The sequence below is a fragment of the Carcharodon carcharias genome, chromosome 22 (genome assembly GCF_017639515.1).
Source record: "Carcharodon carcharias isolate sCarCar2 chromosome 22, sCarCar2.pri, whole genome shotgun sequence".
Lineage (NCBI taxonomy): Eukaryota > Metazoa > Chordata > Chondrichthyes > Lamniformes > Lamnidae > Carcharodon > Carcharodon carcharias.
The window spans coordinates 7,200,158-7,488,515 of NC_054488.1; the positions used below are offsets into that span (position 1 = coordinate 7,200,158).

Here is a 288,358-nt window from a genome sequence, read left to right on the forward strand (position 1 = left end):
TGATATTAACATTAGTCAAGGCAATAAGTTTCCCTACATGTGCACAATTTTATGTAAATTACAGAATTATTTGTAATTATTGTATTTTCCCACATGCTTCCTTTCATATTTTTCCACTGCTTCTACATAAAGAGTCCAAATGACTTGATCAGCGTATCCAACCAGGGACAGATATATCACCATCCGCAACATTTAATTCAGAAGAGGTGCTGCCATACAACCTAATGTCAAACTTCTATCAATGGTTCTCCTCTTTGGTCGTTTCTTCACTTTCCTTCAAGTTTCTGGGTCAGTTTGGTGAAATTAACCTGTATGTATATAAATACACGTTAACCTTCCATCTCTTCGCCGCCACCACCACCCCCCCCCCCCCCCCCCCCCCCCGCACCACCCCGACCCCCTACCACCCCCCTTCTCTTACACAGACACACACGCACACAATTTGCACCAAATCATTTCTCCACTCCATACTGTGCACTGGGATATAGCACCTTGGCCTCTTTCCAGATCTGTACCAACTCTGCAATCAATAGAAGTGAGCAGGAGGAATGTATGCCAACGCATTCTCAAATTTCCAAATCCTTCCAGTGAAGAAGCACATTGGATCCAATTTTCCACTTGCTTTAGAGATTCCCGTTGAGATGGCCTTTATTACTTTTTAAAAGAAAACTTAATTTTTTTGTTTTTCTTCCCCAAAGAAAAACACCTTACCTTCTTTCTTTACTGGAAAACCAACTCATCAAATCACAGAACCCTCCGGAGATTCCTGTGGCAACAGGAATTTATGTTGAGCCAAAACATGCACTTGCTCTGAGGCAAGTCAGACAAAGTATCCGCTTTCATCCCCAGATGTGAGAACTTCCATTTGTGTAAGGCCTGCATCCTACCGTTTGACCCAGGTAAGAAATGACAGCATCACACAAATGACTAAAAGGGGTTACATGTCAGCCATCCTTGGACAGGAGTTCATAATCAGAACAGTGTGAAGTGCGCATTTTAATAACTACACATCTGAGAAATGGAATATTAAGATTGATATGGGCCCCATGTGCCTCTTAAAAATAGCACGGTTCAAAATCGGATATGGTCACATTATTCTGGAGCACACATTATGGAAGCTTCCCCTTTGAAGAGGTCCATTCACACAGCCTGTAGAAAGTCACGGTCAAATCTCAATGGTATTTTATGCAAAGCAGGGGCACAGCCATGTTTTTTCAATATCCTAGAAAGGAGAAACATCAAAATTATCAACTAAGCGTTAAAACTAACCCAGACATAATCTACAGAATCAGCCTTAATGGGGAAAAGGGGAAAATAAAAAAAAGGAGTCAAGCAAGTAAAATATTAAGTTAAAGTCCCCAGTATTTATTAATGAAAGCAGGTTTGACTTTTGAGCCTTTGTTGAGTACAATTGAGACTTTGCAGTTAGTGTCTGTTACATGAAGAAAATGCTTTTCTATTTAACCCACCACCCCCCAACCCCCCACCCGCCCCCCCCCCCACACCCTCCTTCCTCCTCCCCTCCATGGCTCTTGAATATCTGCTGACGGAACTGTATCTTGATAATGTTCTGAATCCTGATTTAGCATCAAGCCTGCCACACAGCTGTAATCTTAAAAGAAACCATACTCTTCAAATTTACCACCTGGTAACTAATTTGTCATGGCATGATAACCAAAGGAAGAATACTCATTGCTGAATGGTATCTCCGGGGCTTTTTGCCATAACATTATTGACCAAAGGCAACTTAAGAAGAAATACTTCATCTGGAATTTGTTCCCCAGTGACATGATAAAGCTGGGATCCAACAAAATCATGATGGAAGTTGCATATTGTAACAAGTAGTCCTCCGCATTTTATAACACTGCAACGAGTTGGAGTAACAACACATGGAAACCAAGGACAATCTAGAGCTACTAATAGGTGCTTAGGAACATAGCAATTCAATTCCAGAAATTTTCTCCACTATTTAAATGGGTTTAGGTTTACACTAGTGCCCACCACTCACATGTACTGGGCACATATGTGCAGTCTCATCAGTTGTGGCTACAAGGCATATTACCTCAGGGAGTTAAAACACTCTACAAGCTGTGCAAATGCATCCATATGGATCTGCACGTGATCTATTCACTGCACATTCCATCACTGGCCGCCTCACTCAGTCAGCCAGCCGGGCTTCAGGGATGAATGGTACCTGAATTATTGATGCATGTTCACATTCTGGGTTAATGTTGTCTGACACTAAAAGACTGCTTAGATTTAGTGCATCATAAACATTTCATCACTGTTCGAAACCACAGGAACTGATGAAGCATCATTTTTACCAACATACTGTCTGGAGATGCAAAATTGTGTTTCCTTGCTCTGTTAAACCAGATTACAAAAGAATGAAGCTGTTTGTGGCATAGTTAAGGTAAAATTGTAATGTCGATTGTTGACCTTTGTGAAGATTTATCTTCAAATGAAGACTATGTTGAACGTCAAGTGCAAGTAAGATACTCATGGTCACCATAGTCTGGAATCTTGGAACTCCCTTCCTAACATTGCGGGTGTACCTACACCAAATGGACAGCAGCAGTTCAAGAAGTTGTCACACCACCACCTGTTCTCAAGGGCAATTAGGGATGGACAGTAAACTTGCATTTCCCCCAACTTAGTCTACTGTATTCGTTGCTCCAGTGTGGTCTCCGCTACATTGGAGAGACCAAATGTAAACTGGGCGACCGCTTTGCAGAACACCTGCGGTCTGTCTGCAAGAATAACCCAAACCTCCCTGTCGCTTGCCATTTTAACACTCCACCCTGCTCTCTTGCCCACATGTCTGTCCTTGGCTTGCTGCATTGTTCCAGTGAAGCCCAACGCAAACTGGAGGAACAACACCTCATCTTCCGACAGGGCACTTTACAGCCTTCCGGACTGAATATTGAATTCAACAACTTTAGGTCCTGAACTCCCTCCTCCATCCCCACTCCCTTTCTGTTTCTTCCCCCTTCCTTTTGTTTTTTCCAATAAATTATATGGATGTTTCTTTTCCCACCTATTTCCATTATTTTTAAATATTTTTAAATCTTTTATGCTCCCCCCACCCCCACTACCTTAATTCCTTAATTCCCCAACCATCCATTCTTAATTAGCACATTTGTTTAGATATATATCACCAACTTCAACACCTCTGTGTTCTTTTGTTCTGTTGTCTGTGACATCTTTAGATGATCTGCTTCTATTACTGCTTGCTTGTCCATACAACCACACCCCCCCTCCACTTCTCTTCCCTCCCACACACACACACACACACACACACACACACACACCTTAAACCAGCTTATAATTCACCCCTTCCTTGGATTCACCTAGTTCTGTTGAAGGGTCATAAGGACTCGAAATGTCAACTCTTATCTTCTCCGCTGATGCTGCCAGACCTGCTGAGCTTTTCCAGGTAATTCTGTTTTAGTTATGGACAGTAAATGCTGGCCTAGCCAGCGGCATCCACATCCCGTGAAAGAATATTTTTTTTTTTTAAAGGCCCCTTTCACAGCCCATAACGTATACCTGTTGTTTTGGTATTCATTGAGATAAGGCACAGTGATTTCAGACAGCCATAGTGTTTTTCTTTGCCTTAGTAAATGTCCCAAATGCTGAAGTGAATTTCAAACTCCAAATCTTTCAATCTACTGAAAAATCTAATTGAACCTACTTGAGGTTGAAGTTCAAGTCCACTGTACGAAGAAACAAAAGTTACTGCACATTTACAAAGGAAATTAAATGCTCCTTTGCAGCTCAACTTAGACATTGCACTTAAAAATAGCAGCTACTTAACATTTTCCGGAGGGCATTTTTGTTCTCTTGCACAGCTGCATAACCATTGTGTATTCCACCATAATTTTCTCACTGTAATGACAGGTGTTAGGTGAACAGGCAATGTCTGAGGCTCCGTCACAACATGCCTTATTTTATTTTATATAATTTATTCTCAGGATGTGGGCATAGCTGGAAAGGCTGGAACTGAATTGACATTCCTTGCGTTAATCCAGACCACTTGATTACTACAGCAGAAGCAACATACTGAAAATCTGAATTAGAAATAGAGAGTGCTGGAAATACTCAGCAGATCTGGCAGCATCTGTGAAGAGCGAAACAGAGTTGGCATTTCAGACCAATGACCTTTCATCAGAACTGGGAAAAGTTAGAGATGTAATAGGTCTTAAGCAACTGAAAGGGAGAAGGTGGGAAAAAGAACAAAAAATAAGGTTTGTGATTGGGTGGAAGGAAGGAGAGATTAAATAGCGAAAGGATTCGTTGTCCAAGGCTGAAGCGAGTGATAATGGGACAAGTAAAGAAACAGAAGACCTGTCTAGAAGAAGTGTGAATGGCAGATTCATGAAAATCTGCCTTTCAAGAGCAACAAGAAGAGAGAAGAACCAAAGCCAACAAAGAAAAAGGGAAACAAAATGGAGGTAGAGTTTACAATCTAAAATTCAATATTGAGTCCGGAAGGCTGTAAGGTGCCTAATTGGCATACCTTGTCCATACATCAAGCTTCATTGAAACACTACAGAAGGCCAAGGATACAAAGGTCAGAATGGGAGACAGATGAAGAGTTAAAGTGACAGGCTCGGAGTCATGCTTGCGAACTGAACAGAGGTGTGCCAGCCTCCTACTCCTTTGGTTGGATGGAACAAAAAGAATCGAGTCCACAAGTGAAGAATAAGCCAATCTTTATCTCAGTTAAATAGCAAATCATTGTTGGCCTCTCTTGCAGGAATATTACACCATTCATCAACCATATAAGCTCACTCTGCAGCCAGAAAAAACATCATCAATATAATCAGATACTTAATTTTTTCAACAGAAGAACTGATCTCTGTTGACAGCTTTAGAACACTGATTGCATGTATTTGTCATAATCTACATTACTGGGGTGAGCAGCACAAACTCACACCCTTTGTGCTCATTCCAGAGATCTAAATGTGAACAGCACAAGATGAAAGGGATACGATTTGATTTTATGATGTGGAAGTAATATATTTTATTCACTAGGCTGGAACCGTACACTCGTAGTACGCATTTAAAATTATAAGCATTGTAAAGCACTTGGTATGTCCAGCCCCTAATGAATGCAGAAATGTAACTTACTATAAACTAGCTTTATACCTGCTATAATTCCTCTATGGCATTGATTTTCATGGGGATTTTACTTTACAAGAAAATAGATCCATTAAAATCAAAACTTCCATTAATTTGTTCCAGTTAATTCATGCTATTTGCTCACAAGTGAATTCAAAACAACTAAAAAAGGTTCCAATCCACCTAATACAATGCTCCAAGCAGCAATAAAAATAAGAAATGTGCAGCAGGTAGTGCGGAATGTGAAAGGGAAAGATAGTTAATGTTTCTGTTGTAATCCTTCATTGAAACTGACCCTGATGGAGTACCCTATTGTTCTTTTTTCTGATGATGATCAATGTGCTGCACGTTTCTTGTTTCTACTTCAAAATTCCCAATGCTTGCAGTTTTGCTTTCGACAGTAGCGTCCATCACTCTGTCACAGTGAAGCGACAATATTGTAATGTTGAGGCCTGCAGTTTTTTTCCACTTAAAGCAGTTGTGCAGCTAAGAGAGTTCCCTTGAAATAAAAATGATCCTGTCTCCCTTTTTTTTTAAAATGAATCGCTGTAATTTCCCATTTGGGCTGTAACTATGAATGAAATTTTAACATTATAAATTAGGGGGAGAATGGCCTTTTATTTTTAAATTCAAATGGTGTAACTGTATTTCTTGAAATGTCACAGGATAAGATCGAGTTGAGCCATGTGGTGCACAGTGTGCCACTGCAAAAGATTTGGGAAGTTATATTTGGAAAACATGCAGCATTGATTAATAATTGGTAAGGGAGTGCATGTTTGTGGCACCACATCCACAAACATTCACTCCCTCCACCACCGACACACAGTGGCAGCAGTGTGTACCATCCATAAGATGCAATGCAGGAATTCACCAAGGTTCCTTCAACAGTACCTTCCAAACCCACAACCACTACCATCTAGAAGGACAAGCTGAACAGGTCAACACATTAATTTACTCCATAGGAACGGTAGCAGATAATGTTATTGCAAGACAGGGCATCAGCGAGATCTCTGATAAATTTGAAAATGCCTTCGGTAACTATTTTAACCTGAGGAACAATAAGATTCTGGAAAGGGCCAAAATCAACAAAAGGGTCCAGAGACCAGGTGAACCAGTAGATGCTTTTATTAATAATATTGGTTGAAGGATGCGAGTAAGGCAATCTAAAAACAGAATTCATTTGTGTCTGCATTGTAGTGGAGGGAAAATACAAGATGTCATCAAACCTTACCAGTGCTGTGACATCAAAAAGACCCATAGGTGCAAACAATGTCCTGCAAACACTGCAGAATGCATTTTCTCCAGAAGAATTGGCCATTTCAGGAAGGTGTGCAGAAGCAAAACCTCTAACTTCGTGGGCGTTAAGGAGAAAGTCTTTGTACATAAGGCTCTCAATGCAGTTGAAGAATTTCTGCCAGAAGAGGATCAACAATGTTTCCTGAGTGAGATCAATGACCCCAATCATGCATTCTGGAATGCTAACATATAGGTCAACGGACATATCGCCAACTTTAAACTAGACACTGGAGTAGATGTCACTATTTTATCAGATAACAGACCATGGTTACCAATGCATTGCCTGCAGCCAATGGAAGCCTAGCAATGTGGTCCAGGAGGGTTCCAAATAAAAGTCAAGGGTTAGTTACAGTCAAGACTGCGGTACAAGGGAAAGCAGATTTTGGAAACATTGTGGGCTGTAACTTCCAACTAGCATCAGAAACTGCTGGCCCACAGGAATTAGAAGAAATAAATACCTACTTAACTGATGTTGAAAATTACATTGACGGTCCCATTCGCTGGAGCTGCTTGAGGCCTACATCAACAGGCTCTTTGCAAGCCCCAGTGAAGTGCAGCTCCAGTGGATTCAAGAAGGCCACATCCTCATTTTTACAGCACTGGTTGCCATTAAGTGGGTAAGTTTAAAGGGCCAGGGAAATTGACAGGTGAGGGGGAAGGTAAGTGTCTATGGAAAGTGGAAAGGATTTGGGCAGTGTGGGTATGCAGGGGGTGGGTATCTGGCGGGTGGGTCGGAGGGTTGGTCAGAGGTCTGATCCGAGGTAAAGGTTGGTGGGGGGAGGGTCTGAGTTCGAGGGTAGTCAGAGGTCTCAGGGGGCTCATGAGGGAGGGCGTGGGGTGGAGGTCTGAGTGGGGTATGGGGGTGTCTGAGGTCCGGGCCGGTTGTGGGGGTCAGAGGTCCGTTGGGGATGGATGGGAATGGGTGATCCAGGGTGGTCCAAAGTCTGGGGGTTTTTTGGAGTGAGGTCTGAGGTCACTGGGGCAGGGGGAGGTCAAAATCCATGGAGGTGGTGTCAGATGTCAGGGCGGAGGTCAGTCAAAATTCCGGAAGGGTGGGGGTGACAGGGGATCGGAAGTCCATGAGGTGGGGGCAGTCTGAGGTTGGGGGTGGGGTGTGGCACGCCGGAGGTTGGAGTGTTGGGGGGGCATCAGAGGGGTGGGGGTCGGAAGGGTGGAGGGTGTCAGAGGTCATGGTTGGGCTGGGGGTGTTGGAAGTCCACTCCACCCAGAATGAATGCATAGTGAAAAAAATTAGACCAGAAAAAACACAAGAATGAGTGTGACCATTCATCACTCTGAGGAATTACTTTGAAAGTGGAAGATGAAAATCAGGTGATGGAATGCTCTGTTCAAGTACCACACATCCAACAGTGGTGAACTTCTAAAAAGTTCATCTGCACCTATCCATCCACCAAAAGTGGTCATCAAGGATTCTGGCAATCAAAGCAGTCACAGACTAGACATGGAACCAAGCCACGCAATGTCCACCCTTTCTATGTGGGAAGAAAGTGAACTTATTGAGAAACCAGGTCTGCTGGATTTTGAGGGAAACCACAACATCGATCAAATAGATTCCTCAAAGTTTCCCATCCTACTTAAAAAATTACCTCCAGGGCTAGAAGCCCAAGGTAATCTGGGTGTTCAAGAATAAGAGACTGCAAGGAGTCATCAGTCCAGAAGCAAGGATAGGGAGCATGCGAAATGCTAAGAGAGGGATAAACTGGGGAAAAAAAGAGAGAAGGAAATGTGATTGAGAAAAGTATAACAGTAAAAAGAGGAAAAAATGGATCATGTCCAGATCCAGAAGTCAGACCAAGGAAAAGAAGGAGTAATAACCCAAAGAGACAAGCAACAGGGATCTTATTTAGTACGCACTTCAGAAGGTACAATACATAAAAACCAGAGGAATCTTATCTCTACTCATCAAAGATGACAATCAGTTATACATTTTGAAGAACCAGTTGTTGAGCCAGAAATTAATGAAGATCCAGTCATGACAACTCACAATGAGGACTATCCAGGTCAAAAAAAAAGGAGTCCAGAGACAGACTACTGATCATCCATGTCAGACGAGTACACAATTAGGGAGAATTTTTTCTTATGGTATTTAATAGTTTTGTTTACTCACTCAGTTGTTTAACCTGTCAATCACAGTGGCAGCAGATTGACTGCAGTCTGGGAGAATAATTACTTTAAAATGGTAGAATAACCAATAAGTGACAAATGAAAAACTTCCATTATTATCACTCACATCCTTGGAATATCAAGAAGTGATTGTTACTTTGTAAGTAAACACAGAAGCCAATTTGCGCACATGAAGGTCCCACAAAAAGCAGAGAAGATGAGTGGCAAGATAATCTTATGGGATCAATACTTATGGTATTGGGTAAGAGGAGAATTTTGGCCATAGTATCATGGGCTCTTTTATACCTACCCAAACTTGGTGGGACCAAGTTTAACATTACATTTGAAAAATAGCATCTCTGGCATGCAGCATGCTCTCAGAATTGCATTAAAATGTAGATTCAGTATTCATGTTCTGGAATGGGACAGGAACCTATAACCTTCTGGCTCCCAGGTGAACAGTCACTGAGTCAAGTTGGCAATATAATGCCCCCTCTTTGCAACATGGGTGTCAAAAAAGTACATTTTGGAATATGTTACCATTTTATTAACTTCACAGAATACTTTTACAGTCCGCAGAAACTCTCTGCTATGGGTCAATAATGTGATCTATTTAGCAGCAGTCACTGCCAGCTTTCTTCATATCTTTATATTATCAAATACTCAGAACTGTCGTCTACAGTTCCTCAGTTTGTCAGTTTGCATTATTTGCCTCCACATTTTACCTATACTATGTTGGAATCAATATTGCACAGTTTCCTAGGCTAATGCTGTCATTCCTAAACTTTCCTTACCTAATTTCCCATCCTTCTGTAGTCGAGAAGCTTTTAAACACCAAGCCTAACATCACCTTATCATTACTTATTAATTTACTTCATCTTTCCTCCTCTTTTCAGCTTTGACTGTATTTTACACTATGGGCTTTGCCCTTCAACCAGCTTTCTCAAATTAAAAATATAATAATCTCAAACAGCTACCAGTGAGTTCCAAGATGCAAATTAACCTCCTGCTCCAGTTGCCCTTCAGAATGAAGCCAGGGTAAGCAAAGACAAATGACAGAAAAGGAAGAAACCGGAAATAAAACCACAAAGTGCAGAAATGAAAGCGGCAGGAAGGAAGGAGCTTGAATTTATGTAATCCCTTTCACATCCTCAGGACATTCCAATGCACTTTACAGCCAATGAACTAATTCAGAAGTGTAATTACTGTTGTTAAGCTAAAAAAAAAACAGCGGCTAATTTGAATATAGTAAGATCCCATAGTCAGCAGCGAGACAAGGGATCAGATAACCTGCTTCAATGATCTTAGCTGCAGGATAATTTGTTTCCAGGAGAACTTCCCTGCTCTTCTTTGAAATAGGGATGTGGGATTTTTTAAGTCCACTTAAGAGAGCAGGCCATTTTACATCACATCCAAAAGATGACATTTCCAACCCTGCAGCTCTCCCTCGCTAATGCACTGGAATGTCTGACTAGACAGTGTTGTGAAGGATGGGTCTGGCCACACTGCCGCAGAAGGCTCCAAGTAGTTGGACCACCTATCCCTCATGGAAAAATTTCTGCAGAGGAACACCTTTGACCACAAGTCCATCAGGAGGTGGTTGGCACATAATGTCTTAGAGGCCCTGTGGGGAAAGGAGAGGGTGGATCCTGTGGGATGGTTCCCTGAGCAGACTGTCAAAGTCATTTGGCAGAATGCCTCATCGCCAGAATTTTCCAACGAGCACCAAGACGTAGCTTGGCTGGTGGTGAGAAAGGCCCTCCCCATCAGATCCTTCCTACACACCAGGAGTCTCACCCCCTCTGCTCGCTGACCTCAAGGTGGCTGTGGTGGGGACGAGACTGTTGTTCACCTCCTTGTGGATTGTGCCTTTGCAAAGAAGGTCTGGAGAGAGATGCAGTGGTTTCTGTCGAGGTTCATCCCGAGCAGTTCTGTGACACAGGACTCTGTGCTCTCCGGGCTGTCCCCAGGGACACACACCGAGACAAACATCAACTGCAGCTGGAGGGTCATCAACTCGGTGAAAGACGCTCTTTGGTCTGCCCGAAACTTGTTGGTCTTCCATAGCAAAGAGTTGTCCCAGACCGAGTTTTGCAGATTGGCACATTCCAAGGTCCAGGACTACGTGCTGAGGGACGCACTAAAGCTTGGGGCAGCCGCTGCAAAGGTGCAATGGGGAAAGGTCGCTGTCTAAGACCTTTCTGCCATAGTGCACCGAGGGGCTGGGAATTGTATAGACCTCTTGGGCTGTACAGCTCACAAATGAAAGTATGCATTGAATACTAATTGTATTATAATTGTATTGAAGCACCTCAGAGTGCAATATACTGTATGTTGATAACTCCAATACCATTGTCTGACTGTTTGCAATGACCATATTGAAATGATTGTAATATTCATTGATTGTATTGAAGCACCTCATGATCCATGTGTAAAAGTTAAATCTGATTGCACTTTTTATGATGGCGATTTAGAAATGTTTGTTCAGATATTTTATAAATAAAGTATATTTTTCGAAAAGAAAAAGTGGTATCCCTGAGTCAGAGAAGGTAAAAGATAAAACACTGATATAGGATCCAACCAAAACATTGAGCTATCTTTCCCTCACAGATGCTCATTGATTTACTGTGCACAGCCTGAAGGGCACAACCTCACGTGACATGCAAAGGTATTATTATCAAAGATTGGCGCCAGTTCAATGAACACGTATTGTGTGTATTTAGTACATTAGGAGAAACGACACAACCTGAATTACAGCTTTGCAGCTCACAACTGGCCATCTATTATCCTAGATTTACAGCATTTTCAGCTATTGCATAGATGCATGTTTCTGACCAAAGAGCACTGTGTTACACCCTTAGTCCTCAAGCTTCTTAAAAAAATAAGCTGTTATTGTTGAGCAGGATCATGTATTGTGCACATGCCCAATATCAGGCCTGGAAAGCAATTTCAGATTTCCAATTCTGTGTGGAAAAATGATTTGTAAAGCCAGCAACTTGGGTTTCAAAAAAGCCATGCATTATTTGCATTTTGCATTTTTCCAGACACGATTTTGGGGAAGACCCTGTTACACGTACAGTGTGTTTAAGTCTACAGCTGCGCATTTTAAAGTTGCCAAATTCTGGATTGAATAAAGAGTGCACGAACATATAATCATGACAGTAATAATTTTTGTGTGGGGTGAAGTTGATTTTCTGAAACCCTGGTTGTCCTCTACTCTTGGACCAAGAACACTTCCATGTTCAAGGAACTTCTCGGTCCAAATGTGCAGTGTAATTATTCAGGATTGCTCACAAAACAGCCAAGCCTGGGAACAAAGACCAAACACAAAGGGAATCAGGGGAATCCATGAAGAGTGAAATTTCAAAGATTAAAGCAAAATAAAATCTCACCTCCAGGTTTCCATTTTGTTAATAACTCCGTGCCCAACTCTAACAAAGCTGAATTTTAAATAATTAAATTTAGTTACAATGAACTACCCAACTCTGGATGAACTCAGAATTCAGACCCAGTTTCTCAATCGTTCTTTCTGACTACACAGAACAAAAATGTGGTACATTATAATCTTACTGTGTAACTTTGCCTTAAGCTAAAATACAAGAGAGCAACTTATACCCAATTCCTATGAAAGGGATTTACAGAAGCTGTAAGAGGGCGTGGCAAGATATTTTTTAAACAATGTACTTCTGTCAGTTTGAAAATCACATTTGCAAGAATACAACTGCTTAGAAATCTAATGATGATTTGTAACTCTCTATACTGAATAACTACTGGACTCATATCTGCTGGTCAGAGAAGATATTCTGATCAAAATGGCTGTATGGAACATCATAGAATCAATACACTGTGACTCAAGACAAAAACAGAATTACATGGTAAAAATCAGCAGGTCTGGCAGCATCGGCGGAGAAGAAAAGAGTTGACGTTCTGAGTCCTCATGACCCTTCAACAGAACTGGAGTTCTGTTGAAGGGTCATGAGGACTTGAAACATCAACTCTTTTCTTCTCTGCCGATGCTGCCAGACCTGCTGAGTTTTTCCAGGTAATTCTGTTTTTGTTTTGGATTTCCAGCATCCGCAGTTTTTTTGTTTTTAACACTGTGACTCATCATGTTTTGATTCTGGAAATGGTAATTTCTCAATCTTGGCTAGGCTATTAAAAATAAATACCACTCTGAAACTAGGCAATTCCACACAGAAAGTAGGAAAACCAAAGTAATGACAGACAAGTAACCAGAACCATCATCATAGATCGACTGCCATCAGCACCTCCTCCTTACGTGAGTTATAACTTGTTCATGTCAATACCAGTTAAATTGTGCAATATCTCACTGAATATTTTCTCATGCATTTGAGGACATAAGCTATGTGTCTAATTTCTGTCTATTCCATATGTTAATGGCCAATGGGCAAATATTGTTTGGCATGAGAAAGTTGGCAAAGTGAAAAGGGTAGCAATCAACTGACCAAAGCAGGATAGCAGGACCTGCTCCTGGTGTTGAAGTATAAGGAAGAGAGTCTGGAAAAGACAAGAGAGGAGGGGAGAGGAGACAGACAGACAGAGGAGGGAGACAGACAGAGGAGAGATCAAGGAATCTTGGGCAAAGTTACCGTAATCAGAAAAGGATCACAAGAGATGGAGAAATGGGTTGATAATCATGAGACAGATCACAGAGTGAAACTTAGGAAAGGTTCCAGCTCCTCCTGGCCCAACAGGTGTGCTATAAAATATCATTTACCCTCTGGAGCTGGCAGCTTACACCTCCATTTTGCTAAAAGCTCTGAAGAGTCACAAAGACTCAAAACATTAACTCTGTCTTTCTCTCCACAGATGCTGTTAGACCTGCTGAGTTTTTCCAGCATTTTCTGTTTTACCTCCATTTTGCTGCTGGGTTTCCAGCAATTTGGGAAACCCAATTGCATGAGTTAATCAGGTTCCTAATCGCACAATGGAAGCCTGATTTAAATATATTAATAATGTGCAACATGTCTCCAGGCCGGGGAGTGACACAGCACATGCTATCCACCATGGTAATGGTACCAGGCATGTAGATGTTGGTCAGGGTCATTTCTTTTTGCATTTTTAACATTTAAACTCCTTCCCAGACCTCCTCTGCTCAGTTGTGTTGGGTTAATTTCAAAGCCCAATTATGAGGAAAATGATAACAGCAAATGGAACAAAGGGAAAACAGGATGCATGGGAAAAAAAAGAGAACAAATAAAAGGCTGAATATTCAAGGAGAGGTAAGCAAGGCAGTTCAGGATGGACTGAAGAACCCAAGGAAATCACCCTGAATAACCTACCAATTCTTCTCTACAATAGTTTGCATTTATATAGCACTTTTAAAGTAGTAAAATGTGTCCCAGAACATTCACAGCCATGTTATCATACAATATTTCATGCTCAGCCACAAAGAGTTGCTGAACAGGTGACGAAAGGCTTGGTGAGAAAGGTAAGTTTTAAGGAGCAACTTAAAGAGAGACAGAGAGAGAGAGAGAAAAAGAGCCAGACAGACAGAGAGTTTGGAAGGAACTCCAGAGCTTAGGGCCCAATCAGCTGAAGGCACAGACCCAAAGTTGGAACAAAGGAAATCAAGATTATACCCGAGGACAGAATTGTAAGCCTAGGGTTGAGAAGTACACCAACAACCCGATCCATTCACTACTTCATCAGACAATGGGGAATTGATTATTTGAAACATTTGGGCACCATATTGCTCTTAGTACATGTCAGGAATGAGGATGCTGAACTACGTGTAAATTGTAGAAACACATGATAATCTGTAAAATAATTTATATTATCCTATGCTGAAAGCTCAGCTTTGGAATATGGGGTAAAGCAGTTCAGACTTGTAATGAAGTCTTGTTCTTGGACATCACCATATGATTTTTCACCGGAAGATATTTAGCAATTTCAATATTCACGGAGCAGGTAAGTGAGCCCCGAGAAAGTTAAGCATGTATAAAGTTATATAATCCCCCACTGAATGGCAGTTCATTGTAGTGCAATTATATATGCTAGCTCATTGTAATAAACAAACACCTAATGATCTGATCTGACAGATGTAAGTTAAGCAGTACTTTAAATTGAAACAAATGCTGCATTCTAAGATTATTAATGGTATGTCACTCACCTTGAATTATTTATACAAAAGAATGTAATAACACCTAGAATCATGGACAGATATAGTACTAAGTATCGCCCATTAATAAACATCCTCCAATGACAACTATGAACTCCTGATAGTTAAGTCAATAGTTTTATTTTTAGAAAATAACTATTAATGCTCTCTAGTCATCAACTGTAATGTAATCTTAGTCACATGACCTCTTAAAGTGTTGGGTTGTTCCTTCATTCTCCCTTGGAGAATCTCGCTGATTTCCAGCAAATGCAGGGAAGGTTCCTGGTGCAAGACCAAAGCCTCATCCCATACCCTACTACCCTGAGATATGATGCATTGTATAACATTCTGCAACACTATCATGGCCAGCAGAATACACTTTTATAACAAATATTTTATTCTCTCAGTAGTTACTCAGTGCGCAAATCACAAAATAACTTCCAGAGTTGCTTTTGAAAATTACTTTCCTACAAGAAAAAAAGTTTACACAAGGCAAGCATAACTTTAAAAAGTCCTGCACACTGTCCTAATGCCTGGTAAAATTACATGTTACGCCTCAGCCCTGGGTTGCAATTTCCATTTTGTTTAGTTGCACTTAGTGGAACTTTCAAAAAACGAAGTGATTTGTGAGAAAGAATAATTTGATAAACCACATAAAGCTTATACACAAGACTGTCAGTAATTTGTAATTTAAGACAGTTAGCGTTATTCCATGATCTTTTTAAAGAGTCATTAAAAAGCATTTCACTCAATTAAGAGTTTATTTTCCTCCTTCACATGAATGCATAGTCAATATCAATGAAAAATGGCACAATTACCAAATAAGATAACTGTACTGACTATAAAATTATAAATAATGAACTAAGCATATAAGGAAAGCTCTGCAACTTGATGTCCCCCAGAGCTTAAAGAAACATTTTATCATGTAACAATATTCTTTGGTACATTAGTCATTTATAGATTCAAGGAAGATGTTACTTTCTGAGAAATTTAAAAATGCTGTAAATAATGCAGATCAATTAAGGAGGCAGTAACTATAACTGGATACACAGTGGCTGCATGCCATAAATAAATCAGAGATAAAAGTATGATGAACAGAATTCCAGACCTTTTTGGAATATAGTTTCAACTCTTTGGTATATCGGAGGTTAACATGGCTCTCCCTATACTCCCATTTCAAATTGAAAACACCTGCTTTTGAGATTGATGGCTTATTAGGGAATTTCCAGGGCTTTGTAGGTTTCTATATCAAGTAATGTTTGCATTCCACCATAGGACAGAGAGTTCACCTGATTGTTATTGGATAACTTGCAGTTTAATTGGTATTTAATATGATTTATTGATGCATGCAAAGAATACATGAAAGAGATACACGGGCAGGAAATGACAAGGCATGTTTCCTTTCAACCTTCCAGTACAATTTTAAATAAAATTGACTGTGCCAAATGCTATTTAGGCCATTTCACATGTTTTTTTTCCAGATATGATAGATAAAACTACATAGAACAAACACAGAAAGTTGTATTAAACAAGCTACTGATGTTGCCAGTTTTTTTTTCAATTATATTTTTGTTTATTTTTCTGCCTATTATTTTCTAACCTACCCTCCCCCAAACCAGATGCACAGCTTTCATCAGGCAATGGTGCAGTTATTAATGCTGTTCCATGGTCATATCAGTCTTGAGTGACATTTTATTCTCTCAATTTGGAAGGAGGTTGAAATCTATTCCTCACCCCAACCCACGCACCCCCCCCCCTCCCCCAACCATCTTACTGCATCATCTTCCATCTTCAAAAGTTTCCTCAAAAGATACCTGTTGAACATACCTCCAGTAACCTACCCCTCAAGCATATCATTCCTACGGTTCTCCAGCGCTCTGCAAATGTCTTGGGAAGTTCTCTACATTAAAGATGTTATGTAAGTGCAAGCTATCATTTCTCTTGACTAAAACGTCTATATCATCGTGAATTGCTATTGAGTCCACCATCATATGTCCTGAGCAACTTCCTGGCAAACTCTACGGAGAGTGCCCATATTTCACATATTTTCTGAAATAAAAACCATATCTTTTATTAAATTGGAGTTAAGTACACTTTCATATCTCTTTTTAATGATTCCATTATTTATGCTTCAGTTTAGCTCAGCACAGATCTAAACCACATGATCGCACTCCCTTTCAAATCAACTGCAGCAGTAAACTATCCATTGCTTTGCTTTGGTAATGGGGTTCAGGTCAGAAATGGCAGGAAAGTACAATTGTCTTTTCTTAAGCAGACACTGGGATGCCCCAGCATCATCAAATAATAATAATAAAGGTGCCTCCTTGTAAATGTGCATGTGTAATAAATCATGAAACAAAGGACACTTAGAAAATTAAATATAAGTTGGAGAGAGAGGCAGCCAAAGGGACCATCCCCATGGGCATCACCCAACTACTTGGCCAGGCCCACGAGGAAGTGTCCAACTTGTCCACCTGCACCAACTCCCCACCCAACCCCCCTGCCTTCTCCCCTTCCTCCACCACCATCACCACCCCTCTCCAACCCTGCAATGTGCCACCAAAGACCAAGAGCATGGGACTGAAATGGAAACAGAATTTGAGAAATAACTCCTTCAAATAATGGAATGGAAGCTGCAACCTCTCACAGTTGGTGTAGATGTGAAACAAGGACACAGCCAGGCCACAGTATTCGTTGCAGTATGTTCCACTCAGTCATATTCTCCAAGTGCTAATGCCAATTGTGAGAGAACTGCTGCTGTGGTGATAAATAATTCTTTTTCCTTGGGTATACACAGTCCATTCACTTTATTCACGAAGATGAAATGTGTATTTAGTGCAATAAAAACACAAGTCCCTACTTAACTAGCTCAAACCAGCTTTCATAAAGCTCCCTCTTTCTGGAATGGGATAAGTATGCTGTGGAACAGAGTAATTAGAAACCAGCAGGCTGGACAATGCTCTTGTGAGAAATTTGTGGTTTCATACAAGACCAGCATGACTCTAAGAGAAATGCACTTACTTTGCTTTTCATTATTTTCACAAGCTTTCGGCCAAGTGCCTTGTGCAACCCTCCTAAAGGAGCTAGGGGAGTATCTATGCAAATCTGCGATTTGTCTGAACCTCAGCCCCAAGAGCCATGTGATAGCACTTGGGGGACTCACTGTCCCGACCTCTCTTAAAGAGGGGCAGTGAGGCAAGCATATCCTTGGTCTCCCTTCCTATTTAATGTTTTCATGCTGTTGGTTGGCAAAGTAAGTGATTACCTGAGGGTATCCTTTCAAAGCATTTTGATAGGTATAATATTGCTCATTTCACAGGCTGGAGCATTATGACCCTGTCACAGTGGGGACGGGGTCATAAAATGCGATGAACCCTTCAAGAGTCCATTGACTTCGGCAGGACCATAAAATCCCACCGACGTAAAATCCCGCCCACATAGTTAAAAAGTCACAATAAAGAAACAAACATGTCTGTGGAGTAAAGGGTTAACTCTAATGATAACTACTGAGCATGTGCGTAAAGAGCTATGTCACAGTGTTGTCACTCACACAGAAGGCGAGTGTTAAGCATCTCAGAGAGCAGCTCCAGCTATGTCTTGGTCTGATTCAACCTTTGTAAGTAGTTAGCATGCAAATAAATGTTTTTGGAAAAAAGATCTTTGCCTCCAGTAAGATCCTCTTCTAGAAGAAGAAGCCAACAAATCCTGAGATAAACCCACAACAACAGAATGTCAGGCCCAACCAGTCTGTGTCAGCATTGACTTTCTCATAAGCAAATAATTCAAATGTACATGCTCTGCTCCCATAAATCCATGAGCTGCTTTTCCTATGCTATCGAAACTGAATGCTGACATTGGGCTGAATCAGAGCTTCAAAAAAACAGGTGAATTGGGAGTCATGTCAAAAAATCTGAAACAGGAAACCAACCTGCCTGAACACGTCCCAAAGCCCAGCCAAACTTCCATCTTTAACAGAGATGGCAAAGGCGGCAGGAAACTAACTGCTTGTGGCTCAGTTATTTAAATATTACAACGAGTTTGCATGTCTTCATTTCTACAGTCATTCTATTGTCTCATGTCGGTCAGGGTTCCCTGGCCTTGGGAAAGCCCAATAGGTAAAAGAAGGTGAGTAGGGCTGAATTCATGATCTACGTGACTTTATAACTGTTGTAAGGGTGGCTGAATTATACTATTAATGATGGAGTTGATCTGCACACTCTTCTTGGGTGGAAACATTTAGTTTATTTACAATATACTCAGCATCAGTTACACGTGTGCTTTCAACTCCAACTCTATCTCTACACTGCTGAGGTAGCCTGCACTGCTTTCCTATTGGTTACTACAGATCGTGTGATCTTCCCTAACAAGTATTATTCTTAAAGAGACATTACACACCAAATAAAACTATAATTACCACATTCCTCCCCCTTTAACTCGGCTATACATATATTTACAAATACATATTTTTCAAGACAACGTAATATTTACACTGGGTAAGGAATTTACAAATTAAATCTTTCAGGTATTTTCCTGGTATGTGTGGAATGTCTCAGCTCCACAATTTCAGATTCTTTGTCAGGTACCCCCTTTTCCGGAGTTGCCTGAACATCAGGTTCTTCAGTGGGCACCTGCAGTTCTGTATCCTCAACTCTTCCAGGAACATCAGACATGTCAGGCCTGGGTTGAGCATCCTCAACTGAAAACGCAGACCCGGTCATGGTCACTGGTGGAACCAAATCTTGGTGATTTGTCTCTCTCTTCCTTAAATAGTCCACGTGTTTACAGATGATCCAGCCTTCCACCTCCACGTGGTAAGATAGAGGTCCAGTCACCGCACTTATTTCACCTGGTAACCAATTTGGTCCTTCCCCGCAGTTTTTCACGTATACTGGCTCTCCTATGGTAAATTTCCTCTTGTGACTATGTCAGTCATGTCTAGTTTTCTGGCTTCCTTGACTCCTTTCCAACTTCCCTCTAAATTCGGCATTATTAAGCTCAATCTCATCCTAAGACGGAGTTTCAACAATAACTCTGCAGGTGTGACACCTGTTGTTTATTGAGGGGTAGTCCTGTAATGAAAAAGAAAGTGTGCTGGCTTGGTTGCTAAGGAATCACCAGTTAGCTTTAGTATACTTGCCTTGAATGTTTGAACCACCCTTTCGGTCAGTCCACTTGAGGAAGGGTGGTACAGGTTCACATTAGTGATACTGTTGAGGCTGATAAACTGTTGAAACTCAGCACTGGTAAATGCCATGCTGTTATTGGAAACGACTACTTCTGGTAGGCCACAAATGGCAAAACTCTAACGTAGTTTCTCAATTTTAGAGGCTGACATTGGTGACTTCACCTTGTATACATTCAACCGTTTTGAATGGGCATCGGCAATGAACAGAAACATTGTTCCCAGGAAAGGACCAACATAGTCAATGCGTAACCACACCCAGGGTCTACCTGGCCACTCCCATGGGTGTGATGGAGCTGTCACTGATAACTTTTGCAGTTGCTGACATTGTACACAGTGCTTTACTAAACTCTCTATTTCTCCATCCATCCCTGGCCACCATAGATAGCTGCATGCTGTGGTCTTCATTCAGGAAATTCCTGGATGGGCACTGTGTAGTTCAAATAAAAGAGGCTTCCTTCCCATTGGAGGAACTGTCACTTGTGCTTCCCACAATTAGATGCCGTCCTGACTGGTTATTTCATGTCTTCTGTTGAAGTACGGTTTCATTTTATCAGATACAGGCTCCTGAGACCAACCATGTAGCACTTGTTCTCGTACTTGTGGTAGGACTGGTTCCCGACTTGTCCAGTCTCTGATCTGTTGAGCACAGACCAGCGAGGAATCTAAGAAATTTAACATAAAACAAGTTCCTGTGGAGCTGGGACGTGCTCATCATTTTCTTGTAAAGGCAAACGACTAACGGTGTCGGTGTTTGCGATTTGATTGCCAGGCCTATGTACAAAAATGTATTCGTTTGTTGCCAGAATTAAAGCCCTGTTAGTATTTCTGTATCTTCTTTCTATGTTCCTTCTTCTTTCTAGTGCAGACTTTAATCTCTTTCTGACTTCACTGTTGGCCAGACCTCTCTCAGGTGCCAGCTCAACTTGTCTGAGCTCAGTGGCTGGGTCTCCCAAAATTTCATTATCTGTCTGATTCTTCGGAAATTCTGTAATTTTTGTTTCCAAAGCCTCTTTGTCTTCATTTAGCTGATTCTTCAGCTCTTCTGTCTCTTTTTTGTATTTGTTTGCTGCCTCCTGGAAAATTGTTGTGTCTTCTCTGCCAAGTCATTCTTTTGTTTGTTCAGAGAAGTGCTGAATTCTTTCTGTTTCTCTTCATACTTTTCCAGAGGTGCAAACTTTGACCTGAGGGAATCTTGTTGTGTGTGAAGGTCTTTCAACAGGTTTTCTTTTTCCCTGTGGAGGTTGCTCACCTCGTCTCAAACTCTGTCGTCAAGCAGGGTCTCTTCAAGTTTCTTCTGCTGTTCTTCCAGGTCTTGGTTTAAGACAGTCTGCATTTCTTCAGGTTGTTGAGTCCTTACTCCCTTTTCAAAATAGGAATGCTTCCAGCTTCCTTTTGGAATCTCAGTGGCCAATCAAGGTTGATTTCCCTTTGCCAATTTCACCCTAGAAGGCTTGGTCCTCTGCCTCTCAATACCAACACTGGTAACTTTGTCGATTAGCTTCCATAATGAACAATTACTCTGCTTATGCCTTTTACTTGAATGTCTTCACCTGTGTATGTTTTTAACTTGGCCGCTGTTCATTCCAAATTTACTTGATGTTCACCATAATTCAAATATCTGAAGGGATGTTCCCCAATTAATGTCGTGGAAGCTCCCATGTCCACTTCCATTTTAACAGGTTTGCTATTTATTTTCACTGTGACAAATATTGGCTCTGTCTTTCCAACTTTCAGAGTAAATGAGTAACTGTCAGAATTTGTTATTTCAGGCTCTTCTACATTGTAGATTTCATTGGGCTTCTTCTGTTTACAAGCCTGCTTGAGTCTTTCCTTATATTGCCTCATCATATGTCCATTTCTGTGACAATAGTGACATTCATTTTTTTAAACTGCCAATCTCTAAAGGACTGATTATTTCCACCTCTATTAAAATTATTCTTCGATTTCGCTGCTAAGTTATTTTTCTTTATTCTTGGGCTAGCGGGGGCTGTTTCCCGCTTCTCGGTAGAGTCTTGTTTTTCGCACCCCTTTCGGCTGGGGTTTCCCGCCCGATGCGGGGTTGGTGCCATTTTGCGTACCCTATATTGCTTGTGAATCTCTTCCGGTGCTTTCCATGGCCAGCGCTATCTCTAGCGCCTTCTTGAAATCCAGATTCATTTTGGACAATAATCTTTTCTGAATAGTGTCCTCTTTCACTCCACACACTAAACAACCTCTGAGCCTGTCGTTCAGATTTGTACCGAACTCATACTGTTCCGTTAACTGCTTCACATCTGCCATGTAGCATGCAGTTGTCTCACCTGAGGCTCTATTTCGCAAATTAAACCTAAACCTTTGCTTTGTGACTGAGGGCTTAGGTTGAAAGTGACCCTTCACAAGATTCACCAATTCATCAACATTTTTTGAATCTGGGACATTGGGTGCAGTCAACTTCAAATCAAATCATAGGTTTTGCCCCCACAAGTACTCAAGAGGATCGTTTGCCCCTTCTCTCCCCCTGTAACCTCATTCGTTTGAAAAAAGCACCTTCTATGTATTGAGACCAATCATCTGTGGCTGGTTCAAAAGGATCAGTTCTCCCTAACTGTGGCATTTTGAGAGAGGATAACTTCTTCAACTCTAACGGAGCTTGCTACTTACAATCACTGGGCGAGGTACCGTGCCAGTTTCTTTTCAACTTGATTTCTTCTGTTCAATCCTGTTTTATCCTCGTTGCCAGTTTGTTGTAGGGTGGCTGAGTTGTACTATTAATGTTAGAGTTGATCTGCAGACACTTCTTGGGTGGAAGCATTAAACTTATTTACAATATACTCAGCAGCAACTACACATGTGCTTTCAACTCCAACTTTATCTCTACACTGACTGCTGAGGCAGCCCACGCTACTCTCCTATTGGTTAATACAGATCACATGATCTGTCCTAGCAAGTATTATTCTCAAAGGCACATTGCACATTAGATAAGACTACAGGAAGAACAGAATTGTTTCCTACATGGCCAACAAGTTATCTGATAAACTGCATTCACCACCCCATGCTATGAATGCTGTGCACCCCCACCATAAAGATCATTCCAAGCACCATCTCTTCCTGACAAGCAACAATAAACCCCACCCTACCTGCAACCACACCCCTCCCTCCCAAACTGCTATCACTCAACCAAAATAAGGACCACCCTGCATAATAGGACACCGCTCAGTGGGATCTGAATCCCGCCCCACCATGAACAGGACCCCCAAGAACTGTGACACACTTCCACTAGACCTACCTGCTGTCCTGAAGCTGTGGCCTACTTCTGTAGTCTTCCCTGTCAGACAGGCCTCAAGCCTATTAATTAGGTTGCCTGTAGGTGGGAAATAGATGGGAGAATTTTACAGGAGAGTTGAAGTTCCAACCACAGGACCATCTGGAACTTTGGGAAACTGTTTCTTCTGGGCTTGAACAACCCCCAGCACAGAACGCCTCCAGGCCCGAAACCCTAGCCACAGTTCCTGCTTCAACTATTAATCCTGGAAGTGAATTCCACTGCCTCACAGCTCTGTGGGTAAAGATGTTTTACTTGCTCTATCTACATCTCTTACATGTAGCCTTTAATCTAGCCCCTAATTCTAGACCCGCAACTGACACCAGAAAGCCTGTTTCTGTCTGCCCCGCCCTGTTTCTGTCTGCCCCGCCCTGTTTCTGTCTGCCCAGCCCTGTTTCTGTCTGCTCTTTCATAATTTTAAATTCTTTACTCTTGTAATTTATGTTGTTCTTGTTCTTTTTTTAGTTTTGTATCTGCAATTCCTCGTACCATGCAACATTCTCGAAAATCTGCATTGTACCTTCTCTAAAGCCTCAATGTCCTTGTCATTACAGCACCAAGTATTCTAATTGAGTTCTTATTAAGGTTTTAAATAGACTTGTACTTACTTCTTGGCACAACGAGTGAATCAACCCAAAGGTGGACATGTCTGCAGCCTGAATGGACAGCAGAAAAAAAGGCAAGATACAAAACCTAAGCATTAAAACTACTGGAAACAGAAGGTGCAAACTTATACCTCAGAAAGAAGTGTAAGTGACGAGTAGATGAACAACTTTACGCAAAAATGTGAAAGCCCTTGTGACAAGTATGGATTGAGGTCATGGTGAATGTTGTGGTAAGGTAGAAGCATAGATAGACCCTGCTGGAAAGGTAGAAGATAGCAGCCTGAGGATGGTTAGAGTATGGGAGAAATGCAGCTCTGGGTGAAAGGGGGCATTAAGATTGTGCAAGTCTGCTTCATCTAAGTCAGCAGGCAATGAGAGAGATGGGCCCGGATTTTCATCCCCCAGGTGAGGTGGGCAAAGTCGGGAGATTTCCCGACACAGCGAACCCAATCTTTAAAATTGTCCACCCACAGCCTGGATTTTTCGTTGAGGGGTTGGGCTGAAATAGGCATCAGGGCAGGCGACCCTGGAATGAATACAGAGGCTGCCGGGTGTGGAAGTGGGCTGTGCTCCAACACTTTGTTTAAATAAATAAAAATAATAATAAAACAAAAAAAAACCCTCCAGCCCTCACCCCCTACACACTCCCTATGCTCTACGCATGCCAACCTATGCCCCTCTACCAAACTCCCATGGCCCCTCATGCCCCCTACATTAGTGCAAACTCATGCCAACCCATTTCCTCACACACCACCCAATGCCTTTATCTCCATAAGGCCAACTCACTTGGTACCCTTGGACACTTCCTGTACAGCTTCGACACTTCCCGGACAGCCCCTTGGCTGTTCCTTGATAGCTGGGTAGTTCTGATGAGTTTGTGCATAAAAAATGAATAATCATATTTAATTCTAACAATCCCAAAGGGTGCTTTACTACTCCCAAATGTGCCCTGGGGCCCTATCCAAATGGGTACCTTACCTCTCCAAAGGGTACCGTGGCTATCCAAAGAATCCATTAAGTTCAGACCTCCTTTTACCTGGTCTGCTCTGCCCACTCCAAGATTCACACAGTTAGGATACAAAAATTGGAAGTCAATGGAGGTGGCTGGTGATTGAAATGGCCAGCTGACTCTGTGAGTTATACATGTGTGAACCCCAGCCTGACCCCAGGCCTGTCCATGTGAAGATGGGGAATGCCAGGTTTGGGGCTGCGACTTAGAAAATTCGGCCATTTCCAGGGTTTTCACCATGACAAAGAGCCTCTCTGTCATGGTGAAAACCTGGACCGTGGATTCAATGGCAGGGGAATGATGTTTTTACTGGAGCTAAAAACAATGGTTTTAACCTTGTTGACAATCAGAGGAAATTCAGTCTCATTTACAATTGAACGTCAGATAACATGAGCAAGCAGCCTGACTGCACAGGGATGGTCATAGGGATGGCAGAAGCAGTTCAGAGGTGGAGCTGACTTTCATTGGCATACATATGGAAGCAGGTTTTGTGTCTGTGGATGAAGTCATCAGAGGAATGTATGTAAATGAAAAAGACAGGAGCCAAAAATAAATCTTTGGGGCTTTGTGGGATAGAAAGTAAAGCCATTGCTGAAAATGAAGTGACTTCACTGAGACAAGTAGGGGAGGATCCATGTGAGGGAAGAACCACAGAATTAGACCACAGAGGAAAGGTGATGGACAAGAATGAAATGGTCAAACATGATGAATAGGTAAGTGCCATGGCTGTATTTCCAGAGGATGTTGTTGATGACAGGAGTTTTGCCTCTGAGCCAGAAGGTTGTGGGTTCAATACTCACTCCAGGGACTTTGAGCACAGAATCTAAGGTAGTGCTTCAGTGCAGTACTGAGGGGTTACTGCACTGTTGGAGGTGCTAGCTTTCAGAGAAGAATTTAAACCAAAGCCTTGTTTGCTGTGGTTGTGAATGATCTCATAGCGCTATTGAAAGAAGAGCAAGGAAGTTCTCCTGGTGTCCTGCTCAATATTTGTCCCTCAACTAACACCTCAAAACAGATGACCTTGTCACTTATTTCACTGTTGTTTGTAAAATGTTATTGCCTGCAAATTAGCTGCTCTGTTTCCTATATTAAAACAGTAGCTGCATTTCAAAAAGTATTTCATTGGCTGTAAAGTGCTTTGGGTTGTCTGGAAGTCATGAAAGATGATATATAAATTCTAATTCTTTCTTTACACAATGTTGAAATTCTCTCCACTGTATAATTTGGTCAAATTTTATATCTTGCAGTTAATGATGGTTATCAAAGCCACCTCATTGTGTTATAGAAAGAACTTTGCATTCTTCATGTAATATAAATGAGGTACAGAAGAATACACAGGAATGTAGAACTGGAAAACGCCTTTCAGCTCAGTTAGCTAAACCATTGTTTAGTTCCATGTTCAGGGCCTGTGCTGCCTATTTCTACCTCTTTGGCACCAAGCCTATGTCCTTCTATTCCCTACTGAATCGGGTACCTGTCTTTTTTTTCAATGCTTCACTTCATGCTGTGCTTTACATTGTGCTCAATGTTGGTGTATTCCATGAGTACTTTATCCCATTGAATTACACCCACGGTTCCTCTTTATTGATTGCTCCCCACCTATGCAGTCACCTTATCCTGACCCACTTGACTTTCTTCATGAACAGAAAAAAGTATGTATCTGGTAAATATTTTATAGAAGAGTGATGGTTTGGGATGAATTACAGATGTGTGTTGTGTGTGCCACAAGCACCAGACTCCTCACCGAATAAGTGTATTCCAACATTCCATTCACAATGGATAAGTACATAAATAAGCTGAATGGAAACTAAGCTCAAAAGACAATCATAAAGTGCTAACATTTTACTATTGATGTTCACGTTGTCTTCTGAATCTGGATTACACTTTTACCAGTCACTTCCAGGCAATCTTTAAGTGTGATTCAGTAGGGGTAATTTTAACATATTCTTCTCACTACACATTGCTTCCAATGATGTTGTTTCTAGGCTGTTTAAGCAACAGGCAGATTGTGTTGACCCAATTTGATTTAATAATCAATCAGATTCTCACCAGTCCCATATTTGTTGTATTTGACCAAATATGGCCTGAAGGCAAGATTTTGGACCCATGTGTCATGAAACCACGAGAATTAGAAATGGTTGTGAACTGCACACTATGATTAATGTCTGGATTTACTGCCTTATTCTCCAGAATCAGAGGCAGTTGCTGATTTTTGTTGTGGTATGTTTCTTTTAAATAATTCTTTAAGTGCTCAGGAAGAACGTTCATACATTTGCATGTTAAAAACATCATGGGATTTGATTTGCTCTGGCAGCACAGTGCTTAACACATTATTATAAATGGGTTAATGACTGTGCCAAAGTGTCAGCTCAACTCTGCTGCTGACATCTTGCCTTTCAGTCAGAAAGGTTCATGGTCCACTATAGACTGACACTCCAATGCAGTGTGGAGGGAGTGCTGCCTTGTTTGAGAACCATTCTTTGGATGAAACATTAAATTGTGATTTTGTTTTAATAGCTAGATGCTAAAGATTCCGAGGTGCAATTTGGAAGAGAGCAGGGAATTCACCTGGTGATGCTGCCAACATTCTTCCCTCAAACAACATCACCATAAATAGATTAACTGGTCTTTCAACTCATTTGCTGTTTGTAGTATCTCATGTTGTGCAGCTAACTACAAAACAAATGTGGCAACACATCAAAGTAATACATTATATCTGATGTATTTTGGGTGAACAGATGTGATTAGGTGCCATAGGGATCTTGAAGAGACTTTCAGGCATTTGGGACCATTGTTTATAGATGCCAAGGCTGGAATTTTATGGCCCTGTCATGGTGGGGATAAGGCTGTAGAATGTGGCAAGCCATTCTAAACTCCATTGACTTCAGAACTGTAAAATCCTGCTGCCCCCAAGTGTCCTGCATTATGGGCCACTGAGGTCTGCTCAGGGCACATGAGCAACTGTCATTCAACACCTGTGTTTCTTTAATTTTTTTAACTGCTGAACTATTAACCTGCTTACCTACTGTCATAATAATCTAGTTTCACGGTTTATATTAATATTTTAGATATAGCTTTTAGGTTCGAGATTAAAGTATTGCATGTAAGATTAATGGAAAAAGCCTTGCTAAGGAACAGAATAATAGCCCTAATATAAAGGCAAATCAAACAAGCCTAGCTTTAATTAACCTGTGTTTATCTTACTATCTGAGAATTTATAGTGAAAAGGAAACTTGAACAATGAATGATACATCTCTGGACCCCTTGCTGAGGTCAGTAAGTCTATTGTTATCTCAATAAAAGAAGCTAAAAGCTATAAATTTGGGGAAAGAAAGTCATAAAACTCCACTAGAGATATAACATATTCCTATTGGTTACAGAATCAAAGAGTTGTGTTAAAGGTAAGGTAGTTAATTTACATTTCTATATGGGACCTCCCAAGCATGCCACATTGCCATGGCAATGAGTGGTGGGTGTTAGAAGGTTCCTTTGTATAATTTAGCTGGGTGTTTATTACAGAAGGCAGTTGCAGTTTGGGTTTGGTATAGACTGTAGTTCACTGAGTTGGGAGAGCCAAAGGAGATGAATGTTAGTCAGGCCCACAGTTAAACAGAGAAAATACTAGGCTTGCATCCACTGGAGTTTAAAAGAGTAAGAGGCGATTTGATTGAAAAATATATGATCCTCAGGGGTCTTGACAGAGTGGATGTGGAGAGGATGGTTCCTCTTACAGGAGAATCTAGAAATATGGGTCACCCTTTAAAAATAAGGGGTCACCATTTAAAATGGAGATGAAGCAAATTTTTTTTCACTCAGAGGGTCATGAGGCTTTGGAGCTCTTTTCCTGAAAAGGCAGTAGAAGCAGAGTCTTTGAATATTTTTACAGCAGAGGTGGATAGATTCTTGGTAAGCGAGGGGGTGATAGATTATCGGAGGTAGGCAGGATGCAGATTTGAGGTTACTATCAGACCTGCCATGATATTATTAAATTGCTGAGCAGACTCAAGGGGCCGAATTTGTGAGGGGAAAGAAGTTGGAAGATTTGCCTAGTTTCACGCTAGACCAAGAAACCTACAGTGGTCCTCACAGAACCTTATGACAGAAAGCAGTCAGCAGAATTAGTTTGGAAGGTTGTGAGAAGGCAGTTGGGTATCTGCCAGCAACCAGAACAAGGAGCCGAGGCATCCACAGTCATACACTCTTAAAGAAAAGTTGGAGCATTGCTTAGCAAAAAGCTAATGGAAGGACTCCCATAAGGAGAATTAAAGTGAATTCTGGAGGGCTGTGGCATACCTTTGGTTGGTCCCCAAAGAAATAAATGAACTTTCAATTTTTTGGAACTTTTCAGGGGGGAAGTAAAAAGTAGAACTGAATACATAATAAAAGTAGTTATAAACTATAGTGCTAATTTAATTGTACTTGCTTTGCTTAATTCTTTTTATATACAATAAAGTTTGATTATGTAGAAAAATGTGAAATCTTCTGGCATAGTTCTGTCAGTTAATCCCGGACTGTGTGGGTTTCTTTTAACCGTCTCTAATAGGTTTGTAACATTGTCAACTAAAGCTGTTTGGTTGCGTGGCTTCTTTTCCAGAAATTAATTTACTATGAGCTTCTTGAAGCTAGACTTTGCCTGTTACTTGAGGAAGCTTTTTTGTACAGTGATTTTCAGTCTTCATCTTGTTATCTGGCTATTCCATTTTTATTCACGTTGTCAAAGAAAAAGATCAGAGACGGCATGTTGGACAGGTGCTTTAACCCCCTCTGGAGATCTTAGGCGGGTATGACGGGTCATTGAACAGGTGAACAGCTGCAGAGGTATTATCGCGAATGGAACACAAAGGACTAAGTAGCTGGAATTTAAAAAGTGTCATTGTAAGTGGCTTAAGGGGAGGGTTTTTCCAGAGACGGACACAGAAGGACGTGAGGTTGTAAATGATTAGGGGATATAGGTGGTGAAGTATACAGGAGAATGCTTGGACGTGCCTTTGACTGTGAGTGACAGCATGGGAGTAGAGAGGTCACAGGAGATAGCGAGACCAAGGGGCTGGCTGCAAATATGGGTAGGAGAGTTAATAATGAAGGAGAGGTGAGGGGAGGACAAGGGACTAGTGAATTCAAAGAAATAAGAGCAAGCTGAACTAAGATAAAACATTGGGATCAGTGTGTTCCTCTGAGATATGTTCACGTCTTCTGACTCCATGAATCCATGTCACTGTCATTTTTATGATGGTGACCTCTTGAAATGTTACCCTTAAGGAGACCAATTTGTTACATGATGAGCAAGTGGAGGTCCCTGAAACTAGAAGTGAGCAGCAACAAATCAGTCTTCACATCAACCAAGAACTGAGGTAGTAGTCCGACCAAGATCTTCTGAAAAGATAAAGAAACATTGGAAGTGTTATTACAACAGTTCCTGCGTATCGGGACAAACGTAATACATCATTAGTTTCCAGTCACTGATTTCAGTGTGATCATTGGTCTGCATCAGAGGTGCTAAACATTTTATCACACTGTCCCATTCAAACATTTGCCCTTTCTGGGGTTTCACCCTTTAAAGGGATTTTAAGCACTTACAGTCCTGATTTGAAGCTGCTTATTCAGGCAACAAGGCCTGACTGTGCCAGCGTACATCATTGCTCTTTTCCAACTTTCCATGATAGCACTTCAGCGTTGGGAATACTAATTTACAAAATGGAAATATTTCAAATCGTAGAATTAATTTCAAAGCCAGTCTCTCTCTTTCCCTCTCTCTCTCTCCTGCTGTCTGACACACAGGCTTCAAAAAGTTCAAAAAGCTGTCTTACTGTACATCAAACTGCAGATTTAAAATGGAAGTGTGATGCAAAGTAATGGGAATGAGCTGGATTTTACAGCTCCCCCCCCCACCCCGACCAGGTGTGTTTTTGGTGAGGTGGGGGCACGCAAAATATGATGGTTGGAATTTTCCCAGGTTTGCACAAAGTGCGGTAGTGGGCGGGTGAAACTATGTTTAATCAGCCGACCGTGATGGCGGGTTTTCACGCCACATTAACCTGCCTCACTATTTATGTACTCTCGGGAAACACGCCGTTTCCATGGTGGGTGGGCTCTCGTTCGCCCGCCCACCATCACCCCACCGCCGCATCAGGCCGGGCACAATGTTTAAAGTCCAGCCACAAGCACAGCGCTCATTGCTTCCATCTCACCGCTGCACGGAAGACATGGCCAGCAAAGGGAAAAGGACGCCAGCTCCCTGCTCCAATGACAGGTCCCTCAAGCGACTGCTGGATGCCGTGAATGCCAGGATGTCCTGTACCCCTCCCCCCCCCCCCACCCCGCTCTGGCCGCAGGATGGGCAGCAACGTGACAAATTCAGCTTGGGAGGCGGTGGCAGTGGTGGTCAGTACCAACACCCTTCAGAAGAGGACAGCCACCCAGTGCAGCAAGAGGATGAATGATCTCTTCCATTCTGCCAGGGTAAGTCACTCTTCTCATCACTCTTAACTCACACACTCACAAACCCATCACACATCCACTGGGTCCTCACTCACTGCCAGCTCAGGGACATCACCATTCACTCTCTCACACTCACCGTCATTGTCCTCATCCTGTCCATGGACCACTCACCACCCACACATGCCAGGCATACTTATCATCTGGCCTGATGGGTGTCTTATTCTTTCTCCATCTCCATCCATGCAGGTCAAGCTGGCACACAACAAGAGGGAGAGGTCACAGACAGTGGGGAAATGCCTGAAATCAAGGTCCTCACCAACCTTTGAAAACAGAGCCATCCAGCCGGCCGGCGAGGATCTGGACCATCCCTGTGCTGACGGTGAGATCGGTGCTGCTCTACCAAGTGAGGGTCCAGCTGTGCAACATCCATCAGATAACCATGCTGTGAGTGATGTGTCCTAATTCACAGACCACTGCCATGCACTAATTATCTCCTCGCTTTCACAGACACATCTGGGAAACAACTGATGGACTCCATGACCCAGGCCCTCCAATCAAGCACCGGAAAAACCTCTGAAGAGGAATCTGGAGGCACCCTCCCTGAAGTCCCATCACAGCGCTCACCCACACCTTCCTCCAGCACAGAGACACACACCTCGGTGGGACTTAGTTTTAGAGTAGCCCCAGGATCACAATCTGGGGAACACATCGTACTGTCTGATCCACAGCAGAGACTTCCCAGGTGTCCAGCACTCGGAGGACTCCTGGAGGCCAAAAGTTTGCTGAGCCCGATTCAGATAACGAGCCTCTGGACTCGGTCATGTCACAGTTGCTGGAGCTGCAAAGGCAAGCTCGGGAGCATCAGGAAGGGATGTCCGCTGCACTCCTCAGATTGCAAGGCACGATGGAGAGGTCAGTCCGCCTTCAGGCTGAGGTGATAGTGCCAGCATGCCAATGCACCAGGGTCAACACTGGTAGGATGGTGGCCGCCATGGAGACCTTGGCCCAGGACGTCGCTCCTGCACTGTTGCATGGACTTAACTCCATCGCTGGCTTCCAACAGTGTGTACACGAGAGGGGTGCCGGACAGCTTGATCTCACTCCAGCTACCCCTGCTCCTTAATGAGTCAGCCGGGGCCCCTAGGCACCCACAGGGAGGAAGAGCAGCAGCTGCACACTCCGGGCCCATCCATCCAGGTGACTCCCAGAGTGTCTGACCAATCAGAATTCCCTCTTCCTGTGACCTCAGCAGCTCCAGCTCCACAGGCCGAAGAGGGTGCCACTGCCACAAAGCAGGACCCTGAAAGCAGGCCGGGGCCCTCCAGGTCTCAACCCTCTAGAGGATGCCCACCAAGGTCATCACAGACAGGGCGTGGCAGTCAGCAGCTGCCTCCACATCTGCTGTGGGTGACCAGGTTCCTAGACATGCACAGTCATCGGCAACACTAGTTCTTGATCACCTGCAGGAATGATAGGCGGTGTCTATAGACTCTGGATGTCGCTAGGCGCTGACCAACCACGGCTCATTGTCACTCCTGGGCAGCATGTGCAGGAGCCCCAGCTGCCCCTTCTTCCTGAGGTTGCCGCTCCTGCCTTTACATGGCCAGGAGCCTCAATCACTCTCTCCTCCATCTCCTCCGCTCTCTGTAGGCCAACAGGCATACAGCTAGGTCACCAGGCTCCACGCTTTTGATGTGGTCATCCTGCAGGATGAATGAGAGAGACACATGGTTATCATGACTGTATTTAGCACCTTTCCTGGCCCTGTGTGACGAGTCCTTAACGCTTCCCGGAGAGAGCTGGCCACCCCTCAGATGGCCAGAGATGAGTGTGCTGCATGGCTGCCCTGTCAGCCTGTGACATGGGGGAGACTGCTCCTAACTGGGATGCTGAGATTGTAAGGGGCTGTGAGCACCTCCAGCAGTGACTGCTACATGGCCAGTGTTGGCGAGGAGATTATACAACGTGTGCAGTCCAACTGCTCCACAGTCCAGTAAAATGTTCGTGGACTCGCAGTCTGTGCCCGGGGTAGGTGGGGGTGGGGGGTAAGGTCTGGAGCGCTTGGTGGGACTTTGATGCCCCCGCGTTGCTTGCATGGGTGGGCAGGCTAGGAGCCCGACCCCAATCACATCACAGTGACTGTGCCTGAACTCCCTCAGCTACAGAGGAACGGTCAGTTTATACAGGTGCCCCTACTGCGTGGCCACTTCCCTCACCTACCCTGCCCCTCCCCCACCTCAATTTCATGAGCGTTGGATCCAACACCAGGGCAGCATTTGCCCCTGTTGTCCCCCCCCCCACCCAGCCACACCGCCACCCCCCCCTCCCCCCCCACCCCGGCCGATAACAGTAGCCTCTGTGGCAGGGCAGCATGTCACCCAGGCCCCCTGGCACCCCTGAAACCTGCAGGGCAACAGGCGACCTTGGCGAGCTTGGCGAGCTGTGGAGAAGCTGCTGCTCACTCACCTCAGTTCCCCCAAAGTGAAGCCGCCAAGCGAACGTCACCTGTCACGCCTGCTGCCAGCGGGCACGGAAAATTCCACCCGAAGGGTGGCTAGCCCACCGCCTACCTGCCCACCTCCGCCCATTCTCCATTTGTTTGCACTTCCAGTCCCACACTCCTGATCTACGGACACCTGGTGCGGAGGGGGGTTGGGGGGGAGGTCGGGAAGGAGGAGGACCTCCTCATGAACCTGCCTCCTGGGCTTGGCCAAGTTGGCCATTAACAGGTCCAGGCAGTGGGCGATCGAGGGGGTCATCCGACCCGACTGTCTGTCCCTCTCTGCGGCTACGTTCGCGGCCGGGTGTCCCTGGAGAGGGAACACGCGGTGTCTGCCGGCACCATCGAGGCCTCCATACCCGGTGGGCACCGTGGGTTCTGGGGTGCTTTATTGACCCTTTTAATCACATTTTGATTTGATGTTTGTAAGTTTCCATTAAACCTTGACTTTGATTTTTTTACAGCTGACCTAACTTAGGGGCTGTGTTTATTTTACCCTGATTTTGTTGCTTTCGTTTATTTGGTTGATTCAAAAAGAGTATAAAAACAGCAAGCAGGAGGGCTGCCAATTCCCACCATTTTTAAAAAGGTAACTAACGGGCAATTGAACTTGTTAACAAACCAACTGACCCGCATATTACACTCCCCATGCCATAAAATTATTGGCGTGGGCAGGAGTGGATAGGCCATCTTTTCGAGGCCTGTCCAACCTCACGGTTGGTGAACGGGCAAATCGGCCAGGCGGCCTTTGCATTTTTCATCAAACCTCATCCAAGGGCGGGATGAAAATTCCGTTATGAAATAAAATAAAAATAAATATCTGTGGACAGCATTTTTATCAGCTATATTTTCAGGTGATTGATTGCGATGCATGGGCATTTTCTTGCAGCTTTTTAAAACTTCATTTTAGCATTAACAGGTCTGCCTCCAGGGAGCTTTCTCACTGCGCCCACCCACACCCGCGGAAACATCATCGCCCGCCCTCTTCCCTCCCCCACCCCGGCAGCGCTGAACCTTCCAGCGCGCGTTTGACGCTGGCTACCTGTTAATTGGCCAGCTAGCGTGAAATCGCGGTTGGGGGCTGGTTTCCCGACCACTGCCCGGGTCTGCCGATCGCCTGTGCCCACCAAAGGTAAAATTCAGGCCCATGAGTTCTGGTGCTTCTTAGGCTGCTAGCGCTGCCAGCCAATCAGATTGGCCAGCAGCTCTCGAAGGTGGGACTTCATCCCATGAAGGGGTGGATGTCCCACTCTCACTTACTTATCTCTGTGGGGCGGCCTTGTCTAATGTGGGTTGGCTGGCATCCAAAATTTCTTCTGGGGTGCTGAGTAAGCAGTATGCCCTCCCATAAAATTCAGCCCAATATGATTGTATTTCTCCGTCTCATCAATAGGAATGTAAAAGGTGGCAGGTGGAGAAACAACCTTTGTGCATTGACTGCATCACTTCAGATTCGGTGGTCTGCAAATTGCTGCGTATCCTAATCAAGGCCCCATCAGATTAGAAAAATGGTGAATGTAACTCCTCTATCCAAGAAAGGAGGGAGACAGAAAATAGGAAACTACAGGCTAATTAGCCCATCATCTGCCGTAGGGAAGATGCTAGAATCTATCATTAAGGAGGTTATAGCAGGACACTTAGAAAATCTTAATGCAATCAGGCAGAGTCAACATGGTTTTGGGAAAGGGAAATCATGTTTGATGAATATATTAGAGATCTGTGATGAAGTAACAAGCAATATGGATAAAGGGAAACCTGTAGATGTGACTTACTTAGGTTTCCAAAAGGCATTTCATAAGATGCCACATCAAAAGTTATGCAAAATAAGAGCTCATGGTATAGGTGATAACATGTTAGCATGGATAGAGGATTGGTTAGCTGAAAGGAAGGAGGCGCAAATGGGTTATTTTCAGGTTAGTAAGATGCGATGAGGGGAGTGCCTGAGGGATCAGTGCTGGGGCAGCAACTATTTACAATTTATTTCAATTACTTGGACAAGGGACTGAAAGTATGTTTGCTAAATTCACTGATGACACAAAGATAGGTAGGAGAGTAAGTTGTGAAGAGGACATAAGAAGTCTGCAAAGGGATATAAAAAGGTTAAATGATTGGGCAAAAAAACTTGGCAAATGGAGTATAATGTGACAAAATGTGAACATGCCCACTTTGACAGGAAGAACAGAAAAGCAGAGTATTACTTAAATGGAGAGAAACTGCAGAACTTGATGATACGGAGGAATCTGGGTGTCCTAGTACATGAATCACAAAAAGTTAGTACACAGGGACAACAAGTGATTAGGGAAGCAAATGGAATGTTATTTCTTGCAAGGGAAATGGGTATAATAGTTGGGAAGATTTGCTCCAGCTGTACAGGGCTTTGGTGAGGTCACAACTAGAGGACTATGTACAGTTTTGGTCTCCTTACTTAAGAAAAGATATAATTGTTTTGGAAGCAGTTTAGAGAAGGTTCACTTGGCTGATACTGGGGATGAAGGAGTTATCCTTATGAGGAAAGGTTGGACAATTTGAGCCTGTATCTATTGGAGTTTAGAAGATTGAGAGGTGATCTTATTGAAACATATAAGATCCTGAGGGGACTTGACAGGGTGGATGCTGAAAGGATGTTTTCCCCTTGTGGGAGAGACTAGAACTAGGGAATTTTCAGCTTCAGAATGAGGGGGATCTCCCATTTATGACAGAGATGAAGAGATTTTTTTTTTCTCTGAGGGTCTTTAGTCTGTGGAATTTTCTTTCCCACAGATAAGTGGAGACAGGGTTATTGAATATTTTTAAGGCTGAGTTAGATAGATTTTTGATTGACAAGGGAGTCAAAGGGAATAGGGACTAGACAGGAAAGCAGAGATGAAAGTAGAGGCCACAATCAGATCAGCCATGATCTTATCAAATGGCAGAGCAGGCTCGAGGGACCAAATAGCCTATTGCTGCTTCTAGTTTGTATGATTGTTATGTTGTTCCTCAGCAAACCGTGAAACACAAAACAAAAACAGAATTACCTGGAAAAACTCAACAGGTCTGGCAGCATTGGCAGAGAAGAGTTGACTTTTCGAGTCCTCATGACCCTTCAACAGAACTCATGACCTCGAAACGTCAACTCTTTTCTTCTCCGCCGATGCTGCCAGACCTGCTGAGTTTTTCCAGGTAATTCTGTTTTTGTTTTGAATTTCCAGCATCCACAGTTTTTTTGTTTTTATCTCTGTGAAACACAATAGTCTACCTTATGGCATTAGTTGCCGGTATTGCCAACTGGCTAGAGTTTGGAATATGAATAACAGTGATGCTAACAGCGGTCACCATTATAACGAGGTAAATTAAACTGCAACCTCTGAGTCCTTGCATGTGCAGTTAAATCAGGAAGTTGCTGTCTGAGGTACCCCACTCTTCCACAGGATGCATTGGTACAGTCCTTGCCAATAGACTCAGCACTGAAAAGGCATAAACTTCTATCTGATTGGTTGAAGAGCCTTGCTGTTACTGCTTACAGATACCCTGCAGAATGCACTGTGTTGGATCAGTTGCCAAATTAGATGAAGTCTCCGCTCTAAAGCCTGCAAAATCTTTGGAGCCAGTACTCAGTGAGGTGAACTTTGAGGAACATCCCTTCACCATTGACCACAAAGTCCAGGCCAGTATATTCAGTTGAGGTTGCAGTGTTATTCAGCAGTGAGTTCTTCAAACCTACCCCATGACTGTGAGAAACACTGTATTAAACCCTGTTCTTATTAAAGGGAAAGGAAAGTCTGAGAGGGAATATTTTCTATTCAAACTTTTCACTCAGAACAGATCTGGGGCAAAAAATAGAATGCCAGGGCAGTAAGAAGCTGGTAATGTTTGCCCCAGACTGTGGCAACTCCACAGACCAGGAGCACATGGAAACGAATAAGACTCAACCAAGGCACTAGTAATCCTGCAACTGTTCTGATAAGAGGAGGATGGGAGACCCATTGGTGGCTGTTTGGGGCAGCACAATATCGATGGTAATATAATGATTTAAGGTGTATTCTGAAACTAATTAGAAATTAATTGCTGCAGAAAGTTTTTTGTAGATTGCTTATAAATCCTGGGCTTCAGCCAAGAGTGAATTTATTATAATCAGAAGCAGCTTCAGGTATTGCCTAGAGCTCTTTGTGTTTTTGAAATAATTTTGACACTTTGATATGCACCAGACAGATTGATATCTCTGTCTTGTGAGTGAGACAGACATACACGAAGGAGGAGAAAGTACTTTGTGCCCAAATGTAGTTGCCTGCTTTTTCATGCTCTATGCCTTCTGTGTCTGTGATTATTCTAAATTCTAAACCTACATGTGTTTTTGGTGATAAAAACAAAAAAACTGCGGATGCTGGAAATCCAAAACAAAAACAGAATTACCTGGAAAAACTCAGCAGGTCTGGCAGCATCGGCGGAGAAGAAAAGAGTTGACGTTTCGAGTCCTCATGACCCTTCGACAGATCTTGAGTTCGAGTCCAAGAAAGAGTTGAAATATAAGCTGGTTTAAGGTGTGTGTGTGGGGGGCGGAGAGAGAGAGAGAGAGAGAGAGAGAGAGAGAGGTTGGGGGGGGGCGTGGATGTGGTTGTAGGGACAAACAAGCAGTGATAGAAGCAGGTCATCAAAAGATGTCAACAACAATAGTACAAAAGAACACATAGGTGTTAAAGTTAAAGTTGGTGATATTATCTAAACGAATGTGCTAATTAAGAATGGATGGTAGGGCACTCAAGGTATAGCTCTAGTGGGGGTGTTTTTTTTTAAATAATGGAAATAGGTGGGAAAAGGAAAATCTTTATAATTTATTGGAGAAAAAAGGAAGGGGGAAACAGAAAGGGGGTGGGGATGGGGGAGGGAGGTCATGATCTAAAGTTGTTGAATTCAATATTCAGTCCATTGTCCTCATTTATCACCCACCAGCTTCCGCATTCAAAGGATCATCCTCCGCCATTTCCGCCAACTCCAGCATGATGCCACCACCAAACACATCTTCCCTTCACCCCCCTTATCGGCATTCCGTAGGGATCGCTCCCTCCGGGACACCCTGGTCCACTCCTCCATCACCCCCTACTCCTCAACCCCCCTCCTATGGCACCACCCCATGCCCACGCAAAAGATGCAACACCTGCCCCTTCACTTCCTCTCTCCTCACTGTCCAAGGACCCAAAAACTCCTTTCAAGTGAAGCAACATTTCACTTGCATTTCCCCCAACTTAGTCTACCGCATTCGTTGCTCCCAATGTGGTCTCCTCTACATTGGAGAGACCAAACGTAAACTGGGCAACCGCTTTGCAGAACACCTGCGGTCTGTCCGCAAGAATGAGCCAAACCTCCCTGTCGCTTGCCATTTTAACACTCCACCCTGCTCTCTTGCCCACATGTCTGTCCTTGGCTTGCTGCATTGTTCCAGTGAAGCCCAACGCAAACTGGAGGAACAACACCTCATCTTCCGACTAGGCACTTTACAGCCTTCCGGACTGAATATTGAATTCAACAACTTTAGGTCGTGATCTCCCTCCCCCATCCCCACCCCCTTTCTGTTTCCCCCTTCCTTTTTTTTCCAATAAATTATAAAGATTTTCCTTTTCCCACCTATTTCCATTATTTAAAAAAAAAAACACCCCCACTAGAGCTATACCTTGAGTGCCCTACCATCCATTCTTAATTAGCACATTCGTTTAGATAATATCACCAACTTTAACTTTAACACCTATGTGTTCTTTTGTACTATTGTTGTTGACATCTTTTGATCTTCTATCACTGCTTGTTTGTCCCTACAACCACACCCCCCCTCCACCTCTCTCTCTCTGTCTCTCTCCGCCCCCCACACACACACCTTAAACCAGCTTATATTTCAACTCTTTCTTGGACTCGAACTCAAATTCTGTCGAAGGGTCATGAGGACTCTTTTCTTCTCCGCCGATGCTGCCAGACCTGCTGAGTTTTTCCAGGTAATTCTGTTTTTGTTTTTGTTTTGACCATTCAGACAGGGATGGACAGACTGGGTGCAGGGATGATGTTTCCTCTGGCTGGGGGGTCTGGAACAAGGGGTCACAGTCTCAGGATACGGGGTAGACCATTTAGGACTGAGATGAGAAGAAACCTCTTCACTCAGAGGGTGGTGGACCTGTGGAATTCTCTACCACAGAAGGCTGTGGAGGCCAAGTCACTGAATACATTTAAGAAGGAAGTAGATAGATTTCTGGACTCTAAAGGCATCAAGGGGTATGAAAATGAAATGAAATGAAAGTTGCTGTAGTCCCAGAGGACTATGGGCTGCTCTCTCTCATTACAGAGAGATGACTGGTGGTGAGTTTAACCTGAGGGTCACCACACCCCAGATGAGGGGTGAGGCTTTCATGGATGATCTCAGCTGGTACAGGAATTGAACCTGTGCTGTAGGTGTCACTCTGAATCAGAAACCAACTGAGCTAACTGAGCCCCCACAAAGGGTAAGGGGAGAGGGCATGAGTGTGGCGTTGAGTTAGAGGAATCAGCCATGATCATATTGAATGGCGCAGCAGGCTTGAAGGGCCAAATGTCCTAATCCTACTCCTATCTTCTATGTAAGACGTTCACCAAAAACACATAACACAAAACTAGTTCTGTCGAAGGGTCATGAGGACTCGAAACGTCAAATCTTTTCTTCTCCGCCGATGCTGCCAGACCTGCTGAGTTTTTCCAGGTAATTCTGTTCTTGTTTTTGTTTTGGATTTCCAGCATCCGCAGTTTTTTTGTTTTTATCTCTGTCTGAAAGTTGTACGTTTCAGTGAGATCCCGTCTCATTCTTCTAAACTCCAGTGAATACAGATTTAGTCAGCCCAATATCTCCTCATATGACAATCCTGCCATCCCAGGAATCTTCACTGCACTCCCTCTATGGCAAGTATGTCCTTTCATAGGTAAGGAGATCAAAAATGTACACAGTACTCTGGGTGTGGTCTCACCAAGGCTCTGTACAGCTGTAGTAAGATATCCTTGCTCCTGTACTCAAGTCCTCTTGCAATGAAAGCCAACATACCATTTACCTTCTTAACTGTTTGCTGTAACTACATGCTTGCTTTCAGTGATTTGTGTACAAGGACACCCAGGTTCTTTTGTTCATCAACATTTCTCAATCTATTGCCATTCATATAATACTCAACCATTCTGTTTTTCCTACCAAAGTGGATAATTTCACACATCCACATTATACTGCATTTGCCACGTATTTGCCCACTCATTCAACCTGCCTATATTGCCTTGAAGCCTCTTGACAACATTCCCATTAACTTTTGTGTCATCAGCAAACTTGGAAATATAATTTTTGGTTCCCTCATCCAAATCATTGATATATATTGTGAATAGTTGGGGCCCAAGCTCTGACCACGGCGGTACCCCACTAGTCACTGCCTGCCACTCTGAAAAAGGCCTGTTTATTCCTGTTTCCTGTCTGCTAATCAAATCTCAATCTATGCCAATATATTATCCCCAATCCCATGTGCATTAATTTTACACACTAACCTCTTCTGTGAGACTTTATCAAAAGCTTTCTCAAAATCCAAATACAACATATCTACTGGTTCTCCCTTATCTATTCTGCTAGTTGCATCCTCAAAAAACTCCAGTAGGTTTGTCAAACATAAGTTCCCTTTCATAAACCCATGTTGATTTTGTCTAATTCTGTTGTTATTTTCTAAGTGTCCTGATATCACATCCTTTATAATAAACTCTAGCATTTGTCCTATTACTGATGTTAAGCTAACCAGTCTGTAATTTGTTCTTTATTCCCTCCCTCCTTTTTTAAATAATGAGGTTACATTTGCCACCCTCCAATCTGCCAAACTGTTCCAGAATCTACAGAAATTTGGGAGATGACAACCAGTGCATCCACTATTTCCATGGCCACCTCCTTTAGTATCCTGGGATGTAGATAATTAGGCCCTAGGGATTTATCAGCTGTAAGTCCCATTATTTTCTACAGCACTATTGTTTTAGTAATACTAATTTCTTTCAAATCCTCCTTCTCACTAGACCCTTAGTTCCCTAGTATTTCTGGGATATTATTTGTGTCTTTCTCTGTGAAGACAGAACTAAAGTAGTTGTTTAATTGCTCTGCCATTTCCTTGTTCCGTATTATAAATTATCCTGTTTCAGACTGGAAGGGACCTACGTTTGTCTTCACTAATCTTTTTCTTTTTACATATTTATAGAAGCTTTTACAATCCGCTTTCAAGTTTACTCTCATACTCCATTTTTCCCGTCTTAATCAATCTCTTGGTCTTCCTTTGCTGAATTCTAAACTGCTCTCAATCCTCAGGAATGCTGCTTTTTCTAGCAACTTTATATGATTCCTCTTTGGGTCTAATACTATCCTTAATTTCTTCTCTGAGCCATGATTGGACCATGTTGTGTTTCTGCACCTGAAAGGAATGTATAACTGTTGCAATGCACACATTCATTCTTTAAATATTAGCCATTGTCTATCCACTGTGATGCCTTTTAATGCAGTTCCCCAATCTACCTTAGCCAAATCACAGTTCATACCTTCGTAGTTTCCTTTGTTTAGATTTAGGTCCCTAGATTCAGATTGGACTACTCCATTTTCCATCCTAATGAAGGACTCTATCATGTTCCGGTCACTGTTCCCTAAAGGACCCCGCACAACTAGGTTATTAATTAACCACTTCACATTGCATAATACCAAATCTAGGATAGCCTGTTCCCTAGTTGATTCCTCAACATCCTGGTCTAAAAAGCCATCTTGTGCACACTCCAGGAATTCATCCACCACAGTATTATTGCTAGTTTGACTTGCCCAGTCTATATGTAGACTAAAGTCACCCATGATTACTGTAGTACCGTTGTTACGTGCATCATTCTTATTTCATTCTTCTTAGAATTATTCTGCACAGTGCAGTGTGAATGGTGAGCATCCCTTCCTGTGGGTAGTATCTGAATTAACAGGCATCAGGTTGAGTATGTGAGTGCAGGTCGCTTTCCAGCCTGGTGTGTTTTATTCCTTTCAGACACCCAGTTCACAGTGCACAATGTCTTTGGGTTGCTTTTTAAAAGAGTTGATGTTTAGCTCAGGATTAATTTGAAGTCTTAGGGCGGAATTGTCCCAGATTTGCACTAAGTGAGGTAACGGGTGGGAAAAAGGACGTTTTACCCGTTGGCCGCAATAGTGGGTTTTTGTGCCATATCATCCCAACCACCTACCCCAATCAATTACGCATTCCCGGGTAACAGGCTGCTTTGTTGGCAGGTGGCCTCTGATTCGCCCACCACGCTGTCACCTCGCTGCTTCCTCATTCTGGGCGCCATATTTAAAGTGCAATCGCGTGCACACCTCTCAGTGCACACCTCCCAGGAGGGCACCGATGAAGACAAGGGCCCAAAAGCCAAGATTCAGTGACTCATCCCTGGGACGCCGTCTGGACATTGTTGAAGCCCGCCGCGATGTCCTCTACCCCGGCTCTGGCCACAGGAGATGAAGTTCCCGACGCGCGGTGGTGGAAAACGCAGCCCACCATTGACGGGCAGAATGGACGATTGCAAACTGGTTTCACAACATCATGAAACCTATTTTTGGCCTTCCTGCTATATTGTCTGCTCACGACGCCAAGCATACCCGATCTGCACTATTTTAGATTAACTCAGCCAGAGCAGCAGCATGGACACAACTATTAATACGAGCATACAAAATAGAAGCAGAAGTAGGCCATTCGGCCCCTCGAGCCTGCGCTGCCATTCAATAAGATTTTGGCAGAACTGTTTGTATTTTGAATTCCACATTCCCATCTACCCCCGACAGCCTTTGATTCCCTCGCCTAACAAGAATCTATCTACCTCCACCTTAAAAATATTCAACGACCCCACCTCCGCCGCCTTCTGAGGCAGAGAGTTCCAAGGTCGCACAACCCTCAGAGATAAAAAAAAATTCTCCTCATCTCTGTCCTAAAAGGGCACCCCAAATTTTAAAACAGTGCCCCCTAATTCTGGACTCACCCACAGGAGGAAACATCCTTTCCACATCCACCTTGTCAATACTGTTCAGGATCTTACATACTTCAATCAAATCACCCCTCACCCTTCTAAATCCCAAAGGAAACAAGCCCAGCCTGTCTAATTTTTCCTCATAAGACAACCCACTCATTCCTGGTATCAATCTAGTAAACCTCCTCTGAACCACCTCTAATCCATTTACATCCTTCCTTAAATAAGGAGACTGAAACTGCACACAATATTCAAGATATGGTCACACCAATGCCCTGTAAAACTGAAGCATAACATCCTTACTTTTATGTTCAATTTTTCTCGTAATGAAGGATAACATTCTATGAGCCTTCTTAATTGCTTCCTGTACCTGCACACTAACATTTTGTGACTCATGCACTATAACACCTAGACCCCTCTGCACTTCAGAATTCTGCAGCCGTTCTCCATTTAAGTGATACTCTGCTTTTTTATTCTTCCTGCCAAAGCGAACAACTCCAATTTTCCTACATTATACTCCATCTGCTATTTTTTGCCCACACACTCAACCTATCCATATCCATCTGCCACCTCATGTCCTCTTCACAATATACTTTCCTAGCTACCTTTATGTCACCTGCAAATTTAGCTACCATGCCTTCACTCCCCTCATCTAAGTCATTGATATAAATTGTAAAAGATTGAGGCCCCAGCACAGACCCTTGCGGGACTCCACTCTTCACATCCTGCCAATCAGAAAAAGACCCGTTTATACATACTCTCTGTTTTCTGCCAGCCAGCCAATCCTCTATCAATGCTAATTTGTTACCCCTATACCATGAGCTTTTATTTTCTGCAATAACCTTTGATGTGGCACCTTATCAAATGCTTTCTGGAAATCCAAGTACAGCACATTTACAGGCTCCCCTTTATCCACAGCGCATGGAACTCCTTCAAAGGACTCTAATAAATTGGTTAAACATGATTTTCCTTTCACAAAACCATGGGCAGAATTTTCCCGTCTGCGATTTGGGGGTGGGGCCCGCTCGCCGATGGGAAAATGACGCAGGATGACATCAGGAGGAACCCCCGACATCATCCCGATCCATTTAAATATTGAGGAAGGCGGGTGGACAGCGAAATCAGCTGTCCGCCCGCCGACCTGTCAAAGACCAATTGAGGCCGTTGACAGGATAATTAAGCCAATTAAAGGCCCTGCCCGTCCAACCTTAAGGCTGGCTGACAGACGAGGAGACCCGGCGGGCTTCTGAAAAAACATGAAACCTCATCCACTAGAGGGATGAGGTTTCATGTCTGTTTTTAAAAACTTCAATAAAGTTTATGTGCTTCTTATTGACATGTCCCATCTCATGTGACATTGTCACATGAGGGGGACATGTTAATAATTTTAATATTTTTCTATTTTTAAAGATTTTTATACTGTCAGTAATCTCCCTGAGACAGCATTTAGTCTCAGGGAGATGTGCGCTCTTTCCCGCGCATGTGCGAAAGAGCGCATTTTGACAGATGGGGAATCCCCCCCAATCCCCCCAACCACCCCCCCCACCTCACACAGGAAGCACATAGCGCATAGCACTTCCCATCAGGCCTTAATTGGCCCGCCCACTCAAAATGGCGACAGGCCCCGTTTCAGCGGTGGATTTCGGCTGCCCGCCCACCCATCAAGGTAAAAATTCTGGCCCATGTTGACTCTTCCTGATTACCTTGAGTTTCTCTAAGTGTCCTCCTTAATGATCAATTCTAGCACCCTCCCCATTACAGACGTTAGGCTAACTGGCACACTTTTCCAGAATCTAGAGAATTTTGCAAAATTATCAAAGCATCTACTACCTCATTAGCCACCTCTCTTTAGACCCTAGGATGAAGTCCATCAAGACCCAAAAACTTATTAGCCTGCAGCTCCATCCATTAGCTCAGTAGTGATTGTAATTTCACCAGGTTGCTCTCTGCCCTCCATCTCCTGAATTACAGCTATTACTGCAATGTTTTTATATCCTCTATAGTGAAGATAGAAGCAAAATATTTGTTCATTTCATCTGCCATTTCCTTATTATCGACTATGAACTCGTTTTCTCACTCTCTAGGGGACCAACACTCACTTTACCTACTCTTTTCCTGTTTAAATACCTGTAGAAACTCTTGCTATCTGTTTCCACATTTCTAGCTAGCTTCCTCTCATACCCCAATTTCTTTCTCCTGATTAGCCTTTTAGTCATTCTCTACCGTTCCTTATATTCTGACCAATCATCCGAATTGCCACTCATCTTTGCGCAGTTATATACTTTTTCCTCAAGTTTGATGCTTTCCTTTCTTCAAAATGAATAATTAAAACTTCCAAATCCTGATTATTATTGTGTGACACCACAAAGAAAAGTGGATGAGAATGAGGATCAGCTTTTGTGTTTTCTACATGCAAAAAGACTCCTTACATATACTCTCAAGGCAAGCACATGGAGAATGTTCACTAGGGGGACTATTTAAGTACCATTGGCATCCAGAGAACATGAACACGGCACCAGCAGGTCACTTCAGGGAACATCAAGGAAAAGAAAAAATGCCACATCAGTTGCATATGTGTGAGTGACTGTTACATTTTTGCATCTCCTTTAAACCTCCTTCCACTAGATTAGTTCAATTTTCATATCACTTTAAGTCCAAACTCCCCAACTCTTCTTGCCTTGATATCTAGCTAACATTTTCAGTACATGCTTGCGTAAACAGAAAGCTCTCTTTGGTAATTAATTTTAGGTACTGACTATGTGATGCCTTCATTCAATTTCACTTCAATCTTCAAAGCAAGAGAACATCACCTTAGCTTTTTTTAAGAATGAAATTAAATGAACAGTATACAAAAAGAACCTAATAAAATAGTTTATATATTTACAATAGAATGCCAGGATAAAAGAATATCTGACCTCAAGTTCTAAACTGAACCATTAGTGAATTAGAAACTGAAATAATGAGCTAGTCTGTGTGTATTTGAAAAATGCATGTTAGACTCTGTTTCAAGCTTTATCCAGAGATGACAATACATCATAATAACACATATGACAATACACCATCATAACAAGACATACCTCATGTAAACTCCCAGCTCCAGCCAGCTGTCAAAGTCCATGCACAGTAACTGAGTTTTAGCTATTGAATCAAAATCTAGAAGAAAACACCTCACTTTTCTCACTATGCTATCACAGAATCTTTATAGTGAAGGAGGAGGCCATTCAGCCCATTGACTCTACACTGGCTCTCTGAAAGAGCATTCCACCTAGTCCCATTCCCCTGCCTTATCCCCGTAACCTTGCACATTCCCTCTTTTCAGGTAGCAATCCAATTCCTTTGTGAATACTTCAATTCAACCTGCCTCCACCACCCTTTCAGGAAGTTTGTTTCAGACTCCAACCACCCTCTGGTTGAAAAAAAATTTTCCTCACATCACAGATATTATCTATAGTGCTATCTGTAATGTTATTTTATTTCATTCTCTCAATATATTAATCAAGTTCTTGAGCAAGATATAGCCGTATACTGGTCAGATAGTTGATCATATTATCTATATTTGATTGTAATAATGTAATTGGAATCATATACAGATAATATTTTAATATATTTGCCTTGGCTCTGCTAAGGAGATCAGTTCTGAGACTGAAACATTTTCCTGCTTTGAACAGTCTTTTACAGCAAGCACTGCCAGATCAGGTAAATAAAGCACTGGTTCTCAAACCTCTTTGGTTGACAGACCCTTTTTCAGGTTGATGAGTAATCAAGACACCAATCTAAATCATAATACTCACTCAGAGTTCTACATTTAAGGTGTGTTTTCACAATGCTGCTAAGAAAACAGGTAGGTACTTAGTGAGTGAGATCAGTGGGATGAGTGCTTGCTTTTTACTGCAGAGTCTGTCTATCCTTGCATGTTGCTTTCTAGGTGAGACAACCAGCCCACTCTGTGCTACACATCTGGCAGCTGTACTCTGCTCCCACCTCATATTTCACTTTATTTTGTGGACCTCCTGGAAAGTATCTGGGCCTAGAGACCCCAGTTTGAAAACCATTGGGTTAAAGTACCCCAATCTGCCCCAACCCACAGAAATGTACTTCATTTATCACCTATTTAATTGCTGTGAATATATGGCAACTAGGAATTAAATTCATGCTACGCTGCTTAAATAGACCTAGGGAGACAAATTAATCCCAAAATTTGAGACTGAAATCAGACTCAAAATCTCAGAAACCACAAAATATCTCAGCCAACTGAACCACCCAATGTTCCCCTCACCCTCAAAAATGTTGAAATCTGAAGAAATGTCAATGTACAAACAACAGTTAGGAAATTCCATCAAATGAATAGTTGCAGTCACACCCTTACAGTAAATACTAATCTGTTAATTATTTATCTAGTTTCCAGACTCTTGCCAGTGTAAACATGCTTACCTCCAAAACCACTCCTAAATTGTCCTTTGGCTGTAAGTCAGCAGGTTTTGATGTAATGTTGATTTCCTTTCCCTAATCTTAACCCTTCAAGATAATAATAGAATAAAGCTGAATTTTAATGACTTTTTATTTTATTAAAAAATACCATGAATTAAGAAAAATTCTTTGGTTCAGTACAGTTCTCCAATTTTACTTCAATAACATTTCAACATTAGGATTTAACATTGTTTTTAAAATACACAACAGACTTTACACTTTGACAACTGAAAAGTTCTTTTAATAGTTAAAGGGCTGAGTGTTTATTCTTAATCTGCAATTTTCCACATGACGAGACGCATAGCAAATATAAATATGTAGATGTCCATACAATTGACAGTGAACAACCCCTGATTACCTTGAACAGGAGAGCTTTGCAATATTTATTCAATTCATAGCGTGTGTCAAAGAACATAGTGTTAGAAAAAGGACATATTTGTCTGTGTGCGCTATAATAAACACTCAACATTTACGAAATAAACTCATAAAGCAATACATCTTTAGAGGGAGTCTCACTATCTCAAACACATAAAAATATAATTCGAGCTAACTTTACATATTATCCTGTTTCAATCAACCTCATGTATAGATGAGATCATTAGGCTTGGAGGGGGGCTCACTGATCCTGGCAATGCAATAGATCTGAGCTAATACTTGCACAAGCATTCATAGAGGTGCAAACCATTCATCTCGATAATTTCTCAAAGTTACAAACATGTAGCAGAAAGAGGAATAAAGCATGAAATGCTGTTAGGCCTAATCCTTCACAATTAATTACCTTTTAAAGCTCATATAGTGAGACTTTCCATTTTTCAAATAAAAGTTTGTTATTGTACAAAAATAAACAGCTATCAGTTTGTTCCATCACGCTCAAAAACCATCCATTTTGTAGGTTAGACATTTCTCAACTCTGAATAAACAATAACTCGACCTTTAGGTGAGCAGAAGCATTTCACATTATTAAAACTGGCTTTTATTCAGGTGAATGCAGTGTTAAAACCTTAACCTCCTTGTAATCTACCAGGTACTCAGTGAATGACAGCATAATATTTAGCAACAGCTAAAAAGCCTATTCCTTTTTCAGTAGGCCAACTCTATCATCTCCCTTATCATCATATCCTTTATCCCGTTCTCTCTCTAGGAATCAGTTCAATTATGTCCTGAACCTATTGGATCAGATATGCTGCCTGTTTTATATCTGCCTGATTTTACTTTCAGTTCATTGCAGATAGGGGTGTAAAATGGGGAACAGATCCAATCCTGTCCATTTCCCACAGGGTTAAGATTACACCCCAAAAGAGCAGCATTCATGGTTCGGTTCATATAACTTCCCTTTCCCACACTACTAAACAGTAATATTATAAGAACTGTGTATGGTATTATGGCTGGTTGTTTTTTGAACAGATAATCTCATTTCATCATAAACTAGGCCAACATTTCTATTCGTAATCTTCATTAAGTAATACTGCCACATTGAGAAAGAAAAAGAGTACTTTTAATGAGCTTTATTCACAAAGTGTCTATTTAAAAACTTTTGCATTTCTTCAGTAGGGAGACTGCTGGTGCTAGATAAAGGTACAGATCAATTCAGTTCCAGTTGAGTTGGCTTTGAAGTTATGACATTGGATTTGGAATATTGTTCATATTATCAGTGTAATTGTGAATAAATTGCATGTCTTTCTAGCTAGATTTATTCAAGTTTTTCTTCTTTAAAAGGGAGGGAGCATACATCAAAATATCAGAGCAATAAAACTAATTGTTAAATAATTCTACATCCTCCCTTTTATCTGAAGGGTAAAGAGCCACTCAATTGTTAAAGCTATGAACAAACTTTTCATATTCAGAACAAAGAAAGACCATCAGTTTGGTAAAATATATTTTATTTGTTTCTTCATAATAAGAAACAGTATGCTTTTATTCAATATCCTAGAAAGAAACATTTTTATCTGTGTAAAATTAATTTTCTGTTGTACATACCACAAAATACTTGATTTACTTTTTTTTACACATTAACTAATCTAAAGTACAATATTATCAGAAGAAATTTGCTAATATCTGTACTTCTGAATGCAGGCTGAATAAAACTCAACCACATATTTATTATTACAAACTGATAGCTAACCACCATTTCAAGGTATAAATTTACCCTTCGGAAGACAATGGATTGGATATGCTGCGATATTACGCATAGGGCAGAACTGAACAGATGTGTAATTCATTTCAATGGCATAAGTGCTATAGAGCACTTTGCTGCTGCCTCAGTGCATTTGACATCATAGCACGTTACAGATAGCTTCCATTTTGTACAGGAACAATCGTTGTCACTGAAAGGTGGCATTTTGGACAAGATTTTCTGCTCTTAAAAGCAAGAACGATTTTACTTTCAAAAGACAAAACCTGAATCTATGGGTTAAAACAGGATAGCATGCAAAGTGAGAATCTTAACAAAAATCAAAATAAAAAAAATGTGAAAAATTGTGCTTTGTTCATTAACAAAAATTCTAATTAATCTTAATAGGTCAGTGTGTTTGTAGGCTAAATAACAGACAAATGGATTGAAATGCCCCTTTCTTAAATAAAAAAGGCAGCATATTATTTGTAGCACAACATAGAAATGGGTTTGAATAACATTGTTGGAGATTTCATCACTGTGGTCCTTTTGGTTTCAATTTCTTGCCCAGGGCTCAAACAAGACGCTAGGATCCAATAAAGGTTTGAACATAGCCAAGACCCACCAGGAATACACAATAAGTCACGTTTTTGCACAGGTTGTCCTCCTGGTTTAAATTTTCCTACTTATGAAATGTGTGGACACAATTTGAGCTAAAGTTCATGCCTGAAAATAACTTCTCTATTACCAGTTGCCAAAGTGTTTTGTGTTGTTTTGTAATCACTTTCAGGAGATTTCCAACTCTTTCACTGGTGCAAATCAATATTCAGATTCCAGCAAACCGTTTCAGGCAGCACTGGTTCATGTTTCATTTTGAACTGACAGCATCACTTCTTCCTCTTATTTCACAACCATGTTACATTTTAGAATTCAACCAACATTTTCACAAAATATCGAAACATCGAGTTAACTACATAACCATTACACCCTGGAGATGATGGTGCCTGCAGGACCATAGCTGACCAGTGAAAGAGCTGGACAACTCCATTTTCACAATAACCTTACAGGCATTTATGGCAGCCTCCGAGCTGGCCATAATCAAATGATTATAACTATCTTCCTGCCACATGGGTCATGGGTATTAAATGAAGAGAATTTTCAGTCTATAGGTCACAACCCAACTGATCAAAATTAATCATATGGCTGTCTAAATACAAGAGGGAGAATAAATGGATGTCTTTCCAAATTTGGCTCCAAGTTGATGGGAGAGGGAGTTTGGAATCAATATTGGGATCTCCATTTACACAAACTTCACAGAATGATAGACTAATTCATGCTTTGAAATGAATAGACAATGGTCTTGATGACCTTAAAGAGAGAAGACAAAACAAAGGACCCAAGCAGCAAGATGCAGCAAGATACTGGTAATTATCTGGTCATTAGAGGCCTTGGATACAGTTGCTACAACTAGTGATTTAAGCAAGGTATGGAAATAGGTTGATTATTTTTCCCTTTTTGTTGTCAATAGGCAAACAAGATTTTCTTATGCTCAACAGTTATGTGCAGTTTCTGCACTGACTCGTACCATTGGACCACATTTTGCTTTCTTGATGGACTTTTACAACCAGAACTTTCTGCATGAAGCCAATATAGACCGGCAAGGAGTCAAATGCCCAATTATTAGACCATATGAACACTGAATACCCGTAACAAAAAGTTGTGCTTTTGGATATTAAATCTTAATCAATGAATGACAGCACCATCAATGAGCAATGCAATTAAAAACGGTGGAATGTTAGAAGATATGGGCTGATCTATATACAGTGTGGTTAGGCAGCTTAGTGAATTAATTGCTTAAGAATTAAAAATAAATTATTATAAAATAGATTTCTGTACAAGTTACATATATATATAGAGCAATAAATTCACATGTCTTTATCGTAATTACATGAGGTTAAATTGACCTTAGTCCCAGCCAAAGTTCTGTCCCGTCATTTGGTAAAATTTCATATTGAAAGGCCGGTAGAAGTCTCTCAGCCTCTGAATCACCTCTGGCTCAATGTTGGGATGGGTTCTGCCTTTTGTTTTGCCCAGGCAATGAGGCTTGCTGCTGCCCTCTGGCTTCTTCAAGCAAGGGAAGCCCTTGGTCTTGTTGAAATAGAAATGTTTGTCTGTGATGATCCTCTTCAGACCCAGAAAGTCTTGGACTTTGCCTAGTTCTCCCGCTGGGTCACTGATCAGCCTCTCTCCACTCACAAACAGAATCTGGTGCATTGGGAAGTACTGTAGCCAATTCTCCAAGTGCTTGGCATAGATGCCAATCTGAATAGCACTCCATGAGGTGTCAATCAGGCCTGTAGTCCTGTTTTTGAAGGTCAAGCTCTCAAAACTGGGGATATCGGGTTTTTTGGAGAGAGTTTGCGTGTAGTCAGAAATAGCCCGAGTGACAGGGTCCCGAACCACCACTATTAGCTTGGCATCCTTGGACATTGCATAGATTCGGGCAGCTACCTCCTTGGTAACAAAATAACTGGGAGTTTTCTCCATGGTGATTTGTCCATCCAGTGTTTTAGGCATCAAATCCCTGAGTAAAAAGAAAGATACTTTGATGAAGAAAATCCTCTGAGGAATAAGACCAGAAGCAAAGAAGATAGTCAAAGCTATCTGAAAAGCTGCAACAAATGTAACTATGTGGAATATATGTAGCCTCTAACAGCCTGGGACTTGGCAATTGATATATTATTGGCCTCAAAAATTTCATTCATTGGTGTCTCAATGGAAACAAAACAGCTTTAGGAGAATTGCTAAAGATTAAGCACTAGTAAAAATGATTCTTGCCTAAATTGCCTGGAAGGGGGTAAGTAGGAATAGGTGGGACATACATAACTTCAACAACTTGCTGTAGACTTATATAGACTATTAAACCAGCAACACATCCCAAGGTGCCCTATCCAAAATTTTGGTAATGGTATTTGCTTAATATGATAAAAAGGTAACTACTTAAGACTCTCCCGGAGTTTACTGAATTGTCAGAATGCCCTTGATTCTGAAACTGCCTCATGTTATTGAAAGATACAAGCACTTATTAAAACCAGAACATTGTGAATATCATAGGCCAGGATTTTCTGGTCGGCGAGCGGGGAGGCGGGGCCTGCTCGCCGACGCGTAAAATGACACGGGATACGTTGGGCGGAACTCCCGACATCACCACGTCCCATTTAAGTTTTCAGGTAGGTGGGGGCTCAGCAGAATCAGCTATGTGCCCGCCGACCTGTCAATGGCCAACTGAGGCCATTGTCAGAGTCATTAAACTAATTCGTGGACCTGCCCGTCCAACCTTATGGTTGGTGGGCAGGCCAGGAGCCCTGGCGGGCATTAGAAAAAGCATCAAACCTCATCCATGGGTGGGATGAGGTTTCATGTAGGTTTTTAAAAATGTAATTAAAGTGTATGTAAAAGTTATGGACATGTCCCAACTCATGTGACAGTGTCACTTGAGGGGACATGTCAGGGAATTTTTTTTTTCTATTTTTCAGATTTTTTATTGTAAAGCTTCACTAAGTGACGCTCTTAGCCTCAGGAGATGAGTGCCCTCTTTCATGCACATGTGCGAAAGAGCGCACTCTTGGCTCAGGGAATCCCCCCCCAACCGCCGGCACAGGGAGCGCAGAGTGCTTTCTGGCGGACGTCACGCTGGGTGGGCCTTAACTGGCCCACCCACATAAAATGGCGGTGGCCCCCCCCCCCCCGATCGAGGGCGCCGATCGGAGGTGTGCCTCTGCGCGCCTACTCTTAAACTTCCCCCCTGACGGGGGAAAATTCTGCCCATAGTTATTTAAAATCAATAGCCATTACAGCAGTTCAACAAAAAAAAGCTAAAGGGATTTAAATAATTAGGGTCCCTGTTTTCAATGTTCAGATTGCTGTAGAATTCTTTCCTGCCCAAAAATGAAACTTGAATGTTCTGACAATGAATCCTATGTCACTGTGAATTTTTAAATATGTTCCTGGAATATACCAGCTATGACAGTGACAATATATTCTCTGAATATGTTCTCTATTGGGATTTCACAATATTGCCCAACCATTGAGGCTGTTTGATTCTCATGCAAGAACCATTAATAATTCTTTCCTTGGACAATTGTAAAATAAACAAACCATTTTTGTTAAATTAAATAATGTTCAGCATATGGAAATATGCTGAAAACAGCAATAGAACATGTTTATTCATGTTAGATGTATCAGTGCTGAAAGTTGCAGACTTAACTATAAGCATGTTGTGAAGATGAGTCACAGATTGTCCTACAAGGGTAAGGCTCATGAGCACCAGTCTTAGTTAGAGCAATTACCTACATGGTCACCTCAGTTGCAACACCAACTCGCACAGTCAACATGATTGGTGCGTTGGTCAACTGAACTATGGACAATAAATCAAGCCAGATAAATCCTAAGGCATGGAAACATTTAAGTCAACAGACCCATGACCACTGAGGGGGACAATGTTGTCAACTCCAAGTTCCCTCCGAGTCACACTTGTCTTAGACAAATATGCCTGGATTTTCTGGTGGCAAATCATTGGAACCTCCTGAGGAATGGTACAAGCAGCATTTTTCACTAGGATTTCCTCCAATGTTCCACTAAAATTGCAGCAGGAGAACTGTATGGAAATTCAAGGCCATAGTGCCTTTTATTCATTACTTCTGAGCCAACACCCTAGAACTCTCTGCCTAAAACCTTCAAGGGAGCACCATCAGTACAAGGACTGCAGCAGCTCAAGGAGAAGGTCCACCACAACCCTCTCAGGACAACTAGTGATAGGCAATAATTGCAGCACACACCCTAATACAGTAAAGTCCTGTTGCTGTTAAGTGCATTTGGATCAGAATATCTATTAATTGGAAAGGCAATTGGGGTCATGTTTTGGTGAATATACAAAAATCTAGCAACTGGACTTCAACAAATTTTCAAGTGCCCATGATTCAGGTACTTAATCTAATGCAATGCAGAGTCAGTACACACCATTCCAGTTAAATCAAGAAACAATTTGTATCAAAACCTAATCATTTGAAGTAAGCAATGTTAAAACAGCAAAATGGGAATATAGCACCCGATAATATGTAATCATCAAGGTTTAAATTAAGCAACCTTGAATTAAGAGGAGTAGGTTGCACTTCTTTCTTCCCAAAATGTATAAATCTATTTCAAGGTAATTCATACTATTAAGTACACGGAGTGCAACCAATGGAACGAGTTCCATTTCAGTAAGTATGATTATTCTGCTGAATAATTCGTATTACCTTTGTCGGTCTCCTAAGAGTTATATTAAGGGATCACACGTATATTACTAGCTTTCAAGAACAGTCTTATATAATGAAGATTTCTGTAAAAAAAAACGCAGCTCTTCTGCTAATACCTGTAGAGACCTGATTTAGTCTAAGAACAGGTTGGTCTATTTTGCGTATTAAGTACAGTACTTGGACTCATTCCACATAAAGCCACAAAGTTCAGAATAAATAAAATGCAAAGTTCTGGACACAATATGAAACAAGCAATGAAGTCTTGGATCTTTAATTATTAGAGAAAGGGAACAAGGATAGACAAAAGGTTTCAATAGCAGGTGGTCATTTTATAATCTAATCCCTGCTCTTTACTGGAAGTTTTGTCTACACAGAGGGGCACTGTGCTCATCTGCTCACATTCCTCAGCAGAATATTCACTGACTATTGTCAACAGGCAAGTTGGGCATTTGTAAATGATTCTTTTATTTAACTGTAACAAGTCCTCCCATATGACAGGAATAGACACCTTCTGCATGCGTATAATGGACAGATACTCATTGGCTCCCTCACATTAAAGAAAAAACTAACAAGTGAGTTAATGTAGAAAAACTGTTTAGCTTGACAGATTGTAGTACTCCCAGGGACAAAGTTATAAAGGAGCAGTTGGAGTTCAGTGAGCTTATTTTCATCAGCTATATTTTAGGTTCTTGGAACATTTAATTCATAGTAAATATCATACTTATAGAAGCATAATTCTTTAATACTGTACTAATTAAATTAGCTGAACTTTAGCAAAGAGCAGATCATTAAGAAATATTCTACCTGGATAATACTTTAATGAACTGCTGATAAAAATTGTCAGAGCTTTGTATCATGGTCCACTTAGTTCAGTGATTCAATCTGAACTATATCAGATAGTGTGTACAAAAATAAATTTGCTGTGAGATATAAATGTAATGTTCTGAGCATTGTTTTTTTTTAAAAACTGCAATATTTCATGCAAACAGGAATAAAAGGGAGGTCTTTGGTAAATTATTGCCTAGGAACAGGAGACATTAAATATTTTCCCCATCGGCATTAATAAATATCTAAAAATCATCTCATTCTATTTATTTACTGATATTTTGGGTCATAGCATTACTCTATATAAGAATATTCATTAGCTTTCTCAAAATCTGTGACATGCTATCTGAAACATTGGAATTTAGATTCAGAGTTCTGTATTAAAGCAGATTTACTAATCTCTTTTAATGCTTCATCTCCACCCTACAAATTTACTATGCTTATATTCCATGTAAGATGCCTTGAGTCATCGAAGGGAGTGTTCTAATGCTGAAGACTTGCTTGAACAGGGAGGGTTTTCTCAAAACATACAGCTTAATTCACAGCCCTCTTATACAATCGTAGTAATAGCATTAGCCCTTAGCACAAGTCACTTGCCTTGACATCTAGCTGGTACCCAATCACATTGTTGTGAAAGGGTTTTAGCTTTGCAACAAATGTGTTATTCAATTCATGTATGAAATCATCCAAATCAAATGTAAGCAGGCAATGCAAGACCACCTGGACATTGTAGCAAGTGCAATATTATTCCAAGCACTGTTTCTACAGTGTTTTCATTGGCTCTTTTGTGACATTGAAATTGAACTGGCCTTTTAATACTTTATAAGACATGGAATTGGCAGCATAACTTGAGCTTTCTAGATCATTATGGCAACAAGCAGCTAACATAACTTAAGAAGTTATATTATAACCTGTGTTATTTTCATGAGGTTTTACAATCTGACCAAGATTGAATTCTGAAAAGCAGCAGAACACAGCAGTGATCAAACATTGACAAAATACAGGAATACTCACACACCTTCTGCAGCTAAAATCAAATATATTCACTGTTTCAGAATAATATTCCTAAACAACCAGAGAATGTACATTGTTTACAGTTGACACAGCAATAAGCTATAAAGCAATTTTCTACAGCTTTCAGTACAACATTACAAAATAGGTTCTCTATGTACTGTGCACAGACTAGGACATCATCTCATATTACCCTGTTATTGAGAAGCAAGTGATCAAATACACCACTGGAAGCAGGAGTTCTAGCGATAGCTTGAATGTTAAAAAAACATCCCCTATAACGTTGGATATCTGTAACTTTGGATAGGATTCTTTTTAAGCACAATGCCATTTGGATTTAAAATTCTGAAAGGAATAAAGTGAACATCTGGATCAACATAAAGTAAATGATTGCGTAAAATGTGTGTAGTCATTAATATGCTTGATTGTGATTTCAATGGTTTGAAAGCAACAAAAGATTATGAAGCTTGATTCACCATTAGATGAAAAGGGAGACTGCATCGATATGATTTATAAGGTATAGGTATTTCGAGATTTCATCAGCAAACAGATGTTCTTTCACATTACTTTAGTCGTACTTTCAAGTCTTTTGTTTGTTTCATTTACTTTTCAACTTCAGCACACAAAGCTGGAAGGCCTACTACAGGAAGCAAGCAACAGACCGCACTATCCTCTTTTATTCTGAAGCAGTATACCTGGTTCCATCAACAATTGTTAGGCAGGGGAGCCTCATCCTATGCCTTATAAATGTCATGCACCATTCAGAATTTTTAAAAGATTCACTAATGCTTTGAAGGTGGGCCTAAATGAACGAAACATCAAAAGACAATCTTCATGGTCCACATCAAACAAAGGTTCATTTAACCAAGTGGTTGACTAAAGCAAAACATGGTTCTGTAAACAAAGACTCCCAATTACAGCTTTAATCAGCTGAACAGAAAGATTTGATCTACAGTTTTGCAACCAAACCATCTTGTTGGCCGTTTAAACATCAAAATATTAAAAAGGAAAAAATTAGGATTCTTAACTCACCAACTAATTTTGAGTTTGATTAAAGTCAGTGCTCAGCCATTTTAATTTTCTGTAAACTGTTAAAATTAAACCAGGTATGATATTCAATAAATCAAAGAGCCTAATGTAATCAGGATCTAGCTTTTAAAAGAGGAAAGGACCCACTGCACAAAAATTCAGAGGCATATACAATACTTGTGATGCAAATTTTGATAACATAGTTATGACCTAAATTTTAAATGTGTCAAATATTGGCAAAACAATTAAGTTGTTGCATCATTGATTGTGTTTTATAGCTAGCCGGGAATAAAAAACTCAAGTCTCCTGAAAGACAATTTACCATGACAACCTTTCCCTAAAAAATCCTCCATATTATCTCAGATCTTGGTGATTCAACCAGTACCCAAAAAAAAACCTAGCTCCCACATTAACACATTAAAGTCAGCTTCATCTGGACTTTTGTTTTTACCCAAATCCTTGAAATCATTTAAAAAAATCACACCAATGTACAAGAATATTACTGACCTGCCTAAACCAATAAAACAGGACCACAGGCATGTTTTTTCCAAATACATTTATCATTTCTCACAAGGTGCGCCACTGAATGAATTTACAACAGCATTTTGCTTTATGGCAAATCAGTCAAAAAGATGGCCTGTTCTGCTCTTCCACTGCCTTAGAACATAGCTGCCCTGGCCAATGAGTTAGAAAAATTGAACTTTGAATTAAATGAAGTTCTTGTTAACAGTAAACTTGCTTCAATAATCTATGCTCCAAATACATGACATCAAATGGAGCATTTAAAAGTTCTCTTTCTTACATATGGTTTGTACTGAAAGGTGGTGATGTACACGTGAACAATCAAGATAGCCAAATGAGAACCTCTCCAATCATAAGGCATGGGTTATATAAAAATAGAGCATGCCATAGCTTGTTTTGGAAAGAATCTGCAATAGATGAACTACTGTATTAACTTAATTAAGGCAGATTAGCCTTTCTAGATCCTGATGTACTCAACTTGTACAGTCCTGTCAAACCTATGAACAGCTGTTCCTTTAATTTATGTACATTGATATTGGGTTAAGTGCATTAAGTACACATGCACATTACCTCTCCAGCTGATGGCAAAGCAGAGAAATTCTAGAGAGGCAATAGCATTAGGAATCCCCATATTCATGGTCCACAAGTTCTACACTTAAAATGTTAAAGCACAGAAGCACATTCCCTCTCTTTTAATAATGGGCACCAATAAATTAGCTCTAGCTTCCAGCGGGGCTTGATTGGCATAGTAACACTCTGTCGAGTAAACAGAAGAGGACTATATTGCAAGAACTTCATATGGTGACAATCTTTTACCTCCCTCCCTATCGGAGAAATTTGTGGTCTCCAGTGTGAGAGAACTGATTTTGAAGTCAAGCAAGTTGGGGAAACACCTGACCCACAAGTGTGCCCCACCACTCTAACTCCGCATACATGGTGCCAGGCACAGATTGATTAGTGCTTTAATTTACTACACATTTCTTGGAAAGGTGGTCGGTTGCTAGATTCCAATTGATAAACAAGAGTGTAAGTACAATGACCTTGGATTTCTACATTGCTATTTCAAGGTGAAGTAAACTGTAGTTCCTCAAAATTTCAACAGGGTCCAATAAGAATTACTATCTGCTAGGTTGGTGACTTACTGACATTTTTGCAAAGCTTCTGAGGGATTTTAGAAACTAAGCAGTATTTATTGAGGTCTAAAAATGTTAAAAGCAGTCAGCTGAACCATTATCTGCCTGTTGACGTAAACAGCTGTATTTTAAACATTGACAGGCCATTTTCTCAAGTCAACGTGCTTAATTGAAAGTTTCAAGGGGTTTTTAAGTCAATGCATTGAGGGAGGCCTCTGTCACAATCTACAATTGATGACTTGTAATAGAGTTCAAAAATCCATATTCTATTCACTGCTGGAAAGGACATTTTACTTTCCCCACAGTGATGATCCACGCAGTATTTCATAGCATGACTTGAACTCACTGAAGCATTTGTGAGGGGAATATCACGGCAGTATTGTCCATTCTTGCCCAGGCTGCTAGATGGAGTACCATATGGCAGTTATGCAACCCTCCTAAGGGAAAGGAGGAGGAAATAACTGCTCTGGGTGTCTCATGTACTAGAAAATTACACTATGTGCTGTGGAAGGGTGCTGACAGAGACGTCTATTGTACAAACAAGTCTCTCTCCTCACCATCCCCCAACTAAAGAATACAATGTGGCAAGGATTTTCACATCAAGTAAAAATGGGCTAAAATAAAAGCTATAAAGGGTATTCCTTTGTTGAGGAATCTTAAGGAAAATGTAATATAAGCGTAAAACAGTGTGCACTGGTTAATGCTCTGTCTACTTTTAAAATGAAATGAGTAAATGGAGTGAAATTGTAGGGCAGGCCTTTACAGACCCAAAAGGCTGTGTTTGTGTGGTAAATCAGCAATGCCCACTTAGCACTGACTTTTAAAGGCGAGGTGATTAATCTATTTATCTTGGTTGTTTGCCAGAGGTGTTGGTAACCTGTTACTGACCCATCTTATCGCTGAAGAAAAAAAGGAGCATATCAAAGTGACAGTAGTTTGGGGCCTCAATCAGAACAAAGCTCTTAACGCTCTTCAAAAAAAGGTTACATTTATAGTACCTGATAAGTCTTTCAACAGGTGTGCACTACCCACCTCAGGAGGCCGTGATGTGCTGGTCATGAGAACGTTTGATTGACATTTGCTGAAATTCAATCTGCTAAAGCGCAATCTAGCTGCTCCAAACTGTCTGGCAAACAGTCCATTGTGGCACCTTCTTGCCTCTGCCACATGGAGGGCTGACTGCAATTGCCTCTGCTTTTTAAAATGTATACCTTATCACGCTGTGCAATGAGTGAGCTTATCATGTTACTCTATATAAGTGTGAGTTATTCCATAATGGACTTCAACAAAAACACACTATCCCTTTGTCAATTTCAATGAATCCACTACTTTTGCTTTGACCTACAGTTAACTCAGAATGTCAAGCATATTCCACTTCACCAATTTCCTCCTGTTTCCCATATGGCTTCATTTGATATATTTTCTGAAAATGAATTTCAAAAGTAATGGATTGACGCCCACCACAACCCCTGCACTCCATAATTTTACAGTTATGACCGCCATCTTCTCTCCAAAGAATGTTATATAGTAAATATCAAGTAATCAATTGAAGTGAAAAACTCACAATATAGGATAATTTCTACTGTTTAGCAACTTTCAACAGTATCCTGTTCAAATGAATAGTTCAGTTGCCACCTGGTTCCAACAGACAGTAGGATGACATTAACTCAATCCAGGCTTGGCAAAAAGGAACAAAAAGCTGGCTTAAAAACAAAAAACTGCGGATGCTGGAAATCCAAAACAAAAACAGAATTACCTGGAAAAACTCAGCAGGTCTGGCAGCATTGGCAGTTCTGTGGAAGGGTCATGAGGACTCGAAATGTCAACTCTTTTCTTCTCTGCCGATGCTGCCAAAAAGCTGGCTTGTTGACTTGCAACTAACTCACTTACATGATGGACTTCACACCCCATAATTTATCACACAAGTGCCATGTTTGGCATAACCTCATTTGTTGCCTGATGCATTATCTTTTAGCACGTTAAATTGCTGTGCATCAGTACAATAAGCTCAAAATAGGAATTTCAATTCAAGTGCATCCAGAACAGAACCTGGCACCATTCTGGAGCTTGGGCACCAGATGCTAGTATTGCATTACAAGGTTTAACAGAATCATTTGCGGCTATTCTCACAGGTAGCTTCTGCACAATCTTCTGACATTTACTGATTTTGTTATTAGTCAAAAGCTACTGATTGGATCAAAATTCTTCTCATGTCAATAATTGGTCAGAATTTTGGAGCCCAAGGCACGGACCATTTCGTGTCTTGAAAGCCTCCTTAATATTGTAGCTGTTCTTACATTTCATGATATCTACTAGCTGTAGTTAATTGTTGGGAGGGGGAATCTCAGGATATTTATGACCCATTGACACTTCGGGTGCCATGAGTTGGAATTGCAACCATATGCACCCATAATGTATTCCGAACAGTCACATTCAAACTTCCTCCTGCTGTATTATATGAGCATAAAAATAGTCAAAGTATTTTTTATCATCCAAGATCAGAGAGTTAATTACCTCCTTTCAGACTTTACAGATGCTGTGCCCTGGATGGTTTCAGCTTTCTTGAGCCCAGCCGGGATTATTTTGGGAATGGGTAGGAGGAGTAAGGATTGGAGAATTCACTCCAAAAGATGGAAATAAACCATGTTAGCCAGTGTGTACACACAATGAGAGAGCATTGTCCTCTTATTCGTTATTTGGTGGACCACTTGTGTCCAGGGTGGGCCCCCTGAAACAAGTATTAGGCACCTTGAATATATAAAACAGTGGGTCAAATGTCCATTTAAGACCCCATTCCAAATTCGTCATTAACCTAGCAGAGCATGCACCAGCTTTAGAGGATTAGCCAGCCTTCTTTAAAGGGGCCACTGGAGGCTGCCCTCAAAGATATTTAAAAATGTTATCCTTTGGTCTGTGACGCTAGGGTGTACAGGAGTGCTGCTCCTGACTCCAAACAAAAAAACTGCAGGCCGCTGCCAACCCAGTTCGCCCTCTGCCGTATACTCCCACTGTACCAACTCAGACATTACCTGTGTGCCAACTCAACTACCCAAAGCCCTAATCAAATGAGCTGCACTGCACCCTGGATTTGTGTCCATAGGACATCAGGATTATAGAGGTGAGGCTCAAGGTCCAATTCCTAGTGAATCTAGAATCACATTCTGGCTGTGACATCTATTTTGTGCCAGTTTCCAACGCTGCGCAACATTTCTCAGGCATCGTATTTTAGACAGGAATTCCCATGCACTAAGGTGACAATCAAAAATGGTTATTTTGCTTTTGAATTTCCCATGTTTCACGCATGCCAACACATTCAGCTTTTCAATTGGGAGGTGCTTAAGGCATTACACCATGGTTCAGTAACTTGCATTTACCTTCATTACCAGGAAGGAAAAATATGATTGCATGATTTTAAAGATGGCAGCAGATAAAACAATTTATGCAGCAGCCGTGATCATTTTTGGTAAGAATGTCACAGCTGTTGTCAGGAGTTATTTTTTCCCTTCTCTTCCCGTAGATTTCTTACCCTAGGGTGTTGCAATTTCCACATCAAGCTGGAGTTTTGAAAATCCCTAGGTCCATGCAAAATCTTCCACATGTGTAGACTGATTCAGTTACGTCCTGGACCGTCTTAGCCATTGTATCTCATGCTTGGAAAGTGGGAGAATTATTACAAGAATGGGATGCTTTAACTGTGGTCAAACCGTGCGATTATCATAGTCAGAGGGAGTATTGACATTCAGGTTCTGCTGTTTTAACAATAATAGCTAAGATTATTCTCTGCTACTGATCCTTTGCTTGGCTGGCATTGCTGTGGAGAAGCAACCAACTAAAGCCAAATGTTTCCAGTTACATAATTGCACAACTGTCTGCCGCTTGTTAGAAGGCATTTCACACTCTATATGAGATATACTGAAATGAGCTAAGGAAGGCATTAATAGCCTACCATACCTGCAACGCCAAATAGTTTGTAGTCAATGATGAGTATCATAAACCAAATAACTCATTAGACTACCAACATATATTAGTACAACCGCACAATAAAAACCTTCTCATCTGCAGCTGTTTAAAATGGAGAGCACAGTATTTCACGGAAAAAACATTGAACTGTTCACTGATGTATCTCAGATATTTGAGAACTATTGCTGCTGCAAAATTAGCGGGAACTAATTATCCACATGGTTTAAGCCTCAGTAGCAATATTTTACTTGAGAAACATCAATCTGCACACAAATTACTTTATCAAGTAAGGATCTTCATGGGAAGAAGCCCTCAAGGTGTCAGATACTATTATAACTTTATAGTCAAAATTAGCATGCATCAATTTCCTGGTAAAATAAAATGAGCTGTTTATGCCAAGTCTGTGCCTCTTGATGAATCGATGGGTCACTGGAGCATTAAGAGTTAATAATTGATGTAAGTGTAATGGAAGTGGTTTAGCCCTAGCTGTATTCTTTGCTCTTGGTGTTTCTTTTCTCCCTCCTTAATTTTGCTAATAAACATCCTTGCAGACCAGCATTTTGTTAAATAAATGTTCAACATATAACTTTAGAAACCCATAACATAAACCTTTCATTTTGGTTCAAAACAAAAAGAATCTATTGCTGAGCATCAGGCCTACAGATCAACTGGCTTCTTTTGATACAGCTGACTTCAGCTACAGGGGAAAGCAAACCTTAACAAGGAAGAAGGAATATGTGTAAAAAGAAGTTTGATGAGGGGGCTATTTGAATGGTCCTGAACAATAATTGGCAGTACACCATGTGTGGAAAGCATGGGTGTTTGACATGAAGTTCCTGTTGGACTGAATCGCTTTTGTTTCCACCTTCAGCAGGAGATTCCTATCTCGCTCAGCCATGTTTTCCCAACTGCTGTGGCCACATTCAGTGGTAGCTGGCAGGGGCCAGGCCACCCCAGTAGCCTCACTCCTCCCCTCTCCCCATGTCCCCCTTACAATTAGTCTCTGTAATTCAGAGTGAAAACAATCCACTGTTTCCCAGTGCGAGATGAAAGGAGCTTGTGCAGCAGAAGTAATTTGACTGCTGTGAAGAGGCCACTCTAGGCATTGTGTCCAGTTAAGGAGTTGGAACGGGATTGGCTGGCAGGGGTTTCCATGTGATTCTGCTGCTACCTACTGTTTTTATGGTGCTTAGGTAGAGCTTGTTGGGATAATGGTCACAATAGAATACAGGGGAGAAAGTAATCTTTTAATGCACAGAGGAAAGTGTTTTATTTATACAACACAAGTTCCTCCATCGTCTGCGAGCCTAATTGCACTCAGTGAAAAAAATGTTCTTCATGCTGAACATTTTCTAAAGAAATCCATTGTCCTTTGCCTCACAGTGGCCTAATTACCTAAAACTTTAAACAAGCACATTTTATGGTTTGAGATCACAGCTTTTATGAACTATATTAACTTGATATGCTGAGCAAACCACTTAAGTTTGCAAATAGTACACAAAGGTAGTCATGTTGGACAGCTGTTCTGAGATCAAGCAAAAAAAAAGGGAGAAAAGTAAATTACATTAATAATTATTTGGATTTTTACAACCTTATATTTGTGATTTTGCAAAAATAAAAGTTAATCTATGAATAAAGGTGAAAGATATGAAATAGAAGTCCGATTGTACATAAATATCAGCCAGTTCTGTACTTCAGCACCTCTGCACATCCATTACATCAACTTACAAAAAAACCGGTCGAAACTCAAAACGATTTCCAAATTCATGCTCTACAAATGAACTTAAACTTAGGTTTTGTTGATCTCAGTGTGGCAGGTTTCAAATGATTCTGTTCTGCTAGAATCCTTCTACAATTTACATTGTTTAAAAAAATAACTAAGTTTACTCTGCCAACAAAAGTTCCAAAGCAAGAGAATAATTGTTTTGTAAACCAGATGCACTCAATGTGCTTCCAACAACCTATCAGAACGGCTTTGGCATGCTGCAACCCCTCAATGCTTTTTAATGCTAAGTTATTTCCAAAGGCAGAGAAGTGATGTGTAACCTAACATTAAACCTGGCTAGCCTTAAAGTCTGTTCAGAGCAGAGGAGGTGGCAGTCAAGCAACTAAAGAGAAAACTAGGGTTAGTTACTTTGTTCTTTAAACTGCAGGATATTAGCCTGACCTTTCCCAGAGTGCTGCTGGTCCAGTTGTCCATTAAAAAATCCAGAATGTAAGGCTAATGAGGCATTTGGGTCAAGAGCCTGCAAACTAGGGAAACAATCAGGGTCAAAAACTCCAGTAACATTTAAAAAAAGTCTTCAGTGGGTGTGCAACAAAGACAGATATGCAGAACAAGATAAACAAAAAAATGGGCAGCTACAATCATGTCTTTAATCCAAAAAGGTCTTTTGTCTTATGGATTGACTGAATGACACAAAGCTTGCACATCAATAGAAAATGAAAGATAATGCATTATTTGTATTATTGCTTTGCAGTTCCAAATTCAGAGCTGTGTAGGTACCAACATCTGTGAAGCCATTTCTTCAATGTTCTTGCTAATTTTAAGAGGCAACATTCTTTGTTCATATCTCCAGACTGAAATCTTGCATCAGTTTTCAAAAATGCATGCTAATGCTAACTATAGTAATGTTGCAAACTTACAAGGAAGCAGCAGGTTATCCTGATGATAAAAATAATGCTTGAAAGGTGAAATAATTGGAGAAAAATTAAAGTTTATAACTAAAACAGTTAGCCAAAGTAAGATTTAAGATTGCATTTATCTCATCCTATGATGGTCCTTGCCAAGTAAAGCATTAAACAAAACGAATTCATTCAGCAAAACCCACTGGAAGATGATGGCTACACTTTTGCAGTTTTTGATGTAATTCAATTTGATTAAGTATAATTGACATTCCATTAATCTGGCTGAAGCCTAGGACAGTTTAACTGAAGGACTAAGGGTACCATGTCTTTAAATTGTTCCAAAATCTTTCCTAAGGTCAATTTGCATTTTTATTTTAAACAAATTTACCTACAACCAACTACTCGCCTTGGTGTGTTTAAGCAACTTTAGCATCAGGACCAAAGAAATAATTTACAATAAAATTTCACAAATTGGGTGAGTCCAATAATTTAAAAAATACTTTCATTCTGGCTTACTAGAGGGGAAAATGCCATGTTTATAGCTTTGCATCATGGATGACTTTGATTATGAGGGTTTTTTAAACAATATAATTTGAAACCACAACAACCACTGTAAGCTAAGAAACTGCAACACACACAGCAACTAAATCCAGTGGAAGCCTACAAGCCAAACAACATGTTAGAATTGTAGTGTCCATTTCAGGACACCTATGCTAATTATAAAGTGAACTTGAAAACAAATGTATTATTGTGGAAACCTGTGAGCCTGCATTAGTGCAGGTTTGAATAATAGATTTACTGGTACTGTACAAACTTCCAAGGTTTGTTCAGTTTCAGGATGAATGCCTCAGGGGATATTCAGGACAGTTGTATCAAACAAATTAAAAATAACATTTCTAAACACCCAGTAAGTTACTGAAACAAAAACAAAAATAGCTGGAAAAACTCAGCAGGTCTGACAGCATCTGCGGAGAGGAATACAGTTAACGTTTCAAGTCCGTGTGACTCTTCATCAGAACTCAATGAATTTGAGTAAGTTACTGATGTGCAGTTAGTGTAATGACTCACACCTTTGGTTATGCAAATATTTTTCTGGTACTTACATAAACTTGCAGATCCTCAGTTGGTCTCTTTCCAGTTGATAAAGTGGTTGTCAATGGCAAGGCAGTTGACTGACAGTCACTTTATCATCTGCTGAAGAAATCCTGAAGGTTTTGAAAGTTTCTTTGCTAATCGTTACCTCAATTGCTACATTGTTTTGCCTTTACAATATCATCAATATGTTGTTCCGTAGGTTATTAATTAGATACAAGAAATTTATTAAATGAGATGTTGATCACAATTGGTGTACTTGACTGACTTGTTAAGTTTTGACATCTTAACCTTATCTGTAAGACACACATCAGAAAAATTGTGATAAAAGAAATTTTGCAATAGGGCTGTTTCAGTCATCAATGGTTCATATAAGGTATATGACAATTTAAGCAATGGTTGTGGGAAACATTTGTTCAACTAACACCTATAGTTAGAAAAAAAACCTTACAAGTTTTTAAATGAATTATGAATTCTGCATTAAAAACAAATTAGCAAGAGAAATTGTTAAGTCCAGTCACTATCTGTGTGCTTACTTAATGACTATCAGGGGAATTTAGAGATTCTGCACCATCCTGCTTGAAATGCTGCAGCTGTCCGAAACAAATTCCCCCTGATTTTCGGAAATGTACAACTTTCACATGTTTTATGAAAGGCCATTGAAAGTGTAGCAATTGAGCATTTTGTTGCAATGTCCTTCGGTCTCTAATTGCAATACAGTTGAAAAACATTTGTATTCTGGAGTAAAAAGAATAATTTTGCTAATGATGTTCCCCCAACAAATCAACCACAATTAATGATTCTGTCTCATTAAGCATTTTTTACATTCTTCAACTGGTTGTTCTCATCTTATCTATAACTTTGAAACCAGTTCATGTCCTGTATTTTACTTTCCTTGTCACTAGTTCAGGCAGGCTAATTAATGATAACTGCAAATATAAAAGCCTCAATTCCTGTGAAACAAACACCAGGCTCACCCTGGTACAGATATTTTATATACAACTAATTAAACTGACAATATCTGAGCTTTTTGCTATAACCTGCAGATAATCTGAGACAGGCTCATTACTCTGAAATATGATAATCTAAATTGAAAAATACATTTCAACTGTATTAGAATCGCTGTATCTCTCTTAATGAACCTCATCAGATTCTTGGTCACTCAATAGCACACAACCACTCACAGTGGAAACATTCCCACATCTGACATAGTCCAATGGTAATTATTGGGTTTAATTAAGAAAATAATGGACATCATGAAATTCAAGTCAATAGAAAACTGTGATGGTGAAATGTTGTAGAACATTCAATGCACAAAATTATATTTTGTTGCCCCTTCTTTTGTGAACAAACATAAAGGGGTCTCTAGCTATTCAATATAGGAAAGCTGTCCAACGGCCTATCTTGGTCTGTATTTACAGAACACTTATGTAAATGTGCCTTCTGTAACTCCCTTGACAATGGCAGGTACAGATCTAGTTTACTGCAAGGGAGTGATTGTCTCTAAATACAAACAATATACTGAGTGCACTTGGCTGTTAACCTATATACTGGCAACATACTGTGTACACAGAAATGAGAGTACTTGGAGAACAAGAGATTGGACCGTTTTACTGTTTTCTAGTGGGCACTCCCCTCTGATGCTTTTATAAAAATAGAATGTTAGCTGTATAAATTGGGAAATGCTTGACTTGTTGACAAAATCTTAACTGGTTATTGTCAAACTTAAGTACAACCTCAAATCTTCTCTCTATTGAATCTATGTCGTACAAGGAAACAAATTTCAATAAAATCACCCTCCGTAACCAGAAATTGCTACAGCAATCAGTTTTCTGACAATAAGCACCCCTCAGCACAAAACAGAAAACAAAATTAAGCTTAGACTCAAAAACACATTGATTCTGTGATTTTATACTGATGTCAGACTGCACACACCAGAAACCTTGCTGACTCACTAAACTCAGACAGAGTGGGGGGTGGGGGGGGTGTTGTCTGAGGTGGGGTGGTCATTTTTGTTTTCCGCCAAGCTGGTCATTCTAGGTAACTCAGGAGCGAAACTGATGTCATGTCCTTGGTCTGGATTACAGTGTGAATCCTATCATAACTCAGTACAGAGAGACTCTGTTTATAAACATACATCTATTATTTTCAGACTGCAAATGCCTCGGGGTAGACTCGTGGTTCACCGGCAATGAGAATGGCATCATTTGTACAGCCTGATTTGAAGGTTTATTTACCGACAGGGTTCCAATCGGGTGATAGCAGCTGATCTTACCAATTAAACAAGGAAGCCTCCTCTCTCCTTTCCTGTTTCCTTTGCTCCATATGTTAAGTGACAACCACAGCCATGTCTTATCAATGACACCCCCACCCATACACTGGGCACAGATCCTGGTTTAGAATCTATTGGAGTAAGTGGGTGTGACTTTGTGAAAGATGGCTTCCTCCCTAAAGAGAACTTCTAAAATATATTTTAAAAGCGATTCTTTTAATGTCTTCTCCCTTCGCTGCCATAAAGAGAAAATGATTAGACAAAAAAAAATACCCTTCTCCCAAAACAAAAAAAATCAACATTTGGCAGTTGTTTAGGAAGCCTACGCATGTTTGAGGGGACATTAAACAGCAAAACATTTTCCTTCCAAAGGTGACAGTGCAGATAGGTTAAATTAGATATCGCTGACTGCGATGGGTCTTGTTTTAAAATCAGGCGAAGTTTTCGGTTACTAACTCCTGGTGTTTCAACTTTAACGAAAGGTCTTCGATTTAAACTTTTGTAACACTCAATTGTTTGTGTTTGGCCCAGCCTGGGTGAGGCGTGGGGGGTGGGTGGTTACTTTCGCAATGGGCACGATATTTGCTGAATGCTTTTACGAATGGTACATTACGGGTTGGTCCAAACCAATTACACAACGGCAGGTCGGAAGGTGGGAACCTGAAAGAGGGTTCCACCGACACTGGCTGGCGTGCAACAGAAATATACCAATGATATAGTAACCCCCTCGAGAAAATGAATAAACAGGTAGCTGCAAATTCAGTGAGTTGTTGGGTTTTTTTTTTACAGCGACGATTAACTGTTTAGAAACCAGCACTAGACAGAAGAGTAGTTTTGATCTGCAGATTTCATTGGAATATTGTCATCATATGTTTTAACTGATGTAACAGGACAAAGATGAGGATCCCCAGCACTTCAAGATGGCCAGACAGATTTGGGCAGCAAGAGTTTCGAGAGCCCAATAAGGCGAGGCAGCAAAACACGATCCTTTGAGATGCGGGTTGACTGTATTGCGAGTCCCTTCTCGCTGAGATCGGTCACCGCTTGTGGACTGTGAAATGCAGAAGCCGCCGCGGAGCAGGCGGATCTAGCGAGCCCCTGCTGGTGGCAGCACTAACTCGGAATGAAGCAGCATCTGTCTGGGCAACTCACAGGACATAACCAAAGATCTGCCTCGCCTCCCACCGTCTGACCGCCGACTATTTTTAATATTGGAAAAGGATTTGAACCGCCCCTCACCCAACCCTCAAAAAGTATAATGAACAGTTTCCCCCCCCCCCCAAAAAAAATAATAAACTGTTTACATAGAATGTCAGTTTGAATGGGTCAAACTTCCAGTCAGTGACGAATTTTGACAGCTATGAAACAGTTCTGATTTTTAGAAATGTGTTCAGTCCCTATCCAATTATTTTCTGGAGTAAAACGCCAGCGCTCTCCCCCTGAGTGGCGACTGAACCCGGATACAGCAAAGAGAGGGGTTGGAAATGGACAACGTGTTTAAAACATCCTAATAATCCCATTCCCTCCTGAGTGTTGGTTTACTAAACTATCAATAATTACTGTTCAGGTCGGAGCACCCCGGGTTTTCGGGGTCAGGATTTAAACTAGATTAAAAGCCAGCAATCTTCATCGACACTTAGGTAACTTTTCCCTTGCTAATCGCCGTTGAAGATAAATTACGTCAGGGCTAAACCATCACTTTGGCCACAGCTCACTCCCCGACATTATTAGCCGGCGTTTCATGTTGAGCCCGAGTCTGACCTGGGTTACAATTATAATTCAGCTAAACAATCAAACCAGCCGGCCTAGCCGGCAGATGAACTTCTGTTTGTTTCTTTTGCCACTTCTGTCCAAAATCTCGGGATTAAAAAAAAACAACCGCTCCGTGTTGTGACAATAAACGGAAACAAGTATAAACTGTGCCCCAAGTCCCAGAGCACCCGTCATCTCCAAATGGCGAATGCTCAGGGGCCTGTTTTTTTCAGGACTGATGCACCATCCTGTGCAGACATTCGACCACGAACGGCGGAATGGGACAGGAGAACAGAGGTGGGGGGGGGGGGGGGGGGGGGGGGGGGGGGGGGGTGGGGGGGAATCAGAACTGATATACACCAGTTCTTTAAGTTATGTTTAATTGCATTAAAAACCAAATACGAAAGTGACCTGGATATCAATGTGTAAATCTGACCAGATTATATATTTTCTCTCGATTGAATAATGAGAATTAATTAAAATCTGAACTAAAAACAAAATCCATACAATTCTGAACGCTACCCAAGATTTGTATCAGATATTTTTGTGCGGCCTGATTGAATATTAGGACAAAGTACTTTTTCCCCCTTCATAGAACAAGGCCTCCTTGGAATGAGAGGGACATTTCGGAAGCCTGTAAACTTTTTTTTCCCCCTTATTAAAATTCCCTAGGAAAGGGACATCCAGGTTTCCTCAGTGTAAAACTGTGAGTTTTTCATCCAGCGACAGGACTGATAATGAGAGGCTGCCTTCAGGAGGATCTGAACTTGTCAAGCACTCCCCCAGGACTCTCTGACTGCAGATTGGTTTAAGACAAGAGTAGTGATAACACCGGGAAAGGATGCACACATTTGCGGGTTTATTTTCTTTTCCTCTTGGTGTTGTTGGTTAATGTTGATTTACCTGCCACTCAGTCCAAGGAGCAACAAATGAGCTGCAAATGGCGCAGTTTGAGACGAGAGCTAAAATCAACCGAATTGGCTAGAATACAAGGTTTTCAACGCTTCAAAAATTCGGTGGGAGAAATTCTGGACACTTGGTTGGGCTTCAATCGTTCACTATTGTACCCAAAGAAAACACACTCCATTCTATTCCCGCTTAATATGCTCCAGTTTACCATGTACTCAATAATCCAAAGTCTTGTTCTAATAGAAATGTAGAAAATGTAGAGATCTACCCAAAAAAAAGTGATTGGTGACCAGCAGTGAAATCTACTGGAACCCCAGCAAGATCATACACAAGTCACTGTTTCGCGGTTGTAATGGAACTAAAATCTCCCCAAGTCCCTGAACCAGTCCTTCGCTGATCTGCTCCAAACGCTGCTTGTTGTGAGTGACGTGGTGGGATTTTATGAACTCATTATTTGCCCATTTTAAAGGTTAAAATCGTTGGAACGGCAGCATCAGGTCCCTGGTTATATTTTCTCTGAAAAATTTTTTTTTAAAAATTCTTCCCTTCGGGTCAATTAAGTAAATAATCCATACATGTTTGGAAGAACAAATCGGATTCTAACGACTTTTAAATTGTACAATTCATCACGACGTTTTAGAAGGTTCCTCTTCGCGTCAGTGTAATGATTATAGGGGAGGGGGTAGAAGGGTTGTAAAAGCCCTGACATTTTTATTGCACGAAAAGTCGAAAGCGGGGATAATTAAAACATGAAAACTTTCTTAAACTCCCCCATATCGTTCAGGCAGACAAGTATTTTATCTCCAATGAAAAAAAATACTCCACATCAAAGTCTTTCCCTCGAGGCGAGACAAGTATTTGTGTGTGAGAGAGATCAGAATAAACCCCCATCAGATCCGGCAGATCTCGCCACCTCTGATCTGACACCTCACTTTCTTATCTTAACTGAAACAAATCTTCCAGAAAGAATGAATAAAAGGAACGGGACCTTTCATTATCAGGTGAAATTAAATCAGCTCTCCCTTGTGTTTTGAAAACGAGCAGGAGGCCGAGACTGTGATTTTATTTACATATTCTACCCAGTTACTGAAAGGACGCCTCCCTCTCTCCCTCTCTGTGCTGATCTCAGGAGACGACCCACGATGGGAGAAAGGAGTGCAACAGTCTGTACAATCAATTCCCTTCTCATCCACTACACACCACCCCACCCCACCCCCGAACATGTTTTTAAAAATCCACAAAACACAAATTTTAAAAAAGGAAAAGACACGTTAATGATACTTTCGATTTAATTTGTAACTCCCGTCCACCCGACACAAATATCGGGCCGAAGGAAGGAAAGCTTTAATAGACATTGTAAAGGGGGATTAGTCTTCAGTGAATACAGCTGAATTTTCAATAATTATTGTCAATCATCTCATCAGAACATACTGAGAATCATTGGCTGGGCCAATTCTAAAGTTTAGTGTTTAATCCGGACAAGTGACTAGAAACTCGTTCCATCGGTTAGACCTGAACTCCTGTGTTCTTCTGAAATTGGGGTCCGAAAAAAAATCGAAGACAGTGACAAGGATGTTTTAAAAAAAAAATCGGCAGATTAGACGGTAGGTGAGGCGTCAGGTTGTCTTGATGCGTTCGAGCGTATGTTTAAAGTCAGAAGCGAGCATCCACAAGTTACACACACACACACACATACACTCTTTCTGACATCCCAACAACTGCCGCGGGACGGAACATCTAGAACTGATTACTGGGAAGACTTTTAGTTTTGGAAAGGTGGAAACCTGAATTCTCTGGTCAGGCTGCACTGGGAGAAAGCTGGGGTAGAAAGAGCAGCAGGTTTCACGAGAAAGGAATACCTCGTGTTTCTCTGCATCCCGATTTATTCCCGGGGCTTGAATTACTGAGCCGTTTCCTGGCTTGATGGATGTAAATTAAAACACTGCTAGCTTCACCTTTCACAATATCCCTTTTTCCTGGCCCACTATAGAGATCTATAAAAATAAAAGCACACTGCCCTCGGCTCCCTACAGTTTGAACCTCACGAGTTTTGTACCATAATTTATTTTAAAGACCTTTCTTGCACCCACCCCCATACAGGCTGAAGTCACTCTCCGTGCACACAGTTCACTAAAAGGGTGACCATTGCAAAACAGCTCAACTTGGGCTAAAACCTCCGACTGAAGAAAGCTCAAAATTAAGCAGTTAATTACCAAATTCTCGACCCTGTACAGTAAGCAGTGTGAGTGTTCATTTAGTACACACGATGACAAGATTGCAAGTCAAATTCGAATTTCAGATCAGCGTTTGCCCAAACGCACCTTTCGTTAGGGTATAAAATCGCCTAAAGGCGCATTGTGGAGTTCGTGAAAGCTCCCTCTTTGCATATGACAAGGAGCATGATATCTACAATAACCTTATAATTTCGCACTTTGTGTTTTTTCTGTAATAACTGGCGCCATTTGCTTGTCAGTTTAAGGTGTATAACTCCGCTTGCCGGGCTGTGTAAGTCAATTGAGATCATGTTAAAAAGTGTACACCCATGTAAACCTTGTGAAACAGTGAAAATAATACACACACGTGCTAGATTTTACACAGACAATATTATATATTCCACTGAGGTGAACCTGCCGCTCCCCAATGATTAAAACACATTCCCCTCTTCTGATTCTATAAAAATGCCATGCATCGTAAACCGGGTGTGAAAGAGTGAGGATGGAAGCAGAGGTTTATGACATCGAGAGGAAAAGAACAATCTGTTTAACTATGCTTTTAAAAAAAATATCACGCCTATGCTTGCTGCTCAACGTGAAGTGTTAAAACAGGTCGGGCTGAAATCTTTTCCGATGTTTTATTCTGGGGCTGGGGGGGTGGGTGTTGTACAGTCTCGGGCGGGCCTGGGGTGTTCCCAAAGATCTGGGAGGTTTGGGAGGGAGCGGACTTTCCAGAGGAGGTGGAGCTGGGTGGGGAGGTGCCCCCAAACGCCTTGGCATTCGGTGCTCGATTCCACAGAGCAGCGTGAACAGCCGAGCTGCCTAACAAGGTTCTAGCGACTAATGAGAAAGATTCAAACCAATTCCCTTGGTTTACCACCCACCCACCCACCCCCGTCCGTCCGTCCAGCTCCCCGCGGGAATCACTCGTTCCCTCGCCACAGGGACTGAGAGGGGTGTCCCCACCCCTTGGCCAGGCTTTTGGCTGGGATCGGCCCGTGCTTTTAGCATCATCCTACCCTCCTCCTGCCCCCAAAGAGGCAGCGAACCCCATCGCCGACACTTACTTATACCACTCCATGCCCTTATCGTAGTGTCTGTCGAAGAAATGCGGCTCTGCGCCCACGGCCCGGACGTCGGGATGGACCCGGAGGAATTCGAGTAGGGCCCGGGTGCCCCCCTTCTTCACCCCGATGATGATGGCTTGCGGGAGCTTCTTGGCTCCGTAGCCGCCCAGGCTGAGATCAAAGGGCTTGAGCGAGTGCCCGCTGACGGCTGTGGGACTCTCCTCGGTGGCTTCGCCGTTGTCCTCCTGCAGCAAGTCTCTGGAAGCCGACCTGGAGGCGAGCGGCTGGTCCCGGGCCAGCCGCCCCTCACCTCCCTCCTGCTGGGCTCGGAGCCGCAGTTTGGGTGGGAGCTCGGGGTCGCCCGGCCTCTGACGGCCCGAGTCGTGTCCGTAGCCCAGACTGGGCACCGAGAGGCAGAGGGCGGTGCACGAGTAGAAGATGTAGACCCACAGGAGCAACATGGTGAAGAGCAGCAAAAGTTTCTTTCGGAAGGCGGCCGGGGAAGTGAAATCTGAATGATACCAGCTCAGGCTACATTCCATGCCGTGTGTGAGCGATTCATTGTGAACCAGCCACAACTCCTACAGAAAGTGCAAGAGGAAGACCAAATCCGTCCCCATCATCTAGAAACACAGCTTGTGGCTTCTGCTGACAGTCGGTGCCATCAGACTGTTAATTGTGGCCACATATTGATTCAGTAGAGCTCTCTCTCTCTCTCTCTCTCTGATGGGCTGCCCGCCTTTTCCCCCTTGTATCCACCGCTTGATTCTGCTGCTAATTCCCAAAACTCAATCTCAGGCGCAGCCTCCTTGATATAAAAGGTGGGGGGGGGGGTGCCAGGGTTGCTGGCGGGCTGACTGACAGCTCCAGCCGCCACTCAGCGGCCTCATACATATTCATAGAGCGCGTGCCGCGTCCAATCGGAGGAGGCCGAGGGCGGGACCCCCCACCACCCCCCCCCACCCCTCCCTCCCCTGGCGGCCGCTCCGCTTCCCTATTGGTTCCCAGTCCATGAGTCAGAATTATCAAAGGCGACAAAATTTTGAAGCGTGAGCGCTCCATCCACCTGGAGCTGAATTCCTTGCCACCCTTTCGGCGGCCGTTTTCCCTGCATCTCCTCCCCCCTCCCTTCCCCGTCTCACAACCCACCTGTCACTCGGTAAGTTACAGGAGGGCTATCTATCAATTTGCTGGCCCTCTTTGGCCACATGCCTTACCCCCCAAAACAGCAGTTATTACAGAGTGAAACACTCCCCACCCCCCCCCCCCCCACCACCCACCACCACCAGTCTCAGCACACTCCAGCACTGGTGTCAGGAACGATGCGCAGAGTTTGAAAGCTGCGCTCCTTAATTAACCCATAAAAGCCGGACTTCCGCACCCACTGTTGGGAATGATGGATTCGCTTCGGAAAGGTCACTTCAGCCGGAGATGGGCCCTTAATCTCGTGGAGTTCGACCGTAAAATTCCCCGGGGTGGTTTCTCAAAGTGCAGACGCACCTCGGGAATGGATACGGCCAGTGAAAAGGAAAGATTGGGATATTATAAATAGACTGGGTAATCGGGATGCTTCAGATAAACAAAACGGGCTGTAAAATTATTTCTGGTGGGCCCCATTAGAAGGACCTCTGACACCGCCATCTAGTGTATCCAGTGATGGTGAAAGGGGGAAAAAAATCTGCCTCAATCTTAAAAGTTGTTAAAACGGACCAATGGGAACAGTAATTGAAAAATTCAAGTGAAAGTAACATTGATGCCCATTATAGTAGAGCGGGAGTCTCTCGTCATCAGTGACGCTTTTATCCAAATGTCTCTAACAATGAAGGATAACATGCACTGTGTGTATAATGTTAAATGCATTATTTTATGCAATGTTTGATATCCGTATCTTTCTAGGCCCGTGAAAGCTGGGGTTAGCCCCAGTGTCTGTGGTATAGGGGACAACAGTTCCCCGCCAAACATGAACAGGTTTCTAAGTGAATTACACATATGGAGAGTTACAGCAATAAACTAAACTATACGTTGTTTGAAGTAAACTCTTGCAATCGTTAACCTGTCAGATTAATATAGATTTACCAAGCTTCATAAAACGTCCTGTAATTTATTTACAAGTATTTAGGTTGGACAGTTATGAGAGAGATAAACGCTTTTCATATTGTTATTAACATCTGGATTGATTCATTCTTCCTACGTAGTTGATGGGTTAAAAACCAGCGCCCTTTGAAATTGCAATCGTTAAATAGCTTTCAACTTTTTCAAAAATGCATTAACTTTAATAATTTCCTCCATTCACGGAGGCCTGATAGGTTCGCATTTTAAAACATACTGTAATTTTTCGGAGACCCTCCCATTTTACGGATGGGATGGGATGGGGTGAATTAAATCACAAATGGTTTTGCAGAGCTGAGCCTTTGAAATTTTGATTTTATTAAAAGTGGCGCTAAGTGCCACCACCCCCCCCCCCCCCCCCCCCCAAAAGCCCAGTGTGTGTTCCGTTAATTTTTCCCCCTAATTTCTGAGCTGCTTCGCTGCGGCAGCGCGACTCACTCTTTTCACAACTTTTCAAAACTTGTAGCACCAGAACCATTATCAGCACTCAACCTGCAAAGCGCCTTTTGGGGACGGTGGGGGTGGGGAGAGGGGGTGCCCGGTTCATACTGACTTTGTAAAGTCGCAGTTGTAACTTTCCATCCCTTTTTTAGTATTGTCCAGCGGCTGAAAAAAAAAGAATTTAGCAGCTTCGAAATTGCGTAAAAAAATAAAATTGGTGTTAAATTAGATAAAGTTAATGCTTTCTTCAAAGTGTCAATTTAAAAATAATCGGAAAGTGATCACTCGAATTAGCTTGAAGTGACCGACTCTAAACAGCAGTGATTGAAGTTATTCTGATTTTCTGTTAGAGAGCAGTTTTTAACATGCAACAATAGCCACTTTGTGGAAGGGAATATTTCGGGTAAAAGAATCATCAGAAACACGTTGTTTGCTTGTTTAATAGCGATGCCAGGAAGATGGTTTCTGTGAGGTTTTATTTATACTAAACTTGTAGGGGATATCATATCCATTCTTCTGCATCACAATAGGAAAGTAAGTCACATCAGGAGGCGATTGATGATAGATGAGTCCGGTTCTCGTGCCGCTCTGGATGCCTGCTTGTGAGGTCAAATATTCATCTGACTTATAATGTTTTGTATCTCTGTCCCGTTCCCCCACCCGGTAATAAGCGTGCAATGAAATCTGCATGGAAATGGAAGTAGACATTCTCCGTTTTGTCTTCCCTCAATATCTCATTTCCTTTCCTAATGAATTTAATTCATCAGTTTGCGGATGCCCTCTTGCTGTGTAAATCAGCCGCAGTTGCGCGGAAATCGCCGGTCAGTTCATTCTTAATTCATGAAACTGACATAAAATTGACGCGTGGACACGAGAGCGATCCTGACGCTTTAACACGCGTGACTAATACAGGTCCGGGAAGATTGGAGACCCAATTCTGGGCAAAGTATAAACCCGGCGAGGAAATATGCTCGCGGCGTGTGGCCGCAGTGATCTCGGCAAGCAACCGAGCCGCAACCTTCTGCTCCGCAATCTTTCTGCGGTTCTTCATTCACCCAGTGCCGCAAGTGTCAGGAAAACTCACCGCACGGCGGAGAACCAGGCTCGACCTAGTTTTTTGGTCGAAAGTTTGAAGCTTCTCAATAACTGCAGCACAGGGAAAGTTTGTCAAGTGGACACAGGAATGACTGGTAGATAAATTGATGAGCTTACAGGACAAATTGCATCTTCCCTTCATAATAATCAACGATTAAATTAAGCCGGCATTTCTGTAATTGATGCTTGCGGTGGTAACAATAGAGGAAGTGCACCAATGTCGTTACACTGCTCCTCTGGGGCGAGAGCTTTGTCATCCTTGATGTTGATTTTGACTTTTTTAATATAAAATCTCACCGGGCCCCCTCGCTCAGGCGATAAGGGTGCTTGAGGATTGCCGTTTTAACCCAGACATTGTTCAAATTTCAGGCCACAGATCGTTCCCCGAAAAGCCTTGAACTTCTGTCAGTTTACAGCCAGGGTGCAACTTTTTATCCTTCGTTACAATTTCCTGCCAACCTCCGTTCTTACCTGGTTTGGGATTAAAAAAAAGTTAACGGAATACCAAATGTTGTGGACGTTAATCATTGAAAGCCTCGACGCAGAGCGACTGAAAGTGTTGCTGCAGTTCTCTGTGTGTGTGTGTGTGTGTGAGGGTGAGGGTGGGGTGTTTGTGTTTCTCTGTGTGTTGTCTCTCCCCGAGTCTGTGCGTGGGTCTGTCTTTTCTTGTGTGTGTGGCTGTGTATTTGGGACGGGAAAACGGGTTCAATTTACTCTCTCCCTGGCAGCCAAAGAATTGTTATGTCGAATCATTTTGCCCCTGCACATTACGTTTGGAAGTCTCAGAAACTTTTATCAACTCCATGCGCATTCTTCCCCCCCCCCCCCCCCCACTCCTCCACCCAGTTAAATGAGGATCGGACGAGCGAAACCATTAAATTACAGCCAAGGCTGAGGTAAAGCCAATTGAAATTCTACCTTTATCTGGAGTTGCAAACCAGACGGACCAAATATGATGCAATGCTGACAATTCCAGAGCGAGCCGAAATTCGGAAACTAGAAGGCTCTTCGTGTCGTATTTAATATTTTGAACTGGTTTTTGAGGAGATTGAGAGCGAGCGCATAATAGCCTGAAAATAAGGTCTACACACGCTGCCTGGTGTACATAGCGGCGCGTCCAGTGTCATATTTACAGTGTCATTACAGAAAGCAGGAAGGCATTGTAACCCCGGTGTGGCTTATGAGGTGGAATGAAATGTGAACTGTTTCACTCTTTAAACATGGGCGGTCATTTGTTTTAAATGGTAGAAGCTATTGAGATAAATAAAAGAGCAAATGTTTCCCTACAGATGAGCAATGAGGCATTCAGAGATCGGTTAATTGCCCTCAGTTTGGAAATAGTTTTACATCTCAGAGCTAACAGCGACAAGTACAAATAACTGCATCATATGCGCCGAGGTCGTGCGCGTGTGTTTCACGTTGGAGGTGGACGGAGCGAGTTTATTGTGAAACCTTTCATTCCAAAACCACACGTGGCGAAACCGGTCACGTTAACATCAAAATGAGACTAAGTTCTTTTGTTTTCTTCGGTTGATATGATCAACTACCTGTTTTTTTTTGAGGGGAGGGAAGAGAAAATTTACAAGGAGTTAAAAAGGTTTTAAGCTGATCAGAAAAGGAAATATCACTTCAGCAGAACTTATACCACATATATTTCACTTCTTTTTCGGAAATATTGACATTCAAATAGTTGTTTAGAAGGACAGAGCTTGAGTATTGCTGAAAAAAAAGACTTTTTGTCGAACCTTTTCGACTTGCACTCATCAGGACAATTGGCAAGAATTGCCTGCGAATTTCTTGCGAATCGTCCTGATGAGTGCAGATCGAAAAGGTTCGACAAAAAATATCTTTTTTTCCAGCAACATTAACATTCAAGAAGAAAGAGGGTTTCCGCTGTTTTCTGTCAGATTATAGGCGATTGTTTCTCTTTTTTTTGAAGTAAAGTCAAGAAATTGTCAGCAGCCAGAGGGTTAAACGCAATGCCTGAAACTGGCGTGAAGGGTGTTTGTAATCTACCCGGGATGTGGACAGGAACCATTACAAAAATCTACTCCATTTTCAAAATTCCCCAAACACTCGTCTGTCTTTCTGTGCTACTTCGGACAGATTCATTATTCCTTACAAACTCGACATCTATTCTAACCCTGAAATATGAAGTGCCGGTGAATGGTCGAGGTAATATTTAACATCCTGCGAAGCAGACCTTCCCTTTTTCCTTGACAAATGAACTACAACCCAACCAAATGGTTCACATCTGTTTGGGTGCTTCTTCAGTGTTTGCAAATTAGCATTAAAATATGGGTAAACAATAAGGGAAGCCGTTTCTAGATCACAGGACACAGACAATGATTACTGGACTAAGAACCGTGCCAAAAGCATCTGACATGCTCAGACCAGATGTTTTTACATCTCTTATAGCTTCCTTCCTCTGAAGAAAGAAACATCCACACACATAAGCGTCTGACTTTGGACTTTCTTCGTGAAATGACGAAAAAGCCACCGAAGTCCAGCCTGGCTGTCATCCCTTTTTATCAAGTCATTCTTTTTTCTCAGTCCTTTTCTTTTTTATATATATAAATATATATACACACACACACAAACACACACATAAAAACACATATTTATAAATGGTCTAGTGTTTGCTTTGTGTTTGCATTCTCTATTATGTGGTGGAAGTTTTCCCACAGAGCAGAGTGAATCTAACAACCCGAACACACAATTCACAAGTCAGGTTGGCTACGGTGGATCATATCTTTGCAGGCTGTCTAATAAATGTTTATATTGTCTTCGTGCCAGTGAACTAAATTAGATGGAATTCAGCTGAAAATTGATAAAGTGATAACCCAAGAAATGTTATGCTTGGGCTAGGATTCCTATAAATTGCTGATAAGATCAGCTCATTTTCAAATCTCCGTAGTACCGCTCATTCAGCCCTTCATTCAAGATCCGACGTAAGAATAAAACTTTGAGTAAAATCTTTTCTTTACACCCAAAGAAAGTAATCCATCTCTGAAATGCACTGTCTCTACTCGGGCAGTTGGCATTAGGTTGTGTGCTGACCATTAAAATGGGTGACCTGGGAACATTCCGTATTTGAATCAAGGAGCCCTATTTATTTTGCCTTTCTAATTCTGTTTTTTTTTACCCTGGGTCAACCCGAGGGTCACCATGAGGCTGATAGAGTAGATTCAGTATTTCTCGTGCTGAGATTCTGACAACTGTAATGTGGAGGGTGCGAGACATAAATGTGAGTATAAACAGGTTCGATATGTTGCGATTGGACAGAAAGCTCCGTTTTATAACAGGAGTGCACGGTAGTACAATGCTGATAATCAACTCAACCAAACTTATGACAATCCAAATGACCAGGTTGGCAGTAAGCAATGCCTATTCTTACCCAATTATTTTGCGCTCTTTCTTCAAGTTCACAGAAAATCAACAATACAAAACCAACATTTGTATTTGAGTGATTTTATCGAGCCGCCTCAACTTAACTTTAAAATTTTCTATTGTGCTAAAATAGAAAATACTCGCATTTATATTGTGCTTTGTATGACCCGGCGACGGCTAAAGCTCCCTACAACCAATTTAAATGTTGTAACGTAGGAAACACAGCAGCCAATTTGCGCACAGAAAGATCCCACAAGCTGCTGTGTGACAAGCAGATTATCTGTTTTAATGGTGTTTGTTCGTTATAATTATAATAATTTAATTATAAATTTCCAATCAAATCGACCATTGGTGACGGCCTGTTCAGTTGCCACGCCCCAGGCTCTGGAATTCCGTCTCAAGACCTCTCAACCTCGTTTTCCTCCTTAAAACTTACCTCTTCCACCAAGCTTTTGGTTATCTGACATAAGATCTCATGTTGCTCAGTGTTATACTTTCTTTAATAATGCTCGCCCCCCCCCCCCACCCCTCACCCCATCCGACCCGACCCGACCCCACCCGCACCCGAAGCGCCTTGGGACGTTTCATTGCGTTAAAGGCGCTATATAAATATAAGTTGTTGTTGAAGGAAAAATATTGGTGGTGGTGGTGGTGGGATCTCCCAATTTCTTCTTCGACGGGGTTTGTTTTTACATCCACCTGAGATGACAGGCAGGGCCTCGGTTTAACATTTCATGAGCAAGATCGCACTTCTGACAGTGCAGCACCCCCTCAGTACCCCACTGGAGTGCCAGCCTGAATCATGGGCCCAGTCTCTGGAGTGAGAATTGAACCGCTCAGAGGCGTGAGTGTTGCCACAGAGAGTGAAACCTAAAACGAATGCTCACTCGAACCGTTTCGCAAATTAAACACCAAACGTCAGCTAAATATGATCTAAACATATTCTTAAGAAAACAACCGAGTCTTTACCAAAACTCGGCTTTTTCGCCTGAGCCTCACAATTGCCCGCTTAATGGATTAAATTAATTATTTGAATGCGCAATCAGCAACGATAAAGTCAATTTCCCACAGGCACTCTTGAAGGAAAATCAAATATTAAAGCAGAGCTGACTGATCTGAAAGATGACCAGTCACTATCGTCACCTTTTAATGACCAACTACCACCGGCGGCGGAAAGACTTTATCGGCTTTGAAAACGATATCATCAAGTTTGCTTTTATCCCTCAATATTCTTGTTAACTGAAAAACAGGATAGAGTCCATTTGGGAACATTAACTACAAATACGGAATTGTACCTTGTCAATCGTTTAACTGTTTCGTTTTGTGCGGCCATCTACACATTATTATGAAAATGACGAATCGATGGTGACAAACCTTCTGCCGCCTCAAGTGTTTGGAACAATTACATCATTTCTTCAATGACACAATCCTCGCTCAACAAGGCTCAGAACCGATAACCAAATGAAACAAAACAAAACAGAAAAAATCGATTGGTTGAGTGAAAGGTTATAGAGGGGAGGAGAGTTGTTTAACTGCTACAGCCAATCGGTTGGGTTTCCTTCACTGCCCGCCTTAAGCCAGTGAGACTTGTACAGTTAAAAATAACCTACCTGACCAATTGGCCAATTTCAGGGCGATCCTTTTTACCGTTTCGTTTTTATCTCGTCAGACAACCAACCAGCGGCGACTATGCGAATTCTCCTCATCCCGGTGGCCAGACAATTCCTGGGAAAAGTTAAATGGAAGCGCGTTGGGCAGATTGAGACTCGGTATCACTGCAAGTCCCACCTCATTACTGGAAAACTACTGAATTTGAACCGCGCTTGAACAGTGTGCCTACAGATTAAAATGCTGCATCGCCAATCGTATATCACTGAGATTAGAATGATATCCATCGCTTCCTTTCTGTGTGAATAGGCCAATAAAGGGTTAATGGTGAAATAAAGCAGCGTGCAGTCGCTTGCACCAGTCATCACCCAGCTGTAAAACAAAAACCAAAACGGAATGGACCTTAATTGTTGGTGATCTTCAGCCTGGGGAGAGTTTTAATTTGCCATTAATTACCCTTTAGCAACTCCTCCAAGTATAACCCACAGCGTGTCAGATTAATCAGAGGGCGAAATTCTACCAGCAAAGGGATGGATGTTCGGTTGGTGAGATTTTGACTTTCCAGCAAAAGTCTGGGATGTTAAGAAGGCCGCGTTCATCTAGACTGATCCTTCCAGATTGTGCAGTTCAAAACCTATTGAGTTTAGAATTTGCAGGATATTAATTTAATAAGATTTGTATATACATTCATTTGAGCAATACCTTAACAAATGTAACTGGCAGCAAGAAAATAGATTAAACAGTCATTATTGATGCTTCCAAAATCAGGCTCTCTGAATTTGTAAAAGGGACTGTGCCAGGACAAGTTACATTTATATAGCCGCCACCCCAGCCCTCCCCCCGCCCCCCAAGGCGTTTCCCGGGCAGAAGCAGGCTAAACTTATCCAGGCATTCGATAGGATAAAATCCAAACCAGAGGCCATAAATGCAAGATAGTCACTAATAAATCTAATAATGAATCCAGAAGACACTTCTTTACTCATAGAGTGGTGATGATGGGGAGCTGGTTACCACAGGGAGTGGTTGAAGTCAATGACAGAGATGCATTTAAGGCAAAGCTAGGTAAGTACATGAGGGAGAAAGTAATGGAATGATATATTGATAGGATAAGATGCAATAAGATAGGACGAGGCTTGAGGGGAGCATAATCATTTTAACTGATGTATTGGAGTGAATGACTTGTTCCTGCACTGTCAATTTTATGTCAATGTCATTCTATTTCTTTTTAAATGACAGAGAATGAGATGAGAAATTAGGATGAGTGAATAAATATTTTGATAAAGTAGGTTCTGAGGAGAGAGTGGAAAGGTTTAGACCTGGAATTCCAGAGCTTAGGCCCCAGGCATCTGACAGCACAGCCACCAACAGTGAACAAAGGAAGTCAGTGACACACAAGAGACCAATGCTGAAGGAATGTATAATTCATGGAGAGTTATAGGACTGGGGGAGGGCACAAAGTTAGGGAGGGGTGAGGTCATGGAGGGATCATTTACTGATTTGAACGTGATGATGAGAATTTTAATATCAAGGACTTGGTGGACCAGAAGCCCTTTAGCACTGGGGAATTGCATGGGGACACTTAGGGCATTGGGCAACAGAATTTTGGATCAGCTCATGTTTATGAAGCCAACTAGGCATGGGGGTAACAAATGTTGGTGCACTGATAAGTTGAAAGTGTAGAGTTGTGGGTGAAAACCATTTTTGGTATTTATTTCTGAGAGAGAACCTTTTTCAATGCTTGGATACTCCCACTATTGCCTTTGATATTTTTCTTGCCCCTCTGAGCAAGTGAATACAAATAGGTTCAGAGAAAGCATTAGGACCATTACTTCTGATGGTTGACTAAATCATATTTAGTAACATCACTGTTGACCTGTTATCCCTGTGTTCACCGAACTAGGTTGGCTTCCAGTTGAGAAACATACTCCCTATCAATTTTAAAATTCTCATCTTTGTTTTCAAATCTCTGTCTCTATAACCTTTTCTAGCCCTACAATTCTTTGAGATATCTGTGCTGATCCAATTCTGTCCTTTTGTTCATCCCTGGTTTACATTGCATGGTTTTCAGTGGTGGAGCATTCAGCTGTGGGGGATCTGAGCATTAGAATATACACCCCACCAACACCCCCACACTCCCACGCAACTCTTGGCCTCTCTTTCCTGCTTCAAAACACCCCTTAAAACCCACCTCTATGACCAAGCTTTTGATCATCTGCCCTAAAGGCTCCTTATGTCGCGATGGGTCAAAGTTGGTTTGTTAACAGTCCTGTGAAGCGCCTTGGGATGACTATGTTAAAGACGCTATATAAATACAAGTTGTTAACTAAAACTAGCCACTAGCCCCAAAACAGTAGCAACCATACCTAAAACTTGAAAACTTGAATAACAGGTTTTAAAGCACAATCCTGATTTGTTCTTTTCTAGACACTGAATGCCCTGATGGTTCTAGTTGTTAGAATTCTAGATATAGAAGCTGATCAGTTTTAATACCAATTTCGGTGGTGTCTTTATTGAGCAGTTCTTACTGAAGCCCCTAGGTGGAGCACTACCTGTTCAACCCAGGAGTTCCCAGGCACTGTACACTGCCTAATGATTGACCAGTGTAGCATTAATGCTCACCATCTCATTTCACTCCTTTCAATACTAAACAGGCTTACATATGTATTGAATACAAAATAGTAATGAGAAAAAGAAAGTTTACAAATTTAGTTTGCAACGGAATTTGTTGATGTGTCGAATTAATTGCATTAAAAAAATCAATTGAAAAGAAATAACCGGGAATAATAAAAACAAAAAACTGCGGACGCTGGAAATCCAAAACAAAAACAGAATTACCTGGAAAAACTCAGCAGGTTTGGCAGCATCGGCGGAGAAGAACGAAGTTGACGTTTTGAGTCCTCATGACCTTTCAACAGAACTGAGTAAAAATAGGAGAGGGGTGAAATATAAGCTGTTTTAAGGTGATGGGGGGGGGGGGGGGTGGGGGTGGGGGGCATGGTGTGTGGGCCCTCAACCGTGTCCGGTCCATCTCCCAAGCATCCACTCTCACGCCTTCTCCACCCTCCCAGAAACACGATAGGGTCCCCCTTGTCCTCATTTATCACCCCACCAGCCTCCGCATTCAAAGGATCATCCTCCATCATTTCTGCCAACTCCAGCATGATGCCACCACCAAACACATCTTCCCTTCACCCCCCGTGGCGGCATTCCGTAGGGATCGTTCCGTCCGGGACACCCTGGTCCACTCCTCCATCACCCCCTACTCCTCAACCCCTACTTACAGCACCCTCCCAATGCATACGCAAAAGATGCAACACCTGCCCCTTCACTTCCTCTCTCCTCACCGTCCAAGGGCCCAAACACTCCTTTCAAGTGAAGCAGCATTTCACTTGCATTTCCCCCAACTTAGTCTACTGCATTTGTTGCTCCCAATGCGGTCTCCTCTACACTGGAGTGACCAAACGCAGACTGGGTGATCGCTTTGCAGATCACCTTCGGTCTGTCCGCAAGAATGACCCAGACCTCCCTGTCGCTTGCCATTTTCACACTCCACCCTGCTCTCTTGCCCACATGTCTGTCCTTAACTTGCTGCATTGTTCCAGTGAAGCTCAACGTAAACTGGAGGAACAGCACCTCATCTTCCGACCGTGCACTTTACAGCCTTCCAGACTGAATATTGAATTCAACAACTTTAGATCTTGAACTCCCTCCTCCATCCCCACCCCCTTTCCGTTTCTTCCCCTTTCCTTTTGTTTTTTCCAATAATTTATATAGATTTTTCTTTTCCCACCTATTTCCATTATTTTTAAATCTGTACCTTTTATGCCCTTTTAGTCTTATTTCACCCCACCCCCCACTAGAGCTGTACCTTGCATGTCCTGCCAACCATTTTTAATTAGCACATTCTTTTAGATAATATCACAACCTTCACCACCTCTTTGTTCTTTTGTCTGTGACATCTTTTGATTATCTGCTCCTATCACTGCTTGCTTGTCCCTACAACCCACCGCCCCCCCCCCCCCACCACTTCTCTCCACCCACCCCCACCTTAAACCAGCTTATATTTCACCCCTCTCCTATTTTTACTCAGTTCTGTTGAAGGGTCATGAGGACTCGAAACGTCAACATTGTTCTTCTCCACCGATGCTGCCAGACCTGCTGAGTTTTTCCAGGTAATTCTGTTTTTGTAACCGGGAATAACTGCTTCTTTGGTAGAAATGAAGAGAAAATCAAAGTGGAGTACAACTTAATCAGACCATAAGATTCAGTGCAAGACAAAGCACAGGCAGAAACATAGAATTAGTGACGGATGGTTAGTCACTGGCATGCTGAGTTTCCAAAATTGATAGAAATGCAACCAGCTCTGATAATGCAGGGGCATCTATTATTTTGCTTGATTTTTTCCAACCAAAATAAAAACATTGAGCAGCACAATGTGTATCCAGAGATATCCATTTACAGTAGTGGATGACAGTACTGACGGTGATATGACTGGCACTTAATGGCAGGAGAATCTGTTATGTGCAATAAACTATTCTGCTGCTCAAATGGAACAGTGCATTTTTAAGGTGACAAATACTATTAAGTAAATACAGGGTGAAGATTGAGCTTAATTGCAGATTCAAAGGTTAATTTCAGGTTTTATGTCAATGGGTCGTTAGATTTCTTTTTGAAAGACTCTTGTATGGGAATAGTGATGTTTGGTGAGAGGCATAGGCCTGGTCCATAAAAACATTCTCTACCTTTTATATTTATTACTGTATGATATATATTCTAAAAGCTTGATGTAGTGCATGGGTTGTTGATCCCATTTCAGGCATCTATTTTGTTAATATATTATGACCACTGGATGTTATAATATGGTTATATTGTAAACAGTTTCCTTTAATTCAAGGTTCAGTGGGGCAGTGGAGGGGATCATGTGACTTCATAAGTCTGGCTAGAGACAAGCCCTAGTGACCTAGTTGCTATGGGCACAGGTTGAAACCTGTTGGAATCAAGGTGCAAGTTTCAACACTTGAACACAAAGGAGAAGGAAGTGGTTCTTGCTGCTTGCAGACTCAGACTCCCAGAGACAGTCAGACTGAGTGTTTTGCGGTAGAAGGTCCACAACAGTCCACAACTATGCCAGACAGAAAAGAAAGGAATATTTTTGTATTAACCACCAAGTGGAATGCTGGTGAGGATGGAACTCATGTTCAATTAAAAAAAGGATTCTGAAGAGCTAAATACCACAGGTCACCAAGAGTTTCCTGCAATGAGAATTCCATTCGATTATGCTCAAAGGGTTGAGTGAAATCGACTTTTTTTTAATATAAAAGATGCTGGAAATTTCACCCTGGTAAAGCAAGGACAAGAGCTGGAAGGAGCTTTTGAATTTAATCACAAGACTACAATTCTGCAGAGAATGCAGGATAACATATGAATGTGCCATGGGGTTTTTGATTGTGTTAATAAGTTACTAGGGAGTACCTTTGTGTAGTAGGCAACTAATACAATAAACCAAGAAATGTTTAGTCAGTGTTGATTTTAGTTTGTTACAGTAAAAATTTTAAAACATGAAACCTTGTCATGTGATCTTTGTGTAGATTACTGGGAAATGTATATCTATTTTTTAAAAAAATATTATTCTCTAGTGATTGTAACAATGTTTCATTTGGTACCCACTTGATTAGCTGAAATATTATATTCACAAGTAAATACATTTATATAGGTTTTTGTGTCCTCAGGACATCCCTAAGCACTTTTCAACCAACAAAGTACGTTTGAAGCGCAGTGACTGTTATAATGCAAGAAACGCGGTAGTCAACTTGTGCATAGCAAATTCCCACAAATAGCAATAAGATAATTACCAAATAATCTGTTTTTATTGACATTAATTGAGGGACAAATGATGAGAAGGAAAGTGGGGAGGACTCTGCTGCTCTTCAGTGTCGTAGCATCTCTTACATGCAACTGAGGGGCCAGTCGGGACCTCAGTTTAACATCTCATTGAAGGATGGCACCTCTGACAGTGCAGCACCTCCTCAGCACTGTCAGTCTAGATTGCGTTTTGATTATCTGAAGTGGAATTCGAACCCACAACCTTGTGATTTAGGGGTGAGTGCGCTACCACTAAGCCAAGGCAGTAGCCAATCACAATCAAAGATAAATCATATGCAAATAATAAACCTAGCAGTAAGGAATTACCAAGGAGATACAAGGACAATAAACCATCAGCAAAATCCAACAGGCAAACCAAAACACTCCATATAGTTTTTGAATATATTTTCAGCTGTCATCTTGGTTTTTCCGATATGATGAAGATTTGATAACAAGGTTAACATAAAAAAATGCAGAATTTACAAGAAAATGCTAAAACCAACATGTGTGTTTTCTGTTTTTGAAATGCCTTTAAATACATTTTCTATTGGAGGCTTGTACCGTTCTTGTGAAGGATGAGGCTGGAGTTCATGGCGGTTTCCAGACTTCACAATAGCAACTGAAGAGATTAAGTGGCAATAAACTACAATGCTCAGAGTGTACCAAGTCTTACTGTTTTTAAGATCTGTTTCTACCACTGTTGATTATTGAGGACCGATACTTCAAGAAATCATTGTCAGGCACTAAAATCAGCTCAAACGTTTTATGTGTAAAAACATTGAAAAATGAAGACTTGAATTTTCAACTTTTCCTTGGTTAAACGTAGGCAACAGTTTTCAATGGGATGTTTATTTAACAAATACGGCATGTTACCTGTGTGAGAAATGAAAATTTGACATTTGATTTTTATTCTTTGTAATGTAATAGATACAGCAGTTTCATTTATATATCTCCCTATTAGAACAACTAGCAAAAAAGAAGAGAATTCTGGAAGGACTAGCTTGAAGGGTTTTCCTTTGTGAATAAAAGTCCTGACTTCAAGCATTTTAGTAATGCAAAATACTGCTGAAAAGAGAGTCAGATTGCCAAAGCTTTGCATCTTGCACTAACTAAAACTGAAACGTGACATTCTTGCATTTGTCCTGATGAATGTAAGACAAAAAGTGTTGGCAACATGTTTCATTTTTCAGCAATATTTAAGTTCTGTACTACAAAGAGACTGTTAATGCAACATACCGAGTACTAATAATATGTACTAAGAGAATAAATGGATGTGGAAAGATCCAGAGGTGGGATTACACTAGTCTAGTTTCAGAATGAACATTGGCACTGCTGCAATGGGTAAATGATCTCATTCTATATAATTATTTCTGTGGTCCTTCAATACAGTAGTAAGGATGTTTGCAAAAAGATTCAAATTCATTTATGTTCAGGAGTTGTATGCATGTTGACCTATCTTCTAAAGCCACTTCCTAGGTTGATAGACAATAAGAGTATAGCTTCTTTCTGTAGTACTTTGCGATTTATTTATGGAACTGTGGTATATGAGAGGGGCAAAGGTATTTGTCTCTCTGCAGTGAGTGAAGTAAAGTTATTTATTTTTCTGGAACAAATCTAAAAACACTTACTTTACTGCCACTAAAGAGACCTCTTACAAATTTCTTTCCAGAGAAATTCACCCTGCCTGTGGCAATAGTGCAACCTCTGACTCAATATGAGACCAACTAGTAATTATGCATAAAAAATACATTTAGTTTATTTTTAATCAACATCTTTTGACAAAGATATAACTTCAAATAGTCTAATATCTGACCAGGAGCAATGTGATTTAGGTGACAAATTTTTATACTTCCATTCTAAAAAACACCCCTCCAAATAATGTGCATTGTTCCACCAATGGTTTGGATTACATATTCACATTGAAATTTAAGTACTATAATGAAACTTTTTACACTATAATTCCCCTTGTCCTACTTTGCAAAGATAAGCAGAATGTGACCGTAGACCATCTTACTCTGCTTCTCTCATTTGTTATGGACATTTAAAAAAAAAATGACAATATAAATCAAATATTTAATTTGTTTAATACATTCATGCTCTGATTCCACTCTTTTAATCACATTAATCAATTATTGCAGGTCAAAGTGGCAGTGAATAACAAACAACTGGATGATTACTTTGCATTCTGATCACATTTTTCACTTCAAAATTTTTTTGATGCTTTTACGGGATTGTGGGCCTTGCTGACAAGACCAGCATTTATGGCCCATTTTCTATACAACGCTATGCCCTGCTAGGCCATTTCAGAGGGCAGTTAAGAGTCAAGTACATTGCTGTGGTTCTGGAGCCACATACAGGCCAGACCACGTAAGGACGGCAGGTTTCCTTTCCTAAATAACATTAATGAATCAGGTGGGCTTTAACGGCAATCCAGTAGTTTCATTGTCTCCTTTACAGATACTAGCTTTTTTAAATTCCAGGTTTATTCAATTAGCTTAAGTTAAGTTCCCCAGTTGTCCCGGTGGAAAGTGAACTCATAAAAACCCCAGATCATTTGTCCAGGTCTGTGGACTATGAGTCCAGTTACATAACCACTATGCAATTCACCCTCTAATACAACCACTGGTACACAATTATATATACAAAAAAAACACCTTTAGCATTAGGCTGTATTGTTGACATAAAAAAATATAGTAAAGTATGATGATGTGTACACTTTTGTTGTATATCCACTTGAAATATGAAATTAGACTATTTATATGTTGTGACCTTCCAAACTGTGCAGAACCAATCTTTGAGTTTCACTGAGGCGATGGAGTGGTAATTACTGTTCTGTCCTTTGTGATAGCAACTTGAGATGATGAATTAAGAGTATCGCACATAGTGTACCAATTTAGTTGCAATTATTATATTGGTATAATAAATAAATCTGGTGATAACATGGGTTGTGATTCAGATATTTTTCCTTTTACATAGTTCCATAATGTAACTCTCAAGATGAGAATGGGATGTTTTTGGACTATCAGCTTTCAAAGGTCATGTTCAGCAACATGAATTGCTGACTGACTGTAGTTTAGTCAGACTTAATATGTGGGAAGAATGAAGTTCAGGCACAAGGGCAATAATTCTAAAACAATACTGAAAAATTAACTTTAATGTGCCATATAAAGTGTCACAGCACTCCTGAACAAAGGTGTCATTGTTAACTGCAAACTTTTGATTGGAAGAGAAATGCCTTGAACATGTCCTAGTGTATGGCTGGAAGTCTCAACGGTTCTGCAACAGGTTAATGTTCTGGAGTGCTTTCATAGTAAGTTCAATTCAATGAAGTGCCACAATTCTAGGGGAATTTACTTTATTTTTTTTTCTGAAAGAACACATCTGAATATTTTACATTAGTTTTAAGAACACACAACGTTTGTTGTGCAAATCACAGGCCACAGATTTTTCAAGAAATCCTGGATTTTCAGAATTCTTCTTTTGATGAAAATTGTTTTAATTTGTTATTGGTGTGTTTACATAACGTGACCAAGGGATACCTATAGGATCCGAGGCCATAATATAATGTCAAGGGGCATATTTCAGGGAGATCAGAAGACACATTTATGGACACAATGTGGAAGTTGAAAATATAGGAACTTTTTGAGGATTAAATTATGAGGGCAGACTGCATAAACTTGGCTTGTATTGCCTGGAATTTAGAAGATTGAGGGTTGAGCTGATCAAAGTATTTGAAGTGTCATAAAGATTCCATAGGGTGGACACAGATGAACTATTTCCCTGAATGAGTGAGGAACAAGGGGACGTAAAATCAGAGCTAGAGCAGTTCGGAGAAAGGTCAAGAAACATTTTTTCTACATAAAGGATAGTAGACATCTGGAATTGTCTCCCCTAAAAGGCTGTGGATTCTGAGATAATTGGAGCTTGTAAAACTATTAGATAAGGGAATCAATGCACATGGAGTTGAGGTACCGATCAGCCGTGATGTGTTGAAAGGCTGAGCAGGCTTGAGGGGATGAATGGCCTACTTGTGTTCCTATGAAAATGAAAAGAACAATTTTTATGTAACATTACAAAATCATAAACGGTGGTACAACTACCAGGAACGAATAAGTGCATCCCAATTGACGAGGCCATAGCAACATGATATAGAAATAGTCTTTGCCACCTTTTGAAGACTTCATAATGAATGTTATGCTTGCATTTCTGCTTTAACTTTGTGGTGAGCTATTCCATCATTTCCAAATAGAGATTTCTTGCAGGTCAGCATGAGGAGCAACAACATAGGGAGATGCCAAAGGCTGCAAAAGAAAAGTTTTCGAGCATTGTTGCGATTTGAATCCCTGTAAAATCGAAAGCCGAGGTAGCTGATATACAAGTTGATTGGGAGAGAAATGAGTGGGAAAGTCCATGTTGTTACATCAAAGACAGGACACAGAGTTGACAGTCCAATGAGAGCAATGCAGTGACGGAATGCCACCCGTTTGCACAGCGATGGATGTGTGACCGACATCATGCAGTATCCACCTCGTGAGTAATCTTCTCGAAGGTTCCAGCTTAAAGCATTGAAATGTGGGAACTGCCAGGAATACAGGATACCACCCAATAACAAGGCACCTAAACAGAGGGACAGGGAGGTGAGCATTAGACTTCAAACAATGACAAACTCATGTTACTCTCCTAAAATGATTACATTCTAAGAAGTTTATCTTCTGCATATAAAGCATACAAAAAAATGACATTAAAAAGCTGATATTAAGCTTTTACACTCAATTCCTTGCACAGTAATCCCCTAATCTTATGGCCTGAAGCCTCTTTTAAAGTGACAGGGAAATCAACTTAGGCCTTTCTTTCACACATTCCAGTGCCCAGTTGCACATTGCTTTTGGCACTGACTAATATGGCATACTATCTACATTAAAACCAGAGACAAATGTATTACATTAATTACAGTGCTTAAAAGATGTCAGTAGATCATGAATTGTTAAATCTTTAGATCCAAAATTTCATTTTTGGCTAAATAGCCTAAGGCGTTAGAGAAATCTCAACAGTGCAACATTGTCATTGCTTCCATTTTGACGCTCTCACTGGCACCTGCGAGACAATTAGATAAGATAAACTGATGCTGCTATGTCGAAATTTTCCTAAATAAAAATGCTTCTATGATCACTAAATAAGCATGTCACGTTTTATAACTCTATCATCATTTCTGGTATGGAGGAAAATGTAGGAACAAGTGAAGAAGCTGGTTGTGTCTGCAGGGAATTGTCAGATGACCCTTACTACCCCAGCACCCTTATTGTGTCTTCAAAACATGAGAAAACCTTACCATTCAGTATTACAAGAAAGGACATTGCACTGTTAATACAATAATGAAAATTTGTTTTGTCTGCCTGACTTGAACACATCTCTCAAAGGGTTCAAAATCCATAGTCTCATGTAGTTGGACTAGCTCAGTAATCTATTTATAAAACCCTCAGCAGATAAGAGATCAATTACACATTAGATCCTCACTGCATCAGATTAAACCTTTTTCAAATGTCACAAACATCAAGTAATGACCCAAAACGATGGTAAAATATGGGCTATATCCATTTGTTTTTGAGAAAATAATAAAATGTTATAGATGTAAATGGTCAAAATAAAAAGAGCACCCGGGGCAGTTTTATGGCATGATGTGTATCAATATATCAGTTACATAGAATACTCAATTCCGCACACGGCAAGCTAAAAATCTAATCTGGGCCCTAAGGAGAAAGCACAAAGCTGAGGTGAAGTGTTGCTGCCTAGTGAGGGAGGCAAAACCAAATGCAGATTCAGTCTAGGCTGATCTTTGTGCTATATCTGGGCAGAGATACAACTACCATCTATGGGGGGGATGGGTGTGCAATGCGACAGAGGCACAGGCTACATAAAAAGTAAAACATTTCAATTATCAAGGGTAATAACACAAGCATGAGCTGAAGGTATAATGGCTGGCTTTAGAAAAACATCAACATCCTGTCTAAGCCTGTGTTACTTAAGGTATAACTTCAGCAATATCAAAGTGAGGTCCTTAAGAAGCAGAGCTAATTTTATCCTCCCCATGGACACGAGTATTGAAAATTCCCAAACAGGATTTTGATTTTATGATGACTTACACAATCCCAAATATATTTTTATAGTGTTCACAGACCCAGCATGGGTAGTTTATTCATACTACTATAAAGGTGTTGTAAAGAAACTAATACCATGCATTGGAGAAAAGTACAAACTTGTTTCTAAGATACTGGAACTGTGACAGATCTCTCTGTAGTCAAGGAGTCGAAAGTGTAAACTAGTACCAGTGACCAGTTTTAGAATTCTGTTAAGTCAGTTCAATAACAGCCCAATTTTAATTTTGCCCTGGCATGATTTCCAATTCTAGTAGCCAAATATTTCAGAGTGGGCAGTAATCACCTCATAATTTCATGGAATAATGAAATTCTAGCTAATGCTGTCTTAAGTCACACTTTTTAACATGAAGAAAAATAGCAGAAAAAGAATATTTGATGACCAATTACAGAATACTACATATTGAGGAAGAATTTGATAATTCGGTCATTTCATTATAATTTTCCAAAGGATATTCTGTAAGTGCTCACTGACTATCCTCTTTACAGCTCAGCACAGGAGTGACAGGATACACAAGAGTCATTAGTCCTGTTTACATTAGCAGATGGAACGACTATCTGGTCAGTGGGGTTGACGGAGCCTGGAGCTGCCCTGTTTACATTACAGTTTCAGATCAGGGCAGCTCTGATGACAGATTATGAGTTGCATATGCTAGTTTCACTTGGAAATCTGTCAGATACTTCCAACAGTATTCAGCTGGCTTTGCAGTTGCTAGGTAGCTCAAAGGCCATCACAATGAGGGCACATGAGGTAGCAGTTTATATAACACTTATTCTGATGTCAAACTATTACAAAGCACAAGAAAGGAAAATGCTTGTGGTTCCAGGGTGATTATACCACAAATGGGAACGCTATGCTTAAGGCATCAAAGTGGAATGTCACCAAAAGCAACTGAAATTCAACCTTGATGTTGAACAATTTAAATCTGCTGAGTTAGTAACAGTTTGATATTACTCTATCACATTTATTATATTTTATAACTGGAGGTTAGAATCCATGTCCCTACAACTCCATTTGCTCTGTTGTGGCAGTTTTAGTGGAAACAAAATTTACTGTTAAAAAAACATTTATGCACATTGTTAAGGAAGCTTGTCTTGCTGAGAGCCAGTACAGTAACTGTGACCAGCTCCACTCAAAACTTTACACTCAATTTAAATAGAATTCCTGGGGTCCCAGTATAAGCAAGATATAAATTTTCCCCAAGCTTGAATCCATGTTGTTTTCACTTTGCTTGGATGCGACTATTGACAATTAATGGCATCAATGTACTTCAGGCAAAGCATTGCTTGTTTCCATGATTGAAAACTGTTGCATTAATATCATTAACATCTGCAGTAAAACAGTGCTTACTTGAGTACTGTTGATCTCAGGCCACCAAAGCATCACACTGTCTGGTGCCCTTCTGTTGAGTCACCACCCACTATGAGAAAATCCCTTTATCTGATCAGCAATTAATGATAAGGGCCATCATGTGTCCACTGGGACCACCTTAGATCAATTGCTGGGTGGTTTGTGCCCTTAATTTGTGCCTTGCCCAATTCACTAGATTTGGTCTAGCAATGATGTGGCATTTAATAACAAGTGGGTCAAGTGCAATCTATTATTTGAATTCATGCCAGAAGGACATTCATTCATTCTGAATAGTCACATTGTTCTTTCTAAATCTTGACTCTGGAAATAGGCAGGTTTAGAAACAATTATGGGATGACCATTTACTGAACAATCATGTGGATCTTCACAGGAACAGCAGTCCAATGAGTATGGCACAAATGTCTGAATGCGAACTAATTGATCTAATCATAAAACAGTTGGCTGTTTGATATACAGAAAATAACCAACCTAGAACTCAGAAGCTACAGCCGTGCTGCTAACATATTTAGGGAATGTGATTCCATGCTATGGAGTGCGGGAATGTAAATCTATTCAGTCTTAAAAAATGGCTAAATTAATACAAACTAGATAACCATTTGCTGCTATGCTGCATATTTCACTGAAATAAATGCATGTCTGCATGATCCCCCAACAGATCACAAGATAAATATGGATGAGGAAGGTCATTCAGCTATCCATGGTTAATCCAACCAGAATGACCCCATAAAGTCCCTCCACTGTAGCTTTTACTTGGTTTGTAAATGGTTCTAGGTTCTCCTCTCTATCTGAAGTTCAATCCACATGTTGATCACTCTCTATATGAAGAAAAAGCTTTGATACAAGGTCTAGTTGTGTTCCTAAATTATCCAATACTATAGGGTTAGGCTAGTTCTACCTGCCATGAATTAATTAACATTTGTATCCTGTTATCATAGAAAGAATTCCTCCCTAAACTGCTCTTTCTGTTCATCGTAAAATGATCATCCATATTTATAACTAACAGAAATAAGTTTGTCAGGAATGAAACTCAATATACATTCAGTGCACATCCTTACATTTCTCATGTGTACTTTTTGTAGGACAGACTGACCTGCGCCGATGTTGCCTGTCGCTGCTGTCCAGCCCATAATTGGAGGAATGGCTCCAACCACAGAGCCTACCCAAGTGTTAAGTATACTCAACCGTTTCATTGGGGTGTAGCAGCATGTGTACAGGAAAATGTTAAAGGCTCCTAAAGCTCCAGTCAGTGGGTTAACTCCAAGGGTCAGTAGAGCTATACCAGGCACACTGCAGGCAACAGCGAAAGATACTGCATGGAGAGGGCTGAGGGTTTAAAAAAAAGCATAAATCAGCAAATTGCATAAGTTAAGCTCCTTACAAAATTCCAAAAGATTTCCAGAAAAAAACATATCAGTCAATGCTGTTCTCAGTATCACTGCTGTTCTCAGTATCACTGCTTCAGGTTTCAATGTTACAGTTAAATGTCTACATATCAAATAGAAATGTTGTCTGCTCTTTCTCCAGCACCACCTCCTCTATCCCTCACAATAATGTGGTTATTGTCAAGTGAATGGATCATATTTGTGTCAGGTATTTTTGCCTAGTCTGCAATTATGAATGCCCAAAACTGCCACATTACTTTGAGTTTATGTTGGGGCAAGTGTTGTTTTGTACATTGATAGGTGGATTGGATGAAATCTGACTAATTAATATAACCAGCATTATTCCTTCAAAGTCATTTACGACATTGAACGAGGCCATTCGGCCCATCCAGTCGACACTGGGTCTTCTGCAAATTTCCTACAGTAAAGGCAATTAAAGGTAACCTGCAAGGTTTCTTTTTAAGTTTCTAAAATTAGATACTGAGCTAAGAGCAAATTATTTAAAAAATTATTGGAGGGTGTTACATGCAGGTTATTCATGATTTACTTGACATATTACATTATGTGGATTTTTCATTTGTGGTCCACATCCTATGAAACCCAGAACCCATTCCTAATTGCCCTTGTTCAGAGGGCAGTTTAGAGTCAACCATGTTACTGTGGGTCTGGAGTCATATGTAGACCAGACGAGGTAAGGACAGCAGATTTCCTTCCCTAAAAGGTCATTAGTGAACCTGATAGGTTTTTATAACAATTGTCAATGGTTTCATGGACTGTGAATTCCAGATTTTTATTGAATTCAAATTTCACCATCTGCCATGGTGGGATTTGAACCAGGGTCCCTATTAACCTGGGTCTCTGCAATACCAGTCCAGTGACAATATCACTATGTCACACCCTGACTCAACAGTGATTAAGTGAATTATAGGTATTTCTCATGTATCATGTTTGTCTATGTATACCACTTGTAGGTTTTCAGAATCTAATTAAATTATATTTATAATTCCCAGTTGCACTGATTTGCTGTTTTTCCATTGCAGTGTTACAAGGGTTTGATATGCTCAAAGTGTTTCTCCCAAAGCTTCGTGATTTTACTAAGTGAGTAGCTGAGCCATATGGACAGTCTCAGGATTAATTCCCGTTCTATGTCGCGTTATCTGATTCCAGCTGGCGGGGTTCACGCTTCTCATCATCACCCAGTGACCCCAGGTGAAGGTGGACACATTTGAATGTTGGCAGAGGACAGGATCCACCTCGGAACCCCTGCAGTTGAACCGCTGTTCGCAGTTAACGTTGAGACATGTGTTTGGATGGAGCAAATGTTCATTGAATTGGTACCTGGGACGAGGTTGTCGTATGATGAGAGGTTAAGTAAAATGGGCTTCTATGCTCTGGAGTTAAGAAGAATGAGAGATGATCTCATTGAAACTTACAAAATTCTGAAGGAGTTGGAAAGGGTGGATGCTGAGAGATTGTTTCCATTAGTCGGGGAACTAAAACATGGGGGTGCAGTCTCAGGATAAGGGGCCTATCATTTAGGACTGAGACGAGGAGAAATTACTTCACTCTAAGGGTTCTGAATCTTTGGAATTCTCTACCCCTGTGGGTTGTGGATACTCCACTGTTGAACACATCTAAGGCTGGGATAGACAGATTTTTGGTCTCTCAGGAATTAAGGGATATGGGGAGTGAGTGGGAAAATAAACTTTATGTCCAAGATCAGCCATGATCTTGGCGGAGCAGGCTTGATGGGCCATGCAGTCTACTCCTGTTTCTATTTCTTATCTTATGTTCTTGTGGAGTGCTCAAATGCAACAAGCTTTTAACAGGGGTCAAAAATATTTAACACACAAGGGACATGAAACCACTGATATAGTAAACACTGGGATTTAATAAGAGACAATGTTGATTAGTAACTTTTACATCAGCGTCACTGTAGCAAGGAAATCCGAAGTGAATCGCTCCAAAGCTCACGACAGGTTTGGAAGGCAAATTCATAGAAATGTCCTGAAGCCTGATCCAAGTTCCTTTGGAATCAGTGGCACGTATCCCTGAAGATTTCAATGTCATAATATTTGTGTGGCGATATCATGATATTTGGAGACCCTAACATTAAAAGAAAAAAAAAGATTTGCATTTCTAAAGTGCCTTTCATGACCTCAAGATGTCCCCAAGCGCTTGGCAGCCAATGAAGTACTTTTGAAGTTGTAATGCAGGACATATAGCAGCCAACTTGCACAGAGCTCGGTCCCAAAAACTTCAATGTGAGACTGATGAGATAATGTTTTTTGCATTGAGGATTGAGGGATAAATATTAGTCAGGATACCTTCCCTGTACTACTCCAAAGTTGCACCATGGGGTCTTTACGTCTACCTTAAAAGAGCAGACTGGGCCTTAGTTCAACACTTCATTCGAAAGGCGGCACCTCCAACAGTGTAGCATTCCCTCAGTATTGCACTGCAGTGGGACCGGAAACCTAGAACCTTCTGACTCAGGGGCGAAAGTGTTATCAACTGAGCCATGGCTGACACCATATTCAAAGTTCTGTTGTTAATAATGCAGGTGAGCTGGCTGCAGGTTACTAGAGGCAAAAAAAACATTCATCAAAGTAGGTAGGGAGAGCTGGGCCAAATGTTAATCTCATTAGGCGATGATATCAGCTTATTTTTGTTATTCATTCCTTCTTCTGCTTGTGAACATGAACTAGTCAAGACTATGTTTGCAATGCAGGTCAAATGTGAAACCATTAGATGCCAGGGATTCCACTTGAGTTCGGAACTCAATGTGACCTCAAACTGCTCCACTGCAATGCCAATGTTTGTGTGCTAATGTACTTCTGATGAATACCATATACACATACTTAAAAAGTACAGAATTATATACCTTTATTATATAAGTTAAATGTAGGCCTATTACTCAGTCGTCACATTTTTTTTTATTCGTTCATGGGATGTGGGAGTGTTGCTGGCTGGGCCGGCGTTTATTGTCCATCCTTAACTGCCCTTGTTCAGAGGACATTGCTGTGGGTCTGGAGTCACATGTAGGCCAGACCCAGTAAGGGCAGCAGATCTCCTTCCCTAAAGGACATTAGTGAACCAGATGGGTTTTTACGACAATGATTTCATGCTCATCATTAGACTTTTAATTCCAGATTTTTTATTAAATTCGGATTCCACCATCTGCCATGGGATTCGAACCAGGGTCCCCAAAGCATTACCCTGGGTCTCTGGCTTACAGTCCAGTGACAATACCATTACACCACTTGCATGCATTTTAAACATATTTCCCTACAACAATGTCAAAAAAATTTCAATGGTTGCAAGTATTTTGGGATGTGTTAAGGACAGAAAAGAGGGCGGTGTGCAAATGTGTATTCTATTATTCAGTTTTAGTCTGTCCTTAAGCACAGCAAAATGTACACAGGGGGATTTATGATTTCAACAGTCGTGCAGGTTATGATAAACTATTGTCATTGCCCTATTGTCATTTAAATGTTCCTATTGTAGATGCTGCTACTAAGTAATGAATACTCATGCTATGCATATGACACGGGAAATTCAACATTACACAGAAATATAAAAATTAATGATGATTTTGACATGTATTATCTAACACTGAAGAGATTAACTTGCAACTAAAGAAACTATTTTGAAGGGATTCCAAGCAACACTGTCCAAAGATTGTGGCACAAATCCCAACACTTCTTCTGACAATCTGATTCTTTCATTGTAAAACAAGTAGTTGAACATGAAAAGAAACAGAATGTGGAGTTAATGAAACAAAGAAATTGAGGCGGTAGAGCTCTCTTGTGTGGTAAATGTTGATGACAATATCTTTTACAAAGGTTTTTTGAGGGCAGATGGTGTTGCTTCACAATTGCATAGCGTGAACAGGTTCTGGTGCATGGCCAGGCGTGATTCCCTATCCATCATCCCAGAACGAGCCAGGAACATTGTGGAGTTTCACCAACCTGTCAAGTCAGGATAGTAAGCAACTTTCAGCAAGTGAAGGATGGACACAGAGTGCTGTGATGATAGAGACTCGGTTCATTCAGAGCAGCCACTTATCCTTTATCCTGCAAGATTCTACAAATCACAGCAGGGGGAATGTTAACGTTTAAACTCGTCGACAGTCAAGTAACACTTCAACCCACTTAGTAACAGATTTTTACACCTGTATGCACTTTACACCGGGACCCGTTGTACTGCAGTACTTCTACAGTTTGCCTGTTGAAGATTATTCCCTTAAAACTAGAAGTAAGATTTGGTTTATAGGTTCAAGGATACTAAATCCTGTGTGAAAATCAGTATACATTTTGATAAAACATTAAAATTGAATGTGAAAAGTTTGCAATTTCAGTGGTGCTGTAAGGGAGTGTTACAGGGGTGGGATGGTAAATGGAAAAAAAACATCTTTTGCCAGAAGTGAATCTGAGCCACTGCATCTTGCTGGGGGCTGGCAAGGTCATAGGTTTGGGAGCAGATAGCTTGTTCACTCTTTTGGCTGAGAAATGCTGAGTAGCTCCGAAGAAATCTATGGGGAAGATGGAGGAGGAGGGAAAGTCTACAAGATTCAAATAGCACTTTCCATTTTAAATTAAGCCTTTTGTTTGTTAGATCTGAAGTCATGGGGGATATTTGAATAACTTGCAGCAATTCCAGTTGGCTGACTTGCTCTGCCAAATCACATGTAATACCAAAGGTGGAACAGCACATTTCAGCTGACATACAGAAACTAGCTGGATCTGATTACCTCTTCATAAACATTTACATTAAAAAATGCAAACCCATACAGGATTTTTTTTTTTTACACAGTTTGGCCATCAGACTTTCTACTGTCAGCCACATTTAGGGCTAACATCCAATAGTTTACAATGCAGTTGTAATATCATGGTGATAATTTGGTAAAGGAACACAAATTATAGTTACTGAAATGATTTGCTAACTCCTGCATGCATAGATTAGCACTCAAAGCAGGCCTAATCATTTTGGAATTACAGTTTTTAGTGAAGTCTGCAAATGCTCAATCCTAAATACCTTCCATTCTATCCATCATATATTCATGATGTTTGTAATTGAGATGGATAACTGGTTTAATGCGTGTAGGGGGATAATATTTTCTGCAAATAAGAATGGATGTGGAGTAGAAGTCTTTGATTAAGTAGAAGGCATGGTCTGGCAACAGGCAGATTGCGAAAGATTAAAATGCAAAAATATCAGTGAAGAAGGAAAGATGTTAGGCAGCTAGGGATAAAATGATGAGCTGAATGCATCAACACCAGCGCTTCTCACCATCCCCCCCCCATATACCAAACGAAAGTCTTCAAGACTCAGCATTGCTTACTTCTTAATGGATTGGACTGAACTCTCATCCTCAAAAGAATCTCTAGGATAGCTTCTCCTTAAAGAATTTTTGAAACAGACATGTATGTAATAATAGTTTTCTATTCAATTAAATACTTTATGCAAAGATAATCTGAATGTCTTTAGATCCTCCATGCACTTGACTGACCAGAATAAAAATACAGCACAGGCTTAATGAATAAAGTGTTCATTGAGAAACCTGTCAACTTACTGTATTTAGTGCTTACAGCTGTGAGATGGGATTCAACTTGAAAGTTGTGGAAGTGTTTGCAGCAAACATTAATTTAGCAGTTTTGTTAACAGCTTCATAAATTATTTTTTTCAATAACGTTGATATTTTCTCTTCAATAAATCATTCTCAAGCATCAAAACAATTGGTTATGAAATATGGCCTAATTGGAATCAATAATGAGAAGATTTATCGAAGTTTGTAAAATAATTTCTCACTTATTTTGCTTTAAATGATGACCTTTTTCCAAAGGTGTTTATACAGATGTTTCTGAAGTATGTAACTGAACAATAAGAGTACTTGAGGACAGCATGATGTGCAAGATTGAATGTGGCAAAGAAAAAAAACTTGCATTTATACAAGTTTCTTTCATAACCTCAGAATGTCCCAGTGTGCTTCACAGCCAATGAAGCAATCCCTGAAATGCAGTAACTGATGTAATGAAGGGAGGTGTAGCAGCCAATTTGCGCACAAGAGAGCTCCAAAACAGAAGTAGATAAGTGACCAAATAATTTACTTCTGGAACACTGCTTGAGAGATAAAGAATAACCAAGTGACTGAGAGAACTCTGTTGCTTTTCTTCGAGTAATATCATGGGATCTTTTACACCTGAGAGAGAAGACAGGGCTTCGATTTAATGCAAATGATCAGGCGTGCATTTATATCACATCTTATGATCTTAGGATATCGCAAAGTGCTTCAAAGCCAGTGAAGTATTTTGAAGTGCAGTCACTGTTATGTAAGCAAACATAGTGGTCGTTTACACAGAGGAAGGCTTTACATAGAGTAAAATTACCTGTTAGGTCTTTTTTTGCATGATGGTTAAAGGATAAATATTTGCCAGACATTTGTTTCCTACCTGTACAGGTAGATGGGGCCTCAGTTTAACAGCTGCAAAATTGAATGGAAGTTTCAGTCTAAGTTATAGATTCAAGACATGAGGAAGAGGTGAGAGTGCTATCAAATGAGCCAAGGTGACTCTTATTACAAGGTAAGCCAGAGTGGGAAATTTGTGAATATGGAGTTCTAGACCAAAAGGAAAATAATTGCAATTTGTATGGTAGGGATTACACTCCCATTTAGAGGCAAGTCCAGCCAAATATTCAAATATCTAACGGTGGCAGCAATGAAAATCCCAATGATGTACAGTGGCCACAATGAAACACTGGGGAACTTCCAAAATAATAGCTTACAGCTTTGGTCAACTGCATACAACTATTAGATAGAACACAGAAGAACAAAACAATCTATTAGAAAATTATTTAAATTATGCCGTCATGAACTTTGGTTGCTTATTTAAAATTTCCAGTTAACAATGACTGAAGAAATCAGTATTGCATCTTCATTGCTAATGAGATATATCTAAATTCAGAGTAATGTAAAGAACAAAAGTGCATCACACTGAGGTTCACTACCAATCCCAGTCCAACTTGTTTACTGTGAATTCAGTACAAGTGAGACAAGGGGGCAGCTTAGAGGAATTAGTCACCTTATCCAGTGACACTAAACTCGATAACTAATTAACACTAACAAGGCTTAAGACTGAACTAATTTTAATTAGTATGAGGAGGTATTTTAGTTTGGAAGGCAGTTTTAGTCCCATAGTTTAGTCCCATACTATAAGATTAGGCTACATTCCACGGCTGTCAGTAAAAGAATGTAAAATGTAATTTTATGATTGATATCAATAACTTCTCTACAAGGATAATCAACATGTAGAACGGGCTTCTGGTAGGGCAGTGGAAATAAAAACCCAGCACCATTTACATAACAACTGATTTCCACAATGGGAGAGCATTTTAGGGACTTTCTGAATGGATCAGCCTTCCATATCCATGTTTATCTCGTGAGGCTGGTGCCTTTGAAACATTCATTGTCTTTACTGTGAGGGTGATGTAAACTATTTTACTTTTGAAGGAGTGGGGAATAGAGGTGGAAAAAGGATATTCGACATCCAGGGCACTGAAAATACAAATTTGGAACAAATCTCCCCCTCTTATGGGCAGTGAAAGTGGAGGAACAGGTTACAGCTCGAGGGATCAAACAGACAGTGGTGACATGCTTTCAAAGGAGAAGAATGAGGGCAGTGTAAACGGTAAGATCAATGGAATGTGCCATGGAAAGAATCAAACTGAGCTGTGTAGTCATGGAGAACATAGAAAAGACTCTATGATAACAGCAATAGCTAGGTAGCTGAATTACAATATATTAATGGCATTCCTCCATTTAGATCAAAATCAAAGTCTAATTATGTAAAATCCCATTTTTCTGTTAAGGTTTTACATATTTTGAATGCGTTTACAAGTACGGTATCAGTGCTAAGTAATTTTTGCTCTGGATTTATGCTGAACTAATATGACAATTCCAGAAGTAGGGTCTGACCTGACTCTTGATGATCTCATTCTGGAGTCAGGTCAAGCCCTGACCTTGGATTTAGGCTGCCATTATACACTAATGGTAGAATGGTACGAAGCTAAATCACTGTGAATCGATGTTATAGCAATAGTACAAAGCATTCCTTAAATTGAATCAACTTCAGGATTTAATATTTATCAGCTGATGATGTTTTGAGCTCTACGGGAGAAACCGGTGGATCAGTATTGGGACCTAGCAAATACATTGCAGTACAATGCTGTAGGGTTTAAGTTTGTGATTACCCTTGCTGCAAGGTGTCAATTTGAAGTGTGCTGAAAAGGTGATGTAGGAAACAGAGGCAAAGGAAAAGAGATAAAATTGAGCAGTGAGTCAATCCCGGCTTGCATTTGTGCACTTTGTCTTAACCAGTTCAAAGGCGACATGATAGTGTGTTACAAAAGGTGAACTGAAAAGGGAAAAGAGGCACATTAATAATGCACTGAATTATTCACAGAAATATTTTGAGGATGCACAGCGAATTACACGTATTCTAGTCATCTTAAACTTCAATATAAATGCAAGGTTTCAACGTCTAGGCCGAATTGTGAAAAAATTGAATAAATGGTGCTTGAACCAAAAAGGAAACAGTGTTCACAGCAGAGCAGACAATTTAACATACAGACTACAGTCAATGAAATCAAATGCCATTGTTTTAAATATATTTTAAACAGTTCTGTTCAGTCGTGCTATTGGAATGGCATTGGAATGCTAGTCTGCCATGCATTCATGTTTGATGGGGTATATAATAGAATGAGTGTGGCAAAGGTGCTGATTTGTGACCAATGGAAACTAGAAGGGAGAATAAAGCTGATAGATTCAGTAGCGATGACAACAGTAGTAGGTTTGGGGTATGCAATGGAAGATGATGATGATGAAGGTGGCATGTTTCATTAGTTTTATCAGGGTGGGTTTTGGTAGAAAGGATAATGCTGGCAGTTTTGCAGGTGCATTGAACCAGGTAGGAAGGACAATGCTGATAATGGGTTTAATTTGTGCAGAATGGGAAAGTCATTAATTTTTTCGATCAAGTGTTTGAAACAACGTACTCTTCCTGACAAGCCAGGTTTAAAAATGAGTTTAAAGAGCCTGCTACTTTGGAGAAAGTTCATGCATAATATTTTTGATGTAATGCCACAGAGACCCATCATTTGAAGCCTCATATCTTTGCAGCTAGCTGAAAGCTTTATCAGAATGTGCCTGCAAAGAGTCCAGTTGCCAGTGCCACTTGGGACCTATCTGACCAGCAGTGAAGTTTCCAGACCTAAATACTTAGCAGAAAACAGGATCAATGCCAGCTAAGCATCTCTGGGGGAAGTCAGAGACCTGAAATAGCAGGTGTTTTGGAGCGGTTATAATAACACCGCACATTTAAGTTGGGCTGGGCATTTAAGTTAGAGACTGTTTAAACAATCATTTTAACCTAAACAGTTAGAAAAGGACAATGGTCAGGGACAAGGCAGTGGGCCAGGGGAAGGGGCGGGGTGTGATGTGGTTGCAGTCAGTATGGTTTCCTACACTTACTTTGTTCTTTAGTTACTTTATATTAAACAGAGAGAATGGATCTTCTCAAATAGCTGTATCCTGTGAGAACCTATGTAACCCATCCGTTAACCTGTGACATCAAGATAAGTAGAAAATTTTCTAATTCCAGGTGTTTTATGAACACTACTTTGTAATGCACTCAAAACACTTCTCCCTTTCTGAATAAATGAGCTAAAATATGTTTAAGTATGCAAAAAAAAGCCATGGAAATTGAGTAACAAATGCTGAGTGTTTTACTTTAAATGTCTGCAAGAAAGTCAAGTAACTAATAGAACACTCAAAACTAACCTGAACAGTGTGTGTGCATTCGTCAAGAGGCTGCAGGATTTACAAAAATTGTCATTTCTCAGCCAACAGAATGTGATATTTTGGAAGAAAAATGTGACAGCAAGAAGATAGGCGGCATTTATTTTGCGAGACAGTGTAAAGGTGCAGTACAGGAATCTAAAGAGTACTGAATTTGTTGCTTTATCAGTGCAAGCCCTTAACTGGACATTTTAATGTACTGAAAAAGCGTAAGTCAGAGATAAAGAAGTTCAAGAGCTTTTAAACACTGCATGAGGAAATTAAGATTAAAATAACTGCCATGAATTACAACTGCCTACCTGACTTCAAGTTAAAGCAGAATTGTAAACTGTGGGTTTGTGTTGAATAGGACATTAGTAAGAGAAGTATACAATGGTATAAGTTCCATCAAATTAACTCAGCTTGACCTCTGGAAGAAGATGGCAGCAGCAGTGAAGACAGCTCCATTAGGAGTCCATCTCTCTTCGCAGCTCCTCACCAAAAGCAGATGGATCCTCCTTTGAGCAATTCGCACCGTGACTCCAAGTTTATAGATGAGCATCTGGGATGTTTCCTCACGCAGAGTGTGGTAAAACACAGTCAAATCTATCAAGTGCCCAGGCTTTTAATTAATGAGTTGGAAACCTGCATTGTACACCTCTAGATGCAAGGACCCCCATAGCCTCACAAAGAAAATGAAAGAATGCCTTGAGGTGTGAAGGGTCAACAACATGTGCAAGATTAATGTTTAAGAATCCAAGGTCCTGAAAGCTCTCAAGTTCTGCAGCCTAACGTTAACACTTTTATATCGATGAGACAGAAGCACAATAGAACATTACATAACGCTCTGCTAAGCATTTGGGAAGACATAGATCAAAATAAAAAAAGTACATCTGGCTAATGCACAGCAAGAATTCTGTTATGAATCATTAAACTGTTATGTCTGTTATTTGCTCTTAAGGCACAATGTCTCTTCAGACACTTGGATATTATAGGCCGGCTTACATTTCAACATTACTGGTTGAATTGCACAAACTATTTCAATGATTCTGTTTCCCTGTCATGGGAGACACTCTAACCACTAATTTCATTTTAACCAGAAATCATTCTTACAAAGCAATGCTCAGTAACAAGTTGAAGCAAATGACTAAATTAAAGCAACAGCAGTAAGATTTCATATTGTCTATAATTGTCAAGTCTCTATATGTAGAATTATCCAAAAAAGTGAAGACTATCAATATAAACTTAAAAACATGGAATACAGTGGCTTGCTGGCCTATGTTGCAGGTCTATTTTATTAAAATGCATGTGAAATACACTCTCCCTCATCAGTTCCGATTTTGTAGTTGATCTCAAAGTAAGAATGAGTTCTTGTTATTGAATGGCTTTGGAGTATTACTATTCTGTCAAAGTACAGATTTATTTCTAAATATTGCTAAAATTGTACCAATTCCATCCATGAATTAATTCAATAATAAGGGAATGTTATTACATATTTGGGCAAAAAGTACACTGGAATCAGTGTGGAGAATATTTGCTGGCTAGGCCAGCATTTATTACCTATCCCTAATTGCCCTTGAGAAGGTGGTGGTGAGCTGCCTTTTTGAACCACTGCAGTCCCTGTGGCGTAGGTACACACACAGTGCTGTTAGGGAGGGAGTTCCAGGATTTTGACCCAGTGACAGTGAAGGAACAGCAATATATTTCCAAGTCAAGATGGTGAATGGCTTGGAGGGGAACTTCCAGGTGGTGGTGTTCCCATGTATCTGCTGCCCTTGTCCTTCTAGATGGTAGTGGTCATAGATTTGGAAGACGCTGTCTAAGGAGGCTTGGTGAATTCCTGCAGTGCATCCTGTAGATGGTACACACTGCTGCTGTGTGTGTTGGTGGTGGAGGGAGTGAATGTTTGTGGATGTGGCGCCAATCAAGCGGCTGCTTTGTCCTAAATGGTGTTGAGCTTCTTGAGTGTTGTTGGAGCTGCACCCATCCAGGCAAATGGAGAGTATTCCATCACACCCTGACTTGTGCCTTGTAGATGGTGGACAGGCTTTGGGGAGTCAGGAGGTGTGTTACTCACCATAGAATTCCAGCCTCTGGTAGCCAGTGTTTATATGACTAGTCCAGTTCAGTTTCTAGTCAATGACAACCCCCAGGATGTTGGTGGTGGGGGATTCAGTGATAGTAATGCCATCGAGTGTCAAAGGGAAATGGTTAGATTTTCTCTCGTCGGAGATGGTCATTGCCTGGCAATTGTGTAGTGCAAATGTTATTTGCCACTTGTCAGCCCAAGACTGGATACTGTCCAGATCTTGTTGCATTTGGATGTGGACAGCTTTAGTAATTTGAGGATTCGCGAATTGTGAACATTGTGCAATTATCAGCAAACAACCCCACTTCTGACTTTATGATTAGAACCAAGGTCATTGATGAAGTAGCTTAAGATGTTTGGGCTGAAGGCACTGCTTTGAGGAACTCCTGCATCGATGCCCTGGAACTAAGATGATTGACTTCCAACAACCACAGCTATCTTCCTTTGTGTCAGATATGGCTCCAACCAGCAGAGAGTTTTCCCCAATTCCCATTGTTTCCAGTTTTGCTAGGGCTCCTTGATGCCACACTTGGTCAAATAGTGCTTTGATGTCAAGGGCAGGCACTCTCACCTAACTGATATTTGATCAAATGTTGGACAAGGTTGGAGCTGGTGAAAGGGTTAATGAAAAGAAGATAACATGTGCTTTTGCAGAAATTAGAGGGTCTCTTTAGAAAATAATCCCGAAAGAGAGAGGAACATGCAAAAACTACACTCAAAGTGATGGTGCTGGCAATAACGTAAATATGACAAGTCAAACACAACAAACTGATGAACTACTGAAAACAATTAGTCTACATGTTAGAAGCATTTCAATTTTCCAACATTTTTTGTGGTTATATATAGTCATTGAATCAAAATACAAAACAGCTTATCACATACTACAAAAGGAATACATAAACAATTGCGAAGAGTAGAAATGATCACTAATGGATGCATGATCCCAAAATTGGATGGCATACACAATGCTCTATTTGAATGGAGCCCAGACTCTGAAAAGACCCTTTTGCTTTTTTAATTCAGTGAAAGGTCTGAAGGTGGATAAATCACCTGGGCCAGATGGATTACACCCCAGAGTTCTGAAGGAGATAGCTGAAGAGATAGTGGAGGCGTTAGTGGTGATCTTTCAGGAATCACTGGAGTCAGGGAGGGTCCCAGAGGACTGGAAAATTGCTAATGTAACCCCCCGCAGTCTAAGAAGGGAGTGAGGCAAAAGACGGGAAATTACAGGCCGATTAGCCTGACCTCAGTCGTTGGTAAGATTTTAGAGTCCATTATTAAGGATGAGATTTCAGAATACTTGGAAGTGAATGATAAAATAGGGCAAAGTCAGCATGGTTTCATCAAGGGGAGGTCATGCCTGACAAATTTGTTAGAATTCTTTGAGGAGGTAACGAGTAGGTTAGACAAAGGAGATCCAATGGATGTTATCTACTTGGACTTCCAGAAGGCCTTTGACAAGGTGTCGCACAGGAGGCTGCTCAGTAAGATAAGAGCCCATGGTGTTAGAGGCAAGGTACTAGCATGGATAGAAGATTGGCTGTTTGGCAGAAGGCAGAGAGTGGGGATAAGGGGGTCCTTCTCAGGATGGCAGCCGGTGACTAGTGGAGTTCCGTAGGGGTCAGTGTTGGGACCACAACTTTTCAGTTTATACATTAATGATCTACATGAAGGAACTGAGGGAATCCTGGCTAAGTTTGCAGATGATACAAAAATAGGTGGCGGGACAGGTAGTATTGAGGAGGCGGGGAAGCTGCAGAAGGATTTGGACAGGTTAGAAGAATGGGCAAAGAAGTGGCAGATGGAATACAACGTGGGGAAGTGTGAGGTCATGCACTTTGGTAGGAAGAATAGAGGTATAGACTATTTTCTAAATGGGGAGAGAATTCAGAAATCTGGAGTGCAAAGGGACTTGGGAGTCCTAGTCCAGGATTCTCTTAAGATTAGCTTGCAGGTTGAGTCGGTAGTTAGGAAGGTAAATGCAATGTTGGCATTTATTTTGAGAGGACTAGAATATAAAAGCAGGGATGTGCTGCTGAGGCTTTATAAGGCTCTGGTCAGACCACATTTAGAATATTGTGAGCAATTTTGGGCCCCGTATCTCAGGAAGGATGTGCTGGCCCTGGAGAAGGTCCAGAGGAGGTTCACGAGAACGATCCTGGGAATGAAAGGCTTAACATATGAGGAACGTTTGAGGACTCTGGGTCTATGCTCGATGGAGTTTAGAAGGATGAGGAGGGATCTGATTGAAACTTACAGAATACTGAAAGGCCTGGATAGAGTGGACGTGGGGAAGATGTTTCTATTAGTAGGAGAGACTAGGACCCGAGGGCACAGCCTCAGATTAAAGGGAAGACATTTTGGAACAGAGATGAGGAGAAACTTCTTTAGCCAGAGAGTGGTGAATCTATGGAATTCATTGCCACAGAAGGCTGTGGAGGCCAGGTCATTGAGTGTATTTAAGACCGAGATAGATAGGTTCTTGATTGGTAAGGGGATCAAATGTTACAGGGAGAAGGCGGGAGAATGGGGTTGAAAAACTTATCAGCCACGATTGAATGGTAGAGCAGACTTGATGGGCCGAATGGCCTAATTTCTGCTCCTATGGTCTTATGATGTAATATTTTTTCTAATTACTGAGTTGATAAGTGAGTGTTCAGGGTTGCACAGAATCAATGCTCTAAATAACGCCCAAGAAACCTAATCAGACCATTCATTTATTGCTTCTGCAGTCTCCCTCTCCCCAGCAATATACACTGTTTCCTCATTGGCCTCTTCTGACAGTGCTCTTAACCCACCCATTAAGGAAGAGCAAGTGTGCTAATCAAGGTGATTCGTTCAGTTACTTCCTCCCTCCCTTTTGTTTTAATTTAATACTTCCATTCAATAGTACAACTAAGCTCTTAAAATCACTCTGACAATGGATGATAGGTACCACAGTAGTCTGGGCCACAAACAACATACCATAAACTGTGAGTACATAGAAAATATAAAATTAAAAGAAAAAAAAGCTTTCGTGGTTAAAATTAGTGATCAATTTGAAAACACTGTAATAATTCTTAAAATACATAAATGAAAAAACTTCCATTGTTAGCTATTTTTAAAAAAATACCAATACAGGAACATAGGAACAGCAGTAAGCTCCTCCTTTAGGTCATAGCTGATCTTTACCTGAACTCTATATCCCTTGATACCCTTACTCAACAATGATCTATCAATCTCAGTCTTGAAATTTTCAATTCCCTTGGCGTCTAAAAGCTTTAGCGAAACAGGGATGACAGTGGGGGAGGAAGAGTTTGAGATTTCTATTATCTCGAGTAAAAAATTTCTTTCTGATTTCACTCTTACATGGCCTAGATATAATTTTCAGATTGTATCTTCTTGTTCCGGAATTCCCCCACCAAATCAAATAGTTTCTATATATATATATATATATATATATCTTACTTACTGAATCCCTTCTTCATTTTAAACATCTTGATTAGATCACTCCTCAAACTATTAAACTCAAACTTTTGTTTACCAACCCCTTTAAGATAAAGGCCAACATTCCCATCTGCTTTTCCGGTTACTTTTTGTCCCTGTGCACTAACTTTTAGTGATTTGCATACAAGGACATCTAAATCTCTGTGCTCAACAGCTTCTAATTACTCACCATTAAGTAAATATTCTTAGATTCAGAATAGTTTGAACATCCTTTTATTAGAGCAGCAAGTGCTGACACCATAAGAGGTTTCATTCTGGAGGTTTACAGAGTCTAATGGTGTGAGGTGGTTGACTATACACAGTTAGGGCAACATAGGATTCTTATACTTCCTAGCCTTCCATTAGCCTAAGATTCAGTAATTCACCAAAGCCTGTATTTTTCTAGTTTGTGTTGCTCAGTATCACACTGTGCAGTTAACACGAACCATGCATAAAAAAACATTTCAAAGCTTACAAATTTAAAAAAAACTGTTGAGATCCTAAAAAAGTAACAAGTACAATTCTGAAGAGACCAACCTAATTTGTCCTCTGACCAGGGGCCTGTTCTTCGTCCTGTTCATGTTCGAGTCAAATGGCACCTCAAAGAACTATTAGAAATTAAAATGGAACATGGTATTAGACACAGACAATCTAATGAAGCCAATTTAAGTTTGACGTAATAGAGCAAAATGTCTGGAAAGATCAACCTCCAAACACAGTTAAGAAGTTGAACCTGAGATTATGCAGGATAATAAGTATACAGAGAAGCACCTTAATACTGTAGAGTGCTTTCTCAAATGGTTTAGCTCTGCTTTAAGACAGCAATTTTTCTACTGATTTAACTTGAGGATCACAAGAACTTCGAAATTTTAATTTTATATATTCCAACATTGTAACCTAAATAAAATGGTTTCTGAATCCATTAATTTTTTGTTTTGTAAAATAAAGGTAACTTTTTAAAAAAACAGTAATATACCAAAGTGAATGGGAAAGGAAGAATATCATTCGCTACCCACTCAAAGTTCTCCATTTAAAAGTCACCACTTGGTGGGTGTTCCATAGTAGACCAATAGAGGGCCTTCTGTGGTCAGGTGGGTCTGAATTGGGTTCAGGATGATACAGAGCATTGCCTGCTATTAGTCAATGTAAGTCTATCAGGAAATGCATCAGCCATGATTATCTCAAAGTAGAACTGAAATAGGTGACATGATTCTCCACAGGCAATTATAATGATTTATGATATTTCATCCATGGTGCTACATATAGTTGTTGGAATTCATCCCCAACTATCTACCTATCGCCACCTCCACCCACACTGGCCTTCCCCTTTAAAAATGCTATATTTCCCTAAAGTAGACTATGTTCTTTGGAAACAGGTGGCTTGCATGTAATGAATAATCTCAGCTCAAACCCAGTAAAAGGAGACAAGACCAAATACAAGAACAAGCCATGTTGTGTAAAATATGGAGGTGAAAACTCCATAAATATTGAATTTGAGCCATTGCAAAGTAATGGCGTTGACATAGTGGTTATTTTATTTGGAATTGAAGCTAGAGCAAAAGTCAATCACTGCAACAGGCAATTCTTGTGAAACAGATCGAATAATTCTGTATTAAACATACGACCGATACAAGCCTTGATGTGCACCAGGTTACAGCTGCACCAGTCTACAGCTGCTTTTATACTATGATAAGACCTATGATAGTAGCACCTGCCTCCAGTCTCATCAAGTCAACTATAACCTGAGAGTAAACTTGCTGCAATTTGCTATGATCAGTGACTCATCGGGTACTCAGGCTTGCAGACGGTGCAAAACTTGAGTGGGACATAAGCAAGGGGCTCAGCTCAAATGCAGGCTTTCCCATTATGAATTGTTTCAAAGAGTTTGCACAGGCACAGTGGATCAAATGGTCATCTTTTGTGATGCTACGGTTAACCATTTTAATTTCTTAGCAACACTTACTTTGGAGAGCACAATAAAAAATCCACCAGGTAGTTCTGCAAAAGAGTGCAAACAGTCTAAATTGGAACATTCTGCTGGTAACTAAACTTTTGCATAGTCCTTTCAATTTCTTTGTGGCAGGAAAGGGGTGATTTATATGATGCATTCTACACCTAGTAACACTGTGTATTTTCTTTAAAAGCATCTTGAAGGGCAGGCTGAAGTCAAGTTCCAGGCAAAGCTAATTGGATCATGTGCACTGGATATTCAATAGTTTTAGATTAGTCTATCTCACATTACTCTTAATATGAGTTTTAACTGAAATTAAACATATTGCTTGTTAACCAATGCACTTTTATAATGATCCACTAAGCATATTCATGCTAGTTCTGATCAAAAATTGTTTTCTAAATGCAAGATTTCTTGGATGTATCCAAAACCTACTTTCTAGGAAGAGTGAACATACAGAAGGGTTCTAACTATTCAAAGGACATATATAAATAATGGCTAAAATGTGCTTGAGGCGGCTGGTTTTGTTACTTCAAAGCACAAATGTTAAAGGAAAATCCCCCACAAAAAGGCACTCACTTTGACAGCTGACCTAGTACAAGGCACAAAACTGACTTAAGAGCTGTTGTGCAATGTATTTGGATGTAATTGACCCAGAAAATTGCACAATCGCTGATTGGGTTGCAGCTATACTACTGACACCAGGTGCAAGTCTACAGAGTACTTTGTTTTAGACACTGCTGCAAGCCACACCTCCGAACTGTTCTGTTTATGTCAGACAGCTAATGAATCAAAGTACTTCCAGCGCACATTGTTTTGGGTACAGCTAGAACAGAATTTTGTTTCTTTGAAGCCTCATTCAATGACAAGGACTTTGAAGGTATCTTTGTAAGTCTGTAATGCTTCATGTTGGTGTTACGATAAGTTAATGCATTGTTTCTTTCCCTGAGACCTCAATGTATTTCAGTCTCATTCATCCAAACATCTGAGTGTTCACTTCCACAAATACCCAGATGTTGGTTGAGGGGTGTGGTGAAGAGTTGCCCTTAATACAGAGGGAAATGAGAGTAAAAAATTAACAAGACAACTGAAAACTGATGTTTCTTTTACAGTAAAGGACTAAAAAAGATAAAAGGAATTTTGTCCAAACAAACCAGGCAGGAAGTTCTTTATCATCAGTAATTACATAAGAGTAAAAGTTTTGACAGACAAAGGTCAGTATAATAGTCTTGTACAAAAATATAAATACAATAAAATGCATCATTGACATTCCAAGGAAAGCCACTTAAAAGCAATATACAATGGCGGGGAAAGAGGTGGTCCACTCAGCTAGAACAGTTTTTTCCACCAAGTTTACAGTACTAATAGTAAATGGCCATTAACGTGCAAGTCTTTCATCATTAATATCACATGGATATTTAACACTTTCTCACTCTTTTTCTACCTGTTATACACAAAGATTCTGTTAAATAAAAAAATCCACCATACTTACAGAATCAAAAGTGTATCACAACTGTAACAGCTGTTTTCAAGGTGAGAAAATCTATTTAAGCCAGTTTCACTTCAGCATAAATTGACATAATCAGAGGATCATACTGTAATTATGGAGAATAACATGGTTTAAATGTTAAATTATTTCTGAGATATACTTCTAATTTATTTACACAAATCATTTGAATAATTGGACAGGAAGGTTCTCTTGAAATGACCAAGGTATATTATCAGGAACTATGTGATAATGAAAACGTACAATGGGGTTGTTTGCCATTTATTTATTCAAATAACTTTGCACTTGCCCTAACATGATGCACCACTGCAAGTCAATATGCTTGTGTACTTAATGTTGACAAACTCAATGAACCCTGCTGTAATTATTAACCACTCTTCTCCCTCTCTATTCAAATCAGTTAACAGTGGAACAAGAGGTGTCTTATAGTGGCGAGTCACAACAAAGGCAGCATTTAGACATGAGCTTTAATCAAGAGAACGGGGTTAGAAGATGCTGAATTCAGAGCACTACCTATTTTTCTTAAGAACAACTCTAATTACCTCATGAATGAACCATTTCTTATTTGAATAGTTTTATTTCAATCAAAGTTATCAGAAGCTTAAAACAAAATTGAATTTGATTTGGTCTGCTTCTGAAATTGTTCAGCTGCATTGCATAGCAGAACTTTGTTAATCTAAACTGAGGCTTGGAGGGGCTGGGGGGTGGAGAGCAGGTGCAAAACCAAAAGAAGGATCAAAGGCATAGGCGAGGTGATGGGGAAAATGACAGGTCAACACTTAATGCAATGGAGAACTAACATGTGGTCCCATGAAGTGGGAATGTGCAAGTTTGATTCCCTCTTCCTAGTCTTCTGACTTGTGGAGCTGCCTGTTCTTAATGTTAGACAGCTGAAGAACAATATTAACTGTGGCTTAAGCGCCCTGGTTGCATGTCCTGGTAAAAATTATGAAATAAAGGATTTTGCTCCTTTTGTTGCAGTTCTATAAAGTTTTGAACAAAAATTATGGCAACCACAGAGTTTTGAAAACAGATAAAACAGAGCTCATACAATCTAATAGAAGGAGTCAACTGTCCTTAAAATAAAAGTTATAAACTTCATAAACAGGATTGATCAGGATCCCTGAAGCACCTTGCAAGGTCTACGTTGATAGAGCTATACATATGCAAGTTGTCGTGTGACACAATATCCATTATATTCCCTGCATGTGAAATCAATATAAATTATCCACCAGCTGTTTGGCAAATAAATCACAATTTGGCAGAAGTGTTTCCATCAAAATGATCTTTACTTTCAATTTTCTAAAAACTTTATTTCCACTGAGCTGTGAAAAAATTTCAACATATTTTTGACTTCTTGCACAAGAGCTACAAGCAGTACCTCAATTAAACAGCAAGAAGAAAGAAGGCATTTATTAATCCTTTAACGGGATTTTACAAAACTGCATATCAGAGGCACAGTGAGCGACAAAGACATACTCAGGTGGCATGATGGAAACAAATAGTGACGCAATTTTCTTTAGGTATATTTATCATTAATCTTATTTAAAAATCTATATGCTGTACTTTTATTAGTTCACAAACGTATATTAAGGGCACTGGTGATAATTTTAAGTCTTTACATAAAATTTCTAATGGGTCAGTATTCACTTTTTGTATTCAAATATATTTATCAGCTCCTTTAGCACTCTGTGGAAATTTGACTTGCTCCGTTCGCCTATAATTCCAGCTGCCCTTAAACTGATACACAGTCTGGAGTGTGTATCTATTTCTGGCTTTTGAATCCCTACATTGGTGCCACACATCTAGGTCAGTAGGTCATGGGTTCAGCCCCATGGCAGGTGCACATCTCTAGGCTGATAATGGAGTGCAGTATTGAGGGAGTGCTGTACAGTCAGATGTGTTAACTTAAGGGAGTCTGTCCTCTCAGGTTGATGGAAAAGACCCCATGGCACTTTGAGGAGGAGCATGGAATTCCCCTGGGGTTCGGGCCAACATTCATCCCTCAAGCAACACCACCAAAGGGCCAACATTCATCCCTCAAGCAACACCACCAAAATACAGATTATCTGGTCATTTCCTTCATTGTTGAACTTTGTTATGTGCAAATTGTCTGCTGTGTTTCCTACAGTTCACATATATTTGTACTTCAAAAATACTTCATTGGTGGTGAAACACTGTTGCATGTCCTGAAGTTATGAAAGATGCTATATAATAACGCCACTTACAGGACAAAAGGAGCAGTTTTCCCTCAGAGACAAGGTAAACTTATACTATCGTGATCGTACTAAACTAAACAATTCCCTGCTGAATGAACGGCAAGTTGTAAGGAGTTACACAATGCATAAAATCTAAACAAAAGCACAAATAAACATTCCCCTATAACTGCCCATTGAAATTCCAGATTTAGATCATCAGTTAAACCATAAATTGGCTAAAGCCTGAAGAACATTAAAATCCTTTTGACTTTGTAACTGAGAGGTCTGCTTGTACATATTGAAAATGAGGTTCTGATCGGGCTACGCACTGCAGCACCGCTGAAAACTTTATAACGCATTAGTGGATGCTTAATCAAATCGATGATCTGATTGTCGAGACAGTGGCTATTAATCTGTAGTAAAAGCTGGCTTTTGCTTCAGAAGCCCTTTGTGATGTCATCTATATGAGAGGCAACTTGGTGCCATTAGTGGTAAATGTACAGCACTTAAGACTGCATTGTGTAGGCAATGTAAGAGGAGTAAAGTATTCGTAAGCAATTCCTTTCAATATGCTCCTATCGTTGGATAAACACATCATTACTTTTGCAATCAAATCTAGTGCCTGATCCCTTATTTATATTAACCTTGGTTGACAAATGGTGTTGCTTACACTTTCCACATTATTTTGTTTCACTGCTTCAAGCAATGCAAATGTTTACCAGGAACAACTTCCAAATTAGGCAGGCAAAATCCAAGGAAACTGGATAAAAGCTCATGATGCATCAAATCTCTGTCCTCCATATCAGAGAAACATGCTAGAAAGCTCACAGCTACAGAAGAACATTTTTACGGCCATATTTGACATAATAAATGTGAACTATCATATCTGCTTTGACTGTTGGTTGATCAACTTATCTTTGCCATATTTCCATTAGAAATACTGCCAGTGAAAGCAAAGTGTAGACACATTTCACTCAATCTTAGGATGAAAGGCTTGAATCATGAAGAACAGTTGATCAGGTTGGGCCTATACCCATTGGAGTTTAGAAGAATGAAAGGTGATCTTACTGAAACATATAAGATCCTGAGGGGACTTGATAGAGTGGACACTGGGAGGATGTTTCCTCCTGTGGGCAGAGTAGAACTAGGAGACAGTTTAAGAATAAGAGATCTCCCTTTTAAGATGGAGATGAGAATTTTTTTTCTCAGAGGGTCACTAGTCTGTGGAATGTTCTTCTCCAGAGATCAGTGGAGGCTGGGTAGCTGAATTTATTCAAGGCTGAGTTAGATAGATTTTTGATCGTCAAGGGTTATGAGGGCATACAGGAAAGTGGGGTTGAGACCACAATCTGATCAGCCATGATCTTCCTACTCCTGCTCCTAAGACCTATGTTTCACAGGATGGGAATAGATGATTGCAGTCTATTTGGCCTGTTGTAATTTTTTAAAAAGAAACCATTTTTTTCTTTCACCTATCTAGCTCCACTGTTTTCTTAGATAGTCTATCCTACAAATTGACCATTAACATAGTTTCAGCCAAGTCACCTGTTCACCTCCTTTTCCAAACTTGACTTCATGTCCCCTTGCTTAAAGTTTGTGGTATTTAAGTTTTTTTAAAAGTTTTCCTGACCCCTTAGAGTCTTGAAGACTTTGCTAAAAACCTCTAAAATTTCTCAGTTATTGAGAAAACATTTCCTGCTTCAAATGTCTCCTCAGATTAGATGTCCAATTTTTGGTTTCAGCTGAGTTGTCTAACTCTTAGGGCTCACCAAAACCAGAAAGTCTGCACTGTCGCACGGAAACCAATATAATACACAAAACTCCAGGTTGGATGGAGTCAATCCTCTGGCGTTATTCCAGTTTCTAACTGATCACCAAAAAAAAAACCCACTTGGGTGTAGACAATTCCACTTCCCAATATACAGTTTGGCCCTTGACATTTAAGGGCTCCAATTCTATCCAATAGCTTTTTATTTGTAATTTCCAACATTCTTTATGTTTCCCTTTGGCTTCCTTGGCAATTCCATCTGTTTTGGGAAAGCAGCCTGTGTTCCTCGCTGTGACTTAAAGTCATTTTTAAAGGATATTTGGCATCTTTAAATTGACAACATGTCAATGTTACTAGTTCTCTGACCACCTATTTCTGTTCATCTATGCTTAATATAGGTTTTCATGATTCATAATGCAATTCATGATCGGTACAGCTCAAAATGTTGTGATGTTATCTTCCTACATCTACAACTGGATTCTAAGACATGAACATTAAATGACAAAATAAGTCCATTTTCCCTCCTGCTTTCCAAAGTCTCAAGGTCCACAAATGGAATCCAGTAAGTGTGGATGAACTCTGCTAGAATAAACTAAGACCTAGTGATTAATTTTCTGGGATCATCAGTGTGGAATGAGATATATTCTGCCTGTATGAGTGGACAAGTTATTTGAAGGACAATGACTACAATGCTACGTGACCTCTCTTTAACTGACAGTCACAACTGATGAGAAATGTTACAAAACAATACATTTATATTATGAACAGGTTTTTGTCAGTATGTCTGTAACATTGTATGATTTTAATTAACCTCTAATGTTGCTGATTGGTGTCATATGTTTCACATGATCCAAAGAGCAGTCAGTTCATTAAAAAATAAAACCTTTTCTTTAAATACTTAGGTTCCCAGCCGGTGTTAATCCTTCATCCCATTCAATTTATCCCCTGCACCTGCTCTCTGTTCCCCCTCCACTCCCAATGGATTCTGCAGCTAAGACTACACAAACAACGATGGACAAGCAAGTACCTCCTGGTCCATCCAGCCTATGCCACATAACTGTGGTATCTCGTGCATCACAATATATACACTCCCTATCCCACTCAAAACCCTGTGATAAGAGAGACAAAAAAAGTCAAAAAACACAATTTAGAAGGTAAAAAATTACTGGAAAACTTAACTCTGAACACCTCCACCCCTCTCCTCTGTGATCAAAACTACTTCAGATCATCAGTCTGGCCCTGACAATTCCTTGCAGTACCTACCTTTTTTTGGAGATGATATTTTCCCAGCCAAAAACAAGTCCAATTCTTGCTTGAAGGAACTCAGTGAATTGGTGTCCACTGCACAAACTGGCAGGCTGCTCCAGAGCTCAATTATTCTCCAGGGCAAAAAAACAACCCCTCACATTTTACGTGGATCTGACCGAGGCAACTATTCCATTTTCTTCTTCCATCCCAGGCCTACTGAGTGTGCTCCAGGGCCTGCTCCTTCTGAGCTCGTTGGTGCATTCTTATATGATCAGTGAGTGCTTTAACCCTGCTCCCTCTCTCCCAGGCTGACCTGAAAGTAACACGCCTCAGAATGCTTTGTAAAGTGGATACCTCCCTGGTCAACCCTGGAATCCAACTGCCATCTCCATGTCTGACCCAGCCAGCTCCCCATCCACACGGTCCAACCTCTAGTACTGAAGCCAGTTAGCTACCTGCCCAATTTTCAGTGCAACTCTCTCCAACACCATCTATCTCAAATTAGGCAAGGTAAACATCAGGTAATTAGTTAAGATCATAAGAAATAGGAGAAGTAGGCCATCTGGCCCATCCAGCCTGCTCCACGATTCAATAAGTGCATGGCTGATTGACTTCTCTTGTCAACCAAATATCTGTCTAACTCAGCCTTGAATATATTCAACGACTCCGCCTCCACTGTTCTCTGCATAAGAGAATTCCAAAGATGAATAACCCTCAAAAAAGAAATTCCTCCCCATTCCAGTCTTAAGTAGGTGACTATTATTTTTAATCTGTGCCCCCAGTTCTAAATTCCACCATAAGAAACATTCTCTCAGCATCAACCCTGCCAAGCCCCCTCAGAATCAATGTTTCACTATATGTTTCAATAAGGTCACCTCTCATTTTTCTAAACTCCAATGAGTATAAGGCCCAACCTGCTTAACCCTTTCATTCCAGGAATCAGTCCAGTGAGTCTTTTCTGAACTGCTTCCAATGCAACTGTATCCTTCCTGAACTAAGGAGGCAAAGCCATAAACAGTACTCTAGGTGTGGTCTCACCAGCAGTTGTAGCAGTACGTCCCTACTTTAATGCTCCACCCTCTTTGTAATAAAGGAAAGCATTCCATTTAAATAGCGTGTTTTTAAATTAATGTATTTAACCAAATAACATTTATTTAAATTATTGATCATTTATTTAAACAGCAAATGTTTACATCCTTCTAGGTTAAAATATATTTATGTTCTTGGTTTACGTTTTCTCTCTAATCAGCTTTCCATCACTCCCACAGCATCAAAATGACCCGAGTCAAAGTCACAAATTATAATCTGTGACTTAATTATGATGAATTGTCCCTCCTGAACTTATCTAAAACCTTCAAAATCTAAAATCAATCAAAAGCAACAATCACTTAGACAAGTGCAGGATAATTCAGGTAAGCCAGCATGGATTCATTAAGGAAAAATCATGTTTAACTAACTTGGGAGTTTTTTGAGGAGGTAAGAGAGAAGGTTGATAAGGGCAATGCTGTTGATGTGGTGTATATGGAATTTCAAAAGGCATTTTATACACTGCCACACAACAGGCTTGAGAGCGAAATTCAAGCTCATGGAATAAAAGGGAGAGTAGGCACTTGCATAAGAAATTGGCTGAGTGACAGAAACAGAGTAGTGGTTAGTGAACGTTTTTCGAATTGGAGGAAGGTTTGTAGTGAAGTTCTCAGGGGTCAGTGTTGTGGCCCTTGCTCCTCCTGATACATATTAATGACCTAGACTGTGGAGTTCATGGCATGATTTCAAAATTTGCAGATGATATGAAGATTGGAACGTCATGAACTGTCATGATAGTCTTGAATTTCAAAAGGACACGGATACGTTGGTGGATTGGACAGACAAGTGGCAGATGAAGTTCGATGCAGAGAAGTGTGAGGTGATTCATCTTGGCAGGAAGAATATGGAGGGCCAATATAAAAAAAGGGAGAAATTCTAAAGGAGGTGCAGGAACAGAGGGACCTTGGTGAAAATGCACATAAATCACTGAAGATGGCAGGGCATGTTGAGAGGGCAGTTAATAAAGTGTATAATATCTTAGGCTTTATTAATAGGGACATTGAGTACAAAGTAAGGAAGTCATGTTGAACGTGTATAAGACGCTAGTTAGGCCCCATCTGGAGTGCTGCATCCAGTTCTGGGTGCCATACTTGAAGAAGGATGTGAAGACATTGGAGAGTACAGAGGAGGTTCACAAGAATGATTCCAGGGATGAAGAATTGTAGCTATGAGGATAGATTGGAGAGGTTGAGACTGTTTTGCTTGGAGAAAAGAAGGCTGAGATGAGACTTGATAGCAGTATTCAAGATCCTGAGGGACAGGGTAAATAGTGAGAAACTGTTCCCACTCAAGACAGCATCAAGAACTAGAAGGCATAGATTCAAAATAATTAGTAAAAGGCATAAATGTGATGTGAGACAAACATTTTTCACCCAGAGAATGGTTGGAGTCTGAAATGAACTTCCTGAGTGTGGCAGAGGCAGGTTCAATCAAGGTATTCACAAAGGAATTGGATTGCTATCTGACAAGAGAGAATGTGCAAGGTTACGGGGATAAGGCAGGGGAGTAGGACTAAGTAGAATGTGCTTTCAGATAACCGGTGCAGACTCGATAGGCCAAATGGCCTCCTTCGGCATTGTAAAGATTCTGCTATTGTTTCACATAGTCAGCCTACTCCAATGCCTCTCTTCTGTTGCCCAGCTTGTTGGGACTGCCCCTGCTTGGTTCCACTTTTACCCAACATACAGGCTTTGATGAATCGCAATCTCCTGCAACTAACAACCCCAAACCTTTACCAGCAACTCAACTGCCCTCCCTGGTACTTGTATCAGGCTCAACCAGACCGTTCACAATATCACCATCCCATTCAAATCTGAACTGGGCTTCCGCCCCAAATCCTATCAATCCCCAAAACTGCCTACTTCCACCTTCATAGCATAAACTGCCTCAGCCCATCTGCCACTAAAATCCTGTTCCATGCCTTTGCCACCTCCTGACATGACCAGGCCGATCTTCTAGTACAAATAGAGTTCAGCTCATCCAGTTCTGGATGTCCATCTCCCCATTGCCTTAAATTTAAAATTCTCACCAATGTTTTGAAAACCCTTCATCAATTTGCCACTCCCCAACTCTAACATCTTCCAGACCTACAACTCCTTCTGCTACTCAACTGACCGTTCCTCTGTTTCTAGCTTCCTTGGTCCTACCTTTGTCAGTTGTGCAATCAGCTAACTAGCCTCTACATTCTTCAATTATCTAAATTCCTCTGCCTCTCCACAAATCACTCCCCTTTTAACACCACTGTGAAGCACTTTGGACCATCTTTCTACATTAAGGGCATTATATAAATGCATATTGTTGATGGTGATTCTGCAAGTTTACTTATAGCACCTGCAAAATGACTTGTAAGCTTGTAATGTATATATATTGACCCACTGTGCTTTGATTTCGTATGTAACATAATTCCTAACCAAAAAGATACGTTCTATAACTGTCCATCCAGTCCCAATTGATTATAATAGTGAATTAGATGTGAACCAAAAAGGACCAAAGGCAACACCCTCTATTAGAGAGGGACAATTGGTTTTATAGCTTGAGAAGCACCACTCCACATGCATGGGGCAAGGTGAGGAGGCAGGCCTCCATGAATCACCTCAGCCAGTCAAGGGACTGAACTCACATTGTTGGCGTCATTCTGATCACAGTCTAGCCATCCACCTATAATAATTGAGGTAAATTCTACCCCTTCACTACTGACCTAACTGTTGCCCTGATGGCAACCTCTTCTTCCTGGTCCCTCCTACCAAGATCCATCGAAACCCAAACAATAGCACCCAGCCTCCCTGCTAACTTCAGGCTTAAACCCCACAGCCAGACAACTTACTCCCTCAAAGTCACCGGAACCAAACACCCTACTCACCTGTAGCACCAGACTGCTTTCTAGCTCAGCTCTGGTTTAGCCTCTCAATACCTGTCCTCCTTTAGCTGCTTCTCCAAATTCACCAAGAAAGCACACACCTCAGCCCGCACTTCAAGAGGGACGTCAATCAATTCTGAAGCAAGCAGAAATGAAGGACAAAAGGAAAGAAAAACATGCAGATAAAGTCAGAAAATGTGCGAGTGGCCGACAGAAGAGAGGACACAGAGTAACGGAGGAATTTACATGAAGGGAAAAGTTGAGCAGACATCACAGATAACGATAGGAGAGACTGTCAGAGGGAGGAAGAAAGGAGATAAACAGAAAACAAAGACAGAATTTAACAGAAAAATTGACTGAGAAAGTAAGAGGGGAGGACAAAGAGAGATGTAGTTCCAGGAAAAGTCACATCATTTAAACATTTTGGCCCCTGAGCAATGCCACAGAAGTAGAAGAAAAGCATTCTTGATACTTTTATAATAAGGGGCTAAAGGGTTTCCCAAGCATGGATCTTGCTAAAAATAAGTCTTCCCGACAACAATTTAGTAAGTTGAGGTAACTTTAAATTTGGCTTGTAGCTGACTACACTAGGCTGCAATTGGGGAACAGGCTATGATGGACAACAAGCTAGGTAACATACCTAATGGCTCAGAATTTGCGGTCAATGGTGAATGAACAACGCTCACCATACATTACATTTGCTTATAAACTTTCTGAGGGCTCTTACACCGCAAATTTTCAGTAGCCAGAGAGCGGAAACAATGCAGTTCTGACTACTGGGGATTTGGGATCTGTGAACAGGGCAATCAACTGTGTGTCTCTTCAACCATCAGACTGTGGAATCTTTACTGAGGTGCAGGGCTAAAAATTGGATATAGCTTATTTGCGGGTGTAGGGATCTCAATGCCCCATGCGCAATAGAGGTAATGCAGGCAACATCATGACTGTGTAGCCCAATACTGAAAGCGCAGTTGAGTGTCTGCACACTTGTGTGTGTTTGGGGGGGGGGGAGAGGAGGAGGAGGTTTGAGTGAGGCTAAGACGAGTTAAAGTTAGTCTGAACCCGCCTACACTGCTTAAACAGAAGATGCATTCTAGCTGCAGGTTTTGGAACAGCTCTGAAAGAAAAGGGATGGAGCAGCATGCCAGACAGAGCATTCTTTCGGTTTGCTTTCCGTTTCTTCTCCTTCCTTTCTCCGGCCCCAGCAGTGTCTTGTATCTTTATCTGTGAAGCTGACTCATCTTCTCCCTTTATATAAATCCCCCTGTGACTCCATGAACTCTCTTCTGTTTGTCACTCTCACATTTTCTTACTGGAGTTCTTAGTGCAGGAGGTTGACAGGAGGAGAAACATCATGTTTCTGCAGACAGCCAGGAGGTCCTCAAGGCATACGTTGCAAATGAAATAGGAGCAGATAGCCATGAGGTCAGTGCAAGGAATCTGGCCCCTAGGACACCAAGCTGATGAAAGTTCAATGACCTCATATGAGTGGTCAAGCTCAGTGAACATATCCTCAAACGCCATGCTCTACACACCACACCAGCAAACTCTTACACTGTTCAAAGCACTATCACTCATCTACAACAATTTCGAGCAATCAGCCCTCATGCCTAACATTCACCTGTCTGTTTCTATTCTCCTCACAGTATATGCTTAGAGTGCCCTCTGCAGAAACATGATGCTTCTCCTACTTTCTAACTCCTGCACCAAGGCCTCCAGTGCTACATCGGAGAAGATGGGAACCTTCTCTCTGGCTTGCTGCTCTACCTCATCCTCAGTTACTAATGCTGCAAGCCTCATACACACACCTCGCAGCTTCCACATAGCTGAATAACTGGAACTATGACTCACATCACCCAAACACATTGCAACACATTCTTTCCCATCTCTTGCAGGACAAGCTGTCACGTAACAAGAGGGAGCAGCAGAGAAATTGTAGGGGCAGAAATGGCTGCATCTCCTGAGGCCCTTGGAGGAGATGGTGCTCAGAATTATTGCAGAGGCACATAATAAAACTGTTGCAAACATGCCACTCAGGACATACAGGATGACAATGTTCCTGCCTTATGCACATTTTCAAACACCATTTGACCCTTGTCCCTCAATCTGGCATTAAGTGCAAATTGCAGACAATGTGAGCATGCACCTTTTGCTTTCTGCCCACTGCCACTCCACTTCCCTCAGCCCAATCCTCCTCTTTTGCATTTATGCTTTCAGATATTCAAGAATCTCTGCCCGGCCAGCCAATGCAGCCTGCAGACGAAAGGCGAGAAGCAGACACCTGATGAGTAAGTATCGTCACTTGATCTGACAATCACAGGCAACAGCTTAGATACTGGCAATGTGCATACTTTCGAGGGTAGTGAGAAGGGTGATCTGCACATGGTGAGTCACCGGGCACAAGTGGGCTGCAGGAGGGCCAGGGACAATGGATGTCACACGTAGATAAGGGCTTTGATGAGGTGATGATTGGGAAAAGGTTAATGAACACGTAAACCAAAATGCTTGGTGAATTGGCAGGACTATTACAGAGCCTGCTGTCACTGTCAAGGAACATGGAGGAGACTGCCATCAACTCTGCATAGGGTTTGTGCAGAGTTTGGAGACCATCCCTTCTAGTGTGGAAATGATACACAACTCCATGATAGCACTTGCAGACCCAGTTGTGGTGCAGTGTCTGATGTCTCAGCTTCCACTGCAGCACAGGAAGAAGTCACCTAATGTCTGAATGCTGCTGTGCAAGCTCAGACTAACATCGTGGCATCTATGCTTGTTGGCATGCAAGCCCAGATTGGTGCCACTCAGGCTTTGACTGCTGTCATTATGGCTCTGGATACCTATGCTCAACACAGCAGTCCAATATTTTATGCTCCAGCAGATTACTAGAAACATATGAGACGCAATCCAGGAGGAAGGAAGTGGCTCCCTCATGCATAAACCTGCTGTCCTCTCTCAGGATGCATTCATGCTCTCACTACTGTCACTCCTCCTGTGCCCCTACTATTGGCTGTTAGACAGCCAGCTCAGGCTGTCACCTCCCATGTCGAGGTGGTGCAATCCGAAGCTGAGTGGTCAAGGCCCAGACCTGCAAGGTCGTCTGCAGTTTTCCCAGCTCAAAGGCAACAACCTTCTACTAGCCATGGCCTTCCTATTTTTGAATGTTTAGTCTCTTAATGAAGTACCAGAGTTGCAAAGCTTCTGGAGAAGGAGCGCAACGCAGACAACTTCCATGTTTAACTGAACGTGTGCAGACACAGAAAGTTGCTGCCCCAGCCACCCCATAACAACGATGGTCTCACTGTTATTTCCACTGCAAAATCCAAGCAGGCAGTATGCTTACCCCTTTGAGTCTCAGAAGCCTTTGGTTTGTCACAAACAGCTTGCTTTTTGAAGCAGTAATTAGCATAAAGAGAGCAAAGATGTTGATAATTACACCATGCTCACTGTTTATCCATGTTTTAGAAAAGATGGAGACTTTTTTCTTCAATTTCAACTAATTTCTGGTTTTTTGTCTGAGAGAATATAGAGAATGGTCTGTTAATTGTTGGCTTGCGGTACTCACAAGCCTGTAAAAGTATAGAGGACTCTTTTTTGGGCACCAAAATGGCTAGGAAGCAACTATCTACTTTACATACATTCATAGAACAGTAAGTATTCTTTTTTTTAAAAATTTGAGAAACCTAATTGAAGACTATGGCCCAGAATGCAGATGAAGGTTGAAAGGAGTAAGTCCGAGTACCCTTGTAAATAATAGTGTTTTCCTGTAAACAGACGGCAATCACCCCCTCACCCAGCCAAACAAACGCATTAGTCTAATGATAACTTCTTTGTTGCTCTGATGATGTAACACACCCTCTGCACCAACGGAAAATGAGTTCAAGGCAGAAATTCTACTGTAAGGTTCTGTTGACCTTTGATAAATGAACTTCGCTTTTTCAGCTCATGATGTCATTAAAAATATCCAATTGAAGTAACAGTTTGTAATTCGCAGCAACACACCACACGTACAAGGTCAATTTCATCATGTTTATACTTTAGCCATTAAATGTAAAACCCTGCTTGATCGTACAGGTTCCTTTTAAACCACTAGAGCTCCCTCTCATTGAATTCCATACAATCCACATTTGCAGCACTTAACAGTCTAGCCACGTAATGTGCACTTAAAATACCAGATTAATAGCAGCCCACATGCACATCTTTTCAACCAATACTCTGTTAACTGTTTAATTATCCATGTTGATTCAAACTCTTATTATTTACTGCCTATAGAGTCCAACTGTGTAAATAATATTCAATTAATTTACAGGTAAGTCCTATTGTAAAATAAAAGCGCAAATACATTTTTGTTCCAACTGATGGTATGGGTTCCTCTAATGTATTCCAAATAATCAGTTGCACACAAACAGTGAGGAATACTGTTAAAAGACAATAATCAACATAGGGCATTGTACTTACATTTTCCAATTTTTATAAATGCATTAGCTTCATTTGCAATGCTTTCCTCCAGCACTTCTTTTGAAAGGCACAAATAATACAACAGAACACTAAATGTAATAACACTTTTATTTCTTGCACTAATTTGAAAAAACATCTTTTATTATACTTTAAATAAAAACAGAGAATACCCGGCAGGTCTGGCAGCATCTGTGGAGAGGGAAACAGAGTTAACATTTCAGGCCTGTGACCTTTCATATTTTGCTGGCCAGACCACGTTGGTGGCAATAGGTGAACATTTATTATTGGGGATTCTTTATACATCCAGGTCTGTTACCATATTTTGTAATAAAGGAGGCAAAGGATATGTTTCCTTTAATTTGAAATGATTGCAAGAATGCAAAGATCTGACAAGTCCTATAAATTCTGATTAACTTACTCTAGATGTTCAAACCACAGCAATTTATAAAAATTGAACAACTGGCCTGGTTTTCTTGTTTTTTTCTCAGGGTTCACATCATTTAACCCATTGCGCTCCTATAAGTGTGAATCCAGGAAGCTACAATATACATACTTGCACAAGCACAACCAAAAGGAGCTCAATACAATACATTCACCTTCTGTACCCATGAGCCAACTAGCCTGGTGGCTGCAATGAAGATGGAGTCCTGCCTTAAACAAGCTGTCAAAACAAGCAAAACTGAAGATCCATTAAGGTGCATCAGTCTTTGCTGGTATTTGGAACTGTAATTCCAGTTTAGCATGCAGAATCTTGGAACGTTAAGTGCTTGTACAATGTTCATCTTCAGGCAGTTTAAATTAAATGGAAGTTCAAATAAAAAGTGAATGAAATGATTAAATAGCTATTTATTCTGAATTACAGGGCTGATCATGTTCAGGTCAGCTGCCAGTCTGTGGTGGTCAGTTCAGGTACAGTGTCTTAAAACCATTAACCTCGGGACAGAGTCGGTACCAGATTTTGGATCTTGCTGGTTTTCAGGTGGGGGTGGGGTGGTTTGGGCCAGGTTGGGTCAAGGATTGCTCGGACTACTTGGAGTGCTGGAAAATACAGGTGAGCAAAGCTGATAAATAGTTGGCATACTACCCCGCCAATGCAGAACCTAGTTGAACAAGCCGGTAAGTTAATTTATTCATTTAATAAGAATTATAATTCATGTATGGCAGCTTAAAAAATTGGATATTGGAAGTTTTAGTCAACGCCTGTTTTCAGATAGCCAGATTTGAGTCAGTGTACCTGGACAGACTTTCGGGAAATTAAAGCTAACATGAGTGCCTCAAACTGTCCTAGTGTACTTTATAATAAAAGCTCCTGAAACTTGTACTGTTACAAATATTTCACTGCAAAAATGAAAAACCAAAGGAGATACTGGAAACATTTATGCACTGTATTTCTTTTCCCAAAAGCATGTACAATTACTCACCCATATCAGCAATTACAAATTTAATTTTCATCTATTTAATCAATACACCAAGACCCCAATTTCAAAGCATGTTTCCATTTATATATTCCTCTTACATAGAACTTTGATTTGCCAAGAAAATTCATTTGCAATAAATATCAGGTTCTGTATCGTACGATTGCAGAATTCCAAGAACACTTACAGGAAAATAATGCCTTAATTTAGTGCAATAATTATCTGAATTTGACAGGGCTTTTTGAGAGTTTATGAATTACATTATTTTTCTGCTACAGGCCTCATCAAAAATATTTTGTCTTACAGCTATAATATTTTACAGGTTACTCAACATTATTTGACCCAAAATAACAGACTTTAAACCCTCTCTATGTTATTAACAGTAAAGAAATTGTAGAATTCTCCAAGTAGATCTCAACAAGCCTCTCCATGTGGAATCATTTGAAATGTTAGAGGCTCCAGAGAAAGTCTGCAATTTGTGTTGACCTGTCCCACTTAATTATGTGATAATTGTGTAAGTTAAATAAAAAAAAACGTTTTTGGAGATAGACTCTGCGAAAGCTATGATGTGCCGAGAAGAAATTCTTTCTACCCTAAAAAGCTTAATGAACCATTGCTTTTGTTTCAAAATATTCATTAAAATGTTGATACAGTTAGATGTGAAGAGGGTTGTGTACAGCATGAACACCGGCGGAGACCTGCTGGGTCAAAAGGCCAGTCTGAACTCTAAATGTAAAACATTACATTCTGTGGTACTTTATTTACCTGCCACACTAAAATGTACAAACATCACCTGGGTGAAAACCATGCTCATAATATCACATTGGCATTTATCTGATCAATGAATGCATTCTTGTCATAGTACATCATCAAGCTTACTCATGGTGCTTACTTGCGGTTTAGTGTTAGGAGATGTTACACTCTTCACACCGCCAATATTTCTGAGCAAAATGTTTAACTTGAAGGGTTCAAAAATTCATTTTGAAATTGATACCCCACTTATATTACAGCACTGCTGCAATTTAACTCAGGCAATACACACAACTCCAGAGACACGGAGTGCCTCAAGAGGTGGTCTTGCTTTCAGAGGTAACAATTGAGGTAAATCTTAACACTAGTGGCGGCTGGCACTTGGATCACCATTGTGGCTTTCATATTGTTGGCTCATATACCTGGAAAGTTCTGTAACTAGAAATGCAAGTCAGAAATGCAATGTATGAGCAATTATGCATGTGTCATCACTTCTAGTCTCTGAATACACCCATCAGCACAAACGAGGCAAACTTGGAATACAGGCAGCTGCTGGGAGATCCATTGCAATGGAAGGTGCAGTACAAATGGGCATTAAAGGAACATGCCGTTAACAGTTGACATTTTCCCCTGTGCAATTTAACAGTTCAGTTAATACTTGGCTTTTGTTATTTGCCTCAAGGGCATTTGGCTGCTTTTATATTTGGTTTTCAATTCAGATTTCAGGATGCTGGTGTTGTGAGCCAGCTTCCAGCATTTATGCATTGTTCTTTAGAATAGCAAAAGACCTGTAGATACAGATAAGGTCACCCATCTTTGGAAAACTGATTTAATTGCATAAACACCATGAGCTGGTTCCTGCATTATGGACTTCAGAAACTGACTAAAGTAACCAACTAAAAAAACGGCCCTAAAAGACTATCATTTTAGCTTAAATCATATACTCGCAAATGGTTTGGTTGTAATGAATATCAGGTAAGTTCTGAAAAGCCATTCACCAACTGTTGTGCGAATATAGAGTACTTTTCTTGACACTTCTTTAAAGTTAATAGAACCTACATAATGTACCTGAATTTCCAGGTAATATATTGGAAAGTCATCAGTAAAGATTGGTGGTAGTCCTGGGTCAAATTCCAACGATAGCAAAGTGCTTTTGATATTGCTCAAAGTACAGTATTTACAGAAGAACACAGGACATATATAGTAAACACACAGAATCATTCTTCACATACCACAATCAGCAACCATTTTTAAAGCCTGGTGGCTACTTATCTCAGTCTATTTGTTAATCGCATTATTGTGAAAAGCAAGTACAGAAAAAGCTGATAGGTTTTGCTCATTAAAGGTCTTTGTTGCCTTGCAGCTATGCAGACTGGAGTCTGAATACAGGTAACTATCCATATCAATTTTGTTTTGGTCTAGGACTCAAAAGTATGTGGGTACAGTATGAACCAGGGATAATTATAACTTATATATGGTGCTAACCAAATTTTTCAGTTACTGTAGCTACTGGTATCATTTTAGAAATACTGCACAATGGCATCACTGAGTTATTCTGCCAGCTCAGTGCATGCATCCATAAACACTTGCAGAGTTCTGTTTGCTAGTACTCAAATGCCAGCGGCTTTTTGTAGTGTTAACAGATGGCAAACACCAGCAGTTGATTTATCTATTCGTTCTTTATTACCGTGAAAACTTTTAGTGGATTCCTTGGGTGCTTCTGAATTTTTCAATAAGATATGTTGACTTGATAATGCAATTATATTGTAGGTAGCTGTTCAAAGTGGTTTTATAAGTGGTTGGGCTGCACAAATACTGTACAATTAACAACATTGTTATATACTGAATTGCTGCAAGTAAATATAACTGTGCTGAAAGGATTTGTTACTTCTGCACAAACTTTGGACAACAGAGACATATCTAGTGAGGGACTAAGTTGGTCTTGTAGTAGTATATTAAATTCCCATGCACCAAGGTTCCTTTGAAAGCACCTTCCAAAAAAAACTCGGGTCCCAAGCTTAATGCTTAAGCCTGAACTGTTTTTTTGAACTCCATTCAGAATGCAAATTTTAAAAAATTCACTAAATATAGCTGTGGCCCAGACCAACTTACCTTCTCACGTGAAAAAGCAACAAGTAGAGACGAGAATGTAAATGGCAAGAACATATACACAATATAAAAATATGCTTTTGACACACATTTCATTATTTCAGTTTCTGTTCTGCATGTAGAGGCAGCAGCTGGTTTATTAAATGCAAAACGACTCAAATATGCTAAAAATAGTCAATTTAGTTCAAATGGTTAACATGGTTAGGAGCTAACTGACCAGGTTTTCGTGGTTTTCATAATTCTATAATGGACTTCAACAAATAGATGCAGAAGTAAAGCTCCTATAAATTGCAATATCACATCATAGCACTCACATCAAAAGGCATTGTATCTTTAAAATCCTGGCTACTGTTATTTTGGGTTGTGTAATTTATTTCTGGATTTAACACCAAACACCCCTTTAGTATGAACAGATAGTTTTAATAAAACTTCCATAAAATCTTAAGAGCCCTGATAGACAGCAGTTATTCCATTTTAAAGACAAGTTGTTGACAACTTTGCTCTGATCCAAAAAGTTGGCTACAATCTCATCTGGCAGCAAGATCTGACAAGCAGTGAAGGAAGAGCCATGGTGGGCAGATAGGAATCTATGTATAGTCTACAGCAGACAATATCAGAGTGGCAGATTTAATTTCCGCTGGAATCTTAATTCTGTACAAGTGTTATGCCGTTGTATGCAAAGTTAGTGAAACATGAAAGAAGCTTTATTTTGTAGAAAGAGGCAGGGAGAAATGGCAGTCATATAGATTTATAGTGGTAGAGTTTGGGAAAAAAAAGGTAAGGTGAATGCATTTCACATGTAGCTACAAAATTTTCTCTACCGTCCTCCAAAACTCAGTGTACCACACACGCAGATGCATGGCATATCATTCATTAGTACATCTCTGTGCAAACATGATGGTACACAATAAAGGCGATTTGCTCAATGCAATAGTATAAAGACTTCCACAAAATAATTTTAGGGTACACATTTAATATACAAAAGACATTGTTTCATTTTTATTACAATTATTAATTGTGAGTTTTTAGTCCCACACCAGACAACTGAGCACATAATCCAGGCTGCCCCTCAGTGCAGTACCGTGGGAGTGCTGCACTGTTAGAGGTGCTGTTTTTCAGATGAGATGTTAAACCAAAGCCCATTCCACCCTTTCAGGTGGATATAAAAAAATTCCATGACACTATCCTAGGAATAGCAGGAGAGTTCTCCCTGGTACCCTGGCCACGATTCATCCCCCAACCATTGCGCTATAACAGTTTATATGGTCATTATGATTTTGCTGTTTGTGGGACCTTGCTGTGTGCAAATTGGTGACTTTACCTCAAAAGAACATAACTGGCTGTAAAGTGCTAAGGATAGCCTGAGGTTGTGAAAGGTGCTGTAAAATGCAAATTTTCCTTTTACTTTTTGATTTTGTATTGGCGTTTTTGAAAATTGCTACTTGTTTCTAAATTTCACTCATTGACACCAAATTGAGAAACTATTGTCTGATTACAGTTTAGAGCAATATTCCTTACACTTGCCTACTTTACATGTGTTTATTTTCTTTTTCTCTCTAACAAACTCAGCATTGCCAATCAGCTTTTCTCTTTGAATATTGTTTAATACCCACATGTACTGGAGCACTAAACACATTTGAGGTGGGACACACCAGCTCAAGCATTTAGTTAGGGACTAAGTTTTGACCCATTATCTGCTCCAAAGGAGCATTTGGCATTTTGGGCACTCTGGAGGTTGCTTCTCATTGAGCATGCAAAAATAAATTGATAAACAAGAGCAGTGTTCAAAGACAAATTTATCCACTGACTTTAACCAGCCCATTTGGAATCGTAAGCACAAAGTACAAAAGGGGCGAATGGGCCAAAATACCTGTAGTTACATGAAAGCAGATGATGAAAGGAATGGAGCATCTTAAAACGTCTAACATTATATGCATGGGCAAAACTAACAAAAAGCAATGGCAGTGGTGACACACAATGTATCAGTATACTCACTTACTTAGACTTGGTTCCTCCTTTCCCATGTGGGACAATGGGCAGCAAGACTCCGCCACCAGTCCCAGTTCAGGTGGTGTTCTGCTTTTGAAGCTCCTTCTTAAACGTACTTCACTAGGTCTTCCTTAGCTAACTCTATTTTCTTTTTCCATCTGGTGGTGTCCATTCTACTTCCCTCTGATGGGGCATATATCTGGGAAACGAAATACATGCCCTGCAAGTCTCAGTTGTCTCTCTGTCATGATGTCCCGCAGGCGCTTCTGACCAGTTCTCTGTAGCAAATCTTTGTTGGTGATGTTCTCTCGCCATGTGATGCTCAGGATCTTTCTTAGGCAATGCTGAAGACACACACTAAACTCATGTGCCACTTCTGCTATTCTCTTTCGTGGCTTGCTGGCATAGGTTGCAGCTGGTACTACTATTGACATGTAGAGTTGCAGCTTCATGGTCGTGTTGATGGTGTTGGATGCCCAGAGCATGTTAAGCCTCTGGACAACTGATGCCAGTTTGGGGATTCTTGTGTTGATGTCGATCCCTGCATCATCCTCCCTGGAGATGTTGTTTCCTAGGTAGGGGAAGTGGTCAATGTCCTCGATGCTCTGTTGCCCGATGGTGATACAAGAGCCTTGATGCCATTCAGCCATCATTGTCTTCATCTTCTTTCGGCTGATGTGTAGACCAACCTTGGCACCGCTATTGTCAAGACTTAGAGCACATGCGTGATTCTTCGGCCTGTAAGGCAATGCCATCTATGAAATCCAGGTCCGTCAACCGGTGGTGTGGCCACGGGACTCCAAAGTCTGCACCCACCATCGCCTTCCTCATGATAAAATCAATAAGCAAGAGGAATTAGGATGGTGAAAGTCCTCCTGTGATGATGTTAAAGGAGTCTGCGGTGCCCATGCTGGTCTTGACATAGCGTTGTGGTACAAGGCTTTGAAGGTGTTAACATGCCGCTCTGGGTTGCCGTACTGTCTTACGATGTACCAGAGTAACTGTACATTGCAAGACAGAATGGTATCCGTAGACACTCGGATTAAAACTCTTGTGCTCTTTATGGCTCTTTTTCTGCATTAGGCTCTGCAGGGTCACATTCTGTGGAAATAAAGGATCAAATCTCATGTGAAGGCACCTTGTGCTGAACACAGGAATAAAGTGTGGAGATGCCCAGTGCCATATTCACAAATGGATATTTATAACACAATATGATTCCAAACACTTCAGAGAGTGCTTAGCTCCGGCGTAAAGCAATTCGACCTGCTTTCTTTGTTAAGAGTTTTGAATTTCCTTCCCACCTCTCTGCTATACAACACTCCATGACTTGAAGAGGAAAACAACCCATAACTAGATGCTTGCAAATGCTACTGTGTAACTGGTCCTAGAATGTGGGCAAATTACATTCTGCACAACTTGCCCTCTAACTTTCTCAACCTGTGAGAAGTGCCTTCCCTTCCATTCACATCTTCATTATCTCAGAGGGGAAATCAAGAACCAAGCACAAGTGCAATCGGATGCATGATACGGAGCACATTGCATTGGGGTGTCAACTGCCAGGAGCTTTTCATCTTTATCCAGCTGACATGCAGCAATATCCTTATTAAGAGAAATATTAATATATTTGTGAAGGTTCCCAATGTCGATGATGTAATCCAAGAGAAGGTATTTTGTACAAGCTATGCCTGCACCAAGTTCTGCTCTACCGTCACTCTGGATTGCGGGAATAGGCAAGGTCTGCACTGTTAGCTTATCACTGCTGTAGGTCTATGCACGAGTTACCTCCGGCCAGCATAATAAGCTGTGTCCAGCAGCCTAATGAATAAACTCACCACCCATTAAGTCATATAGGAAAGTCCTTTAGGAAAATCTTAGGTTTGATTCCCAGTCCGCTGATTTATTTGAGACTATTTGTAGTAGCCTTACTACTCGACTAAGAAGAGTGTTCCTGGGTGAATGGATTTCAGGACAGTCAGCTGGAGTTCCAGCTCCTGATTGAGGCTATGGCAGCTTCAGGCAGAAAGCTTGATGGCAGCTCTGGACACGAGACAAGCAGCCAAATGATTCGCAAGGTTTCATGGTTTGTGGGGATCTGGATAGTAGAACTGACTGTGGCGGAAGAAGGTGCAGCTCGAAAATCTTGCCCGAGGGCTCAGGAAAAGGCAGAGAGAAAACTTATGTATCACAAATTAAAGATTGTCCGGGATAAAATGCCTTTTTAACTTAAGTCATATTTGGGAAGCAGGTTTGCACCACAACTCTTGCCAGATTAAGTCAGCTGTGAGTTTTTTGACTGCTCACTTGAGTCCGCCCACAAAACACAGGGTGGCACAGGGAACAACCCCCAGGTCTTAAGGGATAGGTCTGAAGCTTGGACTGCACTATTGCGTTGATGAGCTGTGGGCACCCCAGGCAGCTCACCGGTGAAATGGAATTGAAGACTGGGTTGCTGCGGTGCAGGCAGCAGCACTCAGGTGAATCACTGAAGGGGACAGTGGCAGGGAGCAACCAGGCTGTGAGGGAAGAGGTGGCAAGGAGGAAGTGAACTGTAGCGCTCATCGGAAAGTGTATGTAGCCAAAAGAGGAAATCAAGGTAGAAGTGAGGTTGCAGGGTGAATGGGATAGCTGGTGTCATTTGAATGTGAGGTTGGGAGAAGCACTCCTACTCCTCCTAGTTACACACTCAGATAAGTATATTTTAAATACTTATCTTGTTGTTTGCAACGTGCAATGGTCCCCTGAGTGCAGACAGCAAGGGGCCGGGTGTGTTCCGGGCAATCCAATATGGTGGATGGAACATTTACGACTCCTAATAAGCATACACCTCCTGTCTGCTACATCAGAGAGTTGGGAGATGGTTTAGTGCTGCACAGACAGATCTATTGACCAAACTTTGCATTATCAGATGGAACCCACAATGAAATTTGGCAAAATATGGTCTTTTCCTCATTAAACAGTGATTGCACGTGTAAAACATGGAAGGACATAAAGAAGCTCTGCCCGAACAAAGTTTATTCTCTAGTATAAAGCATCGAGTTGTAGTTTAAATGACCTCAATGTGTTTTGCCTTTTTCTTGGTAAACTGCTCCAAATGTTTAGTATTCCTTCAGTAAAAAGTTTCTTATTCCGATTATGCATTCTAACTTCAATCTTTGCTAGATTCCAATAAATTCCTGTGAACCTCTCAAATCCTTTTTTATAGTCTATCCCTTTAATGCCTTAGATCAACCCTGCTGCTCTTTTTCGGTTACATTCTGACGTGACAGAGGAAACGAAACTGATCTAAGTTAGTACAGGCTCTCTCAAAATCTTGGCTTGATCTCCTAACCCCAGAGGAAACTGTCAAGAACTAATTTTGTGGCAAACTGATGCAGTTATCACAATACGATTCTAATTAAATTCAGAGCCGAAGGGGTTGGTGCCATTGGACGTGACGTACTTTGGAAGCCTTCTGAAAAATCACATAAGAGGTGGTTGGATATCAAATTTTTGTTACCTAATTTTTAATACTGCTAAGAATAAGTCCCATTCATCAACTATTTCTCTAACAAATAAAAACTGATGTTAAGATTCCTGTTTTGCATTAAGTACACTGTACATTCAGTGCAAGGACTTCCCTTCCATGTTTCTGCTATTTTTTATCCAGGCAGAACTGCAAGTCAAAATGTTTTCACTAACAACTTTTTGCTGGAGGTAACAAATGCAGCCAAACCAGGGTTCAACTGCCAAATGCTATTTATCTTTTCTTCCAAAGCAACAATAGTTACATGTCAAGCTCAGCTCACAGTAGCTCATTGGCAGATACAGATGATTTTTAACACAAAGCAAAATGTAACCAGAAAATGTTAAAAGATGGCAGTAAACAATGATGCTGAAAAAATGATTGAAATGATGAGGGTTGACCATATGTAACAAGAATTTATTGAACCAAACACTCATTTGGATTTAGTTCCTTCACATTCCCAGTGGATGCAGAATTATGGTCAGTGGTAGTCAGCAGACAACCACAATTACAGAAATTTGTTTCAACATTACACACTTAATTCCCACACCACATGCACATTTTTGGGAAATGGCAGCCAAGTTAACAGGAAATAATGCTGTTTTGCTGTAAATCACTTTTTAATCGTTAGTCAATGCTGGCAGGAAGGGTGAGCTGAACAGATAATCGCAAATGCTCTTCGTTCATGCAAATGATTCGTGGCTTCTGAAGTAAATACCCAAAGTTGTGTTACCAGCTAAAGTAATTATGAAAATAGGTCACCAAAGCTATAGGTTTCAAAATCATGCTCATCGGGGTGAAGGAAAGCATTTAGCATTTGGGGAACTTCAAAACATCAGTGTGATGAAGTTTTGGCCTGCAGATTCAAGGAAACAGTCTAATCCTTTGGGCTTTCAACTATGTATTTCTTTTTAAACGGATCGGCCCAAACCTTCATATTTTATTAGGGACTTGCTGAACACACACAAACATTTACAGGATCACACAATATACCCTCTGTGTGTCTCCAGGCATACGGCCAATCAGCTCGGGGGTACCCAGCGCTTAAGCACCTGTTGATTTTATTGATAACAGATGCAATTCTGTTTTCCACATCAGATGCTGAGGAAACAATCCCTTCAAAAACCGGAATGCTGAACATACAAGGGACTAAACGTCCGTTGTGTACTCCTATGTTTATCTCCACCCATCAGGAAAATAACTACAATGTGACTGGTTAATGGTATCTTTCCATTGTATAATATGGAAACGTTATTCAAATCGTAACAATGGGTGACATTTTCACAATGCCAGACTTTAATAGTTCAATTTAGCTTTCAGGTGGGAGTCATTAATATAGTTGCACAGTGCAATAAAAAATGCACTTCAGAAAACGCTCAGCCATCACACTGGGGGTAATAGTATCCTGGCTGATTGAAAACTTTACAGAACAATATCACGTCCTCTCACTGTTGGTTGTAAATAATTATCTGCCCTGAAGGCTAAAAAACAAATGACTTGTTTCCAAAGCAAACCTCTGGTTAAATTCTTGTATTCTCATTACATCATTGATACTTAATTTGAACTTTACATTTTTATAAAATAGTAAGTGCTGCCCAGAACACAAGAGTTCTTTTGGGGTGGGACATGGGCCATTAATCACTGGGGTTAGGTTCTCCTTGCCCCCAAATCGGTAAATAAGGGATGGAGAGTGTATATTGATGGCTTATCCAGAGAAAAGAATGTTCACGCACTGATTATGAAGGATGATCTTCCCACTTCACTTCCACAGCTGGAAGCTGGCTGGTCCACGCTGCTGGGGGTCAGGCTACAAGACCTATGCTCTCACCTTCTATGTTGCCACCCCTCTCTCAAACTGGGCTCTCTTTCCCTCTCAACAGACTTGCTGCTTTTCTCCTGTAGAATTGGGAAGTGTAGTAGCAGGATTAGGGGATTGACGCCTGGTTCAGTGCCAGGGTAGGGAGTGATGTAAGCCTGTTTGTTGTATAAGCACTTGAAGTTGGGTGGAGCCATAAAATCTAACGAAATCTGGGAATGTCAATGCCCAAGTCTGGAAGAAAGGTGGCTGAAGCTGCTTCTGGGAGCAGAATTAAGCAATGTGGTTAGGGGGCAACTAACGAGACAGCAGGGTAAGCTGGCAAGCCAATACAGACTGACCTCAGATTTGAAAGCATGACCAGATCTCTGATTTACTGGCCCTGTGGAATCTGCAGGTCAATGTATAATTTACTTAGAATATAGTTTTTTACATTAAACTGTTATCCTCACTCATAAACGTGACAGGATGGCGACTGCATGCTGCCAGCACACTGCAATTGATAAGATATTTAATTTTTATCAGCTTCAAATGTTCAGTCATTCTTTTGCAATTTCTCCATGGGAAAGATAACACTGTGCCTTAATTCAAAAGCAAATTCTCCTAATTTCTTGACTGTGTACTATGCATACGCTGTACTGCCTACAAGAGCAGGCCAGAGGCTGGGAATTCTGTGGAGAGTAACTCACTTCCTGATTCTCCGAGGCCTGTCCGCCATCTACAAGGCACAAGTCAGGAGTGTGATGGGATACTCCTCACTTGTCTGGACGAGTGCAGCTCCAACTCAAGAAGCTCGACACCATTCAGGACAAAAGCAGCCCGCTTGATTGGCACCGCATCCACCACCTTAAACATTTACTCCCGACACCACTGACTCACAGAGGCAGTGTGTACCATCTACAAGATGCACTGTAGCAACTCACCAAGGCTCCTTTAGCAGCATCTTCCAAACCACAACCCCTACCACCTAGAAGGACAAGGGCAGCAGATGCATGGGAACACCACGGGCTGGAGATTCCCCTCCAAGCCACTCACCATCCTGACTTGGAATTATTTCATCATTCCTTCACTGTCTCTGGGTCAAAATCCAAGAACTCCCTTTCTAACTACACTTTGGGTGTTCCTACAACACATGGATTGCAACAGTTCAAGAAGGTGGTTCACCACTACCTTCTCAAAGGCAATTTGGGGTGGGCAATAAATGCTGGCCCAACCAGCGATGCCCGCATCCCATGAACGAATAAATTAAAAATACACAGACAACAGATACATAGTTTTCCCCGAAAAATTATTAAACATTTTGCAGTCCAACTATTCACTAGAGGTAACAATATATTTATTTATATGTACAGGGGTTGTTTGGGGGCAGGGAATGAAAGTGGGTTATTCCTGAAAGGGTTCAAAATGCAATATGGTTCTTAAAGTATGATAGAAGGAAACTCAATAGATTTGCTTTGCCACTATAATGAACAGGTTAATTTAAAGAAAGCATGTATTGGTCTATTAGCTACAAACACGCTATTATTTGTTGACACATGACTCAGTCAAGCAGTAGTATAAATTTACAATACAATGTCTGCATTGGTGCTTGATAACACTGTAATGGACATAAGCTTTAATTACAATAGTAATTAGTCTTATGGCCAGTATTGCCAAGCTTATTTAACAGTGATGACTTCAAAGCTAACAAAGATGAATACATTCCAGCTGGAAAATTATTATAACACTGCAGCTAAAGAATTTAAGAATAGTGTCAATATGCACTACTTCTCCTGGTCCCATTTATAATTAAGACTACTAAATAAATATACTTGTTCCAATCCTCTAAGTAATCCTGATATACACATTTATTACAATTATACTTATCGTCCAAGATGAAAAACATTGCAAATTTTAAAGCTGCAAACATGATGTACTTCAAACATTTATTACATGTTGAAATAAGATGCTTCAAACATCACTTTTCCCTCTTAGCTATTAGAAGGGATTAGGCATATCCTTCCTTTAAATATACTTTACCATTTTGGGCCAGTTCCTTAGTAAGCTAGAAAGGTTGCCCAAAGTTAATACAAAATGGCAGCTACGGACACAAACTGTCAGCACAAAATCCAACATATTTCAAAGGGCACCACTGTTATTACTCAAATACCATACTGAAACTGCAGTAGTCTTACAAGTGCTCTCCAGTGTTCACAAAAGTCAAGATATATTCTTGCTCCAAGTCATTGGGGTAAATCAAACACAAAAAGAAACGGCAGCAGACTTATCCATACACAGAAAGAACAACAGGGGACTTGGAAAGTGGCAACAAGTCTTAACAGCAAAATCCCTGTCAAGACCTTGAATTTTCTGGGCTGTTTTATAAATTGTGTAGATTAACATCTCCAGTCCTTACACTCTTTTATATAACGTTATTTACCATCAAATGTCTTCTTCGTTCTTCAAGGTGAAGGTTACCATGTTCAATATCAGGGGTGTTTGGTAGGGTGCCAGTGGGTATTTAGGTGATTGCTAAGGCCGATTTCCACCCAGATGGTTCTGCTGCAAATCGGACAGGATATCGCAGATGACTGAGTTTTGAGCGAATTACTGGTACAGGATTTTCTCTTTGTTTTCTCTCAGCTTCTGTTATGCATTTACTTTTGAAGGAGGTTGCACTATATTTAATTTGGTTGTGCCAGGTGCAGTGATCCTGGGTGAGCTTCTCCCAGGATGCGAAGTCAATATCAAAACTCCTAAATGAAGCCTACAGCGTGACCTTGTAGCGCTTCCTTTGACTGCCATGACAGCACACCCCAGACTTGAGATCTCCATAGAAGGTTCACTTGGCCATCAGGGTGGACCAGATGTCACTTTTAGACAGTGAGGTTAATACCTACATTCCAGCAGGGAAATTATTATAACACAGCAGCTAAAGAATTTAAGAATGGCGTCAATATGCACTACTTCTTCTGGTCCCATTTATAGTTAAGACTACTAAATAAATACACTTGTTCCCATCCTCTACATAATCTCGATATACACATTTATTACAATTATATTTATCGTCCAAGATGAAAAACAATGCAAATTTTAAAGCTGCAAACATGATGTACTTCAAACATTTATTACATTATTCATTGTACTATATTCTCTAAAAACATCTTAGTGTGGAACAACAGTTAGTTCAGTCTTTAAAACCAATTAATTTGAGCATTTATTGTTGGAAAGTCTGTTGAAATAAAATATTCAAACATCACTTTGCCCCGTCAGCTGGTACACCATGTAAAGATAAAACATGCTTGGGTTTTGAATGTATTTGTCAACGTAAAATGGTGCATATTCTTTACAATAAATTAAACTAAAAATACAGATAGTTATACAGACTACATGCCTGAATGGCTTTTAAAAGCATGATCAGTAATAGAAAAACTATTTTTTAATAAATCCTTTCCTTGTACCTCTTCTCAAACAACATATATGCGTACTCTCAAGTCTATCACGTTCCAGATATTTATGGACATCAGTCACTGAAGAATAGGCCTGTATTAACGTGCATAGCCTTAAAATGGGAGAAATTAACATATTAAATGTATTGTCATCTACATTCAAATTTTAACAAGAAAATAATTGTGCTTTGTCTTTCATGTACCCAAATAATTAGTCTTGGTCAAACTATTGACCAGTTTTGGCCAGCAATGTGGTGCACTGTGAAGATCAGGTTGTCTGCTGTAATAAGGGGAAAAATAAAGATGTGTCAACTACATAAACAATATTTCATCATTTGTGGATAGTCAGAGGTGAGTAAATTGATAGAAGGCTTCACAGTCTAAAACAACCACTGCTTTGCACAATTAGGCCAGACTGTTTTTAACAGTTCAGCTGATGCCTGCACACCAGGACTTTAAAATATTGTCTATTTATTTAAATTTACACTGAACACAGCCACATAATTTAAATTAGCTATCGTGTAAACTTCCATTTTGAAGAAAATATAATGCCACTCAAGGGCTCAGTGATGACTTAATTTTTACATGGCCTGCAGATATGCAAGCTATGGCCGCTGCCTGACAGTTCATGCATAAAATAAAACATTTTATTTTGTTTAAATTGCTGTCTATTGCTGTGAGAAGCAAAGGAATTCACAGCATCAATTCAAGAGTACTGGTGAGATGGAGAGAAGAAGAAAGATAAATGTAAGAAAATGTTCACAGAAATATCCTGGATGGAGCAGAGGGCATTGAGAGCTTCTCAATTACTTCCCCACGCTGTCATCCCTAATTATTATGGGAATAGCACACACCATTCATGCATCCTTCTAATTACAACTCCCTTATGCAAGATACTACAAAATGGGTTCAATTTCTTTTCTGCGTTGTGCTTCAGCAGTGATTAGAAATGTAGCTTTAGCAAATGACAACATCACCTTTCTGCGTATTAATCAGATTTCTCATAAACAGATAAAACACAGCCAGCAAAGTTCAGCAGGCAGCATCTTAAGTTTTTGCTGGTGTCACAGTAGACTGAAGAGCTCAAAGCGACAACTTTGTAGCTTTTTGCACTAAAAAATAACCTGTCTGGAACATTAACAATACATGCCACTGTCAATTGCAGTCAATACACATGCAGATCTTTCAAAGTTGTTTCCTTGAAAGGACCAACTGTGTAAGATACTTGAACTGCAATAGGACTAGACCATACAGTGAACAAGCATTAACAGATATCGAGCTAGCTAAAGCATCCATTTTGACAAGTGACCATTTTCCACTTGAGTTAGTGTTAATTCAACCATACAGCAAAGACACAAATAGAGAATTTATGTGCAATTGGGCACAATAGTAAGATCCAAAGTGTGTGTGCTGCGCAATATAATGAAAATGAAGACATCATAAAAGCATTTACTCAATACTATCTCCTATTATGATTATGAAGTGGAAGAAAGAAATTGAGGGAGAAAATAAAGTGTCACCAGCTTTCTGCTACTCTGACTTTGTGAATCCAATATGGGCTTTTGTTTTTATATAAAATGATTATACACAAGAATTTGAATGATTAATTGAATACAGAATCCTGGATTTAACATAACCTAGGCTGACTTGTCCCTTAATTTTTGATCCAACATTTGTAGTATGACAGAAGGGTTATCCTTTGTTATCGTTTAAACTTCCTCTATAAGCATAATTCTACACAAACAATTTAACTAGCTTCAACCTTTAGAGCTCCCTATTTATGTAAGTGCATAAGTTGCAATTTTCTTTGTAGATTAAAAAATGCACTTTGACTCACTTCAAATACCCTCAATCAGAGGGACAAAAATGTACATATTTGTACAATCATGTTGCTTCACTAAGGCATGAAATCAATCATTTGTCTTTTTAATGGGCAAAATGGCTCAATGGTGTGGATTCCAGCCCTGAAGCAGTAGATGTGTCAATACCACAACCCACAAAGAGTCAATCTCCACAGAGAAACATGTTTCTGTGATTTAAAATGTAATATACTAGCAGCCTATTATTCTGTGTTACTCAAGGTTCACTGTCAGAACAGCAAAAGATCATTATGTGAACCTACTGGACATTGCCCCTGGTTTCAATACATGTTAACAGTAATTGCTGGACAGAATAAAACTCCTCACATTGCACACTTTATAAGAGATTATGCTGCCAAACTTACAGAACTTTTGTTTGAATCAGCTTCAGTTTCAATCACAGATTTGAAAAAAAAACTTCTCAATGGTTCTACCACACTGGTTAATCTTCTATTCTGCAAATTCAGCCAAAACTTAAAAGAACATACTTATAACATCTATATGTAGTTTATTTAAAATGCTGGCAAGTATTACATGAAAATAGTATTACTTGAGAACATTTCATGTGGGTTCAATTTTGAGACAGAGATCACTGTAGCATCTTTAATGTGGAAAGAGGTCCTAATACGCTTTATGGCACATGCTGAAAATATCAAAGATGGAGAGACTGGAAGGGAGGGGCCAATGCTTGGCTGACAAGGCATGTTTGGAGTGTATTAAAGAGAGGCATAAAGGTTTAGGGAGAAAGTTCCAAAAGAATGGCACCTGGGTGAGAAAACATGACCATGAGTGACAGGACAAGAGGAGCACAAGAGGCTAGATGTAGAGGTGTTTTTTGTACTTGTTCATGGGATGTGGGCATCGCTGTTAGGCCAGCATTTATTGCCCATCCCAAATTGCTGTTTAGGTGGTGCGCTGCCTTCCTGCACCGCTGCAGTCCACTTGTTGAAAGTATACCCACGGTACCATTAGGAAGGGAGTTCCAGGATTTTGACCTCATGACAAAGAAAGAACGATGATATATTTCCAATTCAGGATGGTGTGACTTGAAGGGAACTTGAAGGTGGTGGTGTTCCCCTGCATCTGCTGCCCTTGTCGTTCTGGTGATAGAGGTCGCGGGTTTGGAAGGTGCTGTCGAAGGAGCCTTGGTGAGTTGCTGCAGTGCATCTTGTAAAACTGCTGCCACTTTGTGTCGGTGGTGGAGGGAGTGCCAATCAAGTGGGCTGCTTTGTCCTGGATGGTGTCGAGCTTCTCAAGTGTTGTTGGAACTGCACTCATCCAGGCAAGTGGAGAGTATTCCAACACACTTCTGACTTGTGCCTTGTAGATAACGGACAGGCTTTGGGGAGTCAGGGGGTGAGTTTCTCTCTGCAGGACAGGGATGGTGCATTTGTCGTGGTGATGGTGGCGGTGTTAGGGGCTTAGGGCTGCAAAAGGTTAGACAGATTGTGGGGAAGGGCAGGCACAGAAATTTTAAACTTGGCTGAAAGGATTGGAACTAAAATGGTATAGTTTTGGATGAGATTCAATTTATGGAGGGACAAAGATTGGGGACTGGAAAAGTCAGAATTGGAGAAATCAGATCTGGAGGTGAGAAAGACTGAAGCTTTCAGTGTCAGACGAGCTGAGGGAAGAGTTAAGTAGGGCCAGAAGCAGGTGATGTTTCACAGGTAGGAGTGGATGGTGTGGAGGATCAAAGAGGATGCTGAAGCTACAAATATGCTCGTTCAGCTCGAGAGCTTTGGGAAAGGATTAGTGGTGAGAGAACAGAGTTTCTGCTTGGGGTAGTGAGAGGAGAAATGGAGAGGTAGAGCTGGGTGCTACTTTAGACATGGAAGCTGACCTCAATGTAGGTAGACGATGTGGCCAATAGGGTAGATTATAGATAAGAAAGAAATGGTGAATCCTTGGGGAACTCTTTATAGGGGTGGAAAGAAAAGCCATTGCTGAAGATGCTTTTGCCATCTGGATAGTTAAAAGGGAAACTAAGTCTCAATGAACTAGGCAACAAAGTAAGGAGTAGTAGGTGGATGGTTTGGTTGATCATGTTAATAACTGCAGGTCAAGGAGGGTTAATGCACTATAACCACAGTTACAGGTAGTAATTATTGACTTCGACTAGGGCTGTTATAGTAGGGGAGGTGGATGGAGGGAGCTATTTAAACAGGAAGTTGTAGGAGAGATGGACAGAGTTGCAAGGCAACAACAGTTCGAAGGATTTTGGAGAGGAAGTGGATTTTGGAGATAGAGATGTAGTTTGCATGGACAAAGAGCTTGAGGTGGGATCTGGAGAGTGGGTCAATTTTGAGAGGGAAGGGAATAAGACCCCAGGAAAAGTAAATCCAAGAGGAGATCATCCAAATCTACATTAGAACTGTATACCTGAATCAAAGGGATGTTCAATCAAGTTATACTTGTATTTACACTGGACCATTTAAGAGATCTTTTTGGTGCAGAGGGCGGTAGTGAGAAGTGACTGAGAAGCATTCTAGGAGAAGTCAGCGCAGTCACTGCAACTCAGAAGGGGATTGAGGAGGACCCACTGTCAAAGAATGGAATAACCCCAAACATTACATTGCTGTAGTTTCCATCCCTCCCTCCTCTTCAAACCAAAAAAAGAGAGGGAGAGGCAGTACCTTCAGGAGTGCACCAGACCTGCAAGGGACACTTTTCTGAAAGTGGATTTTTAAAAAAGCAGCTGATTGGTGAGTAAATCCTGGTGAACTTTTTTTTCAATCTGTTGGAATCATTGCTTAATATTGAGGTAGGAGCTAAAAAAAAAGTTATAGAGTAGTACTGTACAAGTGTAATTAGTCAAGAAACAAGGTTCCTAGCTAACATAAATAAGGCCCAGAGCTAGCGTATTTTTAAAGGGAGTAACTAGCTTAACCAAGAGGGGCGTCATGGCAGGAGAACTCAGACCTGTGATATGCTCCTCCTGCAGGATGTGGGAAATGAGGGACATTTCAAGCGTCCCTGGTGACCATGTGTGCGGAAGGCGTATCCAAATGCAGCTTCTAGCCAACCGTATTTCGGAGCTGAAGCTGCGGGTGGACTCACTGTGGAGCATCTGCAATGCTGAGCAAGTCGTGGATAGCATGTTTAGCGAGGTGGTCACACCGCAGGTGAAGATTACACAGGCAGAAAGGGAATGGGTGACTATCAGGAACAGTAAAAGACTCAGGAAGAGAGTGCAGGAGTCCCTTGTGGTCATCCCCTCTCTAATAGATGTACCACTTTGGATACTGCTGGAGGGATGGCCTCTCAGGGGAAAGCAGCTACAGCCAAGTTCACAGCACCATGAGTAGCTCTGCTGCTCAGAGGGGGCGGGAGGAAAACAGGTGGCAGGGCTATAGTGATAGAGGATTCAATAGTTAGAGGCACAGGTAGACGCTTCTGTGGCTGCAAACGTGAATCAAGGATGGTATGTTGCCTCCCTGGTGCCAGGGTCCAGATGTCACAGAGCGGCTGCTGGACATTCTGGGGAGGGAAGGTTCACATTGGTACCAACGAAATAGGTAAACTAAGGGATGAGGACCTGCAAGCTCAGTACAGGAAGTTAGGAGATAAATTAAAACGCAGGGCCTCAAATGTAGTAATCTCAAGATTCCTCCCAGTTCCACGTGCTAGCGAGAGCAGGAATAAGAGGATAGACCAAATGAACACGTGGCTGGAGAGATGGTGTAGCCGGGAGGGATTCAGATTCTTGAGGCACTGGAACCGGTTCTGGGGAAGATGGGACCTGTACAAACCGGACGGGCTACACCTAGGCAGAGCCGGGGCTAGTGTCCTTGCGGGGGCTTTTGCTAGTTCTGTTGGGGAGTATTTAAGCCACTGTGGCAGGGGGATGGGATCCCAGGAGTAGGATCAGATAGGTCAGATTCAGATCAGAAAAATGGAGGTAGAACGTTAGCTAGAGCCGTTGTGATAGACATGGAGTTACAGGAGAAGCAAAGTTTAAGAAGTGTCCAGTAAGGGAAATTGATGGGGTTAGACTGTTTATACTTCAATGCAAGGATTATTACAAACAAGGTAGATGAGTTAAGGGCACAGGTAGGCACATGACAGCAGGATGTCATTGCTATAATGGAGACCTGGCTAAAGGAGGGACAAAACTGGCAGCTTAATATCCCTGGTTATAGAGCTTTCAGAAACGATAGAGTAGGAGATAAAAAAGGAGTGGGGTAGCACTAATGATTAAAGAATCAATTCCAGTTGTGAGAAGGGATGATATACTAAGTGGGTCAACAAACGAGGCTTTATGGAATGAGCTTAAAAATAAAAAAGGGGAAGTCACACTACTGGGAATATACTAAAGACCCCCAAATAGTGAAAGGAAGATAGAAGAACAAATATGTAGGCAAATTTCTGCTTGTAAGAACAAGAGGGCAATAATAGTAGGAGACTTCAACTATCCTAATATCAACTGGGATTCAAGCAATATAAGGGGCATTGAGGGAGAAAAATTCATGCAGTGTGTCCAGGAAAACTTTTTCAACGAGAGGAGATGCAATTCTAGACCTAGTCTTGGGGAATGAAGGAGGGCAAGTGGGTGAAGTGACAATTGGCAACCATATCGGGGACAGTGATCACAATTCAGTTAGATTTAGCATTACCATGGAAAATGACAGAGATAAGTCAGGAGTAAAAGTCTTGAACTGGGGGAAGGCAAATTTTGCAGAAATTGAGAAGGGACTTGGCTGAGGTGGACTGGACAGCACTGCTGGAGGATAAAACAGTGGAAAGCCAGTGGGAAGCACTAAAAAGCGAGATCCAAATTGTACAAAGTCCCCTACATGTCCCCTACAAAAATAAGAGTGGGACTGCCAAATCTAGATCTCCCCAGGTTGTCTAGAAGAATACAGGGGAAGATCAAACAGAAAAAGAAAGTGTACTAAAGTCAAAGAACTAAATACTGCAGATAGCCTAGACGAATATAGGAAGTGCAGGGACAAAGTAAAAAAGGAATTAAGGAAATCAAAGAGAGGGCATAAAAAAAGATTAACAAGTAAAGTTAAAGATAACCCAAAGATGTTTTACCAATACATTAATGCTAAAAGGTTAGTTAAGAAAAAAGTGAGACCTATCAGAGACGAAGATGGAAAATTGTGTGCAGATGCAGAGGCTGTGGGAAGGGTTTTGAATTAATATTTTGTCTCCGGGTTTACAAAGAAAAGGGAGGATGTAGATATAGTAGTCCAAGAGGAACACTGTGAGATATTGGATGGGATAGTCATAAAGAGAGGAAGTGCTCAAAGGGTTGAAATCCTTGAAAGTTGATAAGTCACCAGGGCCAGATGGATTGTTTCCGAGGCTACTGAAGGAAGTCAGGGAGGAGATAGCGGATGCTCTGAGGATGATTTTGCAATCTTCACTAGATACAGGGAAGGTACCGGAGGACTGGAGAAATGCAAACATAGTTCCATTGTTTAAAAAGGGATCAAAGGAAATGCCAAACAATTATAGGTCAGTTAGTCTTACATCAGTGGTGAGCAAATTAGTAGAATCAATCCTGAGAGATAGGATTAACTGTCATGTGGAAAGGCATGGACTAGTCAGGGATGGTCAGCATAGATTTGTTAAAGGAAGGTCTTGCCTCACAAATTTGATTGAATTCTTTGAGGAAGTGACAAGAAGGGTTGATGAAGGTAGTGCAGTGGATGTTGTGTACATGGATTTTAGCAAGGCACTTGACAAGGTCCCACATGACAGATTGGCCAGGAAAGTAAAAGCCCATGGGATTCAGGGTAATGTGGCAAACTGGATAAAAGGTTGGTTTTGTAACAGGAAACAAAGGGTAATGGTCGATGGATGTCCTTGCGAATGGAAAGTTGTCTCAAGTGGTGTTCCACAGGGCTCGGCGTTGGGACCTTTGCTGTTTGTGTTATATATTAACGATTTGGACGTGAACGTGGGGGGCACGATTGGGAAATTTGCAGAGGGCACAAAGATTGGCCAAGTAGTGGGTAGTGTAGAGGATAGCCATAATCTCCAAAACAATATACATGGGTTGGTGGAGTGGGCGGTAAAGTGGCAGAAGGATTTTAACATAGAGAAGTGTGAGGTCATACAGTTACAGGGATTACACAATAAATGGCAATATACTAAGAGAGGTAGATGAAGTGAGAGATCTTGGTGTGTACAAGTACACAGGTCCCTGAAGGCAGCAGTTCAAGTAGACAAGGTTGTAAAGAAGGCATATGGAATGCTCTCCTTCATTAGCAGGGGTATAGAATATAAAAGTAAGGATATAATGTAGGAATTGTATAAAACACTGGTGAGGCCACAACTGGAGTGTTGTGTGCAGTTCTGGTCACCATATTACAAGAAGGATGTAATAGCTCTGGAGAGAGTGCAGAGGAGGTTTACCAGAATGTTGCCAGGGTTAGAAAAGTGTAGCTACGGGGACAGATTGGATAGATTGGGGTTATTTTCCTTAGAACAAAGAAGGCTGAGAGGTGACTTGCTTGAGGTGTACAAAATTATATGGGGAATAGATAGAGTGGACAGGATAAAATTGTTTCCCTTGGTGGAGAATTCTAGAACCAGGGGACATAGGTTCAAGATAAGTGGCAGAAGGTGGAGGGGGGGCATGAGGAAAAACTTTTTTACTCAGAGGGTAGTGGGCGTCTGGAATTCGCTGCCCAAGTTGGTGGTAGAGGCAGAAACTCTAAACTCTTTCAAAAAGTACTTGGATCTGCACCTTAAGTGCTGTAAGCTGCAGGGCTATGGGCCGGGTGCAGGAAGGTGGGATTAGAAAGGGCACCTGGGCGTCCTCGAGCTGGCATGGACAAGATGGGCCTCCTTCTGTGCTGTAACTTTTCTATGGTTCTAAGTAAAATAAAGCTTTATTAATACATGTTAACAGCTAATTTCCATTCTGATTTAAACACAAAGTATTTTTGATCAAACTCCATTTCATGAGGCAGTGTCAAAATCTGTTATTAAGTTGTGAATATGTATGATGTTGGACAGCAGTGTTGCTGGGCTGCCTCCAGCAGGAGGTATTGTCCTTTCAGCTAATTGGCTTGATCAAGATATGAGGCCCAACAGTAGATTAACTGTTTCTGTCAGCGTAATTTTCTCACAAGGTGCATCAGATTTCCTTTCTAATCAACTCACCATGAGCAATGCCACAGGTGTTGCTTCTTTAGTTACTTTTTGTTTCCAGATTTGCTCATCCATCTTCCACAATTTCCTGGTAAGGCAATGTCTTGGCTCAACAGTTATAGGTGGTAGGGCTCCTGTGGCTTTGCTCAAGCTTTATCAAAGACTAAGAATGCAGTTCCTGCTACGAAATCCCACTTGGGTGCTACGCTTTCTGATGCAGCCATCCACTGACCATTGCAACTGCTCGAGTCTGGTACAGGCAGTTGTCTATTCCCTACATTAGTTAATTGTTAACTGTTGGCAGATTTTTTTTTTTAAACAATGGAGATAAACAAACCTCTGCCTTCAGCGAAATGAAATAAATGTGTGCTTTGTTTTTCTAATTGATCTTACTGTGTATGTCGTTGTCCCACTCTCTCTTCAAGATCTCACATTTCTGGACCTCCCCCTCTCCTGTTTAAAAGCTTGATGGGATTGGCTACTTTACCGTTATTTCTAGTGGGTTCATCTACAATCCAAACCTATGCTGCCTATTTGATTATACTTCCATTAACTGCAGCACGTACTGCCAGAAAGAAAATTACACACAAAGACTTAAAACAGTGCACACACATTCATCATGCAGTTAATGCAGATTCCTTCAATTAATTCTTTCCCCAGATACTGTACACTTCGATAAGAGTCATGCACACTGATTAAACAGATTCCACAAGTGCAATTTATAACAAACTTTCTCCATACTTCTTCACTGCCTTTGGAAGTAATAGCATTATAATCAAAGCATTTTAAAACACTTATGCCAGAAGGGGAGAGGAAGAAGCCCAAGTAATGGATCTTAACATGGCTCTAAGTGCCCATATACATACATTAAACATCTGATCTAGCAAAGCAAGCATCAATTCTTCTACACAACACTCCCGGTAATAGTTGTGTGAATATTTATTAAAGACAAATATAGTATTCAGGAATTCAAGAATTAGCGATGGCAATTCTTTCAGAAAGTCAAGGCACTAACATTTTAAGAGCGTGTTTAAAAACCTTCTTTGAAAAACAATTGCATTTCAGTGTCACAACATATTTTATTCATGGTAACCTACCACAACATCTCACTGATTAATTTTAAACAGAAGTGAAACCCAATTAGCAATTTGCATGTAATTAGCATATGTTTAACAAAATTATTGAACTTCCCAACAAACACATTTATATTGATTTCTAGATAGGTTTGCAAATATTGGAGGCGTGGCAAATAAGATTTAGTAACTGGTGCATTGAATTGTTATAGCTGGGATAACACACCGGTTGCCACTCTCAAACATATGGCAAATGATGCATGAAGAAATTGCCCTTGACCGATACATTAGCACCACTCATACAATAGATTAATTATGTATTCAAAATGTGTTAGGAGATTGCATTTAATATGATTAGTGAGGCTGTCAGAATTAGTTAAAGTTGACCTGCGCTTTCAAAATTGCTGCAAATTGTCTATGTACAGATTAACTTGATGGTTTGGACTTATGACTTCCTAACACAAAAGTGACACACAAAAATAACCATGGCATGGACAACAAAACCAGCAACATGACATTTCATTTGAGCGCACAAATAGGGAGAAAAGATTTAAAGAGAAAGGTCAGTCATTAATCTGAGAAATAGTCTGACATTTTGTCACTGCCTTTGTCTCTGTGATGGCAAGAGTAGACAACCAGAATATAATCTTTCACATATTCTAATGGCAGTACTGTTTTATGTTTCATTGTCTGGAGGAACTCCCTGAAAGTGGTTGAAACACGTTTATATATGCATATGTTCTTTCTAGGAAAACCAGGTCTAATGTGTCGTTTCCTTGTTGGGGTGGGGAGTGGGGGGAAGAGAAGGCAAATGAGCAAAGTGCTTATTTTCTGCTCCTCATTCTTAAAAAAACTACACAACAGAGAACTTTGAATATAATTGGAACTTGGTACCAAATACCTAATTTATTTGATATGTTATTAAATTTTACCAAAAGAGTTGCATAATTTTATCAAACAACAGTCCTTAGAGGCAAACAATGAATTAACTAATGCTACATAGACTTAAATGTGATTCTGAGATTATATTTCAAACACAGCTTTATTTTTGTGCATTCCAGTTGTTCAAAGTGCAGCCCGAGTTATTGAACAGCTTCAGTCAATGATACTCCGAATCATTCAGTTCTTAACCGTTCAATGAAAAGATTGCACTATTTAATGTATCATAGGAATTGTTTTTTTGTGTTGCTATTCTTTACAATCCTGAGATTACATAGCATTTCTTAGGACTGTAAAGGTCTTGCCAAAACAAGCACCCTAGCAAAATGTTTTGAAGAAATATTTTGATACATTGGGAAGACCTCAATCATCTTTTTTAGCCCCCAGAATAAATATTTTAATCTCGCTACCCACTCCAATCCCCTTCTCGCATATCTCGGGCCGAATCAGACTGCTTGCAACCTCAACATTGTAAATGAGCCTGAATGGAGCTTCATGTATCCCCTCCGTTGCAACAGCTCCCTATTAGCTGGCTCTGTTCCTACTTGAACCTTTCTGCTACTGAAATCTTCATACGTGCCTTTGTCAGACTCAATTTCTCTCATGCTGCCCTGACCAGCTCACCCAAGACTTTGCACTGATGAATCTATCCTGCACCAGGTGCTGCTTGATCATCACTGCCATTCCATGACCTAGTGCCTCAAATGTAAAATTTTTCCACTTGCATTTTAATCCCTTCATAGTCTTCTGCTTTCCTTTCTTTAGCCTCCACCAACCCCACCCGTTTGCTTATTTCACAGAAGTCTGGTCAGACTGATTAATAGGAATGTCAGATCTGTGACTGCACTTCCATGTGACCACTAGTGTTGTCATATGCAATTAATATACTGTGATTATACGTAAATAATCTTCTAAGGTACAAAAGGATAGCTGCAGAGGCTGCATATTCCATCACATTAAAACCCATTGAGTTCTTGGGAAGAAAGGATGCTGAATTTAATAATTACTGTTACTTAAAATTTCAATTTGTTTCTGGAAACAGAAGTAAAACTAAAATTGGAATATTTAAAGCTATGTTACACATGATCATTTGGAACAATGCTCCATTCTCTGCCTATCTAATAGCTGGCCAAGGCATAATAAGCAGGAAGGCAGAATATTAATGATGCTAAAAGCAAAAACTCAGCAGGTCTAACAGCAACTGTGGAGAGAAAAAAATGAGTTAACATTTCGAGTCCTATTAGGAGTTTTTCCAGCATTTTCTGTTTTTGATGTTAATGACGCTGCTAGGTTTATTTTGGTATGTCATGTGATTTTTTTAAAAAAAGCAGGGAAGGTTGACTTCAACCTCAGTAGTTTTTAAAGGATCTCCCTTTACCCCACTATGTCCTAACTACAGTGGCACATGCTGAGGATATTGTTCCACAAGTACCAGCAACCTTCTAAGCCTTGAAGATTGCTTGTCCTTTGTACGTAATCTAGTGACCAGGCTGCCCTCAGGTTGTATTTGCACACAGACACTGTATAAAAATTAAGAATGTTATTTCAGGCTGTTTATTTTGCTCTCCAAAGTTGAGGAAAATTAAGGCCAATTGTGGTGTCATCAATGAAGTACACATTTCAGGAAAAACAACAGTTAAGGAACTATAGCTGATAGGTCCTTTCCTTTATTCTTTCATAGTATTTGGGCATCACTGACAAGGCCAGCATTTGTTGCCCATCTCTAATTGCCCTTGAACTGCATGGCTTGCTAGGCCATTTCAGAGGGCAGTTTAGAGTCAATTACATGTAGGCAAGACTGAGTAACGAAGGATGGCAGATTTCCTTCCCTAAAGGACATTAGTGAACCAGATTGGTTTTTATAACAATCGACGATAGTTTCATGGAGGCAGTTGGAGTGGGAAAGTGGCAGTTGCAGAATGCATGATCTGATGTGTGTACATGCATACACACATTAAATGGTACAATTTTAAAGGAGGTGCAAGAACAGGCAGAACTGGAGGTGTTTAGGCACAAACCTTTGAAGATGGCAGCAAAGTCCACAAAGCAGCTAATAAAGCATTGAGATCCTGGGCTTTATAAATTGAGGCAGTATCAAGTACAAAACCCAGGAAGTAATGCTAAACTTACATAAAACACCAGTTCAATGTCAGCTAAGTATTATGTCCAACCTTGGATCACATTTTAGGAAAGACATAAAGGCAGGGGTGCAGAAAAGATTTACAAGAATGGTCCCGTGGATTAGGGGTGACAGTTAAGAGCAACAGGGCAGGAGGGTCGATATCAAGAGACCATAAATTTAAGGGGATTGGCAAAACAACCAGAGACATGAGGAAAAAAAACTTTTGCACAGCAAGTGGTTAGGATTTAGAAGGCATTGTTTGAGTACATGGTGAATACAAAATGAATAGCAGCTTTTGAAAGGGAATTGGGCAGATATTTGAAAGAAAAAAAAATGCAAAGATATAGGGCAAGAGCAGGGTGAATGGATTGCTCTTTGAAAGAGCTGGCACAAACTTAATGGGCTGAATGTCTTCCTATTTGTTGTATTATTCTAATCAGGAAAGAAGTCTGGTCAATGCAGTTGGCACGAGAATTACAAAGGAAAGGGAACAAAATATTCAAACTGCACATCTAAACTGAGATGCATATCCAGAAAACACAAGGAAAAGAGTTGATAAATGTTTGCTCTGTGTTCTTTTAATATTTTAATTCGCAGCATCTCTATGCAGGCTGAATGTGACAGCATCTGAGATGAATTAGGTAATGCTTGGTTTAATCCATTAAATAAACTGCAGAATCTCCTGCCAACTCTCTTATCTGCCTCTCCCATCTATTCTTTAGGTGCTTCATCATGAGACTTTAACCTGGCTTCTTCATCAAAAAGGTCTGACCTTGAAAGGGACTGCACTCAATTCCAAATGAAACCCTTCAGCATAAATATCGACATTGTTACAGCCTCAACACTAGTTTTAAAAACAGCACCTGATTTCCTTACAATGTACAGTACCACATTAACTGAGGGTTAATGCTGTCTTGAGAGCAGTTGAGATTTAATAAAAAAAGGTCAACTTATTGTTCTTATGAGGAATTCATTGCCACAAGCTTCCAAAATATCTTGCATTTTAAGCTATTGGGACACTTGAATATAAGTGCAACCTGTAAAGTACAATATAATGAATCATTTTTAAACTGTTAAAATAACTCAGTTGGAGAACTGCCTTACATAAAAGGGTTCAAAGGTCACCTTAGATGTTACACAAGAAATAGGAGGAGTAGGCCCCTCAAGCCTGCCCTGCCATCCAATAAGATCATGGCTGATCTGCCCCAGGCCTCAACTCCTCTAGCATGCCAGCTTCTCATTACCCTCAACTCCCCAATATTTCAAAAATCTATCTACCTCCTCTTTAAATACTTTGTGATCTAGCCTCCGCAACTCTCTGGGGGAGAAAATTCTAGACATTCACTACCCTCAGAGAAGAAATTCCTTCACATCTCAGTTTTAAATGAGTGTCCCCTTATTCTGTAACTATGTCCCCTAGTTCGAGATTCCCCCACTAGTGGAAAAGTCTTCTCAACATCTACCCTATCAAGCCCCCTCAGAATCTTGGACGTTTCACTAAGATCACCCCTCATTCTTCTAAACTCTAATGAATAAAGGCTTAACCTGGTTAGCCATTTTTGATAAGTCAACCCCTTCATTCCAGGAATCAGCCTGGTGAATCTCTTTTGAACTGCCTCCAATGCCAGTATACCCTTCCTTAAATACAGGGAGCAAAACTGTACACAGTACTCCAGATGTGGCCTCACCAACTCACCCTGTACTGTTGTAACAAGACTTCCCTATTTTTAAACTCCAACTCCCTGGCAATACAGATCGAAATTCCATTTAATGTTTCGAGTCCGTATGACTCATACGGACTCGAAACGTTAACTGTATTCCTCTCCACAGATGCTGTCAGACCTGAGTTTTTCCAGGTATTTTTGTTTTTGTTTTGGATTTCCAGCATCTGCAGTTTTTTGTTTTTATCAAAATTCCATTTGCCTTAATTACTTGCTGCACTTGCATTTTAACTTTTTGTGTTTTATGCACAAGGACACCCAGATCCCTCTGTGCTGCACTTTTCTGGAGTCTCTCTCCATTTAAGTAACAGTTTGCTTTTTGATTCTTCTTACCAAAGTGCATGATCTCACACTTTCCTACATTAAACTCCATCTGCCAAGTTTTTGTCCACTCACTCAACCTATCTATATCCCCTTGCAGATTCCTTGTGTCCTCATCACAACATGCCCTCCCACCTATTTTTGTATCGTCAGCAAGTTTGGATACATTACACTCTGCCCCTCCTCCAAGTCACTAATATAGATAGTAAATAATTGAGGCCCTAGGACTGATCGTTGTGGCATTCCACTAATTACATCTTTCCAACCTGAAAAAGATCCATTAATCCCAACTCTCTGTCTTCTGTGTGTTAATCAATCCTCAATCCTCCATGCTAATACATTACCCTCAATACCCTGAGCTCCGATCTTGCGCAATAACCTTTTATGAGGCACCTTTCTGAATGCCTTCTGGAAATCCAAATACACTACATCCACCGGTTCCCCTTTATCAACTCTGCTTGTTATGTCCTCAAAGAACTCTAGCAAATTTGTCAAACATGATTTCCCTTTCACAAAACCATGTTGACTCTGATTGTGTTAAGCTTTTCTAAATGTCCTATTTCTTCCTTAATAATGGACTCTAGTATTTTTCCAATGACAGATGGTAGGCTGATTGGCCTATAGTTTCCTTTTTATCTCCCTCCCTTCTTGAATAGGGGCATCACATTAGCAGTTTTCCAATCCGCTGGGAAACTCCTGGAATCCAGGGAGTTCTGGAATATTTCAACCAATGCCACCAATATCTCTGCAGCCACTTTCTTTAAAACCCTTGGACGCAGGCCATCAGGTCCTGGTGACTTGTCTGCTATTAGTTTGTCAAATACTTTGTTCCTTGTGATAAAGACTGTTACAAGATCTTTCCTTCCATTAGCTCCTTGTTTATCTGATATCTTTGGGGTGGTTTATAGTGTCCTTCACCATGAAGATCTATGCCAAATATTGGTTTAAATTATCTGCCATTTCCCTTTATCAATTCTCCAGTCACATCCTCCAAGGGTCCCACACTCACTTAAGCCACTTTCTTTTCATATACCTGTAGAAGCTCTTGCTATTTGTTGTTATATTTCTTGCCAATTAACTTTCATGATCAATTTTCTCCCTCTTTATTAACTTTTTAGTCATCTGCTGCTGATTCCTAAAAAATTCTCAACCCTCTAGCCTACCACTCGTTTTCACCGGTGTGTGTGCCTTAGTTTTTGGTTGGATGCTCTCCTTGACCACCTTTGTTAACCATGGGTGGTTCATCCTTCTCATCGAGTCCTTCTTTTTGACCGGGATAAATTTTGCTGAGTTTTATGAAATATCTGCTTAAACGTCTGTCACTGCTCATCCACTGACCTTCCCCTTAGTCTATTTTCCCAGCCCACTTTCGACAACTCTTTCTTCATACCTCTGAGGACACTGGCCTGAGACCCGAGTTGCTTGCTCTCAAACTGAATTTGAATTGTTGCTGTTGACAACAGCGAAAACAAACCAAACATCTGCTCGAAAGCAGAATTTAATCTGAAAGAAACGAATGTGGAAAAGATGTGATAAATTGTTTCACAATAATATTAAATGACACGGTCATGGAAAATGTCAAGTTTTTTTTAAATGGCAAGAATGGAGCTTGGGAATGCTGTGTTTTAGGACTGCGACGCTCTTGCTAAAGCTGATGAACAGCTTAATTGCAATAATTTGATCTGCTCTACTTCAAAAGTGTTATATATGACACTTCATCTTGAGATGCCTCTCTATGTGGTGAAATTGAGTGAACACAGACAAGACCACAGATCCAGCAGTAATATGTGGAACAAAGTCTATTTTTGTTTATTTGTTGGTGTTCCCAGAAGGTTGACTATAATGGATCTCCACCTGTTTGTCCTGTGCTGTCCTTAAACATTCTGCAAAAGTCAACAACATCCAGTTCGTTATATCCACCATCCATTTTGTCCTCTGCCTCCCTCTGTTTTCTGTTGATCTTCCCTTTCAATATCTGTCTCTGTCTACCTTTTGCTCAATGATGTGACCGATGTATTGTATCTTCCTCTCTTTGATATTATGCACTAAATTCCTCTTTTCTCCAGCCATTTCCAGCACTTCCACATTAGTCTTTGTAGGGTATGCAGAACATTCTCCTAAACGTACCAATCTTGAATGCACTGAGCTTATCAATAGTCTCTATGTTTGTTGTCCTTGTCTCCGAGGCATGTAACATAGATGACAAAATGTATCACCTCAGCATTCTTACCCTAGGATTTAGATTCAGTTTCTTTGATATTAACATGTCCTTTATTCTGACAAAGCTGGTCTTTGGTTATCTCAATTCTCAATTGGATCTCTCAATCACATCTCCCAGCGTCTGTGATAATCTGCCCAAGGGTAAGTGCACCTTTTCACTTGCTCCGGGACTTATCCAATAATTTCAATTTTCACTTCTGGGGTTAGGTCTCTACTTATCACCATTGTCTTGGTCCTCACATTCATTCTTAATCCATGTTGCTCACTCCCTTTCACTTTATTTACAATTCCTTTAGTGCCTCTTCTGACTCTGGAATCAGTACAGTGTCATCCGCATATCTCAAGTTGTTGAAGTTCAACCATCAGTGTTGCAATCTAATAGACCTTCTATGTTTCTGAAGATAGCTTCAGTGTACAGGTTGAACAGTTTTGGGTACACAACATATTCCTGACGCACTCCTCTTTTGACTGGGAAGCTGTCTGACAGGTCGTTACCAAGTCTCACCACTGCACAGTGTATAATAATTGGTGAGTAATCTTAAGCAGGATTAGTTTAGGAATAACGATAATAGAACCAACCATCAGCACATTCCACTTGCCAACATTTCATATCATCCTTAGGGCTGTACATTTTCTGCTTTATTTTTGATCAAATTTCAAAGTTTTTGCACACTCTGAAAAATACATTTTATGGGTTATGTAACTTTTTAAAGAAACAGAACAAAACTTTTCCGATAAAAAAACACTTTCTATTCTTGGCTTCTAGACTGAAGACAGGGCCGAGGCTTGGACTTCAACACCTTTTTCCCCTTTAGCGCCACTAGCAGAAGGCTCTGTGCTTTAATTCAATTCAATTTCACTTTAATGTCCATACAGAAATTAATTTCACATACCTTGCTTGTTTATTAAAAAATACATATAAATGAACAATAACAATAAAAAGAAAGCTACCCTATCACAGAGGTCAAACTTTAATTAAAATGTATTAAAAAGTTGTTACAATGCATTAAAATAATCAGTCGGTGAATCCCATCATGGAAACTTTGTTTTAGTAGCTTGAGAATCTCAAAATCAGGAGTGCACAAGTCAGTCAGAATTACATACTCAATTTGACTACGGGGAAAACTTCATTCTTAACCAAAATCCAAACAGATCCTGGAGGATAATAACCAAGTCCAAAATATCTTGTTCGCGACGCCTGAGAAGAGTTGCAGCGACTCGGTATGAGATTAATCTAGCCAAGACAGGAGAGGAAAACAAATACCATAAGCTCTCAAATAAAAAAGGCTAATACCAAGCTAAATGCCCTGTCTCACTCATTCATTCCCCTGCTCAGATTCTGGCTGAAAAGCACTTTGATTTGGATGTTGATGAATTCTACAAGGTATTTCCTGTTTAAAAGATTCCACATAAAACGTGCAAAAGGGACATTAATCAGCTTCCAGGCAGAATAAAGCTGATATTAGGGCATCAGAATTCATAGTTTCCACAAACATCTCCTGAAGCTTTTGTAAATTAAGTAATAACTTATGTATTCACAAATCTTGTGCCATTCTCCTTTCTCACACTATTAAAAGATAGCAGTTATTATATCTGGAAGAAAGGGACTAGGTTAGAACTAGACATTATAAATGTACTGTCCTCCTCCCTTCCAAAATCTTTTCAACATCATTCCATGATTGGCTGCTGTGTCTTCAGTTGTCTAGGCCCCACACTGCGTAATTCATTCCCTGAACTTCACCACTTTAAAATCCATCCAATTGACCATGTTTTTGGTCACTCTACCAAAAGTCACCCATGGCACAGTTCTTAGATTTCTCTGATTCTGCATTTGTGAAAAACCTTTAGACCTTTTCCTACATCAAATAAATCATAAAGATGAAAGCTGTTGTTGGTGGAAACATGTAATTGCATTTCGCCATGTCAGAGCTTATCAGCACTGACACAATGATTGACGTGGGTGGAGAAGAGAAGATGCCTAGATTATTCCAGTGAACATTAAGGTTGTGATGACCTGAGATCAGTTACCTGTATATTTTAGTGCCTGAATTCTCTAAGTGAGTTCTTTAAAACAGCAGTCACTGCACTTGTTTTGTTGCATGAGTTTGCCAAATGCAAGGGCAAAAATAGTTCACAAAAAATGTTCTTCGCCATAATTTGAAGCAGTTAAAACATAACGATTCACCACAAGCTCAATCTGTATTTTTTTTCCCAAATAGTTGAGTGCTGACATCAAATCGAGAGGAGAGATATGGAACAGCTACTAGAACATGAGAGAGATCGTTGCAACTGCAGAAGTAGAACACGGTTAGTAATCAAAGGTACTTTAATAACCCTCTCCCTGCGATTGTGTGTAATTCCAGCTATTGTCTCAGCCGGCATCGTCGCTAAGGCAGTAATGCCTTATAATCTATTGTTTGCATTATTATTAAAATGGCACTTCTAAAATGGCACAGGGATTAAAATAATGAAGCAATGTTAAAGTGAATCTTAAAAATACATAGATTGCTATCATTGATTTTTGCAGGGTTACTGCAGAAATTTGAGCCAAAAATAAATGTGTATTTAGAGCTCAAGTACTTTAGAAATAAGTGACTTGTAAATCTTGGTTCTGCTTTTATGAGTCCCCCAACTGTAAAAAAGGACACTCAAGAACTTTGATAAAGGCGACAGTTATTTTTTATTGTAAAGTGGGAAACAAACAGTCATCCCTGTTCACAGTAAAGACAGTGGAGCAATCTCAATACTGTTGCACACATATTTAATTGCCTAGAACAGAAAACTCTGGGATTATATAATGCATTCTAATTATGAACATCACAGAGAATTCATAGGTAATGCATGCAGTATGCATGAATCTGGGCAATACACATGTTAGGTATAAGCAGTTTATTTGACTAACAGTACTGTTGCCAGTTTGAGAACTATTTGTTACTATGACCAGCTGCTGGAAAATAATTCTGGAATAAGTTTTTGAGGTGGTGGTTCAGCGCAAGATTCTGTTCTAATACTATAAAAATCATTAGTTGATATGTCTTCTGCTAAGCATGTTATGGGATTGAAATCTATGCCAGGATCTCTTTTACATGAACACAATTTTGTTCAGAAAGCTAAAGTTTCAACTGTTGGGCAGCGACATCATACAAAGTATGTTGATGTAAAATGGTTTTGGCTTTGCATGAATGAAAATTGTTTCATGTAGTTCAGACACCAGTAACCTGAGACACATTTGGTAAGAGGCCACCACAAGAGATTCTCGCACAATTTAAGTATAACTGCATTCCAGTGTGAAGCAAAGCTTAAAGTGACTGCTGGGGAGCTTCTTAAAAGTTCATTTTAATCTTTCTAGTGTTGGTTGAGAGTGGACAGGATAGATTGCCCTTGCTAATATTTAAGTAACGTTTTTGTACCAATAAGTGGAATTCTGCAGAAGCACTCAGATTTTCCTGGACAGAGAATGCTATAGAATCACCAACACAACTTGCGTCTGCTGGGATTACCTCATTTGAGGCAGGTGCTGTTTTTAAACTGGTACCTATAGATAAATCTTGCAGATCTTTCCACCCTCCCGAATACCTTTGTTGTGTCAGCATTGATCAGGAGACTGTATTTCTAGTTAAAAGCAAAATACTGAGGATGCTGGAAATCTGAAATAAAAACAGAAAATGCTGGAAAAACTCAGCAGGTCTGGCAGCATCTGCAGAGGGAGAAACAGAGTTAACGTTTCGAGTCCGTATGACCCCTCTTCAGATCTCTGAAGAAGGGTCATACAGACTCGAAATGTTAACTCTGTTTCTCTCTCCACAGGTGCTGTCAGACCTGCTGAGTTTTTCTGGCATTTTCTGTACTCCTGGTTAACTTCATCAAGATGACCGCCAACTCCTGTAGCTCTAAATAATGTCATCAGCATACTGAAGATTCGAAACTTGTCGCCTGCCAATCAGTATCCCACCTTTGTATCCATCAAGCGCCTCTCTCATAGCCATTTCTGCTAGGATGTTGAATAAATATGGTGAGAGGACATACCCCTGTCTAACATCCTTTCAGGCTCTGAACCATTCTGAGATGGTGCTAGCAACTCTGATCTTAGCTAGCTTGTTGCTTGCAATAAAGCTTGGCTAGCAGGTCGATTAAATACGGTGGATATCCCATGTCTAACATTGTCAACCAGAGTTTCTCGTGTGATACCGAATCGAATGCCATTTCAAAATCAATGATGTATAGTGGATGATGTTCTTGGACTTTGCGCAATATGATTCTAAGATCAGTGACTTGATCTCCAGTTCCTCTTCCATATCAAAATCCAGCTTGCTCATCAGCAATCTCATTGTCTTTTTCCGGATCCATTCTGAGATGATCCGGAGCAAGATTTTTTTTTTTTTAAGTAACTGTTCTATAATTTGTGCATTGTTTCAGGTCACCGTTCTTTAGAAGAGGCATAAAAGTAGAATCAGTCCAATCCTCCAGACAATCACCAGTCTCCCACAGTGCTACCAATATTCTATAGATCCTGTCCACTCCCAATTCTCCTCCTATCTTAAGTAATTCTGCCAGTGCCTGTGGCCTTATTGCTGGCCACCTGATGAATGGCTTGCTGAGCCCCACCTCGAAGTGGAGGAGGCTCATGTTCATCTTGGTCTTTAAATTCTGACTCTCTGCCATCCTTGTAAAGGTACACACACAGCACCTCGATTACAACTGAAATTTGTCCTCTGAAAGCCCTTGTGTGGCTGGTGGCAATGTCCGGCTGTGAAAGCTGGACCATCAAGAAGAGTGACGAGGTTCGAATAAGAACATTTGACATGAAGGGACTCAGACAGATGTCACGTGCTTCATGGCTGGCAAAGCAGGCAAATGAATGGCTGCTTGAGAAAGCCAGTGTTAAGAGGAACTTGTCTGAGGCACTGACCTGAAAGAAGCTCACATATTTTGGACACGTGATTCGAACAGGAGGGGAGTGTTTGGAAAAGAGGTGATGAACCGTAGGCATCTGGAAAACGTGCACAAGGAAGTCCCAAGCTGGCATGGATGGATAATAACAGAACATGGACTGGCCTGTCTATGGGACAGGCAGTGGGGGCAGCGTAGAAATCAGTGGAGCAAGATTGTTCATAGAGCAGCCAACCCTTGGAAAGAGGACGGGTGAAAGACTACAGACAGACCTATAGGTAGCAATGTCATGACGTACTGATTTAGGGAGTTAGTTTAATCTTGAGTGTCTGGGATAAAACTTACCCTCAGCTTATACCATCCAAACAGATAAACCAGTCATTTACATCATTCATGTTTATGAGGCCTTGAAGTGTGCAAATTGGTTGCTGCACTACATCAATGACTACATTTTGAAAGCGCTTCATTGGCTGTATCCTGAGGACGCAACAGGTGCTGTAGAAATGCCTGCACATTATCTGAATCTTGAGATCATTCTGTATCCCTCGATCTGTTAACATTATTTATTTGATATATTTGTTTTCTGTTTGCCGTTTGGGGATGTTTATAGCAGTGACATCAGACCTGAAAATACTTGAATTATATGGCTGGGTTTGTGGATACTTAACCCGGTTGACTGTAAGTGCATACTACAGGAAAGCGCAGCATCTTATAAATATTGTGTTTTATTTTCTTCTTGGGATACAATAAGCAAGGAAAAAAATACAGAAAGATCCACATAACTTCGACTTTAAACATAACAAGTTAAGTAATAAGAGCTGAAAAGAGAATCATTGGTTGAACTGAATAATTTTCTGCTGCCTTTTTATTAGCAAGGGTCACCACAATGAGGCGCAAAACATTTCAGCATGTTCAATTTCTATTTATTTGAAAACATATTAACTGATTAATGATCAAATCATGTTTAAATGTAATTTAACTGAAAAATGCTGAAATTCGTGAACTGATGATGGAATAATGCTAGACTGAATGCTTTTGTGCTCCTCTAAACTGCAGCTTATCCCTTATACAGTGCATTTAACTTATTCATGAAAAACCGCATGTTAAAGGAGAACATGCTAAAAGAGAATCACTTTCCCATAAGAAACCATGTAATAAGGGTGCATTACATTCCAGATCTGTAATTTTTAGATTAAAAACATATTTTATGTATTAATTTAATGTATTTGACTTTTACGTAATAATAATACGCATGATAGTGACTGGGTCAGTCAGCGCATCAACTCCAAAGAGCTCAGGAGAAGCTAAATTACAGAATTTGCATTCTAATGTCAGAATGTATAGCATACACCTACTTGTATTTTGACAAGAATAGTATCATGACAGGGAAAGAGAATCTGCCTTGTTCTAAAGTAGAATTTATTTTCTCATGCAGGCAAGGACAGCGCAGGTTGAACTCAATAAGAGGGAAACTGTGCAATTTCTCATATAATAGTACAGGTTCTTATGCTTAATTTATACAGGGCATTGGTGAGGGCACATCTCAAATACTACCTGCAGTTTTGGTCTCCTTATTTAAGGAAAGATGTAAATGCAGTGGAGGTAGTTCAGAAGAGGTTTACTCGATTGATACCTGGGGTGAATGGGTTGTCCTTTGAGGAAAGGTTGGAGAGACTGGGCTTGTTTCCTCTGGAAGTTGGAAGAATGACGAGTGACTTGATTGAAGTCTATAAGATCCTGAATGGTCCCAACAAGGTGGACTTGGAAAGGATGTTTCCTCTTGCAGGCGAGTTCAGAACTAGGGGGGCAGAAATGAGGAGAATTTTTTTCTCTGAGGGTTGTGCGACTTTGGAACACTGCCTCAGGAGGCAATCGAGGTGGGGTCACTGAATATTTTTAAGGCGAAGGTGGATAGATTCTTGTTAGGCGAGGGGATCAAAGGTTATTGGGGTGAGATAGGGATGTGAAATTTGAAACACAAACAGATCAGCCATGATCTTATTGAAAGAGGGAGCAGGCCTGGGGGAGACAAATGGCCTACTTCTGTTCCTATTTCATATGTTCTGGACCAACACTGTCAGGCTGGTAAATTTATTGGCCAAATTTGTTCATTCAGTTTAATTCATGCACAGCTTGGCTAAACCCTTTTGCATAGCAAAGAATACATGAAGGTTTGGGGGTGTGGGTGGGAAAGGGGGAGTAGACTGCACTGCCTGTGAAATGGAAGTGCACCTCCTTTTATAGCTTGGAATCTACACACCATCAACAATGCTGCACCCAGTTACTGAGTCCTTACTGCCTTCATGGGTCGGGTACCACAAGATAACTAAGAAGCAGTGTGCACACTGAATATTGGCACGGTTTTGAACAGATGCGCAATCATGAGTGACCAAAGTGCTTCTTGATAAATGTGCCATATCTGCACCAAATACAAAATTGAATTTGGGTGGGCATTACTATCTGAGAAAGTTCTTACTTTAAACCCGCTGAGAAACGAAACATGTCATTAGAATGTAAACAGGGAATAGCTATTACAGTAAAATAGGTCCATCAAAGTTTTATAGAGTCCTTACACAAAGGTGGCATGAGACAAAAGCGCAGATGGTTGAACCTCCACTTGGACATAGATTAGCTCATTATGAGTAGGACTGAACAAACAAGAATGTAAACTACACTTTAAAACACTGCAAAACATCAGCCCAAATACAAAACTAGGTAAGCCCACAACTTGAAAGTTCCATGGACTTTAAATCCCAGAGCACTCAAAAATGCCAAGAATACACTTTCTAAATGGTCTTCTTTTAATCAGTACATCCCTTGCTAATGTTTATAGAGTAGGTAAAAGCAATTATTGTGGCATAATCAAAGGCTTCAGATTGTTGCCAACTGTCATTGTCACAAATAAATAACTTTTTTTTTTACCATTTAACTTTTGGCCAAATAAACAAATGACCTCGAACCTGGATCCTTACTGATGTGAAGCCAACAGCTGAAGCCAAGACACTAAACATGGTTAATACTAGAACACAGCTCGTGCCAATCAACACAATAAGTGCTATTTATTCTTTTATAAAAAGTGTACTGTTGCACGACTAACAAGCCAGACTTCCTTTTCTAATATAAAACACATATATCACCTTGTATTACTCTATAACAAACTAGACATCATTTCCACTATAAATATCTGACACCAACACCTGGTGCTTCAGTTTCTGGTACTGGAGTCCATTATCTGACTACATTTAGCTAATAATCCCATATAAATGCAACAATTAAAATACTTAAAATTGTCCTTCCACAATGAGCTCCTGCTAAGCTATGTTGTTCAGCTGAAGTGCTCTTTTAAATTTAATGCCAGCTACTTCTACAAGCCTTGATATTTGACTCAATAGTAAGATTTACTCAAGCACAAAAGGAGGCAAAGGTTTTTCATTAGACCACATCAGCCTAGGACATTCCATATCCTTAAAAAAAAAGAAAGCCTTTTGAAACATACTGCACTTATGTATTGTTGCTAAAATAATTAGTGCTGCTTAGCCTCCACTCTCAAAGATGCCAGTGATATTGGTGGTTAATAAGCACTCTCCGTTCTTGCAGCACAGCATGAACGTAGCCACTAGGTGACCATATTCAACAGTGAAGGATTAAACTACCTGATGGATTTGAACAATGCAATGACCATTTCTGACCTTGATTTTCCATTTTCCAATGCAAACCTTTTGCCTCTGATCATTTTTATGATTTGCTCCCCCTGCCCCCACAGCCCAAAGTCTAGAAGCTTACAATAGCTATCTGCATGAATGGTTTCAAGTCATATTTATTTGTAGAGCAAAACCTAAGAGACAGCACTTCTCACATTGCTATTAAACTAGAGGCAGGATTTGCCCTTTAAAGTTGAGCCCAACATGAGGGTCAAATGGGGGTCAAAACCCACACTGTGGGGGAAACAACCACCTGGTAGCGATATTCCCCGAACTGGCCAATTAGGAAGGCCTAAAAGTCTGTCTGGAGCATTGGCCCACCCAGTGCTCTGCCACCCAGAGGCAGCAATCAGGCAGCTGGTTTAGTCCCCAGTGTCTTAATAGGCCTTAAACTAGTTCAATTGGTTACCTGACAAATGCAGGTGGGTAACCTTGCCAACCCCCATACCATATCCAGGAAAATGACTCGGGGGCGGGGTGGTACTGTCAAACTGGCATGCCGGCCAGCCTCCTTGCAGGCTAAAAATCCTGCCCTGGGTCTTCAGAAATGTACACAGGTACGTTTCACTTAATGTACATTTCCAAAAATACATACCGCATTTTCTGGAGTGGAAGCTCAGAAATAAATCTCTCATGAAAACCTTTTAATATGTATAGGGTTCCCTCTGCTCTATTTCAAGGACACTCCGCGCTAATTGTTATTCAATTGTATTTAATTAGATGTAGGTGATGGGCATTAATTGAGTTTTCACTTGAGCACATGTAAAGGGGTACTTACTGATACTGGCAGGGGGAAGGGTGGTTCAGTTAGGAGTTTCATACTTGTAATGTTTCAATTTGTAAAAAAAGAACTGAAAAAAGATTGGTTCCAGCATTATCCTTCACCAACAGGGTTTCTGGAATAGAACACTCCATAATGTCTGACAACAAGATCCACTGATTACAAATCAATGGCCGGTTACCAGGATTAAACGTTTTATAAATTAAACAAAAAAAACAATGATGCTGTAGTGTATGTCAAAAATGCAAATGAGCAATTTTTCTTTTAAGCCGTTGCTTGAAAATAGTACTAGTACTTGCAAGGTATTCATTTGCTTTTATCTTTTTACAAGCTGCTTTTCAAGTTCAGAATTCAGGAGGTACAGGTCACAAGTTGGCTCCCTTACCCTGACAGCAGACTTGTGGACCTGTCTTTCATCGTTATATGTGTCTGGTGCTGGGATGAGAGGTTAAAATAAATGTTGGGAGCTGGCTTGTTGACACCAGTCTCCTGAAATCCAGATGTTCAAAACCTGTCTGAATCAAAAATATAGCAGCACCAATATAAAAGAGCTTTAAAAAAAACTTCTTTTTATACAGCACCTTAACACATAGAAACATCACAAGGCGCTTCACTGGCATGTGGGAGATAACGATCTAAGTGATGAAAAGTTTCATCAAAAGTTTGGTATTAAGGAGAGTTTTCAAGACAAATTGGAGAAGCAGAGAATTTCAGAGAAGCATTTTCAGATATTAAAACCAAGTAATATTGCTGCCCTGATTATTCAATAAACAACGATCTTTGTTACTCTGCACGGCAATGAGAAAGAACTTGCAATAACGGCTCTCATAACCTCTGGATGTCCCAAAGCACTTTATAGACAATGAAGTTCCTTTTGAAGGATAGTCATTGCGCTGTAAAGTAGTACAACAGTATGATTTTAAAATAGGGTACCGATAGTGATATCAATTTTTCAAAGGTAATTTAAGGGAGCATAAGAAAGAAAGTCAAGAGAAATCAAAACGTAATATTAGCACGTTAAAAATAGTTCTATTTAACAGTAATATTCTACTGAAGGAGATAGTTCATAGCCGTTGAAAGACAGATTTTCCAATACATTGATAGGTCAAAAAGAAAAATCTACAGTTTGCAGTAATAACTTAGAGAGTCCAGGATACACTGTATTAATAGGTAACTGAATGGTTGCATGATGGAATAGCTGATGCAGTGCATAAGTGACCAGAAATGCAAACTTAGAAACACAGGAAACAGGAACATGTCTGTTGTCTCCTCGTTATTTTAAGACCCTCCCATTTTACAAGTTCATATGTAGACATTCCAGAACATGTGGGAAGTTCCTGGTAGATGCCAATAAGATATTAAGTGCAGTGGCTAAAAACTTTTAATCTAAATGTCAGAAACATGTGCAGCAGCAACTTGGGTTAAGAGACAGTTTGTGCTGTATAATTTTTCTTGCTCATTTAGTGCCTCTTACAATCATTGTTCTTCTTTCAACATTGTGGAAAGAGTTGGTTAGAAAATTATCCTTGTTATTATGGGATAGGCAAACAAGTTGTCTGGGACCAGTCATACCAGTCTCCTCCTCCCCCAGTTTTCCCCACCCCAATAAAGGCAACATTAATATATAAAAATAAAAACATAGCAATCAATCTCTCAGCCCTGCCAACTCCAGATAAAATGCAGCATTTTTTTTACTTGCTCTTGATGGTGGGTAGTGACTGAAAGAAAGATATTAACTCCAAAAATGTAGCGCTCCCTCAGTGCTGCACTTATGTCTAAAGACAGGCTTGATCACAGGATTGAATGTGTGGTTCAAAGAATGGTGTGGGAGAAATAGGTTTTGATTCATGGGGCACCTGCACCAGTACTAGGGAAAGAGGGAGCTGTACCACTGAGTCGGCCTTCATGCTGGGACTAGTTACTAGCGAGTCATTTAACTAGGGCTATCGAGTGGGTTTAAACTAAACAGTAAGGGCAAGACTCAGGTGAGGTGAGATTTGGAAAATTAAAGAGGAAAAGCCTAAAATGCAGTGTGGCACTTCAGACAATGATTAAGTTGTGACAGGAAGAGGCAGCATGTACAAACATAAGAGTGCACCAGCAAATTAGGTCAGAGTGGGGAAAATTGATAAAAAGACGGAATTGAAGGCTTTTAAGTTCTGCACTCAGCATTTGCAACAAGATGGATGAATTGATTGCATAAATAGAAATAATTGAGTATGACATGCTAGCCACTACAGAGACCTGATTGTAAAGTGACCACAGTTGGGACCTGAATATTAAAGTGTATTTGACATTTTGGAGTGACAGGAAGAAAAGGAGGTGAGGTAGCTCTGTTAATCAAGGATGAGATCAGTACGGTAGTGAGAAATTATCTTGATTTGGATGATCAAAATAAATCAACAAATGGGGGCTTGTAAGAAAGGTCCTGCAATAATCATAGACATATAAGTTGGGCGAATTGTATTGGCAAAGGTAGCCTGGAGGATGAGATCATAGAATGCATTTGGGAGAGTTTCTGATAACAATTCTTTCTAGAATCAACCAGGGGACAACTATTTTAGACCTGGTAATAAGACAGGATTAATAAATATCCTCATGGTAATATCTTCTAAGGTAAGAGTGATAATAACAATGTAGAGTTGGCCATTCAGTTTGAGTGTGAGAAATTTGGGTCTGACACAAGAGTCTTGAACTTAAATAAGGGCAATTAACAAGGGTATGAAGACCGAGTTGGCTAAAGTAGACTGGGAAAATAGGTTAAAAGATAACAAGATGGAGAAGCAATGGCAGGCATTTAAGGAGATATTTCATAACTCTCAACAAAGATATATTCCACTGAGAGAGAAAAGCTCAACAAGAAGGATGTCCCATCCATGGATAACTAAGGAAGTTAAGGATGGCATGATAATTATAAATTTATTAAACTCACATTCCTGTTGTTAATGAAAACAAAGCCAGCTAAAGTATCTAATGAGCAAGAAAAATAAAAACATACCGTAAAAGCTTCTACAAGCATATAAAAAGGAAAGGGTAGTGAATGTGAACATTGGTCTGTGAGAGAGAACACTGAGGAATTAATAGTGGGACACAGGAAAATGGAAGAGACTTTGAACAAACATTTTATATCTGTCTTCACAGCAGAAGATACAAAAGGCATCCCAAGAATAGTAGGAAGGCAAAAGGAGAAAGGAACCTAAAACTATGATCACTAGGGGAAAAGTACTAGAAAGCTAATGGGGCCAAATCCCCAGAAGCTGATATCCTGCATTGTACTTCTTAAAGAAAGTGACTACAGATATAGCAGATGCATTCGTTGCAATATTCCAAAATTCATTAGTTTCTAGAAAGGTCCCAGCTGATAGGAAAGCTGCAAATGGAACACTTCTGTTCAAGAAAGGATGAGGCAGAAAACAGGAAACTATAGGCCAGTTCATCCAACATCTGTTATTGGAAAAATGCTAGAATCTATTAAGGAGGTAGAAGCAGGACATTTAGAAAATCATAATAAAATCAGGCACAGTCAACAGTTTTGTGAAAGCAAAATCATGTTTGGCAAATTTATTAAGAGTTCAGGATGTAACAAGCAGGATGGATGAAGGGGGCCCAGTAGATAGTTAACATGGATTTCCAAAGGCATTTGATAAAGTGCCACATAAAAGGTTACTGCATAAGTTAACAGCTCTTGGTGTTGGAGGTGATCCAATAGCATAGGTAGAGGAGTAGCTAACAGGAAACAGAATCATTTTTAGGTTGGCAAACCATAACGAGTGGAATGCCACAGGGATCAGTGTTGGGGCTTCAGTTATTGACAATCTACACGAATGACTTGGATGAAGGGACAGACTGTACCATGGTCAGATTTGCTGATGATACAAAGATAGGTAGGAAAACAATTTGTGAGAAGGATACAGATTCTGCAAAGGGATATAGATAGGTTGGGCAAAACTTTGACAGATGGGAGTATAATGTGGGAAAATGTAAGGTCGTCCATTTTGGCATGAAGATTAGAAAGGCAGAATATTATTTAAATGGAGAGACAACGCAGAACGCAGCAGTGCAGAGGGATCTGGATTGTACAGGAGACACAAAATGTTGGCACGCATGTACAACAAGTAATGAGGAGTGCAAATGGAATGTTGGCCTTTACTGCAAAGGGGATTGAGTATAAAAGTAGAGAGGGCTTGCCGCAACTATGCAGGGCACTGGTGAGGCTTCACCTGGAGTAGTGTGCAGAGTTTTGATCACCTTACTTAAGAAGGGATATACTTTCATTGGAAGCAGTTCAGAGAAGGCTCACTGGACTGATTCCTGGGATGAAAGGGTTTGTCTTATGAGGAAAGGTTGAGCCGGGTGGGCCTATACTCATTTGTGTTTAGTAGAATAAGAGATGATCTTTTGAAACATAAGAGATTCTGAGCTGGATTGACAGGGCAAATGCTGAGAGGATGTTTCCTCTTGTGGCAAATCTAGAACTAGGGGGCACAGTTTAAAAAATAAATGGTTTTCTCGTTTAAGATGGAGATGAGGAAGAATTTCTTTTCTCAGAGGGTCACTAGTCTTTGGAATTCTCTCCCAAAGAGAGCAGTGGAGGCTGGGATGTTGAATATATTCAAGGCTGAGTTGAACAGATTTTTGATTGACAAAGGATTCAAGGACTATGGCAGGCTGCCAAGAAAGTGCAGTTAAGACCACAATCAGACCAGCCATACAGAGTGGCAGAGCAGGCTCGACGGGCTGAATGGCCCACTCCTGCTCCTATTTCTTGTGGTCATATTTGACCCCATGATCTTGATTCAGAAATGAGAAGCTGTCATTGAGCCATGGTGGAAATGAAATGGGAAGAATGAATGTTGTGGCACTAACAAGCGACAATACATCCATTTTAAAAGCTAAGAACAATTTAAACAGTATGAGGCTAAATTTAAAGAAAATAACAGGGTTTCAGAGTGCTGCTGGATTAGTCCATGAAAGCTAGCTTGACAAGTCAAAGACAACAATTGTACTTTTAAGTATAACTCACAGACAAACCTGAAAAAGATGGCTTAAATGATAGTCTTTCCTTCGTTCTATTCCTTAACAACTTTTCTCATTTTGATCACTCTGGAATGCTTTTATTCGCAGTGTGATGATTATTCGTGAACCAAGACCTTGGCAAGAGATCCATCACTTTTACATACAGCTGCTCAGATCAATCGCACACGCATCCATGTAATCTTAAAATTATGATTCAGCCAGAGAACCAGTCACTAATGCAAAGTACTTGTATCAATTCAAACTCACCTGTCTTACTTAAAAAAAAATCCATGGCTATATTAAGCAATATTTATTATGAGGCTCAAACTTTGATCTTGTGCTATTCATACACTAATTCCAACTAAGTAAAAATTATAGGTGATGTGCTTGCAGCAATTGTGCTAAATTGGGTCATTGAGGGACTATCTTATTATTTATACATTCAATCTGAAGTAAACTGTCTGCTGTGGCTCTGTCAAATAAACTTAGTGAATTCTTGGAATTTAGCCAATTGAATTGAGAAAAAAATATACACGCTCCCCCGCCATCTTTTTACTCATGACAGTTTTTTCTGTAAAATCAGAGGGGAAAAAAAAATTTGTTTCTACTCATAAAGGTGGCAATTTTACTTATTGCTTTGAGTAACACCAACAGGATAACCAACCCATAAATTTAATCAAATGGATTGACCAGCATTATAGACAAAAAAAATTAAGGAGTTCATGATTGTTAGTTGAGCAGTGGAATTAAACAGTGGTCTAAAATTCTGTGATTTATCATATACTTTTAATCCTTGTTTTACAATAACTTATAGTTCTATACGATAAATCGTCGTGTATAAGATGACCCAATTTTTCTGGCCCCAAGAATCATGTTTTTGCATATACTCGGCATATAAGTCGACTCCCCCTTTTCAGCCACGACATGTTATACTCACATTAGTAGTCAGCCTTGATTTATCACCCCACAAATGCATGTTTTACTTACCTTGTAACTAGGTGAAAGAGATCAAGCAGGCAGTACGAAGAAGCTTGGGAGTTTAAGACATGCCCACTCTTTGCATCAGATACTGATGACATTTCAAAATGGCGACCATCCACAACCATGCCTGCAGTTCACTTTTATACTTACCACATAAGTCATTTTTGGAGGGATTTTGAGGCTTCGCTGGTCAACTTAAATGCTCTAACCCTCATGCCTCTATTGTAGATAAAACGTCTGAAGGTGCTTCACAGAAGCATAATAAAGCAAGATTTGACATTAAGCCACGTAAGGCGACATAAGGGCAGATGGCTAAAGCTTGGTCTAAGAGATAGGTTTTAAGAAGCTTCTTAAAGGAGAGAAGAGGTCGAGAAGCTTATGGAGGGGATTCCAGAGCTTAGGACCTAGGGAGCTGAAGGCATGGCCATCAATGGCAGAGCAATTAAAATCAGGGATGCTCAACAGTCCAGAATTAAATGAGTGGAGATATCTCGGACGGTTGTGAGACTGGCAGAGATTACGGAAATACAGAAGGGCAAAACCATGCAGAGATTTGAAAATAAAGATGAGGGTTTTAAAATTGAGGAATGACTTAACCAGCAGCCAATATAGGTTAGTGAACACAGGGGTGATGGGTGAGCAGAACTTGAATGTGTGTTATGATAGACAGCAAGGCTTTAGATAATGTTAAGATCACGGAGGGTAGATTGTGGAAAGCAAGCCACAAATGCATTGGAATAGTCAAGTCTAGAGGTAACAAAGGCATGGATGAGGCCTTCAGCAACAGATGATCTGAGGCAGGGTAGTCGAGCGGAGGTGGTAATAGACAGTTATAATGATGATACAGATGTGTGGCCAGCATTTCATCTCGGGGTGAAATGTGACTCCAAGGTTGCAAATGGTCTGGTTCAATTACAGATGGTTGCCAGGGACAGGGATGGCGTCAGTAGCAAGGGAACAGTTTCCAGCAGAAACCAAAGACGATAGCTTTGATCTTCCCAATGCTTAATTGGAGAAAGCTTCTGCTTATTCAGTATTGTATGTTGGAGAAGCAGTCTGATAATTTAGCAACAATTGATAGTATTAACTTTTACTAGGTTTGCAATAAAGTTAACTCTGATTTAAGTGGTTTACTGGCCTTCACAAGTTTATTCCCTGGTTTGAAGTGTTCCGTGATTTATCAAAAAGCTTCATCTATTACTAACTAAAGACATGCACTGTACCAACTCAAATTGTAAATGGCAGCAATATCTTCATATGTGGTTCTAAAACAACATCATGAAACCACCAAGGAATATTTTGACATGTTGCTATCACAATTACTTCATCAACCAAGAGATGAAAGGAAACATCACTGCTCAAGGCAACCTGCCTCACTAAAACCAAGCAGACATCACAGAGGCCGATCAGGTATTTATACGCCACTGCTTTGGAATGTTGCTCTCTAAGCACATGTGCAGATTGAGTAAAGTCTGTCAAAACGACTCCTCATGCCTTGAAAAACATAAATCTATATTTGTAGCTTTGCAGTCCTGCTGGTGACCATTGTTTCTCCAACAGCTGAAAAAATAACACTGAACAAGTCAACTGCATATCTGCCAGAGTAGCTCCTACAGCAAGGGAAATAAAGGGATGCTACCATTCATGAAAAAAAACAGTTGTACCTTTCTTCACATGCAACACATTTATGGCAAGAAGGTGTAACACACCCAGTTGCAGGTTTTGACCCAAAGCATAAGTACTAAAATGGAAATGTTTATGAAGCCTACAAAAGTAACCCCCATTTACGCTGCAGAACATTACATTCAGTTAAATGCAGTTCATTCAACTTCTATATTGGTCTAGAACTGGCACACCCATGAAATGTTTTCAGGTTTCAAATAATTTATAGAATTTTAATTCTTACTAAAGCTGTCATATGGTGAATTCTACTGTAAACAGGAAATCTTTAACTTGTCACCTAGCATCTGGGAAAGCAAAAATGCAGACCGCTACACACGGTACTGATGCAAGGTGACTCCCGCAAAACAAATAGTTACATGAGCAAATAAGTGGCAAACTTAATGGTCCCAGATATTTAGCGGGGAGTCTGGCAGACCTTCCCTTCTAGCTGTAAAGAGAGGGAGATAAAAACACAGCGACAGTCTCAGGCGGTCCACCAGGTCCTTTTTAAAAGGAGGAAATTTAATGGCTATTACAAAGACTAAAAAGTTAGAAATGCTGAAGGATAGTTAGAACTCATCTTGTTGAGTCAATTAAATTGACACACTAATGCGCAGAAGTAAGATATTTTTGTATTTTTACATAATAAGTATCAGAGATTGAATTAAGTGTGTTTGATTAGAACTACTGCTCTATGTAATCACCTGTGAAACAAAGCAATTTACTGACTTGTATTAAGCCTGGTGTCACCAAGTTTGCACAGAGAGATTAAAGAAGTGTACAGGCTCAGGGCATGAATATGTTCAGTTCACGTCACAAAGTGGTACAATTGTCACTTCCCAAGTTACTCTTATGCAAGTAAATACAGGACAATGTGAGTCAGCCCTTACTGTAGCCACTGCCACTGAATCCAAGTTATCCATAGCAAATCCAAAACTTGTAACAGAAAGCTGGATTCGGTTAGCATTATTATGCCATCATTCAAGTCCCACTCTAGGACCTGAGCAAAAAATCTAGGTTGGCTTCATTACAATCATGAGGGAGTGCTGCATGTCATCTTTCAAATGAATTGTTTTACAGAGGTCCCATCCAGCCATTTAGTTGGACGCAAAACATTTCATGGTATTATTCAAAGTTGATCAGAGAATTTGATGTTTTCATCTAGATATTTGATCGCTCAAGGAATCAAGGGATATGGGGAGCAGGTGGGAAAGTGGAGTTAAGGCAGAAGGTCAGCCATGGTAGTATAATGGAGCAGGTTCGAGGGGCCATATGATCTACTCCTCATCGTAATTCTTATGTTCTTAGGTATTTGGTACTAAACTAACTAGCTATTTATCTAATAAAAACAAAAAACTGCAGATGCTGGAAATCCAAAACAAAAACAGAATTACCTGGAAAAACTCAGCAGGTCTGGCAGCATCGGCGGAGAAGAAAAGAGTTGACGTTTCGAGTCCTCATGACCCTTCGACTGAACTCAGTTCTGTCGAAGGGTCATGAGGACTCGAAATGTCAACTCTTTTCTTCTCCGCCGATGCTGCCAGACCTGCTGAGTTTTTCCAGGTAATTCTGTTTTTGTTTTAGCTATTTATCTTACTTGCTCTTGGTAGGGCTTTGCAGGGCGTAAACTGTCTCTCGCATAGGGCTATGGAGCAGTGACTGACTTCAAAAGTACCTCATCAGTGCTGAAACATCTTAGAACATAGAAAGAACATAAAAGATGTTATATAAACACAAGTTCTTCTTTCATGCCAATGTTCTTCTTAAACATTGATTATCTGCGAATTGAAAACATATATTACAATATGTATTGATATAATTTGGCCCCATTGCTCAAGGCTACAAGCCTTCAGCAGACAGAAAGGTACCAGTTATGAACAAAGATAAACCACTGCTTCAAAGTGCATGAATTGTTATACTGTGAAATTCATAAACGTGAGCAGATTCCTAATGAGTGAGCAGCATCCCAGGCACAATCTGTTCTCTATTTAAAATGATCTGGTGTATAATGTCTGTTAATCAACTTAAAAATAAAAATTAAACCCTTGTAGTTGATTACACAATTTGATATACGTATACATTTATTTATTTAACTTCTGGCAGAATTTCAAAGCTTTTTATAATTGTTTTCTTTGCTACTTTCATATCAACAGCATGGTTATAAGATTATCTTTATTCCAACTGATGAAGCAATGAAGATTTTACTTTGCTAGTGGAGATTGCCCATTTGCAAGTGTTTTTACCAGGCGCTAGTAAAATGTTTTCTACTCAGGAAAGGTGGTGAAACTCACATCCTGTGCAAATGTGCTCAGCCTTTGGCCTGGTTTGTGTTAAAATGAATAACTCACCTGGTTAATGGAGTTGGCAGCGCAGGAAGCAAGGCCTGTTCCAATAGTGGCAAGGAGGAAACAGCTCAGGTCAAAGGGTACAGGTGCCATTGCAAACCCAGCAGATGCAGTTGTTGCAACTAAAGCTGAAAGAAACAAGAAACAGGAAGAAAGGAAATCATTTATAATTCCAAAAATGCCATTATGGAGAGCTTTTCTGGTCATAATTTAAGAAGTTTCTGCCTTTGAGAATGGTTGGGAAAAACAAATCAAACATCCTTTATGCCACTTTTAGTGGCTATATCACTTTAATGTGACTCATACATCTTGTGCCTTATAGAGGTGCCAAGTGTGAGGAGGATTGGGTTTTCAGTCACTGTACTGAGACTTTCCTTTTAAAAAGATGTCAGGACTAGACAGGCTACGGTCTGGATGATTTAATGCTGATCTATTCTCTTGAAATTTTATGTCAATGTATTCACAAAATCAATAAATTAATAGATCCTCGCTGTACATTAACCTGTACAAAGTCTAAAATGTGTTGTGTAAAAGTTTATTATTGTAATTGTTGATAATTACCACAATACTACCACAGCTCCCTGGCCCCCAGGCCCCCAAAATAAAATTGCAGTAGTGATGACAATAAGGCCAGGAAACAATCCAAGACATCCGTGCCAGACTAAAAAAAATACATTTCAAATATTAAAGCTCATTTGAGGCAGCTAAATAGGCTCCCAAGAGAATGTACCACTTTTATGGAATTCAGAGATGGTTATAAATTCAAAGAGTATTGTCACAAGTAAGATAATTAAAATCAGGCTGAGAGAGATCTGCTTGAATTAAATCCAGTGATTAAGATTGAGGGAGCCTGATTGAATCTTTACTTCTATCTGTATTTGTTTTGTAGTCAGCTATTCAAGGTGCCCTCATACTCAACAATTCAAAGTAATTTCCCTGGTCAATAGGACTGGTGCAAAGGCAATGCCTGGGTGCTAGGTTTCTATCTTCCACGGTACAGCTTACCTCATTTAAATCAAAGCTTCTTCCTTTCAAGCATGAAACAGGTGAAAAATGTTGTAGAACAAAGGATCCGAGTAATTTTAAGGCAAAAGTAGTTCTGGGAAGAGGGGAGGCAGAGAACAGTCAACACTGCAGAAAAACAAAACTAAACACCTCATTGGCCAAATTCATTGATCAAGTTCCCATCAAATTTTCCTTTGCATTGATCAGTCTTTCAGCTTAGTATATCAGGTGAGGGAGTTCGCTATTGAATGATAGCGTGGGCCACTGATCTCGCTGGAGACATCCAATGCTAATTACCTGGCTCAGAAGTGGCATTTATTTAATTTGGTTTGAATGACCTATGCACTGTTTTTTTCATATATTAGGGATTTTCTGTGCCAGATCTCATAAGGCTGGCATTCTGTCTTATATATACAGTTTGTGTTCCGTCAAAGCCACAAAATCTGACTGATGTTAAGTATCCACAGGCTGGGATCAGCCAGATTCTAAGTTCAGATTTAACCAGTTGATCTCTCATGATATTGCTTAGTGGGAGTTAGAAAATGCATAGTTTTACAATATGGATCTGTCAGGTTCCAATAGCAATCAATCCCAGCAAGTAAGAAACCTTCACAACAGTGTCATGCCCCTTCTTTGGAAGACCTCCATCCTTGCACTCAAAATGTTTTCACCTCATTTCAAAAAGAATCTTGTCATACTTTTGTTTTCCATGCCTTCCAAGATGTACCTGCTCATTGTTTGCCTCTTCATTCCAAAAGGTCTCTCTCCCTCTTTGCCCCAAAAAAGGGAAATTCAGTAAGTTTGCAAGACAAAGGCAAAAGAAAACTCTCTGTATTTAAGTTAGGGCCAGCTTGCCAAGAATGACTCTGTTTTAGGTAAACGCTTGTTCCAGCACATTCCCTCATCATTCTTTTTAGCTTATCTGTCAGCTGTCCATTTTGTGCCAGCTGAATCAGCACAAACTGCTCAAGATACAGAATTAGCTCAGTACCTGAAATAACATCTGTGGTTATATTACCTAGGCTGTATCTGTTACATCTGGTTACAAACTGAGATCCATGATGCGTCTTTTATGAATTACTTCCTCTGAATATTATTTTTCATTGATTATACAGTAGCAGCAATGCACAGAATGCTTTGAATAGTTTCTGGTTAGAACATATTTGACCAAAACAACAACCTATGTTGTATCGAGCTGGTACAATGTTCAAATACTTAATCTGTTTTGCCAATAAATGGGGGTACTTGTGTAAACATAAGTCCAAGTCAACTCAGGACTTTCCACTCCTCTGAAATTCATCCCACAGTCATCTCCCACTTTGCAATATACACACAATTTTCTCAACCCTGCTAGTTTCTACAAGTGGTTCATGTAACATCAAAGTGAGTGACTGCATTTATGAATAAACAAAACAATACATCAAAAATGTTGCTGAGACGAAATTATAGATTACAGAAAATGGAAAATCACAGGTTAAATTATTTTCATATTCTGATATACAAGGGTGTAGCTCTGGGAAGCATTTTCAGGCTTTACAAAACTGACATTTATTGCTTCCAGCAATGTTAAACATGTTGGTCTCAATTATATGCAAAGTGAGGCTAACAGCACGTGTGTTAAAACAGGGTAGACCAGGCAGCATGTTCTGGCATCCATACATGTGCAACTACCATGCAAATATCAAAGCTGCCGTTGGAGATACCCTGCTCCTCCAGAAGGTGGGCTGTAGGAGGCCTCACCAGTAGACTTGGCATCGAAATGAATGTAATGGCATGAATTTACTGTGCTTACCCACTAGTAATAGCTGAAAAGGTTAGCGCTGGTGAATTCAGGAGTGAGTGAGTTTTCAACAGCACAAGTAATAATTACTGAACAGCTTCTCTGGCCCTGAAAAATTTATTTTACATATATAGAGTCTCAATCTCCCAGAAGAAAACTTGTATTGGGAGATTTAATTTTTTTTTACTCATTCTGCCTCTCTCCCTAAATCCCATCTGTGTTTCACAGCCTTTATTTTGCTTTCTGTACATCATTCAAACCTAACTTATATTTCCTGCTTTATACTTTCATGGTTCAGACGCTATGAATGTCAGTAAAGATTTTTCAACTTGATTGGTTTAAGAGACATGTTGTTTCATTCTCTGTTCACAGAAGCCCAGTTGAGAGGACTGTGCAGGATCAGATGCCAGATTAGAGTAAATCTCCACTCTGTGGCCCAAGAAAATTTTAGAGGCAGCTGTCAGTGAGGTGAATGGTGAGTGGCGCTACTTCACACAGAACCCAGAACATTAAAGGTTTAGCCTGTTTCATTCATTTTTTCCTGATATCTTTTAGTGTTCCTTCAGACCCCAGTGTTATGCAATACTGTGCATGAGGGCTAAGTCTGCTTCTGCCACCTTACAAACAAGGCAGTAGAAATTGTGGAAGAACTGAGAGCCATTACTTGCCTTGCAAATTATCCCCTCTCAGTCTGACAAAGTACCTTCCCCAAAAGTCCCTTTGTGAAATTACAAGGACTAAACCGAATTTACCATGGTAGCTGGTGGAATTTAAATTCAATTAATAAAATCTGGAATTTAAAGCTAGTATCAGTATTGGTGACCAAGAAACTATCATAAATTGCCGTAAAAACCCATCTGGTTCACTAATGTTCTTTAGGGAAGGAAATCTGCCACCTTTACCTGATCTGGCCTACATGTGACTGCAGGACCACAGCAATGCAGCTGACTCTTAAGTGGCCTCTGAAATGGTTGTGCAAGCCACTCAGTTCAAGGGTCATTAGGAATAGGCAACAAATGCTGGCATTACCAGTGATGCCTACATACGAGCATATGAATTACGAACAGGAATAAGCCACTCGGCCCTTCGAGCCTGCTCTGTTATTCAATAAGATCATGGCTGATCTGAATGGAACCTCAACCCCACATTCCTGCCCACCCCTGATAACCTGTCAGCCCCTTGTTAATCAAGGATCTATTTAGCTCTGCCTTAAAAATATTCAAAGACTCTGCTTCCACCACCTTTTGAGGAAGAGAGTTCCAAAGAATCACTACCCTCTGAGAGAAAAAAATTCTCATCTCTATCTTAAATGAGCAACCCCTTATTTTTAAACAGTGACCCCCTAGTTCTAGATTCTCCCACAGGAGGAAACATCCTCTCCAAATCCACCCTGTCAAGGCCCCTCAGGATCTTAAAGGTTTCAATCAAGTTGCCTCTTACTTTTCTAAATTCCAGTGGATACAAACCTAACCTGTCCAATCTTTCCTAATAAGATAACATGCCCATTCCTGGTACTAGTCTAGTAAACCTTCTCTGAACTGTTTCTAATCTGTTTACATCTTTCCTTAAATAAGGAGACCAGTTCTATACACAATATTCCAGATGTGGTCTCACCAGTGTCCAGTACAACTGAAGCATACATCCCATGAAAGAATGAATAAAAACCCCACAGCATGTTAGTATGCTCATTGTTGTTGAGTGCCAAGCTGCTGAGACAATTTTTTTTCAAATAACTCTCTCATTTGTTCAATTGGACTTTTGCAGATACCAACAAATTTCTGGGCTCCAAATATTTTGTTGCAGTATAGATTAATCATTTGATGAATTACTAAGTTCCCTTCAACAGACGTAATTTACTATTATTTACATGCATAAAATGCAGTTGTTAGCATCTTTTTACTACCAAGCTAATAGAATAGGGTGCAGTTAGTTCATTAAATATCAGATGTCATCTAATACCATAATTTTTAGTAACGGTTGCTCACTAGCTTCCAGGTTCATAATGCATACCCTCATAATGGATTCCTTTATATAGTTTAAATATAGTATTAACATATGGGTCCTGATGTTCTGGCTGCACATAGCATGTAACACCAAAATCCTTTTCTTAAATGCATAATCAGTTTGGAGGCATGGGACAAATAACTAGAAGAGTGAAATGTTTCAAAGATTGTTTAAAATAAAAACCCATTATGTATTTTTTGGTTAGCCACAGTTGATGCCTGCAAAAACCTGTCACTGTGCTAAACAAACAAAATTACTCCTGTAGAAAACAGAAAATGCTGAGAATATTCAGCAGGTCAGGCAGCACCCGTGGAGGGAGACAGAGTTAAAGTTTCAGGTCGATGACCTTTCATTCAAACTGTTCTGATGAAAGGTCATAAACCTGAAATGTTAACTCTATTTTTCTTTCACAGGTGCTGCCTGATCTGCTGAGTATTCCCAGCATTTTCTGTTTTTATTTCAGATTTTGGGCATCTGCAGTATTTTGCTTTTGTACTAATGTAGAATTTCTGTTTGTTCAATATGGAGTGAAAATTGGTAGGTTAGGTGCATCCTCAAACAAGACCAGGATGTTTAGGCAGAGATCTAAGGTTAAACGATGAAGAGGTGGGGGTGGGGAGATGGGGCAGGAAGGCCCTAAGTCTGTATTGTTGGGATTCAACCAGCTAAAATTTCAGAAGTTGATAATACAGAACAATGATAAAATGAAAAAAAAACTTACATTTATATAATGCTTTTCATCACCACTGGACACCTCAAAGCGCTTTACAGTCAATGGGATACTTTTGAAGTGTAGCCACTGTTGTAATGCAAGAAACACAGCCGCCAATCTTTTTGCACAGCAAGCTCCCACAAACAGCATACAATCTATCTTTGTGATGTTGACTTAGGGATAAATATTGACCAGGCACTAGGGACAACTTCCTTACTCTACTTCGAAAAAGTGTCATGGGATCCTTTACGTCCAACAGAACAGGCAGGCTTGCTGTAATATTTCATCCAAAAGATGGCACACTCGACAGTGCAGCATATCCTCAGTACTACACTGCAGCGTCAGCCTTGATTTTTGTGCTCATGTCCTTGAGTGGGACTTGAACCCAGAACTTTGTGCCTCTTGGCCATATGCGACATAACAATAATCTTCCCCTTGTTTGTCCAGCTAGGACAACTAGGTTTGACTCTTCGCTAAATGGGCAGGAAGTAGTAGGGTGTACTTCATGAGCAAAACAATAAGTAGCACATCACACCAGGAAACGTATGGGTGCACTACCACCATCCTCTTGACCACAGCATTGGACATACATCATACCTATTAAATAATAGCTCTACCATAAAAAGAAACATAACTTCAGTGGAAGCTGCTCGCTTTTGTGAAACCTAGTCAAAGGAGGCACCAAATGCTGGACACATGCGCACGTGTTCTCAAATACAGTCTTCAGGTAGCACCTTCGGTAACTGTTATTCCAAGTCTCAGCATTTCCGCATCAACTAAGCTTTCAGTGGATTGTACTGAAAGCACTATAGGAGAGCATGCTGTTCTGTTCCATTGATCCTCTGCTGATCGAATGTAGAGGAAGGGAGCACTGCCTTTCCTCCCAGCTCATTACTTCTAAAATTTCTGGATTTATGATCACTTTCCGTTTCAATTATCCAGCGGTGAATCCCTTCTGTGTGATGGGTATGAGATCACCTCTGATTGTAAACGGCAAGTTAAAAATTAAGGCATTTTCATTTTGTGCCAATTATGGGTTGGGTGCAAAACACCATTAACAAACTGTTAAGTAAACAGCAGAAAATAGACAGGTTAGAGTGCTGGTTTTGAAACAAATGATAAAAATGACTTGAAAAACAAAAAAGTCACATCATGAAACTGGCCTTTTCCATTAATATTCCTTGAACATGGGAAATTAATTGCTGTGCTGTAATTGAAGTGGCCGGTAACAGATGGGTAGTTCATTAAATGTCAAACTTAGAATTGCTTTGCTCATTTGCTACAATAATTTTGCCTACACAACTGATTTGTAGAAAAGGCAATGGAGAACAAGTGAGTTGTTTAGTTACCATCACTGACCTTGAAAAGATGTATTTCATCCCATAAATACAGCCCCAATAGCAATTAAATTGTTTTAATGATCCTTTTAGTTAATTATTATAAATAGTAAAATAACAGAAGCCCTGTATACTTTAGTTAGTGCCATAATGAGTGAAAGTTACAAAACAATCCCTTCCCATGTCACGGAAATGAACTGTATGGCATTCCTTGATTCAAATGATGGCAGTGAATTAAAAACAAATAATAAAAAACGAATTAATCGTACTCAATAGGTATAAAGATCGTAAGTGGAACTCTTTTAAATGGCATCACTGTTACGGAAAACAAATGTTCCTTATATCCAGATGTTGTGTTTAAACAAACACCTTGAAATGCAAGGAAAAAGAATTGGTAAAAGCAAAAAATGAATTGGTGCCTGGACAAATCGCTGTCAAATGAACATTTTCAATCCTAGGGTACTTAAATTGATTCAAGCCAAAGAAATAAAATTCTCCACTGAACAGATCATTTTCCTCACGGTTTATGAGTCCTAATATAGAAATTAATTTGTTTGAAAGGATATTACAATGAAAAATTTAAACAGGCTACAAATTTTCTCCCCAAGATGACAACCTATGCCGGGCTTTTATATGAGACACTAAACCGAGGCTGCAACTGTATTCTCAAGCAGGTGAAAAGAGGATGCCATGGCAGAAAGCAGGAGAGCTCTTCTGCTCTTGCTATTGACATGGGAAGTATTTAACCCTCAACCAACATCAATAAATCAGATTATTTTGTCATGCACCTCATTGTTGTTCTTGGGGCTTTGCTGTGTGTAAATTGGACGCCACATTTCTGTACCTTACAACCGTGACCACATTTCAAAAGAACGCCACTGATTTTAAAACTGTGTTGGGGCATCTGAGGTCACAAATGGAGCTATGTACTGTAAATGCAAGGCCTGTCCTTTTAACATGTTGACAATTTGGTTCCCCCCCTCATCATGCTGGTGTAAACCAGATGATGCCAGAGACTAAAGAGTCTAATTCTTACAGGCACAGTGCATTATGTTGCAAAATTCATATTTAAATCCTAGAGGGGAAAAGTGACAACTTCTCACTAACTACATTCATAAGCAAATCATTGGCTTGAAAAGCTTTGGGGCACTCTGAGGATTAAAAAGGTGCTATGAGTGCAAGTTATTTTGTTTGTTCCTGTTAAGACTCTTTTCTTGTAAGCTGTGCCAGCTATCTCAGTCGGCCATGCTGTAAAACACCCTTGTCTTCCAGCTACATGACTTAGAGCTAGAAAGAAAAATTCAACAGCAACAGCAGGGCACCATCTTCTCTGCAGAAAACTCTGAAAAGACAGTTTGAACAAAGAAGGGATATTGGCAAAGATCTCAAACAGTGGCAAGACTGACAACTTCATCCAAACTCTTTCTTATAGCACATTCCCAAGCATTACATGTGCTATGCACAACAGCAGGGATGGCACAATTTATTTAATGCAGTACCATATTCCTTTTTGTCATCAATGTTTACACAGTTTCAGAATGTGAGTAACAGATGATTTTAGTTTTGCTTCAACAATTGTGTGTTTTAAAATTGTGACATGAGGTAGCACAAGCCTCTGATCTCTACTCTTGTGGTTATGCTGAGGCATCAAAATTCTTAATACAGTGGCAACACCTCATTGTAGCCTAGATTTCTCTGTAATTTGACCCAGCCTTTAATAATATATGCCATATAATGAAAGACTTGTGTAGTCATAAAAGTGTACTCTGCAACAGTTACTAGCCTAACTAGTTCTTGTTGATCCAGAACGTGCTCCAGAAATAAGAATGCAACCAAGGAAAGCTACAAAAACAAACAAATCAAAATAGATAGGAAAACTGTGTTCTCCAAAAACTTTATGGAACAAAAGAGACGGAAGTAGTTAAGGGAAAACCTAATTTTACTTGTTTCAGTAACAGTTTAACCCAAAATACAGTTGGCACCTTTCAAATGAAAAATATTTTAGTTATATTACACTATTTCAGCAAAGATTGAAACATTCAATTAAATCTTCTGAATCACTGCAGGGCCAAACTACATTTGTTATTGAAAATAATAATCATTCTCAGACTTCAACATGAAGTTTGAGACTTTTCTACCCCCATCCACTTTTAAATTTCTCCTGGGGACAGTTTCTGTAATTGCCAGAGGCCTGGAGACAAGGAGCACACTACTTACTCTTTAATGCAGGTTAGTCTTTAAATGTCCTAAAATAAATAGTCTATTTTAATCTCCTAAATCAATGGAAATAAAACCATTAAATGGAGCATTCACATAGCTTCAGCATAATAGGAACTGGTGTAGGAGAGCACAACATTAGTTCAGCCGCTACAGGTTTTTCAAAGAAGTCACAAGGCATTTTGGTGCCCTTGGCAGACAACAAGTGAAAGCAAAGTTTATAACAGGAGCTGGTCTGGATGTACCCAAAACACACCTGCTTTTGGCTGTTGTGGTAACAGGTCTTAGCACATAACATAGGCTGACACCTCAATGCAATACTGAGTGTGCTGCACTGTTGCTGGCGCCATCTTTCAGATGAGGTGTGAAAATAAGACTCTGCCTGGCTGTGAAAGCAGGCAAAGACGGTTCCAAGGCACATGGATCATGGGGAAAACTCGCCATTGGTTGGAGTCATACCAAGCAGAAAGGAAGATGGTTGTGATTGTTGGAGGTCAGTCATCTCAGCTCCAGTACATCACTGCAGGAGTTCCTCAGGATAGTATCCTCGGTCCAACCATCTTCAGCTGCTTCATTAATGACCTTCCTTCCATCATAAAGTCAGAAGTGGGGATATTCACTGATGATTGCACAATGTTCAGCACCGTTCACGACTCCTCAGATATTTAAGTAGCTGATGTCCAAATGCAGCAAAAACTGGACAATATCCATGCCTGGGCTGACAAGTGGTAAATAACATTTGCAGCATACAAGTGCCAGGCAATGACCATCTCCAACAAAAGAGAATCTAACCATTGCCCCGTGACATTCAATGGCATTACCATCACTGAATCCCCCACTATCAACATCCTGGGGGTTACCATTGACCAGAAACTGAACTGGACTAGCCATATAAACACTGTGGCTATAAGAGCAGGTCAGAGGCTAGGAATCCTATGGCGAGTAACTCACCTCCAGACCCCCCAAAGTCTGTCCACCATCTACAAGGCACAAGTCAGGGGTGTGATGGAATACTCCCCACTTGCCTGGATGAGTGCAGCTCCAACAACACTCAAGAAGCTTGACACCATCCAGGACAAAGCAGCCCGCTTGATTGGCACCACATCTACAAACATTCACTCCCTCCACCACCAACGCACAGTGGCAGCAGTGTGTACCATCTGTAAGATGCACTGCAGGAATTCACCAAGGCTCCTTAGACAGCACCTTCCAAACCCACGGCCGCTACCATCTAGAAGGACAAGGGCAGCAGATAGATTGAACACCAACACCTGGAAGTTCCCCTCCAAGTCACTCGCCATCCTGACTTGGAAATATATTGTCGTTTCTTCACTGTCGCTGGGTCAAAGCCCTCGAACTCCCTCCCTACCAGCACTGTGGATGTATCTGCACCACATGAACTGCAGCAGTTCAAGGTGGCAGCTCACCACCACCTTCCTTCTCAAGGGCAACTAGGGAAGGGCAATAAATGCTGACCCAGCCAGCGAAGCCCACATCCCGTGAATGAATTTTTAAAAATCAAAAAAAGAGGTGAGGGTTCTCTTTGTGTGCTGGCCAACATTTCCTCCCTTTAACCAAAAAACACCTAACTGGTCATTTACCATTTGTTTGACCTTACTGTGTGCAAATTGATTGCCAATGTAACACTGACTACATTTCAAAAGTAATTTATTGAATATGAAATGTGTTGGGATGTTCTGAGGATGTAATAAGTATAAAAAGGCATGCTGGGAAGGTCCGCAGTTGACCAAGCCAGATCTATTATTTTGCTATGAGCCACATTTGCAGACCATGACATGTCTACCTGAGAATAGCTTTCTCCTCAAACTCTAGATCATCTGTGAGTCAATTGCAGAGCTTTACCATTTTCTCCACAGATACCTGCAGCTATTATGCAATACCAGACAGCACTGACAATGGTTTTGTAGATCAATTCATGTTGTCTTTCACATCCCAAGTTATTGCAAACATGCTGCATTGCTGCCCTATGGGAAAGATGCTCTGGAATGCCGAAGAGGACAGCTCCTCTAACCTTCACCTCAATCAGGATAATGCTCCCTTCACCAACCATGAAATGGGAAGGGCCGGGGTGGTGGAGTCAGTAGTTCCCCAAGCTCTCTATCATGACATTGGGATTTCTCTCACATTATTTTTACTTAGAATTTCTATCCCCTTCTCTCTTGCAAAAGGCTGGCAATGGCTTCAAATATCTTCTGAATCTTTCCAAAATCTGTAAGAAATATTTTTGCCTATGTAGCCACTTAACTTTAAATTTCACCTACAATTTTCTAAGCACCCCATGAAGCCTGCTTTCTGTACTAAGCTAAAGCTGCACTGAAAACCGTGAACAATTATTTGAATAATCTGACCCAGAAAAAAATGCATATATATATATATATATTTATATATATTTATATATAAATAAAAAAATCCAAAACGGTGTATGTTCAGGAAGGCCTAGAACATTTTTTTTTACTGTTTTTTTAACTGTGTGTTTGCGTCTCCTGGAAGAGATTTCACACCTCAGGGCTTTAATGCACTTGGTAAGTCTACTGCATTATACTGCCACTTTTGTGTTGCCAAGTGCCCAAAATCACATTGCACTGATGAAACAATGGCATTATAAATGTAGTCTCAAGATTGAAATCAGCTTCCTTACAGTGTTCTCCATAGAATCAGGCACAAAAGCAAACATCATACAGTACCTGTGAGTTTTATTTTAGACAGTCTTGCATAGATCCCTGGTAGATCCGACAGTTGCACTTTCGCCTCTTTCCAATGTTTTGCTTCCCTGATGTCTTGGACAGTCATTTTATCCTCAGCTACCTCAGCCATCGCTGTCTTCTCTGTCGTGTTGTCTTCATGCTCTTGAAGACTGGGCGGATGAGGCATAATTGCAGGAATTTGTTGCACTGAACGGAGGACAGTTTCATCATTGATCAGTGGTTGTTTTTCTGGTTCAGCTTTGGGTTTTGCACGTTGGTACAATCCTTTATCAACTTTCGTTACGTACTGCAAGAGAAAGGAATAATAAAGTGAGTCTTAATTTAGACACCTAAACATCTTTTTGTGTTTTATACTTATACATTAGAATAAGGATGAGTAAATTAAATTTATAGTGGATTGCTTTTAAGTGTTGGTTGATATTTCAAATTGAAAAGGTATTCTACTCAATCTAAATTGGTCTGTCTGGTATTCAGCTTTCAATGGTTGCAACTTGATCCTAAATTACACAGAATTTAAGTTACTCTTAGCAATTTACTTTTAAATAAAGCAACATGTAAAATGCTGAGGATACATATTGGAGGTTACATTGAACACTATAATTACACACCCAATGGACCCGTTTTAAGTTACATTTTTGAAACAAAGACTATTATTTTTAACACAACAGTGTCACATCTATTGCATGTCAAGGGCTGCTAGAACCTTCTTAATCTCTCTCGGAAACCAGAACTGAAGAGAATTGCAGAGATTCAAAGTGGCTGCGCACTAACATTGAGGCTATTACAGCAAAGATAGCCTGATGCATCTGATGAAGCAGAAGAGTGAAGGGAGAAAATTATCTGGCTTTTCACATAAAATTTTGACTTAATCTGAGCTTTTTGGGGAAAATAATTTTCCTTTAAAAGAAACATCATCTCAATTAAAATGCATTTTCACCTCTACAGTTCTCTTAAACTAGAATGCAAGTCTCTCCAGCATTTTGCAACTAGTTTCATAAACAAACCTGTATGCTCCAACTAAGGGTCAGGAAGGAACTGAAACCTTTTTACCTTTTCCTTTCTTGTCTGTAATCAGTGTGTCTTTGGAAAGAAAGGTTTGCATATTTCTTAGCCCCACTGACAGTCTGCATCCAATTTAAATAAAAGCAGCAAGTTTCCGTAGGTTCACCCCAAAAGTCTAAACGTTATGTCACTCAGGCAGTCACGCACACAGGAGAAAGATACAGTTCAAGAGAATAGTGCACTTTTACCAATTACAAACAAAGGAACATTTCTTAAGCAGTCTTTGCAGGCCTATTAAAAAATGGCATTTTACTCCTGAAGCATTAGTCCAGGTAAATTCAGATGGCTGGTCGAATATCAGAGTTGCTGCAGGATTCCCTCAAAGAGATGAATGTTCGCAAGTCAAAAGTTAGGCACTTGCAGTTTTCGTACCAGGAGATCAAGTATCTTTATCAGTGGGCTTGGATTAGGAATCAGGCAGGGAGACTTTCTGGGTGTAACAGTCTCCAGGTTTGAAAAGGTGTGGGTCTGCTGCTGATATCTTGTAACTAGTGGTCTGTGTAGACTGACTGACTTCTCTCTGGTTCTTGGAATAATAAAGGACTTGATATCAGAAGCTTGTTTTAGTCACATGATGGAAAGCTTTAATACCTTCCATTGTCTACATGATGGATTGAAGCCAGGGTGATTGATACACAATGGGGGAATAATTGGTAACCCATCAACATATAAGCTACAATTAGCTCACAGGAATACCTTATATGATATTAGATTCTCACAGCTCCAACATGCCTGTCAGTCATTGTTTGTTACATCTCTTCCATTGACCTGTTCAGGATGACCCCTTAGCACCCGAGATACCCATTCGCATTTGAGAACTTTCCGAAGGCATTTTCAAACATGAGTTAATCCTTTGTCTGTACAAAGTTGCAAATCCACTTGACCCATGGCAGCCATCTTAACAGTCTTGTTGCTGTCCATTTTCAAATAAAAGACAGTTCGAGAAAATTATATACTAAGTGCAGTCTAAGTTTAAAGCTATGAATAGGACACGCCTTCACTGGGCATGACATAAGATATAATTTAAAATTAGTTGACTTGGCAAGGTCATCAAGTCACTCCATTAACTGCACATTACAGAGAGACTTTATAAAGAACTGCACACGGAGAAAGCAGACCGTCCTCCTGCAAAATCTAAAACTCCCCGAAACATAATAATTACAACATATAACAACCAAGTCACAAAATGGAAAGAGAATAAAATGCGACAATGCAAAGTGGATAGTCTAAAAAGCAATTATCAAGATCAGTGTGAGATTTTGGAAAGCATCCTTGCAGCAGGTGATTATAACATTGAGGATGCTGCTAAGAAGCTGATGAGTGGAATCATATAATTTAGGCAAGCCAAACAGTATTGAATTTGGTCTATTCACTACAGGTGACTGTCATCAACAAGCTTATATTTTGCACCCAAATCAAATTCAAATGAGATGCTACACTGCAGACAGTGAAGTATACCCCAAAAAGGAAATGTACATATAAACTTGTGTTGTAGGTAACTGGATGTGGTAAACCTAGACTGAGCTTCTTCTTACCAAATTTGTTTTAAAGAGTAGCCTGGATCTACATTTAAGTCTGTTGAAAAAGATTTTCTTTAAACCTTGCGGCCATCAAAGTAAGTGACATCAAAACTAAGTGGCGAAATGCTACTCCATCACTTTCATGAAATCTAAGTCAGGTAATAGCATATGGCAGGTACAGAGTAAAGCTCCCTCTACTGTGCCCCATCGGTTAACTGCAATTCCTTTCCCTAAAGAGTATTCTCTACTGTACCAATGGAATTTTTTTCTTCCACAAAAGTTATTCTTCTCAAACTCTTTCAGCAAGATCGCCAATTTAGTTCTAATCAGTGTTGAATTATAGACAATTTTGTCCACTGTGAACCTGATTACACATATCCATTCATTTCACGTAGAAACTTTACATCTGGCAGGCAGGAAGCTTTTTCCACATCTTTCCACGTTGGATTTAAACCCAGAACTCAGGAATCAAAACTGCCATATGGAAACACCTTTCCCTCAACAAATCTACATTTCAATAACACAATTACTGAAGAAATGGAGCAATAATGGACTGTGGATTAGCACATTTCAGATTGAAGCACAGAATTTGAAAGTTCCAAAAGCAATCATTTACACTCTTAGTCATTCAAGTTTAATATTGCACAATTATTTGTCCATTTAATGCTCACTAAACAGTCAATTCAAATTTCACATGTGGACTGCAGCACACATACAGGTGAAGCCAAATGTATGCAACCTGTACACTTCTGTTAATTGTTATCTATTTTTCTTTGTGCTAACATTGAATTGATTGCTATGTGCAGAAGCAAATTGCATACGGGTTTGCAAATTGCTTATTTTTGTCTGCAGTTATAATAAAAACATGAAACCAAGCATTAACTTTCTTTGCAAACTGGTTATGAGCTTGTTACAATTGGGCTGCACTCACTGGCAAACAAAACCCAAAGTGCGTCAGACTGAAATTATATGATAGAATTATATAGCCACCTGTGTGAACGAGGCACATAAAGTAATACCTAATCATTTAACAAAAAGAAACAGAAAACAATGGGCTATTCAAGCCCTTAGAACTACAGTATTGAAACCAGTAACTTATCTGCAGTGTTAGGTGAGACAAAGATATTGTAAATACAGAAGATTGGTGATTTGCCATTACCAAAGTGAACTTGCACATAAAAGTGAAACTTGTGCAGTCTGCAATAGCATTTCTAGAAGGCCTGTCCCAAATGATTATTCGTATAAAAGATTTACAGTAGGATCTTACACAGAATAATTTACAAGGAACAGAACAAACTTATAAGCTCTGACGAAGGGTCATCGACATGAACTCTACTTCTCTCTCCACATAAGGTTGTCAGACCTGCTGAGTATTTCCTGTTTTTATTCCAGATTTCCAGAATCCACAGTATTTTACTTTTCTAAGCATACATCAAGAACTGCTCCACAAATAACTTACCTTTTCACTATACTCAATAACTCCAAGGAATAAATTGCTTCCCAACGCATGCATTCTTGCAAAGGACCCTATGATGCACAGCACAGTTTTCACAGAAGCTCCTTTCCATCAAGCTTTGGAGTCGATCTGAACTGAAGTTTAAAGCACATTTGGAATTATCTGGAACATAATCCTCTTTAAGGGCTAGATTTCATTGGGCAGTCAAGTCATTGGGTAGAAAATCCAGCCCTTAACAAATTGGGAAAACCATTTGCCTGGAGCAAACTTGTTCTTGGAATGGGATTTACTCAATTTTAATTTGAGAATTCAGACATATTAAACCACCGTGAAAACTGCAGCACTTCTTGCTGAAATTCATAATGAATATCTCGCTGACATGACACTGAATAATCTTCAGTTTATTTGAGTTAGATTTTCCCCTCAATAGTCAATCTCCAGATAATTATAAAGTATGAGTTAAAATATTAGTGCTTTCATCTACAGTAGTAAACCTTATTCAAGAACAAAGAACCAACTAATGTGCCCTTCATTGATAGAACAACCATACAAAATGGCAACTGGATAGCATCAGCAGCCTTGGTAACACCATTTTAATTTGATTTTGTAAGTTTCCTCTAAAGTTTTGATTTTTTTGTTACAGTGCTCCATCAGGGGCTGTCACCCCATGCATTTGTTTATTTTATTGGTCATTTGTTTTATTTTAAAAGAGACTATAAAATGGTCAAAATTCCTTACAAAACAATGACTACATTTCAAAAGTACTTCATATCAGTGAAGCGCTTTGGGGCATCCTCAGGATACGAAAGGTGCTTTGCCCCCGGCACTGGCCAGTTTGCTGGTAAATCTAACCAGCAGGTTTTATTTTCTGCAGAATAAATTCAATCATTTGACCCAAAACTACACTTCTGCAAAAACAGGCTCAAAAAGTGACAGAATTTTTGAAGTAAACACATTTGCAGCCTTTTGAATATACTCATAGCAGATTAGAAAAAATTTTGAATGTAAAAGTGGATGGAGCTGGAGGTGAGGGGATTGGAAGAGGTTCTCAGCTACATGGGCCATATTATCCCTCAGAGTCTGCTCCAAGCAGGTTTTCTTCCTTTGAAATAATTTCACCAAGGATGGTGGGACCAGCAGCGACACCCTGTCAATGCATTCATATTAGCTTGGACATCAACTGGTCCTTCACTTGCTGCCATAGCACTGTCCTTCCTGACTCCCAGCCAACCTCTCATAGCTGATTGAAAATTAGAGACAACCCAGCAGGGAGAAATTACAGGGAGGGATTTAAAAATCTGCGGTGGGAGCCAGCGCAGAAAATGGAGCGAGATCAGTCATTCAAATATCACTGCACTAGAGAATTGGAGCAATAGTAGCTAGGAACTTATTGCTTGCAATGAGAAACAATAAGGAAATGTATTTATGGATGTCCATCAAAATAGAGAGAGAGAGAATTTGGTAGGTAGAGACTCAGGAAGAGTCAGCATGGCTCTATGAAAGGGAAATCATGTTTAACCAAGTTATTAGAGTTCTTTGAAGGAGTAGCACGTGCTGTGGACAAAGGACAGCCTGTAGATGTACTATACTTGGATTTCCAGAAGGCATTCGATAAAGTGCCACATCAAAGGTTATGCAGAAAATAAAAGCTCATGGTGTAGGGAGTAACATGTTAGCCTGGATAGAAGATTAGCTGGCTGGCAAAAAAGAGAGAGTATGCATAAATGGGTCATTGTCTGATGTGACGAGTGGAATCCCACAGTGGTCTGTGCTGGGACGCAACTTTTTACAATTTACATCAATGACTGAGATGAAGTAAGTAAAGGCATGGCAGCTAAATTTGCAGACGACACAAAGATAGGTAGGAAAGCATATTGTGAAGAAGACATAAAGATGTTGCAGATGAATATAGATAGGTTGAATGACTGGGTAAAAATCTGGCAGATGGAATATAATATGGGAAAATGTGAAGTTTTTCACTTTGACAGGAAGAATAAAAAGCAGGGTTTTACTTAAATGGGGAACGACTGTTCTCGTGCATTAGTCACAAGAAGTTAGAATGCAGGTACAGCACATAAACAAGAAAGCTAATGGAACGCTCTCCTTTATTATGAGAGGAATTGGACATTAAAAGTAAGGATGTTATGCTTCAGTTATATAGGGCATTGGTGAGAATGCATCTTGAATACTGTGTGCAGTTTTGGTCTCCTTATTTAAGGAAGGATGTAAATGTGAAGGAGACAGTTCAGAGGAGGTTTACTAGACTGATACATGGGATAAGCAGGCTGTCTTATGAGGTTATGTTGGACAGGCTGGGCTCATTTACACTGGACTTTAGAAGGGAGGGGGATGACTTGATTGAACTATATATGGTCCTGAAACAAAAACAGAAATTGCTGGAAAAATTCAGCAGGTCTAGCAGTATCTGTGCTGTACCACTGGTTTTATTTCAGATTTCCAGCATCTGCAGTATTTTGCTTTTATATAAGACCCTGAATGGTCTTGACAAGTTGGACATTGAAAGGATATTTCCTCTTGTGGCTGAGTCCAGAACTAGGGGGTACTGCTTTAAAATTAGGGACCACCCTTTCATGATGAGCAAAATTTCTTTCTCTCAGATGCTGTGCGACTTTGGAACTCGCTGCCTCAGAAGGTGGTGGAAGCGGAGTCACCGAACATTTTTAAGGTAGTGGTAGATAGATTCTTGTCAGGCAAGGGAATGAAAGGTTATTGGGGTAGATGGGAATGTGGAACTTGAAACACAAACAGATCAGCCATGATCTTATTGAATGGCGGAGCAGGCTTGAAGGGCCAAATGGCCTCCATCCACTCCTATTCTGTACGTTGGTACTTTAAGAGTGATAGACTTGTTTAGAGATTTTTGAGAGGTCATCTTGTATCTGGTCCAATGTACAGCATATTTAATGTACAGCTAAAAGGAAAAATTACATCAATCTGTTGCTAAATTGGTTAATCGTAATCATTACAAAAACCTACTTATATTGATAGTTATGTAAAATTATAATTTCTTTGTCTCTCAGTCTTTCTCCATTTTCCAGCAAAAGCAACACTCAAGATTTTATCCAAATCTCTGGGAGTTTATATGCATTGATTCTGGTTTCTATTATTACAGCGATCATAGAATACATCAATTAAACAGCAGCCCATGCAATTAGCCCACTAAATCGCCAAAGTATTGCTCTTCGTCAAATTTTTCTGAGCACAAATGAAAGCAAAATCTTAAAAGCAACACCAAAGTATGTGTTTTTTTAATAATAAAACTTAGAGATTCCTCAGACATCAAAGAATTTAAGTTATCAAATACGAACATGTCATGAAAGAAAATAATTAAAAATAATTAGTTACATAAAAATAATAGATTACACAATGTAGGTGGGTTTATTTACTTCAAATTTCAAATATAGCCTTGTTGTAGTAAAACATAGGCTTCTTAATAATGCGAAACTCAAAATACTTGCTTAAAGCCACAGGTGAAACAAAGTACTACTATACAACACATTTTCTCACAACATACAAGTCAAAACATGACAGCACCAGTTTCGTGTTTATGTTTTGAATAGAGCTATTGTCACTCAATCCCTTCTCTTATTTATCTCAATCCGGAGAAGGGACAAAATACTATCTCCCACTGATCTGATAATATATGAGAGGCAAAATCTTAACTTATATGTATCTAAAATACTTTTCATATTTGCTCGGAAACCCATTGTGGCATTTTATGACAAACTTCTTAAAATGTGGGCTGAAAGAAGCTTATTTTTAAATAGTTTTCAGAAAGGGTAGACTATCACCCTCCCCTTCCGTACAAGCAAGCTAGTAAGAAACTTGTCTTTTCCCTCTCCAAAGTCCATGAATATTTTGAAAAAGCCAAAATCCCTGCCCCCCTTTGCTATAACTCCTGTTAACAGTCTCCAATTAAGTTTTTGCCATTAACCAAGTCACAAACAACATTCTCTCAGACAATGACCTTGGTGCATTAGTTCTCCTTGAACCGGCTGAAGCCTTTGTCGTAGTCGGCCACATCGTCCTCCTCCATCATTGTCCATCTTGCTGGAACGGTCATCACCTCTTAACTATTCAAATCAGAACCAAGGCATCTCCAGCAATGGTTTCTCTTCCTATCCCAAATCATTGCATCTGAAGCTCCCCAAGAATCATTCTTCACTCCATTCCTCATGCACATCTTCACACCATGGGGTTCAACATATGTGTTACCTAACTCCACTACATCTCTTGACACTTCTACTGCCTCTTTGTTAGACGGCTTGATGAGCCATAATTTCCCCCTGCCAAACACTGGGAAGACAAAAGCCATTTTCTTCAGGCTCTGCCACAATCCTTTACCGACTTCATCCCCTGCCCAGCCATTGTTTCAAACAATTCGATCCCGAGCTTAGCATATGACCCTGCAATCCTCTTCATCACAATGACCATCTATGATGTCAACTTTACCCATCCTAAGTACATCTGTTCCTAATGCTATCATCCAGGCTTGCCTATTGCAGTGTTCCCCCTGGCCAAATTCCCATCCTCCATAAACTTAAATTCATCCAAAATTCTGCTACTGTATGATATCCCACATTGAGTCTTACTTACCCATCACCAATGTTGTTGGTAACCCACCTGGGCTCAAAATTTAAAATTCTCATTGTTGTGTTTAAAATTGCTTTGTGGCTTCACCCCTTCCCATCTCTGTAACCATCTCCGGTACTACAACTATCCACATCCCAACACTCCATATATCTGACTCTAACATCATTGTGCATCATTTCTTCCCTTTGCTTTATCCTTGATAGTTCTGCCTTCAGTCACCTCAGTCCCATGTTCTGGAATCTACTCTCTCATCCAATTTTCCATCCCGCTCCTCTCCCATAAAGAGGCCCCTTAAAAATTTTCTGATCATCCCACTAATATTTCCTTCTTTACTTGTTTCTTTACTTCTTTCCTTTTTTGATTACAATATTGTGAAGTACTTTGGGATGTTTTTCTTTATTTATGGTACTACGTAGGTTTACATTGTTGCTTGAGCAATGAAAGAGTAGAATGATATATTTCCCTTCATCCAATTTCCTCACCACCCTGGGAGCAATCAGGCTGAAATTTGATGAACTCGTTTTCCAGTAACTGGTAAATCCAATGTTTATTTTTCCATAGAAAAGTTCTCATCGTAATCTTGCAGAATATGGGAAAGAATCTTTTCCTAATTATCGAAGTGATAAGATAAACTGTAACTCACATGTCAGAGCGGCTCATATTTCACTTGATTTCTTCCAGAGACCCACAAACCAGGAAATTTACTCACACCTATCACAAGATGAGAAGTGGGGATGTTTGCTGATGACTGCACAATGTTCAACTCAGATACTGAAGCAGCTGTGCAAATATGCAGCAAGACCGGGGCAATATTCAGGCTTGAGCTGATAAGTGGCAAGTAACATCCCCATCACAGAAGTGCCAGGCAATGACCATCTTCAACAAGAGGGAATCTAACCATCACCCCTGACACCACCACCTGCAAATTCCCCTCCAAGTCACACACCATCCTGACTAGGAACTAAATCGCTGTTCCCTCAATGCCACCTGTTCCCTCAAAATCCTGGAACTACCCTCCTAACGGCACTATGAGTGCACCTACACCACATGGACTGCAGCGGTTCAAGTTAGTGGCTCACCACCACCTTCTCAAGGGCAATTAAGAGTGGGCAGCAAATGCTGGCCTAGCCAACAACACCCACATCATGTGAAAGAATGAAGAAAACGAGGGTATGCTATTGACCAAGTGACTCTTCTCATGAGGCATGTTTATTTTGAAAAATTGTTACTATAATAAAAACAATGGACTTGCATTTATTCAATACCTTTCATGTTCCAAAATGCTTCACAATAGTTTGCATTAATATAGCATCTTTAACAAAGTAAAACACCCCAAAGCACTTAAAAAGGAGTGTTATTGAACCAAATTTCACACTGAGCCACATTACATGATATTAGGGCAAATGATCAAAGGCTTAGTCAAAGAATTAAGTTTTAAAGAGTGTCATACAGGAGGAAAGAGGGGTAGAGAGATGGAGAGATTTAGCAAGGGAATTCCATAGGTTAGGCACCAGGCAGCTGATGGCACAGCCACAAATGGTGAAGTAATTAAAATCAAGGTTGCTAAAGCGGCCAGAATTAGATAAGCAGAGATATTTAGATGGGTTCTGGGGCTGGGATAGATCACAGCGTTGGGCTTTGAAAACAAGGGTGAGAATTCTAAAATCAAGACGTTGCATTACCAGGAGCCAATGTAAGGTCAGTGAGTACAGAGGTGATGAACGCATGGGACTTGGTGCAAGTTAGGATATGAGCAGCAGAATTTTGGATGAGCTTTCGTTTATGGGCACTGGAATATGGGAGGCTAGCCAAGGTGTGTTGAACAGCCAAGTATAAAAGTAACAAAGGTATTCACAGACAAATAATTGTTTTTTTACGCATAGTCACACAGTCTAACATGGCAAGCAATTTGCACAAATTCGGTCTCACAAACAGCAAATGATATCAATGACTAATCTTTTTTGCTGATATTGATGGAGAGGGGAATGGTGGCCAGAACACTGGGAGAACTAAAATAAAAACAAAAAAACTGTGGATGCTGGAAATCCAAAAGAAAAACAGAATTACCTGGAAAAACTCAGCAGGTCTGGCAGCATCGGTGGAGAAGAAAAGAGTTGACGTTTCAAGTCCTCATGACCCTTCAACAGAACTCCCTGCTCTTCTTTATTTAGTGTTATGGGATCTTTCCTGTACATTTGAACGAGCAGGTGGGCCCTTGTTTTAATGTCACAGGACCTCCATCAAAGCATCACACCCCCAGTACAGCACTGGAAAGGCATCCTAAAATATATGCTCAAGCCATGGAAGGAATTGAACAAATAATTGTTTGACTTACGGATGGGATAGTTAGTTATATTAGGCTCACACTTGAGAAGTCTAACTGTATATTTAGAGTTACCAAGTTAATTACCTAACAAAGTCTATGGACCTCATAATGACTAACATTTTCATCAAACAGATCTCCCCTTTCATCAAAGGGGAGATCACGTTTGCAAACTGGAGAGCACTGCTGAAATTTATAATCATTATGTTGTTTTCTCTATCTATAAATAGAAAGGGATTAACTTCAGTGCTTCAGGTTGGAATTCTGATCAGGTAACCAAGTTTACTGATTACGTTCAAAACAACTTTAAAAAAAAACTTTCATGGTTTGTTCAATCCCAGTTGTCACATTAGTTATCATTTGTTCACATATAATGGTCAACCAGATAAATTGCAGCACAAAAGCATGAAGTTGATGGATGTAAAAATTATATTATCAGTAATTACCAACTGCCCAGTTGGAATTTAAAGCAAGAGCAGCCCACCAGAGCTACTTATCAACTCTGACTAAAGTACAATTATTTGAATACTGTATACACTGTCTGTTCACGCACTCAATCACGACATGACAGGCTTAGAGCACAAGTAGGCAATACAATAAAAAGCTTTACTTCTCTTCTAACCTAACTAGCTAATATTTTAAATCAATCACAATACAAACTAAATCATTTAAACTCAAAGTGGGAGACCTGGTGTACTGCTCAGCTATTAAACAATAACACCCACTTGATATCTAACACAGCATATAGTTAATCCTCCTGGAATATGACAAAGGAGAAAATAGGAAGCGACACTACTGCTACTGCCACAGGCACAAATGATTAGCTCTGCAGCAGTAAAATGAGCCTGGAATAGAAGCACTGCTTAGATTTGTGAGACAAAGAGATACTGCCAGTAACTGCAAAGCAGAAGGGATAAGAGAGAGGGGAAAGCAAGAGACGATGAGTGTCAGCAAGAAAAATGAGAGAAAGAAGCAAGGAACAAGAAACAAAGGAAGCGGGAAATTCAGAAATAGGGAACAGGTATGAGAACAGTTGGAAACAGTGCACATTAAAGCCCCATTGATGAGGTAGGTTTCAAAAGCTCTTGCCTGGTATACTGTACTCATAGCTACAGTAGGAATTTCAGTAAGCCTACACTATACTTGATTGACAGGTCCCCATTATTCCTTGGTACTGTGCTACAATTACCTGGCCATTTGTTTCTGATCTTCAGTTATGACTAGGCCTTGTGCAGTACAAAATATAAAGACCACTGAAGTTTCACAGCTAGATTAGTGTGGGTAAAGATCACAGCTGTTACTTCAAACTGACCTAAAAGAAATAGTTGTTTCCACCAAGTTTGAATGGAAAAAACTTAAAGTGCAGTAACTTTTGGTGAATGCCCCTTCCCCAATATCAATGCAAGGTTATATAGTTCTTAAAATATATTGTTGCTAAAAATGTACCTGCTCCAAGTCACAGTTTCACATCAAGCTGTAACTTTACACTTAGGGTGCTGTCTTCTAAGTTTGTGCTGCTTTAGATTTCATTTAAAATTTACTTTTAAAGTTTTAAGATACTTATATCCAGACCATTTGGTAACATATAGTAGAATATACATCTGTTGCTGCAGAATTTTAGTGGCTCTGTATGCTGATAAGGTGTGTCACCAAACCATTTCCTTTTCCAGGTCTTCAGCTTTGAAAGGTTGGCTACAACTGACTTACAGAAGAGTTGCATTCATTGCCACAAGTACCACAGCAGTGTCTGTGTTTCAGTTCATGGCCTTTGGAAAAGACTTAGAGGGAAGGGAAGAAAATACAATTTGGAATCAAATTGGCCAGGAATGGGACTGGCAATAAAAACCTTCTGAGAGCTGGCTCAGTGTTGAAAGCAAATGCACATTTTTGTGTTTGTACTAAACTTGTGAACACAACTGTGAGGAACTAATCCAGAGGGGAACAATGACAAGTGTCAAGCACATTGATCACAAATAGTCAAGGTAACAGAGAGCGGATAGGAATTTTTCTGTGCAACCATGCAGTGAAGAACCTTCCGCAGAATGGAAACGCAAAAGGGAAAAGGGAGTTTGTTACAAAGAAAGCACTGTGTTTTTCATTTGCCTACAAAAGTGATGTTAAAATAGCTCAACTTTACAAACCATATGAGGGTCTCTTTGCTTTCTGTACTCTGTAGAGCAACTGTTCAACAAAGGAACCTGAAAAGGAGATACTTTAAAAATAGTTAAGGAGGGAACCAGTCCACTGAAAGCTGCCCTGAATGATTTCCTTTGCATTGTTCAAGAAATGATGATTTTTCTAGGAGACCTGATCAAGGTGAAATTGAAGATAACACTATCTACCCAAGATAAGAGAATAGTCGGTGTGAATTTTTCACACGGGGAATTCAACTTTATCCTGAAAACTGCTTTCTTAAGTCTTCCTTTATCTCTAGATTCAGGATATCTGCCTTTCCTCAACTGACTATTAGGTGCTTGTTTCTTTTCGGTACAGTAAAACCCTTCAGTGATTGGTCAGGCAACATCATTTATACCATTCAGTGCTAAAGGAATCCTACAAAAATCACGATTAAAATTTATGAAGTTTGTGGAAACTGGGTGATAAATTAAACTGTCCTTATTTCCCTCCCACTTGCTTTATACTCAACCTTCTTTCCTACATGGACCAACTGTGCTAAAAAAACATGTATTTGTGTCGCCAAAAATATACGAATCATTAAACGCTCAAGATGCTTTTACTAACCTGGCATTTAGGAAGGGTAAAATGCTGAAATGTGAGCCATTCACGATTGCCTGATCTGTAATGACGGACAATAACCTTTGGAAATTGCTTTATGATTGTAACTTTTTGAAGAGTTTCGAAAACACACACACCCAACCGGCCTAGGGAGATAGGGGAAAGAAAGCAAACCGTTAAAAGCTGCAGGGCATAGAGTTTTAATAAGAGTTAAAATATGCTAGCCTTTTCATCAGAAAAATCGGTACTTGAGAATATGGAGTTAGATATTTATTCCAGTTCAGAAAACACATATTACTTAAATATGCATGGTTTCACCATGTAATATTTCAAACAGCACCACTGTTTCCTTTTGTTAGATACACATTGTTTATGCCGTGAACTGTAGATAGTTGAGAACCAGCTGCTTTCTCATTGGATTAATTGGATTTCTAGTGCGCTGGTTCCCAATGTGTAGAATCCGCACAAGCAGCAGTAATTCCAATGTTAACGTGACAGATTTGCTAATGCTGACAGTCAGAAGGATCCGGTCTTTCCAAGCCGCTGGCACTGCAAATGCGGCAAGTTTACTTTGGGTCAAGAACCAGTTTGAGGAGAATCAAGCATTGGAAGGTAATAGCCGAGTAAAGCCAATATACCAAGCAGAAACATCTCCAATGCCTCTCCATGAGTCTATACCAGTTTGGACCTGCTACCCAATAACTTTTGGGTAGTTCTCAAAGTCAAGAAGCTTTCTATATAATTTAATGTTAGAACTATCATAATTTATAGCTACTTTTAACTTCAGAATACTAGATTAATCTCCTTAATCTATTTTATACACTAAACAGTGATTACCCTTAGGCCAATGTATTTATTGGTGCACAGTAACCATCTAGAGATTTGTATGTTAAACATGCATGAGTTCTCCAGTATAAAGATTTTTTATTTGCAATACAACTTCTGAACTGTGATGTAATGTGATATATGAAAATATATGAAATATGAAACATTACATACTCTTTCTGGGAGAATTTTATCAGCTTAGCATGGATGTTATCATTTGTGTCATTACATGCAGCAAGTCCTGAGTCACTCAAAACTCAATGACTTTGCTGATTGATGTTGTATTGTGTAAAAACTAAAAAATGATTTACACCAACTTTTTACAACAGGCATGATGCTGCATATTCAACTAAAAAGAACCTGAAACTTGTTATTAAATAATCAGACACAGATGTCTGACCTATAAGCATTCCATGAAGATATTACCAGAAAACAGCCAATTAAGCATCCACACAAAATACTTTTCCTCCAACAAAAAAATGGCTCCACGTTCATTTAATTACTTTTTCCAGGATTCCCCATGTCTTCTCAAGCTACAATTCTAGTTACCGTGGTGGCCTTTGACCCGAAGGCAGTACAGTAACAAAAATTTGTAATTTATTTAAAATGACTGTGGAATCTATAATTGTTTTTAAGAATGTTTAAAAAGGACTTTTAAGAGTTTGCATCAATTGTAAAGGGATCATTTGGCATTTTCTTGAATAAAAATAAATACTGGTCCAGGTGACCTGATGAGTCTTGACCTGGAAGAGTACAAGGAAGCAGGCTAAGATATGAAAGCTGTGAAGCTAACAGGCATAAAGGAGAGCTGCAGGCAGAAGATGATCAGCACACAGATGCAAGAGCTCTTAGAGGCACTGCGTGGGCAGACTAAAAAGCTGGGAGCTGTGTGAATAGCTTGGAGACACTAACGAGTTGGGTATTTTACCAGAAGTGGCCAAACCGTGTTCCAGGGTGTTGTTGGTTGGTAGGCTGAAAAGGAATTCTGGAAAACTACACCATCAGGACTGCCATGACCAGAGGGAGAGGGGATTTATAGAAGTGCGCTTTGATGATGATAATCATATCAGTGAAACTTGGAGGTGAAAGGTGTTTTCGGATAGGACTCTTGATCTATCCTACGTCATAAAGAACACCATATTGTGGAACTGTGTAGCTACATACATACGAATTAGGAGGTGGCCATTCGGCCCCTTGGGCCTGCTCCGCCATTCAATAAGATCATGGCTGATCTGATTCTGGCCTCAGCTCCACATTCCTCCTACCCCCCCATAACCTTTGATACGTAGTGCCACAAGTCACATGGGAATGATGAAACTGCTTGTGGAAGATGTCACTTTGTTATATAGACTATTTCAAGTGAATTCACGTTGATTTTGATTTGTGTTAAAGTGGAAGTTACAGAAGTAATCTTGTTGATTATTTCTTACCACTGGGTGTCGTTCTGTAAATTTAGTTATTTTGCTTTACGGTTCCCCCATGGGGATCATACACAACACAATTCCACAGTGAAAACATCAAACGAACACGGTGGCCCTGATTACAGTGAGTTCACATTACAATTATGGAGTAAATGGGAGAGCAGCTTGCAGAGTCTACACATGCACATTTAAACACAGAAATTCAGAGTTGTTGCCGAATTTTCTTTGCTTCTGTGCAATCTTTGCTAAACCAGTACCTCTGAGAAACTTGACATTAAAGCACATGACAGGTGTGAAGTTGTATTTGTCTTCTAATTGTGCACTAAACTCCAGGAAAAGTTAAAAGTTGTTCAAGCATTCAGGTTTAAGTGAGATTTTAATGACATGATACATCTTAATTACTCCCAAGCAACCTCTCTGACCCTGAAAGTTTAATTTTTTAAAGTGTGGAGATTCATTCCTCCACAATTTAATTACCATTGGAGATGTTCTTTTCTACTTTTCCTTTCTGTCTCATCTCATTCTCTCAATCACATCTTACATTCTCAATCTTTATTTCACTTTTTGTACATGACTTTACATTGAATTATTCTAATTTATACTGCATGTTTCAGCATGGTTGCTTCAATCTGATTGGTTAAAGCACACTGTTGCTCTCACTTATACACATGGCTAATCCCCTGTACAGCACACCACACTGAAGAAATTCACTAAAAAGCATAAGTTGCCATTGAAAAGCTCATGAAAAGTATTTGGGAAGCTGTAAAATGTAATGAGTGACAAGTGTCATTCCTTCACCAATGACTGAAAAATCTAGGCTATTATATAAAGCAACGTTAGCATAAATAACTCATCTTGTAGCTTCATCATTTGTTCAATATATGTTGTACAGTCACCATTTCAGACACAAACCATTTAATTCTGACTCCTGTAGTTGACTCAGTTGTATCAGGCAGTAAGATTTGTTGCAATCATTCAAGTAGGCCACTCAATTTAAAGTGAAACATTAAACTCAGAACATTCACTCACTTTTTCTGGTCCATTGGACAAACTAACTATAAACAGGGTTTTTGTTTGCAAAAGGCCCATCAAGCTTGTAAAACTGTTTCACATCCTCAGTGTTAAATCAATGAGCGTGAAGTTAAATGGCACAAAGGAAGAAAGGCATCCTGGAACAATGAAAAAATTCTAGAATATAACAGTAACACTGTTGTAGTTTAAGTTTTGCCTTCAAAATTCCCTTAGGCACAGCATTGCTAGTCACTCCTGAGATAGCCCGAGTGCCTTTTTATATTTGTTCATGGGATATGAACCTCATTGCCAAAGCCAACATATGTTGCTCATCCCTAATTACCCTTGAGAAGATGGTGGTGAGCCGTCTTCTTGAACTGCTGCAGGCCATGTGGTGTAGGTAGACCCACAGTGCTGTTTGGAAGTTCGAGAAATTTGACCCAGCGACAGTGAAGGAACAGCACAAGACAGGATGGTGTGTGACTTGGAGGGGAAGTTGCACATATTGGCATTCCCATGTGCTGTTGCACTTGTTCTTCTAGGTGGTAGAGGTTGCAGGTTTGGAAGGTGCTGTTGATGGAACTTTGTTGAATTGCTGCAGTGGATCTTGTAGATGGTACATACTGCTGCCACTGCGTGCTGGTGGTGGAGGGAGTGAATAAGGTAGCGAATGGGGTGCCAGTCGAGCAGACTGCTTTGTCCTGGATGGTGTCTATCTTCATGAGTGTTGTTGGAGCTGCATTCATCCAGGAAAGTAAAGAGTATTCCATCACACTTCTGATTTATGCCTTTGGGGAGTCAGGAGGTGAGTTACTTGCTACAGAATTCCCAGCCTCTGCCCTGCTCTTATAGCCACAGTATTAATATAGCTGATCCAGTTAAGTTTCCGGCCAATGGTGACCCCAGAATATTGATGGTGGGGGGGTTCAGCAACAGTAATGCCAGTCAAAGCGATGGGGAAAAGGTTAGATTCTCCCTCTGGGAGGTGATCATTGCCTAGCACTTGGGTGGTGCCACAACAGGAAATTGTGACTGAGTGAGATCTACCTACAACTTCACCAGCTAACCAGAGACATATTGAACTGTTTAAAAGCCTGGTTTAAAAAAATACAAGAAAAGACACTGATCAAAAATGGCTGCCACGAGTCACTTGATGTTTGCTATTGTAAAGCTGACCACTTCTCTGGAAACTTTCTATATGAACTGCACTGCAGACCTGTTGCTTGGAATTTCACACCTAGGGTTTGTCAAGGTCCACTCCAAACAGGGGATCTCTTGAAAGAAAGGCATTAAAAATGCAAAGTGCTGGACTTTGTTCAACTGCAGCTCTATCAAGACAATGGGAACTGCTAACCAGTCAGATACTCAGACATTTAAAGCTCCCCATGGAGGATGAAATCACCATCTCCTGTTGATTTCTATCTTGAAATGTGTCAAAAATTTCAGAGATGAAAAGATCAAAAAATGGGATTATTTTGGCCTGCAACAATGACTGCAAAGCATGACCAAATTCCTTTCTAGGAATATACAGACAGGAGGTTTAAAAACTCCTGCTCTGCAAAACAGAATCAGGAAGAGGAGGAGGAGGAGGAGGAGAATCAAACATCACAGTCATCTAAAAACACTGCTGGAGGAGAGCAGAAAAGATCTTTCTCTCTCATGCTAAAAGAGTGTCTTCAACAAAGCACAGACCTGAACCAAGTCAACTCCAGGATTCGACAGGAAACCAACTAACTTCAAATGACTGCAATGTTCAACAATGTATACCTCAAAGACAAGCAAAGGGCTTAATCAAATATTCTTTTAACTACTGTTGGACTCTAACTTTCTTACTCCTGATATCTGTGTATGTGTATCATTGTGTCTTTATTAATAACTTTTCTCAGGTTTAGTAACTAATAAACTTACTCTTTGGCTCAAGAAAACCTGGTTTGATTGACTTGTTAACAAATAAATACATTTGGACTGGAAAAGGCATTTACAGGGAAAAGAAATTTTAAAACCTTTGTTGCGACCAATTGAGGTGGCTGAATAGAAGGGGAGCCAGCTCACTCCTCCTCACCTGGTTGTAACAGTGGCATGAATATTACTTGCTACTTGTGTGCCCCAGCCTGGATGCTATCCAGGTCTTGCTGTATTCAGGCATGGGCTGCTTCATTATCTGAGGAGCTCTGAATGTGCAATCAGCAGCGAACACTCCTACTTCTGGCTTTATGATGGTGGTGGGGTTGTCCTCTATGAAGCAGCTGAAGATAGCTGAACTAGGTCACTGCCCTGAAGAACTCCTGCAGCGATGTTCCAGAGTGGAGATGATTGGCCTCCGACAAGCACAACCACTTTCCTTTGTGCTAAATACGACTCCAACCAGTGGAGACTTTTCTCCCCCGATTCCCATTGACTTTAATTTTGCTCGGGCTCCTTGATACCACACTTGGTCAAATGCTGCAAGTGCAAACACTCTGGTTTCATTTCTTCAGTTCAGCTTTTTCCATATTTGGACCAAGGCTATAATGAGATCTGGAGCCGACTGGTCCTGGCCAAACCCAAACTGAGCACTGATGTGCAAGTTACTGCTATGTAAGTGCAGCTTGATACCACCATTGACCACACCTTTCATTACTCTACTGATGGTGGCATATAGACCGATGGTGGCATATAGACTGCTGGGGAATTAATTGGCTGGGTTGGATTTGTCCTTCATTTGATGACAGAACATGCCTCGGCTATTTTACTCATCATCGGATAGATGCCGGTGTTGTAGCTGCACTGGAACAGCTTGGCAAGGGGTGCAAAAGCTCTGGAGCACAAGACTTCCGTACTACAGCTGGATGTTGCCAGGCCCAGTCTTTGCTGTATCCAGTACTTGCTACCCTCAGTGCTTTTCCAAGTAGTGTTCAACGTGGAGGAGGACTGATTCATCAGCTGAGGCAGGGTGGTAGGGGATAATCAGCAGAAGATTTCATGCCTATGTTTGACCTGAGGCCTTAGGACTTCACGTGGTCCAGAGTCAATGTTGAGAACTTCCAGGGTTAATGTTCAAGCTACATTCTCCTCTCTCCGCTGCCCCCAACTTTGGTATGAGATATTATTGGATCCATGGTAAATGGATTATAGCCTTGCAGATTAGTGCCACCTACTGAATATTCTTTAATATTCAATATGAGTTCAATATGAGTTGCACATATATTCATCTGTGACAACCAATCAAGGATTGAACACTAATTAATAGAATTACTCTTCTACAAATTAAATATGCATGATACCAAGGCAGATGATACGATTTTAAACTGATGTTTTAATAAAACAATAACAAACATGCATTACCTTAGAACTACCTAATACCACTGGGGTTTGCAGGCAAAACATTTTTTGGCTGTTTGCTTACAATATTAATTCAAGGATAGACAAACTCTTTTTCTGCAGCTTGTTACATTCTAAGAAGCATAATTTCAAAAAAAAAATGACCATCCAGTTGTGGCACTCCTATCCATAATAAATATAAAACATTACAATTAATTGCATGGACTAAGAAGTGTCCAAAAAACAGATGGTTACAATTCGCTTTTGCCCTTTGTAAATATAATCTGTAACCAGCACAGAAAATGCTATTTTCATACCAGTGACTTAATTCAATATGTGACAAGATAATCCATCTTCCATCTCAGACATTTCCCTTACCTAAGAAAACATTAATTCAAGTAACCAATTAAGATATTTACACCTAATTTCCTTTAACAGAAAACTCACAAATCATTAGACCATTGATGCATTACTTTAATGTCCTGCACATTTATCACAAAAAAATCACTTAAACAACAATTTACTCAATTTTCCAGAACACTGATGCACTTGTTTTAATGCAAACGCATCAAAAAAAGATTTCAAGGGGGATTTGTTTTGAATCTTACAAATGCAGATCAATTTTTTCATTATTCATGCTCCACACAAATATTTAGCAGAAGCTCACCACAAACACAGTACTTAATTCTGAGTGCCTATGTAGCCTTTTGGCACCAATTACACAGACATGCTAGAAAACTGGACATTCAAAAGTGATGTGGGAAATGAAAGGGCCATCCTGCCATGATTCATTTGTTAACAGTACAATATTTAATCCAGCTATTCTAACTCCAATGCTGCCAAACCAGAAACTCCGGAAAAAATTGGTTTTAGAAAGGAAAATTTAACGTATTGCTACATATCGTTATAATGTCTGGGAGCTGAGCCAGGACAGAAGGCTGCAGTTGAAGTTCCCATTTTGCTGCTGTCTAACCCCATTTCCTTGGCAGCATGTTACACTGGGACAGGAACAATATACTCAGCTATTCCCTCTACTTGACTTCAGAAAAGAGCATGCATGATAAAGCGCTGTTATCACATTCTCAGGATGTTTTAAAGTGCTTCACAGCATTTGAATTTACTTTTGAAGCGTAGTACTGCCTGCATTGTTACCACACAAAATCCACCTGGTCAGGAACCAGTTAAAATGCTGTTATCAGTCTGTTCCCCTTAGTCTAGGGCTTTTTTCCGGCACCTTTCTGTTCTTTTATGGCACACTGTGTTCCAAGATAGCAACATTGTAGATATTCCTCATCCTATTCCAGTGAACATGTTTTTCAACAGCAGCCATGGGAGTTTTTAAAGCCACAGTCTAATTTTAAAGCCATAGTCCAAGAAGAATGAAATAGGCTCTTTACACATACTTATCTGCAAAGAAAATCTTATATAAAATTGATCATTAGGCAACTGGACATCACAGAAGTGAGTAACTAAAATGACAGCCAATTAGAAGCCAAACTATTATATACACAGTGACTCACAAAAGCTATCCTTAACCATTGTCTAGACATCCAGTACCTTACAGGTCATCAGAAGTGCCAAGACAGCTGCATATTCCAGCACATAGAGGAATTAATGAGTTGCATCCAGGCTCTAAACTGAGTATCTTTGCTATTTTCCTCACAAAATTAAAAAAGGATTAAAACACAATCAGATAATACATACATTGTGACATTATATACCAACTGCAACTCACTCACCCTGTTTTCCACAACTTTGTTGCATTCGTTTTTTTGCCCCTGTTCAGGTTTCCTTGAATTACTTCCTGTTGACAAGACCAGGCAGACAGCCAGCAGTTACCACTGCCAAGGAGCTATTTGTTGCATCAGAGAGATGACTCATTCTCCAATTGGTCTCCTTTTCATGGTCTAGTTGCTAACTTCCATGACACAGTACATTCAAAAATTGAAATTTCATCACCAAGATTTACCACATCAATATACCAAGAGGCTATATCCTAGACCTTCACACATTCAATTATTAGACACAAACAACCAAGGTTTAACTACCTATCATATCCAATCACCAAGCACCTCATTTCATCAGAACAACATTTTCATTTCTCAAATTAAGCATTCTCATGGCCTTTTGTGTGAGACTAATTTAGTGCAAATAGTACTAGATGGCCAACCTTATTATAAAACCTATACTATCAGTAACTGGGTTGAAGCAGCCCAAATCTATTTTAAATTGTATTCTCATAACTGTTACAGAAATGAGACATCTAGCCCATCAATTTGGTCTGAATTTAACTTGCTAATCCATAGGTGAAAGGACAGTGTGATAATCACTGTCCTTTACTATCTCTTCTATGTTAGCATCATCATGATTTAATGGCTAGTCTTCGGAGAACACACTGCAATTAAATTTGGCTAAATATTGCTAAATTGGGAAAGTGTTCTGTAAACTAAAACCCAGAAAATGTTTTCTTCACCTTATACCATGTAATTGCTACAAAAATCTTAATAAATGTATGTGGTAAGCATTGGCACCCAGCTGGATACATATCGTAAAATGTTAGGATAAAAGATAAAATCAGAATCAGATTATCCCATTCAAACATAGACACACAAAAGAAAATGAAGAGCTTTCCTATCCATCTTAAACTGCATCATTCTATTTAGTCTCTTTGGATTAAAAGGTTGATGCAGCCTTTTGTGCCATTAAGTGTTTGTATGTGGACTGCCCACATGAAAAAAATCATGATTTTAATTTGGCTGTATCTTTGGAAAGAGTACCTTTAGAGGGGGAGCAACAGGGTACAGAATATGGGCCACAATACAGTATTTCATCACAGATCGTCATATTCATTACTATAATAAATAACACACTGTTCTTAAAATATAAAGATTGAAAATAATATAAAGATTGAAAATAATAATTTAAACTGCTCGGAAAATGAAAATTAGAACAATCAACCTGGACCACACACAGCATTTCTTAGGCAAGATTTGAGAATATCACTGGCACAGACCTAATAGCTGTTTATTGATCCAGTCTGTCAGAAAAAGAGAATGGAATGAACAGCACAAAAGCCTCACTCTTGCCTCTCCAAAAACAAAAAGAATTAAAACTTAACTTCAGGACATTACCAGGGTTATGGTGTACAATGAGATATAGCATCTAGAACAGTATTAATAATGGTCAGTTGCTATCAAATATATTATTATAGAATCAATATTGAAGAATTGAATGCAGGCCTAGCAAATTCCCACGAAAGAAAATTGCCCCCCAAAATTGACTGGAAACAAACCACATATCTAAGCAGGAAGATTAAGAATAGCACTGACAGTTTCCAATCAGCAGGCCACATTCATTGGAAACAGAATTGAAAGAGAATGAGAAAAACCTACTCTAATGCAATTTGAGCTCCTTCAGTTCTGAGATTTTATCGCATTTCCTGAAAATTTTGTTGAGTTCAATTTGACAATACATATAGCAATTCTGATTCAGTGTGTAAGAAGCATGGAAATACCATACGATATTCTTCTCCACTACATTTCACACTTCAGTTAACATTAACTTGCTTTTTGAAATTTTTTCATGGGATGTGGGGATTGTTGGCTCGGTCAGCATTTATTACCCATCCCTAACTGCCCTTGAAAAGGTGGTGGTGAGCTGCCTGCTTGAACTGCTGCAGTCCCTGTGGTGTACGTACACCCACAGTGCTGTTAGGGAAGAAATTCCAGGCTTTTGACCCAGTGACAGTGAAGGTGCGGCAATATATTTTCAAGTCAGGATGATGTGGGGCTTGGAGGGGAACTTGCAGTTGGTGGTGTTCCCATGCATCTGCTGCTCTTGTCCTTACAGGTGGTAGAGTTCAAGGATTTGGAAGGTGCAATCAAAGGAGTTTTGGTGAGTTGCTGCTGCATATCTTGTAAATGGTACACCTTACTGACACCGTATATCGCTGGTGAAAGGAGTGAATGTTTAAGGTGGGGGATGGGGTGCCAGTCAAGTAGGCTGCTTTGTCCTGGATGGTGTCAAGCATCTTGAGCATTGTGGGAGCTGCACTCATCCAGGCACATGGCGAGTATTCCATCACACTCCTGACTTGTGTCCTGAAGCTGATGGACAGGCTTTGGGGATTCAGGAGGTGAGTTACTCTCCACAGAATTCCCAGCCTCTGACCTGCCCTTGTAGCCACAGTATTTACACAGCTAGTCCAGTTCAGTTTCTGGTCAATGGTAACACTCAGGATGTTGATACAGCCCCTTTTATGACCTTGGAACATTTAACACTATGCAGCCAATTATGTACTTTTAAAACGGTAGCAAAATACTGTAGATGCTGGAAATCTGAAATAAAAACAGAAAATGCCAGAAATACACAGCAGGTCTGACAGCATCTGTGGAGAGACAAACAGAGTTAATGCTTCAGGTCTGTGATCTTTCATCAGAACTGGTGGAAGGTCGTCCACCTGAAATGTTAACTTTGTTTCTCTCCGCAAATGCTGCCAAAACTGTTGAATATCCCCAGCATTTCCATTTTTAAGTGCTTTTACAGTACAATTACTGTTGTAAATTAGGCAAGTGCATCAGAAAAGGTGCACACATTAAGGCCTGACAAACAATAAATAACCATCCGTCAGAACTCTGGGAAACACCCCTGCTTTCCGTTGTGTAATATTAAAGGATCATTTACATGCAGGAGACAGTGGACAAGTCCCGTATTTAACATCTCATCCAAAAAAGTCATTTGTCAATGCTTAGAATCATAGAATGGTGACAGGATAGGAGACCATCATTGGGCTTCATGTGTCCCTGTCAGCTCTCCGCAAGGGCAATCAACTAGTCTCACTCTCCTACCGTTTCCCTACAGTCCTGCACTTTTTCCTTTTCAGGTGCTAGTTCAATTCGCTTACAAAAGCCATGATTGAAACTACTGGTAGCTCCAACACAGTCAGAAAGTACATTGCAGAGCCTAAGCACTCATTGTATCAAAAAGGTTCTTCCTTATGCCAACATTGGTTCAGTATCCTCTGGTTCTCAATCCTTCCACTAATAGGAACAGTTTCTCCTCATCTACTCCATTTAGACCTCTCATTATTTCAAACACCCCCATCAAATCTCCTCTCAAACTTTTCTCAGGAGAACAAACCCAGTTTCTCAAATTCAGCCATGTAACTGAAGTCCTTCATCCTTGGAATCATTCTCATAAATCGTTTCTGCACCATCTCTTAAGGCTTTTCATCCTTCTTAAATTGTGGTGCCGAGATAGACACAATACTCCAGTTAAGGCCAAATCAATGTCATCATAACTTCTTTGCTTTTGAACTCTGTGTCCCTATTTATAAAGTATAGGATCCCATATGACTTCAACAGCTTGTGCACATATAGCTCCAGACACCTCTTCTACTCCTTCATCCCACTTTAGAATTGTACCCTTGAGTTTATATTGCCTCCCTTCCCAAAATATATCACTTCATATTTATCTGCATTAAATTTCATCTGCCATGTGTTTCCCCTTTCCGCCATTTCATCAGCCTAAGCACCCTTGAAATCTATCACTATCCCCCTCACAGCTCACAATAGTTCCAAGTTTTGTGTCATCTACAAATTTTAATTACCTTACCCATGCAGAAATTACAGGCTCAAGTCAGTAGTTGTGTTTTCCTGGTTATCACAACTTCGTTAATCACTACATCAGGTGCTCAGTGGAGCAGCAGATAGAGTACTAGATAATAGGGCAAATCAGGAGCCTGAGGCATTAAAAGCACTGTACTGCATGTCAGCCACAATTATATACAAAACTGTATTTAAAATGTACTGTTTGAAAACAAATACTAATTGAAAACACAGTGCTATAATGCATTAAGTTTAAAATGCATTATTCCACTCTGTTAATGGCCCTAAATTAAAACGAGCTCAGTTATACTGGGAAATAGTTTGCATTCCCATGCCAATACATTTGAACTGCTGAGAAAATAGTGCTTTGAGAAATTATAGCACTTTCAATCTTTTTTAAGTTGGATGCTGTTTTTAAAAAAATTACCTTTTCAAGAAACAAATGCTTAATATCGAGTAAAATATTAGATAGGTGCTACAAATTTTAAATGTAAACAAACATCTCGGGTTATAGAAAATGTGGACTTTTGATTTCTTTTGAATCTTAGAACATTATTTAAAAGGGAATTGTATTTTACTAAATGATCATATTCTGCAAATGTTATAGATATATGTACTGTTATCAATATGTCACTCACACTGTTCATGGTTTGAGTAATAGCTTAAAACTGTTGCATGGAAGCAGTGTCCAATAACAGACATTTAATATGGAATGCTCCCCTTTGTGATCCCGTGAAGGTCTGCTCCAATAATTTTATGAATAGGAAGTGAACCAGAGCTGCTTATTGCCATCAGGTTATGAAAAATCTTATCACAAGGTTGTCCAATATACTAATAAATTGACTACATAAATGCAAGTTAATACAGCCCAAGAGGAAACCATTCAATAAAATGGAGTTCATTATGCTACATCAGTCTCTGACAGATTATATACATTATCATTTGCTGAATCATTCCTTGTGGTATTGTGAAAGACTGAAGACAAGATGAAAAGAGAAATGAGACATTCCCCATATAGAATTTTAATAATTGTAAAATTTGATCATTTCCAATACTTCAAAGCCCAATCTTTAAATGCAGTTATCTGCTATTTATTTAGGAATAATGTTTGAACTTATAACCAAAATAGAAATCAGATTTGACTGTCGAGCACTTAAAAAGAAAATATATATCAGTAATCAATATGTATTGTGGTTATTAATTACCAGCGATTGACGGAACAAAAACGAGTCTGTTAATGCTAACCAGAGTTTAATTCCCTTTGAAAAGAAAATGTGCAATGAATACAGAAAGCCCCAATTTTAAAGAAACCTCGGGGGGAAGCGTGGCAATGGGTTGTTCTCAGGAATGATGCATTTAAAGTAATGGGAAATCTAATCATAGAGGTCATTTTCAATCCAATCCACAGGAGACCCTCACTCCGGGGCCTATTTACTTTAACCCTCACATTGTGTGTGGTTTAAGTCGGCCTTTAGGATAAAGTCTCCGCCCAGGGGACTTCACGTTAAACATTATTTAAGGGTGAAAGAACCGAACTTTTCCTGCGGTCGGTCGCAGGGTTTCGTCTTCCTCAATTCAAGGTTAACAGGGTCAACCGGAAAGGGAGCAGGGAATAACACAACAGTTTTATTGTCCTTTGCTTTGCTTTCCGCTCCAGGCAACTTGCAGATCATCCCTCTCGCCCTGCTAACCGGACACGTACCTGGTAAGAGCCGACAAAACACACTGTACATGGTCTCTTTATCGGAGAGAGGCCCGGGTGCCGGCCCCCCTCACACTCACGTACTGCACGCCGCCATCTTGCACCGCTCCCTGACCCCCCCACCCCCCCGCCGGCTCCACGAGCACTTCCGGGTTTCCGTTTCCGGTCGCAGTTGGAGCTGGGGGATTGGCTGGCGCCGCGCTGTTATGGCAACCGGGCCCAGCCCTGCGGAGTCAAGTCCCTGTTCCATCCTCAGAGCTCCATCCAGGTGGGAGGTTTTTGGACCATTCACTGTAATTGGTACCTTATCAATACAATAATATATTACTATAAATATAATAATCTAATAATAATAAATATAAATAATAAATCTAGCTGCTCCTTGTTTAGGTCAATTTGGATGGACCACAAAGTGTCCTTGGATTGCTCCCTAGTCTCAACCAACAAGATCCAGCACCACCAATATTTCATTTAGGGCAGGGTGACCAACTATCTCTTATTTTAAGAGACTGTCCCTTATTTTGACTCTTTGTCCCACCCCCCCCCCCCCCCCTTAAGGGCAGGGTGACCAACTCGCAGTGAAAAATTTAAGGGTGTGGATCTGCAGAGGGGGAGGGGGGAGAGGGTGATGCCAGAGCTGTGAGGTCAGGGGCAAAATTGCAAGATAAACGGTGTTCCAGCCACAAGGAATCTGGACATGGGACAATCAGCCCAGTTACAGGACCATCCTATAAAATCCAGGATGCTTGGTCACCCTGCTGAAGGGACACCTGTTGTCCCGTATTTCTAGAACGTGGGCCGCTGAGCCTGGGAATCTCAGTTCAGTGGTTGAGTGGTTTCAGCAGTGCTGCAAGTCTGTGAGTCACCCAGCAGAGAGATGACAATAAAAGCAAAATGGTGTGGTTGCTGGAAATATGAAATAAAGCAGAAAGTTCTGGACCTCAGCAGGTCTGGTAGCCCTTGTGAAAGAGAAACAGAGTGAATGTTTTAAGTCAACATGGTTCTTCAGAACAGAGGGATGATAATGTTGTGACTCCACAAGATAAGTTGTGAGTTTTGATAGCTTTAAACAACCGCCACTCACCACCCTGCTCAATTGGTCACCAGCAAACCCTGTAGCCTCTCGGTCCCACGATTGAAGTGTCCCTTATTTTCTTTCATAAGATTTGGCAACCCTGCATTTAGGGCATCGCTAATATAGGAAAACAAAACATGTTCAACTAAAAGAAACTCAAAGCAACCAAAGTTCTGACAAAAGCAAAGTGAACATTCCCAATTAAAACAATTTTGTTAACAGCATCTGTAAGACACTCCACCAGTTGAAGGGCCTTCAAATGAACATTTGCCCATGTCCCAAGGTCACCCAGGTAAGTAACTGTTCATACAACATATCCAATAAAAAATACAAAATGCAATCATACAGTAAGCTAGGCTACATCTTTCAAGAGATAAGATGGGTTATAATTGTTCAGCTGTAGGCCCCATCATAAGCATTTGGCATTTTGGGTTCGCACAAAGTTTCTCCTGACATGGAAATATCTCTTGCAGCAAACAGATCTATCACCGATGGAAGAGGAGAGATCTTTCATTTGTGTTGTCTATGAAGAATCTTTTCAAGAACTGAGCTAGTTTAGATATTTATCATTGAGGACACTTAACTAAAATTGCAATTTTTTAAAACATTTTTTAGTAAATAGTACCTTACATATGTTTGAATTTACAACTTTTTGTATGTCATTTAATAAATACAAAAATATATATTTTAAAAATCACTAAATAAAACACACAGAAAGTGTTTTTAAACAATATTGTTGGCTCCCACCAATGCAAAATGTTCACAAATAATACAAGTTACAAGCATATGCTATTTTTAGTGCATTTTTTTACAATTTTCCTTTTTTTCAAAATTTTTTGCTAATGTTCCTTATTTTTTTGGATTTTTGGATAAGTTGGAATCCTCTGGCACTTGAATGCAAATCAATAGTTGGTTACAGCATTTTACTGATGTTCCATCAGACTGGAAAGTAGCAAATATAACCCCTGTATTCAAGAAGGGAGGAAGGCAAAAATCAGGAAACTATAGGCCAGTTAGCCTGACGTTTGTCGTGGGGAAGGTACTAGATTCGATCACTAAGGAGGTTATAGCTGGGCACTTAGAAAAACTCAAGGTAATTGGGAAAAGCCAGCATAGTTTTGTGAAAGGGAAATCATGTTTAACCAATTTATTGCAGTTCTTTGGAGTAACTTGCACCATGGATAAAGGGGAGCCTGTAGATGTACTGTACTTGGATTTTCAGAAAGCATTTGATAAGATACCACATCAAAGGTTATTGCAGAAGATAAAAGCTTATGGTGTTGGGGATAACATATTAGCAATTGGATAGAAGATTGGCTAGTTGGCAAAAAACAGAGAGTATGCATAAATGGGTCGTTTTCTGATTGGCAGGATGTAACGAGTGGAGTCCCGGAGGGGTCTGTGCTGGGGCCTCAATATTTTGCAATTTATATCAATGACTTAGATGAGGGGAGTGATAACTAAATTTGCAGATGACAAAGATAGGTGGGAAAATATGTTGAGAAGAGGACATAAGGAGGTTGCAGCCAGATATAGATAGGCTGAGTGAGTGTGCAAAAATCTGGCAGATGGAGTATAATGTGGGAAAATGTGAAGTTGTCCACTTTGGTGGGAAGAATAAAAAAAGAGTTTTACTTAAATGGAGAATGAATGCAGAATTCTGAGTTGCAGAGGGATCTAGGTGTTCTAGTGCATGAGTCACAAGAAGTTAGTACGCAGGTACAGCAAGTAACTAAGAAGGCTAATGGAATGCTATCCTTTATTATAAGAGGAATTAACCATAAAATTAAAGACGTTATGCTTCAGTTATACAGGGCATTGGCGAGAGCACATCTCGAATAGTGTGTGCAGTTTGGATCTCCTTATTTAATGAGTGATGTAAATGCATTGGAGGTGGTTTAGAGGAGGTTTACTAGATTGATACCTGGAATGAGTGGGTTGTGTTTTGTGGATAGGTTGGACAGGCTGGGCTTGATTCCACTGGAGTTTAGAAGAGTGACAGTGACTTGATTGAAATATATAAGATCCTGAACAGTCTTGACAAGGTGGATGGTGAAATGATGTTTCCTCTTGTGGGTGAATCTAGAACTAGGGGGCACTGTTTTAAAATTTGGGGTGCCCTTTTAGGACAGAGATGAGGAGAATTTTTTAATCTCAGTGCGTTGTGCGACTTTGGAACTCTGCCTCAGAAGGCAGTGGAGGCAGATTCATTGAATATCTTTGAGGCGGAGGTGGATAGATTCTTGTTAGGCAAGGGAATCAAAGGTTATTGGGGGTAGATGGGAATGTGGAATCAGAAATACAAGCAGATCGGCCATGATCTTATTGAATGGCTGAGCAGGCTCAAGGGGCCAAATGACCTACTTCTGTTCCTATTTCATATGTTCCTATGTACCATTACTCATCAAAGATCAAACTTTCTCATTATATAGTGAAACTGATAACGGATAGTGTGTTACAGAGCGGAATTATAACATTCCAAATCAGGAACATGTTACTCTTTGATTTAATGCAGAAATTAAACTATGAACATATAGAATTACAAAAATTTTCTGAAACAGTTCAGCTGCCATCTGTGATGGAATCTACAGTTACCATTAAACACATCCCATTTCAACCTTCACTCTTAATTCCCATGGACACAATCTTCAAGGCGAGGCAAAGAACAAGCCTTAAACCAATATAGGAAAAAATCTCTGGGAATTTTCTTGCCAACCCCTTCTCTCTGGCAATTAAACAAGCTCCAACAGATCACTGTGACTTTTAACTGCCTACCTTTTTAACTCAAGGTGCCTTCCATTCAAAAGATCTCATCAAGTTCTCTTTTGATCACTTACGGCAAATTCACATGTACCGGTAACTAATTCCAGAATTCAATGATTCTCTTTGAAAAAGGGAACTTCCTACTGAGCCTAACGCTATGTGTTTGTAACTTGCACTCATGCTCCCTATACAGTATACACAGTTTCATTTTTTCAGTTTTCCTATTGGAATTTTACAGCCAGCTTTATCACCAGGCGTTACCTAGTATTATCTTAGTGGGAAGCCTTAAGAGCATGTTACAGCAATAAGATTGTTGTGGGTAGGAAATGTGTGCCATTTGGCAAGAATTTGTTGTTGAGAGGATGATGGGAAGGGTTTTGGCTCCAAAAAGCACATCTGGAAGTCCACATTGAGATGTTGAGGTTACGCATGATAAGATATATCATGTGCAACAATAGCTCTTTGCATAGCGGGCATGTCTTTCCGATGTTGGGAATGGAATTTCTCAGGGTGTGTCAATATTTACAGATGGATCAGTCATGAAGAATGGCTGATTTAATACTTGCTATTTATCAGCCCTTTTTCAAAATTCAAACTGAAATGAAAATTAAATGTTGTTTATAGCAATCACATAAACCTAATACACAGTAACCTCTCCAGTCCGGAATGTTTGGGACCAAGTCATTTCCAGATTTCGGAATTTTCTGGATTATGGAATGATATCAAGATGTCTAACTACAAGTGTGTGAATTGGAAAACACCGTGGGTGGAATCATCCCAGATTTGCACTCAGTGCGGTAGTGGGTGGGTAAAACAACTTTTTACCCACAGGCCACAATGGCAGCTTTTCACGCTGTATCTTCCCAAACCTGCTGCATTAATTATGCATTCCCTGGAAACACGCCGTTTCCATGGCAGGCTGACTCTGATTCGCCCACCACGACATCACCTCACAGCTTCATCGTACTGGGCGCCACATTTAAAGTACAGCCGCGTGCACACCAACCCAGGACTGCTGCAAATAAGACATGACCCTGAAAGGCAAGAAGACTGCAGCCCCCTGGTTTAGTGACCCATCCCTCAAGCATCTTTTGAATGCTATGGAGGCCCACCCTGATGTCCTCTACCCCCACTCTGCCCGCAGGTGGGGCAGCAACATTACTATTCCGGCTTGGTAGGCAATGGCAGTGGTGATCAGTGCCAATGCTGCACAGAAGAGGTTGGCATCCAGTGCAGATAGAGGGTGAATGATCTCATCCTTGCCACCAGGGTAAGGCAACTATCTCATCACTCTAAACTCACACATTCAAGCCCATCACACATTCACTGGCATCTCAGTCACTGTCAGCTCAAGGGACATCACTACTCACTCTCTCACACACACCCTCACATCTCCATCTAACCTCAGCTGCTCTGGAGACAGCCTCCTTAGCCCTGACCACCTTGAGGCCACTTATACAAATCAACTTGTGCCTCCATACATCCTCAGTACAGGCCTCATCCTGCAGCCTCTTCCCTTGCCTGAGGCCACTTCTCCCCTGTCCCCAAGTAAGCCCTAGCCCTGCAGCCATACAAAGCCACCCCCATCTTATGGCTGGTCTGGTAGGTAAAGACCTGCCCGTGAACCTCCCTAAAAGTGATGTGGTGGTGCCTGCGAAGCCTGGCACTGATGACTGCAAAGGCTGCCTGAAGCAAGATAGGCAAACAAACCTCAAAGTCACGAATGAAGTGCAGCTCGCCAGGGGCACATCACTTATGTGCAGTTGTGAAACCCACCAATGTGGGCAGACGATCTAGCAGCGGTGGGACAGCGGGGGTGGGGGGAGGGTGCGGGAAAGAGTCCGGAGGGCTAGCCTTATAATGATATGCAGATGTATTACAATGAGATTCCTGATGCCCGATGGCTGGAAATGTGGCCCCCCCGACTGACGGGCTGAGCGGATGATCGCAAACTGGTTTCACGACATTGTGAAACCAATTTTTGGCTTTTTCACCATGTTGTCCACTCACACTCCCGAGTACGCTCGACACCAGCGGGCACGGATAATTCCGCCCCTTAGATATAAATATTTACCTGAAGCATTAAACACTGGTAAAACATTATACAGAAGTAAGAAAAAATGGTTTACTTATCCAAATATAATATCTTCGATGTTTCTGCTACCAAAGTACTGCACTAAAATGGTGCCACAATTTGCTTGGATCAGCTCAAAAAATTTCTGGAAAATTGGTGTTTCCAAACAATAGATTTCTCAACTGCAGACGTTATAGTGCACGGTGAAACCAAATGTAAACATACATTAAAAACATTTCATAATCAGTGTTTATTTCAAATGAATACAATGTTTAATAATATTTAAACAAATAGTGTAATTGACTGTTTGAGACCATCTCAATAAATAATGAGTTAAATTCAAGTGGATTATGATTGCCCTCCAGGTTAGGTTATAATAATGAGATTACAATGCATACTATAATAAAAATTAACACTGATTTTTTTCTATTGTTTTTGAATCTCCTCTAAACAGCGACAATGCAGTTGGACCTGGATTAGAGGAATTACTGAGAATGAACAACAGTTTTGGTCTGCTTTAATTGTGTATACTGCTCTAAGAAATTGCACCAAATGATTTTCTCACATTGTAATCTGTACCCTCTGGATTTTATTGGGTGGGCTTTGTTTTTGCACACAATTTTCTATGTTTCTCTACCCATAGCTCAAAGAATGATTTTTAAAATGTAATATAGTTCCACAGATAGAAGCTGCCCTCCATTGCCATGCCCAGATGACCACCCTTCATACATGAACTTACATAAAAGGCAGCAGGTTGTTTGCTGATGTATATGTGGGAGGTAACCAAAATTAAGTAAGGTTCTCCCTGCTCAATGTCCACATTTTCAAAATAACTAGAAAGTGAACAGGAGCTAACATTTTAAAATTCCTATCCAAAGCCTAGGTGTCTTGAAGCTGAATGCAGGTGCAGTGAACCTTAATGTCATGGCTGAGATTAGCCAAGGACCAGAGATAGAAGTGGAAACTTCCTGGTCTGGACGATTCAGATCAACAGGATGCATTAAATTAACAATGCTATCATGGGAGCACTGCCTATAAAACTCTTTGAGAGTGGCACTCATTTTTCAATAATTGATCTACAGTAGCCAAATACTCCAGTAAGTTATTAGGTTCCTCATTACCAAAACTTATTATATAATAAAGCCCTGGATAACTGCTAGAAGGCTAGCTCAAGGTTGTATTTTAGTGAAATACGAGGTTCTTTTCTTGGTTGCGTATTTATTGCATCAAAATTATTAAAACATTAACCCAGCAAACTCTCAGTTTGGAGTGTAATACCACTGGCTCATATCCAGGGGAGGGCGGAATTTAATCTTCTCAATTCTGAAAACAAAATCAATTTTCTTTGCCACAATACAGCGTATGTATAACTAGTATACAGAGCATAATGTATGTTCAATTTCTTGTAATTACTATATTCTAATGTGTACTTTGGTTTATGTGCAAGTGAGGAAGATTAAAATTTACACAGGGGACTGTTTCTTCATTAATCATAGCAACGAAATGTAGGTCTTTTTGAAAGATCAGCAATTCCCCAGGAAGCAATGATGCCTTTTGATACTAGTCGTATCTATCTGACAAAGTGACAATAGTGCCGAAGAAAACAATAATGATGGCCCTGGAATGAGAGACAGTGTAAGGTAGGATGAAATTACGCATGAACTTTGAAAAGATGTCAGCATTATTAGGGACACAGGTGATTGCAAAGCCACAAAAGGGAAGAAGGAAAAGAAGCAAAGTGCAACCTCAGGAGATCAACTAGCTTTATTCTGTAGTGAGATATCAACTTCCGAGAAACAAATTTATTGGAGTTATGGGTAAGGAGGAGCTACATGATTAGGTCAGGCAATAGAGTATAGGGAGGCAAAGGCGTGGTGGTATTGTTGCTGAACTAGTAATCCAGAGATTCAGGGTAATGCTCTGGGGACCTGGGTTTGAATCCCGGCATGGCAGATGGTGGAATTTGCATTCAATTAAAAGTCTAATGATGACCATGAAACCATTGTCGATTGTTGTAAAAACCCATCTGGTTCACTAATGTCCTTTAGGGAAGGGAATCTGCTGTCTTTACCTGGTCTGGCCTCTATGTGACTGCAGACACACAGCAATGTGGTTGGCTCTTAAATGGCCTAGCAAGCCACTCAGTGGAATGAAACTAGATGGACCACCCGGCATTGACCTAGCATCGGAAATGACAATGGCAAACTCAGCGCTGTTGACCATGCAAAGTGCTCCTTGTTAACATCTGGGTGCTAGTGCCAAAATTGGGAGAGCTGTCTCAAAGACTAGTCAAGCAACAGCCTGACATAGTCACCCTCATAGAATCATATCTCAAGATAATGTCCCAGACACCACCATCACCATCCCTGGGTATGTCCTGTCCCACCGGCAGGACAGACCCAGCAGAGGTGGTGACACAGTGGTACACAGTCGCAAGGGAGTTGCACTGGGAGTACTCAACATTGAATCTGAACACCATGAAGTCTCATGGCATCAGGTCAAACATGGGCAAGGGAACCTCCTGCTAATTACCACGTACCGTCCACCGTCAGCCGATGAATCAGTGCTGTTCCATGTTGAACATCACTTGGAGGAAGCACTGAGGGTGGCAAGGGTGCAGAATGTTCTCTGGGTGGGGGGGCTTCAATGTCCATCACCAAGAATGGCTCGGTAGCACCACTACTGACTGAGCTGGTCTAGACCTAAAGGACAAACAAGAGGGATCTGTACCGTTGGGACGGTCTCCACCTGAACCGATCTGGGACCAATGTTCTAGCGAAAAGGGTAAATAGGGTGGTCAACAGGACTTTAAACTAGAAGGTGGGGGGGTGGGGGTGGGGGGGTGGGGGGTGGTGGAGGCAGGGGGGAAGGGTCAAACTCCAAGATGTATGACTAATGGGAAACAAAGCAGCAGGTTAACGTGTGGGGGAGGTGGATTCAACTTCATGGAAAATTATGAAAAAACTGAAAATAAAGGAGAGCCCAGGAGAGACTATTAAAGTCTCCAGAACACAAAATAGGACAGAGTGTTTGGAAAGGGCTAGGAATCTAACTTCAAGCACATCAAATAAAGGGATGACAATGAGAAAGGGGACCGGAAATACAGGACTGAAGGTGTTGTATCTGAATGCATGCAGTATACGAAATAAGGTAAATGAGCTTGTGGCGTAGATTGAAATTGGCAGGTATGATATGGTGGGCATCACGGAGACATGGCTGCAAGGGGATCAGGACTGGGAGCTCAATATCCAAGGATATACATCCTATCGAAAAGATAGGCAGGTTGGCAGAGGGGGTGGGGTTGCTTTGTTAGTAAGAAATGAAATTAAATCGATAGCAAGAAATGATGTAGGGTCAGATGATGTAGAAACTGTGTGGGTAGAGTTGAGGAACCGCAAAGGTAAAAAAAGCCATAATGGGATTTACGTACAGGCTTCCGAACAGTAGTCAGGATATGGGGCACAAGATACACCAGGAGATAGAAAAGGTGTGTAAGAAAGGCAAGGTTACAGTGATCATGGGGGATTTCAATATGCAGGTAGACTGGGAAAATCAGGTTGGTAGTGGATCCCAAGGAAAGGAATTTTTCGAAATTCTACGAGATGGCTTTTTGGACCATCTTGTGGTGGAGCCCACTAGGGATCAGGCACTTCTTGATTTAGTGATGTGTAATGAGGCAGATTTGATAAGGGAGCTTAAGGTGAAGAAACCCTTAGGAGGAAGTGACCATAATATGATAGAATTTACCCTGCAATTTGAGAGCAAAAAGCTGGAATCGGATGTAACGGTATTACAGTTGAATAAAGGCAACTATAGAGGCATGAGGGAGGAGCTGGCCAGAATTGACTGGGAGATGAGCCTAGCAGGAAAGACAGTGGAACAGCAATGGCAGGAGTTTCTGGGAGTAACTTGGGAGAGACAGCAAAAATTCATCCCTAGGAAGAAGAAACATACTGAAGGGAGGATGAGGCAAACATGGCTGACAAAGGAAGTCAGGGACAGCATAAAAGCTAAAGTGAAAGCATACAATGTGGCGAAGAGCAGTTGGAAACCAGGGGATTGGCAAGCCTACAAAGACCAAAGAGGACAACTAAAAAAGAAATAAGGAGGGAGAAGATTAAATATGAGGGTAAACTAGCCAGTAATATAAAACAAGATTGCAAGAGTTTTTTTAGATATATAAAGGGTAAGAAAGAGGCAAAAGTGGACATTGGGCTGCTGGAAAATGACGCTGGAGAAGTTGTAGTGGGGAACAAAGAAATGGCAGAGGAACTGAATAGGTACTTTGCGTCAGTCTTCACAGTGGAAGACACAAATGACATCCCCAAAGTTCAAGAGAGTCGGGGGGCAGAGGTGAGTATGGTGGCTACTACCAAGGAGAAGTTGCTAGGAAAACTGAAAAGTCTGAAGATGGATAATTCACCTGGAACAGATGGATTACACCCCAGAGTTTTGAAGGAGATAGCTGAAGAGATAGTGGAGGCGTTAGTGGTGATCTTTCAGGAATCACTCGAGTCAGGGAGGGTCCCAGAGGACTGGAAAATCTCTAATGTAACCCCTCTGTTTATGAAGGGAGTGAGGCAAAAGACGGGAAATTACAGGCCGATTAGCCTGACCTTGGTTGTTGGTAAGATTTTAGAGTCCATTATTAAGGATGAGATTTCAGAATACTTGGAAGTGCATGGTAAAATAGGGCAGAGTCAGCATGGTTTCATCAAGGGGAGGTCGTGCCTGACAAATCTGTTAGAATTCTTTGAGGAGGTAACGAGTAGGTTAGACAAAGGAGAGCCAATGGATGTTATCTACTTGGACTTCCAGAAGGCCTTTGATAAGCTGCCGCACAGGAGGCTGCTCAGTAAGATAAGAGCCCATGGTGTTAGAGGCAAGGTACTAGCATGGATAAAAGATTGGCTGTCTGACAGGAGGCAGAGAGTGGGGATAAGGGGGTCCTTCTCAGGATGGCAGCCGGTGACTAGTGGAGTTCCACAGTGGTCAGTGTTGGGACCACAACTTTTCACTTTATACATTAATGATCTAGATGAAGGAACTGAGGGAATCCTGGCTAAGTTTGCAGATGATACAAAGATAGGTGGAGGGACAGGTAGTATTGAGGAGGCGGGGAGGCTGCAGAAGGATTTGGACAGGTTAGGAGAATGGGCAAAGAAGTGGCAGATGGAATACAACGTGGTGAAGTGTGAGGTCATGCGCTTTGGTAGGAACAATAGAGACATAGACTATTTTCTAAATGGGGAGAGAATTCAGAAATCTGGAGTGCAAAGGGACTCGGGATTCCTAGTCCAGGATTCTCTTAAGGTTAACTTGCAGGTTGAGCCGGTAGTTAGGGAGGCAAATGCAATTTTGGCATTTATTTCGAGAGGCCTAGAATATAAAAGCAGGGATGTGCTGCTGAGGCTTTATAAGGCTCTGGTCAGACCACATTTAGAATATCGTGTGCAATTTTGGGCCCCGTATCTCAGGAAGGATGTGCTGGCCCTGAAGACGGTCCAGAGGAGGTTCACAAGAACGATCCCAGGAATGAAAGGCTTATAATATGAGGAACGTTTGAGGACTCTGGGTCTATACTCGATGGAGTTTAGAAGGATGAGGAGAGTTCTGATTGAAACTTACAGAATACTGAAAGGCCTGGATAGAGTGGACGTGGGGAAGATGTTTCCATTATTAGGAGAGACTAGGACCCGAGTGCACAGCCTCAGAGTAAAGGGAAGACCTTTTAGAACGGAGATGAGAAGAGACTTCTTTAGCCAGAGAGTAGTGAATCTATGGAATTCATTGCCACAGAAGGCTGTGGAGGCCAGGTCATTGAGTGTATTTAAGACCGAGATAGATAGGTTCTTGATTGGTAAGGGGATCAAAGGTTACTGGGAGAAGGCGGAAGAATGGGGTTGAGAAACTTATCAGCCATGATTGAATGGCGGAGCAGACTTGATGGGCCGATTGGCCTAATTTCTGCTCCTATGTCTTATGGTCTTATGTTCTTATGGACATAGCTGCTAGACTGGGTCTGCGGCAGGTGGTGAGGGAACCAACAGGGAAAAGCATACTTGACCTCGTCCTCACCAACCTGCCTGCCGCAGATGCATCTGTCCATGACAGTATCAGTAGGAGTGACAACCGCATAGTTGTTGTGGAGACAAGTCCCGCCTTCACATTGAAGATACCTCCATCGTGTTGTGTGGCACTACCACCATGCTAAATGGGATAGATTTCGAACAGATCTAACAACTCAAAACTGGGCATCCATGAGACGCTGTGGGTCATCATGGCAGAATTGTGCTCAACCACAATCTGTAACCTCATGTCCCTGCATATCTGCCACTCTACCATTACCACCAAGTCAGGGGATCAACATTGGTTCAATGAAGAGTGCAGGAGGGCATGCAGGAACAACATCAGGCATACCTAAAATGTGGCATGAAGCTATAACATAGGAGTACTTGCGTGCCAAACAGCATAAGCAGCAAGTGATTGACAGAGCTAAGCAATCCCACAACTAATGGATCAGATCTAAGCTCTGCAGTCCTGCCACATCCATGCCACAGTGAATGGTGGTGGACAATTAAACAACTCACTGGAGGAGGAGGCTACCCAAATATCCCATCCTCAATGATGGGAGAGCCCAGCAAATCAGTGCAAAAGATAAGATTGAAGCATTTGCTACAGTCTTCAGCCAGAAGTGCCAAGTGGATGATCCATCTTGGCCTCCTCTGGAGGTCCCCAGCATCACAGATGTGAGTCTTCAGCCAATTTGATTAACTCCACATGATATCACGAAATGGCTGACAGCACTGGATAGCATAAATGCTATGGGCCCTGACAATATTCTGACAACTTGTGCTCCAGAACTTGCCGCACCCCTAGCCAAGATGTTCCAGTACAGCTACCACACTGGCATCTACCTGGTTTAGTGGAAAATTTTCCAGGCATGTCCTGTACACAAAAAGCAGGACAAATCCAACTCGGCCAATCATCAGTCGACTCTCGATCTTTGGTAAAGTAATGGAAGGGGTCATTAACAGTGCTATCAAGCGGCACTCGCTTAACAATAAACTGCTCACTGACGCCCAGTTTGGGTTCCGCCAGGGCCACTCAGCTCATGACCTCATTGCAGCCTTGGTTCAAACATGGACAACTCCCGAGGTGAAGTGAGAGTGACTGTCATTGACATCAAGGTCATATTTGACCGAGTGTGGCATTAAGTAGCCCTAGCAAAACTGGAGTCATTGAGAATCAGGGGGAAAACTCTTGGCTGGTTGGAGTCAGACCTAGCACAAAGGAAGAATGTTGTGGTTGTTGAAGGTCAGTCAACTCAACTCCAGGACATCACTGCAGGAGTTCCTCAGGGTAGTGTTCTTGGCCCAACCATCTTCAGCTGCTTCACCAATGACCTTCCTTACATCTTAAGGTCAGAAGCGGGGATGTTCGCACAATGTTCAGCACCATTCCTGACTCCTCAGATTCTGAAGCAGTCCATGTCCAACTGCAGCAAGATCTAGACAAAATCCAGTCTTGGGCTGACAAGTGGAAAGTAACATTTGCACCAGGCAATGACCATCTCCAACAAGTGAGAATCTAACCATTATCTTGATGTTCAATGGCATTACCATCACTGAATCACCCACTATCAACATCCTAGGATTTACCATTATCCAGAACTGAATTGGACTAGCCATATAAATACTGTGGTTACAGGAGCAGGTCAGAGGCTAGGAATCCTATGGTGAGTAACTCACCTCCTGACTCCCCAAAGCCTGACCATCATCTACAAGGCACAAGCCAAAAGTGTGATGGAATAATTCCACATGCCTGGATGAGTGCAGCTCCCACAACACTCAAGAAGCTTGATCCCATCCAGGACAAAGTAACTGCTTTATTGGCACCACATCCACAAACATTCACTCCCTACACCACTGACTCACAGTAACAGCAGTGTGTACCATCTACAAGATGTGCTGTAGGAATTCACCAAGTCTGGTTAGACAGCACCTTCCAAACCCACGATCACTACCATCTAGAAGGTCAAGGGCAGCAGATAGACGGGAATACAACTGCCTGGAAGTTCCCCTCCAAGTCACACACCACCCTGACTTGGAAATATATATAGCTGTTCCTTCACTGTCACTGGGTCAAAATCCTGGAACACCCTTCCTAACAGCACTGTGGGTGTACCTACAGCACAAGACTGAAACAGTTCAAGAAGGCAGCTCACCACCATCTTCTCAAGGACAACTAGAGATGTGCAAAACATACTGGCCCAGCCAGCGATGCCCTCATCCCGTGAATGAATAAAAAAAAGGATAAGTCTGAATGTAATTTTTGAAGCATCTCATGCTTGATCTGAATAAGTCAATGTTTCGGAAGGTATTTGTTGAACCATTTTTGTTGTAAACTTAACTGCATTAAGATTGAGTGCTGAAGTTATTGGAATTCTTTCCCCTCTGAATGTACTTTTCTTCTGCATGCCTAGGTGAGGGATAGTTGAATGCAGGCAGGGTTACGATTCCTATTGCTAACTCCAGTTGAAAAGTATATGTCTGAGGTGAGAACATGGTTGATCTCAGTTGTGATGACCCTCACAATTGAATAGAATACCAGAGCTCAGGTACATACATGCAGTATGCTCACTTGAACTAGACGCTGAAGAGCTGCTGCTGTTGCCCAGTGGTACATTAATAATGTTCACTACCTTAGGCGAAACGATACAGAAATTAGAAAATTATAATAACTTGAATATATACTTAGAAAATATAGAAGGTTGTTTTAAATATGTTAGAAGTGTAGTGTTCAAGAAAATGTTAAAACTGAGATCCCTTCTGCTGTCATTAAAACTAAATTAAATAGCTGCTTTTAATTTGGTCACTACATATAATAGATGTATACTTTTACCAGTAACCTAAATTTAAAGAGACATAAGTTTAGGAACATGAGAGTGGTTCAATTCCATTACCGTGATATTGTTTGTAACTGGTGAGGATCACAATGCGTACTTAGGCAAATAATGGCTTCACGAAGAGAATGCTCCTGTAAGAAAATTATAGGAATGTTTTTTGTAACATGTAACTGAGTAGTGGTCCCTGCTGTGTGACTCCAACGGGAACCACTCTCTATCCCTTGAGATCAGATGGCAATAGACTTCAATTGCTTTCGAGCATTACTGACGGAAGACTTCACTCTGCTGAAGTCAATTTAGCAGCCAGTTGCAAAAATGATTTTCTCTCCCACATTTGGCTTTCAGCCATTCACATTTATAATCTGAATTGAAGGGTATAATAAACCCCTAGGTGGTCAGGCCACAGATAATCCTAATGATCAGAACATCTGAGCATTCATATTTTTAGGCTGATTAATTACTTTGAACACAAGAGCAGCAACATTTGAGTGGGATCTAATTAGGAAATTCTAGATGTATTTGCAAATGACTGAAAAACTTCCAAAGCCTGTTTGGTTGTCACAATCTGCCAGCGTTTTTAATTACTGTATAAATGATTGAAGCTGTATCTGTTCAACTGAGGAATGGATGCAAAATTGATGACTGAAGAAGATAAAATCTGTTGGTTTTAAGTGTGTGACAAAACTGAGTTATGAACATGTGATCTGGAAAAATAGACAAATAGAAAGGAGAAGAAAACAGGACTACAGTTAGGAAGTATTCCTGTCAAACTTGTGATGGGCATTTCAGCTCATTTACTTTGAAACTGTAATTTAAGGGAACAATAGGAAATATTAAAATAGGTTAAAATAAGTAATGCTGTTAAAAGAATAAGCTCTAGGTAATTTAAACAAAAAATGTGCCAACATAATTTACTATTTAAATCAGGGAAAACCCAGTGTTTCCTTCCATTTTCTTACTGGCATAGCTAACCCACAACAAGCTGGATTGGATCCATCTACCTGTCTTTGTTCCCACCCAGATATTTTAGCTATTATTAATGGAACTTCATTTTTGGCTGCTTTAAGTGAATGTTGGTGATATATGGTGCAATTACAAGCTGGTGTGCATTTTCTTTTGAGATTTGCAGAACTGGTAAAATATAGACAAAGCAAAGAACACTGCTTCTTTCACATTCTCATTGGGGGTTAACATGTTGAAAGGCACAGAATCCCAATCTATACAGACATTGTCAGTTCAAAGGGTAATCGGGTAACCACAGTGTTGCTCATCAATGGTGATTTTATCATTTTTTAAAAATTTGTTTATGGGACGCAGGTGTTGCTGGTTCGACCAGCATTTATTGCCCATCCCTAATTGTCCTTGAGGAGGTGGTGGTGAGAGGCCTTCATGAACCGCTGCAATCCATGAGATTTAGGCTCACCCACTGTGCCGAAGGGAGTTCCAGGAGTTTTACCCAGTGACAGTGAAGGAATGGGTGGTATATTTTCAAGTCAGGATGGTGTGTGGCTTGGAGGGAAAGTTGCAGGTGGTGGTGTTCCCATGCATCTACTGCATTTGTGCTTCTAGATGGTTTTGGAAGGTGCTGCTGAAGGAGCCTTGGTGTTTTGCTGATGTTCATCTGGTAGATGGTACACACTGCTGCCACTGTGCATCAGTGGTGGAAGGAGTAAATTCTGAAGGTGGTGGATGGGGTGCTAGTCAAGTGGGCTGCTTTGTCTTGGATGGTGTTGAGCTTCTTGAATGTTGTTGGAGCTGCACTCATTCAGGCAAGTGGAGAGTATCCCATCACATTCCTGACTTGTGCTTTGTAGATGGTGGACAGGCTTTGGGGAGTCAGGAGATGAATCACTATCCACAGAATTGCCAGCCTTTGACCTGCTCTTGTAGCTACTGTTTTTATATGGCTGGTCCAGTTCAGTTTCTAGTCAATGGTAACCCACAGGATGTTGATAGTGGGGGATTCAGCAATGGTAATGCCATTGAATGTCAAGGGAAGATGGTTAGATTCCCTCTTGTTGGAGATGGTCATTGCCTGTCACTCATGTGGCATGAATGTTACTTGCCACTTGTCAGCCCAAGCCTGAATATTGTCCAGGTCTTGCTGCAAAAGGGCATAGACTGCTTCAGTATCTGAGGAGTTGTGGATGAACATTGTGCACTCATCAGCGAACATCCCCACTCTGACCTTAGGATGAAGGGAACATTGTTGGTGAATCAGCTGAAGATGGTTGGGCTTCAGAAATACCCTGAGGAACTCCTGCAGTGATGTCATGGGACTGAGATGATTGACCTCCATCAACCACAACCATCTTCCTTTGTGTTAGGGATGACTCCAACCAGCGCAGAGCTTTCCCCCTGATTCTCATTGGTTTCAGTTTCCTTGATGCCATACTCAGTTAGATGCAGCCTTGATGCTAAGGGCAGTCACTCTCATCTCACCTTATCTGTACCTAGAAGGACAAATGTTGACAATCACAACTCTGTGATACACCACCAATTTTTGGCAATGTATAATGAGAGTCAGATCCACTTTTCTCTATTCCCAACACAATTATTCACACAATTGAGAATAGAGCTTTGCTCAAAAGTTCTAAAACAATGTACATATATAATCAGTATTGATCATGAGTATAACAAAAGATATAGCAATAGAGCAGCTCACTGTTCTCACTGACATAGGCCATTTGGACCACTGAGTTTTGTTAATTTTGTCATTTTGTTAATCTTAATTCCCTGCCGTTCTCCGAATATCTTAACATCCTTACTCCAACCATTTATCTCAAGTTTCTACCTCCTGTGATCATTATCCGGCCGTTTATCACATTGCTGTTTTTAGAATCTTGCTGTGTACAGATTGGCTGCTCCTACATTAAAACAGTGAATATACTTCAAAAAATAATTAATTGGCTGTGAAATGTTTTGGAGCTTCCTGAGGTCATGAGAGGTATTACGTGAGGGTAAATTCTTGCTTTAGATAGTACTGGACGGAAGAAGGAATACTAAGGTGACCAACAACCAGCAGAGCCTGAAAACCTGGACTGGCTGTCATCCCAATCATATCTGCAGCTCCTGGGACTACCTTTCTGGCAGTGACTGTGGGAAATTGGCATCACAGAAGACCAGATGTGATGCTGTGCAATCTGTTGCAAGGAAACCTGTAGCCAAAATGCAGCAGAAGACTGGTGCAGCCGGTAACAGTAATCAGATACAAACTCAAATCTCTTTCTACGTATGCTGATATGCTGACCTTTGGGATTAGTGTCCTGAGGCTGCTAACAGGCCACTCTGCTCACAACTAGCTCATGGTAGCACCACCTCTAATTCATCAGCTGTCAGATAGGCGATGGTCATTAGGCAAATCTGATGCTTGACTGTAGACTGCGTTTTGAGTTTCAAAATTAATTTTCCCTTTAATTCTTATTTGCAGCCCCTTCTTTCTGTTTACCCCTTGAACATTGACAAAGCCTGGCATTCGGCTGAAATGCCTTTGGAATCTTTCCACAATACATCATTAAATGCCTCCATCCTCTTAAAGTTCACTTGAAGCATAATTTTCAGCCTCCCATTTTGTCCTTGGGGCTCTGAACAAATATGCTAATAAGCTGTTAACGGGAAATAGTGCACCATCGGCACACTACACTATTAGCCAGCTTCGCATGGCAAATGGCATTTTCCAATACATAAATTAGGAGTCCACCTTTGGCAAAAAACTTTCTTGCACCGTCTATCGGGTGGGTATTTAAGTGTTCATTTTGTACCATTTAAAGGATATGGCTATTTGTGTACTCCTTTAATGCTGCCTCTGGGAGCAAGAAGGGATGTTGATGGGAGGATATATAATGGGATTGGAGGCTTCAGGTAAAGAGCCCCTCACCTTCCTGACTCCCCAAACTGAGTCCGGGTCAAGGGCAGCCTTTCTGTTCAGAGGCCAATTGAGGCCTTTGAGAGACCACTTAAGGGTCTCATCCCAATACTGCTGGTATTCTACCAACAGCAAATCACCCGGCAAACACTGGCCTGCAGCCTGTTGGGGGTTGGTCCATCTTATTCAGGCATGCTGTGCCCAATGGAGGGATCTGCTGTGGGCAAGAGAGGGACCTGCCAGAAGACACCCCTTGGCCTTTACACTGACCCCCTCTACCCCCTTGCTTGACCTTGATGACAGCCCCTGGTGATCTTGCCCCACTTACTTGCGTCCTGGGGCTTCAGTGATGATCCTCATACTCGGGCCCACTGCAGTACTGCCAGTGTCCACACTTCCCTTGGTGCTGCCACTACTGGAGAGTTGCTGGCCTCTGATTGACCAGCAACTCTTCAAGGCCAGACATCTGCCCTGCAGGAGAAGCTCCTGTGGGAGATTCACCTGCAGGAACTGGGAACCCTGATGGCAGCCAGCAGACTACCTGCCAGGGCTCTCCAGTCAGTGGACGGGCCTACCATTAGGACCATTAAATTCTGTCCACACAGTCAGCTCCTGTCCTTGCCCTAGGTTTTATTTTGGTGAATATTTAGAACACTGTTTGAAGAATAAAAGAAATTTGACAGAAGAATGGAACAGTGTGCATTCAAAAAAAAATTGGTCTAAAAATCTGAACATCTTTACCATGAATGCCACTCATTTTTAGAACTGATTAGCTTCTTCCATGCCTTCTTATAGGTTGAAATAATTCGTCATCTGGGTAACTATTAAGCAATACAACTTTAACAGCCATATGATCCAGGCAGAAGCTTTAAAAGAAACACTAAAGGGTCAGATTTTTGTGGAATTGGGTCGACTGAAGGCTTTTAAACGTGGTGCGTGCAATACAATTTCCAGACTCCCAGCACCGGCAATTTTCACGAGTGCAGAATGAGGGTAGGTGCAGCAAGCCTGCACTCTGCTCTCTCAACCTGGCCAGTTCCTGTCTGGGAGTAGGCATCCCCACAATTTTTGTAGCGTGAGGCTACCTTCACTAGCTTGTAGTTCACGGTCCCTCAAAGAATTGTGAACAACTCTGGATTTGGGAACTTTTTGAAGGGTACGTTTCAAATGTCCTACATATTCCCATGCTCTATGGAGAGGGTGCGGGAGTGTGAAGGGTGAGGGCCAGAGGGCCTAACAACCTTTAATATAACTGGAACGAGGTCCCAGAGAACTGAGACGGGTCTTGTAACCTGCTTGCCTCAGCACCGCCCGCCCCTGTGGCCACATCTGAGCTTGCTGGTGGCATCGGCGGGCCCGACTTGATCCAGTCTCTGCCTCCCCAGAGTGAAAATGGTGCATGCGGGGGTCATTGAAAATAAGATGGGTCTGTCAAATCGGGAAATTTCCCGACTTGAGCATCCCACCTCGATAGTGAATATCCAGTCCTAACAATGCATTATTCTGATCTAAGGTGTGACAAAACAGGTGATCAAAATAACTAATATTTCAAATGGACAATAATGCCAAAAGTATCAAGGTTGCAAGACTGAGGTTCCTGACAGAACGGAAACATTGGATTCAGAGCTGTCAAATTCTTTTCAGCAATGTTGGTATCAGCAGAGGTTAAATAATTTACGGATTCTCTTCAAATATAGCATTAAGAGCAATTAATGAACGTCAGATGTTGCTGCCACTATCAGTTTCAGTTGAGGTAGTTCTGAGGCATAACAATAATTATTCTGTTCCTCATCCATCCCAAAAGGATAATGATACCCCTTCAACACGTAAAATTCCCTTGTCAAGTGTAAAGAGTAGTTGCCATTTGGGTGTAGTTTGCTTCTCTCTATTCAGACTCAGAAGTATTGAAAAAAGAATGCCAAAATAAGACAGGCAGATGGGGACTGCTTTTAGTCTCAACAAAGAAAATCAGTTTAGCTTAGAATTACAACACTGCCCTCAGGCATCAGTATTAAATGCTTAACAGTAACCTGTTCACAGTTAAGAAAAAAAAACTTTTTTGAGACCTGGCGACCAGCCAGACCTTACAGGGAACAATATTTGTACCCTAGCACAATAATTAATCATTTTCCAATACTTAATGTTCTTGCTGATCCAATACAGCCTTAAACACATTGACAGTATAATCAGGCAATTAATATAGCTTTGCTTGGCTGGAAGCAATGGAAACTAACGTGAGGCATCAAACCTCAATTGAATTACTTATTTGAGTGGTAGAAGAGTTGTTTGCTTCCTGCTTTATCACACCATAATTTAACATTATTTTACATTTGCTGTCAGTCATAAACCATTCAGGGCTTTGTGCAATTTCTTCCAAAGTTGCTGTAATAATAATAATAGCATAATTAAGAGCATTGATATTGTTTCAACGCAGAAGTTCTGTTTTTAAATTTATATGCTGAGGAATAACAATGCTAATCAATGGAATATTTATCTTTTGATTAATAGTATCAACAACAAGGACTTTTGTTCCTCTAGTTATTATTTACTACTTATTTCATTAATTTTAAAAGAAAGGTGGTTCTCACATAAGTCATCAAATATCAATATTAGCATATTAACAGTACTGTATCAAATCCCCTTTAATATTTGTTTTTCCTTCATACTAATGTCATGTAACTATAAACATGGTAATATTGGAGACTGGCATTCACTACTTGGTGAAATTTGCATCCCTCCACAATCTCTTTAAATGCGTGATTGTACTGCTGTTTATGGCAGTATGTCGTGCCAATAATTTGCTGAATGGATCTGTGCAAAGTTGGGGAATGTCTAAGGCAAACGCCAATGAAATGGGAGTTAGGTTAAAGGGAGCAGAAAGGGCAAAAAAAAATAAGATCAAGAATGACTAATTTGACAAAAAATCAAAATAACCAAGTGTTTTAAAGGGACAATAACATCAAAAATGCCAAGCTTGCAAGACTGTGGTTCCTGACAGTCAGTTTCCAAGATGGAAACATGGGATGCAGAACTAAGAAGCTCTTTTCAGTAATGCTTAGATTTAGGAAGATTTTGAATAATCCAAAGATTGCCATTTTCACATTCAGCAATGAACAATTAATGAACATCAGACGCTGCTGTCACTATCAGTTACATTTTAGGTGATTCTAAGACATAAGAATTATGTTTTTATTTAATCCCAGCAACATGCAAAAATCCCACGTGCAGTGTAAAGAGTCGTTGCCATTTAGTAGCTTTGGGAGCAGTTTGTTTCTCATCATCCAGACCCGTAATTATTGATAAACGAATATCAAAACAGGACAGGCAGACAGGGACTGATTTTAGTCCCAGCAAAAAAAGTCAGTTTAGATTAGAATTACAACACTGCCCTCAGGCATCACTATTAAATGACACCGACTGTTTATAACAGTAACCTGTTCAAAATTATGAATAAAATACTTTTTTTTTGAGATTTGGCACTCAGCCAGACCTGACAGGGTACAATATTTTTGGGCCCCAAGGACACCTGAAAACATCTGATGTCACATTGGCTTCTGACAATCTTAATGTTTCTTGGTCAGCCACATTTAGTGGGCAGTAGTGCCCTTGAATTTGTTAGTGAGGGGCCTAACACATGTTTAAGGATTTATCAGGGAAATCACTTAGTGTTCAGTTTCTTGGTTCCATATGCAGTCTCAAATTAAACAAAGGTATTTAATAAAATGTACCTTCCTGTGGAGCCAACTTGTGGGGGACATGGAGGCTGTGTGTAAGGTTTGGGGATGTGGTTGGCGGAGTGCTTATCCCTGCTTCAACACATTCTTGACGGTCACTGCTGGCGCACGATCACCCCACTTGTCCGTCACATCTCAGGTCCTGCCTGATGACTGTTGCTGGGGTGACTGCCAACAGAGCTTTGTAATCATGAGATGGCATCTGCAGATGCATCATTAATGTGCTACGGCCAAAGACCCAACTTTGAATGATCTTCAGGTTTCCAAATGTTGCCTAACATTTCGAGTACACCACCCATTTCAGGCTTGAAAGCAGTTCAAAATGAATTTCCAGCTTAAAAATACTTGCATTAAAATAACATCTTACATAGCCATGTCAAAGTGCTTCATGAGCAATTAACTACTTTCAATTGTAGTGACTGTCGATAAGTAGGTAAATGTAGCAATTATTTTTGTGCACCGCAAGGTTCCAAAAACATAATGAGATGAATCAGCAGTTAATCAGCTTTTGGTGGGTAGTTGAGCAGAAAATTTTGTTTATCACATCAGGAAAAGTTCTTAGTCTTCCAATAGTTCTCGACATCTTTTGTACCCGCCAGAACCACTGGAACAGACAGATGTTCATCTCAAGATGGCATCTTCAACAATGCAGCGTTCCCTCAGCATAGGGATATGCACAGCTCCCAGAGAGATTATTGAACCCACAGCTTTAAGACAGGCTCTCCAATGTTCCCATTTTTATAGCCATTTGAAACCTGTATAACAATTATTCATGAAATAATATGGAAAAGGATTTGAATAAATCAGAATCGTGTTAACTAAATGAACCATACTGATGCAGCCACATTTATCTATACAGAAAATATATGGAAAACTATGATTCATTATAGCAGCAGGCCAAGTGTAAGTATAAACCTTCTACTCCAACATGTAGCACTGGAGAAAAAAAGCAAGATTCTGTCCATTATGCTAAAAGTTGCACTTCTGTCATGAAGCTCTTCAGATTTTAAAATTAGTATTGAACTGGGAGATAATTTGTTTTCCTTGAGTCCATGGCAAAAGTAATCCAAGCTTTATTGAACTTTGAATTCAAGCATATCTCTGAAGAGGAAAGGAAGTCATCACCTCTGTCTGCATTAGAATCTAAACCAGGTTTCACATGTAAAAGGGCTATCTCTTAAAGTGATATAACTCTGCCATATTTTGGAAGTCTTGATGTGTTAATGAGCCTTATTGTTACTTTCAATGTCTCGGGGTATTAGCAATCTTTCGCCTTTGATGACCGAACAAAATAGCTACACTTATCAAAATGGGGATAATTCCATTTATGTGAGGCCATCATGTGTCTTCTGAGATTCTATTCTTGGGAGATGGGTAGTTGGATACTCTGATAAGATCAAGTCCCAATTTCTGGTAGGCTTTAGGCACCCAGCTTCTGCTGGTTTCCATTGACTGCGTTACTGGCAAAACTCTAAAGGGGAAGGAGTGATTCCATTTACATCCTATAGCAATACAATTTACAAACTAAAACGTGTCACAAAAGTCAGTGTAACCAAGATTGCAAATTTTGCCTCCTTCATACTCAGTTCTTTTGGCGCTGCGAGTGTTATTTCACCTTGAAAATGGTGTCATGAGATATGCAAATACTTTTGGTCCGAGGCACTCCAGTTGCCATTTTAGTGAGGGTGTTAGTGGCACACACAGAGTGCCCAGCCGGAAGGATTCAGAATAATGCTGATTTTCTTTTAATTTATTCTTTCATGGGATGTGGGTGTCGTTGGTAAGTCCAGTGTTCATTGCCCATCACTAATTGCCCTTGAACTGAGTGGCTTGCTAGGCCATTTCAGAAGCCCATATCAGTGAGTCAACCTCCTTGCTGGAGTCATATGTAGGCCTGACCAGGTAAGGATGGCAGGTTTCCTTCCCTTCAGGGCATTAATGAACCAGATTGGTTTTACAAAAATTAATGACAGTTTTATAGTCCCATTACTGAGGGTCAATTCCAGGTTTTATTCATTGAGTCTAAATTCCACCAGCTGCCCTGGTGGGATTTGAATCCATGTCCCCAGAGATTAGCCTGGGCTTTTGGATTACTACTTCAGTGACATTACCACTGCACCACCATCTACCCCTGTTTTGGTGCCATTTTGGAGCTCATCACTCGGCCTAACACTCTCTCTTAGCCTCGTACAGTTGAACATGCATTCAGCAGCAGCAAGGACTTGCCACCAATGCTATTTAAAACAACTACTTAGACGTTTATTGCTGACTGATTGTAGGAATGCTTGGCAGTTTAAAGATGCTAAAGTCTGCAGAGAGCGGTGTAGCCTGAGCTGAAGTACTTTATGCTGACTCCAAGGACTCTGCACAATCCACTTTCTCCCAGACATTGGGGCAGTGGTTTTTATGCCTCATGCGCTACAGCATGACCCAGGAGAATAAGCAGAGGTGGTATAAAGCAATACAAGCTGCTAGAAGAGGGGTTAGAAGCAGCAAAAGGGTTCCCAGCAGGATGTCATATCTGTCCTGGGTGCTAGCCTCAACTGTAGCCCCTAAGCAGGGCCAAAATGGCATTACTGATACCTGCAAACATTTATGTGTCTGACTCCTTCCAGGCTGGACCAGATGATATTTGCAACATTTCCCAACTTGCTGTCCACAATTGAATAAGGAAGATTATTGAGATCTGTATTCCAAGAGAGCTGAATAAATTTCATTCTCACTTGTCAGAGGGAAGCAGGCAGGGTGAGCAGATTGCAGACTGGGTGCAGTGTACCATTGAGACTTGTCACTTTGCGGGTTTCAGTTGGAAACTTTGACAAGCACTACAACTGAAACAGATTCAACTTCCTCACTCGAGAGCTGCCAGCCAATTAGAGGTTCGCAGGGAGGGGGGTCACTAGCTGGAGAGGAGTGGGTCTGAAGAAGAGGGGGGTTGGCTCTCAGGGGGCCCCCCTCTTCCCGATGCCAGGTTCCTTGATCAGGCTCTGAGTGTTTTTGAATGATGGAACCTCCTTGTGAAGATCTGCTTGTGAAGAAAGCCATTGGAAGTCAAAGCCTTTAGCAGCGCTGTAACAGGGATACTCAGAAGTCAATGGCTTAACATCACATTCAGAGTATATCAGCATTAACATGTCAGAATGTGAAATTTGGGAATGCAGGCAAATGGTAAGGAGGCACAGGTGCAGCATATATGGCATTGCATTTTTAATGGAGACCCATCACGTGCTTTCTGGAATTGGCATTCCTGTTATGCCAAATGGCATCCAATCATTAATCATCAGCAACTTATTGTTCATTAGAATGCCAGATCAGAGATTGGTGCACTGAGCCAGGTTAGGAAGCGCTTGTCATTCAAACTTTCCCATGGCAATGAGGGATTCAGATGTAACGTTTCTGGGATGGCATCTTGGTCACCTCAACAGATAAGGCAGCATCAGCAACAACGCAAGTAGGTCAGAAACCACTGCAGACCATTACTGTTGTTATAGGTAACAGATTATGAGCTTCAGTATCTGGACCCGTTACTCATTAATGTCTTCAATGTTTCATTTCAGAGAGAAGGTAAAAGCAAAAATGGATCCAAGGCTCAATGCTGCCTTTTTGAGGGTCCCAATGCAATGGAGGAGGCAAAAGAGGGAGAGGGATACAGCATCACCAGGAGGCCTCACTTGATGTCCAGGCTCATGGGGAACCAGAGCAAGAACAAGAGAGACCCAGTCAACGGAGGTGAATCGCCAGACCAAAGGTATACCAAAAAGACTCCTATTTACAAATGGGTGAGAGATAATGCCGTGCACATCTGTGCTTGTCCCGAGCAATGGTAGATCCCATGTGCCACATTCTTCACGAAGACCTGAATCCCCGCGGAGTTGGAGGGTATTCCTTGCCAGCAGCTTTAAAGGTGACCATGCGCTCAATTTCTTTATCTGTAGGTCATTCCAGAAAGTCACAGGGGCCCTGCGTGGCATCTCGCAATCTGCAACACATAGATGCATAAAGAAGATCACGGATGCCCTTTACAGCAAGGCACATCACTATATGAGGTTTACTATGGAAGAAGATAGCCAGGCTGCAAGATTTACTGGCTTTGCAGCTTTCTCAGACTTCCAAAGAGTACAGGGTGCAATCGACTGTACCCATGCGGCTTTAAGGGCTCCGTGGCAGCAGCTCCTAATGTTCAGAAAGCCTCAGGGCTACCATTCCATTAATGCACAACTGGTGTGTGATTATTGGAAGCATATAATGCATGTCTGTGCCAGGTACTTTGGGAGTTGCCATGACTCACACATTCTGAGTCACTCCCAGGTGCTTGAGGTTTTCCAAAGGGCCTGAATATCTGCAGGGGTGGCTGCCTGGGGATAAGGGGTACCCATTGAAACGCTGGCTGATGACACCAGTGCGTCACCTTCAGAGTCGTTCCGATGACAGGCACAACGCTGCTCATAGCTCTACACCCACCCTAATAGAGCAAACCATTGGGATTCTGAAGATGCACTTCAGATGTTTGGACTGCTCAGGTGGCGCACAACAGTACACTCCCACTAGGGTTTCATGCATCATCACTGTGTGTTGCGCCCTTCACAGCCTGGCACTGCAAAGAGGTGATCCCTTGTCAGAGATTGAAATGGAGCTCGTCAGAGGATGAAGATCAGGAAGCCCAGGAACCTCAAGAGGCTGATGAGGGTCACTTTGAAGGCAAAAACACCATAGAGGAAGCAAGACATGGGAGTCGTGCCAGTGACACTTTAATTGCAACCAGATCCCAGGAAGAGTAAAGTGAAGGCAAGTGGAGATGGCCACAGTCCTCCTGGCCCTCAGTGCCATTCCCTTTCAGCTCAAGGGATTTCCAACCAATCGATTCGAGAAAGAGTTCAACATTGGCGCTTGTACCCTCTGGCCTCATGATTCACCAGGCCATGATCTCCACAAAGTTCTGCGGTGCCATCTGTATGTGCATAGGAAGGTGTCCAGGGGGGAGGAGGCAGTAAGGATGGAGGAGGGAATAAGGGATGGGGGATGTCCAAGTAAATTAGCAAGGGAGGGATTAGTGGAGTCAATGACTGTCTTCTGGAGAGGAAACAGAGGGTGGGTATGGTAAGAGGGGATGGTGAGTATGAGAGGGGACAGAGATAGCTGGAAGGGTGGGAGGGTGAGAGAGCGTCAGTAGCGGTACAAGGGACCTTGAGAGTGGTTGGTGGGGACAGGACGACAGACATGGACCCTGGGGGTGGGAAGGAGGAGGTGGGGAGCTCAATGTGGATGGAGATGGGATTTTTGGGAAGATAGGGAACGTGCACATTTATCTGGACATCCTGGAAAGACAAGGGTTCACGTTGGTAGGTGATGGTGGGGAGGTGGAAGGTGATGCCGGGGGGTGGGGTGGACAGTGATGGGGGAAAGGACATGGGTGACTGGGGAGGAGAAAGGGTGGAGGAGCTGATCAAAATCTTAATGGTTATCGTAATCAAAAGTGAGCGGAGCCTCGTGTTGGATGGGCACAGGTGCTGCTTGGAAATGCAATCAGTTGGTGGACAGAGATGCAGGTCAACTTAGATGGACAACTGAAAGAGAACCCCAGCAGACAGCATTGAAAATGCTCAGGACAGTGAGATGAATGTGATGGATGAAGGCTCCATATGCATGGAAGAGTGATCGCACGAGGCTCTGAAAGGCCCTGCCACACACAGACTACTCCTTCCAGAATCACTCGTGATCCAGCTGCGCATGGCTGAACTGCTAGTGGGCCGGGGGAGCATACAATGGGAGGACTCGTGAAACCTGTTGACAAAGCTGAACGATAATAGTACATATTATTCAGTGAAAGTGAAGCTATTTTCAGATTATTAAGTTTCAAAATATTTTCACTTGTGCAACCACTTTTGATCAGAATTTCTTAACTTTTCTACACCTACCATTTCTTCTAGGTGTTGCCCTGACATCCGCAGCAGGGGTGCAGACAGCCAGTGCAATGGTTGGCCTTGTTGCCTCTGATGACTTCAGTGTGTGTCCTCTGAAGAGCTGAGGCCTTGAGGGCCCTGGTTTGCTTTGGCTGTCCTGTGGGCAACTGCTCCCTCTGCAGTGACAAAGGATGAGGTTGAGGGGGTCACAGGCAAAGTGGACTAGGAAGGAATGGACAGCCTCTGAGATTCATGAATGGATGACCCAGGGGTTGTCTAGCTGCTGCTCCTCCTTCCGGGTATTCAAGGCTCTGGCCTGACTCCTTGAGAGGAAGGAGCATCTGCAGAGACATTGAGGTGCCACATTTCCCTTTTGCGTTATCACTGCAGGAACTCATCCATGGCTACCACGATGGAATACAGGTCTGTGCACATCTCTGTATTCTGCTGGACCAGGGTCTCCATAGCGTCCGCCATACTTCCCATGGAGACCTCCATACACGCACATGTGGGCACCACTTCATCAGAGAGCAGGCGGATGCACTCCTCTGAGTCATGTGCCACTCTGTTAAGGGCTTCCAACAGCTCTGCTTGATGTTCTCTCACCTCTGCTGACTCTTCAGAATGAGTTGGAAGGCCGAATCCAGAGGCTTGTTATCTGACTTGGACCTCACAGATCCTCTTCCCTATCAGCCCTCTGAATGCCGGGGACCTTGACTGAGCCTGCCTCCTGCTGTGGATACGTGTCCCTGCAGTGAGCACCAGATTGTGAACCTGAGCCTGCTCTAGAAACAGGTCCAACTGTGATGTGTGTCCTTGAGCTGGTGGAGGGTGTGGGTAAGCGCTATGATGGGTCTTCCAGGCTGTTCGTTTCCAGCTCTCCAGTGGAGGAGGTGTGCCTTTTACTGGAGATGAGGACCTGGATGGAGCTGAGGGATTGGTTGGCTGAGAGCATCGGTTGCTTGGCAGAGCTCCCTGTGAACCAATGTAGAGATTATTAGTGCATGGCAGCAGGATCAAAAGCAGGAGAGGGAGCCCTCACAGTTGTGTTGAGAGAGGGATGGTGTGGTGCAGGATCCTCACGTGGGTTTTCGCCTCTGACCTTACCGCAGGCACAGCCCACGTTCTCACAGTCAGCACTCCTCAAAATGAGCGAGGGGCCTAATGTGGGCCACTCTACCCCCGGCCTGGGACCTCTCCCTGCTGTGGTGAGCCAGCTTCTCCTGCATGAAAACAGATGGAAAGAGTGTGAGCAGGACACATGGCACGACATGGAATGTTTTTGTAGTGAGTGGAGCCATGGGCAGGATGAGGGCACCAGCCCCAGAGGATATGAGCCTGATGGAGGTGTGAGGATGTGTGTGAGAGTTAGTGGTGTTGTCCCTTGAGGTGTGAGATCCCTGTGGATGTGTGATGGGTTTGTGAGTGTGTGAGTTGAGAGTGATGAGGTGGTTGATTTACCCTGGCGGAACGGGTGCGATCATTCATCCTCTTCCTGCCCTGGGTGGCTGACCTCCTCTGTGCTCTGGTGGGCGCTGATCACCGCTGCCAGCACTTCTCAGGCTGGATTGGTGACTCTGTTCGACCTCCTGCGGTCAGATCGTGGTTAGAGGACATCGCGGTGGCTTTCCACTACTTCCAGCGGGTGCCCCAGAGAGGCAGCACTAAATTTGGGGGCTGCCGTCTTCTTTGCTCTCAGGGGCAACTGTCGCCTGGTCTGAAGACAGCAAGTAAAGCTTGTGCTCTGGTGCGCTTTAAATATGGTGCCCGAAGCAAGAAAGTGTTGAGGTCACGACATGGTGGGCAAATTCGAGCCCGCCCTCCAGCGATCCAGAGTGTTTCCTGTCATTGCCTTATCAATGAGGCAGGATGGGCTGGGAATGGGACAACACGACCAAAACCCTGCCTTTGCGGCCGGCAGGCAAAACAACTTTTTTCACGTCCGTACGATACCGCGCAGAGGAAACTGCCATATGTTACTTTCATTCACCAGTGATTCCTGCAGCAGGGCACTAGTGGTGAGACTGGTGCCATGGAGCCATTAAGGGTCAGGTCAGTCGGGCGGAGCTGGGTCATCTGGGGGCCAAGGCTCGCTCTGACTACTCCGACTGCAGGAAACAACAGGCAGGCGATACTGCATGAAATGTTCATTTGGTTCTTCATTCTACCACTGGTCAGAGGGCACATTTGGTATTTTACCTTCTGCTGCGGAGTTGTGGTTAATTAATTAAGTAAAACTAGCAGAATAAAACAAATCTTTCAGGGGCTGAATGCTTAAACTATTAAACTTAGAATTACGCGCTTGTCCCTTTATGGCTAATCATGCACGGCCCGCTTTAAAAAGATGTCCGGTTTTCGGACATCGCTGCTTTCTGGGTAGCCAGATTCGAGGTACTGGACCTGTATTTCACAATCCTTTAACCCAATTGGGGTGGGATTTTCACACTTCTTGCCTTATTCACTCAGGTTCCAGATGCCTTGTTTCCCTGCTGCCACAATATCAGTTTGCGCTTTCAGCACCATGTCAAGCAAAAAAATATATAAAAAACCTAAACATGCAAGGGCAAGTCTGTCCAACAGCAGATGCCTTTAGATGTTACACTACAAGAAATTATGGACTAAGTTCTTTTTAAATTTTTGAACCCAAGAGATTTATTTTTCATTTGGTTTCAATGGACTTTGAAGAAGTACTTATCACTTAAACGATTATTAGGTAAACAGACTTAAATTTCTCACTAACAGTTTAACATTCATAAAAACCTAAGGTAAAGTAAACTTATTTATAGTTTTCTTATATCCTTTGCTGGCAAGAGTATACACCACAGGCTAAACAGATCAGTGTTTATGCAACAGAAGGTTTCTTATTCTTGTGAAAATATATATTGGAGGCAATGTGCTTGTACATGAATGGGTGGATTCAGGTGTAATCTGAAATATCGGTGACCTCTTATTTCATTTAACAGTTTAAATATTTATTTTAAAACTCAATAGCTCTGTTCTAATTTCTTCAAACCACTTGCAATGAGCACTTTGTTTAACTGACAAAAATCATTTGAAAAAAGTCCCATGCAGGAAAATATTAAGTGTGCCTGCCTTTTTCTGAAGTAAATGGTATAGCCCACTCAGCCATATAACTGTGAGGAGGTTTCTCAAAAGCTGGAATTACACAGCGGGCTGCATTGTTCTGCCCCAGAGATAACAAGGCATGATATACGATTTTTAGACTACTTTCATTCCGTATACAGAGTATGCCCAAAGTTTAAACTTTTAATGGCTATTTTTCCTTAACCTCCTTACAATATTTCATGGTAAGCAACAACCGTTTTTCCAGCCTACCACAGTATCACTGTTGAACAGGAGACCTGAAGCAGCCAATTAAATCAAAATGGCCTGCACTAAAAAAAAGCTACAAATGATGGAAATCTGGAACAAACACTGAGAATGCTGTAAATGCACAGCAGGTCAGAATTTAAATCCACCTCCTGTCTAAAATTAAAATAGTTACTGCACTCACAGCTACATGAAGTGACAAAACCAATTGTTTTCCATTGTTTGAAGAGGATTTAATATTTTCAATAATTTTATATTTTTAAATTTACCTAGATATTTCTCTCAAGTTCTATGCCACTGACTTACTCATGTAATTGAACTTTTGCTCCCCTACTAACCAGAGCATAACTTTACAAGCATTGGGCAGAATTTTCCTAGCCAGTTGGAGGTGGGTTTGAAAGTGAGTGAAATGGGAAAATTCTGGAAATTGGTGTCGGGTCAGGATCCCGCCATGATTCTGATTCCCCCCCTCTTCCTATTTTCTCCAGGGTGGCATTGAAGGTGAGCAGGAAACCCTCTTGCATCTGTCAGGTAAGTAATTAAGTAGTTGAGAAGCAAATTTAGCCCTGAATCCTGAATTTCCCTGCCATTAACATATTTCCTGACCTGCCTTTAACCAAATGGGAAGATCTTCTTCAGTAAAACTGATAAGCCATGAAGGCTTTGATCAGTTAGACTGAAGATCTCCAGCCAAGGTCAGGTGAGAGCTTTCACTGTTTTACAGATGATTGCCAACTGCTTGGAAGGCACATCACCTATCTAGCACTTAGTTTATCTGCAGCTGCACTTGCCTGTTGCCAGCCTTTACCACACCATGGGTGCAGCTTATACAGCTCCACCTTCCACATCTGCTGAGGGACAAAAGCAGAGTCCAAACCACAGCCAATTGCTCCAGCAGTCGCAACAATTGGCAACAAAGCAGCCTTTTCCTCAACCATAGGCCCCTCCACAGGGCAGAGGGAATGGACACTAAGATCTAACTGGAAGGAGGTGAGACACCACGCAGGGTCCACAGGCAGGGGATCAGCTCTAGACATGTGTGAGCACCAATGTCTCAGGAGGCTTGGAACTGATTTCCTTACCAGTGGATCAGATGGGCATGCATTGATAGTGGCCTTCAAGGTGTCTGTCACCAGAGACCACTCCCACCATCCCACCCAGCTGACCCCTTCCAGTCTCTGCCTCTCGCCAAGTTGTATCCTTTCTTCTGCAAGAAGAGAAAGCAGAGAGCTGAGTGCTTATAATGGCTTGTATGCAGAAGAGAGATGGACACCATTTGTGGAGGGTGACTGTAAGGTGCTGTAAGTGTTGGCTACTCCAATGGGAAGCCTGCAGAAAGAAGAATCAGTGGAGTTGGTGTGTTGGCTTGAAGCAAATTGTAGAGGAGACTGCTGGGCAAGTCATAGTGTGGGCTTGACAGCTGAAAGTGTTTTGTTTTCTGCAGATGAGCGACAGGCATGTCCAGGGATCTGGTGGCTCACATCTGCAACATTCTCTATGAGTTGATGCCATGGAGATTGGGAAGGTATCGTTTGCCAGTCACTCCAGAAGTCACTGCCACTCTTAACTTCTACACGAAGGGCTCCACTGGGGACCTCTGCGGGATCACTCAAGCTTCCATCCACAAGTGCATACAGGAGATGACTGATGCCCTCTTTGCCAAGGCCCACAATTATGTCCGCTTCGCTAGAGATCAAGCTAGCCAGGACACCAGAGCACTGGGCTTTGCTGAGACTCCCAGATTCCCACAGGTGCAGGGTGCCATCGACTGCACACATGTGGCTATAAGAGGTCCCTGGCAACAGGCACACCAATACATCAACAGGAAAGGGTGCCAGTCACTCAGTGTGCAGTTGATCTGTGACCACCAGAAAGACATCATGCAAGTTAGTGTGAGATACCCAGGAAGCTGCCACAACTCCAATATCTTGAGTAGATCACAGATCCTAGGACTTCAATCCTCGGCCCAACCATCTTCAGCTGCTTCATCAGTGACCTTCCTTCCATCATAAGGTCGGAAGTGGGGATGTTCACTGATGATTGAACAATGTTCAGAACCATTCGTGACTCCTCAATTACTGAAGCTGTTCATGTCCAAATGCAGCAAGACTTGGACAGTATCCAGGCTTGGGCTGACAAGTGGCAAGTAACATTCATGACACCTGCCTTGTGTGGGTGTTGAGTGGAGCTGTGTACAGGATGACGACTGCACAGGATGTGAGCCCAAATGGAGATGTCAGCGTGTGTGCAGGAGAGTGAATGGTGACGTCCCTTATGCTGGTCGTGTGTGACATCCCTGTGGACTGTCATCCTGCAAATGTGTGAGGGGCTTGTGAGAATGTGGGCTAAGAGGGATGAGAAGGTTGACTTACCCTGGCTGTGCGGATGAGATCGTTCATCCATTTGTGGCACTGTATCGCTGTTCTCCTGCGGGCTGAGTTGGCGCTCACCACCACAGATATCACCTTCAAAATATTGCAGATGCTGGAAATCTGAAATAAAAACCAAAAATGCTGGAAAGACAGCAGTTTCTCTCTCCACAGCTGCTGTCAGACCTGCTGAGTTTTTCCAGCATTTTCTGTTTTTACCTCCCAAGTTGGTTTGGTGATCTTGTTGGACGCCTGCCAGCCATCCCCAGGCTAGAGAAGGTCACAGTGGGCCTTGACAGCATCCACAAGGTGCCCCAGCTTCAGTAAGCTTGGGGGCTGCGCTCTTCCTGCTTTTAGGGGCCATCTCTTGCTTGGAGCTGTCTTGAGCTGCAGACATTGAAAGACTCTTGTGTGGCTGCGGTTTAAGTATGGCACCCGGAGCAAGGATCCATTGAGGTCATGGCGGGGCAGTCAAATCAGAAGGTTGTCCGCCTGCGAAATGGCGTGTTTCCAGCTGATGCCTATTTAATGAGGTGAGAGGCGGACAATTGGGTGCAAAAAGTTGCCATTGTGATTGGCGAGGACAAAACCTCTTTTCCCGCCCGCCACCACACTTAATCCACAGGGGGAAATCCCGCCCATAGCTCTTATATTCTTTAAAGGTGGCCAAGAACAATGAAAATGAAAAATGTATCTTTCAAAATCAAATACACCTAACATTCATCCAGAAGACAATTAACGACAGTGTCCACTGAAGTAGGTCTTTTAGACAAGTTTATTTATCACCTACTGTCCATAGTCCATTTGAATTCGCTGACTATTCACTTGAACAAAACAAACAGCTAAATAAGGTTGGAATTTAAAATTGCATTATTAACACTTCCTGACTCATCTACGAGAGGAGGCTGTTTTCAAGAAAGATTCATCATTATTTGGCATCTTTCATGATAACCGAACTTCTCAAAGCACCTCACAGTGAAAGGCATGGGTCAGATGATGGGTACTGGAGGGTCTCAAAGTCTATTTTGCTGAATATAGAATTATTGTTGGGAGGTCAGAGTAATCTTGAGATGCACTAATGGATTGCAAAGTAAGCAATTTACAGGCCTTGGAAGGAATGTCTAATAATATGGCTAAGTGTCAGAAAGGACATGCATTTATAGAGAACTTTTCATGTCATCAGGCTGTCTCAAGGCACTTCACATCCGAGATTACTTTTGTTGTGTGGTCTATGTTATAGTCGAGGCAAATGTGACAGACAATATGTGCCCAGCAAGGCCCTGCAAGCAGCAACATAATACAGGACCAGGTCAGCTGTTTTGGTGACATTGGTTAAGGGGCCGGGACATCAGGAAAATTCCCTTGCTTTTCTCCTAATGGTGCCGTGGAATCTTTTACAAATACCTGAAGAGGCAGACAGTGGAATGCATTTTACGTGTCCCTGCCAGGCTTGTTTTCGGCAGGGGTGCATGTAAAATAGGGCGGCTGCCACTCCACCACCACCTTCCCACCCCCGAGCTCAGCCTCATAATACAAGGTGCCAACTTCAGCAGCCCGCCCATCAGATTTTAATTAACATTAAATAGATAATCAGGGGTCAATTGGCCAATTTAAAAATTCTTCAAAGGGTGGGAAGAAAGAGGGATTCTATCTTCGGGACCTGCCCTTTGGAGATTGGGGTGGTCCCCTAAGATAGAATACCCACTTTCCTCCTAGCTGCCTGCTGCCTTAAACCCACCATGCCCACCCCCACCGTCCCTTCCCTATCCTGCCCAAGACCCCAGATTAAACTGTTTCCGGGGATCTGTTGGGCCGCCTTCTGCTTCCTTATTGCAGTCCCGGCAGTGCCCACTAATGCGCTCTTACCACTTCTGGGACTGATGGAGCCAATCAATTGGCCAGCTGCTCCCGCAAGCGGGACTTCCTCCCCGGTGAGGGGCAGAAGTCCCACTCTTCCCCTGTTTAGCCTGTCCGCAGTGCTTTATAGCAGTGGGGCTAGCGTGGAACAGGTCAGCTCCATACCGACCTTTGCTTCCGGGTCAGGGGGAATGGGAGACAGGCCAGCCGCCTCCCCGTAATATTCTGCCCCGTGCCTTGGTTTAATGTCTTACCTGAAAGATGCTCCTCCCTCAACAGTGTGCTGAATTGTCAGTGCGATTATATGTTCAAGTATTGCATGGGGCTTGAACTAATGATCTTCTAACTCAGACGCTGAGACAAGGTGACAATTAGTTATTGTTTTAGTATTAGAAATAATACAGGTTTTTACCCAGTGGGGGAAACAAACATGAATTAGGTTGATAATAATCATTTAGACTTCAGAGTTTTTTGAAACATAAATTTTTCTTTGCAGAAGTGGTCTTTAAATGAGATTTTTTTCTTAAATGTGCATTAGGATACTTGCATCCTTTTTTAGATTCTATATTTTTACATATTCCCTGGCATATCATTTGACAGATCACATTTTTATTTTTGTTCAGAACAAATCAAGGTTAGTAAGAACAGCTCGTTACAATATTTTTTTTATTTTTAAACGATTTAGTGATTTTTAAAAAAATATTTCCTCTCCTGTAGTTTATATGGATTTCAGCAAAGCCTTTGACAAGGTCCCACATGGGAGACTTATAAAGAAGGCAAATGCACATGGGATACAGGGTAATTTGATAAGGTGGATTCAAAACTGGCTTAGTTGGAGGAGGTAGAGGGTGATGACAGAAGGATGTTTTAGTGACTGGAAGCCAGTGTCCAGTGGCATACCACAAGGATCTGTTCTGGGTCCCTATTATTTGTCATTTATTTAAATGACATAGATGACTATGTGGGGGGTAGGATTAGTAAGTTTGCGGATGACACAAAGATTGGCCAGGTGGTTAACAGTGAGGTTGAGTGTGTTGGGCTATGGAAGATATAGACGGGATGGTCAAATGGACAGATAAGTGGCAGATGGAATTTAACCCTGAAAAGTGTGAGGTGATACACTTTGGAAGGAGTAATTTGACAAGGAAGTATTCAATGAACGGCATGACACTAGGAAGTTCTGAGGAACAAAGGGACCTTGGCGTGTGTGTCCATAGATCTTTGAAGGCGGAGGAGCATGTTAGAGGGGTGGTGAAAAAGGCATATGGGAAACTTGCCTTTATCAATCAAGGCATAGATTACCAAAGTAGGGAGGTCATGTTGGAGTTGTATAGAACCTTGGTGAGGCCACAGCTGGAGTACTGTGTGCAGTTCTGGTCGCCACATTATAGGAAGGATATGATTGCACTGGAGGGGGTGCAGAGGAGATTCACCAGGATGTTGCCTGGGGTGAAACATTTAAGTTATGAAGAGAGGTTGGATAGACTTGGGTTGTTTTTGTTGGAGCAGAGAAGACTGAGGGGTGACTTGATCGAGGTGTACAAGACTATGAGGGGCATGGACAGGGTGGATAGGGAGCAGCTGTTCCCCTTGGGGTCAGTCACGAGGGGACATAAGTTCAAGGTGAGGGACAGGAGGTTTAGGGGGTATGTGAGGAAAAATTTTTTTACCCAGAGGGTGATTACGGTCTGGAATGCACTGCCTGGGAGGATGGTGGAGGCGGGTTGCCTCACATCCTTTAAAAAGTACGATGAGCACTTGACACGTCATAATATTCAAGGCTATGGGCCAAGTGCTGGTAAATGAGATTAGGTAGGTAGGTCAGGTGTTTCTTGCAGGTCAGTGCAGATTTGATGGGCCGAAGGGCCTCTTCTGCACTGTGATTCTGTGATTCTTTCCTCCTGGTTCTTTCTAGATGCCTCTGCATCTCATGCCATACGTATATTGAGATATCAAGTGATTGAGTTGTTCCTAAGCTTCTGACATTCACACTTTGCAACCCATATGATGAAGCCAAAAGTGTCCCAGGCAACTTTCCTTTATGTGAAGCACTTTCCCATCACAGTTTTGTTTTGTTCCAGGGCATTATTGCAATTTGGAATTGTTTGAAGAACACAGGGTGAAAATTTTGACTCTTGGGACCCTGGCACCATTCACTAGAGCCCCAGTTGTAGGCAGAGACCTATCTACCACCCCATAGCAGCTGGCAATATTAAGTCAAAATAATAGGATTGTGGAACAGAGAGTGGAAGGAAAAAACATCAGTCGACTTGGGTCAAAGCTATTCATCTGTGCCAGGGACTGCCGCTCATGAATTGGCCTCTATAGCTGCAACAAGACAATGTTTGATCCAGGAGTGACACTCTGGGTGCATTCCATCGTCTCCCAAGATGAATGGACCTCACAGGAAAATAATTCCACAATGCAAATATTTGTCCAATTGTGCAATTTGTACTCGGGAACTGTAAAAATTAATTGATGCTATATTTTAAAATAATAGTTTTCCATATTTCAAATTTCACATTGTATAAAAACAGTGGTAAATGTTATGTAGAATATCACGTAAAATTCATGAAATACAAAGAATCATATAATGTTTCTGCAATTGCAATATACTGTAAAAAAAAATTGTGACCAATATTTTCAATTCTTACCAGTGTAAAAATGAAGTTATTCTTTTATGTAAGGCAGTAGTTTAAAGCAACTCATTATGACATGTTCTAAATAAGCTTGATTATAAACCAATTTAAACTTCCTGAAAAGTTACATTCGCCATACTGTGCAATTAAAGTTCTGGCAAGGAAGTCTCTTGGGTAAATAATATGGAAGCTGGTTTCTGTAGTACACCTGTCATTTTTGACTGGGTTTACATTCAGTACCATAAATATTATGCCAAACCTGGGACATGTAGAAGAATGGTGTGAAGAACATGAGTGCTGACAGATGGAAAGTCAATGCCAACTAAATTGAAAAATGTCTTGTTTTGAAACTATCTTCTACCAAATTTTACTTGGATTAACTTGTTTTTCTGCAGTCAGTTTGCTGGTCATTAAAGAGGGTGATGATAGTGCTATGAAACAAAATTTTATTGCTTTTGTCTTTGCGCCAAATATGCCAATGTCATGGATTTCCACGTGACCTAGATCCAGTTCACATTTCTTTACGTGCTAGCAAAACAACGTGCCTTAATTCCCCAAGCCTGAAGAGCATAACCTACAGCATCAGTGCGATATCTCCATTTTGCCTGTTGCTTTTCTGACGGGTGTGTAGTGAGATTGATCATTTAATTACGTGCTGATTTGTTCTACGGTCGCACATCCAGTCAAAACTTAATTTGGACTTCCCAAACTAATTTTCACATCATGCCCTTAATAGTCACCAGAGAGTCTTTCATCCCATTTGCAAGGACATAGGCTCAAACCCTGAGGATTTAGGCGAGAAAGGAAAGTGTTTTAGCTCAAAAGGTAAAACGATGTTGCTTAATGTGACATACTGTTACAAGCATGACTAAAATTGAACAAAGCTAATCAATGTAACTGGGTTGAGGATATCTAAACTTAATACCCTCAGCAACAATTAGAGAAATTAAACTTCTGCCCTATTTGTCTGGCTCAGTTTTAATTGAAGGAAATATAACTAAAGAAAATTATTCAGGGAAGAATTGGAAATTCTAGGAAAGTATGAAAATTTACTGCAGCAAAAATGGTTTTATGCAGCTGAAGCTGAAATACAGGTGTTGTAGACAGCTGAAGTCCCCATGGCAGTCAATTGGCCTGGTCAATAGAAATGTTAATGTGGAGATGTCAGATGTACACAATGCTCCATTTAAAATAGACTAGCGGGTTAGTTATTGCTGTTTGTGAGGACTTGCAGTGTGTTAAATAGTTGCTACGTGTCTCTATATTGCAAGTGACAGGTCTTCAAAGTCATTCACTGTGTGTGAAGCACTTTAGAACGTTTCTAAGGAATATGATAAGGTGTCATGTAGCTGCAAGGTTTTCCTTTCATGGTGTTAATTTGTTACAAAGCAATGTAGGCACACAGGGTTTTGTGTTCTAGTTTGGGTCCAGCTTCAGAAGTCCTAAAATGTGGTATATCCAGATAATGCAGAATAATAAATAATGCAGAATAGTCTATTACCCATGAAACTGCTAGATAAACTCAACCTACCATTGACCAGGAAGAATTAAAAACCACTTTACTAAATTAGAATGTTTAAAAAAAGAAAAATAAGTCAAAGGAATCGTGAAGCAACCAGTGCTGCTGAAGACTGTGCATATTAAGGAAGCTGGTCGGTTACATTTGCCATCTGCGTCAGGATTTGGCGCCATAGGGACATGGAGCGCATCCACTACCAGTGGCTCCTTTCAGGGTTCCACAAGTAACCTCTGTGGGATCCCAAAAGCCCTCATCCACAAATACATCCATGAGGTCACAGATGCCATTTTTGTGAGGGCACACAACTTTACGCATTTCGCCCGGGACCAGGACAGTCACGATGCAAAAGCGATTGGATTCGCCCAGATCTTGGGTTTCACACAGGTGCAGGGCGCGATCGGTCTCCATCACAACATGCAGACAACCACATCAATGGCAAGGAATTCCGTTCGCTAAATGTGCAGCTGGTGTGTGACCACCAGAAACACATCCTGCAGGTGTGCGCACGGTTTCCAGGGAATGTGCACAATGCCTACATCCTCAGTTGGTCACAGATCCCTGGAGTCTCCTCCAATGAGGACGATGCCAACAGAGATAAGGGTGAGGAGGTCCTCAAAGGCGACGATGATAGGGATGAGGCCCTCGCACTAGCTAGACAAGGCAGACACGCTCGGGAGGCTCTCATAACTGCTGGAGTTATGGAGGACAATGACGACATGAAGTGAAGTGACCCCATAGATCCTCACATTGCATCTGTGAATTTTGGACTCCAGTCTGGCTTATGGCAGCACACACACCCCGTGTGATAATGTTGCTGTCATGGAGGTATAGTGGACGCTCTAATAGTCGTTCAATTGCAGGAGGACGATGACGACATACAGGGAGGACACGCCATAGATCTTCACATAGCCTCTGAGAATATCTGACTGAGGGCAGCTCACTTGTGCTCTATGATCAGGATCATATCATAGAGGCACAACCATGAAACCTTAGAAGGATTTGATCCTTTGTCTGCATTCAGCACCTGAGCCCTTCAGGAGCACAGCGTAATTGACCACAGATACTGAAGAGATGGGGTCATCCCCACCTTAAAGGTGCTAAGAGCACACAGAGAGAATGAGGGAACTCTGTGACGTCTGCCCACAATATTCTGGCAGCAATGACAAGCACTATCGAGGTGCAGGCATCAGTAATGTGTCCAGGGAATGTGAGAATGGACCATCACTTTGGTCTGAAGGCTGCACAGACACGGGGAAGAGGACCTGGACTGAATCACCTGCTTTTATCTTGTGCAGAAAGGTTTCACATCTGAATGACACGAACACTGCTCATCAGAACAAGGAGCCATAGACAGGGAGACATTCTCGGGAATTTATTGACAATAGTGGTTAGGATGTACAATGTAACACCCTGACTGTGCAACTAATTCTTCTTAACTTTCCTAATCCTGCCGTTATGACTTGGTGCTCCCTGGACATCCACAGCAGGGCTGGACGCAGCCTGCTGACTGCTACGCCCTGTCTGTGATGATCTGGGCAGGCGTCCTCTGGAGGGCCAAGGCCTGAAGGGTCGCGGCTGCTTTTGGGGTCCTGCTGTGTGGCAGTGGAACCCTCCTCTGCCTGTGGAGCTGGAGCTGTTGAGGTCACAGGAAGACGGGGTTCGGATGGGCTGGACACTCCCAGAGTCACCCGGGATGGCCCCTGGGTGTGCACCTGCTGTTCCTCCTCCCTATGTGTGCCCAAAGCCCCAGGCTGATTCCTTGAGGAGCAGAGGTAGCTGGAGTGAGATCAAGCTGCCCAGCACCCTCTCATGTACACACTGTTGGAGGCCAACTATGGCATCAGCGATGGAGCTGAGCCCACTCAGCAGTGCAGGAGTGATGTCCTGGACCAAGGTCTCCATGGAGGCCGCCATCCTACCAGTGTTGACCTTGGTGCGTTGGCATGGCGGCACTATCATCTAGCCTGAAGATGGATGGACTCCTCCATCGTGCCTTGCAATCTGAGGAGTGCAGCGGACATCCCTTCCTGAAGTTCCCGAGCTTGCCTTTGCATCTCCAGCAACTGTGACATGACTGAGTCCGGAGGCTCATCATCTGACTCAGACTCAGCAAATTTCTGGCCTCCAGCAGTCCTTTGAGTACTGGACACCTGGGAAGTCCATGCTGCTGTCTGGTGTGGATCAGACAGTGCAATGTGCCCACCAGAATGTGATCCTGAGGCTATTCTAAAACTAGGTCTCACCGAGGTGTGTGTCTCTGCGCTGGTGGAGGGTGTGGGTGAGAACTGTGATGGGACTTCAGGGAGGGTGCCTCTAGATTCCTCTTCAGAGGTTTCTTCAGAGCTTGATTGTAGGCTCTGGGTCATGGACTCCATTGGTTGTTTCCCAGATGTGCCTGCAGAAGCAAGGGGAGATAACTAATGCATGGTAGTGGTCTATGAATCAGGACACATCACTCACAGCATGGTTGTCTGATTAATGTTGCACTGCTGGACCCTCACTTGATAGAGCACCACCGATCTCACCGTCAGCACACGGATGGTCCAGAATGTCGCTGGCCGGCTGGATGGCTCTGTTTTCAAAGTCCTTGAGGACCTTGATTTCAGGCATTCCTCCAAAAGTCTGCAACCTCTCCCTCTTGTTGTGTGTCAGATTATCCTGCACCAATAGACATGGAGAGAGTGTAAGCAGGATGCCTGCCAGGCCAGATGCCTGGCATGTATGGATAGTGAGTGGTCCCATGGACATGAAAAGGACAATGACGGTGAGTGTGAGAGAGTGAATGGTGATGTCCCTTGAACTGGCAGTGAGTGAGGGCCCAGTGGATGTGTGATGGGTTTGTGAGTGTGTGAGTTGAGAGTGATGAGAAGAGTGACTTACGCTGGTGGAACAGAGGAGATCATTCATCCTCTTGTGGCACAGGGTGGCTGTCCTCTTTTGCAGGGCATTGGTTGGCGCTAACCACTGCTGCCACCGCCTCCCAAGCCGGACTGGTCACATTGCTGCCCATCCTGCGGCCAGAACAGGGATAGAGGACATCGTGGTGGGCCTCCAAGGCACCCAAAAGGTGTTCCAGTGATGTGTCGCTAAACCTGGGGGCTGCAGTCTTCTTGCCTTTCATGGACATCTTCCCTGCCGCAGTCGTGGGCTGGAAGCACTGAGATGTGGTGCACGCGGCTGGACTTTAAATATGGCATCCAGTGTGATGAAGCAGTGAGATGATGGCAGGCGGGCTCTCATTCACCTGACCACCATGGAAACGGCGTGTTTCCCAGGAATGCATAAATAACGTGGCGGGTTTGGGACGATATGGCGTGAAAACCCGCCATCGTGGCCAGCTGGTAAATAATCATTTTACCTGCCCGCTACCGCACTTAGTGCAAATCTGGGACGATTTTGTCCTTTATCACTTGTTAACCTTCAACAACTTCATCACTCACACATGGCCTTAGATCAGACACGAAGACTCACAAGACAGACGGTCTATTGCCTGGGTAGAACTATGGGTCACTGTTTAAAAATAAGGGGTTGCCCAGTTAGGACAGAGATGAGGAGAACTTTTTTTCTCTCAGAGAGTTGTGAGTCTTTGGCATTCTCTTCCCCAAAGGGCAGTGGAAGTAGAGCCTTTGAACATTGTTAAGGCAGAGCTAGATAGATTTTTGATAAGCAAGGGGGTGAAAGGTTATCAGGTGGGAATGTGGAGTTAAGGTTGCAATCAGATCAGCCATGACCTTATTGAATGGCAGAGCAGGCTAGAGGGGCCGAGTGGCCTATCCTGCTCCTAATTCATATGTTCGTATGCCACAATATATCAAAGAGTTAACTCATCTTTTAAAATAGTGCACAAAGGTCTTCCACAATATAATTTTTGCTTCTCTAAAATTGAGTCACTCTGCATATTAGTGTAAATTATACTGTTTAATGATCAATGCCATTACTTATTTTGGCCTGATTCTACATGGGTTGTATTGCACTGATCTGCACTGAGTTGGAGTTTAAAGGTTGTTATCAAATCAACTCAGTGGAATTCTAAACAATCCTTCAACAGTTATGTGCCTTTTCTTTTCTCAGACCTGCATTAAAACAAATAAAGCTTGCAGATGACAGACTACTGTACAATGTAAAATGCAATTGTCTTATTCATTATTTTGAAATGGAAATTAGCAAAAGCTATGGATAACAAATGTGGGTTGGAAAAAACTGGGTGACATATAGATCTGCATGTTACATAGGTCACATATATATTTTGTTCTTTAGTCACTGAAAAGTGCATTTATTTGAAAGTCAGAAGTGATGAGAAGTAGCCACCAAGAAGATAGTTATCTTTCTTAATGCTACTTCCTGGGGACCAGTGACACAAATTTATATAACACTTGCAGGTCTAGTGTATTGCCAACCTGCCCACTGTCACTTTCCTCGAGAAAGGAAGGAGCAATGTGTACTGTAGCGAACCTATTGCATTTTGCACATAGGAGAAATATGGTCAGGCAACAGCTGGACTTCCAGCTACAGGCTGCTCAGCCTGGCTACATCTGACAGCCTTACAACAGTGCCAGGAGTACTCTTCTGCTCAAAATATACTTTTTAATTAAAATTCTGCCTTAATTACAGAGTGTTGGTAGTGCAATTAAAATATTAATGGTCCCTCTGCCAATAACATCAATTAAAATGCACCGCTCTTTCAAAAGCAAGAAATTTTTAAAAATCATAAGGTTGTAACGTTTATTTATCTGGGACCTTTCAGTAAATTGCATAAACATAGACCTTTGTCAGTCGGTAAGTCTTAATTAATGAATATGGAAAAGGGGAGATACAGTTTTCATTAAATGCACTCTTTCTACCTGGCACCAGTAAGTAGTACAAAGTAGCAATTGTATTGAGCCTTTATAATGTATTTTACACAGAATTTGCTGAAATGTTGAACATTCACTTTGTTATGAAATTTATGGAAAATGGGAATCTCCCACCTGAACTCACTATGTCCGATGAATTTCTCCTTTTAAAAGAATCTAACCTTCATGTGTAGTACTCTGTAACTATTTAATTAAAAGTTTCCAAACGGAAAGTTCTGTTTACAGTCTCTGGCCTCTGGGGATGGAAAGTAATGCCTTACAACAGTCAAAGACTTTCAGTTGGTTTTATGCAAGTCCACTAAACTGGCACCAGTACAGTATACAACATTGCCTGCTATGTAGCCTGTCAGGCACAAGTGAAGCAATACCCTGATACCTGTATTTGTACATGATCCTCATATGCAGTTTAAACAGAAACTAACATTATAGTTACATAATATCAAACAAAGTTACATTTTATGTCATTGCCACTGTTCTTCCACCATTAGGAATCAGCATACTGTCAGAGAAGAAAGACCTGATTTTCTAACCATAGAAACATTGAGATTTTGAAGGTTCCTTTTGGTAACTAAAATGAAAGCTTATTGCTTCTGGCACATGATAGACATAGGCCTAGGCATTTAATCTGCTTTAAACTGAAATGTAGTTAAACCTTGACAGATTAGGTAGGAATGATTCAACCTAAGTTTGCTGAGCACAGAAAACCATCCTGTTAAAAATAGAGATGTGTTATTAGGGAATATTCTCAGATTGGTAGAACACTGGGGCCACAGCTTTTCATCATATATATGTCAATGACTGGGTAAAGGATTGGAATGTTGTATATCTAGATTTGCAGATGGGGAGGAATGTTAAATTGTGTAACTGTGAGTAGACTTAAGTGAATGGGTAAAACTTTGGCAGATGATGTTCAATGTTGGAAAATGTGAAGCAATCAGCTTTGGATCTTAGGCAAATCAGAATACTTTCTTATTGGTGAAAGATTAGAAGCTGTGGAGGAGCAAGGTGCATAGGTGTCCATGTACACAAAGCATTAAAAGCTAATGCAGATGTACAAAAGATAAATAGAATTGAGGTACAGATCAGCCATGATCTAACTGAATGGCGGAACAGTCTGAAGGAGCTGGATAATCCATTCCTTTAAATAGTCCTGGATTCAGACTAGATTAATAGTATAACTGCAGAATTGACATACCTTGCACTGACACTACAGCTGAACTGTTAGCAAAATCTTTAAACTTGCAAATCAGCTTGCTGTCAAATATTCTTTCTTCCACTCAACCCTACTCTTCAAGTTCCTCTTTCACATTTCTCATGATTAAATTTCTCAACAATTATATGTAAAGCAACAGTATATATTACACATCAGCTTATTTCATATCAACCAGCACATGAACCGGAAAACGTAATCTTAAAGTGTCGGTGCTGAGGTGTGTTGTGTGCTTAACAAACTGTAACTTGTGTTATGTCTATATGCTGTAACAATTAAAAAATTTTAGGATATAAAATTCCCCTAATTTCTCATGGTTTTCTTAGTTTTCCCAGATCACACATCACTTACATCTAAGAGGCTTGGCAGGCCCTCTTAGCCCTGTAATATTTCTGGATAGGCACATCTTATTTAAATTTCAGCACATTTTTGAATCATGAAAGCATCCAGCTTTTTCGATAAGATCATGCGATTTGCTACAAAGAGCTGGATAATGTGGCGGTGCACCTGGAATTTGGCAGCATTTTGACTTCTGCATCTGCCATTGGAACGTGCCCGATAATGCGTAAATTAATCGCAATTAACGGCAAGGGTGGGTTCAAGGCTTTCATTCTGTCCAATGAGTGCTGGAGAGTGGGATTTCTAGCATTGGAGGTCATAGGCTGTGACCCTGAGCGAGGTCATGTCCAGCAGTTTAAAGGGCTCCCTGCCAGGGGACAGTGTCAGAAGACCCAGCAGATGATTAATCTTCTGGAATCATTGTGCCAATAGAAGATCTCTGCAGCTTCTAGTCTTACAAGGTAAGAGAATCAAATTTTTAGTTATTCTCTGCGGACTTTAATAGGTGGCATTCTTTTTAAGCATCAGCAAGCCTCCCACTTCTTGGCATGGAGGAGTTGTACATTTGTGACATGTTTCTGTACTTAGATATCTGTGCCATTGGAGCGAGGGGAGAGGTGGAGCTGAAGGTCCAAACCACCCCCTGGATTCAGGGAGGACTCACTCGGAGCCCTCCTAAGTGCTGTATCAGAGCAAGGTGAGCAGCTTATGCCAACCGCTGGCAAGAGGAGGAAGCCCAGCCAGACACGTGCTGCATGAGAGGAGGTGGTCGAAATGGCTGACAGTGTGGACATTGTCAGAGTGACTTGGTTCCAGTGCCAGAAAAGGCTCAATGACCTAATAAGCATGGCCTTCATATCAGCAATCCTGGTCCAGTGTGCTGCAGGTCTCGCTTGCGAATTCAGGAAGTGATTGAGTGTTGCTGCTCCTCAAAGGCTGCATAATTCCACAAGGACACAGCTGTCCTCGACCATATCTTTGTGCATTTGAAGCAATGTTCTAGTTACAGGGCAGGTGGTTTGCAGGTTGAGCATATGACACATGTGCATAGCCTCCAGACTGGCATGCACTGAGCTTGTAATGGGTTGGAGGGAAACCGTGAGATTGCTTGAAATTGTTGATGACTGCTCTCTGACAAATCTTTTTAGGAGAAGCAAACACACAACGCCAGTGGGAAAGCCCGTACAGGCCGGGGAGTTCTGAACCTGGAAGTCCTGACTTCTTTTGAAGGGGACATGTTGGTGACCATGGATCCCGACTCCTCCAGGGATATAGGCAGAGGTGAGATTGGAGGAAGGCCTGGGTCTGATGAGATGGCAAAAGGCTCAGACTGATAGAAAAGGGGAGAGGGCAAGTGGAGGTTTAATGGAGAGTGAGCATTATTCAATGTGACTGGTGAATATAATTCACACATTGGAAATCTGACAAACTTCATCTTCTGAATTTTGACATGATCGTTCGAGGGTACACTGTGTCTGCGGAATCTAATCACTCATGTCGGACAGTGAAATGGTTGTGAGTGTCATGTGATAGTGCTGATGTGGCAAGGTCTTTGATAACCAATAACCCCCTTACTGATCTATCTCTGTTACAGGAGAATCCCCTTCCGCTGAACCTCTGCTAGAAGCTGTACCGCCACCTCGCTCCGAGGAGGAGTAAGAACCACCGGAGGAAGCAGCATCACATCATCTCTCAGCACGCCTCTCAGGGTGACAGAGGAACTGGGAGCTCGGTCACACACCCAGCTGCTGGAACCTCACCGGTTGGCAGGGAGGATCAGCCGGTACTAGTGGCAAAGGATGAGAAGCAGCTGCCTCCACCTGGATGTCCCTCTCATTGCACTTCTGATGGGGGCAGCAACTCCTCCAACCATCAACCATTGACGCAGTCCTCGACCATTGCCGCAGCAACCGAAGACTTGCTTGCATATCAACAAGAGTCTCCTGGAGTGGTGGGTCACTCAGGACCACAGCCACACAGAGGATGCCTGCCGCAGTCATCCAGGGCAAGGGAGGCAGCAGATCAGCTGCCTCTCTCTAGTGCCGTCGCAAGCGAGGGGGAAACACTGCGCCAGAGCACCCATAAACACCTAACTAAATATCCACAATAGTCAAAATGGGGACACATGGATGAGCTGCTTATTTATTGCTGTTATTAGTGCTTTGACATTTGTTGATAAACACACATCTCACAAAACCTCATGCTGATGTTGTGGTGAAGTGCTGTGGTTGTGTGACTAGTGTCTGGAGATTGAGGGAAGCTAGGAAAGGCTGAGGGAGGCCAGGAGGAATCATGTGCTTTGTAGGGAGATGGATAGTGTGTGGATATGAGGGTGACAAGACTCTCTCATGACACATGGGCAAAGGAGCGCCCAGATGACCCCCAGTCACTTGTGCCACATAGGAGACACAGATTATTGAAACCTCTGGTGTATTAAGGCACCTCTAGTGTCATCGCCATCCATGCGATCATGGCCAGGGCCATCAACAGGAGCGTCGCCGTGGGCCCTCAACTCTTCATTGCCCTCATCCTCAGAGGATTGGCCATTATCTGGCACGCCCTCATCTTCCAGCATCTCCTCTTTGGATTGTGAGGTTATGGAGTGCACAGCAAACCATGACCATTGGGGACACGTGAGGGGGAGTGCTGCAAAGCTCCTCCACATCTGTCCAGGCATTGGAACCTCATCTTCAGGAGACCAATAATCTTCTCCTCTATGGGCTAGGTGCTGCCGTGCCTCTCATTCTACCTGCTTTCCACTCCCACAGGTATCATTAGCCATCTTTTCAGTGGATACTCCTTGTCACCTATTAGCCATCCCTCTAAGGAATCAGGGCCGGAGGGGAGGACTGGAACCTGTGAGTTGCAAAGGATGTAGGAGTCATGACTGCAGCCCGGGTACCCGGTGCACACCTGCATGATCTGCCAATGATGGTTGCACACCAGCTGGATGTTCAGCAAGTGGAAGCCCTTTCTGTTGGTGAAGGTGCAGGGCTGTCCTGCAGGAGTCTTTATGGTGATGTGAGTGCAATCAATGGCTCCCTGCACACTGGAGAAACCTGCAATCGCTGCAAATCTTCAGGGTCTATCCTATTGACTCTAGACATCCTGTGTGATGGAGATTTGCTGCGCTTTGGAATATTGTATCTGTGAAGACCTTTATGCAGTGGTGTGCAGCAGACTCTGTGATGCCACTAAGGTCTCCATTGGCCACCTGGAATAAGCCTGTTGTGAAGAGGTTCAGCACCACAGTGACCTTCAGTGTGACAGGCATTGGGCGGCCCCCAATGCAGCTCCTCTCACCCTCCTTCTCCTCCTTATCTTCTCCTCACTGGAGGTTGTGTCTCCAACAGAGGTCACAATGCACATTTTTCACAGAGACTTTATTGCCCTGGGAGACAGCCAGGAAAAGAAAATCAAGCACTCAGCAGAGCCTTCCACACCAGAGGAAAGACCTCCACCTCAAATAATCTGAAAATTAGCCTGCTCATTCAAATGAGCATTCCTTGCAATCACTAATGTGTTAACTGCAAAGCTGAGGCCCTGGTCTCAGCTGAAGGAGGGAGGACTAATTTGGAAGGAGTAATTTGACAAGGAAGTATTCAATGAACAGCATGGCACTAGGAAGTTCTGAGGAACAAAGGGACCTTGGCGTGTGTGTCCATAGATCTCTGAAAGTGGAGGGGCATGTTATTGGGGTGGTGAAGAAGGCATATGGGACACTTGCCTTTATCAATCGAGGCATAGATTACAAAAATAGGGAGGTCATGTTGGAGTTGTATAGAAACTTAGTGAGGCCCCAGCTGGAGTACTATGTGCAGTTCTGGTCGCCACATTATAGGAAGGATGTGATTGCACTGGAGGGGGTGCAGAGGAGATTCACCAGGATGTTGCCTGGGATGAAATATTTAAGTTATGAAGAGAGGTTGGATACACTTGGGTTGTTTTCATTGGAGCAGAGAAGACTGAGGGGCAACCTGATCGAGGTGTACAAGGTTATGAGGGGCATGGACAGGGTAGATAGGGAGCAGCTGTTGCCCTTAGTTGAAAGGTCAGTCACAAGGGGACATAAGTTCAAGGTGAGGGGCAGGAGGTTTAGGAGGGAATGTGAGGAAAAACCTTTTTACCCAGAGAGTGGTGACAGTCTGGAATGTACTGCCTGGGAGGGTGGTGGAGGCGAGTTGCCTCACACCCTTTAAAAAGTACCTGGATGAGCACTTGGCATGTCATAACATTCAAGGCTATGGGCCAAGTGATGGTAAATGGGATTAGGTAGGTAGGTCAGGTGTTTCTCACGTGTCAGTGCAGACTCGATGGGCCGAATGGCCTCTTCTGCACTGTGATTCTGTGATTCTGCGAAGGTTTTCAACCTCCCAAACAAGCTTGGCCATTAAAAACTGTGGCCACAAGAGCAGATCAGAGGCTGGGAATTGTGCAGCAAGTAACTCAACCCCTGACTCCCCAAAGCCTGTCCACCATCTACAAGGCACAAGTCAGGAGTATGATGGAATACTCTCCACTTGCCTGGATGAGTGCAGATCCCACAACACTCAAGAAGCTCAACACCATCCAGGACAAATCAGCCCGCTTGATTGGCGCCTCATCCAGCACCTCCAACATTCACTCCCTCCACCACCGACACACAGTAGCAGCAGTGTGTAACATCTACAAGATGCATTGCAGCAACTCACCAAGGCTCCTTTGACAGCACCTTTCAAACCTACAACCTCTACCAGCTAGAAGGACAAGGGCAGCAGGTGCATGGGAACACCACCACTGGCAAGGTCCCCTCCAAGCCACACACCATTCTGTCTTGGAACCATAATCGCCATTTCTTCACTGTCATTGGGTCTAAATTCTAGTAACTCCTCCACAAACAGCACTGTGGATGTACCTACACCACATGCACTGCAGCGTTCAAGAAGTTAGCTCACCACCGCCTTCTCAAGAGCACTTAGGGATGGGCAACAAAAATGCTAGCCTAGCCAGCAATAGCCACCTGCCGTGAAAGAGTAAGAAAACAAATTCTACATGTGGCATGATACTCACCCTGAAGGTGTATTATTACCTTCAGAAATTAATATTGCTTTCACTTGGGTCCTTAACGGCCTTAATTAGTTTTAAATGGACATTTAAACAACATGGGTGAGTTTTCAACTTTTACCCCGCCCACATAACATATTATTTCAAACCAGTGTGAAGATGTTGAAAATGCCACCCAATGTCATCACGCCCAATATTACGTTTGGCAACACTTCCGATTTGGGGGTGTTTTATTCAGGCCAAAGTGTTTCTCCCACGTGACTTGAATTGGCGATTGTGCACTTTATTTTACTTCAAAGGAGTAGCATTTTTGGAAGGTTACCTGGGAGGGTGCCCTGCACTACATAGGACACACTAAATGCCTTGGCGCTGTCTAGATTAGCTGCGTTGTTACTGGGAGCTGAGAGCTGGTATAAGAGTAACATCAACAGCTGCAGTCTGCGACCTGTTCACTCCATGTCCAAATGAATTAAGATAAGATAGTGAAAAGAGAGATAAAACCAAGACCTCAAATCTTGTAATTTCTTGTCTTATGTAATTCAACCATAAGAGAGCAGCATGAGAAACTGCAACAAAAAGGCTGGAAGCCTGGAAAGCCTATCTCACATGCTTTGTGTCCCAATTCTCACAATGGAAATAGCAGTCCTTGAGGCTGTTGCATTGATTTTCTCATTGAAAAAACATTTAGCCCCTGGTAACTGTAGGATTTTGCTAAACCTGCTGGTTAAAGTCGATGTAAATGTCCCCCCCCACCCCCACCCCCTCCACCCAGATGCCCTAACTAACTTATAATATTTGCATTTATATAGATATTACCCATATTTGGTTATTACATGAATACCTCAGTTAAGTTCTCCTTTTGTGATGGATTATTTAGACACTGGCCCTTGTTAGTCTCCAGCAGCCCATTCAGAGCCATCGAGTAATCAATGATGCTCATGAAAGACAAGGAGAAGTCTGTGTGCAGTGGTACAGCTGGCTCCATGAGTTCAAGCAAAACCATCTGGCAGCCAATTAAAATGTGTGTACTTTATCCAACTGCAATCATTGCATCAACATACTTCCTTTTCAAAAAGCTTTTTATAGCCATCTTGAAAATTCTGAAGCACAAGGAAAAAGATTGCTTAAAAAAACTATTGAAGAATACCTGGTTTGCATGTAGGACAGTGTAGTTTTTGAAAAGAACGTCAGTTAATGCAGTGCAAATAAGAATGAGATGCTCCTCCTTTGTTTTGCGCCTTTGATTATTTGTGCTTTTGATGAGTTCTGTCCAGGTTAATTATGAAGAAAGGTCAAAGTTTCCTGCGTTCTTGAAATCTAAGCAGTTTTTAATTGCTGTTATGGTTCATTTTCCAGATGGCTTCATTCAACTCCTTAACTTTAAAAGTACTGCAGCTGAAAAAAAATAGGACTTCACAAGGAGGAGAATAAAGATCTGTGATGGTTAAACATAGAAAATATTTCAGTCTTAGGTTAATGTATCAATATTAAAGATGTAACTGAAGCATGTAATTAAACCTCCGAAAGTTTTATAACTATATTGCAGATCTTTTGGTCCCTTTGATGTTTATGAAGGAAAGATGGATCATATGTGAATGGTAAAACTACATACTATTTATGCCATAGTTACAATAGCCATTAGGGAATCCCAACCTACTAGAAAGCCTGAGGCTGGAACAACACACAAAAAAAGAGCACATAGAATAATTCAAACCAGATTCTGGTTTCTGTAAGTGACTGATCGGGGGTAAATATCTAAGTGTGGCAGAATAGAAGAAATGGAAGTTTAAAATTGACTTTATAGCTTTAAAATAATAATAGTGGAGATTGATCTGGTGGTGTGCATCAGCTGTGTTTTGCTGTCATTTTTGTGCCATCTGGTTAAAGGTTTAGAGATTAACTATGTGAGTATGGTAGCATTTATACTACCATAAAAGAAATGTTCAACAAACAAGCATATTTATATCTTACAAACACTGTATCATGATTTTATGTCAGAAGTGATTACCTTAGATGCCTGTTACTATCATTCTTCCTCATTTGGTTAAGGATGTGTCTTTTGGATTTTTTTGCTCTGTGGTCCTCCTCCACTGACACCTCTGCTGCTGTTGGCCTGCTGAAATTCTCTCTCACCTCTACGTTAGATACCTTTGCTTTCAACAGATCAATCACGATCTTCTATTCCAGCTATTTCCCAGGTACAACTCACGACTTGGCTCCCTTAGGTTTGAGGGTCACATACTCGAGCACACCTGGTGCCAGATTCTCCACCTTTAAAAACCCTGTCAACTGCCATCTTTTCAACTAGGCTTTCGGTCATCTCTCCCAGCCCTTCCAATACTGTTCAATGTCCATTCCTTTATTCTTTTTTTCTCTCATCTCTGTAGCAGACCTTGGAATCTTTTTTTACTAAAAAGTGACCAATCAGCGAGTGTTGTCATTATTGTTCAACTCTGTTGTGCCTGATTCTCCTCAGCTGAATCCTCCTGTTACTTCTGGATTATATTGGGGAGAAAGAACAACCTATGAATACTATTCTCTGCAATAAACCACCTACTCAAACTTTTCCCTTTTTCCTTCCAATTTAATTTGAGCACCAAATGCAATAACTAAAGAATTTCATCATTTCTCAGATGGAGTGGACCATTCACATCCCAAGCGGTCACCACCCCCTTTCTTTGCCCTTGCTCTTGCTCTTGCTCACTTCCCAGCTTCCAAAACACATAGGCCTCTGTTCGCCCACTTTCAATAAAACATTCACAAGGATGAAATTTTTACCAAAATGCTTATTATAAGAGAAATAAATTGTCTCAAAGAGAGGACCAGGAACAAAAAAGAAAGAGAATTGAAATAATATGACCAGATCTGAAGTATAGTACAGGACAAATTAGGCAATTCCTGAAATTTGAATCTCAGCTCAGTTTTGTTAAAGGGTGAAACACAGAATGCCAACTGAAGGAAAGAAAGCTTTGGAGATAAAGAAAAATGCAAGATTTGAAGGAAGGGGTGAGTACATTTCGCATTAATTAACTTAGATCAGTTTAGAAAGGTTTACACATTTTTCCCAGTTCATGTAAATTTAGTTCATAAATGTGGAAGCAGTGTTGTTGTAACATGTGAAAGCTGTCCCAAAGCTTAACCTGAGAAAACCTAAGTGAAAAACCTTTCAGAACAAAGAGAGTGAGAGGCATACAGGGAGTGACCGAGAGAGACCACACGTACTCATGATTTGTATAAGTGTGAGGTATAAAGAAGATAAAAAATAGAGGATAGAAAAGACAGGGCAGAGAACCAAGAGTGGAAAAAAGAATGAGCAAAGTAGAAATTGAGTGATGAGGGAAAGTATTTGAGAGCAAGAATGAATTAGTGAGTAGAAGATGAAGAGGTAGGATGAGTCATAATTTTTATTTTGTCATATGTCATAGGAGGGAACAAGTATTTGTAAACATTACGATGCTTAGCTGTGAACCTAGTCTAACACGGAATCCTGGTTCATTTTAAGCTTTCCCAGAAATTACAAGAGCAAAAGTTTGTTGACTTCTAAATTAGAATTTTGGGAACTTTTATCCTGGTATTACAGTGGCAGGGGAAGAATAACACCCTTTAAAATTTTTGATCAAGGGCAGAATCTTGTTGAGGCATCAGGATCTCACCTTTCAGCTGGAGAGCTGGTGAAAGACCTATGTGTCTCTTTTTGGGATGGCCCAGTGAGCCATAAGCCAATCAGGCAGTGGTGCGGCCACCGGTGGGCCTTCCCCTGCAGTCAAGACTCCGGGGGTGGAAGTTCTGCCTAGTGAGAGCTGCCGGCCAATCAGAGGAGGGCTGCTCTTGCACTCAGCTGTGCCACTGAAGAAGCCATGGCTGCTGGAGCTGGAGCCCCAGGATCTCAGAGAGCCCAGGTTACTGGTAAGTAATGTGAGGAGGAAGGGTTTTGCGGGGTGGGGGTTGCAGGGAGAGGGGACAGATTGGTCAAAAGCAAGGGAAGGTGGTAGCTTTCAGTAGGACCCCCCTCTTCCTGATGTCCTGTCCCTCGATCATGCACTGTTTGCCTTTGATCAAGAGACACCCCTTCCCCAGGTAATAAGTGGCCCACACAATTTCAGTTTTTGCGCATGCCACATAGCGACAGACCCACCTGCAGCTAGGTTAATCCCAGTGGCAGCCGAATGAGGCCCTTAAGTGATCATTAATTGGCCAATTAAAGGCCTCAATTGGCAGCAGGACAAGAAGGTTGACCATGGGCCTTCCTGCCCTGAACTTAATTCTGGCGGAGGCGGGAGTTCAGGTATGCCACCATCCCGCCTAATGACATTCCCTTCCCACCTTCAAGCTTGACAACAGTGAGAGCAGAAGATTCCACCCCTAGTCTCAGCTAAAGCTTTCTTAAGTTAGCTACATAATCTGGGTGAAGTTTCCTCTACATTGTCCCAAGTCTCTTAACAAGGTTTCAATTTCCATATTGGCACAACACAAATATATCCTGTTAAGCTGTAGCAAACAGAAGTTTTCTTTTCTAAATCTAATATTGTATCCAATTTATCAAAAGCTCAGTCACTGTGCTTAGGGAATTTTTAAAAGCTATTTGCAGTTCGCCACAACTTCCAAATGGTTTTAATAAAACTCCACACAAAAGACTATTAATTAAACTCAAAGCTGTGGGTATTCAGCTAAATCCTAGAAAGGATAAGGAACCAGCTGAAAGGAACACAGAAATGAGAGTAGGCACTTCTGCCCTCGAGCTTGTTTCAGCATTCACTTATATCTATGATAACACCATTTACTTACCTTGGTTTGGTATCTTGTGAATGCTCTTGCCCAACAAAAATTTATCAGTTGCAATTTTGACATTTTCAGTTGACCTAAGCTCAACAGCTCTTTGGGGAGAGAGTCCCAGAATCTTACTACCCTTTGTGTGAAGAAGTGCTTCCTGACATCAGCTCGGAATGACGTTGCTCTAATTTTAAGTTTACGCCCTCTTGTCCTGAACGCTCTCACCCATGACCACTACCATTTAGAGGGACAAGGACAACAGGTGCATGGGAACACCACCACCTGGAAGTTCCCCTCCAAGCCACTTACCATCCTGATTTGAAAATATATCGATGTTCCTTCACTGTTGCTGGGTCAAAATCCTGGAACTCCCTTCCTAACAGCAATGTGGGTGTACCTACACCACGTGGACTGCAGCGGTTCAAGGAGGAAGCTCACCACCACCTTCTCAAGGGCAATTAGGGATGGACAATAAATGCTGATCTAGCCAGTGATGCCCACACCCCATTAATGAATTTAAAAAACATGAAATAAGGTAGGAAAAAATAAGTACTCAGTTGAGGAGTTTGCTGAAGTGGAAGAAAGTACTGAGTGGGATAACCCAGGGATCAGTGTTGGGATCACAATTGTTTCTAATTTTTATGAATGACCTGGATTCAAAGGTGCAATGCAAACTGATCAAATTTGCAGATGATACCAAACTAGGCACAAGCGGTTGAAATGGAAGAGGCAGCTCAGAAATTAAGGTTCACATGGACAAAATATGCACATGAGTGAAATAAGGCAAGAATAAATGTAATGCAGACAAGTATTACATATGCTACACATAGGAAGGCAAAATGGATAATACACCCACACTTCATGAACAGAGTTGAAATAACCAAACATGAAATCGAAAGGCACCTAAAAATCTTAGTAAATTCAATACTAAATCTATCCAACCAATTGCAAAATGGCAATCAGCAAAGCTAACAGCATTTTGAACTACTTTATATATAAAGAGGTGAAGGTGAGAGAACAATAGGAAAGTGTGAGAAAGTAAAGAGCCACAAACGAAATATAAGGATAATGCCTGCCAACCCTCACTGCTTCTCATATGAAGAATAGCCAGGAGGCTAAGAATAGTCAGGAGAGTAAGGTGTCAGGTCTACTGATGTTTTCTTGGAACATTTTGCAGAATGGGAAAGACAGGAGAAAAGTCAGAGGGAAAAAAGATATCAGAAATTTTAATTATTTTTGTCTCCTTTCATTTACCTCGCACAATTTTGGCAATTATTAATATGGTATCAGGGTGGGAACTAATTGGCCCCTGATGTTAATCACATTCATGATCAGTGATTAACACTGCATCTTGGATTGATTCAAAGCTTCTCACGTCAATATTTGACATCTAGTTTCAATAGTTACCGACCTTAAACAAACTGTTTGGTTTGGTGAATGATTAATTAAAGTGCCAGAGTGTATTGCGTTTTTATAATGCACAGTGACAATGACTGTGGAACAGCTTTGCAATTTATTAAGAGAGTGAAGGCCATTTCTAATGACAGTGTCCACAGTGACTATCCTGTCTCAAAGCAATATGACCATTATTTCTCAATTTTGACAAATCTTCCCTCATGCCCTGTTTTATTATGAACATAGAATACTTAGCAAGTGAATGATGGGGGAGACTACAGCTGATGTCACTATAGCTGGTGTTTTTAATTATTCAGTCTGTGAACCAGATTATTCAGCATTTTGAAACATTACCTTTCTCTTTGCTGACAGTCTCCATATAGACAGTGATATTTGGCATGGCCATTACACTGTTTTGCTATTAGAAATACACTCAGTTTATTAACATACACTTGCTATTTCCTCCACCATTCCACTGTAATATTGGTGGAAGTTTGGTAGAAACCCAGCAGAAATGATTTCTGCTAATCTTCCCTTAGTGCTCTGTGAGGAAATGGAAGAATACTTGCAGAAACTTCAGACTGTGACTCTTTTGTGTCTTTTCTACCCTTGTTGCCCTAGATTCTTTACATCATTCTTGTCAGTGAATCCCAACTCCATGGAGTGAATCTTGACTTTGTACGATAACGTAAAACGAGCGATAGTGGTCAGCAGCATATTTTGCAGTATTCCCAATTTTATTTCCAATGCAATCGATGCCTTTGATCACCTATCCTAATGTCCTCCTTGTATGGCTCAGTGTCAAATCTTGACTGATAATGACCTCATAAAGCACCTTGTGACATTTTACTATGTTGGAAGGTACTATATCGATGCAATTTGTTGTTGGTAATGTTTTGTCTTCTCCTGTTTCTCGAAATATGGCAAAAGAGGCTGAGGTCGAGCCAAGAGATTAGTGGCCATGAACAACCATTTCACATCACTGCACATCCTGTCCCTAAATCTTGCTCTGGAACAAAACAGGAAAGTACGTTCACTCTGGGAGATTAAGACAGTGAGTTTGAAGAGAGTCCATTGGGTGAAACAGAGCAAAAAAGAGCAGGAGCACTTGGAGCTGAAACAGAAGGAACAGGAAGCAGAGGGTCAGATTGAATGCAACCAAAGCTTTTAAGGAAAGAAATGCTGACCTCTAGGGCCTTTCTTTTTAATACAGAGTGCTTTCTGAGTATGGAAGATCATTGCTGTTACTGGAGAATGTACCTAACAGCTTTTATCACATGGCAGCTAATGTGGAGAATTCTACAACTTGCATGTGTAATGCATTCCATCTTGGCATTCTGGATACCCATTGCTGCTCTCCCTCTCCCCCACTCTATGGCAATAACTGTAATGTAATTCTTAGCATCTCCCAATGAATGCTGCACACAAGCCTTGGGATGCAATATCATCTCCTACTATGGCGGGTTTGCTGAATGAATGAAGAGCGCCATTGACAGGGCTTCAATGACATTTGTGTACCGCATGGTCTACCCATTCACAGATCAATAGTGACATGCAGCATGGGGAATTGGGAAATGGCAATGAATGATTTTGTTTTCCCTCCTGTTGCCAAAAAGATCCACAAGATTCCACCAGTTATGGGGAGATGGTGGTGCAGTGATAATGTCACTGGAATAGTAATCCACAGGCCCAGACTGCTACCTTGGGGACATGGGTCAAATCCCAGTATGGCAGCTGGTAGAATTTGAATTCAATTAATAAATCAATTCAGCTGATTAATAAGAAGTCTGGAATTGAAAGCTAGTCTTAGTAATGGTGCTGTGAAACTATCATCAGTTGTTGTAAAAACCTATCTGGTTCACTTATGTCCTTTAGGGAAGGAAATTTGCCATTCTTACCTGGTCTGGCCTACATGCTGTCATGACAATGGATCATAGCTCCGAATGACTTACAGACATGTTGAACTTTTAAGTAAGACGTGTTGTTTAAAAAAGGATATACAAGAAAAAGCTGGCTGAGACTGTAAAGTAACCATTTGCTGGAAAATTCCTATGTGGATTACACTTGACCAACTAGTCCAAAGAGAATGGAATGTTGGACCTAAAAGGTGTCAAGGCGTACTTCAAACAGAGACACTTCAAAGGAAGAGATGCAATGCAAAAACTGAACTGTAACCTCCTGTGGTTGTGGAGATAATGGAGGCTGATTATCATCCCAGCAGAAACTGTCTCCTGTTGAGTTATATCCCAGACTGTGACATGAACTGAGTTGAAAGAAAGCAGTTTCTGGGCAAAAGACATATTTGTTTATCCATTCCGGGAATACACAAGAAAAGGGGTTAAAAGCCAACTGCAACTCTAATGTGCTAATCTTGTTGTTCTAGTGTGTGCTATGTCAGTGTGTGCTGTGAAGGTCACAGCTGAAGAACATCAACTAGGCATCCCTGTGCTTGCAGGTAAAAAAGTGTCACTTGCTGATTGCTAGAAGCAAGTCAGAAGTCAGCAGAGCCACAGTTGAAGAGGAAACAGAACTCCTTTCAGCTAACCTGCAGAACCAAAAATCTCCAAACCAACTGCTCAACTGCCAAAGTCAGCTCTATCGAAATCATTCAACTTAATGGCCATCATGTTTCACCATCTACTCCTCACGGACAAGCCCAAAGACTGATTCATGTAGCTTTTACAACTTTTATTTCTGGATTAACTTCACATTTCTAATCTGTTTCTATGTGTGTTGCATTTTTATTATTTTTTCTCACGTTTTAGTAACTAATAAACTCACTCTTTCTTTAACTCAAGAAAGCCTGGTTAAATTGGCCCCTTCCAAAACATAAGTACATTTGGACTAGGAAAAGTTATCCAGGAGGGAAGGGATCCTTTTTAAATTAACCTTGTTGCGACCAACTCAGGGGGTTGAATAAAGAAAAAGAGCCAGCTCATTCCTCCTCACCTGGGAGCATAATAATTTTGGGTATCTCATCCGGGATCATAACAAATTGGAGAATCTTGCCCAGGGACCAGTCATAACAATGTGACTCCAGGCCCACAACAAATGTGTTCAACTCTTAAATATTCTCTGAAAGGGCCTAAAAGCCATTAAGTTCAAGGGCGATTAGGAATGGGCAACAGATCCTGGCCTTGACAGCATGCCCACATCATAAAAGATTTAAAAAAAACTTCCCATCAATGGCTGCACAGAGTGGTACTCACAGCTGGAATTTGCAGCTGGACCATTGTATCCTGCACTCAAAAGGTTGAAAGGCACCTGAACCAAGGAGTGTCTCACAGACACAACTGTCAGCCTTCTCAAAGGCTGCAGTTACAGGGATTGTATCAAGAAGAAACACAAATTAGGTATTTTTTATTAATTCATTCATGGGATGTGGGCATCACTGGCGAGGCCAACTTTTATTGCCCATCCCTAATTGCCCTTGAGAAGGTGGTGGTGAGCTGCCTTCTTGAACTGCTGTAGTCCATGTGGTGTAGGTATACCCACGGTGCTGTTAGGGAGGGAATTTTAGGATTTTGACCCAGTGACAGTGAAGGAATGGCAATATATTTCCAATTCAGGATGGTGAGTGGCTTGGAGGGGAACTTGCAGGTGGTGATGTTCCCTTGCCTCTGCTGTTCTTGTCCTTCTAGATGGCAGTGTTCGTGGCTTTGGAAGGTTCCGTCCAAGCAGCCTTGGTCAGTTCCTGTAGTGCATCTTGTAGATGCTACACACTGTTGCCACTGTGAGTCAGTGGTGGAGGGAGTGAATGTTTGTGGAAGTGGTGCCAATCAAGCGGGCTGCTTTGTTCTGGATGATATCAAGCTTCTTGAGTGTTGTTGGAGCAGAACTCATCCAGGAAAGTGGAGAGTATTCCATCACACTCCTGACTTCTTCCTTGTCGATGGTGGACAGGCTTTGGGGAATCAGGAGGTGAGTTACCCGCTGCAGGATTCCTAGCCTCTAACCTGCTCTTATAGCCACAATATATGACTGGTTCACTTCAGTTCCTGGTCAGTGGTAATCCCCAGGATGTTGATAGTGATGGATTCAATAAAGTTAATGTCATTGAATGTCAAAAGGAAATGGTTAGATTCTGTCTTGTTGGAGATGGTCATTGCCTGGCACTTGTGTGGCATGAATATTATTTGCCATTTGTCAGCCCAATACTGGATATTGTCCAGGTCTTGCTGCATTTGGACATGGACTGCTTCAGTATGTGAGGAGTCATGAATGGTGCTGAATATTGTGCAAGCATCTGGGAACATCCCTACTTCCGGCCATTATGATGGAAGGAAGGTCTTTGATGAAGTTGCTAAAGATGGTTGGGACTAGGACACTACCCTGAGAAATTCATGCAGTGATTCCCTGGAAGTGAAATGTATCTCCTTAAACAATGAGATTAAAGGATTGTGAAATAAAACAGAGGAAGGGCTGAACTGATGTCCTGGAACTGAAATGATTGACTTCCAACAACCACAACCATCTTCCTTTGAGCTAGGTAATAAAATATGGTGGCATTACAGTTGCAAAATATGCAGTTGTACTTGGATGGTTGTGAAGCATATTGTAGTTCAAAAGAATGGTCTGCCTTCCAGATAAATGCAGTCATAATACAAAGGGTTCATGGATTGATTAACAGGAGCTGTCAAGTGCTCCTTGCGCATAACAAAGCTCCTGCGCTGTACCCTCACTTCCTCAGTACTCCAGTACTCCTCCTCATCCATCCCTTCTGCTCACAAGTAACAAGTACAGTGAAATTCCTAGCAGGAAATCGACTGTGTGAAGGAGTTTGATGGAATTGCCCGAGTGCAACCGGAAAGGTGACCTAACAAACATGTTGATGCGCATGGTGCAGAACATGACCGGAAAAACTATCGTACAATTCAAAGTACAAGTTACTGGTTGCACCCATGAGCAAAATTTAGGTATTAAGGTACAGCTGAGTAATTCTGAATGCCTGTATTCTATCAACAGCAATTAAAAATGGAATTAAAGGATTGATTTGCTTCTGTATTATTTCTATATACCCAACCTGCATAAAAGCACAACATGTACAAAAAGAACAGATAACATGTGTCACGGGTCTGTGTACCTTTTTCGTGAATTTACACTGATACAAAAAGGATATTAACAGGAGGAAAATTAGTTCCAAAATGTCTTTCTCTTCTGAAATGGTGTTGGCTGCTTTTTCTCTAGATGATACTCAAATTTACGACTAATAATTTGAAGGTTCAGCAAGGCTAAGGGACGCATGAGGTTAATTCGACCCAACCAATGCTTGAAGGAAGCACAGGAACATGAGTGGCAGAGCAAATGAGCCACATAGCTTGCCTCACTGTCTGGCATGGAAAGAACACAGGCAGCCTCAAAGCACACTTATCAGCAGCTAAGGCTTTGCAGTTTGAAATACATTTCCCTGGTTCCTACTCAGTGCTTCAGTGGAAAAAAAAAAGCCTGCGTTGATCCAACTTCTAACTTTGTTCGTTTATACTTCAGTGAAATATAGAGACATAAGGCCAGGGAATGTATTAGTGTTTATCCATTGGTTATGTCATACAGGATGGCAGCATTAATTAAATTTTATGACAGACGGCTGTGATCAGTTTTTACTTCGTTATTTATCTTTGTTGCTTCTGGTGCTGCTCTAATGGTTGTATTTCATTTGCTGTTAAATGCCAAGATGACAAAGAATAAGATCTGCCTAGCATTAAACTAGCATAAATTTAATTAACAGTCTTTGGGTTTGGATAATGAAAAACAGTTATGCAGAATATTCCATATCTCATCTGTTTTGCAATGATCTCCAAACTCAGCGACCATCCATTATCCTTCCCGGTAACAGCAGATGTTGGCATAGACATCATCAGACTCAAATTACTCATGGTGGTGAAGCTGATACCTGCTGCTCCATGGAGCTTCTGACCGGCACCATTTATTTGAAAAAAGTGCCATCCTTGCTTGGCTGATTAATGTGTGTAAGTTTTGCGCAATATGATATGAATTGATGTATATCACGTGACTAAACTCTGCTTCATCCTTCACATGTTAATCAAAGAGAGCCATGTCTCATAACTGGGCTGCTTAATTCTTCACTGTTAATCAAAGAAAGCTTTTGTTTAACGGACTGTTTGCTCTGCACAGCCACTTGTAAAGTGTTTTGGGTAAAATCTTACAAATATGTTTAATTGGATGTGATGATTTATTAACAAATTTAATAAAACACAGCATGTTTTCATTGTTATAGATTCTTGGTAATGATGATGAAATGATACCTAGATAACCGATGACTGGGAGTTACATGTAATGCTTGTTCTTTGGAAACATGGTTCTTTGGAGCACTAAGAGAGTGACTTCTGCAGGTTTCATCAGTGCTTTGCTAACCTAGAGGCTGTGTTAAATTTCTGAATATGGTTTCAAGGGATATTTTAAAGAATAAACTATCATCTTAAAATATCATTGCGAACTTGAGTTTTGTCTGAAAGTGGGAAGCAGATGTGACAGAAGAAGCAATAGGGACCATCTCAAGACCCAGCACAAGAAGGGACAGAATCATCTCAGAAATCAGCACAAGGTAGTACAGGGTCATTTCAATTCCAAGCTACTACCAGACAAATTGCAGAGAGACACTACGGGGTTGCAGAAAATAATTCATGGGTGAGTACTAAAAAGGTGGACACAATATACAAGCACTGGGGTTAGCAAAACCCTCATTTGCTTCCATTACTTGTGAATAAAGATGAACCCATAAAGGAACTGCATAGCATGAAATGGTTTGCCCCCATTATGAGTAAGATCCCAGCATGTCAAAACTAATGGTTCTTGTTCACATTGCTGCTGATGGAACTGTTTTTGCTGGGTTGGATTTCTATCCTTTAATGTCTGAGGTGAAAAGAAAAATAAGTGTGTATTTTGTTATAATATGTTTAATAGAAGGTTATTTCTCTGAAAACCAATAAATTCAATATTCACTGTATATATGGCAATCAATGTACAATGTCAGTATTATTTGGGTTTTTAGGGTGGCAGTCTACTTGGTAATAATCTTTACAATTATTTTTAACTGAGAAAGTTTTGAGACCCTGGGGGAGATCCTTGTGTCAATACAGCAAAAGTGCAGAGTTAGGAGGAATATGCAGTGAGGTGTTTTGGACAAGATACAACAGTTTGCAGACAAGTAGAGATGACTAAAGGAGAAAGTAAATGGTTGTAGAATAGGAGTGAGAACATAGATAGACAGAAGGATTCCTTTGAAATGACTGCACTGATTGTTCTTGCTAGTAGGAGATAATGGCTGTCCAGTCTAAGCTATGGGTGTCGATAATTATGTAAGGAGCCACACTTCAAAATATGAAACTCTGACTGCGCTAGAGTCAGCCATTTTCCTCTGTTTGATGTTGCTGGAGTTCCATCAGGCACACTCTGTTGGACATTGGTAGAGGAATCCCTCCAACCAAAGAAATGAGCCACACCATTGTATTTCACTAGAGCATAGCATTCAAAGTTTGATCAACAACATCAAATAAATATGTAAGCAAGTGTAAGTAAGCATTATTATAAATTAAATTATTTGAAAGTACAAATGGACTCACATCTTTTTCCCCACCCCTTCTCTCTATTTTTACCCATCAGTATGTAATACTGCTGTCTGGCTAATCCTTGCAAGGAAAATTAGAATTTAGGATCAGAGGAAACGATGGCAGATCTTCAATATAAAAATATTTGATTCAGAGCCCAGAAATATCATAGTATGCGAAAATATCTCAAAATCATCAG

The 288,358-nt window shown here is 41.1% G+C and overlaps 2 protein-coding genes across 3 annotated transcripts; both read right to left on the reverse strand.

Moving 5' to 3' along the window:
- Positions 1–48,305: 48,305 nt before the first annotated feature.
- Positions 48,306–76,742, reverse strand: LOC121293933 (heparan sulfate glucosamine 3-O-sulfotransferase 3B1-like). The gene is made up of 2 exons (XM_041217407.1): positions 75,975–76,742; positions 48,306–52,848 (listed from the first exon to the last, which is right to left on the reverse strand). The coding sequence occupies exons 1-2, from the start codon at positions 76,514–76,516 to the stop codon at positions 52,230–52,232; spliced, it is 1,161 nt and encodes a 386-aa protein (XP_041073341.1). The 5' UTR covers positions 76,517–76,742; the 3' UTR covers positions 48,306–52,229.
- Positions 76,743–92,544: 15,802 nt separating this feature from the next.
- On the reverse strand, positions 92,545–223,072 carry LOC121293603 (protoheme IX farnesyltransferase, mitochondrial). Of its 2 annotated transcripts, none has more exons than XM_041216695.1 (7): positions 222,952–223,072; positions 209,093–209,232; positions 195,355–195,661; positions 183,598–183,722; positions 115,312–115,382; positions 99,094–99,326; positions 92,545–95,096 (listed from the first exon to the last, which is right to left on the reverse strand). In XM_041216695.1, exons 1-7 carry the CDS (start codon positions 222,980–222,982, stop codon positions 94,672–94,674), a joined length of 1,332 nt encoding a protein of 443 aa, XP_041072629.1. In that variant the 5' UTR covers positions 222,983–223,072; the 3' UTR covers positions 92,545–94,671. The 2 variants fall into 2 exon arrangements, 1 of the variants encoding a protein (XP_041072629.1); XR_005946568.1 differs by lacking the exon at positions 92,545–95,096 and adding an exon at positions 101,309–101,491 and having other exon boundaries at positions 99,190–99,326.
- Positions 223,073–288,358: the final 65,286 nt, after the last annotated feature.

Excerpts from the sequence above, each read along its gene's own strand:
- LOC121293933 (XM_041217407.1), bottom strand. The coding sequence starts at position 76,516 with ATGGAATGTAGCCTGAGCTGGTATCATTCAGATTTCACTTCCCCGGCC. Across the intron at positions 52,849-75,974 it reads AAGGGCATGGAGTGGTATAA|GGATTTGATGCCTAAAACAC; the intron begins GTAAGTGTCGGC and ends CTTTTTACTCAG.
- LOC121293603 (XM_041216695.1), bottom strand. The coding sequence starts at position 222,982 with ATGTACAGTGTGTTTTGTCGGCTCTTACCAG. Across the intron at positions 195,662-209,092 it reads TTACCCTTCCTAAATGCCAG|TACGTAACGAAAGTTGATAA; the intron begins GTTAGTAAAAGC and ends TTTCTCTTGCAG. Across the intron at positions 115,383-183,597 it reads CTGCCAACTCCATTAACCAG|TTCTTTGAGGTGCCATTTGA; the intron begins GTGAGTTATTCA and ends AATTTCTAATAG.